The following is a 287,098-nucleotide window of genomic DNA, read 5'->3' as shown; positions in this document are numbered from 1 at the left end:
CCTGATGATAAGGCCTTGGCACTCCATGCTGTTTTGTCTTTGTAGAATGTACAGCTATTCTAGGATCCCCCACCCTTCGTAAGAGCCAAGGATACAAGTCCTCAGACCTTTGGCACATTTACTCGTATAATCTACTCTCTGCATCTTCCTTTAAAAAATCTGCTCCACGTGGAATGGGCTGCGTCTGCTGTCCCTAAATGGTTGTGACACATGACTGCAGGTTTACTTTAGTCTTAACAGCCGTGTGCCCGCGACAGTGAGCTTATATTTTCTTAAATGTCATCTTTGCTATGCACACCTTTTATCGCACCTCTTTCTTTTGAGGTTATTAATCCTTTTAAGATCTAGTTTTTCTTAAGCCTGCACAACAATGTGGGTGTCATCATTAATTTGTCGTAAAAGATGGATGAGATAAAGAGCCTTGACTCATAATCAGTGACAGATCGGGAAAGTAGGCGAAGTGAATCTAATCCATGCCTTTTTGGGAAGATCCGCCAGCCCTGCATGATTTATGAGTCAGTCTGTTGGTTACGTCCAGAAAATACAAAGTTTTCTAAGCTCAAGGAAAGCAAACATTCAGAATGAAATCCAACAGAGAAAATACATTTATTTGTGCTTGTACATTTTGGCAGCCTAGGTTACCTAAGAATTATGAATATGTGTGTATATTAACAGTCTTGTTTCTTTTTAATTGTTCAGATTTGAAGAAGCCAGCTGTACGCTGCAGACATACAAGAAGGCCGTTTCCATTAATAAGAGTCTCCCTTTAACGGTAGGTCAACTCAGAATTTATTGTACTAAATTTGTGTTTAAAAGGATCTTTTTTAAAGACCATGCAAATTCTTTGTAGTACTTCATTGTAAAGTTTCTGAGAGAGCTTTTATTTTGACTATCAGAATACTTTCTAGTGTATAATTTACCAGTTAGTGGAAGAACACAGGAACGTATTTGTCTAAGACAAAACAAAGATAGGCAAGTGACCTAGAAGTTGAGAAGTAACTCAGATCCTTAGAAATCAGCCTCAAGTATAACATTATTTTAGGTTTCTGTGATATGTGTAATTAAATTGAGAGAAAAATTGAAATATTTGGTTCCCTGTAGGCCATGCAGCCAGGATCCCTGTTCACAAAGGAGAAAGTAGCTTAATTTATCCAGGGCTCATGTCTACATGTTTTGTTTGGGGAGTTACAATCCAGTACTATACTTAGTTATTTTATGGTTCAGATTATTCCAGCTCTCAGTGGCCAAATCTGGAATAATTTGAATAAGAAAAATTTTAAAACTGTAGCATCAGATTATAACCCCCAAAATAAAATACATGCACATGATTCCATACTGATATAAATAAATGAATGAACAAATGAATAAATGGAAGGAGGGAACTTTTCCTTATAGAAGAATTCAAACTAGTAAATGTAGAAGGAAATGAGGGAAGTGGGAAAGTGCCATCAGAGAAGCCCAGCAGCGGTGGCTGCTGCAGGCAGGACCCTCTGATGGATACTCAGATTAGGAGGCCAGAGTGGCCGGAGGAGCAGAATATGGACAAAGTGTTTCCCTCCAAATATTTCTTAATTACGAAGGGAAGAGTAGTCACTTTACAGGAGGGAATCCTGGCAGACGCGACCTTAACCAAGTAACTAAGGTTAACATGTTAATATCCACAGGAATAAGACAGACGTACTGAACTTAAACACCTGCTCCCCCATAAGATGTCCTGAAAGAGGCACACCAGATCTTCAGTATTCTTCCCCAAAATTTGTAACGGCAGTTGAATCATGGGGAAATGTTAGGCAAATCTAAATAGAGGACAGTCTACAAAGTACCTAACCAGCATTCTTCAACAGTGTCAGGGACATGAGAGACAGGAAAAGATTGAGGAACTACTCAGTAAATATGTGCAGCTTTTGGATATCAGCTACACCTCAGTAACCTCCCCCCACCCCCAAAAAAAAGACTGAGGAACTACCACAGGTTTGGAGGGAGTAAGTGGGTATGGCAGCTCAATTCAGGGTGGGATCCTGGGTTGGGTCCTGGAACTGAGAAAGGGCATCAGTGGGAAAGCTGGTGAAATCCAGACAAAGCCGTTGCTGGTGCGGTGCCAGAGCGCACGTGTTAGTTTTCACCGTTGTGCTGTGCCTGTAAAATGTCAGCACTAGGAACCTTGGTGGGAGGGGCGTGGGAACTGTCTCCATTGTCTTTGCGACTTTTCTGTAAACCTCCAATTATTTCACATGAAAGGTTCTTTAAAAGTCACATTGGAGTCACTCAGTGATCCTTCTCCTTAGATTTTCACTGATTTTTAGAGTGAGTTTCTGTTTGTTTGCCGACCTTAGCACATTCTTCTCATCAGGGAGACCCCCTGAGCTGTTTCTGAGTCCTGTCCATTCACAGAGCCGCCCCTACCTCCCCGCAGGTTGGCTCCCCACTTAATGCTTCAGCTGGCGCTACCCAGCCCCCAGAAGACCTGTGAGCAGGGGAACCCCACAGGCTCTGCGTCCTCAGGAACCACCACTTTGCAAAAATTTTAGTCGATGACAGTCAGGGTCTGATTTGAATGTTCAAACCAGGTATTTAGATCTCATTAGTGATCTCTCGGACCACTAATCTTTTTTTACCCAAGACGATGTTTGGACAAGAACTTTGAATTAGTAGCCTTATATTACAGTGGTGAAGACGAGAGACGATCGTGCTGTTTTTAGGTAAAATGTGTGGGAATTCTGTGAATACAAGTAGTACTAAGGGAACTTGGATTAATATTAAAGGAAATTAATAGCCTTATTAAGTTTGGTTTGCTTAGAGTATCAGTTTAACATTAAAAGAAAAAAAACCTAAAGCTATTTAAAATCGAAAGACCAAGCATTTGAAAAACCAAGTAAGGGGAAGCTACGTACTTTGGCATCTGGAAATGAGTGTTTGGTCTGAATTCAAGCATTAGGGCATGAAAAACAAAGTGCTACGTATTAGGAGTTCTTCCCTGAAGTGTTTTCGCCTGCAGCTCTCTTATGTGTTCAACCAGTTTAGTAAACTACACTAGCTCACACACTTTAGGTGAAACAAGAAAAAACAGAAGTGGTACCCAGAGTAGTCAGAGTCGTAGAGGCAGTGAATAGAGGGGGGGTGTGGGGGATGGGAGTTGGGGTTCATAGGGACAGTTTCGGTTTGGGAAGATGAAAAAGTTCTGGAGCTGGATGGTGGTGGTGGAGGCTCAGCAGTGTAAATGGACATAATGCCACAGAACCGTACATTTGAAAATGGTTAAAATAGTAAACTTTTATGTAATGTATATTTCACCACAATTTTTTTTAAAAATGTGAAAAAGAAATAGAAGGCTTCAGCAGTTACATTCCACTCCTTTGCCAGGGTGCCCAGCTGAGAAGAACCTCTTCCTGGGGGCATTTCTCCCTAGGAGGAGTCTTTTTAAAAAATCTAGGCATAATTTCCTGAACATCATTTACCAACTGGCAGTTTAAATGGCCCCTGTGTCGTAAATCGTGCAAGTAGAAAGCAAGCTGGTACACAGGAAACAGTAGAGCTGGGGTGGTTGGGAGGGTTGCTTGTGGGGTTAATTTATAACCAAGACAAATGAATCTATAAAAAGAAGAAAAGCCCCATAAGAAATATGTTAACTGATGGTCAGGGAGAAAAAAGGGTTTTAGATAAAAGATACCTGAGCCTGTTTGGTCCCAATGATTTTATGGCTGAGGAATTCAATTATAGGTGTACTGGGTGGGGCAAATCACAATTCTGTAAATTGCTAATAGGACACAATGATCTTTATCATTTTCTGTATGTGCTCACATGCAGAGCTCAGTCTTGCCCTCTGTACATAAACTCTGCTTAGCTATGCTGTGTATGAATTCACGGCTTCAGGATTGGAACAGAGATAACATTTTAAAACCTTGAACATGGGTAGGTGGTCCCTATACAGAAATAAGATCAGGAACTAGGAAAAATAAATGACTTTGGCTTTTGAATTTTGGTCACTGGGTTTGTTTCACTTTACATTAATTCTTTTAAGACGTTTTTGTTACTGAAAAGCTGTGAAAACAGCTTTTAAAACAGAAAGACCACACTTAACTCACACATCAACTACTATTCTTACTTCTGCTTAGTTTCTTTCCGTTCTGGTTGACCTGTATACGTTTTTAAATGACTAACAGTTACAGTACATGCAGAGTTTTTGCTTCTTTCGCTGTTAGATTGTATGTCTTTTTCCCTTTTGACGTGGCTTTCGGGTGTCATAATGGCAACATAGTAGTTTCCATCTTGGTTTACTAGTCGCAAAGTTTACTAAGCCAGTTTTTAGGTGGTTTCTAATGCTTTATTATTATACAGTTGCTGTTTGTTCTTATACTCTTACATATAGTGAAGATCTTCATGCACATATTTTACTTTTAAAAAAACCGTTTTCTTCAGACAAATTGCTTTAAGAGGAGTTCCCATGTGAAGGGGTTTGGGCAACTCTGTGACTTGTGTTATTAGTTTTTATGACACTTCAAATTACTCTGAGGATATCTTACTAGCAAAATGAACAAAAACGTATTTCCAGAGCATAAGTTTAAATGATTTCTGTTCTTTCAAATCTCTTACCATTTAGCTGTGGCTCTGTGCGTGCGATGGTGGAAGGAGGGTGGAGAGTGACGAGTTTCAGCAATTGTTTAGGTATTAGAGTAATATGGGGGTTTTGGTGGTTTTTTGGGTTTTGTTGGTGGGGACATTGTTTTTGGTTTTGGTTAGGAAAAAAACAGCTTCTTTGCAGGGAAGTGGCAGGCTTCCTGAGGCTATGCCAGATTTAAATAAAATGTAAACCCTGTGCTGTGGGTCCCTTGGGGCCTTCAGGTCCCCGTGTTGCTAGTTATAAAGGAATGACTGCTTTTGAAAATGCAGTTTAAGAGAGAGGGATACAGATCATTTTAAAATTAGTATTTAAATCAAATATTTTGTTTGTGATTTGAATATTCGAGGGGAATAGTAATTTTTGAATAAAGATATAATGATAAGAGAAAATTTTAAGATACAAAACTATATAGTTAAAATGTGTTACAGTGAATTGGGAAAAGATTATGGTATTTGTCTTTCCTTTTTATTCTAAACTTTCCTTTGGGGGTTAAGTGTTACAGCTAGAGATTACAGCTTTTAACTGCAGAACAGTGTACCGTGTTTTTAAATATCAAATAAGCAGTGCAATAACAACAACAAAGATCATTTTAAGGAAAAATCTTATCTATAATCTTAACATCCTTATTCAAACTGTTTTAATTTCTACAAGTTGCCTTCCAGTTAATCCATATCCATGCGTATTTTTATACGTGTGTGTAGAATACACTGCTGCCCCTGACCCTCAATGTCTATGAAATTAAGAGATTGTGATAAATGATTTCTAATTCTCTTTCCCTTCGGAAATAGTGTTTTAAAACTTAGCTGTGTCTAGACTGTATAATATCTTTTTGAAAAATGTATAAGTTGATCATAGTGGGTATTAAAAACCATGAGTCACTGCTGTAAAATGTAGAGGGTTAATTCCTAAAAATTCAGCCTAAAAGAAGAACTTCTGTGATGGTCACAGTTTGTTAACCTGAAGAATGCATCAGGGGGTGGTGGTGGGGGGTTGATTATTTGAGACTCTTGAGTAATAAGTTCAGTAAAGCAGGGTTTGTTCTCCAGTAGTCGTTTTAATAGAACCTGTGCAAATGTGTGATGAGAGGATACAAAAAAAATCACTTTTGACAATTACTTGATTCTCAGTTACAACCACACTTCCGTTCTCATAAGAGAAAAAAATTTTAATCTGTTTATAATGTCTTCATTTTAATATTTTCATGAACTAACTGCATGTAAAATTACTGTTTTGGGGGCACCTAGTTAGACTAGTTAGGAAGAATGTGCATGTCTGCATAACCTCTCCTTCCACTCTTTGGTTTGCCTTTTTCACAAATGCCAGTACTGAGCCCTCCTGGGCCGCGTGGTGGACTCCTTGGATGCTCTCAGTAACTTGCATGTTGCCAGTCACCTGCCTCAGTTCTCTCGCAGTGTCGGGTGGTGAGAGCTGAAGTGCTGGCAGCCACGACTGTTCCACGGAGCGTCAAGCAAAGCAGCTGTGGTCTCGTGTTTCTCTCTCGTGTTGCTGTTTTCTTTACACCATGAACTCCTTGTCCTTCAGTCCAGATCCTGTGATCTGAAATCATTTAAATTATTAAAAGTTTGATATTTTTAACCTCTTATACTCCCAGTAGACAGGACATAGGAAACTTAGTGACGTAAACATCTCTAATAATCTTTGAAAGTCACAAGACCTGTTAGCTGGGACAAGAAACAATTAGGTGTAAACTTCAGGGAAATACCATAAGGGCATGACTTGTGTCCTCTTTTGTTAGCAAGCCACATGGCTTTCCTCTCAAACCCAAGGAATACGTCGTGTGGTCTCCTTTTGTGATTTCGGTTTCATCTGCATCACAGAAATATATGTTCCCCCAAGTTTACTCTCTGTAATTTGTGATCGCTATTTTTCTTATCTGCGAAGGAAGTACAGCCGTTCCCACTGGGGAAATACCATGTTAAGTCGATCCTAAAATAAGAAATCTAAGGGAAAGGTCACATCCTAATAAGTTGTGCAAATCTAAATTCCCATGGAGCTTTGAAATTATTTTGTAGGAGTAGGGTATTAACAGTGTGTTGCTGAACTTCTTTCAGATAGCGTCATAAAATGGAGAGCACTTTTGTGTGCAGAAGTAACCACTAAGGTATAAAAGTACAATTGACAAGACCTCTTTTTTTTTTTTTTTTGGCAGTCTATTTGGAATATCCAGAGACATCTAGCATGAATAATAAAGCACTAAATAACTTTTTGTTACTTTCACTGAAATATAAGAAGTATTACTCAGGAAGAATTACAATGATACATGCAAACAAAGACAGTGATTTTTTCCTATGACTATGGAGATGCTTGATACTCAACTTTTTCCCAGCCCCGATCTGCACTTACACTTTGGAAAAACCCTGACTATGTAATTCTGGAGAAAGTTGCTGCTCCCAGGACACCTGAAGGTTGACACCTGGACATCAGGACACCTGGGTTGCAGTCTCTCCTCTTCTGTTAATCTGCAGCCTCTTAAAAATGCTGGACCTCAATTTTCCGTATCTGTTCAGATGTTTATTGTGACGATCAAGCCAGAGCAAATGTATGCAGGGGGTCAGAAAATTTTTATAGCATTGTATATCTTTAAGATATTACGGTCATCATTGCCTTTAATTTTTATATTTTCCAAAAGAAGAGATCAGAGTAAACAGAGGACAAGTAACTTATTCTATCCCACTCACGCCAGAAGGCACTAGAGCATCCTGATCAGTGCCCCACTCTGGCCAAATCCAAGTCATTCTTCAGAAGGATGGGATTTGGGTGGAAGTCGCTCCATCCTGCTGAGTCCAGAAGTATCACATTTTGCCCTCAGGACTGATTGTTTCCTAGCACATACGAATCTTTTCTTGAAGATGTGTTGTTGGAAATGTGTCTTGAATATTCATTTACCTTTCATCTATTTACCGCTTTAGAGAAATGTGCATCCTTATTCCTTAGTCTCTACTCTCTTACTCCAAATTAAAGCAGAGCTGAAGGTGACTTTTGCCTTTTTGGTCTGCTGCTATTTATTTCCTTAGTGGTGATTATCTATTTTCTGTAATTTAAGGATTTCTAGGAATATACCTGGGCACCCGACTCATTGGGACCCAACGTGTAGCAAAAGCCATTTGTTGAAATGAATTAGATATTTCTGCATAAAATTATTTCAGTTTCAAACCTCACAATAAGAGAAAAATACAAAATAGTTTGCTTAAATGCTTGTGGCATGTGTTCAAAGAGTCTCTGCAACTATTAATATCTTTGTTCAGGAAGTACGTCGATCTTCTTTATTGTGTTAATTCATTTTTAAAATTTACTTTATACACGTACGTGAAAAGGGTGAGATGTAACAGATCTGTACCCTACCACGTATTGACCAGAAAACGTGCTTACTGCAAGCAGTCCCACTTTCAGAAATGCAGTGCCTATGTGTCTGAGTGAGTAGACTGACCTCCTTTTAAGAAGAACTGACCTGGGATGAATGCTGACTGGAATGCGGTGCAGTGAGGTGACTTTCACCCTAAGTGACACGTGAAAGTTACAGAATGTTGCCAGCGTGTGTTCTCAGTAAGTGGAGGGACGTTTCCGTCCTTTCCTCCATCAGACTTTGGAGCAGCAGTAACAGCAGCAGCAAGCCAGAGACTAAGGAGAATGAGTTGTTTGTGCATGTTTGCTCCCCGGTGCTCCATGGCGGCGGTGGGGGTAGGGGGTGGGGTGGATTCTTTACGTATGCACCTGCTGATGGCTGTGACTGTAAATTTGTTTTTCCAGCCTTTTAATTTCCATTGAGGATGTTTTAGGTCATATTTTCCTTATTCCTGAGTTATTGCAAATTGTCTCTCTGACCCAACAATCCGCCGTTTCCATTCCATCCTCCAAGTAGACAGTTTTCCTTCTCAAACACTATAGATACATTTCACCCCGCTCCCTGCAAGCGTTGCAGACTTCATGGTCGGCCTCAACTGACCTCCTCCGTCTTGTCGCCTCCATTTGCTACTACAGGTGTCGGGGCTTGGCTGCACCAGACCGCTCAGTCAGTGTTCCTCCCGCAGGACTGGGGTCGTGCCTGGGGTGTACCAATTATCGTATCATATTATTGTTGATTTTGTAATTAATTTTACGGGTGAGCTTTTTGAGCACAGAGACTATCTTTGGGTATCCCTAGGGTTTAACACAATTCCTAGCAAGTATTATGCAAGTAATAAAATTATAGTGTGATATAATGAAATTAAGTGATTTAGATATACTATTCACTCTACTAATTAAACATGGCATTATCAGCATTCTCGCCTAAATGTTATTTTTAAATTCACCAGCTAGAGTTGCAAAGTATGGTACAGAATTGAATTATTTTAAGAGAAGAATTTCCATTAATGTGTATTTTACAGTTTTGTAGATTTAACTTTTGCATAAGCTTCCCTTTTTTGGAAAAATATTGAAATGAACCCATAAAAGCATCTAGGTTCCTGATCAGCTACTTTTTACCTAAATAATTCAGGGGTGAAGAATGTTCAGTTCACAGACCTGCAGTCTTGTGATGTCCTGTGGCACGTGAAGCAGGGTTCCGCAGTCAGATACTGGGCTGAGAGCTGCTATTTGTGCTGAGTTGTGGTGGTTTGTTTGTGGTTCCTGTTTGTTTCATGTATTAAACAAACGTTCATTGAGCTACTTTTATGTATCGAGCACCGTTCTGGACAGAGTAGAATTATGGCATTCTTTGCCGACAGTCTTATTTCAAAGGCAGCACAAACACGGGCTACGTGAAAGAATGAAATAACAGGGCTGGGTGATGTGTGACGGAGGACAACCACGTGGTAGAAGTTCCTAGAAGAAAGCGTGTGTGCGGAGCTGGAATAGTGAGAAGTCGTTTCAGGCGATGCTCGCGCCCGAGCTGAGCCCTGGGCGTGTGGGTCAGGATGCGTAAGAAAGAGGCAGCTGAACACGCTAACATGAGGAGTGTCATGGGGGAGGAATTTCGGGATGCTGGGGGCACGCTGTGCTTCGAATCAGTGGGAGATTCACGGAAGAGAGGAAGAGGGCTACGTTTGGCAGGATACGAGGGCTCAAGTGAGGAACTTGGACTTCGACTAGGAGGCTTGGGGGACCCTGAAGATTTTGGAGGAGGAGAGTGGTGTGACCAAAGCTTCGTTAGGAAGGGACAAATGAAGGAGGTATTTCAGTAACTTACGAGATTTGACGACAATTAAAAATAAAGGGGACAAGAGAAAAAGTCAGAAGTGAACTTTTGCACTGGAATTTGACACAACATTGTAAAATGACTATAACTCAATAAAAAAAAATTCAAAAAAAGAACTTTTGGCTGATGTTGGGAGAAAAGGGAGAAACACAGAAGAGGGGCTCTGGGAGAAGGAGGTGAGCTTGATTCAGACTTGCTGAATTCAGAGTGAAGGTGGGGTGTCTCCCTAGAAACGCCCTAGACGGATGGGGTGAGTCGGGGCTGGACCTCGTTTCAACGGCCGGAACGAGACGTGTTGGTTTGGGCATCATGAGCATGGAGTGAAGGATGCTCTGAAAGCTGAGGCCCCGAGAAGCAGCTCACAGGTTAGAAGAGGAAGATGAGAGGGTGGGACGTGCGGTTCGGCTCAGCAGTGCCCAGTGGGAAGCTCTGCGAGGAGAGGAGGAGGAAGCGGCGCCTGGTGCCTCTTATTACCTGGCGTCATGTCGGTTGCTTTGTGGATACAACCTTGCTTAGTCCTCACAGCAACCCTGTAGTGTAGGAGCTGCGATGATCCCGACTTCACAGGTGAATAAAGTGAAGTTCAGCCTGGTGACATGACGTCCCAAAGGGCCTACTGCCAGTAGCAGGTGGAGTCTAGCTTAAACTGAGCTCCTTCTGACTCCCAAGCTCACGCAGATTTATGCTGAAATATTGTAAGATGACAGTGAATGATCAAGAAGGATGAAAAAAAAAAGGAGTAATGTCTTTAATAGCTGCAAGGAGCAAGTAGGTCGCTGTTTAAGATTACAGCTTACTGGAGGGGGTGTGGAGGAAAGGGGACCCTCCTGCGCTGTTGATGGGAATGTAGTTTGGTGCAGCCCTTATGGAAAGCAGTATGGAGATTGCTCAAAAAAACCCTAAAAATAGACTTACCATATGATCCAGCAATGGCACTTCTGGGCATATATCTGGAGAAAACTATAATTCGAAAAAATACATGCGCCCCAGTGTTCACAGCAGCACTGTATACAATACCCGAGGCATGGAGGCAACCTACATGTCCATCAGCAGGTGACTGGGTAAGGAAGTTGTGGTGCGCGTGCGCGCGCGCGCGCGCACACACACACACACACACACACACACACACACACACACACACACACACACACACACAGAGGAATACTACTCAACCATTAAACAGAATGAAACTATGCCATTTGCAACAACATGGATGGACCTAGAGGTTATCAGACTAAGTGAATTAGCGACAAAGAAAAGACAAGTAGATCATATGATATCACATATATGTAGGATTTGAATAAAAATGATACAAATGAACTTATTTACAAAACAGAAACAGACTCACAGACATAGAAAACAAACTTATGGCTACCAAAGGGGAAAGGAGAGGGGAGGGATAAATTAAGAGTTTGGAATTAGCAGTTACAAACTACTGTATGTAAAACATATAAGCAATAAGGTCCTACTGTATAGCACAGAGAATATCTTGTAATAACCTATAATGAAAAAGAATATATGTGTGTGTGTGTATAAAACTGATCACTATGCTGTACACCAGAAAACTAACACAACATTGTACATCAAATATACTTCAATTAAAAAAAGTTACACCTTAAGTATGGTGGGGGGAATGAGTATTTGGGGGAGCTTAGGAGGTAGTAGGTGGTATATGAGTGGAGGGAGTGATTCTAGACCACTGAGAATTTTGGCAGCAAGTTAGGACCGTTCTCTTGGAGAAGCTGAATCAAGGAAAGTAGGGAAGAATGCAAATCAGTGGAGAAGGAGGAGATGGTATAGGTGTGAGGTCTCAGAACAGACGTTAAAAAGAGCCAGACCCTACGAGAAAAGACTGCCTCACAAAGTTTGGAGGTTAGTGTCCCCGTGGAGATAAGAGGGAGGATAAATGAGAAAGGTGTCAGATAAACATAGATTTTTTTTTTAAAGCACTAGTTATAATGATACCTCCAAAGTTATATCTTACTTGGAAAAAAATCCCACAAAAATAAGCATGCCAGCTAAGTGACCTTCACCAAGTCTCCTTCCCTCTTCCAGGCTCATTTTCCCCAGATGCTGGACAAATTAGGGAAGGGCAGACAGATGGGTCTCTAAGGACCCTACCAGCACTTAATTTTCTAAGCATTGTGGAATGGGACAGCTCTGGTCTGTTCACAGAGAGGGCACTTGTGTAACTTTACACATCAAAGGAATTTGTAGGAATAGCTAAAATTAGAGATACAAAGGAAACTTTTAGAATTTTAAGTCTGCAAGTCAAAAGTTCTGAATGTATCCCTTTCCCCCCTTATTAAAAGTTATTAAAATGTCAATGTATTACTACCTGTAAACTCTTGAAGGTTTACGGGACTATATCCTATTCTCTGATGTGTCCTCGGCATGGAGTATAACACCTGATACATAATAGTGACTCGGTAAGTGTCTGTTAAATGAATGAAACCTGAATTACAGAGTAAAATGTTGCCAGTACAGAGGTATCGCCTGGTTTTGCTCTTCTTTGATCTCTCAGTCTGTTCCATGACAATTCAGGAACATGAAATTATGTTAAGATAGTCACTTTTCGATGTACTGTCTTGTTTTTGTATCATTTTTTGTTTGGTTGTTGTGGGGTTTGTGTGTATGTGTGTGAAAAGGGAGCTATACTTGGGGAATTGGCTGACAGTTAATGGAAATCTCAGGATTTTTCAAAATTATCTTTTGTAGTAACTTACAAATTAGTCAAGTATTCCAATTTCCCATCTCTTGTTAGTTTAAATTTTACCAAGAATATTGCCTTTATAAAAAGGAATTGTGTTTTACATGATGGAGGAAAGAGCAAATCTATTTCTGAACAGATTTAATGATGCTGGTGTAAGAAAAGAAAAAAGCCACAAGAAGTCATCCCAAATTAGTAATGCTTCCCATCTTAAACACATGACTTCAGTCGTCCCCAGGCTAGCTAAAGGTTACAAAATGTCACCATAATATCCTTTACTTCCTTATGAGTTCTTGCTACCTCCCCCTCACTCCCAAATATGGTAGATGGAGTTGTAAAATCCCTGAAGTATGACAATATAGTTTATTACACTTTTAGTTAGAAATATTCTGCCAAAATGAGCTGAGAACGAGAGGAAATGGATTTAAGTTTACAGCAGTGATACAGAATATACTTTTTCCAGACCACTCAACCCGCAAGCCAATTTGTAACTTGACTGCTTCATACAGTGGAAAAGTTGCAGCTGTAACAAAATCAACAGAGCTATCTCGGGTTAATGAGAAAATTGACTGCAGGAACATTTTTCCAAATGCATGTTTTTATGTACTTTATACTCCTTTCTAGACTATTAGCCGTTTTACTTCGTGCTGCTTGGGGAGTTCCTGATGCTTCTTAACTCCCCAATGAGAAGTTGGAGGCAGGCGGAGCTGCTTCACTGTTAGCCCGCTTCGTCTTCAGTGCTCTGGCGACCCGGAGTTATCTTTCTTTGTCTCTGTCTCATTACCAAGCTTCAAGCTTGCAGATTGCCATGGGTCTTCCCTTTCCTTGAGATGCAGATTTAGACTGTTTGTTTGTGTGGGATACATGAAAATGCCAGCTTTAATAAAAGGCTGTTTGATTCTTGGATAGAAACTAAAATATCGGACAAGCCAACCAAATATCCAAAAACTGGACATTCAGTGGAAGCTGTACAGTTATCCTAGGTTTTGAGTCGGGAGAGTAGCAGAGCTGATAGAATCAGTCATCCCGTGCGTAGGAACTTGAACAAAGACAGTGATTGATTTTTATTTCTCCCTTAAAAGTTTGTTCAGTTTTAAGTATTTATTTTGGCAAAATACGTACTCGCCGTATTATGTTAAGAGTGACCAGTTTCCTATGCTGTGCATACAAGTTGTGTCAAAAGAGGTTGTCTTGTCATTTTAAACATGAGAAGGAGTGTAAAGGAATCAAGAGACAAAGGAGAAGGAAACTGGACGTTTTAACCCCAATTTGCTTCTTCCTCTTTGGACCACTGTTGATTTCATGTTAGCCGTTCTGTTTGCCTGAACCTAGCAGTGTCACCGCCTCTGTTACAGTCTCCTGTGCTTAGTTAGAACCACCTATAAAGCAGTAGATGGAGCGGAATCTTGGCAGAAGAGGTCTCAGTCAGGAAAGAAGGCATTTTGTTTATATTTAGACAATTTGAGAACCTGGCCTCTGGGCACTCAGGAAAAAGTTCAGTAAGTTGAAGCCTGCAGAACAGAGTCTTTATTATGAATAGATGTCCCCTTTCTCCACCGGGGGTTTAATTCCAAGCAGCCTGAGAGAAACTGAAGACGTTTCTCTTTCTGCTTACTTGGCAAGTCTTTTTAAAGAGCGTGAGGCGCCCGAATCAAAGGAGAATGAAGCCCACAGCAGAGCTGGTAGGACAGGAGCTGGCAGGAGGGCTTTTTTGGCTCTGGTGACAGAGGTCTCAGGCCCAAGTCTGCAGAGGTTGTAGGAGAGGTAATTGTTCCACAGTATAGTTGAGTTACATTCGGGAAAGTCTGCTGAAACATATATTCATGTCACAAAAGAAGTGTTAAAATCCCAGGCTTTTTCAGCTGGGAATGGTACTTGCTTCCATCAAAATCACCCATCAAGTTGAAGAGCAAAGCAAACATACTGAACAAGTAAAAATAATTCTTTAGCATCTCCACATCACTGGCAGAGTTCCGTCGTTTCTGCAGAACACGTGTACCGTGCTAGGCTGCAGTATAAGATAGAAGTAGAATAAATAGTATTATTTTCTGCTCTTAGAACCTACAGGGTGGAACACTTGTGCTCCAGCCCCTCTCTCCTTGATTCTGATAGCCATTTAATCACTTATGATCACCTCTGCTGGAAGAGGGATTAAAAGGGTAATAGGAAATCAGAATATTTAGATTTATAGTCTGGCTGTTTTTTCCAGTTCTCCTTGACGCCTTTAACATTCATCACTAAGGATGATTAACAATTGACTTGAGCCATAGAGTTGGAGTTTGTGCTGCTTGATAGACATAAACCAGTCACAGAGCCTGCCATAAATCCAAAGCAAGTGGGTAGACCAGCTGATGAGTCGTACACGTATTACTGATCATTCTTGAGGTCCTTGATTGTAGGGCAAGTTTTCCTATTAAAACAGTGTGTTGTGTATTTCATGTCTCTGTTAATTTAGGTCATTAACAAGTTAGCAGTTTAAATGTCCAGCCACTAAATAGCAAGCTGTCACCTTCTCTCACTTTTTATTTTTTTGTGGTTAAGTGTATGTAACAAAAACTTGCCACTTTAACCATATTTAAGTAGACCGTTTGGTGACATTAATTGCATTCACAGCGCTGTACAACCATCAGGCCTTTTCATCACCTCTAACAGGAACTCTGCCCATTGAACAGTAACACCCATCACCCATCCCTCCGCCCGTGGTTACGTCTGTTCTGCTTTCTGTCTCTGTGAGTTTGCCTATTCCAGTTACGTGGGATCAGACAGTATTTGTTCTTTGGTGTATGGCTTATTTCACTTAGGACAGTGTTTTCAAAGTTTGTCCGCATTGTAACACATATCAGAGCTCTATTCCTTTTTATGGCTAAGTAATATTCCACTGCATGTAGGTAGCACATTTTATTTATCCATTCATCTGTCAGTGAATGCTTCCTTGGGTTGTTTCCACCTTTTGGATGTTGTGAATAATGCTGCAGTGAACGTTCAAGTGTTCAGGTATCTGTTTGAATCTCTGTTTTCAGATCCTTGGGGTATATTCCTAGGAGTAGAACTGCTGGCTTTACATGGTGATTTTGTATTTAACCTTTTGAAGATCTGCCACACTGTCTTCCACAGTTGCTGTACTTTTTTACATTCTCACCAGCAATGTACAAGGGTTCCAGTTTCCACATCCTCCCCGACACTTGTTATTTTCCGTATTTTTTTATTATAGCCATCCTAGTAGGTTATGAAGCGTTATCTCATTGTGGCTTTTCATTTGCACTTCCCTGGTGACCCATGATGTTCAGCATCCTTCCGTGTGCTCATTGGGCATCTGTATGTCCTTGGTGAAATGTCTATTCAAGTCCTTTGCCCATTTTTTAGTTGCGCTGTTTGCCTTTTGCCTTTTTATTGTTCCTGTCTTACTTTTTAATTCATTTTCTTACATGCTTCTCTATATGATCAAAAAGACCCTTTCATTTGAGCCCAGAGAAGTGCTTTCTATCTGCCTTTCATTGCCACATACATGGAATTAAGATTGAATGCTTCTTAACCTGTTGCCAAAATCAGTACCTGAGATTGTCTCTCTTCAAATGAAAGGATTTTCCTGCCTGCTGTGATGAGAGTGGTTTGGATTGGGATCAGTAGCAGAGAAGATTAAGAGAAGAGGCTGGATGTACTTAACAGGTAGAATCAGGAGGAAGTGGTGATGGACTGGGTGTAAGTATAAGAGCAGTCAGTAATGACTCCCCTTTTTTTTTTTTTTTTTTTTTTGTCATGATGAGCTGAGAGATTGGCAGAGCCATTTGCTGAGGTGAGGCTCTCTGCAGGAGACTTGTCCTGAGGGGTAGGTGATAGGTGCATTCTTGGACCTGTAGAGTTTGAGTCACCCATGAGAAATTTCAGTGGGCATAGCAAATAGATGTTTGTGTATAGGGCTGAGGCACAGGTGAGACCACGAGGATGGAGATGCAGATTTGGTCTCAATACATCCTTGACATGTGAAGCCTTCTGTAATGAGATTGCCGAGGGAGAGCATATAGAGTTGGAAGAGTGAAGAGCCTTGAGACAGAGCCTTGAGGAAGAACCCGCCTGCGTGGTGGGACACTTGTTACCTCAGGAGCCAGAAAGAAGAGAAGCAGTGGATGAAGGGCCAGAGCCTGGGGGGTCTGCTCTCTGATGGAAAAGTCAAATGGTTGGTTTCACAGAACATCTACCTGCCTTACATGCTGAGATCGTTTTATGCTGCTGATTGTCAAGTTGAACATTTTTCCAGTTCGTTTGCCAGAAGGTAGTCCTGTGAAATGTTAATGAACTGGGATGTACGCTATTCTTGGTAAAAATGAGTTTCTGGTTAACTCAGTCAACCAGAGAGCACTTTTCATTTCTGGTTATGTAAGATCTCTCTTAAAGATGGTAAGCCATTTTTCCGTCTTGGTAAATACTGTGAGATGAAATAAAATTTCAATTGAATTTAGGTAACTCTGAATTGATGATTCAGGAACTTTTAATGTCTTGGTTTCATTTTGAATAACATGTGACATTTTACTGAAGATACAGAAAATATTGACAATTATCTCAGGAAGTGCTCTGGAAGCTGCTTTTAAAAACGAATCACTTTTTAACTGCCTTCTTTCCCCCCTTAGCATTGGTCCAGTTTTTCTAGAGGCATAGGAACAACTTGCAGTACATAGGGTTTTTCATAGTTGATGAAAGTTATATTGCATTTATTTTTATTTCTATGTGGGTTTTTATATAATTCTATACCAGTAGAGCCAAGTATACTAGTGCATTCCTCAGCGTTGTTAATTTCGTCAGCGTGTGTACTTCTTTGACCACTGACCGCATATGTACTGCAGCTCCTTCAAAATTACTTCACTGACATTACAGACACACATATGCGGGTAGTAAGGAGCAGTGTGAGAAGTTACATCTGTGTCAGGTTGGCGTAAATTAAGTCACAAGGCAGCTAGCTGCACAGGGGATCTTGCCAATGGCAATCATACCAAAGTGAATCTTTTAATAAATTAAAATACCCTTTAAAATGTGGTCTGGGGAGAAAGAAACTAATACGTACCCTTACCCAGTGCCGAGCAGTTCTGAGTGCTTTGCACGCGTTCTGTCTTTCAGTCCTCACAACAGTTTTGTTTTAGGGGTGAGGCTACTGAGACTTAAAGAGGTTAAGCACCTTGCCCAAAATTACGCCCCACTACGTGGTGACGCTAGGATGCTAGTTGAAGTTGATCTCATTTTAAAGCCAATATTCGTTCCATTGACACCTCTATTCCTTGCTGGAAACCAGGAGCCCTGCATTCTGGCTCCTGCTGCGCCCTCTGACTGTATAACCCTGGATGAGCTGCTCACTAGACCCCTAAAGAGCCTGATAACCTTTGCACCCGCTGTCCCCCAGACACGCTCTTTCCCTGTGCTGGACGCACCACACTTCCTCTCCACGTGTTCATGCGTCGTTCACCTGATCATCAGTTGTGCAGACAGCAGTCTTGTGTACCACAGTAGCTACTGAGGTTCTGTGACATAGATAGGAACAGATACATCCATGCATTTATGGGCCACAGATACGTGGTCGCTGGTTCTCAGGAGGCCGTGCTCTTGTACGTCCTCTAGCTTGCTCTTGTGTGAGCTGTAGCCGAAATCCTGTTTCTTCCATGAGCCCTCCCACTTGGACATGCTCTTCTGAGTCCCTGTGAAACTTAGTCATTTTCCCATGTATTTGGCAATTCGCCAGGTGCTACCTTGTGACATCTCTCCTGCCATTGGCTGGAATTCTTACTCACGTCATGAATCATTACTTAACTTTTCACCTCTTTGCAGCTTGTTTCCCCAACGAGATATAAATTCCTTAAGGGCAGGCTTACACTTCTCTGTATTTCCCACAGTGTCTTGTAAACAGCAAAGGTTTTTTTTCCCCTGGATTCATTCAACAAATATTTGTGGATTTGGGTTAAATTTTTTAAGTTCTTATTTTACTTCCTGGTCAAATGATCTTGGCCAAGTCACACAGCCTCCCTGAGCCTCAGTTCTCAGTAAAATGGAATCGATTCCTACCTCTCAAGATTAAATCAACCGTATATGTAAAAATGCGTTGTGCACTTTAAAAGACCGTACAAACGTTGCAGGTTATATGTTTGTTCTTCGTGGTGAAATCACCCTGTCCTGAATTCCTCCAGTACAGCCTTCATGTCCCAACGTTCACTTCAAGCAGGCGCTGGCTCTGCGTTGTCCATGTTGCCCTACCATAGAGCCCTTTGCGGTTTCACATCTTTAGTTGCTCTAAGTGTGTTTCTAATTTTTTTTCTCCTTTATGGTGTGTATTTCCAAGTCATCATCTTACTTAGGATGACGAAGTTGCTTTCTCATCCTTATTTAGGATGGGAGTTCATACCATCTCACACGCATGAGAGTAAATGGTGTGAACCGTCATCAGGGAACCTAACCGGGTGGTCCACAGAGCCCGTCAGATCATTGCGCCCCTCGTACTGCAAAACTGGGAGTCACAGAAAGTACTGTTGATTTTCCTTCAAGGTAGCTTAATCCACTCGCTTGAGTTTCAGATTGATAAAAAGGGTCTGTTGTTAGGAATTTGATATTGAGATACTTTTAAATCTGTATCATAGCTCTGTATACTCTCCAGAGAACATGTCAGGACTGGTACCATCGGCCTGTGTGGCCTTAGGTCATGTTTATGGGGCCTTGGCCAACTTAGTAATAACCCCAAAATACACAAATTTTCGTAGCTAAGACTTGTGATTAAGACTTCCCCAGTGTTAAGATTTACTGAAGTGAATTATTATGGTCCTTGCCACTTTTGGTGCTTTGGTTAATTGTAACCTTCAAACCAAACTGGATTTTACTGTCTTCATTGGAATAAGCTTTTTTGATTATTTAAAAATTATTTTTAATAGGATTATCCTCTGACTTCTCTGGAGTGTGGTTCCTATGTGGGTAATGTCTGTCTGCCTCTTGGAAGCCTTGAAATAAATATATTGGGTATTGTTATCCATGTTGAAAGATATTAAAATGAGATTTGTAATCCAAATGGGCATTACTGACTTCACATCTGGTTCCCTGAAAAGTGGCCAAATGCAACAGTTCTTAATGCAAGACAGCCTAGGGCAAAACCTCTGCAATTCCCACCCTCCTTTGCAAAACACCTGCCCTGTATGAACCTTTAACGTTAAAAAAAAAGAAGAAGAAAAGAGGAACAAACAAAGAAAATTTACTCCACCACACTTAACTATAGATTTCCAACAAAACTGCGGGTGTGAGCCCTGCGTTTAAGAGCTGGCCGCCGTTAGCAGTGGCAGGCAGTGTGAGGAAGACATGGCAGCACTGCCCTAGTTTCTGGTTGCCGGGACCAAAGACATCGTGAAACTTCTCTCCTCTCCTTAAGTCTCCTCATTTTGCTTGATTTTGAAGTGATTATATGTCCCGGTCGCCTGTGACAGTCTCAGTGTGTGTCAGAAGTGCCCCGGTTTGGTCAGTGAAGTGTATGATCACCATATCCAGTCCCTCAGAAGCCCCAGTCAGGAGGGGCAGGAGAGGGAATGACGACAAGGTGTCAAAGGGGACACGAGCCTCAGGTTGAGGCCGTGCTGGAACCAACAGTCTACTGATCAGAATTCTCACCAAGGAAGATGAAAGCTGAGCTTGAAATTGATGTGTGGACGCGTTCTGCACATCACAAGGTCCACCAGGTTAAGGCTGGGTGCTCTGGGGGAGTGTGGAGAGGCGGAGGACGAGAACCAGGTCAGGAGTGCGTTGTGGCTTTTATGCAACACTAACGTTGGGCTTCCTGTCTGAGGTTTTCCATGTTGTGAGTCTTCCACCTCGTGGTACTCTTTTAAGGACTAGTGATGCTGGTATCTAATAGAAGCACTTCAGAGAAAAAAAAAAAGATGGAAGATAATAGTTCTTTAGAAAAGTGGAAACACATTATTCTTGATAACTTTCATCTTCTCTGAAAAAGCTTAGCTTAACATCTCTGCTATTTACCTTAATAATCTACTTAGAAATTTAATTTCACCCACTACAAAAGACTTGCTTTTGATACTCTCTTTAAAGAGTCCTCTGGATCTGATCACCTTTTTTTTTTTAATACTCAGTTGTTGTACAATGTCTTTATTTTACTTAAAATAACTTTTTAAATTCTAAGAGTAATAGCTCTTATCGAACAAGATGCAGAAAAATATAAAGCAAACTGTAAGCATTCATAATCTCATCACCCAGAAGTAGCTAACGTTAGCACTGTAGCATAGTTCCTTTCAACTTTCTTACACATATATATTTTTTAATGTTTATTCAATGAAGCTCTAAAATTATAATCTTACGGAAAGTGCTTTTAGTCTGGTAACGATAGTAAAATAATATCATCTCACATTTGCGTTGAGATTTAAAATGTGCAACAGTTCTTTCATATAGTGACATCTTTAATCCTAATAATATCCCTAAAAGGCAAGGCAGATATTATTTCCCATTTTACACATGGGGGAATTGAAGCCCGGAAATGCCCAAAGACATCACTGAGGAGCAGAGCCTTGATGAGAACCCCATGCTTCCCAGTTCAAGACTCTTTCTATGTACAACTCAAGAAATGAATTCTACTAGGACTTTTTAAAGTAACGAAACCAGAATCAAGTTCAAGGAACTAGTTATGAGAAACTGATTCTTCAACTGGGAAAGGAAGGCAAAGAAGAGGAGTGTTGTGTTTGAATATGGTCTTCAGGTCTGTAGAGGGACAGTATTCAAAGAATGGCAACCATCTTTCTTAGACCCTCCTCTGAAGACGAAACAAAAGGGCTGAGCTGCTTGCGGGCCTTTAAATTTGGGGTAGGGCACTTTCCTGAAGGCCTTTGAAAAGGCCTCTCTGTTTGGAATGAACAGTCAGTCAAATCTTGAACCTTTACTGCTACATTAAGAAGAATAAATGAAGTAAAAGGCGTCACCTCTCAAGTTTCCAAAAGACTTAGCAATATACCTGAAGAAATGAAACAAACATATGTGGAACAACGTAGGTGTAAATTATGTGGTATTGTCTCTGTATACAGTGAGCTCTTAGGGGTAAGAACTAATGAATTGTCATTCAAAAAGCATTTACTTTGTGCTCATCAAGAAAAACATATCATTAAGTGGAACAGCATAAGTAAGATCAGGAGGCCAGAAGCAAGCCCTGGAGAATGGCAAAAAATAGGAATATACACATTTATTCACATGGCAATGAGTCCACTCAACATGTATTCAGCACCTACAGATATACCACAGGTAGGTAGGAGTGAGTAGATACGTCCTTTTGAATAGCTCTTAAGTTATATGTTAGGAAATAGTGAACAGTAAGGTGAGTTAGCAGGTATGTGGGCCAATTATAGTAACACTACTGTGTTAACTTTTAATAGCAGGTTAGGCATGATTCTGATGAGGGACAAGAGTTTATAAATAAATGAGCTCTTAACCCTTAAAATGCATTGGATGAAAGCGTCAAAGACAGTGTTAGAAGTCACGTAATCTACTTTAAAAATGGGGAATTAAGACTGGAGCCCTTGTGACTTGCCTGTGTTCATACGTGGAGCTCGTGGCAGAACTGAAGGTCGAACCCAGTCTTCTGCTTCCTTCCAGTTACACCGTTCTGCCTCTTGACTCTTGGATTTAGCTAAACATCTTTTCCTTCTTCCTTACGCCACCTCCGTGAATACCAGATCTTAGGTCCGAAATTAAAGGTTGAATTGTAATCATTATTCAGTCATTGGTAGAAAAATATGACATAAAAAGTGAATCTGATTCGTGTTCAGTCTCAGTGTATGTCTTATTCATAAATGACTAAAGGCTCAATGAGATTAACAGTACATACCTTGGAACAAATGTCCTGTAGCCTTGGCTGAAGAGCCTGTGTGTTAGACCTGGCTCTGTCACTAACGAGCTGTATAATTTTGCACAAGTCATGTCACCTCTTTTCTTCTTTATTTATAAAATGAGAGATTTGAAAACTAACGTCTGGTTCAGTTGTTTTTATATAGCTGTATCTTATTATTACTTGAGTAAAACACAGACTCAGGGAAAAAATTTCTTATAATTCTCAGTGCTCACATAATTTTCATTATAATGTAACTGAAATTTGTTCAAAACTAACTATAAACTTTTTATGCTTATAGCTCTTACATACAACCAAAACCAAAAATAACACATTAAAAAAAAAAACAAAACACAACCCTTAACATTCAAACGAATAGCCCCAAATGGAAATGATTGCTATCACACATGTTTTTGGGGGTCTACATCCTGTGCTACCCAACACCATGTATGTGATTAAATTCTCCCTGTACTTTTCTCCTGTTGAATTCTTCTGTGAAACAGTCCTTCCTACAGCATTAATGGGCCTCATTTGGCCCTCACTTAGCTCAAATGAATCATTTACACATTAAAAGTCTACCTTTGACCTTCTGTCATTAATCCTGGACAACTAAAGTAGTAATACTGAGAACCAGTGAAATCATAAATGCAAACTGTGGCACTGAACTGCTAATGAATATCCAGTTATAAAGCCATCCAGATAATGTAGATATCCAGACAATCTAAAATACGAATTTTTGCAAATCTTCTATCATTAAGATGAAAGAAGATTTGAAATTGTAGAATTAGAAATTTTAATCAAAAAATTGAAACAATTTAAATGTCCATTAACTGAATGGATAGACAAAATGTGGTATTCTCATACGCAGCCTGGCCTTGATTATTAAGCAATAAGAAGAACCTTGCTGCTACATGCTACAACTTGAATGAACCTCCAAAACATTATGCTAACTGAAATAAGCCGAACACAAGAGACCATACGTTGTATGATTGTATTGATATGAAATGTCCAGTAAAAGCAAAACTGTGAAGACAGAAAAGTAGATTAGTGGTTATGTGGGATTGGAGATAGGAACTGGGATTGATTATAAATCAGCATGAGAGAACTTACTGGGTAATGAACATATTCCAAAACTGATTTATGGTGATGGTTGCAAAACTCAGGAATTGTACTAAATTTCATTGAATTATATACTTGAAATGAACTTTATGATATGTAAAATATACCTCAATAAGCTTGTTTTAAAAAGCCTTTATAAAGCTTTTCTTCTAGGACTTCTTAAAATTATACATTTGTAGCTATGCCTCCCCATAGTAAGGAGACTGGTTGAAAACATACTGATTTAGTGGGTTTAGGAATTAAGGAATGATGAATTCTAGCTTAGACTTTGCAACTAACTACATTATCTTGGACAACACCTTGGACAAGTCACTTAACCTCTTTGTGCCTTGGTTTCCCCAACTGTAAAGATGGGGGGTTAGAGTAAATATTCTTTAAGACTTCCTGCAGAAATGACAGTCTCATATTCACATTTCTGTTATTTATGGGTGCCTTACCCTTTACCAGTCCCCTGTTTATTTCCCCTTCCAAGTGCTCTTTCCAAAGCCTGTTCAATCAGCTCGGCATATCACTTGTCTCAGTAACTCCTGGTCACTAAAACTCCCTGACCTCAATGTACAGGTCTTTTGGGTGCACAGTTCCCAAAATGTTTATCTGAAAGTTCCCTAGGAGACTGACTGTCACATCATTCATTAATCTCCCAGGGGCTGTGTTCTCATCCTCTGTAACTCTCTTCTGGAAGCTCTCCCACAGATAACAATACACTTCCCCTTCAGGCAGTACATGAAAGCAACAATGGGCGATACAATGAAATCAGCCTATAAAATTACAGGGAATGAGAACCTGGCCCATTGTTTTCTCCTGCTGCCTGAGGAAGAAGTTGTACTCTTTGGATCCCTATAAAGATTGGCTTGTCCACCTCCTCGGATTCCCAAGTAACAATTAAGCAATCTGGCCTTCTTCCCACTTCTTGTTTCAATGTGTAGGATACTTGTCAACTTGCCCAGAACAACTATGGGCACTTTAAGCTGTTCATCTGACTGTGTGCAATAGATAAATAAAAACATAATTGGAAGGAAGACTGACTTAAGGTTCAGTTTTGTTTTTATTTTTATTGAGGGGACCACACTTGCTTTAGAATTGAAGAAGTTATTTCTTGTCTGTCTTCATGTTTTAGTCTTCCTCTCCTTCCTTTTGTGTTCAGTGAGATGTTTCTGAACACTTAAAATGAAAAGTTTGTTAAAATGGAGCTCAAGTTTATAAAAATGAAAGCGTAGCATCTTACTTCCTAGAGCTTAGCGTATCTGAAGAAAAGCACCCCTGAAGTGTAAAGAACAAGCTGCGTGGCTGGAATGTGGTTTAATTAGTCCACAGACCTGTCAGGAATATTAGACTCACTTCCTAAAGCTATGTTGACACACAACATAGCTTTGGAAGAACCAGTTAAGTTTCTATGTTACTTACTCCCTATAATCTAGGACTAACCATTGCTAAAAACTGAAAAATCCCTCTTAACTGAAAATTGTTAGGTAAAACTGAAGTCTTAGTTATATTACTAGGGGTTGGTAAGTGGTTTTGTCTATGCAATAAAAAGACAAAGAATTAGCTATGTAAAGAACCAGGGGATGGATGTCTTGGTTGTAACTGTCATAAGACCAAAGATAACAGAGAAAAGTGAAGTTGAAACAAAATTCTCTAAAAATAATTGAAAAAGAGAAACTCAGATATGTAAGTATTTTTATGATAGGAGCATTCAGTGAACAGGAGAAACAGACATGGCTAACCAGGAAAGTTTGGTATTGAAGATACCTGCCCTTTTAGTGATAGAGAACAAAAAAAACGTTGATTCTTTCTTTGCAGTAGGAACTACACTTCAGGGTATCCACATAGCGTTAGTGCTCAAAGGAAGGCTCTGTCTCATAGAAAAATGCCAGCTGGTAAGTGTAGGAGTGACAGAACTAGAAAAAGTCCATTTCATAAACTCAGAGTATTGATTCAGGAAAAGATTATTAAGTGTGTTAAAAGCTTTAGGTAAATGATCAGTGAAACTGAACATCCTTAAAATTCCAGAGTAATTGCAAGGAGAAAAAATTAACCCTATGGTGGAGAGATAAAATTTTTATCATTCTAAATTAGCAGTCAATCCTACTATCAGTAATGGCCAGTCATATACTGTGTCTCTGATGTTATGGCATAGGAAGTACAGAACGTCACCTACGTTACATTCAGATAAAAATGTTCCACTTGAATCCACACATCTTTGGATGTAACATCCGGTTTATGAGAAACCCAGGGATAGAAAAGCAAGCTGAATGATCCCACAAGAAAATGACCAGGCAAATCCAGAGAGGGAGACATTCTACGTGATGAGTGTTCTGATCTCTTCAGTTAGTCAGCGGTCTTAAAATTAAGGGATGCCAGAGGTGGCAGAGAATGGCTGTACTAGATTTTAAAAGGAACATACAACCGACTGGGTGTCTTTATCCTGGATCAGATTCAGGTTTGGAACAAACCCACTATGAAGAACATTTTGGGTCAGCTGGGGAAATTTGAATGTGGACTAGGTATTATTTGAATTGAAAATTTACTAAAATGGAAAGTTGGAGATTATTGACTTTAAAAAGCAGGTATTCCCAGCAGTAAGTAGTACCATATATCAGTTTTACTTAAAAATTTAAATACTATCTGTGTAGGCGCATATGTATATACTCAACTGTATACTTATGATCGTACATATGCCAAGAGAAAGATCCGGTTAGGGGAACACTAGAGTTCAACATTGATGATCTCTGAGTAGTAGAAATGTAATGATTTTATTTTTACCAGACTGTATTTTAAACCAACAAAATAACACCATTTGCAGCAACATGGATGCTCCTGGAGAATGTCATTCTAAGTGAAGTAAGCCAGAAGGAGAAAGAAAAATACCATATGAGATCGCTCATATGTGGAATCTAAAAAACAAAAACAAAAACAAACAAACAAACAAAAAACAAAGCGTAAATACAGGACAGAAATAGACTCATAGACATAGAATACAGACTTGTGGTTGCCAGAGGGGCGGAGGGTGGGAAGGGATAGACTGGGATTTCAAAATTGTAGAATAGATAAACAAGATTTTATTGTATAGCACAGGGAATCACAGAGGAAAAAATGTGATGATGAGTGTGTATATGTCCATGTATGACTGAAAAATTGTGCTGAACACTAGAATTTGACAAAACATTGTAAAATGATTATAAATCAATAAAATAAGTTTAAAAAATTTTTTCAACAGTGAACAGATTGGTTAAAATCTTACTTAAAAAAAAAAAAGAACTTTTCGTATAGTAGAAAAGCAACAATGTTTTATGTCCTTTAAGGAAAATAAAAATGCTTCCACTGAGGAAGAAAGGTACAAAGACTCAAAAACAGTTTGGTGTCTTTCAGAAACATCTGGTAATGAGTTTGACTGTAAAGCTTGGTCTGTTTGCCTTTAGTCAACATGGCGCAAAGAGTCAAACAGACCTGTGTTTGGTTTCAGACTCGGTCACTTCAGAAGCATTTTTGCTTTGGGCATGCCACGTCATCTCTTTAAGCCTCAGTTTTCTCATCTAAAAGAGTAGTTGCCATAATTAAAGATGATTTCAATAAGTCAGTGCCTGGAACAGAGTAGGCTTTCAAAGTTATGATGTTATGAATTCTTATCCTCAAAAATCTAAACCTTGCACATGACAACTTGGTTAATAAAATAAGAGCAGTCATCAGCTGGCACCTCTTGCTCTTAAGTATGTTTCACGAACATAAACATTTTTCTCGAAGAAATGGTGTACAGAGTGTGGAATCTTCAAAGATGAGTGTGAATTTTTGAAGTCCATTTAGCAGAGGTAGACCCATTTTATTCATGATAGCAGTTAGAGAGTTGACAGAAAATTAGAGACTAACTTTATAGACAAAAACCATTCCCAGGTTCCACGCTGAAGCTCTGTTTAGTAGCCACTGTTATTTTTCTTGTGTTGCTCTGAAGGCCCTCCCAGCATCACTGTGAATTTCAGTACAGATGACAACAGCATACAGCTCTAAGGTACTTTTTAAAAATTAGAGTGTGATTACCTTACAGTGGAAATTTCACATGGTAAATTTTTTTTTATTTCATAAGAGCAGGGAACGGTGTCAATAGTTCGTAGCATAAGCCCTCTAGGATGCCAGGGTGACTCATGAAGGATCTATGAATGAGGCAAAAGAACATTTGTCAGCAAAATGGATTCCCGGACTGATTGATCAGATATTACCAAATTGTAATTACCAAGCTGTTACGGGGTGCTTCCTTTGCAGAAAGCACTGCCTCTAAACTCTGTGATTAACTGTGGCATTCTCATGGGTGATTCATCCACATTAAGTGAATCATAGAGTACGAATGCTTTCATGCCGATAGACTTCTAGCATGATTGTTGGCATTAAGAATAATTGATTGGAACAATTTATTTGAACGTTTTATTGCATCATTTTAATGAGATAGAGTGCAGTTTGGAGCTTTGGACTGGGAATAGAGAAACCTGATTTCTAGCACAAACTCTGCTACTAATTATCTCAGTCATACCCTGGACAGATCCTTTCATTTCTCCAGCACCCATTTTTCCTTATGAAAATTTCAGAGTTTGAGTGTGTTAATCCCCCTGGTATTAAGTTATGTGAGTCTGTGATCTCAAAAGTCCACATATTTCCTTTAAGACAGTTGCAGAACTGGTAAATTGCTTATTTTATGTAAACTAAACTTGCATGTAGCTCTGTGGCTCTACGCTCGCTTTAGGGCCATTCTGGAGTCCTAGTGTAGTTCACCAGTGATAGGGTATGTTACCGAGAGAATCTCCATATAACTGATCTTGGGAGACTTGATTGATAAAATCTGAGCAATGAAGAAGATACATGTTTCAGAGGTTTAAGATCTCCCACAACATGGTCGGTTGATAATATCGCCCATGGTATTTTGTCATGCTGCAAACCAAATTACTGGAGAATTTCAAATATTACATGCAAACACAAGTTAGCATAATTTAGGTAGGATGTCTTTGGTTCAAAGGTATAATGACTTGAAAAGTGTTTAGTTGATCCCTAGAAAGTAGTTAGACAGGTTAGGTTTTTGTTTTTTTTCTTTCAGGTATTACAAGCAAGTTAACTTTTGAAGGAGACCGGCAGGGAGCCGGGGGAGGGGGTGCCGGGGGGGAGAAGGAAGTTTCCAGATAAAAGTGCCTTTCATGCGGTCACCTAATTAGCAGTCAGGTATGAAAATGAACTAGTAACTTCGGATTAGAACATGAGTAAGAATGCAGTATACAGAATTTCCATCACACTTTACATAAACGAATCACAGGCATACTGTTACGTAGCTCCACTCTAGGATCCAAAAGGACTTTAAGGGTCAGTCTGTTTTGCAGAAAGACAAGATTCATTCTAAAATGAGAAATTGGAACCCAAAGAGTTGACACAAGTCTGTGGCCTGAACCCATAGAGGAAACCAAAGCCTAGGCTTTCTGTCTCCAATGTCAGTGTGCTTTTCCAGATGCTACAAAGCTTCAGGGTCAAGAAGACCTTTTCAAATATCAAACACACGTCTGCTGGAGCTCTTGGCTACAAGTTAACATCATTTCATTATTGTCAATCAGAATGGTATATTAGTTTTCGATACTAATCCTGTATAGGACACGTGTTACTTTTTGAAAATCTGAACCGAATTACAGTTTTTGATTAAAGAAGAACGGAGCCTGCCTTTAAAACAGATGTTTTCAGTGGCGGCCTGCCTTTGTCCCTTTCCATGGGACTACCAGGCTTGCTGTGATGGCTGCGGTGGAATTTCCATGTAAGGATGCAAGATTATTTGTTCTTCTGAAAGGCACGTGTCCCACAGAACATCATTCCTTCCATGTTTTGTTCCCTCTGATATGAGGAAACTCTGAGCTGGTGTAACCACTGCTGGAAGAGGAGGCTCCGAGCCAACCTGAGCTGCGCTAGGAAGAGACAGCGGTTCTGGGGGGGAGGCGGGGGGTTGAGCGGCGGTCGTCGCTCTGGGTGTCAGCAGTCACGTGGAGGACCATGGGGAAATGTCAGCCTTGTCGGAACGAGGGGGACATTGATGAGGCTGTCGGTTCACGAGGTCTCTGAAGTCCTCCTTGCGTGATCTGTGGGACAGACGTGTGGAGCAGCTGTTCCCGCGTGGTTCACGTCACCAGCAAAAACAGTAAACACGGGTTTATGCCAACTAGGGACACTGGGCAAGGCCTGAGGGTTGCTCAGAGGTACCGGGTGGTGTTCTCTCAAGGAGCTCCTGGCCTTTTCGGAGCTGGCGTTAAGTGCTCATGGCACTTGCAGCAAGAAAGGGAGCGACTTTTTAAGTGGGGTTGTAGCCAAAGAAGAGACTACTGTGCGCACTCTCCTAACTTCTGCTAACAGAGCTTAAGTTACACCAGAATGAAAGAAAGCAATTAAAGCAGTTTGAGAAATTCAGTCTGGAGAATGAAACCCTAATTTAACCTATAATCCCCTAAAAAATAAAAGGTTTTACACAGATTCAGAGAACAGTCTGGTGGCTACCAGAGGGAAAGGAGGGTGGCGGGGACGGCAAAATGGATAAAGGGGGCCAACTGTATAGTGATGGGTGGGAAACTAGCCCTTTGGTGGTGAGCACGCTGTCGTGTATACAGAAGTTGAAACGTAATGTTGGAGACATAAAACTTATATAATGCTGTAAACCAGTGTTCCCTTGATAAGAAAAAAAGAGCCAAGTTTTAATTAGTTTTCAAGAGCAATGTGACATGAAAGATACTCTATTTTACAGGAATATTTGATGCAAATCATGCTTTTTAAAAAACTTTGCACAATTATAGTACTACGGTTTTATGATTCATTTTTAGACATTCTCTTTTTGTTATGGAATCATATACAGCTGTTACCACTCTAGTTGTGTTCTCCTAAATGTTCTAAAATGCGGGGAGTTTTTTGGCTGAATAATGTTCAGATTCTTTTGCCAAAGATGGGTTCCGTAAATAATACTGGAGGCCAAATACCAAAGAGCAGCCTTCTCAAATACCAAACTGTCCGTTGTTTTTTCAAATGTCACGAAGTAGGAATTAAGCTTTCCTGCTCCTCGGATGAAATTATGAATTACCCATCCTCAGACAGAAGTCTGTGGCCTGAGTGGGCTATGCCGTCACTGAGGAAATGTGGGAACAAGAGGAAGAGGGCAGTGAGGAACTTCCCACACCCCCTGCACGACCAGAGGTGTTGAAAAACGAGTAACACAGTTAGTCATCGATATTCCTTGAGAGAGTTGACATATTTTCCCCTTAACTCACCCTGTGTTCTTTCCCTGTGGCCAGAGTTTTTAAAAGAGGTGATTTAGGCACTTCTGAGAGTAGAAGTCGGCGCAGGCCAGTGTCAGACTGACTGTCCTGAGGACGAGAGGTCTGGACACCTGCCCCGACCTCACTCTTTAACCTGGAGAATTTACTTGTCATCTGGGGGCCTCACTTTCTCATCTCAGTCATAGAGCCTCAGACCGTAAAGGGCTTCTCTCGTTCGAAAATGGTATCGTTCTGCCAACTTTATCATTCTCATAAGCCAGCCTAAGCTTAAGAACATTTTAGTAAACTTGTTCATTGTTTACAAATCGGAGAGACTTTGGAATCTGAAGGCAAGAATGAGATGATGGTTAGGGAATTGGATGAGATACTGCCACTTAACGAGAATAAAGCTGAAATTTGTCTTCCAGACTCGAATACGTCTTGGGACGTTGAGTCGGAGTATCTGTAGGCAGAACAGGGCTTACGTTTTTGTTCTGTTTTATTAACAGGAAAAAAGTGTTCTTGACTTTAATAATTTGTTTCTATCGATCACAAATGCAACCAAGAATCTTGGATTAATCATAATTAATTATGACGTCATAATTAATATGACGTCACTGATGACTGGGACGTTGTGCTGTATGCCAGAAATTGACAGATTGTAACTGGCTGCACTTCAGTAAAAAAAAATATGTCACTGAGCCTGTCATGTAAGGAAATTTCCCACTGAGAGGAAAAGAGAAGCTCCTTTATTGAGTATAGATAAGACAAGGTTTGCACAACTGATTACCTCGGTCACTTGGACTGTCAGGAAACTCGCTTTCACGTGAATTACCTTCATCGAGGCTTTTTGGTTTTTAAAGGTTTATGCACGATGTAATTGCCCAACCCTGCACTTAACCCGGCGCCGCTGAGACCCAGCAGGTGTCCTTCCCACCAGGCGCTGCCCCGGGATGACTGAAGAGAAGGCTTTTGCTGGTCCCTCACAGGACGTCCAGTTACTCAATGTAGATAAACCAGATATGTATTGACTGCACATGGGGAGTACTGGGACCAGCGTAATTAAGAGATTTATTGCCATCTGATATCTTGCCCTAGGTTGGGGCATCTTTTTAAGTCCACGAGTCACCACAGTTCTGTGAGGCGGCTTGTGTGACAACAGAGAGCTGCTCCCACGTTGAGGTTTGGCACAGCTCCTGTTCCTCCTCACCAAAAAGGACAAAGGCCTCGAGCGAGAAGCCAGCTTTTTCCTGGTTACAAAACTGACCACAATTCCTCGCCAGCCTATCAGTCTAAGTCCATTTTTCCCCCAGCAGTGCACTGTTCCCCTCAGAGAGGACTCCACGTCTCTCGCTATGGTATGGAATTTATCATTTAAGCACTAACCGATGTTCAAACATAAGCTGGTGCAGCGTTGCCGCATTTGCTAATTTTTTTTTAAATTTCATGTTTTTATTTATTTATTTGGGGAGGTAATTAGGTTTTTGGTTTTTTTTTTTTTTTCAACAGAGGTACTGGGAATTGAACCCAGGACCTCCTGCATGCTAAGCATGCACTCTACCACTGAGCTATACACCCTCCCCTCTACACTTGCTTTTGATGGATAAACTTAATTATCAAGTTTTTAAAGAACAGACCCTGATACATAAAATCTAAACCGTATCAGGCCCCATCTCCATTTTCTCAGCTCTTTAATTGGATACAATTTGGATAGCAGTCAGTACCATTTCTGACCTACTTTACAAAGTAGTCAAATAAATAGCTTAGAACGTAACATCTCAGTAGCTGACAGCAAATTTTAAAATAGGAGCACGTGTCTGAATTTGGAAGTTTTCTTCAGATGTCAGGGAATAGGATTAGAGATTCAACCAGGGATGGGCAGACAGGAAAAAAAGCTTTGAGTCAGTCTATCTGGGATTTCATAACCTATGTAAAGATGTAAAGTTTCCCGTTTAAGAAGCAGTAGAGCGTTGAACAATCTCGTTGCTCTGAGAGTTCTAAGTACTGTACTGCACGCGCCCCTCACAAGACACTGAACATGTGGGTCACTGGCGAGACGATGTGGCAATGTTTTCCTTGTAATGTACCAAGTCTTGCCAAAGCAGTGAACAACATTATGACACAGCGTTCTGTCACAGCTGGCCTCCGACAGGAGCACACCAGCCAGTGCAGGCCTGGTCCTTTGTGGGTTTATTCCCACCTCTCCCAAATATTTGGAAACTGATGTCTTGATTCATTGGTGCATTCACAGGTTCTACTACCACAGATCTTTTTCTTTTAACGGGTTGGCCTTTTGCAAGAAATAGACAAAGTATCAGTGCGATTTACAGCAAATCCCTATTCCGTGCTGTTATGGGTGAGACCCTGGGAGATTCTCTTATTGACCCAGAAAGCGATTCCTTTGCTGGTGCACTGTCTGCACACACTTCACAAGGTAAAGTCAGTTCCAGGGATGGCTGTTGGGGTACTTCGGGCGTTTTGGAAGGTAAAGTTGTTCCTGTTGTTTGTTTTCCAGGTTGTATTTGTTCTGATACTGTGATGTGTATAGTTCAGTATTCTGATGCTCAGTTTATTGCTATTGCGGTCACTTATAAGCATATTCAGAACTTCAGAAAAACCTGAACTAATCCATATTTCATCTCTGTGCGTGACTTCTGTGTCCTGAATTTTAAGCACTAAAGGTATATATATATATATTTTTCTTTTTTTGGTGGGGGGAGGTAATTCGGTTTATTTATCTATTTATTCTTAGGGGAGGTACTGGGGACTGAGCCCAGGACCTCATGCGTGCTAAGCATTGCTCTACCACTTGAGCTGTACCCTCCCCCTTAAAGGTATATTTATATCCCCCAAATATCCCATTTGTTTTTATTTCCTGGGTTTATATATATGTTTCCCCAAAATACTTGAGATCTTTTTAGAATTCCCGAAGAGTTGCTTTTCCTCCTTTCAGTCTTGTGTGTTACATCTCTCATAGCGATGTTTATCCCTCCTACGGCATTTATTCCCCTTAAAGTCCTTAGGCACGTTTTGTTCTACTTTAAAATCTAGGTACGTGTGTGTACATTTTCTCTCTCTCAAAGAATTGTATGCTTCCAGAGTGTGGAACCAAGTTAGAGTCTTCTTTATATTTCTTAGGGTACCTGGCACATTGCCTAGTGCTTTGTAGAAGAGAGTGAGGGCACCTTGGAGAATGTCTCTTCTAAGCATCTCACTTTTCGCATAAAGGAAACGAGGCCTCTAAATGCCTGTTGCATGTTAAATAAATGATCGTTACTGGTACTCAGATATAAAAGGTTCAGAGAGGTGCCTCATCTTTAACATTTCTTCCTTGGCCATTGCAAAATGTGAGCTCTTCATTTCTACAGCTCCTTCTGCGGGAGTGTCTTAGCCCAGCTGCTTCTGTTCTGTACCATTCGTACTTATTTCTGTCTTTCTCTTCGTTTTATTTTTTCTTCTCAAGATGCCGTGTAAAAATAGATTGTGTTAACTAGTCACATTCACGTTTTGTAATATAAATGCTAAAGCATTAAAATCAAGTTCTTTGATTGTTGAAATGGATGCCTTTACGTTTTAACGTTCTGATTTTTCTGGAAGCCTGAAGTTTGAACGTATTAATCACAAATTTTTTAAACATCAAGCTTCTTAAAAATTAAGAAAAAGTATTCCCAATACCATAAGATATCCCTTATATGTGGAATCTTAAAAAAAAAAAAAAAAGAAGACAAACTTATTTACAAAACAGAAACAGACTCACAGATGTAGAAAACAAACTTACGGTTACGGGGTGGGGGAAGGGAGTGGGAAGGGATAAATTGGGAGTTTGAGAGTTGCAGATAGTAACTAATATATATATAATAGATAAATAACAAGCTCATACTGTACAGCACAGGGAACTATATTCAATATTTTGTAGTAACTTATGGTGAAAACGAATATATGTATGTTCCTATATGACAGAAGCACTGTGCAGTACACCAGAAATTGACACAACATTGTAAACTGACTATACTTCAATAAATATATTAAAAAAAGAAAAAAACACTTCCTGAAACGCCATTTCATTTTATTACGATGATTGGACTCAATGTGTTCTTCTATCTTCTGAGTCTCTTAGATAGGAGCTTAGATTCATTGTATAATGTAAAAGTCTGTTATTCTGTTTTTCTACAAGCCATCAAAATTATTGCCATTTTTCTCTAGTTATTAACTTAGCCTGCATCAAGGCAGAATGTCCTAGCTATACTATGAAGTAATCCCGGAGTCAAAAATTTGATCGTTTTGTCTCTTCGAATAGAATATGTTCAGAATGCAGTTCAACAAGTATTTTAGGTTAACTAGGGGAGAAATGATAAGGGATAGTTATGTGTTTCAAGTTAGTTTTCATTCTGTACTAGTCTCTTTATTTGTATGCCTTGAATTTTCCCTGAGTTTAGTTTTTTTGAGTCTCAAATCTTCAGAAGAGTAACCCAGTACTTTTCATCTTAATTAACACGGTACAGAATAGAACTGTTAGCAGTTAAGAGATTGTACAGTGCACCAGTTGTTCTCTTGTGTTATGTGGTCTCTGATTACTCCTTATTCGTGTTGTTTTTCTGTTAAAAATACGAATTCCTAAAGGCCAGAGATCTGTTATTGTTAACTTCTATTGTATTTTGTAGAGGACCACTACGTATTTACTCCACCCTTGCCAAAACAAACAGACAGACTTGAAAATGAGTCGGCAGTATGGTCACCATTAGCTAATTGAGGCCAGCGGAGGTGAAACACTGGAGATTAGGGCCTTGGCCCAGATACAGGCATTCATTCAGGTGCTCCTCTTCCTCATCCCAGGCCAAGGGGAATCGGGGTGTCGCAAGGATCTGGGTGCAGCTATTGAAGACAAAGTGGCTCATTGAGTGTGAATGACCCAGATGTCCAGCTGTACTGGTCCCATTTGTAAGACTGAAAAGTCCACTGTGTCACCACGATGCCTGAAGGGGACTTGTACACGTTTCCCCAGGCTCCCTTATCACTGCGAGGCCCGTTTTTGCATTTCCCTGACTGTTTTCAGCGTAGCGTTGCAAGGAACCCCACATAACCCCATACTGGCTCTGAATCCATTTGCACTAGTAAAAATTGGCAAGATGGAAGGGAAGCTTCCCTGAACTCAAGCCGAATATGCCTCCTGCGTTCAGTGCCAGACTCGGTCCTGTGTGAATTCTCCAGTTCTGAGTTGTTGCACCAGAGCACTGAAAGATGATGACACGCTCTTCGCTGGGAGCCGATTGAGCAATGGAAATATGCCTTAGAGACATGATAAATGCTGCAATAGAGGATTCTTTGAAACAAGAGTCCCTCCTGAGAGAGGAGGGAGTGATCGGCCGCCATTTCTACTGACGGATACTTAAACGGTGTCTGTGTGACTCCAGGGCGCTGTATCCTTGGAAGCGTTTAGGTAACTGACCCAAGTTTTCACCTTTCCAGAAATTTGAAGAGAGCCATGTAGTAGCAGGGGATGTAACCGCCAGTCCTGTCTTGGCCACGTACCTTCTGTGTAATTTTGAGCAAGTCGCTTAGCCCCTCTGCCTTCCGTTTCCACTTATGTTAACAGAAAATGCAGGACTGGTGTAGGGTTAAACGGCAGTATTTGCGAAAGCACGTCTGACACCCTATGCAGAGTTCGTGGTCCTGGCTTTGTGGTGTTAACCACTTGTGGACAGCATGGAAGACATGTAATACCCTAAATCTGAAGCATTTTAAGGGATGTGGGGGGTGGGGAAGCTGCAGGATTCCTCATGCATCAAAATAAGTGGCAATTTTGAGTGAGATGAGGCTTCTGCTCGACCTCCCGTGAATGTTTTGATAAGGAAATGATCAAACTTAGAGGAAGTGTCATTATGTCTGATTTTTTTTTAATGAGGGAGTTACCTCCCACTTTCATTAACATTTGCCTGTGAAAAGAATCAGTTTCCAAAAGCTGAAATCATCCTTTGTGTGTAGATGACAGTGATGCTGATGTGTTTTATCCTTAGAGACACTGAAAAAGTCTTAACGTTATAATGTCCTCTAGATGGTGAGGAGTTAGGTCACTGACAGCTCTGAATTTCCTTGTCTCACAAGTAATACCCCTCCAGGGCCTTTTTCTAGAATTTTACTATTGTCCATAATAATGTTTTCCTTCATGTGGCTTTAGTTTTATTATTTATTTCTGATTTAACTGCTCACATCTCTTTTCTGATCACTAGGACTTAGTAGATTTGGTAGGTTTCTAGAATCTGAGAATCTCCTGGCTTCCAAAAAGGGTCATTTCTCTTGTCCTTCCCCACCCTGCAAATTATGAATTATAGGAAACATCCAGAACACAAGTGTCATTTATATTAAATGCTTACAAGAAAACACCGTGTTTTTTTTAAAGTTTTATTTTCCCCTAGAACTCCTTGTCTGATACAATGTGTCCTAAAGGCTGTCTGACAGCAGTTATCCACTTAACTGTTAATTGCAGTGTAAAAATGGGTCATTAAATGAAAAAGTTTTTATACCTTTTATGGAGGTTGCTGTAGATTATTACCTTTGTCGGCATTCTCACTTATAACTTGAACAAGATAACCTGGGGGAGATTCTAAAATCATCACAACTCTTTTGTAAGGCACATATTCTTGGTATCAGAGGAAATCTGAGCAAAGCAAATTTCTTAGTTGTGTTAGATCAACAGAACAGACGCTAGGGTTCTGTTATTCTAGCTTCCTTTGGATACCCTTAAATTAGGCATTAGAAAGTTGTCCAGAAAATGCATTGTGTCCATCTACAGTGTTGAGTATTTGTGAAAATGTGTGGTAGAAAATGAATCAGACTCATTTGAATGGAACTAAGTTTCTATAAACCTCTTCCAGATTATCGTTTTTTTGTCAATGGTTTTGCACCTGTAACTAATTTAGAGACACAAGCATTGCACATTTACTTCATAGTAACTGCCATCCAACTCTTATAACCTGGGAATTAAGATCACGTGGCTGCTTGAGTACACAGTTTTTTAGACCCACGTAATTTTTATTTGAGTAAGGGATTGCCAACACAAGATTGAGGTTCCCACAAGTGGTGAATGGTTTGCATTATAAAGTAGATTTAAAACAGTCAACTGGCAATTACCTACACCGAATTATCCCTCATTATCTCAGGCCAGAATTTCTGTATGGCCTTTTAGCCGACCTTCTAAATGAGAAACTCTCAGCCAGCCATTCCAATCTGCCAGATCAGTGGTCCTAAAAGCCCGTCTTTATTACCCGTCTTCTAATATGTATTGAGCACCTGCTATGTTCAAGGCACCAGAGTGAGGACTGTGAGGTCTCAACACCTTTGCCTGGCTCTCCGAGCTCTTTGTAATCTGGGTTTCACCTTGCGTATCTCATTTCCCTCCACGCCCCAGAGACTGGTCTGCCATGCTCTAACTGGACTGACGTTACTGTCCCAAGGATAAGCCACACTCACTCTTGCATCCGAGCCTGGAGCGCCCCTCCCAGTTCCTCCACATTTTCCAGTCCTCTCTGTCCTTCAAGGTCAGGATCAAGTGACGGCTGCTCCATGAAAACAGTCTCTGAACACATTACTGTTAATTGCGCTCTCTTTCCCCACAAAACGGTATCTCTTGCCCCCCTCCACTGCCACCACCCTGATGCAACCCACCCCCCGTCCCCCCGCCGAGAGTGCTGTCCCAGCCTCTTGACAGATCTGCCTCCTTCTGCCTGACCTCCCAGCAGCCTGATCTCAACCCGTTCGTCTTCCAGAGGGATCACGGTGAAATGGAAGTCAGGTCTGTCAGCCTGCTCAGCACCCTGCAGGGGCTCCCCTGTGCCCAGCACCCCACCCCGCTGCCATCAGTGTCCCCCCTCCTCCTCTCCCTGACTGCCTCTCCCCCTCGGCCCCAGCCACACCCGCCTCCTTGCTATTCCTCCCCCCTTCCTTTGTGCTTCCACTCTAGTTCTTGCTTCTTCCTGGAACCCTCTTCCTCCGACACCTTGGCTGACTCAGCTCCTTGTAATCTTTGCTCAGCTGTTACCTTTGAGTGAGGACTGCCTCGACACCCCTACTGAATTCTCTCTCTCCCCCCCCGCCCCTCCCCCGGCTCTACATTTTCTTATTTCTAAAGCATTCATCGTCATCTAACCTACCATGTAACTTACTTATTTATCGTGTTTATTGTTTATTGGCCACTTTATCCCACTAGCCTATTAGCCCTATGAAGGCAGAGATCCTTGTCTCGTTTGTTAACCCGCCGATGTCCCAAGTGCGGTGAACAGTGGGGCTCGTTCATACTTGTTAAGTGAAAGAATACACTTCTCTAACATGTTTGGCCCTTAATTGGAGGCCATCTGATCTTATTTTCTGTTTTATACATTCCCTAAGCCAAATTATGTAGTCACTGAGAAGATCCAAGTTTTATTCTTCTTTATTCAACCAGTATCTAACACGTAATAGGTGTCTAGTAAGTTCTTGTTGACTTGTTAAGACCACGCCGATCTCCTGGTGTACCTCAGCAGCTCGCTGGAATCTGTTTAGTACGTGAAAACAAAAGTTTAGTGTACGCTAAATAATATTCTAAAACCGATGCTAATACAAACAAACCAACAATATTATAGTGTATGCTGAAAACCAGGTACAAATGTATTTTGAATTACTTAGAGTTTTTTGTGCTGTGGCCTTCCACTGGTTTGAATATTATTAGCTGAATGCCGTTTGGAAATTAATTTGAATGTTACAAGTTTGTGAATTATCCAAATGCCTGGCTTCTTCTGCAAGTCTGCCTGCCTTTGGATACTTTCAGTGTTTGTTTGAACTTCCAAGAGATTTATTTGCTAGTAGAAAAATAACTTATTTGGTTAACTAACTAATGTCCAATATATTAAGCCCTTAGAGCAGTGCCTGAGATGTCATTGGTGCCCATCAAGTGTTAGTTTTGTCTTGTCACCCGTGAAATGGAAGTTAGCACTTTGGGATAATGCACATTTTCATCGTCCGTGCTAGCCAACATTTTCTATTCCCATGGTTAATTAGGTTAGACTTACTGCTTACTCTCTTCTGATCTTTTCCTTAACATTTTTCAGACTATTTAGGTATTATCTGATGGTTACTTACTATTAATCATAGTTTCAGAAGAAAGAAACCAAGGTTCAGTTTCTTGTTTTGGCAAAGAGCCAGTGGCAAAGCTTAGCTACAGGAGAGAAGCCCTAGTTCCTCCCTCATGTTCAGGTCCTGTGAACACGATGACTCCCGTACTTTGAATCAAGTCATTTATTTTGGAAAAAGTAAAATATTCATTCTTCTTTTTTTCTTTTTTTGCTTTGCATTAGCAATTAAATATTTTTAGTGTAAGATAAGTGGATATTATTTTACTATTGTGTTAACCGTTTACCTAAAACCCTGCCTTTAGCTTCGAAAATTTTAGTCCTATTATATAAACTGTTGAGGCATGTTTGCTTTAGTTGATTAAGATATGATGCTAATAAGACCCAAAGGTGTGAGTTTGACCTGAGTATGGCCAGATTTACGTAGAAACCTTTGCCATTTACACAGAAATCTCTTTGCCATCGATATAACCACACCTCTAGCCAATTACAAGGTACAAACAGTTGACCCAGGAGAAACCAGTCCGATTTGCAGGTGTCTGTCCTGCGTGAAATCTAGTCCTCTGTGGTGTTAATTCATGTTATTATTGCTTAAATACACTCAGGTAATACAAGGGGCGCATGGATAATGGAGACAAGTATCTTTTCCATGGAATATCTTTATCTGTAACAAGCCAGATTCCAGTCATCCCACTGGGCTCTCATAATTCAAAACCCAGGTCCACCATGAAGTTATCCCCGATTGTTTCAGGACATGAGTGTCTCTCTCCTCCATGTTGCAGGGCCCTCATTGCCTGAATCACTAGGTCAGTCTCTGTACTTTCTTCTGTCACCAACCATCTTTCCCCTTGGTGACTTCTCAAGGTCAAGAACCACATGATAGTGTGTTTCTTGTGAAGCCTGAAAAATACCTTGCACACAGTTTTAGGTCACTGGTTATCTTGCTTTGAGGTGGCTTTGGTTTTGTGCTACTGATGCAGCATGTACTGAGATGAAGATACTTAGAGAAAGATGCCGAAGAAAAGTAAAGCAGGGGGAGGTTTGGGGAAGAGAAACATCACAGTAAAATATGATGATGACTCTTCTAAGAAGCACGGTTTATGAAATAGATGGTTGATACAAAGAAGAGTTAAATAATTAGCCTAAAATTGGTGACTTAGATTTAACCTGCTGATTTTATTTCACTTAAATGGAATGTCTCCAAAGATGACTCAGCTGATCCAAGCATATTAACTTCCCAAACACAGCAATCCCAATGTAGGCATTAGTATTTGGGAAAAGATTTCCAGCACTGTTAAAAAAAAATAATACAGGGTCTTTATAAAACAGAATAGGGCTTACATATAAGCCAAACATACCTAAAGCAAAAATGAGACGTGTAATACTGACTCCTTCGGATGGCATGTGCACCCTTTGAATTTTTTCCTTCCCTGTTTACGTTGATTTGAAAACTTTCGTTGAATATGTATTTAGCCGTTATTGTCCAAGGAAGCCAATTGAAAAAAAAAATAGATAGTTTACTAAGACTTATTTCAATACTGTCTTATAACTGCTGAATAGGAAAATTCTTCAATGAGTGCCCTGGAAATTCTATACCAGTCCCTTTAACACAAAGGGGAGAGTTTTTGCTGGGATGTAGTCAGTCTGCATGTTTCCTTCTATGACCCGCCATCCCTGACAAAGGTGGGGACAGCTGACAGCTTTACAATGCTGAGTCTTGCAGTCCATGAGCATGATACATCCCTTCATTTATTTAGATATGTTCTCAATAACATTCTTGGGTTTTCAGTGTTGAAATCTCCCTCATAGATTGCTAGATTTTTTTCCCCTAGGTATCTGATGTTTTTGATGTAAAAATCATATTTGAATATCACTTCCTATTTCCTGCTGGCTTATAGAAATAGAGTTGATTTTTGAATATCAACCTTAAATCCAGCAACTTTGCTAAATTCTCTTGTTAACTGTAATGGTTTTATTTTATTTTGTTTCTTTTTTACAATCATGTCATCTGTAAGTAATGTGCGTTTTATTTCTGCTTTTCTAGTCCTGTGTCTGTCTTTTCTTATTACATTGGATAGGCTCTCCAGCGTTTAACGTAAGTGGTGATAACTGTATCCTTGTTGTTCCTGACCTCGGAAGGAGAGCTTAAATATTTCGCTATCAAATCTGATGGCTACTTTAGGTTTTTGTTTGTCTGTTTTCTTTTAATAGATATCTTTATCAAATTAATGAAGTTTCCCATCCTTCCTAGTTAAGAGGTTGTTTTTTTTTTAAATCATGAATGAGTGTTGAATCATATCAAACGCTTTCATATAGAATATTTTTTGTTTTGCTATGATGGCTCAGGAGGAAGATTTAAAATGAAAAATGCTGCCTATGAATGTTTTAACGCCACGTGCCAATACGTTTTAAGATACTATATGTGGAATAGCTAGTGAAAATCTGCACATTGCCCCATAACCATCAGTGATGTGGCTACATCTGTTTTGACATCTTAATTCTCAGTGTTTGTTTAGCTTAAGACCATTGTCTTCTCATGAAGAGTGCTTGGTACAGTAAATCGAAAACAAAAGGGCAAACAGAAGTGTAGTGTGTCACTCACTTTGCCAGACTGAGCAGCTCTGAGTAAAGCTGGCTTTGCCCTCTGGGATCATTTCAAGCTATTCAAGGTGCTTCAGTAGTAAAGTGTTACTTGAAACCACCTCCCTGTTCTCTTCCTGGCTGCGGGAGGTCCCTTGCAGTGTTTGACAGGTGGATGAAGCAAAGAGAAACAGTCCTTTGGCAGATCTCTGGTGGCTCCGTCCTTTCTAAGTAGTTACAAATTTCTGGTGCATTCCTTTCATTTTTCTTCCTTTCCACTCCAGCTCCTCTCTCCCATTTTCATTCCTCTAGCACAGCGAAACCAAAACCGAACTGTGCAGAGGGAGCTGGCTGGGGGGAAATATTCCAGTTCCTTTTTTCTGACCTAAGCACCATTCTGCACTTGGTGCTGGTGTGCACCGGACGAGGCCAGGCTTCCAGCTCACCCAGAGCAACTAGCTGGTCAACAGATTTAGCCTCGATGAGTCCTCATGAGATTTGCAGTAAGTCTCCTCTTAGAAACACCTGAAGGTAGTTTTAGCAGAAGACCCAGCCTCAGACTGCTTCGACCATGATGAGAAGGAGGACTTGAATCTCCAGCGAAGGCAGCAGAGGAAACGATGAGTCCGGACGAGGGCACGATGCTGTAATCTTCCTTCTCCCGATACCTCAGGACTAGATAAAGCAAACTGTCTAAACAAGATGTGGCCTGCACAAGAGAAAGTGAAGTTTTAAAGAGCATAAACAAACGTGGTCTTCTCGTATCTGATGATACGTCCTTTGTTGATCTGAATTTGGAAATTTGCTGTGAGACCTTCTGGCTTATTATAAGCAAGTTTGTGTATGCAGATACGCATCAGAACACTTCCAGCCTCTGCCCAGGATGTCACGGGGAGTGTCACCGGGACATCAGACTGCAGAAGCGTTGGATTTGGCTTTTAATATAGTCTAAGTAGACAACAGAATGAAAATATATTTTCTTGTATGAAAGAAACAAATGACACACCAAAGAATCCATTTTTAATCCTTTTCTTAATTCCTGGTGTTCAAAAAAGAGGTTCTCTGGAGAAACCACAACAGAATTCAAACCCCAGCTCCAATAACTATTGACTGTGTGACATTGGGAAAATCACTTACCCCTTTCTAATTTTTTCAGTCTGTTGGTGGTAATTGTAACTGTATATAATCTATAGCACTGTTTACATATGTAAACTATATTACTATATATACATATATATGCTCATAAGTTACATAACAAATTGTAATTTGTTAGTGTATGTATAACCTGTAAGTAATGGGTTTAATGTATGATGCCTGTCATAGTAAGTGCTTAAAATTCATTAGTTACTGTTAAACTGCACTTCCGCTAATGGGGTCCAGAGTCTTTTTCCTTTTTTACTAATAAAATTCATCATACCATGAAGGAAGAGAAATGAATTGATGGAATTTATTTTTTAAATGCTTGAGTCAATAAAACAGTCATCTATTGGTCAAATATCAAAAATACTTTCTGATTTTCCTTTACTTGAAACCACATTAAAATTTTCCTTACTCTTCCAGGTTATTGCATAATAATTCCTTTTTAAAAGGACTGAGAAACAGGCAAGGAATATATTTACTCCCTCTGTTAGGTGAAATCATGGGAAAATATTACTGCTTAAAAATATTCAACCTAATTTTTACTTTTATCAAACTAATACTTGTGCAGTTTTAGGAGTCAGATCACACAAAAAGCTTTTAATGAAGAGCAGCAACCTCGACCCACACCCAGCTCCCACTCCCGACTTTTAACTTTTTAAAACATGTCTCCTGGTATTTACTGCTGTATCTTTAAAATAAATGCTTAGGCCGCCATTTTAAAAATTGCGTTCATTACCCACTGACTTGCTGCTGTGGAAGGTAAAACTGTGGCCCTTTACCACCACGCTGCCTCTCCCGAAACACACACCCCTCCTTCCCCGGCTTCACAGTGTGGTCCTTTGTCACCGTGAGTGACAGCACTTGTGTGCGTTTGTGCGGCGGTAACTTTGGAAGCGCTGCTGACGGCTGAGCCAGACGGGAGACTACAGTTTGACTTCTGATCCTGAATAGCTATTCGTTTTTCTGGAGTTAATAACTCTTTTTTTTTTTCCTTTTCTTTTGTTTTCTTTTCTTTTGTTTTCTTTTCTTTTCTTTTCTTTTCTTTTCTTTTGGTAGTTGCTCCTTTTCCACAGACCCGTCACTGGTTCACTCTCAGACTCTCTGAGGGAGTAGGAGCCGCCCTGGAAGCGGTCCTTGGTGCATTTCGGGGACTGTCACGCCGCCGCCTCCGTCCTCCTGCCCCGTTCTCTCTGGGCTGCTCCGGGTTGTTGTCCTTGGCCTTCCTCCCACCTCTCCCTGCGTGTCCATCCTTTGTTCCCCGAGTATTTCCCTTTTGTTCTGGTGTGGAACTCTGCCAGAGGGCACATGGGAGGAGGCCTCGTACTTCTGAAGGTGTCTTTATTCTTATACTTGAGTGATGGTTTGGCTGAGTATAAAATTCTAAGTTGGAAGATTTGGGGGGAGGGGAGATTTTAAAAAAAATTGCTCTGTTGATTTTCTAGCTTCCAGCACTGCTGTTGAGCAGGTCAGGGTCGCACTGATTCCTGATCCTTCGTGTGGAGCATTCTTCTTTCCTGTCTGGAGGCTTCTGGGATAGTCTCCATAAAAAAAACGTTACTGAAGGAATCCTCTTTCTCTTGGGTTTTGCTATTGTTTTAAACAACATAAACCTTTGCCCTTAGTTACTCTAAAGGTAAAGAAAACCTAGGAGTAACTTAATAATGCTTTTCAAGTACATATGGTAAAGAGCAAGCAGAAGGTGATGACTGTATGTTTAGAAAATGAAAGGAAAAGTTACAAACTCCACCAGCGTAGGTTAGACCCTCATTTCACCAACTCTATTCCATCAGGTGGTGAACTCCCCAAATGTTGCCAACCCTTCTCTTTTGTATATTATACTGGATTTTTAGTGTACGAGTCTAAGTCCTGCAGTCAGCCTACTTAAACTGGCTTCACCTAGCAGTTCCTAAATGTATTTGCCTACCTGAATTTTTTTCTTCTTAATTATTTTAAAAGAAACATCATTCCCGCAGCCTCTGCAGTCTTTCCTGCAATTTCAGCTTTCCTTCTCTTCTCTTTCTTCCTTCCTTTCTTTCTTTCTTTTTCCTTTCCAGATCATTTTAAATATGTACCTCATTCTCGATCCTCTTGTACCGCAGAGGTAACCATTGTAGTGTGTTTCACCGTGTTCTTTTTATTTGCATGCCTGCCGTATTTTTGTATTGTATACACGTAATTTTAAATGAATATACATGGTATTGTCTTATAGGTCTTATTCTGTTTCTTGTATTTCTCCATTAAATATGATTTTGTGATCAAAAAATAAATTTAAAAAATCATTAACATATGTTTAACAACAACTGGGGAAGTGCCAGATAAGACACAGACTTTCCTGGCTACAGAGGAGCAGTTCAGCACTGGAACAAGTAACAAAGAGAAACTGTGGTCTCTCCTTTTCCAGAGGGCTCTTAAACAGGACATCTGTTTTAGGCGTAGTCCTGTTTGAACAATAGGCTTTGCTGGTGTTTCTTCCTCTTCCTGTCCTCTAGTGGTAGCACTGGAGGCTTTTAGCCCACCTCTTACAGGATTCTAGGACTCTGGTTACCCTGGTTACAAAAATTACCGCTACTACCAATAATTATATTTACAGAGAACTGATTGTCTGGCCACTGCTAGATGCTTTCCATATATTATCTAACTTAACCTTCACAGCACCTCTGTGAGGAAGGCGGGGCGATTATTTTACAGATGGGGACAATTAGGTATGTGGAGACCACAGCACTGACCAGCAGTAGGTCAGGATGCAAACCCAGGGTGTCTGACACGACCCTGGTTCTCCTCCATCTTCAGATGTTAACGTTCAGAACAGCAGCCTGCAACAGACGAACAAATAAAATACACACCTCTTTCTGTTTTTGTTTTTAAAATTTTTTTGAGCTGTCTTATTAATGATTTGGCACATTTTTATTTAATTCTTTTTGTTTGTTTTTTTGGGGGGAGGAGGTAATTGGGTTTATTTATTTATTTATCTTTAATGGGGGTACTGGGGATTGAACCCAGGACCTCGTGCATGCTAAGCACGCGCTCTACCACCGAGCTATACCCTCCCCCACACATGTATTTACTATGTAAAAACTCAGACTGATACTTTATCAGACTATTTCCTTAACCTTTTGATGAATTCAGGGTTTGTTGTTTTTGTGAGAAATAAATTCTGTTACAGTTTTTTTTATTCTATTATAATTTGCCATCCCATAAATGGCTCCTTGCAGGAGAGTTTTTTCCTTCATAAATTTGATGGCATTCCTCTGTATTAATTGAGACCAAAAAATCTGAATCTGAAAATTGGCGAAGGTTGCGTGTCCCTTTTTCAGCGTCTTTACATATGGGAACAACTTCATGATGCAGTGCAGAGAATACAGTGTGGGAAGCAGAAAGCCTGGATTCTCACCGGGTCTGCCTCTAACCGTGGGCTCATGAGCAAATCACGTTGCCTGGTTTTCTTCATCTGTCAAATGAGGAACTTAACATTATCTCAGAAAGGCCCTTCCCACTCTATTATTTCAGGATGATTTTTGTCTCTAGATCCCAGCTATTCTAACAGGAGAGGAATTAGGAAATTCCCAGGTCAGTTTACACAGCAAAATGATTTAAATGGGTCAGTAAGGAAGGGCTGGATGAATAAATTGGGATCATATTTATGAGTACCTTAAACTGAAACAAATGAGCAGAGATTGAACAAAAGCCATTAAGTGCCTCTCTAAGGTCACTTCCAACAGAGCTCCTGTGTTTGAGGCATTCTAGGAAAGGCGTTTTCCTGGGCCCGCTCAAAGTGCAGCTTAATGTGTTTCTCTAGTGAGGCTTGTGTTTGAGAATGACTCAGCCTTCGTGGTGCATTCCCCAGCCCCCTGCGCCTGGCACATTATAGGTGCTCAGTGAAGGTTTGTTGAAATTAATTGTTGTTTAATGTAGAATTAGAAGATCAGGAAGAGATGTGTTTTTCTAACCAGTATTAAGTTTAGGAAGTTAAGTGTTTGCAGGCTGTGGGGCTTAAGACCATCTGGGCTTATGAACCGGCTCTCCTCCTTAGCAACGGCGGTCCTAGGCAAGTTACTTCTGTGTCTGTGCCTCCGTTTCCTCTTCTTTAAGGAGAATTATAAGTGTTCCTACCTCACAGGGCTGTTGTGAGGATGAAATGAGACAGTCCAAGTGTTGTATCTGGCACAATTCTTAGCAAAGATTTAGGGTTCTCTGAGGTAATTATTAAGGAGATGCAATATTTCCCCAGATATTCCAGTAGAAGTTTTTCTTGTCTTTTCATAAGGGACAACGTGAAACCCTAAAGGTAAACTGTAGAGCTCTGGCGCTTGATTTTGTAATTCAGCGTCTTTTCTGACCCACTTCCATGCTCCCAAATAATGATGCCTGGCAGATGAGGTAAGTTACTTTTGCATGATATTGGTTGTGTTTTTGTTCGAGACACATTGTACTTCGGCGTGTTGTGAAAAGTCTGCTCTTTGACTGTAACCGAGTTTAAAGCCAAGCTGAAGGTCTAGGAAAACCATGTTAGTGTCCTTCACACAGCGTCCACCCCAAGACTTCTGCCTGCTTGGAACACATGGAAGGTTGCGAAATTGATGGATGCGCCTGTCACAGTGCGCTCCTGTCACCCAGCTGGAAAGTTGAGACACTGTTACTTGTCCCTGAGCAGGGCTGTTGTTCATGCAAATGCTTTGTTCATTGGTTGTTTCATGGGTAATTGCATGGAGTAACAAAAAGCACCTCCTCAGCTTACAACTTGGCAGAAACAGTAGCTTATGTTTTCTAGAGACAAAATTAGAAGCAGGCTCCCTTGGACCCGTCTCTAAGTCAAAATAAAATAAACTGTCTAGGGAACCACTGTGCCTCCCAGTGACTGTGGTCCACGGAGTAACATTGTTTAGGTCAAGACGTCCCAGAGTAAGAGGACCGGGAGGAGGGAAGGAGGGGAAGGAAAATGTGTTTTGGGACAATTTGTTTTCATAGAGATGAAGAGGCAAACTGTTTTTTGTTCTAACTTTGTCCTTTCTATGTAGGGGGGCAAGGTTTATAGGACCCTAATCTCCCTCCTGCAATTATCAAAAGAGAGAAACTCAGTATACGTTGTTGAGAGGACGGGTTACAGCTTCAGCTGTATTTTATTTATAATGTTGAAGACTGCATCTTTTCTGAGGAGCTTAAGCCTTAGCAAAACCAAACCGTTGAGAAAGTAGCTTTATTTTTTTCCATTTTCACAGAAAAATGAATACTTGTTCTGTTCTTCTCTATAAAATCTGATCATTCAATTGGCCAGCGTTTACTAAACAATAACTACGCGTGAGGACTAAGGGAAAAACAGAATAATGAGACACTGTCCTTTGCTCCAGAGCTTGAAGCCCAACAGTGGAGACGTTTATCCAGATCATTATATCAGAGTGAAAGAGAGGTGCTGAGTGCTGTGGGAACACAGGGAGGGGAGGGGATTTTTAAGGTGGAGAATTCACGCAGTAGCCTCTGGACCACTGTGAGGCTCCCCGCTGCTGTGGGAAGGAGCCGGGAATGGTGATGAGCAGTGAGGAGGGCGACTGGAGGACGGGCCGCCTCAGGAAGCAGCGTGAACGGGGATGAGCAGACTAGACGGTGCGGAGGGTGTCTGCCCTGGGCGCCCTGTGTGGTGGGTCCTGCCGTAGGATTTGCTGAGGACAGGGATGCGGTCTGGGATCAGCAGCAGAAAATGAGACGAGGGAGTAAGTCAGGCTGTCAGGGAGGGCCTTGAATGCCAAGCAAAGACTTTTTCAGTGCTTCCCCTGGTTTTCCAACAGAGTGCCTGTGACAGAGGACAGCAGAGTCATAGCATTCTTGGGGGAAGAGAAGAGCGGGGAGTAGGTGAGCACAGGGGATGTTTAGGGCAGCAAAGCTGTCCTGTACGACACTGTGATGGTTGACGCGTGACACTACGCGTTTGTCAAAGCCACGGGATGTACAAGACTGAATTAGATCTAACGGCGGGCTGTGGGTTTTAGTTGACAATGTATCAATATTGATTCCTCAATTTTGCAGCATGTGTGCCACCCTAAGGCACATGTTAACAATAGGGGAAACGCAGGTTAATAATAGGAGAAACTGTGTGGTTCGGGGGTGGGAGGAAGGAGACGGGGAAGAGGGTATATGGGAACTTTGCACTTCCTGCTCAGTTTTTAAGTAAACCTAAAGCTGCTTTTAAAACTAAAGTCTATTCTTTAAAAAACAAACGAACAAAAAACTAGCATTCTTTCAAAATATGCTACAAGTATAACATTTTTTTAGGGTTTCACAGTATATCTTTAAAATCATATGAACTTTTCATTCTACTTATTGCCACATAACTGGCTATTTTAGCATTAAAATTGGCCCCAAAACTGCAGTGAGACAGATGACCCCTAGGGACATGATTCCTGAATTGAGAGGCATGGCGCTGGTTGGCAGGGGGTCACTGAAGTCATACGTTAAAAGTGGAACAGAACGAAGTTACACCAGTGGAAATGATGAGCAGCCCGTTTTTCTTGCAAGCCAGACGTTTTTTGCATCCTCGTTTTCATTTCCCAGTGCTTACACAGAAGCATGTAAGCCGCCTTTAGCTCAGTCGACCTTGTAGGCAGAAGGACTGCACAGTAGGCATCATGACAGGTAGATAAACCCACTTTTGTGGGCATCGCAGTTGAGACAAGAGAGTTCTACTTTGACTGGAAAGTCATTTATACTGAGAACAGTGGACAGAGACATAAAGTAAGCGTGCGGAGGAGATGGGCAAAGAAAATAGAGTGACCTGGATTAGGCGGGTTCAGATGAAATGGGGAACGGTAGACACAGTTTGATGGGTGCCCTGTCATTAGGAGCACAGGCATTTTCCTGGATGTCACCGAGACCCAGTGGGACCTTCGGGCTATCACCAGTGCACATTCCTCCTCCTGGTGTGCAGTGTTTATGCTGCAACACAGATAGCTTCAGGTTGTTTGGGTACTTACTCATGTAGATATTCAGACATGTGGACCCAAACGCTGCCTAATGAGTCCTCCTGGAGCCGCTAAAGCACATCCACAGCCCTGGTCTCCTTATTTGTGCTTTCAAGGCGCTTTGTTTTTCTGGTGAAGACCACAGCTGGAGTCTTTAACCTCATGCAAGAGTCAGCCTTTGAGAGTTACATTCTTTAGCTCTCTGCTTGCTGGGAAAACACAAGAGGCCCATTCCCAGACACCCTTAAGAGAGGCGTCCTTCTCTAGTGAGAGCGGGGCTGTTCGCAGGACGCGATGCAGGTCTGCTGTCCACGCGAAACTATTACAGGGTCCCCTACTGCAACATCCAGGTAGGGGGTGACCTCCGTCTGTTAGGCCAACAGCCTGGATGACGCTAAAAAGGTGGTTAGTCCTCATCTCTCATCTTCGTCGCCCCGGGGAGATCCCTGACCACAGGCTCTTTCCAGCCCCTTTCTCTGTGTCTCTAGGAGGTTGCTCTGTCCTCCAGGACTAACGTCCCACCTGTCCTCTTCTCCATTTCAGAAATTACCATGGTTGACACCGAGATGCCGTTCTGGCCCACCAGCTTCGGCATCAGCTCCGTGGACCTGTCCATGGTGGACGACCACTCCCACGCCTTTGACATCAAGCCCTTCACCACTGTTGATTTCTCCAGCATTTCCACTCCGCACTACGAAGACGTTCCATTCCCAAGAGCTGACCCGATGGTTGCGGATTATAAGTACGACCTGAAGCTCCAAGAGTACCAAAGTACGATGTCCATGTTCACCTTTCAGACCCCTGAGACTAGAGTTGGACTAACCTCGCATTAACACTGGGATAAATGCGCCAGAAACTAAAGCCTGTAGTGAAGGCGCTGACCATTGGCTTATTCATCCGTGTATCCCTGAAATAGCGGGCATTTATGACTTACCAAAGAGCAAGACAGTGTGTGAACACCGAGATCCTTCTCTCCTCCCCACCCCCCTCGCTTGTCTCCTCCCTCCCTCTTTCTTTCTCTTCCTTCTTTCCTTCCCGTGGGCACGTTCCAGCACGGCTACATTGCCAGGCATACCTCCAGCTAAGAGTCTATCCCCCAAACTTAGAATTCTTTTTGCCACTTGTAGGTAGATAAGTCGCAGTTTGTTACCTTACATAACTTATCACTAAATCACTGTTCCTGTGAGTCCATTTCTCCTAACTCTGCAGTTTCTGAACACCTGACACTGAAAACTATCTTTCAGCACAAATTTAAACGTTGACATTGTAGGCGATTGATAAATCTCCATGCCACTAACTCAGTTCACATCAAGCCATCAGACTCAAGAAAAACTAAAGCTGCGCTTTTCAAGATAAAATAAATTTCTGTGATGCTGTTTCCTTGATTCCTATCTCTTGCTGATACGCTGGTTTTCCAAAGCCACCACCATGCAGTTGGCAACCATTACTTGACAATAAGTAAGAACTTCCTGTCTTTCTATTTTTTTTTCTTTTTTAAGATGAATGATATACTTGGTTCTATTTACATGTGTGGTTTTCAGTCAGAGCCTAATATGGAAATTTGAGAGGCCTGATCCTGACCAGCAGAAAGAAGGTGCTTACTTTCCATAGGGTCTTTCTCTACCAGAGGTCATTTTACAGACCATCTCTTCTGACTCAGCACTGATGGAAACCTGGTCTCTTATTTTTCACAGACCTTCAGGCTGGGCTTACCATTGCCTTTTCCTACAGTGTTCCTGCCATGTTTCCTTTGCAAGGGTGGTGTAAAAATACTTTTAAAATGCAACATATAAGTAAAAATGTATCATTGCAGATCATGATGCATGCCAAGTACAGCACACGGCATAGCAGAGTCACCTTAATTATCTCAAGGACCGTATGGTGCCTGTTAGGACTTTAGTATTATGGGGTCGTGGAGGGTCATAGAACCACAAACTCAGTTCCCATCCCCGTTTGTTTTCACAGGTGAGGCTCAGAGGTTTTGTGACTCGCCTGTGATCACAAAGCCTACTTTTTCCGGTGGCTTTTTTCCCCCGTTCCTGAGTGCCGCTACCCTTGAATGACAAAGTGCGGCAGCGACGTGTGCTAGAGAGACGTGCCCTGTGGCCCGCTGAGCCTTGTCTTTCTGGTGTTAATCATCCGCTCCCGTTTTCCTGTACACAGGTGCCATCAAAGTGGAGCCCGTCTCCCCACCTTACTATGCTGAGAAGACTCAGCTGTACAACAGGCCTCACGAGGAGCCCTGCAGCTCCCTCATGGCCATCGAGTGCCGCGTCTGCGGGGACAAGGCTTCCGGCTTCCACTACGGCGTTCACGCCTGCGAAGGCTGCAAGGTAGAAGACAAGTTCTTTCCTTAAAATGAGTTGCTGGAAAGTACCTACTATTTCATTTCTATTCTATTCTATTTTTTATTTTATTTTATTTTCTCCTCAACATATTATTATGAACACTTTCAAACATACAGTAAAATTGAAAGAAAAGTCCCCTGTTCAGGGTGTCATGGCAAGACAGTGATGAGCTGATCCCAACCAGAACCCAAATTTCCTGAATCTCCTAGTTTGTTTGTTTTTTTTTTTTTTCTCACTATACTGTGCAGTATTCTGTATATATAAGACTTGACAGATCAGATGGCTGGATGGCTGGATAGATAGATAGATGGATGAATGGATGGGTGGATGGATGGATAGACAGACAGACAGACAGACAAATAGATAGATAGTCAGTCAGTCTTCATTTGAGCCTTAGAACAGTCCTATAAGGTCGAGCGTATTTATAGCCACTTTATAGGTGTTGAAATCATGAGCCAGTGGGACTTGCCCACGGGCGTCTGCCAAGGTGGCAGAGCCAGGACCAGAATGCATATCTTACGACTCCTAAACCAGCGCTATGTGTTCTCTTATTCCAGCGTCAGGGTGAGCCATGTGTTACAGGCAGGCGAAGAGATGTGAGATTTTGGAAAGGAGATACTATTTCTTCTCACCTCCTTTCTTTGTGAAAAGATATCCTTTGGAAAGTTCACTTGGTAATATTCTGCCCAGTTATTAAGAAAATGTTAGTCCACTTATATTTTAAAATGCTGGCTTTTAAAAGAATTAATTCTAACATGCTTGGTGAATAAGATAGTAATTGAATAGTACTCATTCTGTACTCCAGGGCTCAGCATAAATTGTTCATAAATGTTAACTTTATAAAATAAATGCTGCTTATGTAAGATCAGATTCAACCCTCAGATGGGCTTTTTGTTCAGAATAAGAATCTATGACAGCAGTTACATAGGCATTGAAACATCAGGGCTCCTTACTGAATGGTGGACCGAAAAAAGGAAATTAGTGTTTATTGACTCGGCACCGAATATTGCAGAGGATGCTTCTACATGTATCATTTTTAACCACATTCTGCCTATGTCTTCACCACCGTAAAATGATGGTGTTGAATTAGATGATCTTTAAAATCTTTTCAATCCAAAAGCTTATTCCTTTAAAGGCAACTCAGTAAAGTGAAAGAGACAAGCTAGCGGTCACATAGGCCACTTGCCCGAGGTCCCTGCTGATCACATGACAGTGAAGCTCTCAGTCACCTCGCATGTAAAACTGACTTCATTGGATTAGCTCCCCAGGGGCTTCTCATTTCCCTCTAAGGTCTGAAATTCCAAAATGACTCTGAAGTACTTCTGGCAAGAGATGTGCTTTCATTTAAAACAGTAAAGCTCCTTCATTCTATGACTGAAACCAAACTAAAATATCTGCGGCCTGACTTGAAATCATTACGTTCTCAAGGCATAGTCAGAACATGTCATTTTATTGAATTAGATTTATACAGTTTTTGACTGAATGAATTGTTGCCAAATTCTGAGAAATACCTGAAGAAATCATTCAGTTTTGCTCATCTTGCTAATTTATGTTGATGAATAAATAAAAACAGTATGGTTGGTTAAGTTTCCACAATAAATCATTGGTTTTTGTGGGCTGGTAAAGCACTTGGAAACTAAAAGTTTTAAGCAAACAGTTACACCTTGATTCTGTTTGCCAGGTATTTGTGGAGAGTTAACACTTCTGAAATGGTTAGAAGTTGAAAGACAAATATTGTCAGTAGTTGGTTATAGTGTTAAAGCTAAGCTCTGAGGGCCTAAAAACTTAGAAGATAAAAGCACGCGAAGAAGAAAAGTAGCAGAAAGAAGAGAGAAAACAGAGGAGAAAAACCCAAGTGCCCTCGAGGTACAAACAGAAAGGTTCTAAGGCAGAGACGGAGAATAAACCCTTAATAACGCCTGGCAAACCCGGAGGAGTCCTTCACGATCAACAAATAAGCAAAAGCAGTGGAGGAAAACTAAGCCTTGTGTACTGACCTGCAGTAACATGCAAACCATTCAAAATACGGATCACAGACTTCCTAGACTGAAATGCAAAGACGGTTATGCTAACCTTGGAAGGGAGCATAGCCATCTGCTCATTTTATAGATAAGAATAAAAAAAAAAACTTTCTTGAATGTATCATGTCTTCATTAACAACTGAAAATATACTTGGTGTTTACTAAACTTATTTACTACATTAAAACTTCCTTTCTATTTTTAGTAAAAAAAAATAAAATAAATAAGAATAAGAAAAATGTTAGAGGAATAATATAAAATTTGGCCTCTCTACGTTTAAGTCAGTTTTTCTCAAAGTGTGGTCTGGGGACCTCTGGGCGTCCCTCAGACCCTTTTGAGACACCCATGAGGCTGACACTACTTTCATTATAATACTAAGCTGTTGTTTGCCTTCTTCACTCTCCTCCTCTCCGGAGTGTGAATGGAGCGTTGCAGAAGCTGCACGATGTGGAATGTCGCTGCAGCCCTCATGCCTGCTGGCGTGCTGCCCGTGTGTTCTTGTACCTCCCAGCGTCTCAGGTTTTATTTCTATCAATAGACACAGCCCATATAACAAAAGCTCTTTGGAAACCTCAACACTTTTTAAGAGAGTAAAGGAGTGCTGACACCAGAAAGTTTGAGAACCACTATTATAAGGCATAAGGCTGAAGAAATACTCATTCTTTGCCACTTTGGAGCTAAAGGAAACTGCTGCCAGGCTCTGAATGCAGCTGAGTTAGACCAGTGGCTGCCAGTGCACGAAGACGCCACCTCAGCTCGTCAGCAGGACTCGTGAAGATGAAGTTCACGCACGTGTCTGACTCACCTGTGTGCATTTTCTGGAAGGTGCTTTAGCAACGTAACATTTGTCATTTCAGTAGAATGTGGGATAGACCCATAATTAAAATACAGTTGACCTCAAACCTGCAAACTGATTTATGGATTAAAAAAAAATAGTTATGCTGCTTAAGAAAGCTGCCAGTGGGTCGTCTTCCACAGTTGTGCAGTGCCAGTGGAACAGGTTTACATTAGTGATCCTTGCCAAAATTCAGACAAACTAAAAGACTGGGTTTGGATAAAAGGGAAATAGTGATGGATTCTTGGGTTATTAATATTGCAGACTTAGGTAAAAATCACCTGTGGCTACTGGAGAATTAATATACTTTAGATCTTGCAGAGCTGTCATTTATTGCTCACAAATTGGACACTTATTTTTTCCCCTAGTAGGTTTCATCGTATTTTTGTATCTGTAGTGAAAGATCATTTTAGAACCATGGACTTAGCTAAAGGTGTAAGGGAACACACTCTGCCGTATGATACACTGTGATCTATTTTTGTAGGACCCTACCTCAGGGAGAGTTTTTAGTACATTCCCACCTGCCAGTGGTAGCTCGTTGACGCAGCTTCTCTGGGCTGCCCCACTTCATGATAAAGCCTAATGCAGGTCTGACACACGGTGTTTAATCTCATTGTAAAATTAACAATAGCATCCTTAGGTTTTATTGCACCTGAAGTTTTGTTACTAGTAAAGCAATGAAGGAGAAGTTGGAGAAAATTTTTTGAAAAACAGGCATCACGTTCTCACAAGCAGATATGAAAACTTCAGAGTAAAAAAATACAAATGCTGGAGAGGGTGTGGAGAAAAGGGAACCCTCCCACACTGCTGGTGGGAATGTAGTTTGGTGCAGCCATTATGGAAAACAGTATGGAGATTCCTCAAAAAACTAAAAATATACTTACATATTATCCAGCAGTCCCACTCCTGGCCATGTATCTGGAGGGAACTCTATTTCAAAAAGACACATGCCCCAGTGTTTATTGCAGCACTATTTACAATAGCCAAGACGTGGAAATAACCTAAATGTCCATCAACAGATGACTGGATAAAGAAGTTGTGGTATATTTATACAATAGAGTATTACTCAGCCATAAAAAAGAATAAAATAATGCCATTTGCAGCAACATGGATGGACCTGGAGATTGTCATTCTAAGTGAAGTAAGCCAGAAAGAGAAAGAAAAATACCATATGAGATCACTCATATGTGGAATCTAAAAAAAAAAAAGACAAAGAACTTATTTAAAAAGCAGAAACACTCACTTACTTACAAAACAGAAACAGACTCACAAACATAGAAAACAAACTTACGGTTACTAGGGGGAAAGGGGTAGGGAGTTCAAGATTTGCAGATACTGTGGGGAGGGAAATAGCTCAGTGGTAGAGTGCGTACTTAGCATACATGAGTCTAGGTTCAATCCCCAGTACCTCCATTAAAAAAAATTAAATAAAAAACTTTTTTTAAAGAAATATTTGCAGTACTAACTACTATATATAAAATAGATCATACAACAAGTTTCTTCTGTAGAGCACAGGGAACTATATTCAATATCTTGTAGTAACCTATAATGAAAAAGAATATGTAAGTGAATATATGTATGTACATGAATGACTGAAACATGCTGTACACCAGAAATTGACACAACATTGTGAACTGACTATACTTCAATAAGGAAGGAAGGAAGGAAAGAGAGGAAAGAAAAGAAGAGGAAAGAAAGAATAAGAGAGAAAGATACACATACACAAAACAGTTTTCTGAAATGGTGACTGGTGCACCTCCGTCACACCAGTTCATAGACTTCACGGTAACCAGAAGAGTAAGCTATTGAAATTGAGCATCGTTTTATGGAAGCTGACATAATAAAGGAGAGAGTTGTTAAGGAGTGTTTCTTTACCGGTACTATGAAGAAACCTTGGAGAAACCTACTTTATTCTTCAAATCAATAAATAATTTTACAGAAAGACACTCAGTAAGAGCCTCCAGTCTTCCTCTCTGGATTTCTTGAAAGAGTCAAATGACAAGAAAACAGTTTGTTATTATGAACTTAGTCTTTTTTTAAAGAAAAAGTAAAAGCAAGTTCCAAGCTTGTGCTGGAGTCTGTAGGCATTCAGTTCAAGGTTTTATGTACATAGTCAGTACATAAGTGATATTCACAATGATTATCCTTTACCATTGGGAGACCCTGAATCATCACACACACAAAAAAAAATGTGATACTTTGAAAGACATGGTATGAGTCAAAACAAAAAATTGTATTTTAAGGGTTAAACTTAAAAAAAAGACCATAATTCTATTAAAAAGCCTTCCTCTCCAGCCATGCCAGGTAAGTGAGCACTCTGCCCCACTTTTAGCTAGCCAAGCAGCGTTTTCAACCATTAACACCAGGTTTTTAAAAGTGAAAATTAGAGAAGCAGTCAAGGACTATTAAAAAATACATACGATCAAATGGCAGAAAGTTTTTTAAATTGCTCACCAATATTTATCAGTGAGAACAGTTCTGTACAGTAGCCTTCTGTGACTCAGTGAAAAAAAAAAATGTCTTTTTAATATTCAAAACTCCTTAGAACCCTTTAAGAGTTAAAGAGACTTCGCTTTCCAGCAGATCCCACACAGGTCACATCCTCTGCGATACTGCTGATTCGACAAGAGGTGGGGTAAACTCTCCAGAACTACAGTAACAAAACAAACAAACAAAACAATCCTAGGTCTTACGCTGCAGGCATGTTTGGAAGGGCAGGGTTCCCTTAGGAGAGATGCCCGTGGGAACGCTGAGGTGTAGCACTGCCCCAAAGCTAGATGCCTGCGGCAGGAGGCAGAGCCGAGTCTGGGGCTTCCAGGTGGAGCCAGGATTCCCAAGGGAGTCTGAAACAGAAGCCAGCGGCACCCCTGGCTTCCAACAGAAGGGTCTGCAGATTCTCTTTGGAGGAAATCATTCCCAGTTTAGACCCTGTAGGATTCTCACAGTTTAAGGTCAAGAAATGAGTTCAAAAAAAATATCAGCAAGTGCATAAGTAGGCAGTCAGCTTGATGATACTCATCAGAAATGAATACACAGTAACAAGGGCAGAAAGCAGACTTAGGCCTCTCCACCCCCCCCCCCCAAGGGGAGCGGGTGCCGGGCTGCCTGATACCGAGGTACAGCGGCTGCCTATGAAGTGTTTAAAGATCGAGGGCAGAATCACAGTGAATGAGCAACAGCAGACTGTCAGGAATGAGCAGCTCTGAAAATAAACCAGATGGAACTTATAAAAGTGAAAAAAATACGATCGTTGAAATAAAAAAAAAAACAAAACAAAACAAGATGGGGGTTTGCTTTTACAAAGATGCTGTCAGTTACTGTGATGAATTTTCTTTATATCCTAATATATTTTTCATTGTTCGAGAGAAAATTTTCAATGGACTGATTAAAAATAGATTTAAAAGTTGGGCAAAATTTTTTTAAAAAGAAGTAAAACATCACTGAAAGGGCTGAATAGCGTACTAGACAGAGCAGAAGAAAGGCTACCGAACTGAAAAATATACACAAAGAAATTAGTGAGGATGAGACAATGTCGTAAAGAATGTGGCCTACCCAGAATTGGCTAGAATTTGAAACCTCTTTCAGTTCCTGAAGGATTCGTAGGATCTTTGAATATTAAAAAGATATGTCTTCTTTAGTAATGAGAAGAGTAAAGTACAGAACTTTGGTGAGAAATGTTTGCTTTTACTTACTTTTGCCATTGTAATTATATATTTTTTTGTGACCTTATTTGGCTGTTTTTCTGACGTTTGCCTTTGCTGTCAATGTTAGTTAATTAGTGGCAAAAAGACGGAAAATATAAAAGGGAAGTTTAGGAGAATCTGAAACTATAAAACTGTATTTTCTTAAAGGTCAAGGAAATGATAAACACAAAATAGGGGATAATGATTATGTTGTCAAGCGGCCCCAGGGGCAGGAGCTGGGTGAGGGAAGAATACAGAAACGCGTGCACGTGGCTGGTTGTGATTTTAAATCTTGGCTTGGACAGTGGGCTCATTTGTTTATCTTACGTTTTATAGTTACATGCAATTCCTACACGTGTGTAATGATTACATTTAATAAGAGAGCAAAAACACTGAGAGGAAAAGAGTGTGCCAGTGGCCTTATAATACGTCTGTCATAGTATAGAATCACACGCTATCAGAGATGGCCCAGAAAGGAGGTCAAGGGACACACGTATTCATTCAGTGGCTTTTACTGGAGCGCTCTCGTTGGTGTTTGGGTTACATCCGGGGCGTAAGAGACCACCCCTGCCCCTGTGGGGCTCACAGTTTTAGTTGGGCAGTGGGGGAGGGGCAGAAAATAAGCACAGATTTAATAAGTAAATTGTGTGGTATGTTAGGAAGTCATAAGTGCTTTTGGGGAAAAAAACTAGAGCAGAGTAAAGGGGTGAAAGAATTGTAGAGGAGAGGCAGGCTGGGGCCAGGCCTCGGGATTAAATAGGGTGGATAAGCCTCGTTGAGAAGCTGAGGTGTTAGCTCAGCTTGAAGGCAAAGGAGGAAATGGGCGATTGTATACATAGAAAGAGAGCTTTGCACGACAAAGGGGGAGAGAGAGATGCTGAGAGTGACTTCAAGGATGGCGTTGTATCAGTGAGGCGGGGGTGGGGGGGGTGGGGGGGGGTGGGGGGGTGGGGGGGTGGGAAGCCACGGGGAAGTAAGCATGTAGGGCTCAGCGTTGGATGTGCCGGCTTAGAGGTGGATGTTAGGTTGCCAAGTGAAGACGTCAGAGGAGCAGTTGAACATACTTGCCTAGAGGTCAAGGAAGCAATCTGGAGAAAGTCAAAATGCATGTCTGTGGTAGCATCAATACTAATCCAGTGGTTTTTTGTACCAAACAGGGCCCGATAAATCTGAAAGGATTAAGAAGTGAGTTTCATGGAAATGAACACAATAGAAATGAGTAGGAATACTCTGAACAAAAAAAAACAACCTAAAAATGGAGTTAGAAAACATTTCTGGTTAGAATTTTGGGGGAGTCCTTCAAAAATATATAAACGTAGCAGAATTCAATCATCGTCAAATTGATGTATTTGCCAATTTGAGATGACAATCAATTTTATGAGGATTCTGAGGATTTATACATTACTTCTCATGTTATTTTCTATTATCTTTTTTGTTTGTGGGCTCCAACGATAATGGAGCACACTTTCAAACGCGTAAGTAAATGAAGCCAATTGTGTAGGAAATTATGCAACATAGAGAATTCCAAAAAAATTATCCACATGTGGATTTTTATTGGCCCTGCTCATGTTTTAGGATGAAATGATTATAACTTTGCCAAACTGCTTAGCACAATTGTAAAGGCTGGGGCATGCTGCTGGAATGATTTACAGAGAAACTGAACTGATTACATGGTGTTTTATTTGCATTACATTAAATCCAGAGCACTTCTTAGAGCTTGCTGAAATCCAGCTGTGGAGCCAAGATACATTGAATGACATCAGTTGCATGTGGTCACTGTCTAAGAGCTAAAAAAGGACGCTGGAAGGCCTCTGCTTCTTTATTTTATTAGCAGAGAAAACTGAGAGAGGTTATGTGCCTAAAGTCACCAGGGACAGAACTGGGTCGAGAACCTACCTTGTCTGACACCCACGCCCATGTGCCTGAAGCCATACACCGCTGATTCCATTGTCACAAACACTTAAAATGTGCTTCATTTTTTTTTTTCCATATCTCTTTGCAGGGTTTCTTCCGGAGAACAATTAGATTGAAGCTTATTTATGATAGGTGTGATCTGAACTGTCGGATCCACAAAAAAAGTAGAAATAAATGCCAGTACTGTCGGTTTCAGAAATGCCTTGCTGTGGGGATGTCTCACAATGGTAAGTGACGTGTGGTGCCATGTCCTTAATTATTTTCATGATTGCTGCCAGATCTGTAGACACCAGGGCCATTGCTGAAAAGGTGTACGGTGTTTCCACAGATTGCCCGGTTTCAGAATCTTGCCTGCCGATAAAACCATTTCGCAAGTTAGGTCAGGGCTTTTCAGCTTTAAATGCAAATCCTTCTCATTAATAGCATTAAAAGCAAAAGTGTACTAGGTGCATCGGTCGTTTCTGCTGTAAATGTAAGAAGGTTCTGCAGATTTCTAGATATAGAACTTAACTGACATGTCAGCATTTAGATAGATGTACTTTTTTTTCTCTTTACTGTGCAAAAATGAGCAGAACACTGTCCTTAACTTTGTAGAGCCTGCAATTTGTGGATTAAGCAAGTATTTTGAAGTTCCACTTCAATGTCCACAGTAACATGAGAGAGCAAAACTTTTCTACTCTTTAAACCTGTATCTAGAGTCAAGCTTATGATTTGAAGTATTCACTTAAAGACAGGAACATAGAAGACCTGAGAAGACCCTTGTTTTCATGAACTGTAGGACTAACTCAGTAAAGTCCTGGGCGATAGCCCCGTCTGAAGAAACAGTTCTTGATGGCCATTTGGCTCTCACTGGTTGACTGGCTCACAAAACAAATTTTGGATGTAACTTGGTAGTATTATGGTTGTCAAGTATTAGTCAATTCTTTCAAAAATCATTATGGGCTCAAGAAACAGAAAATTGCCAAAATAATCAAATTAAATCCCAAGTCTCCTGTCATCATATACCCTATTTTTTCTTTCTTTTTCCTTTTCCTCTCTTAAAACCGATCTGGCAAGAAGGTAATATTTGAAGTCAGTCTTCAACTACAGGGACTCCAAAGCATCTGTGAAAATTGAGGTTTTGTTCTGTCGTGCAGATGTTTGGTTTTTACAGCAGAAATCAGGATATTTGGGGATCACTAATTGAATTGATCCCCTACCCTTTAAAAATAGTTTACAAAATTACATTTGTATTCTTAATATAGGGTCATTTCCTCTAAGGGCGAGAATGTATTTTGAATAGATCCCTCAGCTCTACTGGACAGGATGGAAATTTGGTTCGGCTTTCCTCCACAATTGATTACATCTGCTCTGTATACAACTGCAGTCATTAATTGCAAAATAATTTGCTGGTTTAGTTCCATCAATTTCCTTTTTGTTTCAGTCCTCATAAAACATAAGGGCACATTTTCAAGTCAAGAATTATATTTGAGGTGATGCAATCAAGTTGCAATAAACTTATTTTATCTTTGTGAAGAAATTTTGACTTTGAGATCACTGTTGCTAAGACTGCCTAGGAAAGCTTGCCAGTTCTGCTTTTAATGCTGTTTATTTTTTGTCCTTTAAAAAAAATGATCACTTTTCGTATTGATGTAAAATGTATTTCCTGTTGCTTGCACATAATTCTTGTAAAATTTATCTCCTATTGCTTATTGGTTATAGACATATAATATTTAAAGTCTAATGTATATAGTATCGATGGTATAATTTTCTCTGTTCAGAAAAGTCGAAGAAAGCTATCATGAACTTGATAATAAGGGCGTCTTTTGACTTCTTATGACAGTTTACTTATTCTGTTTAGAGAGTGGAGCACTGTTGATAGGCGAGTATTCAGTTGGTTCTTGCAAAGGCCAAAAAAAAAAAGAGGAATTAAATGTCATGGCATCAAAGACCATGTAGTTCAACACTTACAGGACTGCAAACGTGACTCAGGAGATCCGTTTTGGGGGGTCTTGACACGAGTGTGTTGCACGGAAAGCGGCCAGGTGATCTGTACACAAGAGGGGAAGCTCAGCAGCTAGGTTGTGACTGGTTTCGCCCGTTATCCTGATGAATGAAAATCCTGCTGTCAAGATCCCCGACATTAATCACATTAATCATATTTTTTAAATGTGTCCTCTTTATTTTAATAAGATAATTTAGTCTTTAAGAACTTTGAGGGAGGGTACAGCTCAAGTGGTCGAGCGCATGCATGGCATGCAGAGTCCTGGGTTCAATCCCCAGTACCTCCTCTAAAAAAATACATAAACCTAGTTACCCCCCCAACACACACACAAAATAAAGTTAAAGTAATTTAAAAGAAAGGAATTTTGACTAGTGAATATTTCATATTCAAGAGCTGCTTTTCATGTATGAACTAAATAATAAAAAAAAAAAAGTGTAGGCTGTGCACTTAAAAAAATAATCTGAACCAGAGAAGAATGGACCCACGTTACTTGTGCGTCATTCAGCTAGGTCTCCCCCTTCCCACTGAGTTTGCACAGAAAGTTTTCATAAATATGTGAAATATATTTTTCATAAATATAAAATGTTAGTGGAACCTTTGCTGATTAGGATGTCCTATTATATAAATAATGGATTTTTTTTATTTAAAATAAAACTGACACCCTTAAAAATAATCTCTCAGCAGCTTCATAAAATTCTGGAAAAATGGTTTCACAGATTTTTGTGGCACTCAGCATTTCTGAGGTAGTTCTCTCCTTCCTTGTAGGCAGAAGCATTAGTGTTTATTGCAAAAAAAAAAAAAAAAAAAAAGGAAGGCCTAAATGGCAAATAAGTTTAAACTTCAACATGTTACTTTTTGTTTCTTTAGTCTTCTTTGTGGTGTAAGGGGAAATTACCCAAGGGTAACTCTCAGGAAATAGAACAAAGTCGAAAGTCCCGAAGCACGTGTGCTGCTCCTCCTGCAGGGCTTTGCGATCCCGGGCAGGCTGGCCTCCTCCTCCTTTTCCCACTGCTGCCCTTTGCCACTGACATTTCAGGCAGACTGTGTGCCCTGCTGTTCCTGCAGGCCGCCCTGCGATGGGCTACCTCAGGGCCTCTGCTTCTTGTGACCTGTTCTCTGCCAGAATCCTGCCTGGCACTCAAGCCCCAGCTCTCACACCTGCTGTTCCGCACGACTCTGACTCCCCTTTCTTCCTCTGCTGTGTCTCTTACCTTTCCTGGAGCACCAGGTTCTTATAATAAAGCAAGGGAGCCATCAGATCTTTATTACCAAAAACTAAACTACTGACAGCAGTAAAAAGGAGAAGTTATGGGAAAATTCAGGGAAACCCATCAGAAGACCAATGCAGTGTCATGAACGAGGCACAGGGAGCGGTGAGAAGAAATGGGACTGAGGGAGATGCCCACACAGTGACCCGTGTCCGAGAGGAGCGAGGCTGTCAGAGGGGATTCGAGGCATCCAGCTTGGGTGGTGGAGTGAATTAAGCAAGAAAGGAGGGCAGGAGGAGACCGTTTGGAGGGAAATGGCAAGTTTGGTTTTACGTTGTGTTTGAGGTGCTGACGGGATGTCCAGCATCCATGTGTAAAGAAATACAGGAAGGGGTGAAAAACAAGGCTCCAGATCCCAGGGGAGATGGGGCAGCAGGCATTAGCCCATTCTGTGAGCTGGGGAGAAGGTCGCACCGGGAATAACGGAGTAGGAGTGAAGGAAGAGGGGCCGCCAGGGAGGTCTGGAAACGAGCAGCCAGAAAGACAGGACAGCCAGAACAGCAGAGGAAATTCTGAAATAAGAAGGTGGAGAGGTCAGCAGTGTTAAAGGTGGGGGAAAGCCGGGAAGGGCCCCTAGATCGGGCCGGGAGAAAAGCTTTAGGGGTTTTTAAGAGCAAAGTCTTGGTGAATGTAAACAAAACAAAAACTAGACGGCAGTGAGTGAGGGAGTCAATAGTAAGGTGGAGAGGAAAGTATCTTCCCTCAAACAGGTGTCCAGTGAATGAATTAAATGGTGTCAAGTAAGACTTCAGAGTCGGAAGATGAGGCCGTGGTGTTGCGCCCACCTCTGCTTTGGAAAGGAGCCTCGGCAAATGTGTAACTGTCCTCCACAGATAGTTTGAAAAATGCTGCCCCTAAAAAAAGTAACTTAATGTTCCTGCTGACACTGCTCCTTGTTTTACTTTAGAGGAGCTAGGAAATAATAGTTATTAGATTACCAACTCCTACAGAACCTTCAAATGCACACATTTCTTCCCCCTCCGGAAAGGTGGAAAAACACAGCTTACTGGCAACAGTCGTATGAAAAGCAATAGTGTTATGTAAGTCGCATATACAGACCACAGCTTTTGCAAAATAAACTTGTTAATAGTGGAAAAACTGATCATGAGACATGGCCTTAAGTGTCTTTATATATATTTTTTTTATTGGAGTATGGTCAGTTTACAGTGTTGTGTCAATTTCTGGTGTACAGCACGATGCTCCAGTCATATGTGAACATGCATATATTTGTTTTCAGATTCTTTTTCACCACAAGCTACTACAAGATATTGAATATAGTTCCCTGTGCTTCACAGTATAGCCTTGTTTATTTTGTGTAATTGTCAAAAGCCTGATATGACTGCAAATTCACCCCTTAGGTGTTAAAAATAAAAACATTTAAAATAAGAATTAACTTAATTCATCCTTCTATTCTATTGACCTATTATTTTGAAAATCTGCTTTAACTAATCTTTGTAATAAGATTGTAAATAAGTAGCCTTTATCTTTAATACCCCCACAGGTAGGCAGGTGTTTTTAAAACATGACATGAATTGTCATTGAGAAACATTGATTGTTTTGTAGCGCTATACCCAGATCTGAAGAGCAGGATGCGTAAATACTCCATGTGCTTAGAGTGTGTGTGATCAGTAAATCAGTAGCAAGGATGCAGTGCTGAATCTGTCACGTGCTGGCAGAGGGCTGCCTTCAGTTCAGTAAAAGTGTATCGTATCAAGGTATGCTGGGGGAGGGTGTAGCTCAAGTGGTCGAGCGCATCCTTAGCATGCACCAGGTCCTGGGTTCCATCCCCAGTATCTCCTCTAAAAATAAACAAAAACAAGTAAATCTAATGACCTCCCCTAAAAGAAAAGAAAAAAAATTTTTTTAAAGGCATACTGTTCTAAACGGTCACGAGAAATGAAGAAGTCTCTACCAAACCTATTTCCCGAAGGGAACATACTGATTCTGATGTTGGTGGTTTTTTAAACCAAGATACGTGAATTCTCTGTAGGCGATGGGTTATCCCAGATGTGACGCTGAATACCAGTATTCTGGAAGTTGCTCTGTGTGACAGGTGCTAGATCTCTAAAACAGACAGAATGTGTCTTTTTTCCCCCAAGGCCTCAAAGGCTAAACAAATATTGCTTTAAAAAAAAAAAAAAAAAGAGTGCATGGCGTGTTCCCCAGTCCTGTGTGTCACTGAGATGTGTGGAGTTCTATAGCTACATCTGCAGCTACAGGGGGAGCCTTTAGAGAGCTGCGTTTCCACGCCCCTCATCACTGATAAAGCAGCTGAAGACCAGGGAAGCTTTTCACTGAGCTGGAACCCCTTCGAGTGGCCGCTCCCACTGCCTTCCAGAGAGACGAGAAGTTCCGCCTCGGTCTGGCAGAACACATGAGCGCGTCCCTTCTGTCTTTCAGGCAGTGGGAGAAGGCGTGGGAACACAGACTTGCAGAAGGGCATGCTCGGCCTCTCTATCGCCCCCTCTTCTTGGTTCTCCGATTCTCTACCCAGTGGGGGAAACTGATTTCAAGAATGACTTCACTAAAACACACCACTCCCCAAATGAGTTACAGAGAGATAGAGATATTGATAGGTAGACAGAGAGATTGGGTTTCCAGGTTTGTTCTTTATCTGTGGGGAAGCGCCTCGGTCCGTGGGGCGTGGCTGCCGTCCTGGTCTACAGCCTGCAACAGCCGTGGCTGCCCCACACCGCGTTGTCCCTGAGGAGTAAAAGCTGTGTTTAAGTGTTGCTGTGGGCCGGGCACCGTGCCACACACTCTGTGCCTTATCACACGAGGTGGGCAGGTGTTTTTCCATAATAAAATCGACATTTTCTCCCTTCAAAAGTACATACCAATAAAAAATTGAGATTTCTGTATGTTTCAGGCAAATTCAGTCCCATCAAATGGGATCTTTTTCATCCCTTTTGTTGAACCTCTGGTGTGTAAAAATGCTGGAATCGTCTGTATACTTAGTTGCACTGGTAGTTCATTGAACCTAATTTGGAGCATGGGCATTTAGTGATACAGAAATGTGTTCCTAAGATTTAGCCTTTGCGGGAAACTTCAGCTTACAAAAATTCATGCTTTATTTAGATGGTAGCAGAAAGCTTTCGCTTTAATATCTCCAAATTCTAGAATGATTTTTTAAAGTTATTTCCTGCAGTTTTGGTTAAGTTTTGGGAAAGCAGGGCTGGCAAGTATAATAAGTAGCTATCTTTGGCTGTTTGTTTATTTTAAATTAACTTTTTTGATTATGTATTAGGAAAAAAGTGCTTTCCTATGTATGCAAACTTTTCTGTGTATTCGTAGTTTATTATCTGTGAAAACGTAACCAGAACCTAGAACAATGTCTGGCCCCCAGTAGACGGTCGGTAATTGTTCAGAGCGAAGAGACAGTCTCGTGTGCTCCGCAAAGTAACTACAGTCAGAGAGCGGCAGGTTGCTGGTGATTCCAGCCACCTGTGGTTGCTGTGGTAACTCTGGTTTTCTCCAAGTCTTACACCAAAATTTCAGCAACTTTTAATGTGCCATAATTCTTCCTGGGTGCTTTCTCTTACCATCACTTTCCCAAACTTCCCAGTGTGCATACTGTCTCGTTTTCTGTTTCTCAGCTTGATATTTTTGAGTTTAATTCATCGGGCATTTACTGTGCACCTGCTATGTGTGTGTGTTGTCACAGCCCGGAGCACAGATGAGAAAACCTGGTGCTCGTATGGTTATGTTCTGGTAGGGTAGCCGCACAAACCAGCACAGTGGTCTCCTGCTAGTTTGATACATGAGCTAAAATAATACACGTGTAAAAACAGGAGCTCATCATTTAGGAAGCTTTTTCTGAACTGTCCCAAACCCAGTTTGATGTCTGGCACAGTGGGGTTGTGCAGCAGGGAAAGAGAGAACACTGTGGGTGATGCCCGGGCTCGGCGCTGTGACGGAGAGGGCAGTGAGGGGTGAGATCACATCTGAGGGGCAGGGCCCAGGAGGGCGGGAGCAACCACTGCCCATCCCTGCGGAGCCGGACAGAAAGAGAATGGGAACGAGTGAGGAGAGACAAGATTTTTGACCCCCAAATGGCGATTGTTTAAAGATTCCCATTTGAAGAGGTCATGTGCAGAAGATACAGTTACCAAATGATGTAGACTAATTTAATTTAAAGGAACCTTAACTGAGAGGGAAAATCTCCTCTAACCCAAAGGCCCCCTAGAGGTCCCCTAAGCACAGAAATTGTATTAGTGGGCATTAAAGCTTATTTAGGGTCAACTGAAATGAATTTATGAATTTGAGACTCACGGGTGCAAAGCAATCTCTTCTCTAGCAAGTTCAAAATAAAATTCAGCAAATATTCGGGTGGAACTGTGTTCATGTGTTTTTATGTCTAATGGTATAAATGCTACCGTTAGCATAATACTGTATAGCAAAGCACCATCCGCTATTCGCTGCTGTACGCAGCAGCCAGAGCCCGAGTGCCGCTGGGGATACCAGTGAATCTGACAGTGTCTGGCCTCGAGGAGCTTACAGCTTAGGGAAGGGGGCTGTCATAAAACACGCCACTGTGACAGCATCTGGCAGGTGTGATAGTAGAGCTGTGCACAGGGTAATGTTGGCTGTAACATCCAGATGCCCCCGTCATGGGGAAATGCAGAGAGTCCAGAGTGCGGCCCCAGAGTCGCATTGCTCAAAATCATATTTCCATGTGATCCCACAATTCCACTGTTGATCCAAAGGAAACAGAAACACTAACTGAAAAGATACCTGCTCCCCCGTGGTCATTGCAGCACTGTTTACAGCAGTCAAGACGTGGGGACAACCTGTGTCTGCTGATGGATGAAAGGACAGAGAAGTTGTGATGTGTGTGTATATAATTATTATATGTATAACATGCATGTGTAATACATACATTCAGCCACAAAAAGAGAAGGAAATCCTACTGCTTGTGGCAACATGGATGGACTTGGAGGGCGTTACATTGAGATAAGTCAGACAGAGAAAGACAAATACCATGTGATCTAAACGTGAAATCTAAAAAGAGAGAAAAATTGAACCCACAGATGCAGAAGGCAGACTGGTGGTTGCCAGAGACAGGCGTGGGCTCGGGGGCGTGGTGACGTGAGTTTACGTGGGATGCTGCGTGTTAACTAGACTTACTGTGGTGACCGTTTCACAACATACACAAATACGGAATTGTGTATATGAAATATGAGCTATACTGTACACTTGAAACTAATACAATGTTACATGTCAATTATAGCTCAATTTTTTTAAGTGTAAGCTTTAAAACAATGTATGTAAACACCTCGAAAGAAGTCTGATGACTGGTCAAAAATAACGATGATGATGTTTTGCTGATAGCATTGGTGTGGAGGAAGAAAAACATATTTGAGTTGGAAGAGTTACAAACAGATAGTTTTTTCTCTGACCTAAGCTTGACAAACCTCTCTTAAATGTTCCTCTTTGCCTTTTTTTTCTTCAGTTTTCTTCTTCCTCACTTCCTCACCCTGCAGGAAGCCAAATGTTAAGGAAATTGTCTTTTTGACAAACATCATTAAGTGGTAATCCTAGAGTGTCAGGGGGATGATTATGGCTTCTCTCCACTGAGTGCAGAAGTGCTGTCTGGACTAATGATACGAAGGACAACACCGTCCGTATTTCTTTATAACAGGGACGAAACAGATCTTACAGACTCCCTAGGAATGAGGCCTGTGTCTGTACAACTTTGAACTCTGCAAAAGTCCTGTCTTTAATTCACGAAACATCTTGCTCCTTTTAGTGCATGACCTTATGTCAAGTGCTGGGGATACAAAGATGAGTAAGACATTGCCCCTGGCCTTCCAGGTTTTCTTGTAGAATGGGGTAAATAGACATGTGGAGTAAATACAGCACAGTGTGAGACTGCTATCATTGACGTATGCACGGAGGGCTGTGGGAGTTCAGGGGAATGAATAAGAAACACTGCTCAAAGAAATCAGAGAAACCCTCACAAAGAAGATGACATTTGAGTGGGGTTTTGAGGGATGAGTAGGAGCTCACTCTCAATTATTTCATTTGTAAGTAAATATACTTTCCTTGCTTTGCCAAACCCCTAGATTCTTTTCACCTTCCTGGTGAGATCATGCATTACTTTCTTTAAAGAAGTGAACAATTTAATTTTTACTGATACACTGAGCGATTGCTGTGAAATAAAAACATGAGCAAAGTTGTAGATAGAAACCAGAACTTAAGATTGGCAGAGGGGAGGAGGGGATCTTACGACGGGGTCTCCAGGCCTGAGGGAGAACAGTGCACATTAGGAGCAGCAGTAACTCTGTCACTCATCCTGCCGTTTCTCTTCCTCTGCAGCCATCAGGTTTGGGCGGATGCCACAGGCCGAGAAGGAGAAGCTGTTGGCAGAGATCTCCAGTGATATCGACCAACTGAACCCAGAGTCGGCGGATCTCCGGGCCCTGGCAAAACACTTGTATGACTCATACATAAAGTCCTTCCCGCTGACCAAAGCCAAGGCGAGGGCGATCTTGACAGGAAAGACAACAGACAAATCAGTTAGTTCTCTTCTACTGTCTTCATTTGGGGTGGCTGGGTGTGCTGTGGTTGTTTTCCCTTTGGATAATTGATTCACCATATTACACACACACGTGCACACATACACACACACACACCCCTAACAGCCAACAATCAGGCTGAGTCTGAAACACTGGAGAGGAAATGCTTCCAGAGAGGGTAAGTAAACATTATTTTGAATAAGAAAAAAGTCCTTCAAGTCCCCTAATAAAAATGTTTGAGATTGGCGCAAAGAAGTACAGGCCATCTTAACCACAACGAATGAACTGCAGTCCCCCGGGCCCCAGCACGCTTTCAGGACCCGTGTCTTCTTGGCGTCAGAATAACTGGCCACGGCCATAGCCCTTCGGGCAGCCCTCCTCTTCTCTGGGAAGGGCCTGAACCTGGGTGTGCGAAGGGAATTATTCCACCCTGTTACTGTGTCATTCAGGAGAAGCCCTCGAGTTACCTCTTGGGAAGTTCTCCGTGGGGCATAAAAATCCATTTCAGATACTATGTCGCCTTTCTTTCCTTGCGGCACTCTGCTGATTCTTCCCGGGACCTGGAAGCTCTGTCCTTTTACTGTGTATCTGAACTTGATCTTCTGGGCGGCTCTGAGCAGCCAGGGCTCCTGCAGGGGGTTCTCAGACATCTGCAGCCTCCTTGATTCCCCAGAATGGGTTATAATGGTTATTGAGTCAGGTTTTCCAAGAAGCAGAATTCTTCCCTGATAGGAAGTGGAGAACGCAACTGGGAATTATATTAAAGCAGAATATAACGGTTCTGAATTCTAGTCCCAGCCTGCCGTCGGCTTGCACGGCGACCCGCATCAAGCTTCCGTACCGCAGTTTTCACAGGCAGGGTCCGGCTTTGAGAATAAGGTCTGAGCCGGGTAGGAAGAGCCACCGAACACATTCAGAAGGCACTATCCCAACCCTCGAAACCCTTTTATGCTGTCAGTTATTTTCAGATGAACACCTGTGGGAGAGCTGTACAGTTACTGGACAGAAATGTGTAACTTTTCCCCCCACTCAGTTATGTTTTGGGGAAATTTTTCTCACCCTTTAATGTATTTTGATGACTGTCTCAAGATGTTATTTTTTTCCTTTTAGCTAAACCATAAGAGTAGAATCAGCTAATAGGAAAAGAAGGCTCCTAGGGTTATCGCTACTTAAAAAGCCAAATGTCAAGAAGGACCGGGGTTTTCTGACTCCCAGCGCGGTGGCTGCTATCTCAGCAGCATTATACCTGTATCCAGTTGTTCACAGTTTCTTACGCTCTTGCACGTTTATTTTGTTCGAGACCCACGACAGCCTCCCAGCTGCTATTATTACCCTCTTTTTTAAATATGAGGAAACCGAAGTCCAGAGAGGTGAGACGTTTTGCCCTGAGATCACACAGCGAGCGTGTGGAAGAGGCACAACGTGGCAGAACGTGGCTCCGCGCCGGTGCGCTCTGCGAGCGGCGCTCTTCGCGGCCGCGGGCCCTTCCCGCCGGCCGGCAGCGGCCGGGCCGGCGGGGACGCTGGGGAGGTTCCACCTCGGAAGGCCTTCTGAGCTATGGTTTACCTTGACCAATATTAGAACAGCAGGGAGTTTCCACCTTGTTCTGCTGTCTCTGTGTACTGACGTTCAGGAAATGATCCTCGTGCTGTTTCGTTCTTCTCGAACTGCAGTGAGTAGGGTTACGTCTTCCACGGGCCGTCGTAAAGCTGAGTCTGCGCGTTCGTTAAATGGGAAACTCAGGACATAGCAAAACAAAAGCAAAATGAAGACCTCTCCATAGGTGATTTGACTACAGGAAATAAACTATGCATTTTAAGACAGAGAAACACAGGAAAATTAGGGTGAAGTGGCAAAGGGGCTTCACAGTGCCAGGCAGCTTGCTGAGAGCCGGCGTGGGACAGGCAGCCAGAGCCCCTGAACTGGGAGCCCAGTGATGACAGGGACAGGGCCCAGCACGCTGTTTACTCCACAGTTTGCCTCGGGCCACTTAATTTCCAGGAACTGCTTTCTCACCTTCTCTTTATCTCCCAGGCCAGACCTGCAATCCACACTGGAAATCCTATTAATTTAACAGTACCTGAAAGATCGGAGGAAAGCATTAAAAAAAAAAAAAATCCCCAGTAGTGAAGATTTTAAATTATACTCTCAGAGGCCAGCATACTCTTCTGTGTGTTACTGAAGGGCCCAGAGCCCAGTCCACTGTAAATCACTTTAAAATCTCACTCCAGTTGACTCCTTGGCTCTAAATCTTTGAGTTAAAACTAGGGTAATTGTAGGATAAATAGGTATTAAGCTATTTTAAGGGAAAGGGCTGCAAAATGCTTGATTATTGGCTTCTCGAGTTTGCCCTTTTCCCCCCAGTAGTAACTCGGACTATACTGCTCATAATAGTTATGCAGAATGTATTTGCTTAATTGAATTAAAAGCTGCTGCCTATGCCCTTTGAAATTCTGGACTTTCAACAGAGGGCCTCTCGCCCAATGTTTGCTCACCAACCTGGACATCATTAATGACCTGGATGGAGGCAGAGTTGCCTCTTGTTAGCATCTGGAAAGGAGAGAGAGACTGGGCCAAATTAAAATAACCCAATCCCTGATTACACAAAACTGAAATAGAATTGTTTGGCTCCCTTTTTTCTCCTTATCTTGCAAAATCAAATTAAGCTCTAGTGGAAAGAAACAGTTCGGAGAGGAATATGGGAAAGGGGGAAAAAAATCAAAATGTGATTTCCGATGAGACTAGAGATTTGTTCTTTATCTTACGTGGTCATGTTATTCATTTGATAGCATCTCTTGGCCAGGGCTTTTGAAAGTTAAGATTTGCATAGATAGGAAAAGTTTTGCCGAAATGCAGACTCTTGAGAGGGTGGGGGATGTGGAAAAGGGGCCGTGGTTGGCGTAGTCAAGCAATCCGGGTCTCGCTCTATGCCCCACTTGAGCTGATGTCATTAGAGTTGGTTAGGCCAAGCCTGGGGAAGGCTACTCAGCCTGGTGAATGACCAGTTACCCAGAATCTTTGGAAAAGAAAATGACTTTTTTGAAGAGGCCATTCTTAAAATTTATCTTCCTGCTCCACTTAACCACTGCGTGTCCTCTCTCATTTATAAAGTGCCTGCTAATCTTTCCTCAGGCCCAGCGCCAGCCGGGCCCTCCCCCCAACCCTGCCCCGAACTCCCTTCTGTCTGTTATTTCCTAGTGTTGTCTCTTTGGGATAGGGTGCCCCTACTCGCATTGGCTTGCCTAAAAGAAAAATGCTTGGGAATTTTAGGCTCAGGGCTAGGGAACGGTGGGAAGTGGAGTCACCAGCTGTGGGTCCCCAGAGAAGAAATTTTAGGAACCATTGGCCTGTTGGCCACCCTCAAGCCAAAATGGAACTGATTCTCCCCACAGTCTGTTGAACCTTTCCGTGGCTTGTTCCAGCCCAGACCTCTCCTTTGAGACATCCCACTGAACTCTGGAAACTGTGAAAATACTAGAACTAGGGCGCACTATCTCAGGAAGGCCACCTGAGAACTCAGTGGACTTTGGAAGTTCCCAGCGTTTGACTATGGCCCTGATGCGATGATCACACTGGGTGTGTGTCACCGTCACATGATCCCATGTTTGTTGATGAAAATGAACAGAGAGTGGTTTTCAAAAACCACTTTCAGTGCCTTGGTTTGCCATAAAACAATAAATAGAAAAACCCTTGGTGTGTCGGCCAACTTTTCCCTCTGTATCTGAGAGATGGGGAGGCCCTCCTGGCTGCACTCTGTCTGCAAGTAAGGAATAAAACGTGTTATTTGTACTGTATCGGACTTTGGGTCGCAAAGCATCCCACTGCCTAGGATGGGTCTCTGTGGATTCACTGTTTTTTCCATTACAGGGGCACGCTGGTGCCTTCCATAGTGTGTGAAACACAAAACCACCGAATAATAAACCTGGTATGGAAGTGTAAGCTTTTGGAAAAACAGCTCTGTACCCATTTAAATTTTTGCATCCTAAAATTTACTGTGGCCGTCAAATCTAGTAACTCAGACTGTTGGAAGGATGTCTGTCCTTTAAATCCTGCTCTCGCAGCTAAACAAAGTGCAGTCTCCTTCCCCCTTGTTCTCTGGGAAAGCCTGACTGAGCTGGAATTTGCTCCCCTAAGAAGAAAGATACCAGAGAAACCCTCACAGGAAAGAGCCTTAGGCTCCGCAGCGCAAGTAAAGAGCAGGACGCTGGTGCTGATTCCTTTCGATGCTGCTGAAGATATTGGGCTGGAATCAATAACCCATAATTCATATTGAAAAAAGAAATTCCTTTATTACCAAGACTGTCAGGGAGAGCTGAAGATATAACATATCTGAACCAATGGTGTTCTTTCAGACAATAAATTTAAAAGATCATGTTCTATATAGTTAAGAAGAAAAGCATTTGAATTTTCTTTTCTTTAATGATTAGATTCAGTTGGCCAGTACCCTTGTTTGCCAGCTAACTAACAATTTGGCCAGCAGTAGATGTTGTTTATTTCTTTAAACAGCTGTGGCTGGTGTGTTGGTTCATCCGAGTGTGAATAATTCTTCCTATTAAGTTTTTATTTGTCTTAAATTTCTAAACTGTGCAGGTAATCAGGATTGCATTTGAGAGGCTTTCCGACTGAACTTCAATCGCATACGGCACCTCTGGGAAATAACAGTTCAGACCCCAGCACGTAAGAGCTTCCAGTTAAAAAGCCCCAGTTCCTCCCAGAATAGTCAGTGTATTTAAAGAGGCAGAAGTGGGGAAGTCATGTAGAAAACAGCAGAAAGAGAAAGGACTGAGTCATGAGTGGAGGAGACAGGTCTCGTTCAGGGTTTGCTATAAACAGCTGTTTGACTTTGGAAATTCTCTTGGCTTCAGTTTTTTCATACCCAGTCAGAGAGATGACTTGGGTTACGTCTGAAGACTCCTCTGGTTCTATCGGCCCCATGGTTTTCAACAAGAGGGGAATGGAAACCACAGGGGAGAAACCAGCAGGAAGTGGAGGAAACCCAACCAGTGAGTCTTGGACGAACTTTCAGCCCCTGGAGCAAATCAAGAAGAGGCGTGTGTGTCTCAGGGGATGAAAGTCAGTCCAGAGTATAGAAAGGAAGAAGAAAATCAGAGGGAGGAGGAGACAGGCCTAAAGAATTCAGTTTTCATATTTGAGCCTTTGCTTTACTCTGTCAAGAAAACCAAGACCATCAAGAGGGCCCATGAGTTGGGGCTCACCTCTTTCCAGGCCAGTCTTGACTCTGGCATGGCCACCAGGTGATGGTCTGTGAGAGGCTGGAGTTGTCTGCTGCACTGGTTTCAGTCTCCCACATTGCAGAAATCACCAGACTTATCTGTGCTTTGTTAGTCGCTTTTCTCATTTATCTTCTTTAGCTTGCCATTTTATGATTCGAGAGGAGCTGTAAACCTAGAGCATTCGCATATGATCCTTCACAACTCTTCTATTAAGATGCTGGTGTTATGGGACTTCTACGTAACAATGTAATTCGATTTGTCCACCTGGAAAAGTAAACTGTTACTACTCTGCTTTGCTTCTATTATTAAGCCAGCTTCCCCCGTGACCTCTGGGTTCTTCACAGCACGTGTGCAGTAGATCTATAACTAATTTTGATTATCTATAAAAACCCTTAGTCCCATCCTGGCTTTGATATACAGAGCTATTTTTGAAAATCAAAATATATCAGAATAAATCACACTTGATGTATCTCTCCAAAGAAAACTAATTTCCCCTTGCAGAAACCATTTTGTTTCCCTGGAGAAACATTGTGTGTGAGTGCAAGTTTCTTCATTCTGTTCTCACCTTTTTCTGGTCTGTCCAAGATGGAAATACAAGCATTTATAACGGCCAGAAGCCGGTTCGCTGCGAAGCTAACAAAGCTTCAGGGCCTCTCTCTTGCAGAGCCCCTTCAAGTGCCCTGGGAAGGGCCTGAGCGATTTTGTTCTTAAAATTTGTATTATTGAACCCAGCAATTGTCAGTGTACCCAACCATTGTGTCTCTGTCAAGCCCTGCAAAGCCTGGATCTTCCCCTGATAACACCCTAGGTGTAATTAAGCCTTCGTTCCTTTCAAGAAGAGATGCTTATCTAGCCATTTGATAGTCCGAAGATAAATACATGGTTAGCCTCAAACTAGAGATGTGAAGTCATTAAGGCTAAATTTGAAGATGACACGGTTCCCTTAAAATAGAAGATCATCCAATGATGATGTGAAAGCTGATAGAACATCCAGGGCTTCCCTTTGTAGAAAATACAGAAACATGGAAGTGAAGTACGCTTCGCGTGGAGTATTTTACCAGAAGTGTAATGTTAAGTTGATGATTCAAGGTGAATTCCACAGACAGAATTCCACCCGTGGTTTTGAGAGGTCAGCCCTCAGCAAATCGGGCGGGCCACTGTCATCACTGTTTCAGGATAAGGCGGTCCCGGTGTGAAATGTGCAAGTCAGCTGTTTGCAGTCTAAGACTTGGTGAATTGGAGGCAAAGAAAGGCAGATCCCCAGGCCGACTGTGTCTGGTGATCACTCTTGCAGTTCGGCAGATCCACGTGGGGGCTGATAGAGTCTACTACGCAGACTTGAAAATGCTGTGAAAACAGCATCACCAGATAGGACTGGGGAAAACAAACCAAAAAAGTCCACCTGGGATTCATTTGCATGTCAGTACCCAGAATTCTCTGCCAGTTCACTTTTTCAAAATGCTGAAGGGATTTTTTTTTTTCTTAAAAAAAACACACAAAAAAACTGGAACGGTCTGGCATGACGGTGGGGGCTGCCCATTCCTTTCTCTGTCCTTGAGTGTTTACTGCCAGGAAATCCTGACCAACGTCGATTGCCAAGGGGTTAAAGTCACATTGTTGTTAAATCGGGAGAGAAAATTAGCAGGATTTTGTGCCCTCTATTCAACTATCACAGAGTTTCAAAAACAGGAACCTGGGGCTTTATATGAGGGGACAGGGGAAGTGGAGAGGAAGAGTCACAGGGTGATTTATCAGGGCATAGTTCCAGATAAATTGCTTACATGGAGGTGGAAGAATGTTATGCGTACGTTCTGTGCCAAGAAGCCAAATGGTTGAGCAGAGACTCAACCAGAAGTTGAAGTGGGCAGATCGAGGCACCGTCTTTCCGTATGTGAAGAGGTGATGATTTTATATCCGCGTTACTAGTACTCATATGTGTGCACGTGGACTCTTGAGGCATCCGTCCCATCAGGTTCTCAGCTTCTCGTGGCCAGTAAAGAAAGCCAGGCTCTCGTTAGCATAAGTTATAATACACTCCAAAACAACTGGAGGACAGAAACCACCTTTGGTTCTGTACAAGCTAGTCTTTTTCGTGATTCGAGTCTGGCTTTCTAGGAAAACTCAGTACATGTTAACTAATGTGGCTGTCCTTTTTTCTCCTCTGTCCTTTTTTCCACTCTCCCATTAATAATATCAATCTAAAGTTGGGGGGGGGGAATGCCCCAAAACATAGTCAGCACTGTTTGCTCCTGGTTTACTTAAAGAATTACTTAGAGCCACCAGGCGAAGTTGCTCATGAGTCCTGCCATCTGTACTGCCTTGCAGTTGGCTGAACGATACAAATGAAGTGAATTCTTTGGTTTAAAAAATAACACCCGTGGATGGTGTTGAAACAGTATGCAAGTTTGTGAATCTCAACATCTAAACCCTCTTAGCATTAGTGTTGTTTCCTTCAGGGTAGAACAGACTTTCTAGTTGGTGACAGTCGCAGACTCATATGGAGATTAATACTGAGACTCTCCAAACCAGTGGGTCTTGGAGCTGGTTACTGCTGCACTCGTTGCATCCACCTTCTCCTGCCGATTAGGAGAGAGTTCTCAGCATCTCTGCTCAGGGGAAACTTCGTTTTTAGTACAGCAGAGACGTCAGTGTACGTGTGTGTTTGCATGCACCATCACACAGACCCACATGTGGACCACACACACACACGCATCGCAGACATCACAGACACTGCTGAGAAATGCAGCTAGCAAATCCTCAAGAGAAGAGATGGAAGCCTCCCATTCAGTCCACTCCCCGCAGCTGAGAAACTTGAAGCCTAGGAAAGATAGATGATTTTTCTAAATTCACACAGTTAGCCGCAGGACCAAAGCTAGAACCCAAAAATCTTCCATTCTTACTCCAGTGCTTCCAAGTGAACGCCGATGGGACTAGGGTTAGGAGTTTAACTCCTTACAGAGTTCAATATGTCCACTGTATTTTATATATATATATATATATATATATATGATATATATATATATATATATATCAGAGTAGCCTTGAGAATTTCACAAGGACCACAAACCTTTGGTTAATTCCACACAAAGAAATGAAAGAGATCATTTCGTGACTAACACAACATGCTTTTGAAAGCAGTCTCTATTGCAAACCTGAGTAACTGATAGAGGTGTTTTATGGATTCTTGACCCTTAAGGACAGATATTTTGAAAAATAGGCTCAAACCCTTTTTTAATTTGCCTTTTTTTTTTTTTGCAGCATTTATCACCAGGCCTCATAGAGCTGCTGTTTCTGAAACAGATTGCTTCCAGAGCATTAAAAAAAAAGAAACACATTTTCTTGGCTCATCTTTAATCTGCTTTCAGACTGATTTTTTTTTTTTGTAGTCTAGTATATTTTACTTGCCCACTGTGTTTCAGTTAAGATCTGAGTAGATTTAATCTCAAACTGCAAGATTACTTTATGTCCAAGTGGGTCTTTTCACCCTGTTCAACCCTGAGCTGCTGAAATAATTTTTTTTATTGAAAGGAGGTTAAAAACATACCCTGTTGAAAGCCAAAATAAACAGGATATTTTGTATCCGTTTAAAAATTGACAACAAAGACCCTCTGAAAGGCAGAAATTGGAACTATTAGCCAGTCATAGGTAAAGTGTAGCAGTAAAAGTGGAAGGAAGACCAAAATTGGTGAAATTTGGTCCCAGAAGACACTTTGGAGGATGAACCAAGAGATAAGGGTACTTTCTCCTTATTTAGTGTTTTCGACCTTAAAGATTTTAGTTAGCAAAGCAAAGGTATATAAAGAAACCGGACGGTGTTGACCATGGATTAGAAATCGCCACCTCAGCCGCCTTCTCCCTTTTTTATTTGCAGCCATTTGTCATCTATGACATGAATTCCTTAATGATGGGAGAAGATAAAATCAAGTTCAAACACATCACCCCCCTGCAGGAGCAGAGCAAAGAGGTGGCCATCCGCATCTTTCAGGGGTGTCAGTTTCGCTCCGTGGAAGCCGTGCAAGAGATCACAGAGTACGCCAAGAGTATTCCTGGGTTTGTAAACCTTGACTTGAATGACCAAGTAACTCTCCTAAAATACGGCGTCCACGAGATCATTTACACGATGCTGGCCTCCTTGATGAATAAAGATGGGGTTCTCATTTCCGAAGGCCAAGGATTCATGACCAGGGAGTTTCTAAAGAGCCTGAGAAAGCCCTTTGGTGACTTTATGGAGCCCAAGTTTGAGTTTGCTGTGAAGTTCAACGCACTGGAACTGGATGACAGCGACCTGGCGATATTTATAGCTGTCATTATTCTCAGTGGAGGTAAGCTGCCTCTTTGGATCTTCCATGAAAGGGGGTGGGGGGCGGCGGCGGTGGTGGTGGGACGGCTGGAAGAATTTTGACTTTCCTTCGTGCTAGTCTGTGTTCCTTTTCCCTCTGTGCTTAACTGCACTTTTCATACAGAACATGCCAGTGGTGTGGTACCATGGGCGTGTCACCACGCATGTGAGATATGAGACAGAGAGTACCATAGACTGCGGGTAACTCAGGCTCTTTCCTTTTATCCGTCATAATATTTCTCCTAATCAAATCCAAACATGGAAGACAAATGCCCTCTTCTCCTTTTTCTTTCTTTCTCCTTGTCCTTTTCCTTTCCTTTCCAGAAGCCCAGCCTGTTCTTCGTTTTGTTTGAGTAGTGGCACACGTAACTCTGAGCAGGGGTTCTCGCCTGCTATAGAGCAGGCACCGCTGTGCGTGTGAGGTCCGAGTACGCTCGGGCCCCCCTGTCAGTGAGACGCTACTTTGAATTGCTTTCCCGGTATCAGGAGTCAAGGCACACACATCTGCTGACTGCTGCCCTCTCTCTCGTGTCGTCCTCTGATGGCCTCCCTTAAAGTAGCTTTGTGAGGTAGTTGGCTGTGGTTAAGAATGCAGTCTGAACCAAATAGCACCCAGCAGAGAAATAAACTGAGTTATTTAGCATTCATTGTACTTTTGGCCTTGCAAGTACATGATCTAACTAACCAGCTCCTAAAGCCAGGTTTTATACTAAATGCGACTTTCATTGGCTTCTCACATGGTTCCAACTTGAGTAGAAGAAAGTTTTACTGTCATCTCTCTCTATAAAAATTGTTTTCAAGCGACCAGTTTTCATTACTGAAGCAGATTTGGGGTGAGCTTTCTGTGTGTACTTGAGGGAATAGCTCCTGTTGGTGACATCTTGTCCGTGGGGGACAGTGGTCCTGTGCACGTGAGCCGAGTTTAACTAGGCAGCATGTGATAAAGAGCATGACCCGCTCTGTAGTCCTTTGTCGTCCAAATACTTGAGAGCAGAAGGCTTCTGAAATCAGGTGCTCATTGTGTTCGTAATGATAACAGTAGCAAACCCAGATTAATTCCTTACCGCGTGCCAGGAAGCGTCCTACCCACTGCATACACATTCATTTAGTTCTCACAACCCCAGTGAGGTTAATACCATTTTGCCAACGAGGAAACCAAAGCACTGCAAGGTTCGGTCTCTTGCCCAGGGTGACCCAGCAGGCGGAAGATGGGGCCGGGGTTACGCCCTGAGGCAGGCTGGCTCCGGAGTCTGTGTTAATGCTGCCCTTTCATGACTATGGTGCAAAGAGGAAACAAGACATAGGTTATTTAATTGGTCAAAAATAGCTCTGTGAACAGCTTGATTCAATTTAATAGATATTGTAGGCTTTGGCTTTCAATTAAGAAAATTAGAAATGGCACCGTCTGAAGGTAGATGCTGTGTAAATGAGTTCCTTTTACCCTTACACAGAGTGACTTCATTGTAGCCAATATCCAGAGCTCATTGGAGCCTCACAGTGAAAGAAATCTGAAGGTAGCTGCCAGCCATACCTTCTTAAAATCTTTTATCTGTGGTTATCATGAGAAGAAAACCCTGTGAATAATTTTAGACTTCCTTAAAAAAAAAAAAATTTACCATGGACTAGTTCCCATATCACAAAAGGCAAATCCTTCCTTGATGAAAGTTTGCTTTTGCAGATGAAGTCAACCTATGGGCAGTAGATAAGAATGAATGAACTGGACCCGGTGTTTGTTCAACACCCAGGAATTTGATTCCTTTCTTTACTCAGAGAAGCTGGCTGGGGAAAGGCCAGAGAAAGAGCTGCTCCGATCATTCCCGATCCATAGACTGGATTCCAGTGGGATCAGAATCCCAGGCATCTGTAGATGGTGAAGCCAACGTCCCAGGCTGTGACTTGTTAGAGTACAACATACAGTTTCTCTGTTCCTTTTAATTTTTCTCCAACCCTGGGTTTTTCAGAAAGCAGAAATTCCTGTAAGCAGGAAGCTTTGATCCGGTAAACAAATGTCCAATCCTACCTGATCTTAACAAGAGGGCTGATTTTCTCCCCTGCGGTTTATTCTGAAGTCTACAGGTCTCTTTAGTGATTTGGGAAAGAAGCCCTTGGGGCAGGGGTCCCGCTGACCTCCTTCTAAGTGGGCCTTAGAATCACAGAAGGGCTCCATCCTGGTCACAGCTCTGTGACCCGAGACTGAGGGGAAAATGGGGAGGTGGGGGTTATGTAAGAGTTGAATAGTAAGGAACTGGGGAGATTAAGGGCAGGGGGTCCCCAGAAGACCCAGAGGGGATTTTTTGGATGAAAATACCTGCCTTGACCCAGCCGAGTATTTGCTTAGGAAACTGGCGTTGTCATAGTAAGATCACTGTCACTCAGCTTCAACCCTGGAAACTGCTGATACCATCAGATGTGGTGCCTAGATTGGCCTGCTGTTCAGCGTCTGCCCTGTCTGTTCAGCTTTCAGACCGCGCTTGCCGAGGGAGATGGCCTAGTTCTTCTCTAGGTTTTCTCCTCTCTCACTCTGGCACCTCTGAGCTGGAGGCTGGATGAATGAGACGAAAAAGAGTAACAGATCCAGAACCAGACAAAGGGCAGCCCTCGGCCCTCCCCATTCTCTCTTTAGCTCCTGACAGTTCTCCTGTATTTTTATTCTCACTCCAGAGAAAGAGAGGAGAGGGTTGCAGAAGTCAGCGATTTGTCTGAGGTCTAACAAGTGGTGAGCAGTGAAACTCGGAGGGAAACCCAGGTGCCCTAACGGTCACCTCCGAGTGTCCTGTTGGCCACAGGCGTTGCCCTCTGCCCCCTGGCTGGGGGATGTGGTCGATTCCTCTGTGTCGGTGGCCGCAGCCTATGCTCCCTTCACTGTCCTCCCTCAGGTCTGGGCCCAGAGTCCAGAGGCGCCGCTTCCTCTGTAGTCTTGATAAGGGAAGGGCTTCCCTCGCTCCCTGTAGTCTCACCGCCTGGATGGGTGGCGTCAAGAGTAATAAAACTGCCTCCAGCAAGGGCATGTTTGCAACTGGCGCCGCAGCGCCACGCCAGCCACACCAGCCACGCCAGCAAACTCCCCAGACCTACCGGCAACCGAGGCCAAGGGGAAAGCTCGGTAAAGCTCACAGGCCCCCGGACACTCCCCCCGAAGCTTTGCCCACTTGGGCGTTTGCTGTTTGGTGGAGAGGAGCATAGAGGGTTCCAGCTGGAACTCTGCAACAGGAAAAAGCTCTTTTTGTTAATTCAAAACAGTTTGGAATCCATTACAGTTCTTCCCAAACTTCCAAGATATCGGGGAGGAAATTCACTGGATTCTACAATGCATTTCTCGAGACAGATTGTCATCACCACCCTAATGACAGAGAAGCTGTAAATATTGGTGCAGTGGCCACACATGGCAAGCCACCCAGCCTCCTCATTTAGCCCCTTGGGTCTGGCTGGGTGATGCAAACCACCTATGGAGCGGCTCCTCCTGTTCCCAGCAAGCCCAGCTGTGTCCTTTCTCTGTGAAGCAAGTTTGGACAGCTGCTCTCGGAGCGATCATGTGCTTTTTTGCTGTCAAGTGGGCAGCGAGAATAGGGTGCAAGGAGGAAGAGTTGTTCCTAGCTGTCCATTTGCAGATCCAGGAAGAGTTGATATTCCACGCCAATTGAATGACTGCTAGACCTCTCAGCTCAATATGCTGGAGCTCTGTTTCTTACCCTTGGTCATAATGACATCTATGTGTGTGTAGATGTGTATGTTTTAATTTGTCGGAATTAGAATAGAATCAAAGCGCAGCACCTGACCCAGAGTAAGTACTTGGTAAATGCGTGTTGAGTGAATAGTAATCACATATTAGGAATAATCACTTCCGTTTACCAGATGCTTCACCATTTCCAGAAGATATGCTAAGCACTTTGCGTACGTTCAGAATTGTGGTTTAGCTTTTCCTTTAGCTCTAGAAAGTCTCTCATTATCCCCATTCTCCAGATGGAGGAAACAGAAGCTTAGAGAGGTTGAGCAGTTTGCCCAGAGCTTCTAATCGGTGTGGCCAAGGTTAGACCCAGTCTGACCTTAAAACCGATGCCCTTCCCAAGATACCTAACAGAATTACACCCCAGGTGTGAAGACTGCTCTGGGGAAGAGTGGGGCCCAGTGACAACAGAGACTGGCGCTGTGTTCTTAAATTTGTTCAGGAAGTGCATCCCCACCCCTTTGAAGCGCTCCCCACAAAAATTGGCGATAAGCTTTAAGGACCTAAGTAAATACACTGATACTTAATCAGATCAGGTTGTCATGGAGACGAGTGATTGCAGGAAAATTTATGAGAGGAATTTAAAATTGTTAAAATGCCCTCCAGTAGCCACATTTCTTGCCTGTCGGAGACTGTCCAGACGACACCCCTTCCATTCAGCGCAGTGGAGAACCACTCAGCGCCAGGCACAGAGTTTGAGGGCTCGGGGTTTGTGAGTGCTCCGTGCCTCCTCCTCACCCCTCACTGTCCTCCAGAACCTGGAGGGTGTGGCCAGCCCCGTGTAATCCTTCCATCTGCCTGCTCTCTCTGCCTGTGAGAATGCAGAGCACAGCTCTCCTCTGAAACCAGACAGAGGGCACGTGCCTGAGTCGGCCTGCGCTCCAGCTCAGGGGGCCCCTGCTTCTGCACAGCCCAGTGGCCCCTATGTCGTCTCTGTCTGTCAGCAGCATCCTTACTAGTTAACCGGGAGGAGGCAAAACCGAAAATAGTTTAAAACTTAAGGTATTAAAAACACCGTGCACAACAGCAGGCCGGCTTTCTTCCACTCGCCTGAGCCAGTGAAGTGCTCAGCTCCCTTGTCCGTACAGCTTTTCTGGACAGGAAAGGCTGGGTGGCCCAAGGGGTAAAAGCTGTTTTCTGACTGTTTTCAGGAGAATGAACACAGACATCTGATTTCTCATGTGACTGAGCCTTGAGCCGGATAGTGGAAGAGTGTCGGTTACATGGCTCATGTCCGCACCTGGGCCTTGATCATGTCAGAGAGTAATTGCCTGCATTTATTGATTGAAAAGTATCGCATGGGCACCTCCACGGTGTCTACACAGTGAGTGACCTTTCTTCCCGCCTGTTCTCCTCTTCCCACCGTGACCGGCGGGCAAACCCTGTCAGGTGGCCACAGGCCTTTGAATGATGACTCAGTGCGAGTTATCTAGAAATGTCCCATCAGTTCACTCTTCTCATAACCTCGTGTTCTTGGCTGAGACAGAGGGAGGTATGTTGATGAGTTCTCGACTGGCACCCAAGTTCTAAAAACCAGAGAGCTGAGGGTGGGGGCGGGGGCGGGTAGGGAGGAGAGAAACAGACTAGAATCATCTGAGAAATTAAAAATACACACACACGGGGCTTCTGTTGTTTGTAGGACACAGACGCATCTTTATCTGTGGCTGCTTCAGAGACGACATCCCCTCTGCAGCCCAGCCCCCAGGTAGGCTGGGAGCATCTTAGTGAGGGAGCAGACGGTTGTGCTTGACCTCAGGGACAGACGAGGGACTGAAAGCCGAACTGCTGAGTCATTCCTGTCCCTGCACGGCAGTCTTGGAAGAGGTTCAGTCAGCCAGTCAGTGGGCCGCCTTGGGGAGCACTTTATCATTCTGGGTTCTCACAATGTGTGTTTAAACTCCGGGTGACCCCCGGCAGCCTTCCAGACTGGCACAGTTGGCCGCGACGTTCAGACAGATGATCTGCAGGTGAGGAAGAATGAAACCTGGCGCTGGCTGCCGGAGAGGCCAGCAGCGGTGGCGAGGAACCATGCACCCCTGGGGAAAGCGCCTTCCGAGGGTCTCGCCAGCGTCACCAGTCAGGGGGCCAGAAGACCCAGGATGGGGCGGTGGGAGGCTGTGGAATCCGGGACAGCCCCGAGAGCAAAAAGCCCCCATCCTACCTCTTACCAGATGTGTGATTTCAGGCAACTGTGTGCCTCCCCGAGCCTTAACCTCCTTATCAGTACCCTTAGTAAATGAAGTAGCATTATGTGAAGCCTCTGGCACGATGCCTGGGACATATTAAGCACACAATAAATGCTAGTTTTCCCTTCTTCCCCGTATGATATGATTTGAAGTAGCTCCATGCCATTCTACCAGCCAGATTGCTTGAAATTTCACCAGTAGTTGTACTTAAAATCCCTTAGCACAATATAAATAACCCCTAGGGAGATATCAGCTAGTCCTTTATCAGCTATCACTTTAAGGGGATTAATTGTGGATTGAGAACAAAACCCCAAGGGGGAGAGATACTGGAGGAAGAGGCAGGGGTGGTGGGGGCTCCCAGCCCCAGTGCCCCTGAAGGAGTCAGGAGCAGTGGGGTAGGGGGGAGGTTCCACTCTGCAGCATTCTGTCAACTCTGGGGCTGCATTACCTGTTGAGAGGTCGTATTTAGAGATTAAAGATCACATCTGCATTTGAGATCACAGGTTCTTCTCAAAGACGTTGGAAAGGAAGGCATGGGGGAGGGGAGAGAACTAATTCTCAGCCACTTTGTATTGTGGGTTTGCTGTTGGCATTTCTAGAGGTTGAGGAAGCAGGAAAGAGTCCTTGGATTTGAAGCATGAGGGTGTCAGGCCCGATGGGGAAGCAGAAGTCCTTCTCCATCTTTCCACTGCAGCCTGGTTCCTCCACCTCCCGCCCCTTCCCCACCACCCTGTGCTGGGCTAGCTGGGGTCGGACCTAGAAGGAGCAGAGATTCATCTGCATCCCTCAGTCTGAGGGAAGCCTGCTGCTCCCCTGGTCCTGACACAGAGAAAGGGAGCAAGCCGTGGGGCTGAGCGTCACTTGAGTGACCTTGGATGTCCAGAACTAGGGGACCCGAGCCCCCGGGGAAGGGGGACCGGGAAGACGCAGCTTCCCAAGGGCAGGACAGAAGTCTCAGGCCCGTGTCCACTCGGAAAGAGCCGGAAATAAAACAGAGCCTGCCCTCCATGCCCTGCTGGTACCATCGAGAGAGAAGCGCTTTGAACGCGGCTCGGAGGGAAGGTCCCCATCTTGATGCTAGAGGTCCTCGAGCTCTGTGTTGTGGTTGTGTAGGTGGCTTTCAGAGGTGGTGTTGGGCATTTGAGGTGAGGGGAGTTGGTGTGGCAGTGACTCCTGGGGGGCAGATAAAAGGAGGTATGGCCTGGGCCATGTTTCATCGTGGTGGTCACCCCCCTGTCGTCTTAGCCGGACCGTAGGTGTTATTACTGTAAAGAGCGGTTGTCATTTGGACACGGAGAAGGCGTTTGTTTAACAGGGGTGTGTAAGGGTGTGAACCACTGCAGAGTGAAGGAACGTGTGCGTTGGCGGTGGAACGCGCTGGTCACAGACCATCTTTATCTGCTCGGTATGCGCCCTCTGTTACGTTGTTCCCCCTCCCTGATGGCAGCAGCCAACCCCATTTCTCCCCGGATCACCTGCTGCTCAGATGTCTGATTCATTTAGGCTGGCCTTACTGGGATTCCTAACTCCAAGTCCCCAGCAGGGTGCAGTCCCAGGAGTGGAAAGGAAAGACATCGAGAAGGCAGGGTGGAGGCCACTTAGCAGTGAAGGGGGAAAGGGTAGTAAGATGTAGAGAAGACCCGGGAAAGGCGGAGAAATGAGAGGAGAGGGCTAAGAAGGGAAAGAGACGCGGTGTCCTGTCCCGTTATGCTCTCAGAGTAGCCGCAGCTGCCTCCCCTGTGGCACACGCGGCTCGAGCACTGTCCAGCTCGTGACTCCCCTCCCCCTCCCAGCAGCACTGCGAGCTGGGTGACTCACATCTCCAGCTTCTCAGTGAGGAAACTGAGGCACGGGCAGGTTAAGGAACTTGCCCAAGGTTGCCCAGCAAGTAAGCTTTCAGGTTGGGATTCCGACCGCCTCTCCCTACAGCAGGAGTGTTTGCGCGCAGCTTCACCAGAATCACCTGGGAGCTTTTAGGAACATTGACGGTCGTACCCCAGGCCAAGTCCATCGGAATCGCTCAAGATGGGACCCAGGTGTTAGTTTGCGTGTTTTCAGTTTCCCCAGATGATTTCAACGTGGAGCCAGAGCTGAGAATCACTGCACTGGCTCAAGCTCCAGGTCAGATTTAAATATGAAAAGAACACATGTGAAACTTTCTCCTTTTCTCCTGAAGGGAGGGTGGTGGGAGGGAGTCGCTGCAGGCCGTCGCTGTGGCTGAGATAACCTTGGCTGAATTCAGAGTTGCCTAACGCTCGCTGATTGGTTTGATCAGAAGAGCACCGCAGAACCCCTACCACCACCTCCAAGGAAGAAGAGACTTTGGGGACCGGGGCTTCTTGGCTTTGTTACTGTTCTTAAACTCTCTTGCTTGCGTGCCTTCAACTACAAGAATGAGAACTTACCCGAATCCCCAAACATGGGTCTGTATCACGAATCATTTTCTTGGGCTCCTGAATGTATGCACTTAACCAGTGACAGCTCTGAAACCTCCCCGTTCCCAACTGCCTCTCTCTGAACAAACACCGAGGATAGTGATGTCTCGTAAAGCTCTTCTACCTGATCCTCCTCCTCATGACCTTGTGAAAGGAATTACCGTGGGTGTCTTAAAAAGCCAAAACCCGGGAAGGTAAGATGACTTGTCCAAAGTCACAGAGAAGCTAAGTGGAGACTTGGTTGGGAGCAAGTCTTCAGTTTCCAAATCCACTGCTCTTTTTAACACATCTGTGAACTCAGGAAGCATCGGAATAAAGGAAGTAAAAAGACAAAGTGTGAGCTCCCTAAGTAGCCCCACCTCCCTTCAGTTTCAGCTCACACCAGGCTCAGGGCTTGCATTGTCTGTGCATCAGTTTACAGCTGCCTGGCTATCAGCCTTTTTTTGAACATCCCGGGTACAGTCGTTTTCAGATTAGTCTCCATCAGAAAGCCAATAGGAAAAGACTGGGAACGCCAGCACAGCAGCTCCAAGAAGAGAGACAGAATAGTCCACCTTGGTCTTTCTGCCCCTCCTTCAGGAGATGCCACCGTGGCCATCTGGTTCCCTGACTAAGACACCTCCTGAGGAAATCTGGGCTAGGGAAATGACTGGCCCAGGTGGGCAGATCCCGGGAGGGTCCAGGGAATGTGGATCTGCTTCAGATAAGCGCTCCACTGAACAGAACCAGATCTGGATAAGATGGGCGCTTTGTAGATTTGCCCACCATCAACAGCGTTCTCTAATCAATTCCAGCACTGTGCGTCGCGGACCGGAAAGATTTCTTTCCCAATTCTTTGCAGCCTGGGGTGTAAGGAACCAGTAATTGACTCCAGCTTCCTCGAGTGTTGTGTCCTGGAGAATGAGTCAACACGCACTTTCCCAAAGAGGCTTCCTAGGCAGCCTAGGGCCATTGAAGGAGGTCCTTTGGCCCTGATCCTATTCCAGACCTCAGCTCTAACCTTCAGCAAGGTGTAGGGAGGAGACCTCAGACGGGCTTCTAAGAACAATATCTTAGCAGGCACTGGGCTGATGGGAAGGGAGAGGGAAGAGGTAGGACCCTGATGTCTGGGTCTTAAGACAGATTTCTGTGGCACATTTCTGGTACCCAGCTTAGTTCAGTAAGGGTTTGCATGTGCCTGGAGGGAGAAAGACAGGCAAGGGTAGAGGGTGGGGCAACCCTGACACATCATCCCTTTTACCCTTGCCCCTAGGGAGTGCTGGAGACCAAGGAAGCTCTTTTGCTCTTTAAATAAGCCACATGTTCTAGGTTTTCTGGGTAAGCCTGTTAATGCACTTTCCTAATCAGATTTTGAGTTTCTTTCCGCAGTTTAATTATGTAAATTATGGAAAGAAAATCACAAAGAAGAGTAAAGCTTAGAACGTTTGAAAAAGGGTCTTAGAGATCATCCCTGTGGTCCAATCCTTTCCATTTACAGAGGAGAGAATTGAGGCCCAGTGAGCTTAATCAGCTTGCCCAAGGTCACAGAGCCGGTTAGTGAGAGACCTGGAGGGAGAACAGACTCTTTTTCCCACTCTCTGACTGAGGCTCCGTAAGGGCGACAGTGGGACAGATCTGTTAATGATCTAACTTGTCACTGGAGTAAAATATAAATCAGTGGCCACAAAATTTCAGCCCTTCAGCCAAACTTCATCTGTCACATCATAAAAAATAACTTGCCAAAGAGAGGTTTGAAAATCCAAACCAGATCCTTCTCCACTCCTAGAGGGAACAGTTCCATTTCCATGCACTGGAGCCAAGTGTTTCCAGCAAGCCTGATCAGCTGCGTGTTAGGGTTTGCTTGTCTGAACTGTCATGATAAATGAAATCTGGTAGATTCACATCATCTCTTCTGCAGAAGTTTTGACCCCACGGATGCTGTTCTGGAGGAAGGAGGAAGGAGGAAAAGCTCTAAGGAGCCAGGGCCCCAGGGAGCAGAGGGTTCTGCCTGAGGGTTTGGGATCCCAGCCCACAGACGAGCCACATCCACACCTCAAGAGAAGTGCCACCACTTCAGATGCACATGCATTTGCTGCCCGGGCCTTTGAAATTTGGCGCATCTGTTAGGGGAGGATCAGCAATCATTAACCCAAAGGCACCAATCCAGGATCTGGTTTTTCTTGAAGTGTCAGGGGTTTTCATGATTGCATAGCAACTGTGAGAACGGACAGCTCCTCCAGGGGCTTGATTCCCTAGGCCGGGACTAAACCATTTGTTTCATTCTCATAATCTGAGATTTTTGCTGATGGTTCCAAAACTAAGTTCTGAAAAAAATTTTTTAAAGTATATGTATTCCAGATAATGAGATATGTTAGAGAAGTTAGAAGGAAAAAAATCAAACCAAACTTTCTGTAATTAAAAGAAAAGAGAATTTAAGAGCATGTTTAGAGTTCTGAAAAATCCCACCCAAGGCCATTCTCATGTTGCTCTCCTGTGTCTCACCTCAACAGACACAGGTTACTAGAGTTTATTAGATACAGGAAGATGCTGTTTCCAGGAGGCTTCATCCTTGCTCACCAACCAGAAGAATTGTAATTTTCAATCCAGGAGTCTTAGCCAAAACACCCTTCTCACTCATTAACTCAGCCAACTGAGTGCTTCCTGTGTTTCCACTGGAGCCTCAGAGATAATCAAGACATAGTCTCTGCCCTCTGGTCCCTTGTGGCCAAGTAGGGGAGCTATACAAGAAAATCAGTACCTCAAATACAAGGTAATAAGAGTTGTGTGTAGCATTTAGAGTCAGATTCAAATTTTAGCTCTGCCCTTTACTAGCAAGTGGCAGATCTTGGGTAAGATCCAACTCCTCTTTCCAATCTTCCTTTTTTCCCTCCTTAAAACACTGAGCTTATGGAGTTATCCTGAAGATTAAATGATGTATTTTGTATAAAGCCCTTAGCATAATTTTTGGGAAATGATAACCACTCAATAAATGTGACCTACTAGTGTAGTAGCTATTGAGGTGTTTGCAGGTCCTGTGGAGTCCAGAGCAAAGGGATTGGAAGAGCAGAGGGGAGGAAGGGATGACCTCCAGGAAGGCTCCAGGGCGTAATGACACGGGCTAGATTTTCAAGAATAGCTTGCAGTCAGTAAGATGGTTAAAGGGAAGGTAAGACGGCTTGTGGCAGGAGGAGCGGAATCTGCCTACGCACTGACTTATGACAGAACGTGGGGCGTTTGAGGGACTTGGTCTGGAAGTAGCTTAGTGTGGCTGGAGCAAAGGGATAACGGTAAGTGGAGGCTAGAGGAAAGGGAAGTAGAAACTCTTACACAGTACTCTGGTTAACAGTGAAGGGGAGAGGGCTTAAAACGAGAAGGCGGGGGTGAACAGCCTTTAAGAGCTGAAATTTGGAATCCAGTGCAGGGTATCGAGTGAGTGTCCTGAATGCTGTGTGTACTCTGCACCCCTCTCCTGAGCCTTAATGAGAAAACCTTGTATTCTAACCACATTGCGACAAACTTAGAAATTAGGAAAAACAAAAACTCAGACTTTCCACTTGGAACTCTAAAAACATGTCTCTATAACTCTTAGATTAAAAGTGAAATCAAAATAATATGACTATTTAGAAAAGAATAATAAGAGTATGATTTACCAAAGCCTGTGGGGAGAAACAGAAGTGACACGCAGAGGAAATTTTAGACTCATCTGTCAGAAAATAAGAGATACTGAAACTAAATGAATTAAGCGTTCAACTCAAGAAGTAAGAAAAAGGAGGGGGAAAAAACCCTAAAGAAAGTTAAAGGAATTAGCTAAACTGAAAACAAAATGCAACTTTTAAAAACAGAGTTGATCTGTAAAACCAAAAGTTCTGCTTTTTAGAAAAAGCAAAAATAGATAAGCCTTTGGCAAATCAGATTCTTTAAGTGAGAAAATACACAAATAAAAGCATTCAGTTAAAGGAGTTATAAATAAAAATAATTAAAAGAGATTCAGATTTTAAGTGAATATCATGCACAACTTTATTCCAATGTAGATTACTAAAATTTTCCTTTACGAGTAGTAAAAAGCCTGAAGAGGTTAAAAGCCATAGAGCAAAAATTAAAAATAGTCAAAAGTTTACCACCAGGCTCAGATGGTTCTGCAAATGAATTCCAAGAAACCATCAAGGAACAGGTCATCACTACATAGAAACAGAAGGAAAACTTCTCAACTCAGTCTGTAAGGCTAGTTAACATTTATTACCAAAATAGGCAAAGGATAGCACAGAAAAAGAAGACTCTGGACCAATCTCACACATTTAGAAACCCTAAATAAAATATTAGCAAATAAATGCAAGGGTGTAAGAAAATCTATTAATGTAATTCACCACACTAGATTAAGGTAAAACATATGGTCATCACTCTAGTTAGAAAAACTTAAAAGCATTTGATGAAATGCAACAACGTTCCTGAATAAAATAAATAAAAAACTTTAAAACTCTTGGAGAGCCAGGAGAAAAACATACCTAGTAAACATCATACTTGTGGGTAAACCATTAGAAGCATTTCCTTCAAGGTTAGGAATAAAACAAGAATGTCTCCTAACAATACTATTATTTAATAGCATATTAGTGGTATTAGCCAACGCAGTATGGCAAGAAAAAGAAATGAGAACTATAAATATTGGAAAAGAAGAAATAAATAAAACTGATTATTTGCAGATGCAATTGTCTATCCAAAAGTTTTTTTTTAATCCATGATAAAAACTATTTGAATTGGCAAGAGTTTAGGAAATTGGAATCGATTCAATATAATAAAACCAATAATTTTTTCTAAACATCAGCAGGGATACATTAGAAACTGTAATGACAAAGAAGTGGAGAATACTAGAAAGTAAAGAAGAATACTAGAAAGTACTTAAGGATGAATCTAAAAAGATCTACATGAATAAAAATACATAAAAACTTGTTTAAAAAGTAATTTAAGCTCATCACTTAGAATTTCAAATAAGGAAAGTATAAAGAAGACAGTGAAAATGACCTGCAGCCTCGCCAGTCAGAAGAAGCCTCTGTTAAAATTTGGTCTGTCCTTACAAAGTGTAACAGAATTAGAAAACTATGTCTTATCTCTTTGAAAATGCATATGCTATCTTAAGCAAAAAGACAACAAAGTTTAAAAGTGTATTTAAAGCTGTGGTAAGAAAGTAAGTAGAAGTTATAAAACATAGACTCATCAAGAAGGAGCAGAAGTTGAGCGGAGATTTCTGAGTGAGTAGGAACGTGCCAGCAGAAGAGTCCCCAGTCTGGGGAGAGAGCTGCTTTGCCGCCATGTTCTGTCAGCTGGTCACACAGATGGCATCCTGGCCAGGAAAAGAATGGCCCTGGAAAGAGCTCTGATACTCTGGGTTTTCATTCCATCCTCCTTGTCTGCAGTTCTTGCCTACTATCTGCTTACCCTCCTGCCCCACCCTACTTTAGAACCAAAGCAAAACCACCAAAAAGACCAACCAGTGGGTAGTTGGGCTGCATATGCCTCAGAGGTGGGGCCAGAGAATCTTGTAACTGAACCTCCTGTTCTGTCTTCCATGTCTGCTCCCCCAGACCGCCCCGGTTTGCTGAATGTGAAGCCCATTGAGGACATCCAGGACAACTTGCTGCAAGCCTTAGAGCTGCAGCTCAAGCTGAACCACCCCGAGTCCTCTCAGCTCTTTGCCAAGCTGCTGCAGAAAATGACAGACCTCAGGCAGATTGTGACAGAGCACGTGCAGCTGTTGCAAGTCATAAAGAAAACAGAGACGGACATGAGTCTTCACCCGCTCCTACAGGAAATATACAAGGACTTGTATTAGCCAAGAAGTCCGAGTTCACTGACGCTTCCCTTCTTCCAATTGCACTATTATTTTGAGGGAAAATCTGACACCTAAAAAATTTACTGTGAAAAAGCATTTGAAAAAAGAAAAGGTTTTAGAATAATAGATCTATTTTATGCATATTGTTTATAAAGATACATTTACAATTTACTTTTAATATTAAAAATTACCACATCGTGAAATTGCTGGTCATGTTTGAAGACTGAGTCTGTTGTGTCCCTCATCGGAGCCCCCCAGGCTTTTTTTCCCTTTATTTCCTTCCCATTCCTTCCTTCCTTCCTTTTCATTCTTATACGTATCAGATTGTGAACGGAACTACTGATCAATTTTCATTCTCAACCAGTTAATTTTTTACTCAGTTTACAACTTTTCTGAACCTTCTATCTGCTTTAAAAATCACAACCAAGAAGGGAATTTCAGGAGCAAAAAACTGCTCAGAGCATATGTTTCTGAAGCTGGATGAACTCATTTGGGGCGTCTCCCTATTCCTACCAAGAATTCAGTCTTCTTCCCCAATCCCGACCAAGATTTTCACTCACCAGCAGCACCTCTAGCAGGACACCAGGGCATATATGCAAATACCTGGTGGCAGGTATTAAGTGTGGACACTGTGGGTGACACAGAGGTGTTTTGAGACTCATCACCTGCCAAGAAGAACTTGCTGTTGAATTGAGAAAAGATTTATCTTTCTTAAAAGCTGATAAAAATACACAGTATCATCATGTACCAAATAAATGGTTCAGACTCCAATTACTGTAAGAGTTCAAAGTAAAGATTAATGAAGATTAGAAAATTCGTGAGTGACTATAAATTCATTCATGTTGGCCTCAGAGGATGTGCTGGACTTGAGATAGGTAGAGAGTGGGAGAGAAGAAAGCAAAATTGCAGCAAAAACAACAGCAAAAGGAAACCAAACTGAAACAAAACACACGTGAGAGAGAAGGGCCACTTCCTGGTTCCAATGCAGAACAATGTTGCTACAGGCATTCCTGCCGCCCCGCTTGGGACCACCTTGTCCAGAGAGCTCTGACTTTTTCTGATCTCAGAGGCTAATTATCTGTATCATTTAGGGCACGCGGGCTGCCTCCGTCGCAAGTAGATGACATGTTCCCTAAAAGCAGGGGCCTTCTTGGCACAATTAGTGGATCCGCTGTTGGGCCCCACCAAGCTCGGTAGCATCGTCTACCCAGGAACACATCATATGACGACCTCGAAGGATGCCGAGGTCTGTCTGCTCCAGGATGATCGTTTTCACCAATCTAAATTACCCGCCTGCTGCTTCTCCCTTAGTTTCTCTTTCCTTGTGCTATTGATACTGAGAAGCACATAACTTTACATTTGAGGCTTTCAAGCCAGAATAGCAGGAAAGACCTTTTCGTCCTCTGCTGTGATGTAAACAGATCTCCAAAGAGTCAGTTTGCAGAAGTGAGTCCTGACCCAGCCCTAACCGTGCAGAATCCCTAACCCTTTAGGGGAGACGTCTGGGCTCAGACCTTTAGAACCACAGACACAACCACGTCATTTTGGGGCCAGCGGACCGAGGTCATTGTCTTAGGGACATCAGAACGTTGGGAAGGAAAGTGATAAAATCAGTCCATCGATGGGGCTGTTTTTTCTTTTCCTTGATGCCAAACAGCAGGAGATTTGGAGCTGCTGGCGGCTTCACTGCTGTTCCACTTGGGATGTTGAGGAGAGAGTGTTCGAGCAGTAGACAAGGTGAGGATTCCACCTCTGGGAGATCCTTGTTTACAAGACTTCTCGAACAAAGAGCCTTTCAGCACACCGGCTTGGCCGGTCCAAACCCTCTCCACGTTGTCTGAGCTGTCACTGCCAGTGCATGGAGGAAGGGAACTGCTCTCAGCTCTTTGGCACTGATGGTTAGCATTAAACAGCTTTTAAATCCTGGCAGCTTTCACATTCCCATCCCTCTGACTTTTTCCCTGTGGTTTGGACGACCGTTTGCTACATATTTTATGACACATCGTATGCAGCCTCCGAGCTCCTGCTCTGTCCGTCCCCTGGATTCCCTTTCCCCCAGGATGATTCACAAGTTAATCAACAAATGTATCATCAGTTATTCATAGCACTTTCTCCGGACACAAGCACACTTAGGGATTTGTGTTAACAAAAATAGGAAGAAAAGTAACTGTGGTCAGGAGCCCCCAAAAAAAAAAAAAAAAAAGGGAGGGGGGATTTCGAGGCTCCCACGAGGGCCCTGTCCCCGCACCTCCCTTGAACGTGACCTGGCTCCTCTCCCACCTCCCAGCTGTCTGTGAAGCGCAGGGGCAGCAGGGCACACCTGGGAGAAGCCGTCTCTGCACACCCTGTTCCTCCAGACACGGTCAGAAACAAGCGTGACCTGGGTTTCAGCCTTCTTTTTTAAATTGTGGGTGAGGAGCAGGAGGACTGGGGCTCTTGAGGAAGAGCTTGAGATGGAAGCAAAGTGGGTCCCCCTGCAGATGCTCCGTCGTGAGCTCAGGGGCGGATGCCGGGGGCCACGTCCACTCCACTGAGGGCCTCAGGGGTAGCGGGTCAGACTTCATTGTCGGCTTACGTGGTTGCTCCTGGATTCCGGGGACTTGTTCTCTGCTCCCTCGAGGCTACCAGGTGAATCCCTCTTGTGGGCAGGCCCCGGCTTGCTTGCTATCTACTGAGGAGCGGAGCGGTGCTGATAAAGCAGGATGGGGTGAGCGGGGTTGGAAGTTGGCCCCCGGGTACCGGTTCCCTTGGAAAGAGTCAGGTTACAGAAGTGAGTCCTGACCCTGGCCCTAAACATGTAGGATTCCTAACCCCTTAGGAGGGACAGCTCCTGAGAACCACAGACACAACCACATCAACCTACTGGGGACCCAGGGGGCAGGGGGTGCTCCCGAAGAGAGCTCTTTTCAGTTCTAAATCCTGCAAGAAGGAACCAGAGTTCATTCCCAGCAAAGTCATCCCATTGTTTTCTCTTTCCTCCTCTCTTCCCACAGGCTTGCTGGAAGAGTTTGGGGTTATGAGGCCAAGGGACCATCATTAGGCAGCCACCCCCTACCTCTCTCTTCCCTCACCCTGTCCTGGTTCTCGGTCCCCAGTAGTCTCTGTTTATGTAATCGTCACTGCTGCTGTCTGTACTCCCCCGGCCCTCACCCTGTGGTTGTTTGTACACAGTCGGCCTTCCGTTCCATGCTTATTAGGATGAAGTGAAATAGCAGGATCTTAGGAGTTTAAAAGACCTTCCAGTGCCCTCTGCTCCCACCTCATTCATCAGATAGGTGCCCGGCTCAGACTCGTCAGGTCTGCCAGCAGGTGAAGATGGGTGTGACCAGGCCCTGCCCTCGCGGGGGGCCACCGTGTGCTGGTGAAGTCAGTGCCTCCTCACGACTCCGCCCCAGTGATGAGCTGCCCAGAGGTGTGGAAAGGGGCCCACAGAGGATGCAGGGGGGCAAAGAAGTGTGACGGTACGGAACGCGCTCAGAAAACAGCCAGAAGTTAGGAAGGGCGGCCCGAGCGTGGGGGGTGAGTGTGGCCAAGTCAGTGTCGGGCTGGGACAGCCTCATGCTCCTGAGACGCTTCCTTGGACGGTATTCGTAGGCAGTAGGGACCCAGCGGATGCTGCCAGGCAGAAGAGGAACATGAAGGAATTTGCAAATTTGGAAAATCTCTGTCAAAGTCAAATCTTCTCTGCAGTCCTTCCGATGGCAGTCTGGCTGGGACAGGCTCTCCCTCCCCAAGGCCTTGGTGATTTCCATCTCGTAGGCCCAGCTCTGTCCCTGGGGTCACACATACCACAGGCTTCTTCCTGCACCCTAGAGGTTCTGACTCACCACCTTCTCTTGGGTCAGGTTACAATCTTTCGGCCACGGCTGAAGAGCCCTGCCGCCCTCCCCCTCACAGCCCATTCCCCGAGGGTCCTAGGAGTCAGGACTTCACATCCCCCTCACCACAAGCTTCCCCTGCGTCGATGGTGAGGTCATATCTACCCCACGTATTGAAATCTGCACATCCCACACCAATTTCCAGACAGGCTCTGCATTTGTCACAGAATTCTAGAAAATTGGAGCTCAAAGGACCCAACCAACTCAAACTACACAGGGAACCCTGAGGATCAGAGAAGTTAAAAGCAACATGCCCAAGGTCCTCGGACTCTAGGATTAATTTCCTCAAAGGTGTTGGGTTACACGCATACTCTTACAAATGCTGACACCACCACCGGGGGTTGGCAGTTTAACCAGAGAATCGCAAAGGCACAGACGTGAGGCTAGTATGAATATCTGTGTTGGGGAGCGAGTGAAAAGGATGGAGCAAAGTCCTGGGAGAAAATATTGTGACCATCTACAGAGTATCATAGAAGTCACTTAGGACTGTGTCTGACACATGACAAGTACAGCTGTTAGGAGAGACAATATCCCAGTGTGGACTTTAGAGTTAGGCTGATTTGGGTTAAAACTCTTAACTCCACTGCTTACTGGCTCTATAACCAGATGGCTTTTGGCCAATCTCTTAACTAACCTCTAGGCCTTAATTACCCTCATATGTAAAATGGGACAATAATACCCATCTGATAGGGTTATTGTGAGGATTACATGCAATAGTGGTGGTAAAACACTTCACATCGTTTCTTGGCACATCTCAACCGGTCATTCTGTGTTGGCTACAGATAACATTATTGCCTTTGTTATTATTAAAGTGTCCTTCATTTAAGAAGGCATCCTGGGTCCACAGAAGTGTTCTGGGCCTCCCTGAATATCCTATCAATTCGAGGCCAGGTAAGGAGATTGGATTTCAGCAGCTGGCAGTACAGTGAAAATATGTTCTCTCAGAAGCATTCTGCCCCGAGTCCATAAGTACGTGGAGAGAAATAATTTTTTGAAAGACGACTGCTGTGTTCTGATTTAGAACAAATGCCGGGATGAGGCTAGGAAAACATTCTCTCCAGAAGTAGTGGGACTTCTCTCTTGTGACTTATGCTCCTAATTTTAGACCAATATTACATAGTTTGCATTTCCAGAGGGGTCATAAAGAATAAGAAAATTGCTAATTTGGGTCTGTAGGGAGTGGGTTGGGATATTTCCATCCCCTCCAGAGTTTTGTAAATATGTTCCAGGCCAAAAGTTCCCAGGAGAGGGTCATTCCTGGGATCAGTTCAGTGCCATGGGCTGGGCTCAAGGAGGATCCAAGTGGCTTTCTCAAGATTTGGAAAACTGTAGTCCTCTGGCTACTTGTCCACAACCCAGGAGGCCAATGAGTGCGTATTAGAGTGTCCACTGTCCATTTGAGGCTCAGCTCTGCCATGTTCTAGGTGTGTAGACTTGGGCAAACCGCTTCTGTCTTCGGGAACATGGTACCTGGCCTGTAGAAGCCCCTCAGCAAATTACATCTAATCCATTTATCATGAATCAAGGAACAGGTCTCACTTGCCCTATCTGTAAAATGGGAATAATAGTATCTAGGCTGTATGTCTTACAGAACATCACAGGGAGGAAGCAGGGCAGGCCTGATCACCATTTTTCACAGATAAGAAAGCCAGGTGAAGGAGGTGGCCAAGGTTACACTAAAGAAAGGGAGAGGCAGAGCTGGGGCTCACCCTCCGCCTTCTGAGGCCCACCCCATCTAGGCTGCATTTATACAGCATTCTGCCATCTCTGGAGGAACCAAAGGCAGTGCTGCCTAGTTGGCAGAGCACAAGTGCACAGCCTGAAAGACTAAAGTCTGAGTGTTGGCTCCGCCATTTGCTAACTCTGCAACCTCAGGCAGGTTGCTTCCTGTCTCGGCCTCAGCTCAACATCTAATTTTTGAAGGTCCAAATACTTATAGGTTGTTGTGAGGACTGGAGGTCACGTTTAGGTGATGGGCCTAGAGTTCCTAAACAATTGGAATCTTCTGAAGACAAGTACCTCCAGCGTCACACAACCTGCTGGGTGCTCTCCCTGATGGGGCACGTTGGTGACCAGATGGTTTCTTCTCAACCGGAGAAGAAAGCCTGACTCCAGCCCGTGAGGCCTGCTCAGTGACGGCGATTTGCCCAGGCCCTTGGGAAGTCAGTTCGCTCTCCCTGAGCCTCAGTTTCCCTGTCTACACAGTCAGAGACTCCGTTCTGCCCCTGCTTCTGGATCTGACACCCTAGGACCTTGGGAGCCGGAGGGGAGGCCGAAGGGGAGGCCATCCCTGGCTGATCATCAGAGCCTGTGTTCCTGCTGCGGGGCGCACTTGCTCTCCCCTCGGCCAGCCTGGACCGGTCCGCAGCCAGCGCTCCTCGGAGGCTGGGGCTGCTCCAGCCGGAGGGGGGCACCGCGGAGGGGAGCGGCGGGGAGGATCCCAGGGCGCGCTGGTTCCCACCGGCCGAGCTGCAGAGAGAGGGGCGTTGTGCTGAGTCAGCGGCTGGCGGCCCTGCTGCTGGGGCTCCCTGGCCTCCGGGCCCGCCAGATGACACGCGGCCAGGAGGGCCCCCGGGAGCCCCACTGTTATCGATGACGCGGCCGCTGCTGCCACAGCGGCGGGAACCGTGCCCGAGCAAGCCTGTTCCCGGCCAGGCCTCCCGGGGCTCCGGGTGGGGAAGATTTCAGGAGCGGCCTCCTTCGGGCCAGGTCCTCGCCAGGGCTGCCTCTGCCCTTCCCGTCTCCGGACCCGTCCCCTAATGATGCTCATTACTCCTCTCACACAAAGTAAAACAAGCTTTACTTATAAACTGCTTTGCAGCCATTTAATCCTTCCAAAACCCCAGTGAGGTAGTTTATGAGGCAGGGCCCCACGGGAAACAAATAGCTCTCTCAGAAGGAACCGCTGGGGAGAGGTTAGTGCGGGGCTGTTTACATGTGGGGGCGGGGCGGGGACCGAGGGAAAGCAGTGAAGGATGGTGAGAGCCCTCGAGGCCAGCCACGGCAGAAAGCCTTTACCAGCCCCACACGCCGAGGGGGCGGGAGGGAAGGAGACTGGAACCCAGGGGGTGCAGCCATGGGGGAGGGCTTGTTGCGGGAGCCAGAGACCAAGGAGCTGAGGGAGCCCACCACTGAGCCTCCAGGTGGCAGAGAGCTGCTGGGGATAAATCCCACCCGCTTTCTCCTCCCGTCCTCGGGTCTCTGTCTCCCTTTGGCCAAATTCTACTGGAAGCCAGAGAACCAAAGAGCCAGTTGACAGGACTCATGCTCCTTCACTTCAGCCTCCCAGGCACAGGCAGGTAGAGAAGGGAGGGAGGGGAGTCTGCAGGGCAAGCGGAGTCCAGCAGGTCGGAGGTGACCGTAAGCCCCTGGTACTTGAGAGAGAAACAGGGAACTTACACCTGAGGTGGCAGAACGGTAATGGTCCATTCTGGGATCTAACTCAGGTCCAGCTCCAAAGCCCTGGTCCCTTCCACTGTATTGAACCAGCTTTCCACTTGCTTCCATCTGATTCCTGGAGACCTCAGTGCAGCCCAGCGTAGCCTGCACACGTTTTACCCTGAAGGTTAACGTGAGCTTTGCAGTTTGCTCCCCGAAGTATATATTTTTTGAATTTTGAGTTGTTTAAAATATCACTTTAAAGTTACTTAATTTATTTGTATCTACCCCAGAACTTCAAGGAAAAAAAGGCCCTCCAAGAGGAGGTGCCCCACTTTTTCTACAGCCTCGGGTGCCCCAAGACGGGGCTGTGTACCCCACTCTGCGAAGCACAGGACCAGGTGTCCTTTAGGGAAAGAACTTACTGCCCAGCATCACACAGCTGATGATCAGACTTAGAGTCGCTGTTCCCTGCGGGGCTGAGACAAAGGAAATCAGGCCAGAATGGAGCCCAGGAGAGAGTCTCAAAAGGGGAAGGGGTGGTGGTCAGCCTGAGATGGGGGAGGGAGAGGAGATTTGAGTTCAGTATTGTCAGATGTTCACTGGGTTCTCTGTCCCCGGCTCTGGGGACACTTGTGTCCTCAGGGAGCTCACAGGAGGAGACAGGCCTAGAAGTGGGTCCCCACCCGGCAAGGGGGAGGGAGCAGAAGGGCTTGGAGGAAGGCAGGTGGGTTCACAGCCCAGCCCTGCCCTCTCTTGGCCGTGTGACCTTGGGCGAGTCAGATAACCTTCCTAGGTTTCTGCTCCCTCTTTTACAACTGGGCAAGCTCTGACCTGCCTCGTAAAGCTACTGGGAGGAAGCATGAGGTGATGCAAGCAGCACTTGCCCCGACAGCACAAGTGAATTGGTCGTCGCCCTCTTATGATAATAAACTCAGGGATGTGGGGCTGTGCGTGCCATGGCTGAGTGGACAGCCATGCTCTCCCAAGCAAGAGCTGCACTTGTGATCCAACGATATCAAAAGAGGTTATCTTAAATCTCCCAGATGACCTGAACTCTGTGGTTTCTGTTGCCCTGGAACTGTGGGAGAGGTTTAACTCTGCCCAGGGTAGGGGCAGGGAAGGCTTCACAAAGGAGGTGATGTTTGAGATGCACTGAGAGGATTTATGAGGGTCGGCAGGCAGGCTGGGGGGAGGGTTGTCCCGGCAGAGGCACGTGGCATCTTGGGAAGGATCAGTGTTCTGGTGTGGCTGGAACAGAAGTGTGCTTGGGGAAGAAGAAATGGCTGGAATCAAATTGGGGCGGGGCCTCTAATAACAGAGGAAGGGGTTTGGACTTTACCCCAGGGGGCACACCGAGCCATGGGAGGCTTTAAGCAGGGAGGTGGCAGGTGATGTCTTCACTCTAGTGATCGCTTTGTCAGCCAGCGAGGAGGTGAGAGCTGATGGGAACGTGGGAGGACCCCTAGAGGTGGTGACAGTCATGCGACAAGAGGTGATGGTGGCCTGAGCAAGGGGAGGACATTAGCAATGAGGACAGAGGAGAGGACAGGTTTGGGGAACTGTCTGGGCTCTGCTTAACATGGGTGAGAAAGAATGGTTCTCAGAGTTTGACTGGGGCCACAGGGTTGGAGGTGGGACATATTCTTTATTGAGAAGCATCATGAGTGCTGTTTTAGAAATACTGAGGGTGGGGACCTGGTAGACATCGGGGTGGGGAGGCCTAGTTAGCTGTTGGATGGACGAGTGTCTGTAGCTGAGAGCTGAGTGGGGCTGGAGGGACAACACGGGAGCAATGGAGGAGGGTGAGGACATTCACAGGACAGTAAAGGAGACCAAGAAATATTCCAAAAATCCATGTGATTCCTTAAGGCCTGTTTTCCCAGCAAGGTCAATAGGAGCTTTGACTTTTTCTGTTTTCTTTTCATCCGCTGGTTCCCTAAATATTTACTGAGCGCCTTCTCGTGCTAGGGGCTGCTGGAGAAATAGGATTCCATTCAACTGCCGGTTCTTAAGAGCCTCCCATGGGCAAAGCCACACACCATCTCATTTCTCCTAACACTAACCATCAGGACGAACAGTATTCTCTCCATTTCTCTCTCAGCTCCAGGAGCAGGGTTAGACCCCTGTGTGCATGGGTTCCCGAGGGTGTCCAGTACTATCTGTGCACACGGACACACCAGTTAGTAGGTGCATTGCTCCAGCTCCATCATAGGGCTCAGTTCTCTCCCATAACTCAGCAGAAAACTCTCTTGAGCTCCTATCACTCCTTTTAGAGAGATTTATTATCAGGTGGCCCAGATGGCAGGGCCCAGTCCCAGAGTCCTTTCACTCTTAGAGTCCTCTGCCTCCAGTTCCCAGCCTAGGAGAGGAGACCCCCCAGCCTTGAGCCTCCCCCCACCCTGTGTCCCTGGACCTCAGCTGGAGCCGAGAACTAGACTTGCAGGGTTGAAATCCAGCCCCTGGACTGAGTCCCCGGGTATTTTTTCCATCCCGTTTTTTCCAGGCCTGAAACCTTGGGGCCTCAGTTTTCTCATCAGTAAAATGGAGGTGATTGTCATTTTACAGACAGGGCAAGGCCATTTGGAGGATCCGATGAGATCATGGGAGGAGAAAGTGCTTTGCAAACACTGTAAACTTGAAATCGTGGGGCCACCGAGTTACTGTTACTCTTAGAGCCCTGGCCCCCACCTGCCTCCCTGAGTCCGGCCCCAGGGCAGGTGCTCCCTAGACTCAGGCCAGTTGCTTCAGTCTGAGGGGAGGAAGCAAAGCCCAGGGGCTACAGTTCCCCCCCAGGGAATCAGCTTTCTCCCTGGAGCCACTGGAGCCCAGCCTCTGCCCAGGTTTTATGAGCTTCGAGAGGGTTTACACTATGACTAATAACCCCATCTCACTCCCTGGGTTGCCACTACCTGCTGGGCAGGAAGTCCGCGGGACTCGGCCCCCCTTAATCACCGCCACCTCCCCATGACCCGCCTCAATCACGTCTCTTTACAGTCGGGCAGAGCCGGCCGGGCCTCCTCAAACTTCCATATCTGCGCCGGGAGATCTCTGATACGGCTAATGGCGTTTGCTCGCCTCCACGCCCTGGGCCCAGCATTCCGGAGTCACGCAACCCCACAGGCCCAGGGCGGAAACTGACTCCCACAGCAGCAAGGCCCCAGCCGGGGGAGCCTCCCCACCCCGTAAAGTACATGAAACGAGCCTTTCTTCATGGCCATCTGGCCAGCCAGCCTCAAAGCCACAGGCAGGGTTCCCCTCCCAAGTACCAGCCACCTCCATCCCCCCCGCCCCGCCCCCACCGACGACGTTCTCTCTCCAAGGATCTCCAGACCCCTCGTCTCTCCTGCCAGCAGGGAGGGAAAGTTGCTAACCTGATACCCTCTCCAGCCCGTCACTCATCCAGTGGCCCACTCATTCATCCATTCAGGACTGGGCAAGCATCCTCCCTGAGCCAGGCCCTGTTGCTGAACCAGGGACAGAGGGGAAGGAGCCTGTTGCTGCCCTCAGGGAGCGCGTGCTCTGGATTGGAAGGGGCAGGAGGGAAGACCACCTGGGATGAATCCTCCCCCCCGCCCCCCCCCATTCCTCACCCTCACCACCGGCCTGCACCTCGCCAGCCCCTGCATTGCTTTGCCTGCTGGGATTTGCGAGGTCTTCAGGCTCCCCAGGAGCAGCCCTAGTCAGGGCCTGATGGGAGTCCCCAGCACCCAGCTCCCTCACCCCTCCGGCAGGATGCAGTCCATGCTGACTCCCAGTTTCCCAGTGAGATTAAGACCCAGGCTCCCACCGTGGCAGCAGACTTGACCCACAGCTTTCAGGGGTAATTCTCTTCCAGGCCCCACGTGCTCGTCACCTGTAGGGCTCTCTTCACCTCCCCATAAGCCACGTACACTCGGGGCGGTGCTCTGGCTCTGCTCATGGGGGCACCCACACTAAGACACCGGGTAGCAGTAGCGGCGGCCAGAGTGAGAACCGTGGCGTCTCCCACCTGCACAGGCCGTCCGTGAGAACACCCCTGGCGCACTGGGCTCTGGGTGCGGGGGCCACGGGAGTGAGCCAGTCATCGGCCCTGCCTTCCAGAGACACACTGTCTAGCAAGGGAGGCAGACAAGCAGGCCAGTGATGTGGCCAGCGCCGGACTGTGGTCCAGGCTGCTGTGAGAACACAGGGGAGCCCCTGACTCAGCCTAGGGGGTGAAAGAGGCAGCAACTAAGCTGAATCTTTAAAGTCCAGGAGGAGCCGACCAAGTGTAGAAAGTGGGGAAGGGTGTTCCAGGTCAAGGGCAGTTCAGGTGAAGGCACAGTCCAGCCCGGCCTGGTTCTGGAAGCAGTAAGTAGTCCACTGGGGAGGGGACACAGCTCATGGGGAAGAACAGGGGGAACTGAGGCCAAATCCAGATTCGAAGAGGCCCCTTAGTTTTTCCAATGTTTGCATTTTTTAAGGGGAACCTGAACAGGGCGACGTTTAAACCCAGGAAATGAAGCTCTAATGTGTGTGTTTTAGACACCAGAGAAGCAGCTGGCACAGCAGGTCCTCCACTCCTCCTTGTCCTGCTCCATTGCTGTTCCAGGCCTGGCTGTGACCGGATGGCTGTTTGCAGAGGGACTCAGGCTTTGGAGGACAGATGAGACCAGAAGGGAGTAGGCAGGGCAACGCTGGGCTCCCCTCTCCAGTCAGCCGCAGCCAGAAAGCCCCTCCCTCACAGGCCCAGTGCCCACGCTTCTCAGAGATCCCTGTGTCCTGGAAATAGGGGAAAATCAGGTTTTGATGATAATTGATGGGTATGGGGGAGGGGAGATTCAGACATTCCTGGGTACGTCAGGTGAGCCTGTGGACTAGAGCCACAGAAAGCCAGTACCTGAGCAACAGAGAAGCCTGTGAGTGGAAGTGAGCCTGACTGGGTAACAAAGCCTTCAGTAGGGGGAGGAGCAAGTCCCAGCTCCTCAGGGGACTGTCACTTAAATCCCTCCCTGGCCCAGCTCTATTGACTTATAACTGGGCCCTGGGAAAGAAGACGGCTCTGGGTAAAGCCTAAAAGAGCTTCTATAATCAATCTCCATGCCCAGTTCTTTTCATGAGTTCTCTGGTTTGGTCTTACAAGAATCCAGTGAGGCTCTTGTAAAATTCCCATGCCCCTTTTTAAGAAGAGGTAAGTGAAGCTCAGAATTGCTAAGTAATTAGCCCAAGGGCACATTTTTAAGTTGACAGAGAAGCGAGTGAGCCAATGTCCCACACTGCACCTCAGCCTCAGGTGGAGCTCTGACACCCCCCTAAAAAGTCCAGCACAATCAGGGAGCCCCCAGACCAGGAACAGCAGGTCTTTTCCTGTAACACCTGTCGACACCTAGAACTTCAACCTGATTGGTCCACCAGAGTCACATGATGCACCACCTAACCAATAGCTGCATCCAGAGGGATACAAAAAGCCAGTGGGCTTGTCCCTGTGTCACATGCCCACCCCCTGAAGCCCGCATGAGAACATCTCCTAACAAAAACCCGAGGTTGTTGCTAAAGGAAAAGGAAGTGGGTTCTGGAGGGGCAGACCGCCGCAGTTCTGTCGGAGAAACGTATATTCCATCCACAGCAAGGTGTGGAGCTCATGGAGAATTATGTCAAGATCCCACTGGGAAACAGCAGGCACACTCAGACTGGGTAGTTTGAAGAGAGCTTAATAAAGGGGTTATTTACAGAGAAGTGGGCAGCATATGAGAAACCCCAAGGGATAGTGCAGAACTCAGGGCACGGTCAAGTGACAGACAGCAGTCACCAGAACCTGGAGAGAGCAAGCTGTGGGGAGAAGGCACCTGGCAGGCGAGTAACTTCAGTCCAGGGGGGTAGGCAGCTCGTGGGGCCCCCACAGGGAAGGGACCAGAGGAATAAGCCCCACTCTTTCTCCCTTTGTCTCCGGTGTATGTCCCATTGGCCGTGTCCCATTGACCAGGGCTGGCCAGAAACCACAGGGCGAGGATGCTTATTGATGCAAACCATGCAGGTCAGTCTCCAGCATGGAGAAAGGGGGGCATGGACCTGGGGAGGCAGATGGAAGGTGTCCAGTGCATCTCACGGCTCAGCAACTCTGGAAAGCAGGGCCATTGGTCCTCATGTTGGGAAACTCCACTCCAAGGAGCATTCTCATTGTTCAGGGAACTTACACAAATGCATTTTCCTTGACTCACTTCCCAGACTCTGATTCAGTATGTCTTAGAATGGGTTCACCTGGGCCTTGGGGAAGGAGTGGTACCTGAGGGAGGTGATTGCAAGAAGCAGCAGTGTGAGGACCAGCAGACAGGGAAGGAGGAATAGTCAGTGTAAGTGTGTGGTGGTCTCTCAGTAGATAGATACTCCCAAGATTGTTCACCAGAAGGACAATTCCCATCCTCCACTGGTTGAGGATTGACCCTTGGGGTGTCCTGACAGTGTTTGTATATGGGTCTCCAAGGCTCCCACCGCCTGGGAGAAAATCCTGGGGCAGAGTGTGAAAAGATGTGCTGTACCTGCTGGGTGTGACTGCTCAAGGTGAGTCTGAGCCTGCACAGAACCATCCCCACAGCTGTGGCTGATCAGAAGTGGGCCTGGGATGTGATGTGGGCACCAGGTCCATGTGCGTCTGCCAGATGTGTCTTGTGTGGAGCCCAGAATCTGCCCTGCAGGTCCACATTCCAGGTGCTCCTGAAAGAGGTGGTCAGTAAACCACAACTGAGAAAACTTCCAGGCAGGATAAAATACTGTGTTTTAGGCACTGGGTGTGGGAGTGAGCCAGAGTCCCTCAGAAGAGGCAGTGAGTGGTTGATTGTGCTGACACATTATTTTGTACCTTGAATGTCTCAGTTATCTACTGCTGCGTAACAAATTACCCCAAAATCTGGTGGCCTAAAACAATAATAATCATTTATTATCTCACACGGTATCTGTGGGTCCAATTCAGAGGTGGCCAAGGTTTTGACTTGGAGTGCCTCATGAGGTTGCATTCAGATTTGGATAGGGCTGCATCATCTGAAGGCTTGATTGTGGCTGGGGGATCTGCGTCCAAGATGGTGCACTCACTGGCTGTTGGCAGGCGGCCTCAGCTCCTTGCCACATACCTCCCTGCTTGAATGTCCTCACAGCATGGCAGCTGGCTTCTCTCCCAGAGTGAGTGACCCCAAAGAGCAAGGCAGACTCCACAATGCTTTCTATCCCCTAGCCTTGGAAGTCACATTCTGTCATTTCCAGATCCAGTGGCCGCACAGGCCAGCCCTGTTCACTGTGGGAAAGGACTACAAGGCAGGATCTCTGCCAGGAGGCTGGGCTCACCGGGGGTCCTGTTGGAAGCTGGCTACCACCCCAGCGTTTGCACAGAGCCTGGCATATATAGCTATGCAGTTAGCATCTGGCGAGAGTTTACTGCACCCCGCATCGTGCAGGGCTTGACACAGCTCCGATCCCCAAGAGTTCATATTATTATTGGAAATTTAAAGCAGAGGTTGACTAAGGAGAGGCCAGTACAAGCTAGAGCTCAGGAAAACCGTAAACGCATAGGCTCAGGGAGCTAACAGCTGCCCAGGAGAGGGTCCAGACACCTTCATGGCAGGTCAGCCGCTGCTCTGACCCTGCAAGGGGACGTTCCTTACTGCTTGGAATTTGGGCTCGGGGAGCCCCTGGCCTCTCCCCGAACCTCCAGCGGAGTGGCCGAGTGACACTGAGCTGATTCTGCCTTCTGTTTCCTGCCCAGTGGCTGACACCACCCAAGACTGTTGGTCCAGTTTGGGACAAGCCTGGAGACTGAGAGCTGGAAAGCCCCGAGAGGCTGGCAGGTCTCATGTCCAATGTGAAGAAAGTTAAGTCCAGAGAGAAAACAGGGCTATCTAAGGTCACTGGGAAGCAAACACATACTCAGCACCCACTTCAAGTCGGGCCCTGTGCTGGGACCTTCACACCTGTCAAGCCGTTGAATATTTACAGCGACCCTGAACTGTAAGAATGGTAAATCCCGTTTTTCAGAAGAGAAATGAGCTGTCCAGGGTCACATAGTCAAGATGTGGTGGGGCCCAGATTTAAATCCTGGTCTCTCTGACCCTTAAGGCCTTGCAGGGGAGAAGGGAGACAAATGGCGGACGTGGCAGAGTTGGGAGTCTGTGCCCCTTCCGACGGTGGGCTCTGGGAACCGCGTCTACCCCCGCCCCCTCCAGCCCTGGCATGAGCTGTCAGAATGGTGCCAGGGACACATGTTTAGCAATCCCCGATAGGGCAGGCCCGCTCTGGGATGGGGCACGCGGTGGTGACACCACGGGGTTCTTGGCTGCCCCTACACACCCCGTTGCAAGAGGGGCGGCCGCCGGCGGAGACACTGATTGCCACATGCATGGGGCTCAGCATCTTAGGAGAAGGCCATGGGGACTCCGGGGACCTGCGCTCTGGTGCAAAGGCTCATATGATCAGGACCGATGTTGTGCAAGGGTTTGGGTCAAGGGTTTGCCAGTCAGAGGCCCCGATAAACTGTGCCGGGCTCCTTAGATACAAACACAACAAGCTGTTACTGGATATCCACGGCGGGGCAGCCACAGGCCAAGGCAGAGGATACACGTTATTTCATATTTTCACAGCATCCCCGGGATGGAAGCTGTGTCATCATTCTCTCTTATAAATGAGGAAACTGAGGCTGAGAGAGGAGGAAACGCATCCAGAGTCACAGTTACTTACTTAGAGCCTGGGTCAGAATAGGAAGTGAGGGCCACATGACTCTCAGACCCCCCCACCCCAGACCGCCAGCTCCATTCTAAGGATGGGGCTCTCCACCGAGGAAGTGTGGCCAGAAGGAGGCCCTTTCTCTGTGTTCAGACAGGACCCCTCCTGCGCAGCTGCTGCCCAGATTTGCAGTTTGGCCCAGGGGCTAACCCTGGGGCATCATGTGCCTGATAGACGGGCATTCAAGTCCTGATCTGCCACTGGCAAGCTTTGTGGCTTTGCGTGAACCTCTTGGCCTGTGGGAGGCTCAGTTTCCTCGCACTTAGAAAGAGTAGGAATCTCGGTGCTGCAGGTGCTATGAGAACTCACAGAGGAGCTGACACCTCTCGAGGCCTGGCGTCCAAGCACTTGATAAATACTTGTCAGCTTGACGGGCTTTTTTAAATCAATCTAGGCCGCTGCCCTAAGAGGCGGGTGGGGGACCAGCAACTCCGTAGCCAGGATCTCGAGTTCCACGTGAGCCTAGGAACCCCTTAGTGGGACAATCACCATCTTCTTAACCTCTGCATCAGCCAAACACGGAGCTGGGTTCAGTCCAACGGATGGCTAAAGGCCCCCGCGTGAACGTCACCGCCTCTGAGAAGCCACCCTTGATTCAGCCGGCCCCCTTCACCAGGTTCTTACTTCTGAGTTCCTCTAACACCCTGGACAGACCTCTGTGTTGGGCATGTATCAGATTGGGGAAGAATATAGCTTCACGGTGAAGGTCTGAAATCCAGACCATCCCTGCCACTTGGTAGCTGTGTGGCCCTGGAGAAACGACGCCACCTCTTTGACCCTTAACATCCTTTTCTCAAAATAGGAGAGGTCACCTTGTCCTCTCAGGGTCATTTTGAGAACGGGATGCTGTTCACGCTCTCAGTACTGGGACCAGCACAAAACAAATGAGTAAGAATTTTACCATCAGCGTCATTGTCGCATCACCGTCACTGCGGTGCAGGTGTTCCTGGTCCTCCCGGCCCTCCCCTCTGGCTCTGGGTAGGGAAGTCTCAGGAGACTCAAGAGAAGGACAGAGGAGCCTGACCTCTACTGACCATCTGTTCTGGGCTGATCTCCACGCTGGGGGCTTCTCATATGACACGATTCTGTTTAAAAACCCTGCCAGCAGCCCCCTTCGGGGGAGGTGGCATTCTCCTCATTCTTACAGAGGATTGCACTGAAGCCCAGAGAGGTTAAGTAACTTGCCGAAGGCTGCACAACCACAGAGAGGTGGAACCGGTCCTCTGAGCTCAGCTCCCTCCACCAGACCTATCGCCTCCATCTCCGCATCCCAGGGCCCCGCACAGCAGGGACCCGAGAGATGCCTGCTGACGAATGCTGACCATCCAGGCTCAGGCTGTGACGCAGGAGGGCCTCCCGCCTGGCTAGGAGGGGGTGTGCTTAGGCCTCAGGGCTGTGGGCTTTGCAGGGACAGATAAGGGCAGTTTCTCCCAAGTTGGATGCAAACGCTCATGCCGGGGTGGATGGGGGTTTGCCGGACAGCCTCTGGAATCCGGTCCCTCCTTGCCCAGCCCCACCGTGTTGCTCAACACAGGCTTCTGTGGGGACTGTCCTTGCCTGAGCCCCAGCTGGGCTCCCCATCACCTCCGGACCCTCGCTTAGACCACCCCTACCCCCGTGTCCCTCTTCTCATTTGTCCAGGAGGGGCTGGAGGTGAAAATCTTTCATTTTTCTTTACTATGCAATTCATTTTATTTTAGAAAAAATACACAGTCAATAGAAAATTTCATTGTGCCTCAAAGTGTGCCTCAGCACTGGAGTATAAGGGTAAATGTGTCTTCTTTCTAAATCAGATGAGGATATTTTCAGGGTGGGAGCCTCTGGGAAGCTGAAGTAGGGCCCCTGGCCTTCACTGTCTCATGGCCATCTCTGAAGGACTCACTGACTCTCAGAGGCAGGTGCCTCCAACCCCACAGGCCCAGCTGGGGTGGGAGGGGTCACAGTTCCAGCATCTCCCCCATCAGCCCCTCCTCCCCGGCCTGCATGCCACAGGCCCATCAGTGGCTCAGCCACCTCCCAGGCCACCTCCCCAGTCGCCGGGGACCCAGCCCTTTCCTTCCCACTTCTGCCCCCTCTTCATCCAGAACCGTCCAGCACTGTCACCTCTGGGAGCACAGGTCCCAGGGGAGAAAAGGCGGGTACATTCTTCTCTGGAAGAAAGCTGATGTGGAGGGATGGAGGTGCGGCCCCCTTCCTTCCTTGAGCCTCTTACATCAGCACAGACAAGTCAGGAGTCAATGCACCGATACGGCGTCCTGCCCAAAGCCAACACCCACACCAGGCTCGTGATGGCACGCTGGGGAACCTCTTTCCTTTCCCTCTTCTCTTAGTATTTTCTCTCCCACTCAAGCTCTTCTCCTTCTCAATTCCCTTTCCTGGTCACTCCAGCCTTTGGTGGCCTTTCCCTCTTTTGAACACCTACGGATATGGGATCATGGACCTGAGGGCCCCAGATGGGGTGACGTGGGCCATTGCCCTGTGCACACTGGGTTTGGCTGGTCTTCAAGTACCTCGGGCTCAGGGCCTGTGTCTCCCTCAGTGGATCCGGGAAGAAGCGGCTGGGAGCTGAGCAGGAGCCACCCTTGACTGAGAGTTATGAAGTTGGACAGAGGACCTCTGTCCCCATACCTTATTCCACTGGTGCAACTTAGAGGCTCCTTCCAGGATGTGTCCATGGGACCAGAGCAGCAAGTGTCAGCCTGAGCTGAAGGGTAACCTGGTGTTTGTGGCTGCAGTGAAGGGGGGGTGAAGCCTGGGAGACACCTCAGCATTGGCCGGAGTGCAGGCAAGCCCAAGGCTGGCAAGTGTCCTGGGTCGGGCACATTGTCTGTGCAAGGCGGCCCAAGACCGGGAGGTACCGAGGCGGGAGGTCTCGGAGCGTCCGGAGGGAGTCAAGGTGGACGATGGGTGGACCCAGTGACCCCAGGGGCAGAAGAATGGCCTTCTCAGCACCGCAGCCCCACCTGTGGCTTCACCCAGCTGACCTGGTTTAGCTCGTGTGTAATTCAGGCTATGGTGGTCCAGAGGGAGGACCCAGAGGAAGGAATGCCTGTCACCTTTCTTTTCATGCGCTCGTTGCGTATTTATTCACAGTAGTAATAAAATGAGTGATTTCCTGGCTTGGCAAACACGGTGTCCAAACCATCAGTGACTTTTTTCACTGCCAGTGTCACCGTGATGAAGTCAGCAGAGTGGCTGCTGGAGAGCCGTCTGTCCCTGAATGAAATGGCCCCGACCGGTGAACCTCCCGTTCCCGACTGTCCTGTGGTGGGCCTCTGTCTTTGCTGGGGGTTGCGACTCTCACGAGTGTTGGGTTTCAGCGATGCTCTCCGCTCCCCGAGTTACCATCCACTCTCCGGTAACTGCTTCATCACCTTGCTACATGTAGTTAAGTCATTTCTGAATTCAGAAGGTGCCCAGCACGTGGCAGGTTCTCAGCTGGCGTTTGCTCTTTCGTTCAGGCGGGGAGCCCAGGGAAGGTGCCTAAAGGAGACCCACTTTGCCTGTCGACTCCCATGTAGAGGCCAGCAGACCAAGACCCCTCTGGTCATGTCACTCTCTTGCTCAGACACCTTCAGTGGCTCCCTGTGACCTCCATGATAAGGTTAAAAGTCTTAACCATCATTCAGCACCCTCCCAGTGTGATGTCAACCAGCCTTTCCAGCCCCACGGTCCGTTCAGCATTCACGACCAGAACCCTCCCTGGCTACCTCATTAGCTCTCCCATAGCACTTTTATTGTAATCCTCATCAAAAGGGAACTTAGATTACCTTAGGGTTTTGTTCTTCCAGTCACAGAGGCTGGAGCTTCCTGGGGCTCGGGGTGTTGTCTTGGCTCCACGCCCTGCACTCAGGAGGAGCCCAGTCACCACGCCGGATGCGCTCTCATCTCCATGGCAACCGCACAACCTGGGCAGTGCATCCCCCCACACGAAGGCTCAGGTTAAGTGATTCACCCAAAGTCGCATCCGCCTGGCTTCCAAGGCAGGACTCTTTCCTGCGTGTGCTCAAAGAACAGGTCACTACGCTTCACACCAGCGGCATTACCTGGAGCTAATACGACCTCTCACGGGACCACTTGTTTTGTTTTGGGCTTTTTTTTTTTTTTTGTAACTCCCTACTTGGGCAAACACCACCCCCCTTCTCTGAATTTCAATTTCCTCTACTGTTAAGGGGCGTGATATTAATAGCTTCCTTCTTGGGCTGACAGAGATAACACACACACAGCGTGGGGCCTTGTGATAAGTCCTCTTCCTTCCTGGGTGCCCTGCCCCGTCGCCCTGTCTCCACGCAGCGCAGCGCGGATGCCTCCACGATGGCGGGGCGGGGCGGGGCGGGGCGGGGCGGGGGGCGGGCCCGGTCCTTCCTGAGGGTCCCCCGGAATCACATATCCGGGACCTCTGGGTGGGGGTGGAGGGGTGGGAGGGAAGCCAGGCTGAGGAAATGTCTGTTGTGAGCCTGTTGGGAAACGCTGAGACTGGAGAGGAAGGCAGGGCAGCCGCTGCGTCTCCCGGCCGCCGGTCAAGGCTGCTTGAGCAACCCCACCCCACCCCACATCCCCCGTCCCCACCCCTGGCCGTTGCTCCATCTGCAAACACGGTGACGATGCCCCAGGGTAGGTGTTGCACCACGTTCTTAGAAAGCTGTCTGTGTACACGCATTTCCATCTGGGGCCTGGGCTAGTTTTGTTTAATCACTGTCTTTTTCACTTCCAAATTTCTGAGGGCAGCTTGGGAGACAGCGATGTGGTGAAATGATCGTTATTAGCCAACCTTCCCTGAGTCCTTGCCCTGCGCCTGGCACGATGCGGCTGGTGGTGGGAGGGCGGGCGGGGCGGGGTGGGGTTGGGTGTGTGTGATGGTGCGGAATCTGCACACCAGCCCTCACGGTAGGGGCTGTCCTTCTCACTTGCCAGGGGAGAAACTGAGGCTCAGAGGGTTTAGCACCTTGCCCAGGGTCCCACAGCTCATAAACGGTGGAGCCAGGATTCGTGCTGAGGCTGTGCGATTCCAGGACGCTTCACCACGGCTTGGTGCGGCCGCCCACGAGTGCAGGGAACCTGTGAGACTCAGCAGTGCTCCTGCCTGGCCCTGTGTCCTCAGCAGGCCCTTTCTCCTCTCTGAGCCTCAGTTTCCCCATAGGTGGAATCAGCGGGTTGGAACTGATCACCGGTTCTCAAATGTTGCTTTAGCTTTTTCTTAAAGACTAGATGCTTCAAGCAGGTATGACTGTAGACAGGCAGGAGGGAACTTGGTAGGATGAGAGAGGCATTCTGAAAACGGATCGTGGTGATGTATTTTTTTAACAAGCCTTGAATTGCACACTTACAATGGGTGAATTTTATGGTCTGTAAATTATACCTCAGTAAAGCTGTAAAGAACTAGAATGTTTTATGAAACGGCGACTTTCAACCCCCAGGACCCCACAGGGTTGTTTGAAAACCAATGGGCTGTGTGGATTCTGGATGGCCTTGCAGACTCTGATCTTCTGGAATTCTAGGGTCATTTGAGCTCACTTTGTGCAGCTTGCTGTGGATTCTGTGCAGACAGGAATGCCATCTTCCCTGCCGTCAGCCCAGCCCGTAGTAGGTGCCCCCTGGGCATCGTTAGATGAGTGGGTGCATGACATCCTCACAAGCGTTCATTGGACCTGAGGCTACTTGGAGGCAGGCACTGTGTTTTCATTTCTGAATCCTCGACTCCCAGCACAACTCCCAGTGTGGGTACCTGGTAACCGTTTGTTGAATCAATAAATGAGTGAATGAATAAATGGCTCAGTCCCTGCTCATGGGACACGTTGGGGAGGCAAGATGTCAATGTATATATGCACACTGTGTATTAGGATATAACTTTTGAGCAAATGAAATCTACTGGGAAGGTATGGCGGGAGGGCTCGTAGCTCATGCCATGGAAGGAGGCGTTAGAAGCAGACCCGGCTTGTCTCTTTAGGAAGTCTCTCTGGGCTTGAGTCCCTTGAGATTCAGATCTCAGTTGAAGGGCACCTGATTGGCTTGGCTGAGGTCAGATGCCCTCCCTTGGCCAAAAATAGTTGGGTTCTTCTATTGACCATTTGTAAAGACTGCATTTAGTGAAGGGGGGAGGGGCTCAAACCCAAACTTGGGGCCTCAGTATAGCTCAGAGGTAGAGTGCATGCTTAGTAGGCACGAGGTCCTGGGTTCAATCCCCAGCACCTCCATTAAAAATTAATGATAAATAAATAAATAAGTAAATAAATATTTTTTTAAATGGGTTCTGATTCTAAAAGAAGGGGAGATAAACGCTGGGCTGATCAGAACAACCAATGTCCCCTGGAAAGTTCCCAAACTACAAAAGGTGGAAATGAGAGTTGGAAGAATGAACAGAGCGGCCACCAAGGCAGGTAAGCTCAGAACCGCGAGTGTGGGGCCAGCCCTGGGTGCCACCGCGGGGCAGGGGGCAGAGGAGGAGGTGGGCAGTGGACTAAGAAGTTAAGGAGAACTGGGGCGGCTTGTCGTTTCTTCTTTTTTAAACCTCCTGGCTAAGCTGCTGACTAGTCCTGATAGTTGTCTCTGAGTGCTCGTGCCATTTCGTCTCTGTTCTGGAAACCTCGGGAGTCCACTGCCTTTGATTCAGTGGTCCAAGGAGGACCCTTCTGAGTCAGGTGCGCTGATGCCTCTGTTCCTCAGCCTTCGCCTCGGCACCTGCTGCACGGCCCTGGCCTGCAGCTCCAGCTCCCCTCGTATTTCAGAGAAAAAAGGGGAAAGGATGCATGCCCTCCAGTCTCCTTCTGTGGCCCCTGCTGTGTGCCTCTTTTCTGATTTAATGCTCGCCGCTGGTCCACGGGGTGAGGACCGTTAACCCTACTTGGCAGTCTCAGCGACTGAGAGTGACACAGTGACTTGCCCGGTGACAAGCAGCAAAGCCAGGATTTGAACCCAGGACCAGCTCGCTCCAGAGACCCTGCTCTCCTGCTGCGCCCTGTGCCTCCCCATGGGTGGCTTCGGCTTAAACAAGTCATGCCCCTTCCCTGGGTTTCCCCATCTGCACATCAAGGAGCTAAAAGCTAAAAGAGAGGGTCGTCTCCAGCCTTAGCAAGACTCTTCAGAAGTGCCCCAGACGGCCCTGGACGGCCAAGGGCAGGTGCAGCCGGTATGGCCTGGGCCCACGCTGAGGCTGTCCGCCCTGCAGGTGACTGATTTAAGTGGCTTTCAGCCAGAGGAGGGCCAGCCCACCACAGGCTGGAGGTGAGACCTGAGCATGTGAGTCACCCCCCCTCTCCCCGCCACCAGATGCGACAGGGACAACCACGTCTGGTCTCCCTGGGCCCCTGCCTCCCACCCCAGAGGTGTCCTGTAACCCGGGCACAGACGCACAGACTCTGTGGCAATTAGGAGTACGTGCTCAGACACACACAGACTTTGCAAACAATGCAGGGAAATAAAGTTCTCACAGGAAACACTATCATATTGACTCACGACAGACCCATCCATAAAACAAACTCCGGGTACCTGGGGCCGGCTCAGAGCGCAGTGGCCGGCCCGGGAGACAGTGGCCGGGCCTGCTCTGTCCTGGGCCCGGGAGGAAGTGGGTGCCGCCAGGGGGAAGGGCAGCTTCCCCTGGCTGCTCTGCCGCTGGCCCGGGATCTGACTTATTTGTCAAAAGGAGAAAAAATGATTATTTTTCAAAAGAATCACAAGTCCCAGAGCATCATGGCCTCTTTGCCCTGTCACAAGAGCTCTGTTGCAAAAACCCCTCTCAATGCTGTGGTATTTTGCAAGTGATTTGCCGTGTCAACGCGGAAAATATTGCCGTCTCCAGAGGCCTGTGTGTCTTCATCAGCCCTTGCTCAGCAGAGCAGGCCTGACTGTCTCCAGTGTGGAAAGATATTTTGATCCAATCTGTTTTCAGAGTTGGGAAGGCAGCTTGGCGCATCGGCGAGGCCTCAGGTGGACAGACCTCTGGCCACGTGTCATCTCCTTGTTTGGAGTCTCAGTTTCCTCATGTGCAAAATAGGAAGAGTCATGAGACTTAAAGTAAGAAAATGTAGGTTTAATGCACATGCGTGTTTGTTTTCCTGACGTTTTGTGAGAAGCAGCCTGGAAGAGTGACTTGGGAATCTGCAGACCTTCATCTGAGTCCTGACTGTACACTTTCTTAATCCTGGGAGCGTGGGCAAGCCCCGGCCCCTTTCTATATCTTGATTTCTTCCTCTGGAAAAGCAAAGGGTCTAACCAACCCTGACCCTGCTGCCTCCCTGGGTGTGATGTAGCTGTTAGGGAAGATGGGTTGTCAACCAGGCTTAGGACACAGGGTCATGAGAGGTTCAAGTACCAAAGAGATGGTGCCTGGAGCGTTGGGGTTGTTTTAATCTCAACCGAGCCCTGGCCATGGTTTCACATCTTGGTGCCTTATGTATGCTTTTCTAACTAGTAGGTTGTTCCTTCTGTATCTTCCTGCAAACTTCTATTCATCCTTCAAAGCCCAACTTCAATGAACCCTTTTCTGTCTGACAGCCCTAAACCTCCTCTAAACAGTTGCTCTCTCCTCTGTGCTTCCACGGTGCCCTGTCCTCTCTGTTATAACAGCTATCACATTGTCTTATCACTTACTTCTTTAGAGATCTGTCTCCTGTGTGGGAGTATAAGCTTAATCGGTTAAGAATTGATTTCTGAATATTTTGCTCCAGACTCTTAAAATTTCCTCATCACATTTAGGAGATTTCCTTCCCCAAAATGATCACTGTGTGACTTGTTGCTGTTTAAGGAATCTCTGAGGGTGCCTGGACTTACAACCAAGTGTTCTTCAAGGCAGCCAACTTTGCCTTCAAGCTTCAGAAGCTTGTTTTTCTACCAAATAGTCGCCAGACGGGTCTGTAGCAGCCAGGGCACATAGCAGCTGGTGCCTGCCTGCATTTTTAAGAGGTTTTAATGCATAACTGTTTAATTCTTCCCAGGGAGGTATTTTCTAGGTGATAGAGATATTTTGTAAAGAATACACTTCTTTTGTGTTGGAGGTAGAGTTGGAATGAAAAATCGGAGCACCAAGGCACCATGGTTTTGCCAGTGCCCAAGTCCACCCCAAGGATGGGAGGATGCATCTCAGCCCTAAGAAATGAGCTGTTTGGGATGGGTGTCGGTCAGGCAGAGTCGTCTGGAGCACTTCCTAGAAATCTTGACCTGTCGCTGTCAGTGGGGAAGGCTAATTAAAGGAAATAAAAGACTAGTAGCCAGGAGATTCCAATGTGCTGAAAAAACAAAGGCAGCCAACCTGGAAATGCCGAGTCAGCTCTCTGCCTCGCCCCGTCTGGCTCCCCCACCCCGCCACCCACCCAAACGCTCTTTTCTTTGCCTGATTTTCTACCACCAAGACCTGTTTGCCTCTGTTTACCCCCAAGGGATCAACAGAGACAGCTTTTGAAGCAGAGGCGGATGCAGTAACCAAGGCCTTGATGTCAGCTGTGGACGCCTCAGGGCTGGTGCTGCCTCTGCCTCTTCCTGGATCCCGGGCAGGGCCGGGCCTCTGGCCCATGGTTCAGAGTGGGGACAAGGAGATGCAAGTTAAAACTACAGCCACCTCTTGTCCTCCATGGGAGTGACCACAAGACTGACCATAGCAAGTGCTGATGAGGACAGGGAGCAACTAGAATGTTCATGCCCTCCTGATGGGAACGCAAAATGGTACCACGCATTGGTAACCCCTTGACAGTTACCATGAAGCGCCACATACGCTTTACCAGATGACCCAGCCATCCACTCCTAGGTACTTCCAAAAAGGATGTGAAAACATATGTCTATTTTACAAAGACATGCACATGGGTGTTCAGAGCAGCATTATTCACAGTAGCCAAAAGGTAGAAACAACCGAAAGGTCCATCAACAGATGAATGGATCAGCAAAATGTGGTCTGTCCATGCAATGGAATATTACTTGGCCTGGAGTGCTGATAAATGTTACATAATATGGGTGAACCTTGAAAACGTTATCCCAAGTTAAAGAAGGGAGTGAAAACAGACCACATATTTTGTGGGATTCCATTTATGTGAAATGTCCAGAATAGGCAAATCTCTAAAGACAGAAGGCAAAGTAGTGGTCGCCAGCAGTGGGAGGGAGAACTTAAGGAATGATTTTACTAATGAGAAAAGTTTCTTTGGAAGGTGCTGGAAATGTTCTCAAAGTGGATGGTGGTGATGGCTGCACAACTGTGAATATATTAAAAAAAAAATAGTTTGTATGCTTTGAAAGGGTGAATTGCACGGAATGTGAATTGTATCTCAATCATACAGATGTCCACAGTGGTCAGGAGGACCATGACTCCAGCCCGACGCAAGCGTTCACGCAGTGCGGGGCGCCCCATAGTTAGGTCTGCAGATCAAATCGGACTGTGGAATCTTGTTTGGCTGGCGGCGTGGGGAAACCTTATTTGATCTCTTTGCCTGTAGGCTGGGCGTGTGCTCTGCAGCCCCGTTAGGCACTCGGGATGGACTTGTTTACACAACCTGCTCAGCTTGATGTGTCCACCCTCCGCCAGGCCTGACGGACCCCTGGGCGCCCAGGGTTAGAGGGGCACCGCCCTGACCGGACTGAGCGCCTCCTGGAGCCGCAGCACCTCATGCTTTCACTGGTGTCCTATCATAAGATGCCACAAGGCTGGCAAGTAGGGCCACCGTGCTGATGAACTGGCAGAGAGTGGACCCTGGGACGGCCCCCACCCTTGGCGTGAGATGGGTGTGAGGTGCCGGTGTGCCCTCTTTTGCATAACAGCAATAGTGGAGACCATTTCTGGGGCACTTACCATGTGCCGACACCAGCATAAACCTTAGTCTGGAGCATCTCGCCTGATCCCGACCACAACCCTAATGGGGATGTTCCAGGATGGCCCCAGTGTCCCCACTGGTGGTTGTGTCCCTTGCTTAAGGCCACCCAGCCAGAAGTGTAGAGCAGGGAAGGGACCCCAGTCGGTTGGGCTCCAGACCCACAGGTGGCCTCACTGGGGTCAAAATGGCAGAGCCGGACGGGCCAGAGGCACCTGCTCCTACGACACCTGCACCGGGAGAAAGCAGAGGTGGGGTGGACACAGGGCTTGCCCGAGGGTCAGCCAGCCAGAACTGAGCTGTTGGCCCCGTGACCCTCAGGCCAGTTGTACTGGCTGCAGGTCAGGAACTCAGAGGAGCAGCACATCCACCCCACAACAGGAGGGAAGAAGGGGAAAGAAAGACCACGGGCGTTTCCAACCTGAAGAGTTAGGTTTAGAAAATGACCATGCAGAAGCGGTTGGAGGGGATGCGGCTGGGAGGACGGAGGGAGGGAGGAGAGGGGAGAGGGAGGAAAGTCTTCTCAGCTCAGCCAGTATTTGGTAGGTGAGTGGTTTTATTTCCTGGTGGCTTGGTTGTTTTTTGGAGGCATCAGCAGTGCTGCAAGCAGAGCTTCAGTTGCCTGCTCGAAGTAAGTCCTGAACTTTCGTACTGAGGGAAACCCCAGCGGCCAGACACACAGCTCCCCGAGATCCTGCCCTGCCCGATTCTTGGTTGAACCACCCACCGCCCGCCAGCGGTGTCTTTGCTCTACCTCCCGTTTAGTAGAGACTCAAGATCGTGATTTTGAGAGTTTTATCCATTTCAGAGAGATTGGGCTGGGCTCACTCTTAGAGTTAGATTCAGGCCGTTGTCCTGTGTACAAGTCATTCTGAACTTCGTGGAATAAGTCTAAGAAATAAGTTCATGTGTCTTGCCGAGCGATGAAGGTAAGCGTAGTGGGCATCTTTGAGCGCCCATTACCTGCCAGGTGCCGCATGCGGCTCCAAGCATGTTACCATCCAGGCCCTTGACATCCTCTTGGGGTCAGCTCTGCCGCCCCCCCCCCCCCCATTTGACAGGTGAGCAGCCTGTGGCTTAGGGGGCCGCAGCGCTCAAGGGCACACAGGCGCGAGCCCTGGAGCTCTCCAGACTTTGCAAGTGCATGCTTTTCCTTCTTATCTGCTTTGGCCTCTGCTGACGGCTGGCGACAGGGCTTTTCTGCGCGTGGGCCAGCTTTCTCTGCCTGGCTCTTTATCGGACCTTCCAGGTGGACTTACCACCCTGTGGGTTATATGGGAAGTCCTCATTCATTTAATTTATATCACAGCCTGGAAACAAAAGAAACAGGAAACTGCATTCACTTTGATACTGAATTCAAGTGCGCCAATCAAAAGAAGTCTGTAGAATTTTTGAAAACGCTTTTACAGATTCCTTTCTCCTCTTTTCTGGTATCCAGGCACGGGTAGTTACCACTCACTGCTGTTTCTGCCGCCTGACCGTCCACGAGCATTCGCCGATGCCTCTCTGCAGAGGCTGGAGGCTGTGTGCTGGGCCCAGTGGGCAGAGATGAGTAAGACCCAGGCCACGGGGGGAGATAAGGCATGCTCAGTAAACAGCACCGGGTGCCAGGCCTCGTCTGATAAGGGCTGTGGGATTGGCTTAGATAAAATGTCGTGAGAGTGTAGAGGAGGGAGAGGACCTTCCTGTCTGGGGGAATCGGGCCAGGCTGAAGGATGGGGAGGAACTGGATAAGGAGACGCGGCGAAGGGGGACACCCCAGCCGAGGGCCCCACTTCCTTCTCACCGGGACCGTGGCTGCCCTGGGTCCCCAGGCTGGACCCCGTGCAGTGCACACAGTCCACATGTGTCATTTAATCCCCAGAGCAACCCACTGGGGCCAGTACTCCTACTGCCCCCTCCTTTCACATGCACAGACTGGGGCCCGAGAGGTTGAGCCCCTGGCCGGGTCCCGAGGACTTGCAGGCGAAGGCTGGGAGTCCCACTGTGTTTGAAGCCAGAGCTCTTGCTCGCAGGTCTCTGTACCATTTTCAGAGAACTTTCAAACACCTTATCCCATCCGATCTTCCTGTCCCCGAGTTTCTCTATGTCTCACCAGCCTCTTGGCACAGATGAGTCACTCTACCCGTAACAGCGTGAATTTTACTTGCTTGCTGCCTCCCCTCATCCCCCCACCCCCTGCTCACCCTGGTCCTCAGGCCACCTGCCAGGCCTCACCACCTCTGACTGGTATCCCCGCGGGTGTCCACGTTGCCTTTCCCTCCATCACCCCTTCCCCACCGAAGTTCACTGCCCAGGGAGGCAGTGGAAGACCCCCACGCCCCCTGCCCAGGTGGGGGCCCCCTTAGAGAAGCCTTCCCCACCCGGCGAGCCAGGCGTCCGGCATGTGACCTCCCCCACCCCGCGTCGCCCCTCTGTGAGCCTCAGTCTTCTCTGGGAAGGAAGAAGGGTCAAGTCAGTTCCCGCGTGTCCCCTGAGCAGCAGCTGAATGTGATGGCGAATCATGCAACCGAGGGAATCGTGCGAACCAGGCCCGGCCCTCAGTAAGACACACACATAAGCAGTTACAGCCCAGGCCCCATGTGTCGGGAGAGCGCCACTAGGGAATCACACTGCTGTGGGAAGGGCTGTTCCTGCTGGGGAGGGGCCCACGTGGCCACCATCCACACAGGCTTTAATGTGCACCAGATCCGGGGCTCAGAGCTGTACCAGCATCAGCCCGATTAATCCTCCCCCAAAGCCAGTTGGAGCAGGGACCCATGTTAGAGAGGAATCTGAGGCTCAGAGAGGTGAAGTCACCCGCCCAAGGTCACACAGCTAGGAAGAGGTAGACTCTGGCAAAGTCAGGTCTGAGGCAGTGCTCTTGGTTGCTGTCTTCACAGAAGTGAGGCCAGTAGATCTGGGCGCTGGAAAGTCAGCTCAGCTCCGTCCCTTCTTGCATTAGGAAAAATATTATTTCCCGATCTGCACAGTCAGCTGGAAGCAGAATTCTTGGAGCCTGAGTGAAACCATGGGGATTGACTCCTACTTCACAGGAAAAAGTCAAGTGGTCGGTCAGAGCTGTCAGTTGAAAGTCTTCTGTGCGGATTCCAGATGCCTTGGTAGCCCTGCTGCTGCCAGACCACAGCGTGTGATGGCATCTGGCTGGCCAGTCACTTGGGCCGTGCACGCCACCCCACCTGGCAAACACGCCACACGCGTTTAATCCTCACCACGACAACACATTTGGTCTCTGGCTGACAGAGAAGAGAACCGTGGCTCAGAGAGGGGACACGTCCCGCCACAGGCGACCCGGGCAGCGAGCGGCCGGCCCGTGAACCGGGCCTGGGGGCCGTAAAGCAGGAGTGCTTCAGCGCGGCTTGCGTGGGCGTCTCATCTCCCCTTTCCTCCGTACTTCTCAGCCCAGGCTGCACATTTGAAATGCCTGGAATACTTTTTTAAAATACTAGGTAAGGCCAGGCCCATCCCAGACCAGTTAAATCAGTCTCTGGGAGTGGACCAGGTTGAAGACTTTGGGTCTAGAAATCCTCAGTGTTCCTTCCACTGAGAGCCTCAGCCCGACCTGGGACAAGGGGAGAGCTGAACTGTGGGACGGGGAGAGACGGAGAGTGACTGCCTCTTCTCCCCTCCCCTTCCCTTCCATGTCCTCCTCCTCAGCCCGCCGGGAGCTGGCCTCTAGCCTCCCTCTTGGCCTGGGACCATTTGACATCTGGGATAAGCCTTCCATGTGGCCCTGCCTCCACACAGTGTTTCTTTCAGCCTGGCACATAGTAGGTGCTCAGTAAACATTTGGTGCCTGGATTCATGCAGAGGCCCGTCCCGCCCAGCCTTCCGTGAGGGACTGCAGGGTCCTCTGACGCTGACCCGCCCAGCCCAGCAGGTAGCATTCCACTCCCATCAGCAGCACACGGGGGGGCCTCTTGCATTGCCCCTTTCCCAGCAATCCGTATTTACTTAAAAAAAGAAATCCTTTCTAATGTAATAGATAGAAAATAATCTTGGTTTTGGTTTGAATTTACATTTCTTTGAATACTGGTGAGGATGAGCATTTTTTTCATGTGCTTCTTTCTTAGTCATTGGTATTGCTTCCTCTATGAATTGTCTGTTCCCAATTTACTAATTTACAACGAGAAATATAACTGCCAAAGGGACCGGATACACGTGTCCTCCAGCCAACACCCCAGCTCCCTGTAGGCACACTGCACCGGGAAGCCAAGTTCTAATCAGAACGATGCTTGGGGAGCACAGAATGAGAAAAGGGAGGAGTCGGTTGTGCATCAGAGCGAGGCTTTTGCGGCATCAGAGCAAGCTAGACCTACCGCCAGGATCCACTGCATCCTTGGCCAGAACACCCTCCTTTTTTCTCTTTCCTCTGCCTCGTCTTGGAATTGCCCCTTCCCACAAGTGAAAGCAGCTTCAGCAGGTCTGAGACGCCACACACAAGTGTCACTTTTGGAACGGTGGCATACTTATGCATGCATTTTTCAGGCCTTGGACTCTCCCAGAGGTCTTTGACCTCCGCAGGGTTAGAGCCAATGGCTCTGGAGGACCTTGCGAGTACAAAGGAGCAGCCTAAAGAATAAGAACTCCAGGAGCCAGGGAGAGGGGCTCCAGATAGGCATGTGGGCTGGGAGGGTGCCTGGAGCAGGAAGGGTGGGAAAGAGTCCATTCGAGGGTGGAAGGAAAAAGAGGGTTTTAGGCGGGCAAGGCCTGGGCGTCTCCGGTCTGGAGTATGCAGCTGCCTGCCCACTCTCTTTATCCTCCTCTTTCCCTGGCCTCCAGAGTAACCTTCCTAAACCAAACCTGACCGAGTCACTCCCCTCCTTCCATCCTTCCTGTGTCCCCAACACTTGTTGGGTAAAATCCAAATTCCTAGGGATGGCATTCAAGGCTTTTCACAGCCTGGCTTCAACTTTCCAGGCTGGCTTCTCATCCCCCTGCTCATACCTCCAGCCTTTGCTCAGGAGGGGCCTTCTGCCTCAGATGCCCTTCCCGACTTGGCCAATTCATCCTCATTTTTTAAGACCCAGCTCCAACATCCACTCCTCCCCGAAGTCTTTCCTGAGCCCCCTCCCCCTTAGTTGTGGCATTCACCACATTTGAGAGAGTAATTGTCCAAGCATCCTCTCCCACCGGCCCTTGAGGACCCTGCCATCAGACATCTATCGTGTTTGGTTTATCTAAGTGTCCTAACCGTCCACACGGCACCGCCCATGGTAGCGGCTGAATGAACAAGAAAGTGGCTGTTGGAGACATGCTCGTGGGAAGCACAGCCCGAGAGAACAGGGAGGTCCGGACCCGCTTCTGGCCCCTGGTGCTCAGGCAGACCCACCGTCCTCGCTACACCTCAGTTCCCTTCTCTGCAGAAGGAGAGCTCGGGGACTCAGCTGTCCGCAGTGCCGTTTATCAGGACTTACCCCATGTGAGGCACTATTCTACAAGTCAGCATATTCTAATAATTACATAATGTGTATAATAATAACAATTTACATAAATATTTCTGGTAGAATGGAAATATTCAAAACCAAGGCCTTGAAGTTCTTTGCGGTCCAGTTCTGGAACCAAGGACGGCAGGACCAAGACCTCTTAGGCGGAGAGAGTGTTAACTTGAGGGGAGCGACGGACTTCATTATAAGAAACATGATGCCGCTCTTGGCCCCAAACAGGCAAGTGTGGTGAAGCGAAATAAAGGTGGATGTGAGAGTCAGAGCACAGCTCAAATCCCAGATCAGCCACCCTCCTGCTGTGCCCTTTAGCAAGTCCCTGTACCTCTCTGGGCCTTAAAGACTGGCGATTGTCTAGCTATCTCAGAGTTGTGCAACTCAGTTGGATGGAGGGCTCTGTGACTACTTTGTGCCTTTTAATCCCAAGGAATGTAAGCAACCAAGCAAAGGGAATTTGGACAAGGGACTTCATCCTTCTAAGCCTCAGTTTCTTCATCGGCCCAATGAGGGCTGTCAGGAGGGCTGGCTGGAGGTGAAGTGACATTGTAGTACAGAGCACTGTGCTGGGATGTTGGAGGAACAGCCTGGCAGTGAGGCATCAACCCCAGCTCCCTCTTCTCAGGCAGAAAGCTTGGAACAAGGGACTCAGAGCTCCAGAGACAGCTGAGAAGGAAGCACAGTCAAGAATAAGAGTCAGAGGAAGGCTCTGGAACACGTGATGATTGCCTTCTCCCATCAGAAAATGCTCTTAAACAAAACAGCAAGTTTCCTCCATTAATAAGGCCTGTGGAATGCAGATGAGATTTTTTTTTTCCTCCTCTTTTTTTGCTGATTAAGTTCCCCCAAAACCCCCTTAAGAATTTTAATAAGAAATGCAAAAATCAACAAAAGTCCAGCAAACCCTTTCCTGTTATTAAATAAAGGGAAAGTAAATATTGCAAATTGGACATATTTCATAAGAGGATGTTTTGTTTGGGCAAAAAAAAAAAAAGAGAGAAAGAAAAGAAAAGGCTATTTGCTTTCTGGCAGCAAATACATGTCTTTGCTGAATTTTGGTTTCAAATTTGATGACAGGGGCATTGTTCCTGGTTTGCCTGGAATTCAGGCCTTTTGACATCTGAGGCGGACCCACCCAGGAGAGCAGGGAAGCCAGGTTTGGGCCATGGTGGGCCCCTTCTCCCCTCTCCTGTGAGCAGACCAGGGAGTTCCTCAACCACCCAGGAAATTACAATCCTGAGCGCAGAGGTGGGACCTGCAGGGGGTCACACACAAGATGAAAGCAACTTGGAACAAAGAAAAATTTTATGAGAAAGAAGACAAAACAAAACACAAGATGGTCTGTTTCCCTCTTTTTTAGGGTAAGAGACCGTAAAATGTACTATATCAATACAGCATAGTAGATTTGCAAATGATAACCATTGTATATGAAAATAGATAAAAAACAGATTTCTTCTGTAGAGCACGGGGAACTGTATTCAATATCTTGTAATAACCTTTAATGAAAAAGAATATGAAAACAAACATATGTATATATATGCACTACTGGGACATTACACTGTGCACCAGAAACTGACACATAGTAACTGACTATACTTCAATTTTTTAAAAAAAATACAGCACAGTGGCCCTGCAATCAAGTGAACTGGGGTTGAAATCCTACCTCTGGCATTTCTGAGCTGGGTTTCCTCGGGTAAATGACATAACTTCTCTGACTCCATTTCCTCATCTTCAAAACGGGGAGAATAAAAGTATTCACTAATAGAGCTGTGAGGAAGAATAAATAAGGGGGAAATTGAGCCAATACAAGGAAGATGCTAGGCTACCTGTGTCTGTTATGATTTTGTGTACTAGGACAGATGTAAAGGGCGAGGAAAAAGAGGAAAAGTGAGAAGACTTTATCTCTTATTATTTCTCTGTTGCGACCGATAGCTTGCAGAGATCATTCGCACTCAGAACTTCACAGGCTGGTCATTCCGGCCCCAGGAGACGGGCAGGGTGAGAACTGCCCTCAGTTTCTAGTTGCAGGACCTGCTGCCAGAAAGTGGGCGTGACCCCTCAAGGACACACATTCAGTGGTCCATGTGACCAGGAGTTCAGAGAAAATGACCAAAGGAAAGGGATAGAGGGCTTCAAATCATTGACCCTAAATAGGAAATTTACTTTAGTTTTATAGTTTATCTTTGTATTTATTTGTTTGCCTGAAGCATCTTTTTGTGCAAAAATTAATATAGAGAAACACGTAATTTAGCAGTCACCTATATTGCCACCCCCATAGCTGCTTCTAGTTTGTTTATTTTTAAGAAATTAAAAGTAAAGCTAAAAACCCTTTATCTACTACCCAAGTCCCACAGAGAACTAATCATTTGGTGCATATCTTTCCTATTATTTTAAAATAGTTTAGCATACCTATACAGACACTCAGTCCTTGGCAGTGTTTTCATTTACAGATAAGGTCCCATAGGATTCCTACTATTCTACTTCTTGCGTTTATCACCAAACATGTGTTTGAAATCTGTCCATGTTGATAAGTGTGAAAGAGCTAGTTCCTTCTTTTTAATTGCTGAATAGTATTCTACGATATGAATCCGTTGTACCACATTTTGTGTGTCCATCTTCCAGCAATGGACATTTAGGTTGTTTCCTTTTTTTTTTTTATTACAAACCACAGTGCTTTGATTTAAAAAAAAAAATCTTTATATGTGTCTCTCTGAGCATTGATGCTTGAGTTTCTCCAAGAAAGTTACCCAGGACTCAAATGTACCTGGGATCCACCTCCCTTCCTGTGCTCACCCACTGTGTGACCTTGGACTAGTCATTTCACCTCTCAGAATCTGTCTTCTTACCTGTAAAATGGGTGTGTGATAATCCCTGACTCTCTGGGTGGTTGTCAGAGAATTAAGTGAGACTTTCTCTAAAAAGCAGCAAATAGTAGAGTCCAGCAGCTCCCATTCTCCATGCTACAGGGTTTTCTAGCAGCCAAAGTAGGAGCTCAGGGCAGTGCCCATCCTTTGCACTAGGGACCCTGGGCCCAGCAAAGCACTGCCTTGGGGGCTTACCCAGCCCACCCCTTCTCACCTGCTGCCAACACTATCTCCCTGCCCAACCTGGTATCAGGTTGGTAGATAACTGAGCATCGTACCCCTCAGTGACTCAGCTTCCTCGCCTGTAAAATGGCATAATAACACCTTCTTCAAAGGTCTACTAGGAAGCTTGAATGCCAGAGAATGTCTGCCGGGCATTTGTTAAAACTGAATGCCCTTTTCTGCACACCCAGGACATATTCTCCTTCAAAGATGAGAATTTATCCGAGGTTTCGTCTCACTGGCTGGGGAAGCTGGACTATGTCCCTGGTTTGATTTTCTGTTGCAGATGCTGCTGAGGGTTTTGCTGGGTCCCTCCATTTGTTTTCCTTGCTGGGAATTGGAGGCTGGGTGGTTTAAATTTGCTAAAATATCGCCATCTAGTGGACTCACTGAAACACTGCAGTTTTCGTTCGGCCCCCATCTGGGAAAAACAATGGGGCGACAGCTGCGGCCGCCCTGCCCAGCTCAGAATCGCTGGTGGCTCCCCATTGTCTACGGGGTAAAGTCCAAACGCCAAGCCTGGAATTCAAGCGCCTGCACGCTCGGGCTCCACCCTGCCTATCAGACCTTATCGCTGGCTTCGACCTCCTGCCCTGCCAGGCCCAGCTCCTCTGGCTCCAGAACCTCCAAGCCCACACCTCCTGGCACGTGGACCTGCCCTGTGTCCCCGACGGCCATATCCCTCCTCCTCCACACTCTCCTAAGGCTCACCCATCTCGCAGGCTCAGCTCAAAGGCCACCTCTTCCCAGAAGCCTCCCAGGCCTTCAACGTTTCTGGGTCTTTCCTGACCTCCCACCAAGGCTCGCTGTGGGTCATGTTGTTATTTCCATATTTAAAGCTGTGCTTTGTCAGTGCACTGCCCTCCAGTATCCAACATGATGGAGTCAAGTGAATGCCAGCCCGCAGTCCCTGGACCGCCATCCTCCATCCTCACCTGGCCTCCATGCTTCCCAGCTCTGAGAACCTGGGCAGGGAGGGAACCTCAACTGTGCAATCTCGGTGAGAACACCTGTCTCACAGATGCAAGTTAAGACAGAATGCAAAGTGGCTGGCACTTACAAAGGCCCAATGAATTGTTAGCGTGGTCAGATAAAATACAGGATACCCAACTGAATTTGAATTGCAGATAAACAAAAAATTTTTTTAGTATAAGTATATCCCAAATAGTACAGGGAGGGTCTGCGTTACATTTCACAGACAGGTGATATTAAGGATTATTGATCATTTTGTTAGATGTGCTAGTGATATTCAGAATGTATGTACATATACAGTCAGTCCTCATTATTGGCAGATTATGCATTTGCAAATTCACCTACTGGCTAAAATTTATTTGTAATGCTGAAATCAAAATTCATAGCTCTTGGTCATTTACAGACACGCACATGCGTCAAGGGGAGAAAAATCTGAGGTTCCCAGTATGCCGAAGGCAACAGGTGATACTCTGTCTTGTTACAGCTCTCACATCATAAACAAGTGTGCTTTTTGCCATCTCTTTAGTGCTGCCTTTGTCGCTTTTTTGTGTTTCGTGTTGGTGACTTAATCGCCCCCCAAGCCAAGTGTCAAAGGACTGTCCAGTGTTCCTAAGCCAAGGCCATGATGTTCCTTATGGAGAAAATCATGTGTGAGATGAGCTTTGTTCAGGCGTGAGTTATAATGCTGTTGGCCGGGCATTCAATGTGAATGAATCAACAATAGACATTAGATAAAATGCCTTTAAACAGAAGCACGCATAAAACAAGGGTATGTAGTGATTGGTTGATGAAAATGTTATGACCAGAAGCCAGCAGGACCCTGACCCTGAACTGTTATGAGTGAAATTATATGATGTCTGGAATTACTTTAAAATACCCCAGCAGTGGGATCCAGATGTGTATATGGAGAGTGTAAAAGAAACAACATAGCAAAGCTAGAAGATTCTGGAAGTGAGGAGTTACTAGGCTGTTCTCTCTACTTCTGTGTTATGTTTGAAAATGTTTGTTACCATAACAAAAGGTTTAAAATACACACTGGGGAGAAAATCTTGGGGGAAGAATATCTTATTCGTTAGTTCTCACTCTGACCCTCTGCAGGGACAGGGTTTCAGATGATGGCCCCAGAGATCCCATTATGGGCAAATCCCAAACCTTTGAGTGCAGAGCACCCACTGAGGTTCCAGAGACCTGGCTCTGGTCTCAGCCCCACTTCAGACTTGCTACCTCTGGCAACTCACAGTGCCTCCAAGCCTTTTTTCTTATCAGTTAAATAAGGAAGCTGACCTGGACAACCTCAGGGTTCCCTTTCATTTCTAAAACCCTCTAATTCTAAATCCAGTATTTCCTAAGTTGGCATGTTCTAGTACAATATTCCAGCCTCTCTCCAGCTCTGTCGTCCCTACTCAATCCATCCCGAAACCACTATTCTGTGAACCTTGCTGAAGTTCCCTTTTTTGCAACACTCTAACCAGGAAGCTATTCTGATTTCTCTAAAGGCTGATTTCTCTATAAAAGTCTGAACTCCTTAGCTGAGCCATTAAGGCCCCTGCAAGCAGACCATCCACTGAATGCCACATCTTGAGCTCTATCTACCAAGAGCTCACAGTTCAGTTAAACCAGGAAACAGGGATATCACAGGGTGCACCACCAGATTATTGTGGGAACACAGAGGGAAGTCACTCAAGCCAGTGTGGGGAGGCAAGAGGAAGTCTTCTGGAGGAAGAGATAGCTGAGCTGAGACCTGAAGGGTGACCAGGGATCACTGCCACAGACAGGGGGAAAGGATGTTCCAGGTGAGGCAACAGTGTGTGCAAAGGCCTGGAGACAAGACAAAGTTGGGAAAGGTCCAGATTTCAAAGCCCATCACACCTAGCCCCATAAATCTCTCTGGCATTATTTGCCACCGTTCTCTCACTGCCCGGCATGTGAGGTATGCGTGCTGGAGACCCTGGGATTCCTATTTGGGGAGGTGTATATTGGACTCCCGACTGAGCCTCCTTTAAAATGACCAGGTCAGGAGAAACTTTTACACTTCCCAAGGCACTTTTGTTTCGCTCATCCCTCTGTGGCTCAGAAAGGTTAAGTCACTCACTCTAGACCACACAGCCAGTGAGGAGGGAGGTGGGGATGCAAATGCAGGTCTGACTCCTGGCCTGGTGTCCTTGCTGCTGCAGAGGGCAGCCAGTGCCCACCACGGCTTTTGGTCAGGTGCCTGCAAGAGGGCACTTTCTTACAGGTTCCCTGCAGGCTGCACTTAAACAGAAGCACTGAGGAAGCCGAGGTCTGCAGGATGAGCTTAGCGGACCGGCTTCCTAAAAGCTGGGGTCATGTAAGGTCCGGTCGCTTCAAGTGTCCCAGCTCCCCAGGGGCGAGGACCCCAAGTCTTCAGACCTGGGTTCAAGTCTCCTATTACTGTAACCCCAATCCCTCTCAGCTATGTGACATTGGATAAGTAGCTTCGATCTCATCTGTCAGGTGGATCTTGCGGGACTGCTGTGGGGATAAAACAAGAACAACACATGGAAAGAACGTGCCGCCTCGGCCCGGCACAAGGCAAGCGGCGCGCACAGAAGACCCGCCTGCAGGCCGTGCGCAGGCGCGCTCCGTAAAGACCCGGCGGGCCTTCCCGCGGGCTCTGCGGCTGCGCAGTCGTCCGGCTTTGCGGCCGCACTGCTTGACGGCAGCGGTGTCCGCCCGTCAGCCGGCGTTGCTGGGGTAACGGCGAGCGCGCGGGGCCGAGGAAGGTAAGGGGCCGGGGCGGGAGCGGGAGGCGTCCCGGGCGCTGAGGCCCTGAGGCCGGGGTACGCGAGGGGCGCCCCGAGGGAGGATGCGTCGCCCTTTCCTCGGGGGCGAGAGCGGAAACGGCCCAGAGACGTTGCCCGGGTCGCACAGCCGCACCAGACGGCCAGGCCGAGGGGCCAGACTTCCTAGTTCTGCGGGAACTAACCCCTTTCCGCGTCTCCGTGCAGCTTAGCCCTCTATTTTGTGTTCTGTCTGGAAACGTTGACGCCACGTCCGGTGCTGGGGGCAGAGGACGTCGAGGTGCATCTGACACTGGCTCTGCCCGAGGGGAGCCTTAGCCGCTGGTAGGGTTGCTGGGGGCGCCACTCCAGGAAGCCAGCAAGGGGTCCGTGGTGACAGGGAATCACGGGTTTGTTGGGCCCTGAGCACTTTTTGACTTTGCAGTTGCAACAGCCGTCTGGCTAGCGCTTCCCACATGCTAGGCCCAGTACCCGGCTGCTTCTCAGTTTCCCATCTAATCCTCACCACAGCCTTCACATGTTTATCGTTTGTTTCCAGGTCTTAGTCTCGGGTTCTAACTTGAAAGCTCCCCAGAGGCAGGATTGTTGGCCTCGTCCCTTTCATCCTCGCCTCCCCTAGCCCAGGAGGTACACATTTGGAGCTTCAAACGCTTTTTAATTGGGAGAATGTGAGCTTTGGTGGGTGGGCGGTTTTAACCAAGCTGGTTGGGCAAGGTGAGCCCAGGGGGTTGGAAAATTAAATGAAGCTACCTTCCCCCTTTTTTGTTTTACTTTGTTTTGTTTACAATAAACATTTACTGAACACCTAAAAGGTGTTAGCTTGTCTGCTCAAAGGAAGAATTAGGAAGCCCTGCTTTTGATAGAAAAGTAAATATACTTAACGCTTTGGGCACCAGGAGTCAGTATGCCTGGGTTTGGGAAGGGGAAAGTAGCCCCTTACAGGTGCATAGCAGGCAGCCTCTCTGAGTCCCTTCCTCATCTGTACTGTAGGAATGGCTATTGGGATTGAGTTTGAATAGGCCATCCTATCACCAGCGGTCGGCAACCTTGGCTACATGTTGAAATCACCTGGGTCCCACTCCGAAATTTCTGAGGTAATTGCAGGTAAGGCCTGGGCATTGGGAGTTGCAAAATTTCCCCAGGTGATTCTAAGGGCAGCCAAGCTTGAGAGCCCTTGTTATATGTGAGGCCAGGTTAATTTCCTTAATCTTTTCAGTCGTCACTCCCTGCCTAAGACCCTGCACAGGCTCTAAGCCTTCACATCCCAACCCCCCTGACCACTGGCCAGTCCTTCCTGTACATCTGTGTTTGCTTCAGACATGGGTCGTCTTTTAGGCCAGTCTTCTTACCACGCCCTGTCTCCCTGCCTTACTAGCCTCTCATCCTCTCTAGGAGGGGCTGTGGGCAGATGCCCTGCCCTCTCCAAGCCTCTGTTTCCTTGTCTGCAAAATGAAGGTAGTGGTGCCCTAGTGCATAGCGTATGGCTCATTCAGTTCCTGGCACGTTGTACCTCCCGGTGATGGTTAGCTCTTGTGATTGTACCCACATCCCATGCCTCCCATCATGGCACTAAGGAAACATTTCTTAAAGGCTTAGTGCAGGTAATGGAGAAAGCAAACTCTCCTTTCTTCCCTGCTTTGCCTTACAAGTTCAGCACAAGGCAACTCTTCTACAAAACTAGGAAGCTAGAGAGCCTCTGGTTTGTCCTACTGAATTTTTTCAGCTTTAATGAGAGATCATATACCATAAAATTCACCCTTCTAAAATGCACAGTTGAGCAAGTTTACTATGTTCAGTGATGCAGTCATCACCATCGCTGCAATCTAATTTTAAAGCTTTTTCATCATCCTCAAAATAAACCCCATACCTATGGGCAGTCACTCCCATATCTCCCGTCCCCCAGCACCTGGAAATCACTAATCTACTCTCTGTCTATAGATTTGCGTGTCCTGAACATTGCATGTTAATAGAGCCAGCTTGATGTTAGTGCTGTCACGTGTGCAGAGGTAACACTAGGTGCCGGATTTTGAGGTTTTGTGAAAAACAAGGAGTCTTTTGTGGCAGGAACCTCCTGTCACACACTTGTGTTAGAGTCCAGAGTTCTTGCCATCCAGTGTCATAGCTCATTCTTGCCCTTTCTAAAAGTGTAACAGCAATCTGGAGGGGAAACTCCTAAACCAGGCAAATTAATACAGAACTTTCCTTTTTCACTTGTTTAAGAGAACTTAATTGGAAGCTCTTGAAGTGAGCCATGAAACATTTTCTCTTTTAAAAATTTGAATTGTAATATATACAAATCAAATACTAACCAGAGGTTAGTTTAGAAAAGGGAAATGTTTATAGACACCCAAATTGTTCCTGGAAATCCCTAGAGAGTTCCTCACTAGAGACCAACATAGAAAAGGGAAATGTTTATAAACACCCAAATTGTTCCTGGAAATCCCTAGAGAGTTCCTCACTAGAGACCAACATCTTGCCTCGAAAAAGCCAACACAGCATTAGTTTTAGTTTTAGGATAAACTGCCTTTTCTTCAATTGAACACTAAATGCAGTACAGATGACCCTTAAACAACGCAGGGGGTCACGGATGCTGATCTTCTGTGCAGACGAAAATCTGAGTATAATTTATAATTGGCCTTCTGTATCCCTGGTGTTTTCATATCCGAGGTTCCGCATCTGCATATCCAATTAACCGTGGATGGTGTACTGTAGTGTTTACTATTGAAATGCATCTGGGTGTAAGTGGACCTTTGCAATTCAGTCCCTTGTTGTTCAAGGGTCAGCTGCAGTTGCTTGGGTTGAGTGATGAATTGGCAACTGAAATCTAGTTAAAATGACCTTGGAAGAGAATCTCTTTTTTAAAAAAAACTTTTTAAATTTATTTGTTATTTTTCCATGGAGACACTGGGGGTTGAACCCAGGACCTCGTGCATGCTAATCACGCACTCTACCACTGAGCTACACCCTCCCCAGAAAATATCTTAATTGCCCATTAACATGAGGTATACATAGTTTTGTTATGAACGCTATACAGCAAGGTGTGTCCAGATATATATATATAAAACATATACAGTTACGTTCAATATTTAATTTCATTGAGGGAATTTTATTTAGAAATTATTTTAGCATTTTGCTGCTTGGAGTACTTTGGCAATTCTATGAAGGTTCCAACTTGCTGATTCTTATTTTTTATACTCACTGTTGTAATTTATCAATTTCTCTAACTTGCTTGGTCTGTGATTTTCTTTGTCTTTAATTCCTCAGCGTCTTTGGGAGGGTGGATGGAAGTACCATTACATACTGGGCAAGGCTTTTCATTTCTTTTTAATGGTCATAAACCCTTAAAGCCACTCACCTTCCTGCCTCATCTTTGGCCACCTTCCTTGGCTGTTTGAGGCTGGATGGCATCCTTTGCCCAGTGGGATGCTGGTGTTGAGTGCAGGGACACCTAAGTAATCAGTCTTATTTTTCCCCGGTGAGGGTTTGGAGCCGTGGAGGTTAAACACGCGTGTGATCCAGCTCCACTGTGTGTTCAAGCAGCAGATGCACGGTCAGCTTAAATCCGACCCAGACGTGGAACTGAGGAAGCAGCAGATTCAGGTCCCCGTCTCATTCCCAGGCTCCTCCTGCTCAGTGAGTGGAGGGGCTGATCAGCCCCGTGCACTGCCTGCGTTTCTCCCTCTTGCACAGGGGTGAGTTTTCCTAAGTCACATGCATCTGCCCCAGTCTTTACCACACGCCGCACCCAACTTCCTTCCGTTAGCCATTATTGAATGGTGGCCTGTTGTGTTACCTCCAACTTGGCTTTGTGTGTGTTTTGTCCTCATTTTGTCTCCTCAGGGGGAGTGAAAGGCCTGGAAGGGAGAAGTACTGCCTTCGCCCTCCTCTCCTCCCTCGTTGTGCTGGGCGCACTAATTCCTTTATTCCCCGGAGCCCTTCAGCTCCTAACTGTGAGAAACAGGGAGCCTTCACACAGCAGAGGCAGGTGCTTCCTCTGCCCCCAGCAGGACCCAGAGAGAAGGCGTGGGGCCACCCAGGGCCACCACTGTCCAGAGCCTCTGACGACATCTCTCTGACCCAACTGTCTCTGCGTCTGTAAAACGGTGTTGGTGCTGCTCACAGCGGTCATAGTGAGGCTCAGTGCTGTGCTAAGTGCGTGCGGGCGCTGTTCTAAGCACTTCGTGGATCATAACTGTCAGATAGTCTGTTTTTATCCTCCTCTTGCAGCTGAGGGAGCCAGAGCACAGAGGGGTCCAGTAACTTTTGCCCCGGATCACACGACTCCCTGGCTTTCCAGTCCCTGCTCTTGGCCGCTGGCACTGGGTGGTCAGGGAGAGACCCCAGAGAGAGGGCTGCTGCTGTTGGTGTTGTTGTTAATGTGCCTTAAAAATTGGGAGCTGGTTGACCTCATGTTTGGAGTGTATTTTAAGATCTTTTTTTGAAAATGAAGTGTTTGCTAGATTTACTTCCTTGAAGGCAGGATCTCTTTTGGTTTTCTCTTTAAATCCCCAGCACATCTGATTAGGAGCCCCTGGTAGGGGCTCGGTAAATGTCTGTTGGCCAAGTGAGACAGTGGGAGAAATTCTCAGACAGAAATGCTCTTGTGCCTGCTGTCAGGAGACCTTCCCGAAGCATTGTGACCGTGGGTGGGTCACTAGGCCTGTCTCATCACCTGTAATCAGAAATAATACCACTGCAAGGGAATATTACTTGGCCATAAAAAAATGAAATAGTGCCATTTGCAGCAACATGGGTGGACCTAGAGATTATCCTACTAAGTGAAGTAAGTCAGACAGAGAAATACAAAAATCATATGATAACACTTACATGTAGAATCTAAAAAAAGATACAGATTTTATTTACTAACCAGAAATAGACTCACAGACATAGAAAACAAACTATGGTTACCAAAGGGGAAAGGCGGGGAAGGATAGATTAGGAGTCTGGGATTAACAGATACACATTGCTTATATATAAAGTAGATAAACAAGGACCTGCTGTACAGCACAGGGAACTATATTCAATACCTTGTAATGAACCATAATGGAAAAGAATTTGAAAATAGATATATCTGTGTGTATATGAATAACTGAATTGCTTTGCTGTACACCTAAAACTAACATTGTAAATCAACTACATTCAATTCTTTAAAAGTTAAATTTGAAAAAATAATAATACTGTGGACTCGGACATTGTTGTGGGAATTAATTGAGATCTCTAGGCGGGTGGGATTTGTACTGCTCGTACAAAATGTTACTCTGTCATTTAGTTTGCTTCTTTATAAATGTATTTTTCCCACAGTTTTCTGAGCCTGGGTGTAAATGCACTCGCATTTTTGACCAGCGTAGCTTTTGACTCTCTGTTTCTGCCTCCCTATTACAGTCCCTAAAGGACAGTCACCCTTGGACGATGGCGGAGGCCGTTTTCCGCCCCCCAAAGAGGAAGAGGAGGGTGTACGAGAGCTATGAGTCCTCGCTGCCCATCCCCTTCGGCCAGGACCGCGGGCCTCGGAAGGACTGCAGGATGTTCCGGGCCGAGATGAGGAACAGCAGTGTGATTGTGAGGAGTGCGGAAGACGCGGAGCAGCTGTACGGGAGAGTACGTGCTTCCGGCCGCTCTCTCCCCATGCCCCCAGAAACCGCCCGTAAACGAAACGGCTTAGGTGCTTTCCCTGCAGTGGGGTTCAGTGGGGCAGCAATGCCCCAAAGCCATTTGTTCTGAGGATAACCACCACCCACAAACCCACATTTCAGCAATGAAGTCAGGTCAATGCATTGGCCTCTCTTGTCTTTTGGTTATAAAAGCTATGCATCTTCATTGTTACAAGCAACCTATGGAAGTGTAATGGGTGAATAGTAGAAATTCCCTGCTAACCCCTGTTCCACCCGCAGAGGTCACGGGGAGTCGCTCTGGCCCCGGGACAGATCCAGCGTGTCCTCTGGCTCCTTACCTACCCTCCCTCCTGGTTGAGGACCTCTGCTTAGATGAGGACAAGTTCCAGTTTTTGCTTTTTTTCCATCAGTGATAGGTTCGGGTTGAGACTGGAAGCTTGCTTATTTTGCCCCCATAGCCGATTCAACACTGGGGGCATTTTTAAAACAGCTTTATTGAGGTATAATATGGAGCCATATAATTCACCCATTCTAAGTGCTGAGTTCAGTGACTGTAATAAACTCAGTAGTGCAGCCACCAGCGCAGCTGAGTTCCAGACATCCCCATCGCCACAGAAAGTTGCCCTGGGCCCGCTCTGCTCCAACCCTGCCGCCACCCCCGGCCTGATGCTCCTAACCCATTTTCTGTCTGTAAATGTGCCTTCTCTAGACGTTTTATAAAAAATACATGTTATGGCCACCTTCCCCAAGTAGGATACAGTGGTTGGCACTGACCCCAGGGGGACGGGGTCTAGGCTGAGGGCAGCCCCCTCCACACTCGCAATACGAGACATTAAGCAAGAGGCTTTGTGAGGCGCTGTCCACGTGGCTCATTCTGATCGTTAACCCCCGGCGGAGAGTAGAGGGTGTTCCTCTTATTCTTTCAATTTTCTACGGGTTTAAATTTTTCTAACTTTAAGAAATGGGGAGGGGGGTAATCGATGTTTTTGGACTCGGCAGGGAGGAAGAGCCGAGTACTTCAGTCCCAGGTACATGAGAATCCCAGGAGCCTCTGGGCCCAGGAGGCTCGGCCCCTGCGCTCAGGCTCCAGCTCCCCCGCCACCACCACGTGTGAGGAAGCCCTGCCCCAGCCCACGGGCCTGGCCCGAGACCGCTACCTACGGATCGGCCGGAGTGCACCAGAGACTGACTAGCTCCCTCCTGAGGATCGGAGAGGGAAGGCGCCAAGATCTTCACTTGTAGTCCTGGGACACTCAGAGGGAAGAACTGAAGCTGAAATTGAAGGAATCTCTCGTTAACTCAAATAGTCTCCCTTAGCCAAAAAAAGCTGGTAACTCGGAAAGCACTAACTCAGTCTTTTCTCTTCCTGGAAGGGCTATTTCGGAAAAGGTATCCTGTCTAGAAGCCGTCCAAACTTCACAATTTCAGATCCTAAGCTGGTCGCTAAGTGGAAAGGTAAGCCTGTGCAATGTTCAGTTCTTTTGGCAAATTATCTTTTCCTTTCATTTTTCGGTCTTACAGCAAGTTATATGGTAAAATTCTAGGGGAGACATAACAAGCCACTGGCAATTTTATTGCTAACAATAGCAACTAGAATAGTTCTAATCAAGGTGAAAGGGCTCCTGTGACTGGAGAAAATGTATCTCATCTGATTTCTGGCATTATCAGAAGTGTTATGCTGGCTTTTCTGTTGTGAAGCATTTCCTAGCAGAGTACGGTGTGTGTGGAAAGTGTTGGTAATTAAGTGCCTGCTCACCTGGATGCAAAAAGAGTTTTATGTTTTGTTTATAGAATTAGAATTTATAACAATAACCGTGACACTGATGCATTTGTTAAAGCATACCAATGTGTGTGGTTCTCATTTGCTGTTCTTATTTCATTTATATATCTTTTATCTTGGTGTACTTTTCTAAGTGAAGAAAGCAAAGGAATGGAAAGTCTGCATGTGTGCTGTGGCATAGTTGGGGGGAAGGGAATATAAAGGTATCTTTGAAATATATGGAGGGATAAACCATAATTTTTTTTAATACCTGTCGGGGGGAGGATGGAACAAGATGGAGAGAGAGGTGAGACTTTGTAGATTTGAACTTGGAACCTTGTAAATGTATTATTACATGATTACAAAACAAAGCTAAATTTTAAAAAGTAATTCCTCTGAAGAAAAAAAAAAAACAAGGAATCTGTATATCAAGTTGGTGGTGTAGCCACAAGGGGAAGCTATTTTGTGCAACTTTAAAACATGGTCATTTGACTGTTCAGTCCTAATGGGATAGACTCTGTATCTCCTGCCACAACGTTGTTTAACAAACCATCCCAAAATTCAGTGGTTTTCAACAGCAGCCAGATTGCTCAGTTTGAGTCTACAGGTTTGCTGGGGAGGTCCGCTGCTCGTGGCTACGTGCACATGCATCTGGTTAGTTACGTGCTGGCTGCACTCGTGGACCAGTCCAGTAATGGTTCCAGCTGGACTCACCAATGTCTGGTTGTCTGTTGGTTGACTGCCTGCTGATCTAGACTGGCCTCAGCTGGGATGAGGGGTGGAGGGCCCTGTGCGTGTCATCCTCCTCAGGCCAGCCCCGGCATGTTCTCACGGTTATGGTGGAGGGTCAGTAGCGGTCCTCTGCGGGCCAGTGCTCTTCAGGCCTCTGCTTGCACATGTTTTCAATATTCCACTGGTCCAGAGTCGAGAGGTTTGGCCGATGGAAGACCTGAGAAACTGGGGCCACCAGTGCAGTCAGCCTGCCGTGTACTCTAAGGAAAGAAAGAGCTGCAGAATGATCTTGACATTGTTCTCAGCAGTCATCTCATAGGTGGTGGTGTTGGTTCTGTTATCTTGAGACGGTTTCGTGGATATTGTGCGATAAAGCAAATGAATAATTATGTCGGCGTGGTTGAGAGCCTGGATTTTTTAACGTGAAACATCTTACACCAGGAAGCAGGAGTGTGTTTTAAATATCTTCATAGAGTTTTAAAAAGGGAGAGAAAAAGCAGAGCAAGTAGGGTAATAACTCTGCCTGCCCCTCCCCCAGCCCTGGCAGTTACTATTTGGCCAAAAAAAAATTTTCATATCACGTAATGATCTTAAGAGTTGAGAATCTTGTCCTGATCTGTGTAGTACTAAGTTTTAAACAGTGAGAAGTTTGAAGGAATTGAATTTATGCCACGAAAACAGAAATTAAGGCTGTGGGCTGCCCTGAGGAAGTAGATCTCAGATGTCCGTTTCAGGGGGTTCTTCAAAATCAGGCTTAACCCTCACCTTCCACCCTCCTCTCTCTCCACCCTCTTCTACTTGTTGGCACCAGGCCACCCTGGGCTGCTTGTCATTCTGTGACCCTGCCGTGCCTTGCAGTTTCCCAGCCCCTGTGCATGGTTTCCTCTGCCTTTTCCCCGGTCCACCTGGCGAACTCCTACTCATTCTTCAGAGCCCCACTCAGTTACTCCTCCTCTGTGTTTTTCTTAACCCTTCCAAGTAAAGTTAGTACGTTACTTGCTCACATATCAGCTTGGGTTACAGTCATTGCTGGTCTATCTCCCCAACTAGATTGTGAGTGTCTCAAGGAGAGGGAATTCATTACTTCTGTATTTCTTGTGCTTGCCATATGGAAGGCTATCAGTAAAACTTGCTAAATTGTTGTTTGCTATTGAACTACCAGAGGACGGAGATCATGACATCGAGAAGACTGTCAAGTTCCTAAGGAGTTAGGAGTCTGAGAACTCACTTCTGTAGGATTTTCAAGCTGAACATCATTTAGAGCCCTGGAGAGGGGGCTGAGTTTGGAAGAGGAGAGAGGACTTGCCCAAAGGCAGAGTCCGGGAGGCCCAGGACTAAAACACACCAGGTGACGTGAGAAACATTTGAGGCAGAAAGACTCTTCTGGCCAGAGGCCCAGAGCTAGAGCTGGAGACCAGGACTCCCACACCCACACCCAGACCTAACACCACCCCTTCCCTCGGGCGCCTGTGAGGAGCTGTCGCTGAAGATGCTTCGTGGAACATGGAGAATGGGGTAACATGTGGAACTTCGGGGCCTCAGTGCCCTCATCTGGAAGTTGAGGGCACAGGCATTCGGGGGTGGCAGGTTTTCCCCTCCCACATTGCCGCTGCTGCTTAGCCGGCACGTTGACAAGGATTCCGAGGTCACACTGAGCCCAGCAAGCGTGCCAACAAGTCAGCAGCACTGGCCGGGCCGTGGGCGTGGGGCCTGATGGCATGGGAGGCACATGTTTACCACGGCTGCGCAGACAGGATCAGTCGGCCTTCTAGATGTGAGATTTTGTGAATCTTGAAATACTTGTTGTCTTTTCCAGGTTGTCAGTGTGTTTTTCTCCTTAAGGAAAATGTGTCTGAACTAATAAAACTTTGTCGTTACAGGTGTGAAGACAGACATGCCTATAATCACGTCACAGAGGTGAGTCTCGGCCTTGGTCAGAATTATGGTTTAAGTCAGATCTGTTGTTAGGTAGACTCTTGTGATGTGGTTGTCCTCACCTTTTTTTTTTTTTGGTAGTATGTATGTCTTTGAAACTTACGTCTGAAATTAATGTAGATCAAATCGTATTTGAAATGCACTAAGTTTATTTTAAAAAATAATCCTAAGCTGAATCATTTGCCAGTTAAATCCCTTCCAGAATGTGAACCTTCTCCTGTAATGTACGTTGTCTGTAAGCACTGAGATCCTCAGAGGTAGCACTGGCCTCCTGCCATGTGTGGGCAGAAGTGGCCCCGTGCTTCTTCCTTGCTCTGCACGTGTGGGGTTAGGGAAGGAGGCTTTCCCACAGGCTCCCCCGCCACTCATACAGCCGAGACTCCTTCCTCTGGGCTTTTGTTTATGCTGTTCCCATTTCCCGGAGCTCATCTCCCTGCCTGGCTGTGGCTGCACGGCCCATGGCCCAGCAGGCGTGTCTCTCTCCTCTCCGCCCGCCCTCAGCGCTGGGACTGTCCCTCTGGATCCACGGAGCCTTCCCTGGCGCCTACACGGGGATCAGACTGTGGGCTGCTGGGGGTCGTGGACCACACCCGGTTCCTCTTTGCAGCCCCACACCCCATGGTCCCTTGGTAGGACCCATTCCTCCATCTAAATCCTCATCACCCCTGAGGCACAGCTGGAGCTGCATTTCTTCCAGGAAGCCTTCAGAACAGCTCACGCCACAATCATTCTGCATCTTGCTCCTGGCACCACTGGCCGAATCTAACAGCTCCCTTTGGTTTCGTGCGCGTTAGCCCATGGCCAGGGGGATCCTGGGAGATCTCAGAGGCTGTGTAGCCACCGACTGGGGGTGGGCGGGGCTCTGGTCGGAGGTGGGGGCCTGAAAGGCCCTGGCCAACCCCCTGCCCCAGGCCAGGCTGCAGCAGAGAGCAGAAGGCCCCCTGCAGAGCCACACCCTGATGGCTGGCCGGAGGGACAGCGTGAGGCCAGGCTGGCTGAGTGTGAGGCTCTGCGTCAGGGAGGCTGCCCTCCACCCACGGGCTGTCCCTCGGCCAGCACCACAGCGAGGGCTTCATCAGTCCTTGAGTGTTACCACGGGTGCCGTGACAGTACAGACTGAGCAGATGTCACAGTTCTGGAGGCCAGAAGCACAGAATCCAGGTGCTGGCGGGGCTGTGCTCCCTCCGAAGGCTCCGGGGAGGGCCCTGCCTGCCCTGTCTTAGCTCTGGTGTGGCCGGCCTGGGCCTTCCTGGGCTCATAGATGCATCACTCCTGTCTGTTCCTCCGCCGTCACACCATCATCTCCTTTGGGTGTCTCCAGATCTCCCTCTTCTTAAAGGACGCCAGTCAGTGTGACGTCATCTTAACTGGATCATATCTGCAAAGACCCTGTTTCCAGACACGGTCACATTCGCAGGTGCCGAGAGTTAGGGCTCCAACACACCTGACAGGTCTGTCAGGAAGTCACGCCCTCCCCGCCCCCTGTCATACACGGTTCATCATCTGTTCATATACTTGCCATCACAGTCAAAATTGTGTTAAATGTTAGAAAAAAGGACTCCTTTTTGTATCTTTAGGCTAATTTTCCAACTTAAGTACTTGTAATTGTTTCTTTACTGTTTCCTCTGAAATTCGGATCTTTCAAGTGGATTCACCCTAATTGGCCTTTTTCCAACATTAGTTGTCCTTGGGCGAGGAGAACCTTCCATGTGACCCTTTCTGGAGGCATGCATCCAGGCCCTCAGGTGATGCCCTCGGGGGCTGATGTATGTGGGGTGTGTCCTGGAAGGACCAGTCCTGGGTGGTGCCGGTCCCCTCCTCACTCGTGGTCCTTCCCCAGCCAGCACCTGTGGCGGGCGCCTGTGTGTCAGCGTGAGGCACTGAGTGGGTGCCGGAGAAGCAAGAGGAGGGAAGACCTCAGTCCTCTTCTTGGGGGTGATGGTCCAATGCGGTGGGGGAGGGGGCCGCGCTCTCCTGTGATGAATATCCCGACGGGTGTCTTCATCCTGCCTTGATCGTCACGATTGCCCGGTACTCACTGCTCCAGCTGTGCCGGTTACCGGTCCACGTGCTTTACCCAGGTCCTCTCAGTTCATCTTCTCAAGAAAGCTCGGAGGTCGGGATAGTTGTTTCCATCTCACACGCAGGGAACCAACAGTTGATCTGGAATGCGTGTGCTCGAAGCCAGCAGCCCAGCTCTGGAGCCTGGGAGGACTGACACGTAGTGAGATGAGTAACATGGTTGTACAGCTTCAGAACCAGATCTGGGGCAGCGCTCGGCCCCCCACGGCAGCCCCGCTCCCGAAGAGCACTTCATTAAGGGGCTTCCATCCATTAAAATGTCATTTGATTTTTTTAATGTAAAGTGTATTGAGTCAAAATGGTTCTGTTTTTCAAGGCTCCCCTAAAAAATCTCACAATCATAAAGTAACAAGTATTTAAAGAGCACTTACTATGTGCTGAGGCTTCACATGTCTTGTCTGCTTTAATCCTGCACAGCCCCTGAGGTGGGCACAAGTGTCCCCGAGCCTCAGGGGAGGGCACGTAGCTCGTACAAGAACCTCGTGGAGTGAGGATTGGAGCTCTTCTGCCCTGACCCGCCTGCTGCAGAGGGCAGAGCAGGGCCCCTTTGTCTCTGTCTGTCTCTCTCTCTCTGTTCCAGATCTTTTACTCAAAGGGGGAACCACTGAACCTTGAATTCAGTGGTTCTTTTACGTATTTTAAATCAAGGAATTTGATAAAAGTTGTGGATCCCTTCCCCAGAAAAATACACGTGACACAAAAATTTGTGCTCGAAGCAGGCTCACAGACCCGTGAAGCCTTTAGCCAGCATTACAGGTGACGTAGCAGGCACGGATCTTAGGTCTCCCATGTGAACGCTGTTCTGACGGCACTCGAGAGTGGTTGGACAGGAGAAGAGACACATTTTACCCTGATTATGAAAAAGAGCACATGGCACATCCTATGGGTGGGGAAACTGAGGGACAGAGCAGTTAAGTAATTGGCTTTGTCACCCAGTTATGAGAGACAGAGTCAGGGCGGGACATGAAATGTGCACCCCAGGGTCCACGCGTGTAATCACCGCATCCTCCTGCCTTGTGGGTGTGGAGTAGCCCTTCCAGGTCTTCCGCTTTAAATCTGCGACACAGTTCCCAACATACAGGGATGTGTGCTCTTCCCCGTGTACCATAAGTAGGGTGTGGTCAGCCTGGAGATTCTTCGAGGAATCAAGGTTAAGCAGCCACATATCTCTTTCTTAAACTCAGCAGAAGCCAGCGTCCTTGCTTCATTGTATGTGAGTAGCAGTTTACCAACTGTGACATATTCCACCATCCACACGCAGGCAGAGAATTTAGGGTGAAAAGGAAAAAGACATCTGTCTTCCCCCAAGCCATGTGTCTTCCCAGATGCTTTTCAGACCGATTGCTGTCGGTAGAGGCAGAAAGTGCCTGAGTTTCGCCGTGTCTTTGGCCTTCGCTGATCAGATTCCCCACCTGTGTGGCATCAGGTCCCTTGACGCCCCCAGCGGCATTGTCAGGTGCTGACCTGCTTCACTGGATAGAACCCTGGCGTCTTACCTGTAACATGGGAAGTGTCCAGGGGTTGCCTTCAAGTTTAATGAGCTAAGCATGTATTTTCTCATTAAGATATACTTTGAAACTCATTATGGGAAAAAGGGCCATTTCTGTTAGGATGTTTGAGTGTATGTAACTGTAATCGTTTCTTTCCATGTGTAGTGGAGACATGAGTAAACACTGTGAACAAGAGTACTGAAATTCTCATTTGGCTTTCCAGTACTGAACAAAGACTCTTTGTTGTGAGTGGAATATAGGTCTGGAAATGTCGTAATAGCCAGAATTGAAAATAATAACAAACCCTGACAAAATTCTCTTTATATTTACTTAAATCATTTAGTCCACTGGTTTTAAGTTGCATAAATTTTCACCCTTGGTTAAACTGGGTTTTTGTTTTCAAAGCAAGCAAATTAAATGAAGTTCTATAATAAAAGCAACCAAAAAGTAACATAGTTATTGCAGAGCAGTTAGAAAATGCAGAGAAGTATAAAGAAAACATTTACCCTAGCCCATCATTGAGGAAAGATGCTGTGAACGTGCTGCCCGCCCATCTTTTCCACATGTTCCGCTGCCTTGTAAATACTGACATTTCTGTTTCGCAGGTACCAGCGTAGTGTGGAATGGGCCACAAAGCTCCTGCAGAGACAAGGTCGGTATCAGAGCACAGTGCGTGGAATCCTCGAGGATTACACGAAGCCCCTGGAACATCCTTGTACAAAACAAAGTGAAGAGGTCCAGTTGTATAATGAGCTGAACTCTGAAATGGTTTCCAACATGCAAGGCACAGCCGATAGAGAGAGACTTTCTGAGATGAATGGGGTTGTGGGAAAGTCAGAGGACCTAGAGGATCCCAGCATGCCACCTGACCACCCGCTGAGGGCTTCCAGGCACAACCCGCTGACCGCAGGTGGCCCGGCTGAACCCACGGTGGAGGTCGCTGCCCCTCTGCCCCCCATCCACTGCGGCAGACAGGATGCTCCCCTCCCACAGTGTGACACTCAGCCTGAGGACAGCAGCCAAGGATCGGGTCTCATCTGTGCCCAAGAGGGAGGGCCTGACCACGAGTACGTGCTGGTGGAGGAAGTCGTGAGTGACGGGGAAGATGCCCTGGACGGGGATGTAAGTAGAGGAAGTAGATGAATTCCTCCAGTGCTGTCTGGTTCTGGCCCAGAGGAGATGCTGGCCAGCCCAGGGGTCCCTTACTCGGCGCCGGTAGCGGGCACATGTTAAGCATCCGTGGCGTCGGAGGTGGGATGCAGGACAACCACCTGCAGACCCCCAGGAAACCAGCCAGCCCTGGCTCGGGAGTTGTGAGGCCTGTTTCGACTGAAACCTCAAAGTCTGTGAATGACTTAACTTTAAATTGTACATATATATATAAAGTAAAGCAGGTCAGTAACATTCTCTCCCTTGAGAAGGAGCGCAGTGGTGATCCCCCTGCGTTGAGTGGCCCTGCAGGGTTGGGTGGGCGGTCAGCCTTCATGGGAGAAGCAGGGGAGCAGAATGGGAGCCACTTCATTGAGGGGCGTGCCAGGCAGTTGCCCCAGAATCACCTGTCGGAGCTCAAAACGAGAAGCAGTCTGACAGTTACTGTGTGAAGCACCCATTTGAAGGAATGTTAGCTGGCCTTCAGAATGAAGTTTGTGAAGTCTCATTAAGAACCTAGGCTTTTGTAAAATAACTATAACGCAATAAAAAAAAAGTAAAAAAGAAAAAAAAAACCTAGGCTTACAGGACAGAGGGTATAGCTCAGTGGTAGAGCACATGCATAGCAAGCACGGGGTCCTGGGTTCAATCCCCAGGGCCTCCATTTAAAAAAGAAGAACAGGGTAACCTAGGCTTATGCTCATGAGGCGCAGTTGGGTGAGAAAAGGCAGCACGTAGAGCTGACCGGCGAGATGTTCACAGCTGCGGAGGGGTTCACGGGGTTAACGCAGTGTTAGTGCGGCTGACCCTTGAACACGTGGGCTTGAACTGTGCGGGTCCACCTATCGGAGGGTTTTTTCCAGCAGTGAACACACCAGCTCTGCAGGATTCGTGGTGGCTGGATCTGCGGGTACAGAGGGCCGGCTGCGAGTCATGCGCAGATTTTCCACTGCCTGGAGTGTCGGCGCCCCAAGCCCCACGTTGTTCAAGGGTCAACTGTAGTTTAAAAATAAATAAATAAATAAATAAATAAATAAATAAATAAATAAATAAAGTAATTTTTTTCCACATGAGTAATAGAAAAGTTTTTTGTTTTTTTTTAAAGAATGTAGCAGATGTGAATCTGGAAAATTTAGAAGGAGATTAAATTTTTAATCTCTTTAAACTTTTAAAATGCAGCCTCTGTGTCACCTGTGGTGCTCGCAGCTGTTGTGCATGTATTTTCTTTTTCTCTCCAGTTGTCGCAAAAAAGGAGGCTGATATGCAGAAGAAATCCGTATAGGATCTCTGAGTACTTGCAGCTCAGCCTGGAAGAGGTATGTTGCCAGCGTGTTATCTTCTCTGCTGTTGGCCCCCCCAGCCCGGGCCGCCACCACACAGATGAGTCCACCTCGAAGTGCAGTTCTGAACACAGTTCAGTAAGTGAAGATCACAATTCAGTGTCGTCACCACCGGCAGCTCCCACGTGTCATCAGTTCCAAGGTTTCCACTTGGGAGTTTTCCCCATATTCATTCCACAGAGGCTTCAAGAGGTTTGAGCACTCTTTTCACATCAAGGTTTCGTATTGTCCAAATGTACCAGCTTCTTAAAAAGAAATACAGGCTTACAGAGGTACAGTGCACGTACCATTCACTCATTAAAGCTGTGCATTTCAGTGGTTTTTGTTCCTATAAAATAGTGCTATATTCGTAGAGTTTGACCAGCTTTTCATAAGCCGAGATGCCTGCCTGCAGACGGGTAATGATGATGCTAATTATGGGTCCTGAGTGCTTCCCTCTGCAGGGTTACTGCCAAGTGTTTGCTTTACTTAACGCCTTACCTGCGTTCTCACAGCCTGGCTGAAAGTGGCTTTCTAAACCTGCGTCGTATTTTCCCTCTGATTTGGGGTTCCTCTGTGCTGTGTTCACGGGGGCTCGGCTCCTCCCTCCTTGCTGATGTTTACACGGGACAGATGTGAAGACAGCGCCCCTCTGTCCGAGGCTGCGCCTCTTCCCCAGCGGTGCGCGTGCCTGTTTGCACGGCTCCCGCAGCGGCTAACACGGCTCTCAGCCTACCTGCAGGTCTCAGGAAGAGCGTGTTGACTGCGTCCACAGCGGGAACTTCATAGACGCGTTCACAGGCAGGTCGCTGTGTCTCCTAGTCTCCTGATCTTCGGGTCTGTGCGTTCTTCCTTACAGTGAGGCCAGCGAAGAAAAGAGCAGGCTTTCAGAGCAGGGATGGGTATGTGGGATTACTTACTTCATCCACTCATCTTCCAAACGGAACAGCTTAGTTTACTGTCAAATAACAGTAGCCGCTTGCTGCCTGTGACTATTTAAACTAATTGACATGGAACAAAAATGTGAAATTCTCCTCTCAGCTGTGCCAGGTACATTTCAGACGCTCAGCAGGTAGGTGTGGCCAATGTCTGCTCTGGGGGACAGCACCGGGGCGCCCACTCTCCAGTCCTTGACCTCTCTGAGCCTCAGGTTTCTCCCCTGAAGGGGGGCTGCATGACACCTTGTTCGTAGGATGTTCTGGGATTAAATGATGCACTGATGGTTCAGCACAACGCCTGGTGTCTGGTAGGTGCCCAGTGAGTGTCTCTGCCTGCTCTCCTGTCACCGTCATTTGTGCTACCTGTAAAAGCTATTTAGTGGCTGGTTGGAGCTCAGTACTACTAACATGCAGTCAGTATTCAGTAAAAATACTCTCCAGGTACTTACTACTTGCCTGGCACCAGGCTGAGTACTGACCGTACAGAAATAAATAGAACATGGTTCTGGGCCCGAAGCTGCCCGGAGTTAGTTTAGAGTGATTTGCACAGCATGGTGTGCGGGTCGTGCCAGGCTTCCTCCTCTCTCCTTGGACCCAACGCCTGACAGGTGCTTAATAATTATTTGTTAGGTGGATGTGTATGAGGTGACAAATTTGCACAGAAACAGTGAGGTCTGGAGGGGCATGAGCTGTCCGGAGAGACTTCACAGAGTTGGTGATGTCTGCAGGATACAGGATGGCTGGGGGGTTGCCAGACGGTCACAGTGGACGGGGCAGGCCCTTTCATGTGGCTTGGTCCTGGAAGCGGCAGCCCAGAGGCGAGATCGTGGCAGGCGTGTCTGCGAGTGGTGGTCTGACCTGGTCCTGGTGGCACCGGGGCACCATAGGCAGCCACTTCGGGAAGTGGCAGGGACCAGAGCTGGCGTCAGTACAAGGCCGGGCTGGCGGGCTGAGGCCGTTGGGAGCCTGCAGCCTCTCAGCTCCAGGGGGCGGCAGCAGTAGGCCAAGAGAGTGCCAGTGTCACGAGCTGGGGGTTCACCTCACCCCTCCAGATGCGAGACCAGTTGATGCTTTTTACTGACAAGTGAAAAAGCTTTGCTGTCTCGCTGCCTCTTCCCAAACACCCGCCGAAGAAGTGCTGGTGTATTGGGAGGTCAGAGGTGAGGGTGCTCTCATTCTTGGAAGCTGCTTGGTTTCTGAGATCATTGCAGAGCTGTGCTGCAGGCGTTTCCAAGGAGCACGCAGTTAAACCCAGCTCTGCTTCCCAGCTCTGCCTTGGCGGATGTCCTTGGATGCATCGCCCACGTTTGGCGCACCACCTGTACAGTTTACTGTGTTCCCATAAACGTCCGTCAGGAACACGGGCTGCCCTGCTGTGATGACTCAAAGCAGTTTGCAGGTTGTGAGAGCGGTCACACCACGCTCACTTGGGGATCTGTCACTGGGAGCTGTTTGTTGTTACGATGTTTTGGCCCCTAACCAAAGTTAGTCATGAGACATTAAAGCCATCATTAAACTCATCTTATTAGTACTATCAAAGGAGAAACTTACTGAGGAGGTTTCAAGGGACATGAAATTTGAGGATTTCAGCCTCCACAAACCTCTGTAGTGTACTGATGATTTAAGTCTAAAAAAAACCAACTCATTTGGATTAAGACCCTCCCCACCTGTAATTGGTGCCTAAAAGCAGTTTGCATAGGTTCATAAAAGCCATTTAGGCCAATAAGAACAAGCCATTGGTTTCATCAATTCTTAGGGAAAAGTTTGTTTGCTGATAACAGAAAGTTTCTGAAGAACTTACGTTCTGACAGACCTGGAAGTCACCTCTTGCTAGGCAAGGACTGGGCTGAACCTTCCCCAGCTGCAGTGTTGAAAGGTTCTAGAAAGGGAGGGAAGCTCGAGTGAACTGAGCAGTTCGGTGCTTGGCAGTTGCTTTTTTAAACCTCAGCAGGAGTTAATCTCACTAAATCTTTAAGGAGGCTTGATCGTGCCCCTCTGAGAGATGAGTAGGTGACGAGTCTATGTGATGCCTCCAGGGCCTGGGGATTAATGACAATCTCAGCCCAGGGCTGCGTATCTCAAAGGTCATTCTTCCTGTTACACCCTGTGGACCAAGAAGGGAAAATTGAGGGAAAAGGAAAGAGAAAGAAGGACTTGGCTTTTTGAAGAACCAACTTGTCTTTTCCATTGTGCCTTTTGGCCACCATTCTGCGTCCATCTGAAAAACCGCAGTGTTATGTATTAATAAGCAGTGGACTGTGGGAGAGCAGAAGTCAGAATAAGCTGGGAAGGCTGTCACCATAGCTGCAGGAGAAGCAGGACACGGTGTCCACCCTGAGGAGGACGGTGCTGAGAGCCGGGCCTGCAGAGACCTGCCTGGGTGGCCTGGCAGTGTGACCCCCCCCCCCCCGCCCTGGGCGGGATCCAGACCTATTTCTTTGTTCTCTCTGCACAAGCCTTGAGCCCCTTCTAGGCCAAGGGAACCATGCAGGGTTTCTGCTCTCACAGAGCTTACATTCTAGTTGGAGAGACACACAGAAGAAAGATACTTTCAGACAAAAATAAATGCTCCGAAGAAGTTGATCGGGATGGGGGTTAAACCCAGTGGTCAGGGAAGACTTCCCTGAGAAGTGACCTTTGACTCTGGGGCAGAGCACGTCAGGTGTGGGAATAGCAGTGACAGAGGTGAAGGCAGGAATGAGCTTTGTGTGTCTGGGGACAGAGGTGAGGCTGGCCGGCCAGGAAGAGGGGTGGGTAGACATGCGGGGGCTGGGGCCCTGGGAGCCACAGTGTCGCCACAGGGTGAGGTGACTCTGGCTGCCCTGCAGAGCGGGCTGCCCAGGCCAGAGCTCAGGGGCCTCTGCAGAAGCCCAGGCAGGAGGGAGTGGCCGGGACACCAAGAAGCAGCCCGGCAGGTGACGCCTGCATCTTCAGGGGAGCTGTAGGTTGGGATCTGGGTAAAACTGAGGTAGTAGTTCTCAAACCACTTTATTCTCTTAAAAATCATTGAGGGACCCCAGAGAGCATTTTTGTATGGATTGTATCTGTCAATGCTTACCAAATTGTAAATTAAAACAAAAATTTAAATGTTTATTAACTCATTTTAAAATAATGATAATATACCCACTGTACATTAACAAAAATAATCTTATGAAAAATATCTATATTCTTTTAAAACAAAACAAATCCAGTGAGAAAAATGTCATTGTTTTTCATTTTGCAAAGACTCTAAGGTCCAGTTTTATAGAAGTCTGCTGAGTTCTCACATCCGATGCTACCTTCAGTCTGTTGTGATATCACATGTCTTGGAGCCTCTGGGGAGAATGACTATGAACAGGGCGTCCAGTAATGCCTTAAGGTCATGAAATGATTTTGACCTTGAGACCTCCTGCAAGGGTCTTGGGGACCCTGGGACCCCCAGTCTAGGCTTCAAGAACCACTGTGGTAAAGAGAGATGTCAGGTGGCCAGAAGATGACCAGGGGGTGGGTGCGGGCAATTCCCGAGGATCAGGAAGGTGTTTCCTTAGAAAGACCTGTTGCTGCTTGAAGCCCCCCACCCCTTCACAGTCTGTGGTCCCCTGCCCTGAGCACCAGGTGGGGAGGAAACATGGAGTGAGTGGACCAGAGGCCTGGGGGCTCAGGGCAGGGACCGCCTTCCTTCTGCCACAGGGCCCTCTAGGAAATCTGGTGATGAATCTCTTCTTCCATCCTCATGTTTAAAAGGAAAGCAACCCAGTCTTATGGAGACCCATCATTTGGTCACCACTGCGGACCAGTCTCACCTGAGCCTGTTCAGGTGTAAATGTGGATCCTAGTCCCCTTCTGCCAGCAGAGCCGACAGCAGGGCCTGTTGGCTGGTGTCAGTGCTTGGCATCATCTTGTTTTTATCAGAAAGTTGCTTTTATTTCCACATAAGTGTAATTTTACTCAATTACGGCAAACTTTCTTTGTGGTTCCTCCCGCCTCCCCAGATGAGTAAAACGTGGTGCTTTATCATGAAGTTCATGGAAAGATGGGATTTACTTGATGGGAAATCACTGCAGCAAGCGTGAGCAGGAGACTCATCTGGTTACACTAGCTTTGCCCTGTTTCCACAGATTTCTCCATGTTTCTTTCTGTACATTTTTCCCCAGTTTAGTGTGGTTATTTTACAGAGGAAAATCCAATGAGCAACGATTCCTACTGCTCTTATACCTATTTATATCACTTTTCAGTTTAGCTGTGTGGTTTTTTTTTTTTAAAGAAAAAATACTTGGAAAAGTTCATATAAATGTGTTTTTACTGATTTTAAACCATTTTGTGGCATTTATATTTTAATCCTTGAAATTTGAATGAACCATTTATGTTTAAAAATAAGTGACCAATTTGATAGTGATAAGGATGTTAATTTGTGTTTATGGCAAAGAGAAATCAGTGTGTAAAATAATTTCTCAAGAACGTGGAACGGCTTCTGATGAGCGTTTTCTGCTTGCTCCGTTTTCAGGCTTTCTTCCTGGTCTACGCTCTTGGGTGTCTGAGTGTTTACTATGAGAAGGTAAGAGGTTTTATTCAGATACAATCCACTTAACATTTTCCTGATATTAAAAGCGGGTTGTTGTCATTTCCATATTCCTTTAATACAAATGTGTCTATTTTCACTGAGTAGAATTGGAATTGAATTTTTTTCCCTAATTTTAGGCCTTGAGCCCTCAGCTGGGACTGTGTAGGCAAAAACCAGCTTTGACTGTTTTAGAGTGAATTTCATTCCCAGAGACTGGGAGGAGAGCAGTATCTTCTAGAATGATCAGGAAATCTGCGTCAGAACAGTACTAAGAACTAGCAGAAATAGAGCCCAGCGATGTTCAGCGCCTCCTTCAGTAAAGGCTGTGAGTCAGGTGCTCGACTCGCAACATTCTGATCCTTTCCTCTGCGTGGAGAGGCTTTTGTAGATGAGGTAGTCACAGCTCAGAAACAAGTAACTCACCCACGGCCACACAGCTGGTCTGGTTGTAATTAGGATGTGAACCCATGTCAGGGCAGCTCCGAAGCCAGGAGCTTGTGCTGTAGTCTGCTGCTCGTAGAAGAACGTTAGTGCCTCACAAAACAGAAACAGACTCACAGATGTAGAAAACAAACTTATGGCTACCAGGAGGGCAGGGGGTGGGGAGGGATAAATTGGGAGTTTGAGATTTGCAGATACTAACTAATATATATAAAATAGACAAACAACAAGTTCATACTATATAGCACAGGGAATTGTGTTCAACATCTTGTAGTAACCTATGATGAAGAAGAACATGAAAACATTCATGTATGACTGAAACGTTATGCTGTACACCAGAAATTGATACAACATTGTAAACTGACTATACTTCAATTAAAAAAAAATATACACATACACACACACAAAGAAAAAAAAAGAACATTAGTGCCACGAGGAGTTAATACCATTGCTTGACTTCTGGTAGAGGAATTGGGAGGCGGAAGGGGAGATGTCACCGTACACTTGTGGATGTTGTAAGTTTTGGAGCATGTAAATGTAAGGCCTATTCAAAATTATTCAAATGAAATTAAGATTAAGAAGAGAAAGGTAAGCAGGGCATTAGAACAGAGCAAGTGTATTTTATCCTGTTCTCGGGAGCACATAAATTTTGTCATTCACCAAAGTCTGACTATATGAGACTTTTCCACGAGTATTCCAGCGGCGTGGAAACGGGTGTCTGGGTGATGGGTGACTCCTTTGTCTGGGCGGTGTTCATTCTCCACCCACCCTGCCTCCTCCCCGGGCCTCAGCTGACATTTGTCAGAACATTCCAGCTGCCTCATAGAACCCCTCAGCCCCTGAAACCGGGGGCTTGTCCAGACTGGAGGCTCAGCCTTCTCTCCAAGACTGCTGCTTGTGTTGGAGGGTATGGACTTGAAGACCATACACATACGAGGTTTCCACCTGCAAAAAACAGCTGCAAAAAAATGAAAAGAAAAAAAACAAAACAGAAAGAAACCCAACTCTAGCTCACATTTATGGTATTAAAATCTCAGGCTGAGACAAGCAGAGGAAATCTCACTGAGTGACTGAACCGTAAACCAACTGAAGAAATGATCATTTTACTCAGCACCGAAATGAAGCGGAAAACCTCCCAGACTGACCTAGTTTTCCTGTTGTGTTTTTGTGTTCACACATAAGAACATCCTCTGACCCGAACTGTTCTCAGTCTCTTCAGGTCCAACCTTATAAACAACATTGGCTTCTATGCAATTAGATTATTAATTTGTGCCATGATATAAATTCTCTAGCTTCAAAGACTCAGTGGAGCATCTTTTCTTTTTTCCCCAAAGCTTTTACAGAACTATTCTTGGCTTTTCTGAATGTGGCCAGACGAACCGTAGCTACCCGCTGGCGTCTGTGCATGTTGGGACGTGTGGACTCCAGACCCCCCCCCCCCCCCGTTCCTCTGCCCGGATTGTCCTTGCAGCCACCGCTCCTGTCCCCCCACCGTCACTTGGCTGCTTCCCATCTCCAGGGGGTCCTTTCCCGAGTCCTCTCGGGTGGTGCTGTGCAGCAGAAATGTGACAGGAGTCTCAGACAGGAGCCAGCTGCATATTTTTTAATTTTCTGGTAGCCACATTAAAACCGTTTAAAAAAAATCAGCTGAAATTGATTTATATTATTTACATAGTTTATTTAACCCAACATACTCAACATCACTGAGATAGCTTACGTTCCTTTTTTCATACCAAGTCTTTGAAATTCAGTGTGGTTTATGCTGACAGCACATCTCAGTTTAGGTGCATGGCTGGCGGCTGCCACCCTGGACAGTGCAGGTCTGGGTCTCACGGTTAAACCCTTCGTCGTGGCCGCTGTGTTTGTTGTATCTTCAGCCCACACTTGGTACAGGGCTTGATTCGGTGGCTGGGCGATGGGTGGACACAGACATGACGATGCCTGTTCTTCCCCCGACAACTGTAGGAGCCTTTAACGATTGCGAAACTCTGGAAAGCCTTCACCGCAGTTCAGCCCGCGTTCAGGACTACGTACATGGCCTACCATTACTTCCGAAGCAAGGGCTGGGTGCCCAAAGTGGGACTTAAGTACGGGACAGATTTACGTAAGTCATTCTCGGCTCGGCAGGCGTGAGAGCCAGGGTTTGTGTGGGATCCTGGGGTGAAGGTCTGATCCGGCGCACGTGCTATTGCTGTTTTTTCCACTAAGGTGAGGTCCTCCTTCTGGCTTAGATGAGGTTTGGATTGGGATGGAGGGTGTGTCTGGAGTGAGCCAGCGACAAGGCATTCTAAGGATAAAGCCTGGGAGGAGGGCCCGAGGCCCCCAGGCAGGCTGGTCTTCTCTTCCCCTCTGTGATCTTAGGAAGAGCCTGGTGCCCCTGCCCCACCCCTCATTAGTGTGTGATCATGTGATGTAGGGCAGTCCCTTGTCCTCTGGGATAATCTCATCTGGCTAATTGTGTGCAGTTACCCCGCATAACTGTGGTAATAGTCACAGCTGTCGTTTACTGAGCCCTAACTCTGCCAGGCGTCGTGCTAAGTGTCCGGCGTTCATCATCTCACTTAGTCCTACGGCAGTTCCGTGAGATCGGTGCTCTTTGATCCTCATGTATCTGATAGATTTGTTTTGAGAGAAAGGGTCATTTGCCCCTAATAGTTTCTAGGGCTAGTAACTCTTAGGGCTGGGCTTTGAATCCTGGAGCCCAGGCTCTTAGAAGCGTCTACACAGTCCTGCCTCTAGGATCTTTACTTAAAGCAAGGAGTCTGGACCTGGCGAGCACTTCGTTCAACAGACAATTGTGAGGGTCTCTTGGGAGCCAGGTCTTCTCAGCTGCCAAAGACGCAAAAGTGAACAAGACAAACACGGCTGCCCTGAGGGAGCTGCTCCCATGCTGGAGCGGGTGGCAACAAGCAAACACACAAATACGTTCTGCAGGTTTGGGGTCTGAGAAAAATAGGGCGGAGTGAAGGGGCAGAGACTGAAAAGGAAGTTAGGGTGGCTAGGAAAGGACACCTGTGCCCCAAACAACAACAGAAATGTGGTTACTGTGAGGGAACAGGTCACTTGACAATCTGGTGAAGAACACGGGAGGTACAAAGGAATAGCCAGTGCAAAGGCCCTGAGGCAGCACGAAGCCAGTGCCTCCGGAACTTAGAGATCCCTGGGGAGAGTGGTGTGAGGTGATGTCCAAGAGTCAGGCTGGGGAAGATCTCGTCTGGCCTGGCCAAGACTTGGGATGTTATACTGGTTATTGGAAAACAGTGATTTAGATTTAATGACTTACATTAGTAGGACCTTTGTCTGCTTTCTTACTAATAGACAGTGGGGGGCAAAGATGGAATCAGAGAGATGAGCTAGGGAAGCTGAGCCCTGCAGACAGAATGCATGCAAGATTGGCAGGGAAGAGAGGAGTTCAGGATAACGCCTAGGTATTTGGGATGCAGGTAAGTTCAGTGGAGATACTGTGATGGCATGACTTTGGAGCACAGGAGAGCCTGGAGGGGTCGTTGTGTGCGGGGCGCCTCAGGCCGCCGGCCTGGGTGAGTGAGCCTCGGTCCTTGGCACCTTTCAGCACCAGGGCCGCTCCTCCACTAAGTCCCTGACAATCTCCACATCCTCCCAGCAACAGTGCTCCCTGGGTACTCTTCAAAATTGTTCGTGAGGTTCAAACAAAAGTTTCAAAGCACTTGAGTGGCCTTCTAAGAAGTTACAGCCCTCGAGGTCTTGAAGTCACCCCTTGTCCCATGTGTTTTTGATTTCCAAAGAAAGCCATTTCTGTCTTTTAAATCTGTAAATGCTGTAGAATTGAGTGTGCTTAACCTAGAATCATAGGATGGTCTTCCGGAGCCCCCAGGACCCCCTGAAATTTTATTCAGAATATTGTGTTTGTAGATTGGTGTGTTTTTCTGGGTCAGGAGTTGGTAGATTTCATTAAATTCTCAGTGGGGTCAGCAGTCATGAAGATTAAGATGTGCCCATCCCTCTAAGGTAAGGGGTTCCTTTTGTTCCTTCCATGCCTGGATTTCAGGTACAGTATCCTAATGCAGGGTCACCCCACGAATGATCAGAATCAGCTGGAGGCTGGTTTGCTAGGTTTCCAGGTCGCTGCATTGGCCGCGGGTCACGTTGAGATAAGTAATGTGCCTGTTTCATTTCCTTCGCTGGCTCCCCGCCCCGTTCTCCTCCTCATGCTCTTGTAAGAAGAGCGGCTTGGTGCAATGCCCGGCAGGCCTTCGCCAGTGTGTGCCTTATGTGGGTGAAACTTGAGCAGAATCTTCCAGTCGACGCGGCTGCAGTGACACACTGAGGGGTAATGGGGGTAACAGAGCTCCTGAGGGTCACTGCCGGCTCTCCCTCTTATGAAGGCTGTGTGGCCTCGGGGAGGTCACCTCATCTCTGAGCGTCCATTCCCTCATCGTGTAACATGGATAACAGCATCTTAATAAAAACATCTTCTTTATAAAAAAAAAAAAAGAAGTTGCAGGGAAGGGACTGTTGTCGGGTGCCTTGAGCGTACCTGAACTCACGTGTTTTCAGTTCTCACGCCATGTTTGTGGATGCTGAGTAGCGAGAACTTCCCTAATTTAAAAATAAACTGCCTTATAAGGGTGGATGAAAGGATGGACAGATGGACAGACTCTTTAAAAAGAAAAGAAATCCGTCAGCTGCTGCTTCCCACCTGCCCAGACCCTCTGCCCCAGGAGGGGCGGGTCACGCACTTCCAGCCTCTCGCACGTCTGGTGTGAGACCAGGTCTCCCGCCCAGCAGCAGCGTGAGGCTGCCCTCACGTTTCCGGCTTTGGCAGGAGTTCAGGAGCCGTGCTCGCCTGGGGTGAGGGGAGCGGCTTCCTAAACTTGACCTTGTCTCCAGGCACAGCGAGTGGTGCCTGCTGGTTTCTAACAGTGTCGTTTGAGCCGTGAAGGCCGGTGACGTAATCACACACACCCTCGCACTGCCGCCGCCGCAGGTTATTCTCCCTTAACAGGGGTTCCTCCGCGGAGAAGTAATGGCTCACGACGAAGGGCCGTTAGGAAACTCACATCTTACCAGGGGCGTCTTCCCTTGACTAGGTCTTGGAGGTCAGGTTTCATTCCAGAGCAGTACTTGGAACAGGTGATAAGGATCTCAAATCAGGGGCACCATCAGGGCCAGTGGACCTTGACTGCCCACTGGTGAAACCCAGGCCAGAAACCACGTGGGAGCCTTTCCTCTTCACCCCCAAAAGCTCCCAAGGCCGCTGGCTCCTAGGATGATGGGCACCTTGCCTCAGTGTTTTTCCTCTCCCGTCTGATTTGATCTTCGTGCTCCCGTGAGGCGTGCGGGACTCACCTCCTATAGCTGAGGAAATAGAGGTTTAAAGGGTCAGGGAAGTTGCCAGGGGTCCCAAAGCTGGTAAGTACAGAGATTAGGGCTGTCTGAGCCCCCACCCCGTGGACTTCCCACCACACCTAACTAATCTTGCCAGACAGCTAAAAACCAATTCCAGGTTTATGCTTTTGTCTTGCGCACACAGTTACTAGTTGATTTAACTCAGTTTGACCTGAAGTTCTAGTTACTTCAGAGCCTCCTTCCTACCCACTCCAATTTGGGGTTCATTTTGAGTAAGTGTGGTCATGGGATTTCTCAGCTCCCTGCAAATCAGGAGTTGCAAAACAGGCAGAAGGACGGAGCCACGGGAAGGCTGCAGTTACAGGACGTGCAGAGCCGTAAGGCGGCTCGCTGGTCACTGCCTCCAGCCCGGAGCCGGCAGCTGGCTCTGCCCCCCGGAGCGGCCCTGCACAGAGCAGGGGGTGCGCCTTCATCCCACCCCATCTTCACGTCTTTCCTAAGCCACCCTCCTGGCTCATTTTTCTAATCCGACTTTAAACGTACAGTGGTTAATTAACATTTCCCATGTTGGCACACACAGTCCGTACTAACTCATGAGTATTTTCACACGCAGCTCCCAAGAACATTCCCCTCCGTGGTTATAATACCATGTAATACCTAAGAGAAATTAGAATAATTCATTAATAGCATCTGAATGTCCAGTCCATATTTAAATTTGCCCACTTGTCCCCACAGTGTGTTCTGTGGCTGTGTTCTTTTTGATTTGATTTTTCTGACAGGCCCCAGTCAAGGTTCATTTAGCGCATTTATCACTCTTGCAGCTTCCCTGGGCTGCCAGGAGGAAGAGCACACACTAGGGGACATAAAGCAGCAGAAGTTGCTTCTGTCACAGGTGCAGAGGCCAGAAGTCTGAAAGCAAGGTGTCAGCAAGGCGGCCCCTCTGCCCCCAGGTCCTCGCCTCCCCCAGCTTCTCGCGGTGCTGGGCCCTCCCGGCTGTGGCTGCATGGCTCCAGCTCCTGTGAAGATCTTTTTTCCAAATAAGGTCACATTCACAGGTTCCAGGGATTAGGACGCGGACGTGTGTCTGGAGGGCCACCATTCAACCACTGCAGTCTGTTTGGCCTCTTTTAATCTAAGATTCCCTCTTTTTTTGTGACATGGACCTTTTTTGAAGAGCCCTGTAGGATGCCCTGCAATCTAGGAACGTCTGGCTGCTGCTCCGTGGTTAGGCTCGGGCTCAGCGTTTTTCGTTGCACAGAGGTGATGTGCGTACCTCCAGGGCCACACCTGGAGACACATGACGTCAGGTGGTCCAGGTGCTGGTGATGCCATTGGACCCTTTGGCTCGGGCGGCCATTGTTGAGTGTCTGTCGTAAAACTGCACCTTCCCTTTCGTAGCTCGCAGGTAGTTTGCAGGGTGAGACTGAATACTGGGTTCCCCAGTAATTACAGTGGTTCCCCAAATTGATTGCTGCACTGGTCACCATTCTCCATCGTTGCTTCCACACGTCATGTCCGCCTTTCATGTAAGAAAGCGCTTTTCCTCTCCTCCGTGTTCTTGCAGGCTTTATTTTTTAATGCCCACTATTTCTTGACTTCTGAAGCTTTCATCTGTCTCCTGGTGAGGCATTTTTGTAAAATTGTTTTGTTTTTCCCTCTGGATACACTGTCATCCTCATAGTCACTATTACTGTAGGTAACTGAGCACCTCCACCTGCGTGATTACCCCGTTTTCCATAAAGAGATTGCAGCACAGGTGTGATTGTGTGGTCTTGGCACTGCCGAGCCCTGAACGGGGGTCTCTCGGATGCCTACGTTCATGCTTTCAGCGCCTGAGCCACCAGCATCGCGGTTGGTCCTCTGATGGCCCGAATGGGGGGCGGAGCTGCTTTCCAGCTGTGTCTTGTTCCAGATGCACCGTAGGTGTATTGATCACAGATGACGTGAGGGCTGGAAAAGATCTTCACTTCCCCTCGTGTCTTCATTTGATAATCTTGGACACTGAGGCTCAGAGAAGTTAGTCACTTGGGTGAAGTCACACAGCTGAGAGTGGCAGAGATCGGGCTGAAGCAGAACCTCTGAGCACAGTCTCATTCCAGTGCCTGGTTTCCCTCTGCTGCACCACAGCCCCAGAATTGAGAATTATGTCTTTGTTTACTTAAATTTGTGCCTTTACACAGTGAGTTTGAGCTGACTTGCCTAATACTTTAAATGCAATTTAAGTAGGAAGTAGATTAACAGAAAGGAAACGTGACTGTGGAAAATAGAGGTGAAAGGTTACTGTATGGTCCATGGGATCCGACACTCTTACTGACCTCGTGGTGCCTGAGCCAGAGGGAAACCGGATTAACTACCAACTGACGTGCCCAGAAGGAGAATTCTATCAGTTTCTCAAAGGAAACAAAGCTTTTCTGCCTTGATTTTTGCACAGGGCACAGCCAAGAGCTTACGGAGTAAGTGTGTGTTAGTTAAGGTAATTCCTGTAGCTGCTGTTACATATAAACCCCAGATTTCAGGGACTTCACCCTCGAAGTTAATTTCTGTTCACGTGAAATCCAAAGCCGGTGTGTGCGTGACGGGTGGACCAATTCCCATCCTAACGGTGCTGCGGGAGCCTGGCTTCTTCCTCGTGACCCCACGGTCTTCACGTGGCTCATTCATCTCTAGCACCAGCACCCTGCTCAGTACCGGCCAGAGGAGTTCAGACACTGAATTCCATTGACTGGAAAGATTTGAAATGAGTAACTAGATGTTGGTCCACGTTATACCAACTTCCCAAGCCTGACACGATGTCACCCTCTCCAGAGAGTGTGAGACAGAAGCAGCTTGTACTTGAGTTTGGAGTTCATCTGTCTGGTGGAGGGTGGGACAAGGGTGTTAGGGTCCTGACAACATATTTGTTATGCTAACTGCTTTTTGTTTCAGGGGCAAGAACAATTTGGGTTTTAAAAATAGACCACAGAGCGTATTGCACATTACCTGCACACAGAGCTCTGGGGGTCTGTGTCCCTAAGAATTTGATTTTGAGTGGTTACACATTTTCTTTCTTTTTCTTTGCAGTGTTGTATCGAAAAGGCCCTCCGTTTTACCATGCCAGGTTTGGAGTGATTTTTTAAATAAATTAATGACGTAAAGGGACAGGAGGAAATTTCTGCGCTTCAGTTTAATTTTCAGTGGTACACAAACAAGTAGAGTCAAGTTCCTCCTGGCCTGACAGGAGTAGATGCTGTGTGTCTGTGCCTTACACGGTAGTATCATTGCACTGGCTACACAATGAGAGGTAGGCTAAGGTAATGTACGTTTTAGTATTAAACATCGAGTTAATCTGTGCAGTTATTACTATACACTAATTGTTCATCTTAATATCAGAGAGGATTAGTGTCTAAACAGCTGAGTGAATTCGCAGCTTTCATGTTGGGAGAAATATTTTTGTTCCTTTTCTATCAGTGTTGAAATCAGACTGAAAGTTTGTTGAGTTGAGTTTTTCATTAATATCTTTCTCAGTAGTAGCCCAGGGGGATTTAGGATCCAGCCATGTAAGTTTTATTTCCTATAATTTCGTTCTTAGTGGGGCAAACAGTGTTCTTTTTAAACGGGTCGACTTGGTGCTTTTTGTTTTTAAAATGCTCTTGGCGTTTTTCCAGTTACTCCGTCATCGTCGAGCTAGTCGACCACCGTTTCGAGGGCTGTCCTCGCAGGCCTTTCAGTTGGAAGTCACTGGCCGCCTTGAGCAGAGTTTCCGTTAACGTCTCCAAGGTAACACAGCATCAGCTTAGCCATTCTCTTAAATGTTTGGGTTTTTCGTCTTAAATATGGTAGGAGCATGAAAGTCATCTGTAGGAACCTCAGAGCGTTCCTGCCAAGGAGGCTCTGGAGGATGGTCCCCCGTCACGTCCCCCGCCACCGGCAGCCGGGGCCTGAGCTTCACGGTCTCCCATGGTGACGGGTGTAGGTGGGCGCTGCCTCCTCCTGGGGGCAGCCCAGCCAGCACGTGCTCAGAATCACATACTCACGGAGGAGTCAGAACCTTGACGCTTTTCTCCGTTACACTGGGAGTCTCTGGGTTCTCTGCCCCGCTGCTGCTGGAGGCCTGGTGGGCAGGGAAGCAGAAGGGCCAGCAGGCCCAGGTGACACCTGCCTGGGAACAGGCGAAGTCACAGAGGCCTCCCCCTGTAAAAGGAGCTCTGTCCTGGAGAAGTGGGGTCTGCACTGGCCCCAGTGTCGTGCCGTGTCGTTAGCATGTTTACTGTCCTAGGTGCGGGTTTATAATCAGCTTTTTGCTCTGTTTGCGTCCTCTTGCCATGTCAACGAAGACTAAACGGCAGGTCTTTAGTCTAGATCCAGGGCCCAGGTGTGTTCCCAGGAGGAAACTTTGTGAGTTTGGGGAGCACACAGCCAGGGGGAATGGAGATGCCCCGTGTTTCCCGCAGTCACAGCCAGATTTGTGTTTCTCTTCTGTGGGATACAGAGGTGGTTTTTCATGTCTCCGTAGGAGCTCATGCTGTGCTATTTGATTAAACCCTCCACCATGACTGAGAAAGAAATGGAGTCACCAGAATGTATGAAACAAATTAAAGTTCAGGTAGGTGAACTCAGAGACAAACTCGTGTCCTCTCAAAGGTCCTGTCCATCGTGTTGTGCCCTCTGGAACGCGCAGTCCCTGGACAGAATAGGAAGACCACCTCGCCTTGGCCACAGAGAGCCGCTCAGGCCCTTTCCCCGCTCAAACCGGCCTCGCTTCCCCTGACACCCTGCTGCCCTTTGTCCAGTGATGTCACCTGCTTTCTGTCCCCACCACTCAGCTGCAAGTGCTCGTAGTCTGGGGCCAGCCCCAGGCCTCTCCTGGGTCTCTGTGGGCTTGCTGCCTCCTTGAACTCCTTGTCTGGTTTCTGGGGTTCTCTGTTGAGATGAGGCCCCCACCCTGTCCTCCTGGTGGGGTTTTCCTGCGGGGCTGCCGAGTCCATGGTCCAGTCCCCCAGTGTTTGTTCCTGTTTCTGTCCTTCCTCCTTATTTGCACCCCCTCCCCACTGCAGATCTGCCGGTCAGTCTCCAGGCCCATTCCCCCGTTTGTCCTGCTCGTGGCCACTGGGTTAGCTTTCCGTAAACTGCCAGTTCAGGTCCACACCTCCCTCCCCAGGCTGACCCAGACACACCCGTGCCGTCATGGACCTGGCCCTGTGTTAAACACTGGGGTTTGCACTGGCGCCCCACTCCTGAAACTTGCAGGAGGAAACCACAGTTGGGGCGAGGGTGGCCCGGAACCCTCAGGAGAGGACAGTGGGTGCCGTTCCCGCGCTCTCCGGATGGTTAGTTACTAGGAAGGGAGCAGGCGTCGCGCTCGTACAGACAGCCCGCCCCTGCGAACACGCGCTCAGCATGTCTGTTCATTTCTGGTTTTGAAACTCACCTTTGTGTTCTGATTGATCACAGGAAGTGATTCTAAGCCGCTGGGTTTCTTCACGGGAGAGGAGCGACCAAGACGAACTCTGACAGCTGCACCTCAGTGTCCGATTTCCCCACCAAATGCTTAGTCTCCTCCGATAGGCCCAGTGCAGGGCGAGGTAAAGCGTCCTTTGTAATCGCCATTGATTTAGAAGTTTTAAAGGGCCTGGCGCTCCCAGCACTGGAAAATGTGCTTTAAAAGGTAAAATTACACGGGAGTCGGGGGAAGAGCCCTGTGCCGGGACTCCTGGTCCTGCCCTCGCATCGGTTCCTGACGCGCTGGCCCTGAGCTTCTCGCCGCTGGGCCTCGTCCCCTCCGTGGGGGTGCTGGACCAGGTGCGTCCCAGGAGGGCTCTCCCAGCACCAGGGAGCTCCTGTTCCTCTCTGACTTGACCTGAGCATGATCGTCATTCACCTTTACTCTGCCCTCTGCAGTTTCCAGTGCGCCTCTGGGCACAGGCCTCTCCTGTTCCCCACGTCCAGCCTGTCCTGGAAGAGGGCCAGCCAGGTCTGGACATTGCAGGGCCCTGTGTTCCATTATTTTCAACAGAAAAAGTGATAGTGTGTCTCAGATTGTCCAGGGACTTCAACCAGCTACTCAGACACGGAAAAATCTGTTTACTGTCTACCAAGGATTTCTGTATCACAGGAAACATATAAAAACCACAATTACCTAATTATTTAATTCCCAGTGAACTCATTGGTGGGCACGTTGTGTGGAGTGCACACAGTATTTATTGTTCAGTATTAGATAAGAATTGTATCTCGCTTCACTGAACTTGTTACAAAACGATGTGGTGAAATGATGTATGAAGATGCGTCGTGAATGCAGTTAGCACTTGGTAAAGCACAATAAACAGCCCTTCTTAAATCAGTTAAATGTCAGTAAAGAGTTGTCTGGGGGGCGAGGGGAGGGAGGGCACAGTGGGGAGTGAGGGAGAGGGACCCGGGGAAGGAGACAGGGTCTGAGATCCATCCAGCGTCCAGATTCAGGTCACTGGCAGGCAGGCTTTTCCTCGGCACAGGATACTCCAGAAGCGGATGGCTGAAAACCATCTGTGGAAGCTGTGAGATGAAAAAGACCAAAATGGACCTCTGTTTCCATTTCCTTGACCCCGGGCTTAGCACTCCTGACAACCTGAGATGCTGTCTGTGGTCGTGAGTTTAACTCACTGCTGCTGTTCTATCCGTGATCCTTGCTGTCAAATCATCAGGCTTGCGCAACCTGCATCTTAAAGATGTGGCGGCCGTTTGACGGGGCTCCTCCCCCTCCCCTGCTTGTGACCAGAGGTGACCATCAGTTTGAAAGAGCTTCTTGGTGGTGAGCTCTTTGCTCTTCATCAGTGATGGGAGTGGTTGGTCAGGATTTTTACCGTCTGCCTTGCTTCCTCCAGGCTCCTTAGACAAAGTAAAGGACACGGCTTTGAATCACCACTGTCCAGAACCTTGAATGTCAGCCAGAAATCTCAAGAGCCGTTTCTTCCCTATTTCGGTCATCATTTGTGATGACACTTCTTCCCAAGCCTCATCCGTGCATCGAGTGCCTTTATGAGGAAAGCTCCTCTATGGATGCTTCCCCGAAGTGCTGTCACCGCGTCAGCTCTCCAGTTACCTAATTGTCAGCCAGCATGCCTTGAAGGTTATGGTGACTCCTTGGAATAAAGGCTACACTGAAGATGTAGAAAAGTGGAAAGACCCTGGTGATTACTGGTAACTGAAAGCTCTAGAAGGTTGCCTGGAAGCATCGTGTTGGGTCAGAGAGGCCCCATGTGAAGGGTCCTCCTCTGTCATGTGTGCAGTCTGAGCACCACACAAGGCTGGGCGCAGGGGTGATACACCAGCTGAGGTCTTGGTTTCCGTCACCCTACTGGTTTCCAGCTAAAAGCAGCATTAGCTTATCTTGGAAGCTCTGTGACCTAACACTTCTTTCATACCTTTTGAAATAAATGTATAAGTTGGCATTTGTTTTCAAAAAAGGAAAAAAGCTCAGGTTCACCAAGATGGGAAATCTGCTCTGCGACAGAACCCCCCTTCAGGAGTTTCTGTGGTTCGGTTGGGGAGCTGCTGCCGCCTCGCCCATGCCCTTCAAAGCATTAGGCCCACGTGGTTCTTAAACCTAGAGAACCTTCCAGGCTTGCTTTAAAACTGAAACCCACCTCCACATCCTCTCTCCTCTCCCTCTGTAGCAGCATGTGCTCAGTGGCATCTCGCTGATGGGCTGCGCATCCTTACAGGAGTCTCGCGAGCTTGAAGACAATGGCTCGCCCTGCTCAAGAAGGCCGAGAAGCTTTGTGGAAGCAACACTTTTCACTAGTTTTATTCTGTCACCCATTGTGCAAAAAGCCATACGTGGGGAGAGGGAGAGCGCAGGCTCAGCCAGGGTTGTGTCATCTGTTTGATCACCTTTCTCACTGTCATTCCCGCCGTCTTTTCCCGACAGGGAACTTCTTTGGCATTTGAAACTCGCCTACTTTCTCCAGGGACTTCTCCACTTACTTAGGGGACATTTTCATCTAGTGAAGTGGGGAAATGAGGTGATAACACACTACACAAAGGGAAATATGCGGCCAGTGTCACCTCCAGGGTGCAGAGCAGCCCCGACAGTAGGGAGTGGGGGCCTTTAAAGGTTTATTTGAAAACCAGGTCGTGTGGCACTAAGAAAGTAGCATAAAAGTGGCATTTTTGATACTAACAGTTCTCATTTTAATTGTTTTGTGACACGTCGCTTACCTTCTGTTGATATTTGGATGTTGATGAAAGCAGCCTTCTCCTGGATCTTCTCTGGCAAATTGCTGACCCCTGTGCCGTGCGTCCTGCGTACCCCTGGTCGCTTTCAGAGTGCTGGGGTTATGTGCACAGGCTTGGCACTCAGCCCTGGTCTGAACCCTGGTTTTGCCACTGTGTGACTTTGGGCAGGTGAGTTTCCCTTCTCGTCTATAAAATGGGCATAATGTTGGTACCCACCCCACAGGGTGGCTTGGGGACGAAAAGGGAGGAGTGAGAAGTGTTTACCCTGGGTGGAGTCTTCCGTGATACTTGTTAAATGCAGCTGTAATGACTAATCATCGGGTAAAGAACTGGACCAGAGCAGCAGAGTCCTCAGATGGAGTGTGAAGAGAATGGGGCACACGGGAGTGTTCCCCAAACTCAGCGCTTTTTCACCTTTACCTGCTGAGGTCTTGATGATTCTCTGTACTCCACGGAATAGCAGACAGGGCTCTGTTTAAAGTGGTATCACTTTCTAGGTGGCAAGTTGGTGTTTCTCAGAGCAGCCCTGAAACTTACAAATGCATGTGTCGGTCTGCGTGCATTTTTTCCCACTGACGTGGCCAGTGCAGAGGAACTGACCTGATGTCTCTCTGAAAACAAGCTTTAAGGGTCTGTAGCAAGTTCTCTGAATATCTTTATTGCTGACTGATTGTCGGCTCCTTGAAAGTGGGTTTGGTTTTGGGGAATTAGACATCATTCGGTTACCACCCTGGGGAATAAGATTCGGTGGAAAGTTTTGACATTTGGTCAAAAATAAAGAGTTCTGGAAGCAGTTCCCAAAGAGGAATTCTGAACCGTTTTGCCCATTGGCTGTGTGGAGTCTGGTGATGATTTGGGTGTAAAAGTTCTAATGTGCCTCATGGTTCCTCATCCCAGTCGTCCCCTTCCTCCCCCAAAGGCGTTGGATAAAGAAGGCAGACTTTCATGGTGTCCTTCCTGAATTTTGCACTGACCGTGAGCAGAGCAGGTGCTTTGCCGTGGTGGCCCGGATGCCGCAGCTGCTCACGCCAGGTCAGATGGAAGGAGGGACTGTCCTCCTGCGACAGAGGAGCTGCCGTCCTGTTTATGCGCATCGCCCTGGAAAGGCTGATTCAGGAGGGGAGCCCGGCTCCCAACTCAGATTCTAAGAACTTTTTTCCTTTTATTTTCACTGTTACTGATTGTCAGAAGGTTTCCATGTGCTTTTTACAGAAAAACAGGGCAGTGAAGGCACTCATTACTTCATAGATCGTCAGGGTCTCGCTCACCTTCCTACAGATGCCCATGTCCTAGACGCACACTGAATTTGTTCAGCACTGGTTGATTTGTAGGGAGAATTTTCACTGCTCTGTGATTAAAAAGTGCCACCACTTTACGCTGTAACATGGACCCCAAACCACAAGGGAAAGAATTCAGTTGTAATGCATACAGTTTTGAAAACCCAGGGCAATTTTTATTAATCTCACTAATTCTTAAACTGCAGTGAGCTGAAATATGCTTAAAGGAAATCCAAAACACTTTTTAAATTAACCACAGCTTGACGCACCGAGAGGCCCAGTAGCTGTTACAGGGGGTCACCCCTGACGTCCTGTCCGGTCTGCTGTGGTGCTCAGTGCTCAGCAGAGCCGCTCCCTGGGGGCGGGCTTGTCTCGGGATCAGGGCAGTCGGGCACATAGAAGCCCCGCTCTTCGATCGCCCGGTGCAGTGTGATGTACTTGGAAGCCTTCCTTGTCCTGGGGACCACGAACATCTCCGTGAACTGGTCCTTGTCCAGCGGCTCCTGGCCTTCCACGGCCAGCACATAGTTGATGAACGTGAGGGCGTAGCTGTAGCAGTTGTGCTGGTCCTCTTCGTACCTTGCAGGACAGGGCGGGGGAGGACAGGCTCAGCCCCAGAGCTGCCCATGGCCTTCTGTGGTTGGAGTCGGGCTCACTCCGCCAGCGGGGCCCAGCACGTACCAGCACCCTTGATGGCAGAGTGTCCGCAGTGCAGCTCTGAGGGACACCTGGCGTCTTGGGCTGTTGCTACTTGCAACTTAAGTACAGATGGGCCTCACCCAGACCTTCACAGTGGTGACCTAGACTGCATAAGTCCCCATTTGTGCAGGGGGAGCTTTATTTCACTGAAATTCTAGATTCTAAAAGTGGAATTCCATGTCTGAGTTTCATGATATCCCACAGTGTCTATATTTATTTCAAAGGAAGCATCAAAACAGGTCTGCAGGTACGCTCTTCATCGTCTACAGCGATGAGCGAGCAAGGAATTCAGAGACTGATTTCAGAATTTCTAAAACTTAAAAGGGAAGCTGTAGATAGGTTGACATTTTGAACATCACTTAAAATTTTTTTGCTTTATGAAAATAGAATACTATGCATCCTGCTGTACATTATTATTAAATGGTAATTATATAAGTAAAATAATTCAGAGAGGTGAGTTCTGGTCCTTTCAGCTTTTAGAATGCTATGATGCTATTGTGTAAATGTAAGCTGGCTCACCTCTGCGGAAAACCCCAAGTCATTCAACCCCTGCTTAAATCCTGTTACAGACGCTGCTATCTCAGTACAGGCTCAGCATGAAGCTAAATGCAGCTTAGAGTTCTCAGTGAGCCGGGATCCCACCTGGTGGTTAATGAGGGCCAGGGAGCGGATGGTCTTTGCGGCCCCGTCCTACCTGTGAGGCAGCCAGGCCCCCGCACAGGAGAAGTCTTCCAGGTACTTGTCCCACTGGTCCATCAGTCCAAACATGCCGGGCTGCAGGAGTGGGATGCTTACACTCTGCTCCCAGCCCGCTTCGTCTCGCTGGACCCCGCGCACCGTGTAGTTATACACAGCTCCTGCCGCCAAAGCCAGAGTCACGGAGAAGTGTAAGGGGACACGCACCCCGGTAACTTCACACAACAGAAACCCAGGTCGCACTTCCTGATGGCCAGATAGCACCCACCGGGGGAGGCCCTAGGACCTCCCTCCACCAGGGGGCTGCTGCCCCCTGCTCTCTGCACCATGAGGTCAAGGTCGCCTCAGGGGACAGAGGCCACAGCAGGCGCTGGGACAATCATCGCCACGTGTGCTTGCTGAAGTTCTCTTTTTACAGAGGGGTCTGTCTTGTGTCCTTAAATCAGCAACAAATTTCTGCTGACAGAGATGGGCACAAATCCGACCGTTTGTGCCATTCCCTGAGTTCAAAACCAGCCCCAGGTTTCTGTTTACAGTGTCAATTTCTCCTGCCTCAAGGGAGTAGGAAGGGCTCTCATCAGACTTTACCTGCGGGGCCTGGTCACAGCCGCGCCTGCCTGGCCTCGCTCGCCGTTCGCCAGCCGGCACCTCCTGCGGGTGCATTGCCCGGGTTTTTCCCTGCAGGCTGTCCCCTCCACGCGAAATCCAGCCAAAGGAACCGTTTTGTTTAAAGTCCTGCTTTTCTTACTTTTTAAAGCAAACCACCGCAGGCCCCACCACGTGCTCGGGGCTTATCCCTCCCCGTCTATCCCTGGGCTCCCTGCCAGGCCCTGGAGACCCGGGACCCTGTGCAGTGGGCTGTGAAGGATCAGGGAGTTGAGGTTCTGGGTCTAACACAAGGTGAGGTCTTGGACAACTCAGCCTCTCTGGGCATCTGTTTCTTCCTCTCTTAACACGTTGATCGCCTACCGTGGATCAGGTGCCCCTGAGGAAACTACTGTCACCCAGATTTGGGTGATGTGGCGATCAACATGTTAAAAACTAAAAAAAAAAAAAAAATTTTTTTTAGATACAGGCGTGCGTGCTCTTGACTGAGTGAGAATGAAAGCACTTCCACGTGTTGCGTGTTGTTGGCAGGGGGGCCTTGCTGCAGAGCCAGGCGTCACCCTCTGGGAGGGCAGCACGGCCCGCCTCCTGGCGCAGCAGAACCCCGGCACCAAGACACCACTAGGTGCTGCCGCGATTGCCTCTTCTCCAGAAATACCGCCCTCCTCTGAGCGGGTACTGTGAGGCCTTTTTAGTGAAACTGCACTTACCGTTTGTGTTGGTTATTCCAACGTGGAGATCAGACCTTCCGTCATATTCCCTGGAAGAAACAAGTGGGGGTTTTTCCCTCTCATTTGCATGTATTTGGCGTGAAGCGTTGGCATTTAAAGGAGGAGAGCGATGGGCCTCCCCTCTTGGCTGGTGCCGGAGCTCAGCACCAGGGGCAGGCTCGTGGCAGCCCTGTCTCCAAGCTGGTGGAGCCAGGAGTCCATCTGAGGTAGAAAACACTGCCCTGCGACCCCTCGGGGTTTTCTTGGGGCCCCCCCCCCAGTTCTAAAGGTGGGTGTGCTGGAAGGCCAGCCCTGCTGGAGCGTGGAGTCTGCCTGACGCCTGGCTCCATGGCCGAGGGGCCCAGCCGGCAAAGGCAGTCAGCTGCCAGAGAAGCTCCTCGTTCTCCCCTCCTTCCAGAGGAGGTGGCAGCCTGCTCCTCAGACTCCTCAGACGGGGGTGAGAGGGTCCTGGGCGCGTCTCAGTGGGCTTCTACGTGAAATCGACACCGCCCGGTTTGGTCTTGCAGCCTTTGGTCTTGTGACTTGTACCTGCTTTTCCTGGACAGCCCTTATTTCCTGAAATTATTCTCTACCCGAGGCTGCGCAGTAGATGTGTAATTCCACGTAATTTAACCTCCATGTGTGACCCCAGACCATCACTTCCTCGCCCTGAGACCCTCTCTGATCTGTTTCCTCACTGGTAAAATGGGAATGCCACGGCCTCCTGGCAAACTGGCTGGAAGAATATTAAGTGCCCACTGAGTGTTGCCGCAGAGGCATCAAGTGAATCAGAGGGTTTTTAGATGACGAAGCTCCTTTGTTAGACCACAGGTCTGGATGTCGGGTTACTCATTAAAGCAAGCAGTCCCACGCTTTAAGATGGCCAAGGACACCACCTTCTTCAGCGCAACCCCCAGCTCAGCTTGTTGCAGCCACCATGAGTTTTTTGAGACCCTGTGGGTTCAGAGGTGAGAATGAAGCTGGGAAAATGGTTTTCGGTGGCTGATCACGGCGCTGGGCCTTCGTGTGTACTGTCCCCAGGTCCCTCCCTGCGTGCACAGCCTCACTCTTTGCTGCCTAAATCCTGCATATTCACTCCCTCCTTCCCCCCAGTTACTTATCAGTTGTGTGACAGATACTGTCAGTGATGGTCATTCCTCAGGCTCTGGGCATGGTACCTGTTTGTCACAGAAGTTACAGACTAACTCAAAGGTATTATTTTGATAAGATTAGCTGCTGGGTCATTTTCCCAGTTAGCCTTTTAGCACAGAATCTATGGATAAAAAAACACCCAGCCTGTCAATTTCTCTCTCTTAAAATCGTGTAAGCAGATTCACTCCAGATTGCGCACCTCATCTCTGCTTCTGAAACCAGCAGGCCTAAGTTTTAGGATTTAACACCCAGACACTGAAACAGTCATCCACCAAATCTCACACTGCATGGCACATACTAGAAAAAGAACATTTGAGTGACTAAACCCCAGAGGGAATAGTTTGTATTATCCAATGCAACACTCAAAACACTGCACCTGAGAAACGTCCCTTGGGTTGGCCTGAGGAGGAATGAGCACTTTTCTCGATGCCCGTTGGTGAATGGGTTAGCGATGCTCACAGGTGCTTCCCCCAGCTTCCTGGCGCCCATGTCCCGCTGGCAGAGAGGGCAGCACCGCGGCACGCTGAAGCTGTAGATGGGCTTCTGACAGTGGTTGAACTTGATGATGGGCTGTCCGGCCTCTGTGCGCTGCATGGCTTCCTTCCTCGGCACCCAGCAATGTTTCCTGGGACTTCCTTTTCCTCATCACACAGCTAGCAAGTGCCCTCCCCCTGGGGAACCCGATCAACAGTGATGTCATCCTGCCTGGCAGCTCCACAAGCCAAGCCGGCTAGGGTTAACCTGTAACCAGGCCTCCCCACAAACTGGTGTCTTAAAGAGCTAGTTCCATTTGTGCTGCCAGCGTTTCTTTCCAGCCTTCGTATATTTTGCAACGGTCAGTAGCCAGCTTCTACTCATCCTCTAAAGCCCTACTTTTCTGTGAAACATTCCTCAGCTTCCCCCAGCCTTCCTTTGCACTGGCAGTGCTGAATTCGTTTCTACCAGAGCTGTTACTAATTAATGAGCCATTGATTTGTCTGTGAGCTTCTTGGAGTTGGGGGCCAACATTTACTATTGGATTTCTAGAATAGGTTATATTGTCTGGGTTTTGAATAAATAAATGGAATCTTCACTTTGAAGCTATTTTTCTTTTGGTATTTTATATTGTAGAAGTAATCTTGCTCATAAAAAATTAACAGGACCGTGAGAAATAGGGGTAGTGGTTACCCTAGGTGGGGGGTACTGACTGAAAGAGGGCGTAAGTGGGCACTGGGGCCTGAGTTTGTGCTGATTCATGATCTAGGTGTTGATTATACAAGAGTATAATCAGTTTGTGAAAATGCAAGCTGTCCATTTTACTACATGCGCTTTATTATTCTTCAATTTTAAAATAATTTTAAGCAGCTGCACAAAAATACATGGGAAGGAAAGGTAATACCCTCTGTTTCTCCATAAAATTTTTTCACCCACTGTATTACATTCCCAGGAGAAAAGGGTAAAGTAACTGAATATTTCCACATATTTTTCTCAAACCCCAGTGTTGTTATACTGTATACTGTTTTCAAATTCTTGTTTTTCTCTCTCATCTCGGAAGCTTTCCCGCAGTATCAGTACTATAGGTCCAGCTCAGCTTTTCAGATGCCTGCAGAGGAATCCAGAGTTTGGCTGCATCACTTTATTTAGCCAACCCTCTGTTGATGCCTGTCGTTCCAGATAAGAGCAACTGGAGAGGGAAGACCCACAGAGAAGGTGTCGTGGCAGGTAAAAGTGCTTCAAAAAGGTGTTTCGTAATGTGATTTAAATTACAGTATGCCGAGAAGTAGAAAAGCGCATACTCGGTGTTACAATGTGAAATTGATCATCAGACTCACAGGACTGAAGAAGACCTTAGAAATCATTTCAGCTAAACTTCTCTTGTTACAGGGAAGGCAGAGGGGTTATAGCTAGACACCAGCTCAGGTGACAAGGATCTGAGATTGTTCATTATTAATATAAAGCACCACTATTGTTTGACCCAAGTTGCTTTCAACTGAGAATATACATCAGCGTGACACAGATACCAAGAGGTATTTTTAATTCTATGGAAAGGATGGAAGGAACCATGCCTTAGTAAACACTTTCAATACACTGGCATTCTTTTAAAAAAATCGTTTCTTGACCTTTTCAGTGAACAAAGCAGGATAAAAAAAAAAAGTACACACTCAACTTGCACACACATAAAGATAAAATGCTATTTCCACTTCAGTTTTAGGACTATCATGTTTTTATTTAATCTCCTCTGTGTTACATTTGTATCTCTTTTCTTCCACACTGAAAATCTTGGTTCTCAAGGTAACAGGGGATGCTGTACCCCACTTTACACAATCCCAGAGTGACAACAGTAATACCATCACCTCCAATTACAATTAGTTTTTTTAAATTTTGCACGTACGCTCTCCATTTTCCTCTCATTTATTTAAATGTTTGTCCTAGATCTTCATTTCAGAGCATCTGCTATTACAAACAACAGTCTCCCCTTTTACCCTCACTAAGTTTTTACCCACAAATGTGGTTTTTTGTTTGTTTCTTGGAGGTTTGGGGGGTAATTAGGTTTCTTTATTTTTGGAGGAGGTACTGGGGATTGAACCTAGGACCTCTTGCATGCTAAGCATGTGCCCTACCACTTGAGCTATATCCTCCCTCCCCCCCAAGTGTGTTTTAATGCTGTTAGTCCTTTCATCACTCCCAACTAATTATGATTGTCTGAAGTTCATCCTCTAGAAGATTCCTTAGGAAGGGCACATAGGAAGACTACTCCCTGAGTTCTTGTATGTTGATACTTTATCTCTGTTCTTCATACATGAAGGTCGATTTTGCTGGATGTAAAATCCTTGGCTCACATTTTCTCTAACATGTTATTCCATTTTCTTCTGGTATAAAGCACTGCTGTTAGATGTCTGAAGACAGACTGATTTTCTTTCTCCTGTAAGTCATGTATTCTTTTTTGCCAGTATACCCAAAGGGCTTTTCTTTTTGCTTTGATTTTTTTAAACTATAGTTGATTTACAATTTGTGTTAGTTTCAGGTGTACAGCAAAATGATTCAGATATATATGTGTGTGTGTGTGTGTGTATTCTTTTACAAATTCTTTTCCACCATAGGTTATTACAAGATTTTGAATATAGTTCCCTGTGCTGTACAGTAAAGCCTTACTGTTTATCTGTTTTGTATATAGTAGTGTGTATCTGCAAATCCCAAACTCTTTAATTTATGCCCCTCCTTCCCTCTGGTAACCGTAAGTTTGTTTTCTATGTCTGTGAGACTATTTCTGTTTTGTAAATAAGCTCATTTGTATTATTTTTTAGATTCCACATATAAGTGATATCATATGATCTTTGTCTTTTGCTGTCTGACTTCTCTCAGTATGATAATCTCTAGGTTCATCCGTGTTGCTGCAAATGGCATTATTCTTTTTATGGCTGAGTAGTAGTCCATTGTATAAATATACCACAGCTTCTTTATCTCATTGTCTTTTGGACAGTTAGGTTGTTTCCGTGTCTTGGCTATTGTAAACAGTGCTGTTGTGAACATTGGGGTGCATGTATCTTTTCAAATTAGAGTTCCCTCCAGATGTATGCCCAAGAGTGGGATTGCTAGATCATATGGTAAGTCCACTTTTAGTCTTTTGAGGAATCTCCATACTGTTTCACATAATGGCTGCACCAAACTACATTGCCACCAACAACATAGGAGAGTTCCCTTTTCTTCACACCCTCTCCAGCACTTATCGTTTGTGGACTTTTTAATGATGGCCATTCTGACTGGTGTGAGGTGATACCTCATTATAGTTTTGACTTGTATATTTCTCTAATAATTAGCGCTATTGAGCCCTTCTGGGGTGTTAAGCTATTTTGATCTTGGGTGGTGGTTTTATGAGCGTATATATTCAGAGAGACTCCGAGGCATATGTGTATTTGTGCACTTCACTATAGTTTATGTCTGTTTTTTACAATTTAAAAAAATGTTTAAAAAAGCAATGGAAAATCATTGAAAGGGTTGAAGGAGGTGAATGACATGATCCGACTTATGTATTAAAAATAGGTTTTGTGTGACCAGGGTAGAACAGGGCGGGAGCAGAAGCCGGAAGACCAGTTAAGGGGCCACTTCGTGGCTCAGGCAAGGAGTGACGGTTGCATAGACAGGAACCATGACGGTGGAGACGAAGAGAGGTGTGTAAGCAGGGTCTGCAGGATACAGAGAACTAGAGCAAAGTGTCACGAATAATCTTGGGTTTTCACCACAGGAAAGGGAAGATAACCGAGGACTGCCAGGAGAGAAAATGAGGTCTAAAACTTGGGGTGGGAGTACAGATTTTGAAAAAGAGCACTGGGAGAGGCCAAGGCAGTCCTGTAGGAGGCGAGGTCTGGCGGGAACAACGGAGGCAGGGTCTGAGAAAAGGCCCTCGGGCGTGCAAACGTGGGCGGGGAGGAGAGGCGGGAGCTTGGCCTCGGAGGGGTGAGGATTCTAGGGACGCCGGAAGTCGCTAAGGAATGCAGTCGGAGATGGGAGCAGACCCGTAGGACTAACAGTTGGCTCCTGGGATGGAAGCGGCAGGACTAGGGCGCCACTCCAGGCCCCGCCCAGGGGGCTTGGAAACGCGGGACCAGGAGTGCGGAGGTTGAGGGTCCTCCCGCCCTCACCCCCGGGGCGGAACTAATTGTGACGGCGGCGAGGTTTCCCGCCGGCGCTACAAAGGCGCCGCACCTGCGTGGCGGCTTGCGCCGGCGTGACGCGGCTGCGCGGAGTGGGCGGGGCCTAGGCTGAGGCGGCGGCGGCGGCGAAAGTGAGAGGCGGCGGCGCGACGACGGCGCTCCAACCCGACCGCCATGAGCACCAAGCAGGTCACTTGCAGGTCAGTGTGCGGCGGCGCGGGGGTCCTAGGGCGCCTGGCCACTTCGGGCCCCTCCGCGGGTGCGCCCCGTTACCGCGCCAGGGACACGGAGGTTGGAGCGTGTTCGTGGAAAGTGGCTCAGCGGGTCGGGGTCCGGCTTCTTCAGGCGGAGCCGGCGCTGCGTGGCCGAGGCCGGCGCGGGGGGCTGTGCTGCGCATTTGAAGAGTGGCGTCTGTGGCTGGAAGGAGGGATGTGCCGGCGGGGGCCGTGCAGGGTTCTGGGCCCGGGCGGGGCGGCGGGGCGGGGGCCCTGGGACTTAGGGTTTAGCAGGGAAAGGTGACTTGGGTTGGGTAAAGGGGCACCAAGAGGTAGTATATAAATGGAGCTACCACGCAAGAGTGATAACAAAGAGGCGGGGTCCCCAAAGCGGCCTTCTTTTCCTGAGAGTTTGGAGAACTCCGATGCAGCCTAAACTTGCAGTTAGTCAGCAAGTAAGACTGGTGTGGAAAATACTAACGGCAGGTCGCATTTACTGGAAGTTTGTTCATTGTTCGGCTTATTTCCAAGTCCTTTATATGCGTTGTCACTAGCCTTCACGGTAACACTCCCAGGCAGACATTCCTGTTTTATGGTGCAGGAAACTCAGACGGAATGAGGTTAAGTGATACTCTCATCTTTCTAAGAGACCTATTTCCGAGGAGAAATACAATAATGGTTGGGTGGTTGTAGAAAATTCAAAACCGGGTGGTTATACTGCTCCTGTGAAATAGAAATAGCTTGGTTGTGTATTCTCATTCCTTGGTAGCGTGTGGCCTGACAATTTTGGGATCCTAGGCTTATTGAACTTGTAAAAAGTACAATTTTTATTTTAATAATTGGTTTCAGTTAAATCTGTGCGGGACTCATTGGTTAGGGGGAGAAAAAGCCCACAGTAGTATGATTTGATTATGTAATGAACAGTTTAAGTATTATCTCTGTTGTTACTTCTCATTAGTATGAATAATTGAGAAAGGACTATGTATAAAGTTCCCTGTTAGTAATCGTCTGTGTTAACTGTTAAACTAGTTTATCTAAGGCCCAGGTGGTTTATATTAAGCAGTTAGCAGAAATTTGCACTTAGTGTCTGTATAAAAGAGTTTGTTTACTAGGGTATTTGTACTAGAAGGTCTTTTGTGAAGACCCTGTGTGTGTTTATTTTTATTTGCATGAAGGTCCTCCTGTTGGAGCAATATTCTTAGTCATTGTGGACTGTATAGCACATTCTGGCTGCTGCTTCTAAGATGTGTCCCCAGAACAGTGCACATTTATATAATGCTTTGTAATTGAATCTAAACTCTGTGTGGTATCTAATTTTTCAGATAAGGAAATCTTATGCTCAGACTTGAAACTTGCCTGTAAGTCATACCTAAGTGCAGGAACAAAAACTTAAATCAGGATCATCTTGATTTTTTTCCTTCTATGCTGGGAGGTGGCCTGACCTGAAAGCTTTAATTCTGTGTTTCTCATACAGCGGTGTCCTGCAGGAACGGAGCTGGTGCACAGTAACTAGAGTGGGTTGGAATGATGAGAGGGGTTTGGTTCTGTTTGAGTATTAACTGATGTTCTTCGGGGAGCTTACAGTGTGCTGGGTGCTCTTTGAGGTTCTTCACATGCCGTGTGTCGGGTAATCCAGCAGCATGCACCCTTCCACAGATCTTGAAACTAGGCCTCAGCATTGAAGTGCCTTGCCCAAGGTTATTCAGCATCCAGGTTGACAGAGGTGTGGCATCTGAGTTTGTGCTCTTGGAGACTGTATGGCCCCAAGTTTGGGAAATGCTAAATTAAAGCTTCTTTACTACAGGAGTTTTCAAAGCTTTTAATATGCTCATATGAAAGAAAAACTCGTCCAAAAACATATAGAAAGCAAAAGAGGTTACTTGCAAAGAGATGTCAGGGAGTTGGGCCTCACAAGGAAAACGAGAAAACAGAACACATGTTTAAGTGAAAAAAATCCACTGTTCTTACCAAGAGAACTAAGTTTACATGAGTGTGCTCGTGATGGAAAAGCTTTCCTCACTTAATTATCTTATTCACTGGAGTCTTATCCCTAGACGTTGGTAGCTTACAGGAAATGTTCAAGGTGTGATTTATTTGGAGCACCAGACCTGAACAGGGTGGTCGGCTATTTTTGGTTTATGTCAAGGTACAAACTTTTTTGGTTTGTTTTCCTGACTGTGGTATGTGATATATGTGCTTATTCTGAATAGCCACAGGACAGTGTTAGTCTAATACGAGTTATTTCTCTCAAAGAGATAGATGTGAAATGCTAGGATTTTCAGAGTTAATGACTGAGACATTTCCATATGTTTATTTCCTGGAATGCAAGAATGGCTGCTCCCCTGATTCCTTGATATGCCACTCTATCCAGAATCTCAGTCTGGGGTTCATTTTTTTGCTGATTCTTTTTCCAGATCATCTCCCTGTGTCTCCCATATCTGTTTTCAGAGCCCTGGTGCAAGCCTTTATTATAGCTTGGTAACCAGTTTCTTTGTCCTCCTCATGTGATAGAGGTCCCTTTGTTGTATAATCTCTAGTAGAAGACCCAGAATTGCTGAGAGCCAGGCCTAGGGCTTTGATTTATTGAAAATCACAAAATACAGGGGCTCTTGTGGCCAGTGAGGAGTAGGAAGAGCTTGAGCAGTTCTGGATTCTGATTGTGGTATCACCTGTGCCACAGTCTCCTTATCTGTAAAGTGGGGATGGTAATGCCTAACCAGCAGGGTTGGTTAAGAGGTTAGATAATAACAAACCATCCTAAGAGCATTCATGATCTATTAAGCTAAGCATTAGCATGCAGTCTCAGTGAAACCTCACAGAAGTGTACCACAGCAGTCCATGTGAAGTACACTTGTAATCCTCTTACAGATGGGGAAACAGGCTTGAGATTTAAATAACTTGCTCGCAGTCACATAGGACCCTGTCTGACTTCAGTCTTCCTTTAACCCCTGCACTGTAGTTTATTTCCTCCCCACCGCCGATCAGTTATTTCAAGCCTACCACCGTGCCTGGCGTTAGCTGCATTTCCCCTTGATGGGTCTGTTGTCACAAGCAGTACAGTCAAAATTTAAGTCTGTGAAACTATGTGGGAAAATGTGAAGTAGGGTGACACTGAGAACACAAATTACCTGCACACTTGGAAATGATTTGCAGAAGTGTTTTGCTAGAGGCAGGCACCATTGAAAGACCTGCAAGAAACCAGATTGAATCTGTTGGACTCGGCCCTCAGCCACAGCTAGAGCTGCTGGACGTTCAGTGGCTGGTAGTGAACCTGATATCCTTTGCAGCATGCAAGAGCCACACCATACTTGGAGGTCACCCAGGATAACAGACCCCCTTGGAGTGTCCCCCAGAAAGAGTCTCCCTACTCTGAGTCTCCAGCTATGCACCTCCCCTCTCATACTACCAACACCCCACACCTCTCCACAGTTCACGTCTCAGTCCTCACTCTAGGAGGGCATGAGGGATGGTTTGGCCATCAGGAAGGCCGAACATTTGGATTTTGATTATAAGGTGTAATATGGAAGAGCCCTGGGTTAAGCTTAGTATAACACAGCTGGTGGAGAATCGCTGTAAGCTGACAGCAGAGATGCCCCAGAGGACAGCAGAGTGCGCCCAGGGTAGTTTTATGTTTGTCTCGGGGGAGTGGAAATGGTGACATACGCTACAGAAATAGGACTGGGCTTGCTTCACTTCTTATATAACACTTGTTTCACACTTGCCTTTCCTGAAGGCAGTGATGGTGGTCTAGGAGTTATTTTTGAACCTGTTTAAATTTTAGCTCAGTCACTTACAGAAGGGAAATGGGTTGCATGAAGCCACCAGCTTATAAGTGACAAAACTAGATGATTTGGGGTGGTGGTTAAGTATTTTGGTTTTTTGATGGGAAAGCTAATAAGTGAGTGCAGTTTGGAAGGCAGATTTTCTGAATAGGACTTATGGGAGTTGTTGGTAGAATTATAAAAGGCATCGTGCAGGGCCAGTGCTGAACATCTTTGCTCTGTGTGCCCGGTACAGGGCATCTGGTAGGCTCCTCCCCTGGTTCTTTCAGAAAATCTTGCCTAGTCTCTCCAGAAGAACTGTTAATGAGGTGTTTGTTAGAGCTCACTTTTGTGAACTGTTTATATGGCCAGTTTGAACCTGTTCTCTTCCACTCTATGGGTTTGCTAATCCTGATAATCGGACTTGGCTCTTGGCACTGAATTTTTTTTATTTCTGTACCTTCAGACTGGAAATTACCATTTTTGAGGACATTTGGAATAATGTCCCAGTCTTGAGTATCGTTTTTCAAGAAGAATTATCAGACTGTATAGAAGTGTGATATACTTTTGTGTCTGGGATCCCAAGACCACCGCTGCCACCAGTGATTGGCTAGAGGGACCCACGGGACTCAGCATATCGTGGTTCTCAAGGCTAGTAAGATCGATCACAGTGATGTAGTGAGGAGTCGCAGCTGGATCGTAAGGGGAAAGGCTCAAGCGGCATCTGAGGAACCCAGGTGCAGGCTTCCTATCTTCATTCCCTCCCATAAAGGGTCACAGCACACTCTTCCTCCAGCAGCAGACATGCAGCAACGTGTGCCCAGGAAGCCCATTAGAGATTCAGTTCCCAGGCTGGTCACCCTCTGCCCAGGAGGAGAGCAGATGTTCAGTGTAAACCATGTTGTTTGTACAGACAGTGTAGGCAGGGTGAGCCACTCTCGTCACTTAGGGACATTTTACATCAGTGTAGGGGACTGTTTACCAGCCAAGTCCCAGGTACCATAGGCAGGGGCCTGCCTTGTAAGCAGATGTTTCTAAGGAGAGCAGGCTCAGACCTGCTCTGTTTACTCTTTTGCACACTTTTAAAGTCAGTATTGTGAATAACGAGATCCCTTTCATAGAGGCCCCCCTTTTTTTTTTTAAGTTCCTTTCAAGTTTCTAACAAGAATACCCTTAGTTTGTTAGGCTCTGAGTCTTTTTTTTTTTTTTTTTTTTTTTTAAGTAAACCTACAGCAGCCTTACAGCAAGTTACTGTACAGTCTCTGATCTAGTGAAGGCCCTCTGGGGGTGTTGCCTGGGAAGAGCCTAGCTGACCATCAGGAAGGACCCAATAGGATGGCACCTCAGTATAGTCCCTTATGTCACAGGGTCCAGTCATCTTTGCAGGCTCAGAAATTTGATTCTTTTGGTACGCTTAGAGGTGACTCATGCTAGCCAAACTTAATAGACACTGACATATAAACTAGAATACCCTCTGGTCATTTTCCTGGGAGAAAAGAAACTGTCGGGTGGGCTGGTCAGCACTTCTGCTTTTGGGGAGACGGACAAGTGGAGACAGAAGTAAGCTTGGGGAGCAAGGGGTGGGGGAGGTCTTCAGATCTTGTGGCCTCCAGCTGAGGCAGCCTCCCAGGCCCCTTGTGGGAGCCAGGTGCAGCGTGGATGGGCACCACTGTTCTCTGGTACCCTTGCTCTGTCTGGGGAGACCTTCCTTAGAGACTGCCCCCTTCCCCCTGTTGTCAGCCTTTGTCCAGTTCCGGGCTGAACCACATACTTGCTTAGGTTTCAGCTTTCTGTGTTCGGTCGCAGCTTGTATCTTCCTGGAGTCCCCAGGCGTTTTTATTTTTTAGTGAAGTATAGTTGAGGTACAATATTATATTAGTTACAGATACACAATACAGTGATTCACAGTTGTAAAGGTGTATACTCCATTTATAAAATACTAGCTATATGCCCCGTGTTTTACAGTAGTGTGTCCTTGCAGCTTAGTTCACACATAATAGTTTGTATGTCTTAATCTCCTACCCCTACATTGCCCTTCCCCCCTACTGGTAACCACTGTTTTGTTCTCTATATGTGCTTTTTTGTTATATTCACTAGTTTGTTGTATTTTTTAGATTCTGCATATAAGTGATAACATACAACATTTGTCTTTCACTGACTTATTTCACTTAGCATAATATTCTCCAAGTCATCCATGTTGCTGCAAATGGCAATGTTTCATTCTTTTTTGTGGCTGAATAGTATTCCATTATGTGTATATATATCACGTTTTCTTTATTTATTCATCCATCAATGGACGCTTAAGATTGTTTCTGTATCTTAGCAATTATAAATAATGCTTCTATGAACATACTAAGGTGCATGTATCTTTTCAAATTAATGTTCTTAGGGATTTTTTGGTAGATACCCAGGGGTGGGATTGCTGGATCATATGGCAGTTCTGTTTTTAGTTTTTTGAGAAACCTCCATGCTGTTTTCCACAGTGGCTGCACCAACTTAAACTCCTACCAACAGTGTACAAGGGTCCCCTTTTTTCCACATCCTCACCAACATTTGTTATTTGTGTTCTTTTTGATGGTAGCTGTTCTGACTGATGTGAGCTGGTCTCTCATTGTGGTTTTGATTTGCATTTCCTTGATGATTAGTGATGTTGAGCATCTTTTCATGTGCCTTTGGCCATCTGCATGTCCTCTTTGAAAAAATGTGTCTTCAGGTCTTCTGCCTTTTTTTTTAAGCAGGTTGTTTTTTGATGTTGAGTTGTATGAGCTGTTTACGTATTTTAGATATTAACCCCTTATTGGTCATACCATTTGCATTTTTTTTTCACATTCAGCAGGTTGTCTTTTCAATTTTTTTGATGGTTTCCTTTACTGTGCAAAAGTTTTTAAGTTTAATTAGGTCCTATTTGTTTATTTTTGCTTAAATTTCCTTTGCTTTAGGAGACAGAGCCAAAAAAATATATTGCTTTAACTTACATCAAAGAGTGTTCTGCCTATGGTTTCCTCTATGAGTATCATGGTTTCCAGTCTTAATTTAGGTGTTCAATCCATTTTGAGTTTGTTTTTATAAATGGTGTTAACCAGGTGTTCCCCAACTGTTCAAGAGCAACAGCTCCCTTGGGTCGGGGCCCCAGATTAGGAAGCACTGTGCTGTGTAACTGCCACCGGTGAGTCTGCAGGGCTGGAGGAAAGAAAGCACACTGGGCTGGAGGGGCAAGAAGGTTCTTGGTCCAGCCAGGACTCATGCTGGTCCAGGAAGGAAGGTGGGTTATCACAGTTTAGTGCAGTGAAAGATGGGTACAGCTTTTAGACGGGGGCCATGGTGTGGACGAAGGCAGAGTGACAGGAAGTCAGTTTTGGTGGGAGAAGATCAGGTCTCTCTGGGAAGGGCCAGACTTGGGGTCTCCTGCCCAGCAGTTAGATCTCCAAGTCATCGCCCCTCTCTGAGCCTCAGCTTTCCTGTCTGCATCATGAGTGTTGGGCTGGCCCTCCTCAGAGCAGGGCCAGGGGTCAGTGAGGCAAGAAGTGAACGTGCTGGACAGTCGGGAGTGCTGCTCAGCGGAGCTTTTGTGCTTTCTCTCATTTCATATATTTCTCATAATGTACTTGTTCAGAGGGAGCGAGGGCCCTCCTTGCCCAGAAGTCTTCATTCAAGAGGTATGTGTTATCCCTCTTTAAAAAAGATAAACTGTCAAAACCTTGTAGGAGAGGGGAGAAATGGTACAACCAGACTGCTCGGGAGCTGATGGGGTGAAGGTTGGTGCTGGGGCCTCTTGGGAGTTCGTCCTCCTGTCTACTTGTGTATGTGCTTGAGAGTTGCCAGAGCGTGATTTTTAAGTAAGTTAGAACAGGAGTTCACTGATAAAGCCGCTTTACTCAGCAGCCTCCTGGCGGGCTCCTCTCCCCCACTTCCAGCCTCTCTAGCCTGTCTCCGCTCTGCAGCCCCAGTGGCCTTTCCTCTGCCGCCGTCTGCTGTGAGACTGAGGGAGCGGACTTGCCCTTGGGCCCCTCGTCCCTTGTTGGGAAGTTGGGGTCGTGATCCTCCCATCTGTCTGTCTCTCGGCAGGCCTGCCTCACCCTCTGGGGCCTCCCTTCCTGCCTTTCTGCCTCTTTCTGGCACATACTTCCCCCGCCTACTGGCACCTGTCCACTCTGCAGTCTCTTGGCCTGGCATTCTCTTGACACCGCCCCGGTCCCCCTCCCTCAGTCCTCAGCACAGAACTGTGCAGACGTTGTCATGGGCACACATCGCTCTTGTAACTGTCAGCATAATTGTCAGTGTTTTCCACTAGACTCTCGTAAGAGCTGAACTTAGACAGGCACTGTACTGAGCATTTTATGTTTTTTTTTTAACCATACCTTCGCCAGTATTCAATAGTTTTTATAATTTTTTAAAACTAAAACAAGCATTCGCTATTACAAGAGCAGTTATGTTCATGGTAGAAATGTTAGAAAGTACAGATTGGCAAAAATAAGAAAATAAAAATATCATATGCCTTACCTTCAAGGACTGCCACTCTTAACACATTATCGTATGTCTTCCTAGATTTTTTAAATGTAGGGATGTTTTTGTATGTATGTTTGTGTGTATACATATATATATATATAAAATCTACCAAAATAAGAGCATACTGTATGTGCTGTTTCAAAATTTTTTAATGTGGCAAAATAGAAATTTACCATCTTAACCATTTTTTTAATGGAGGTGCTGGGGATTGAACCCAGGACCTCACGCCAAGCATGTGCTCTACCACTGAGCTCTACCCCCAACCCCGATCTTAACCCTTGTGAAGTGTACAGGTCATTAGTATCAAGTACATTCACATTTATGTGGGGCCGTCACCACCACCGTCTCCAGAACTGTTTTCATCTTCCCAGACTGAATCTCTGTCCCCTTTAAACACTAACTCCTCATTCTGCCTCCCCCAGCCCCTGGCAACAACCACGCTGCATCCTCGCTCCGTGAACTTGACTCTTCTAAGTACCCGTGTGAGTGGAGTCATACAGTGCTTGTCTTTGTGTCTGGCTTATTTCTCTTGGCACAGTTCCCTCGAGGTTCATCAATGTAGCATGGGTCCGCGCTTCCTTCCTTTTTAAGGCTGAGCAATATGCCATTGTGTGTATAGACCACATTTTGTTTACGCACCATCCACTGATGGACAGTTGGATGGTTTCCACCTTTTGGCTACTGTGAATAATGCTGCTGTGAACAGGGGTGTGCAGATGCTGGAATTCTTGCTTTCGGGTCTTTTGTCTGTGTACCCAGCAGTGGAACTGCTGAGTCGTGGTATTCTGTTTTTACTGTTTTGAGGCTCCACTGTACTATTTTACATAGCGCCTACACCATTTTACTGTATATTCTGTTTTATAACCTGCTTTTTTTCAGTTAATCTTCAACTTGCCATGTCAGTAAGTGATCTGTTATGTAGTCTGTACTCAGATTTCCCCATTTGTCCCAGAAATGTTTTTTATAACTGGTTTATCCAAACTGAATACAGTCCAGGACTAAATACTGTATCTGGTTATTGTGTACCTTGTATTTTGCCTACTAACCTGGTGCAGTTCCCTCCTTTTTAAATTTTCTTTTTTAAAAGCTTTATTGAAATGGAACTTATATACCGTGTGTAGGGCCCATTCTAGATGTGGACTGTCGGGCCGTACAGTGGTCTGTGCGGGGACTGCTCTGTCCCCCGGGTGAATGGACTCCCGCAGCATGCGGTCTGTTGAGCCCACACGTAATGTGTCTGCAGTTCACCCCTGTTGTGGTGTGTGTCATTATTCATTGCCAAATAATAGCCCACTGCATGGATGTGTTATATTTTGTTTATCCATTCACTTGTTAGTGGGATTGTAAAAGTTTCCACTTTCTGACTGTAATGAATACTGCTGCTGTGAACATTCGTGTCCAAGTACTTGTGTGAACACGTGTGTTCGTTTCTCTTGGGTAAACACCTAGGAGTGGAATTGTTGAGTCATGTAAGTTTATGATTAAGGTTTTAAGAAACCACTAAACTGTTTTCCAAACCCAGCCCCTCCTCTTTTTCCCATGGCCCCTCTTTGGAGAGAGCTGGCCCACACACCGCCTCTCTTCTCTGTTTAATTGGCTGCTTCCTCATGGGGCCTTTTAGCTTGTCCCAGTCCCCTGTGTCTCCTGTAAACTAGGGGTTAGAGCTGCAGTTTTGCTGGACTCACATTAAACTTTTTGGCTGGGATGCATCGCAGGGTGTGCTGTGTACATCACTCCTATCAGGTAGCAGCAATAGACACGTGATGTTTGAGTCCTGGTTTTTCCATGCAGGTACTGGGTCCAGCGTCATTTGCTGAATTTCCTTGACACCTTTATCAGAAGTCAGTTGATTGTGCATGTGTGAGTCTATTTATAGGCTTTGTAAAGAGCCTCCTTGAACTCCAGTCTCTGTCTCTTCAGCTCAGCACGACAGCAGTGCTCTGCTTGGGGTTCCCCTCCCTGCACCAAGGTCCAAGATACGCCTCCAGCCAGAAATGCGTGCGCTGGGCCCTTGTTTCCCTTCTCTCTGGGGCCAGTCTTGTGTCACCTCTTGTCCCAGTCTGAAAGCAGTCGTCTCATATATTTTGTTCTGCTTTCTAGTTTCACAGTGGGAGGGCAAGTTCCATACTCCTTCGTAGCTAGAAGCCAAAATCTGTCCTTTCTCTTTCTTCCTCTCTGTGCTTCAGTTTGGATAGTTTCTGTTGCTGTGTCTTCAAGTGTTCTGAGATTTTCTTCTCTAGTGTGCTTACCGTTACAGTGTAATTTTCATTTCATATATTGTAGTTCTAATTTCCAGAAGTTCATTCGGTTCTTTTTTATATCTTCCATTTCTCCCTGTATTATTTTTAGGTTTTCCTTTAAATTATTAAGTATTTTGAACATATTGAGAAAATAGCTGTTTTTAAAGTCCTTGTCTGCTGAGTCCATCATCTGTCATTCCTGTTTTTGACCAAGTTTTCTCCTGGCTGTGGGCCACTTTTCCCTGCTTTTTGGTGTACCTGGGAATTTTTGATTGGATGCCAAACATTGTGACTAATTTTGAGTATTTGGATTTGTCTTCCTTCAAAGAGTATTCAAGTTTGTTTCAGCTGACAGTAAATTATTTGCTATCAGCTACATCCTTTTGAAGCTTGTTCTGTTTTGTGTTCTAAACTATTAGAGCAGGTCTGAAATCTCTTTCCTGTAGGGCTTGTTTACCCTTAATGCCAAGGCATGTTCCTCTGGGGTGTCTCTGAGCTCTCCTCTGAGGATTCAGGCGGATCTGTCTGTGCTGGCTGGACAGAACCAGAATGGCTCCCAGTTACTCCTTCAGGGCCACAGTTGGACGTCTCAGTGCCACATCCCTGTGGAGAAATCTTTTGGTGCTACACTATCTTAACTTGATCCTCACAGCTCAGTAAAGTAGGAAGTGTAATTTTCATTTTATAGGTAAAGGTAGCAAAGCCCAGGGAAGTTAGTTTTGTGACCTGCTTATAGGTGGCAAGACTGGACCTTGAGCCCTGGTCTTTAACTCCATTGCAGCCATGAGAGCAGAGCAGTTTTGCAGTGTATGTTCTCAACTACAAGGCTCACATTTTACATATGTGACATATCTCAAGAGGATATATCTTTTTTTGGTATATATATATTTTTTATTGAAGTCATATGGTACCTTTCTTTTTCTGGTTTATTTCACTTAGAATGACGATCTCTAGGTCCATCCATGTTGCTGCAAATGGCATTATTTTATTATTTTTTACGGCTGAGTAGTATTCTATTGTATAAATATACTACAACCTCTTTGTCCAGTGTCAGCGGACATTCAGGCTGTTTCCACGTCTTGGCTGTTGTAAATAGCGCTGCTGTGAGCACTGGGCTGCAGGTGTCTTTTTGAATTAAGGTTCCCTCTGGATATATGCCCAGGAGTGGGATTGCTGCTGGATCATGTGTTAAGTCTATTTTTAACCTTTTGAGGAATCTCCATACTGTTTTAAGAGGATATATCTTAAGACGAAAATTTGGAGGATCGTTTTTCTTCCAGAAGAGCTGTCATTGAAGTAGTTATGGTGCATGTGAAATCACTCTGTCTTGGAGTCAAGGACACACGTGTATCTCCAGTGCCCAGCAGGGTCTTGAGACATAATATACACACGATGTACGTTTGGTGCAAGCTAGAATGTGGTGATGCTATAAAGCAAAGTGTGTCTATAAAAGTTTTATGCCTCTGCTTGTCCCTTCAGGTATTTTATGCACGGTGTGTGTCGGGAAGGAAACCAGTGCCTGTTCTCGCATGACTTGGCCAACAGCAAGCCATCCACCATCTGCAAATACTACCAGAAGGGCTGCTGCGCCTACGGAACTCGCTGCAGGCAAGAGCCCCGCTGCATCCGCGGCGTCACGCTGAGTGACTGTCGGGGATTTAAATCCGTCATTTGGAGCATGGGTTTTGATGAGGGGAGAACTTTAATTTAAAAGTAATGTGACATTACAGAAATAGTTTGCAACCTCAATTTCAGTACCCTAAAAATAATTTTATTTTTTTCAGTCACTTCTCAGGCCTGTTGTTAATGAATCTGCAGTTTAAAATTGCACTCACAGCATGCGTAAGAGTTTATGTCTTGCTTTCCCCATTTAACATGTCATAAGCTCCTTCCAGTGCTGCTCCTTTATCTCCTACCTGTAATCTTATAGTATTTCATGATGTTAACATGCCATCATTTTATTAACTATTCCTGTATTAGATGCTTGAGTGGCTTCCAGTTTTTTGCTGTGAGTACCCCTGCAGGGAACACATATGTGCGTATAGAATCTTCTTTTTTTTCCCCTGACATCTGTAGGCAAGTTTTATAACTTCTAGACGGGAAAACATTCAAAACCTCCTGTGCTTTTGTAGAGAAAAGCTGATCTGCTTTCCTGGGATGCTGGAAGTTGGCCCACTCTGCCCCCACCTGCTCCGCCCGTGGGGGCCCCAGAGACACAGTCCAGGGGAGGCCGCTCAGTCAACATCCCGGGAGCTGCCAGGCGCTCTTTGTGTGGTCTGGGGCAATAGGTCTGTCCCACTCCAGTCCCACAAGGACACTTAAGTGTAGGAGATAGACAGCAATGTGCCACTCACTCTGAATTGCCAGGCAGTTCTTACTAATTGGTAAGCCTTTTATCCATTAAAACATGGGAAAAGATCGTCTAATTCTCCACATCTACCAGTGGAGCAGGAGGAGGGACGTTCCAGGTCTGGGGAGCACGGGACACGTGTGTATGGTGTGTCCATAACACATCTGCTGTGTGTCCTGTTTAGATACGATCACACGAGGCCCTCTGCTGCAGCTGGTGGTGCTGTGGGCACCATGCCCCATGGTGTGCCCTCCCCGGGGTTCCACAGTTCTCACCCTCCCTCCGACATCACTGCATCAATCGTGAAAACTAACTTACACGAGCCTGGGAAACGTGAAAAGCGAACATTGGTGCTTAGAGACCGAAGTGAGTGGGCAGAGTCCTTCTGTTGCCTTTTTGGAGAGCAGTTCTCGCTTTTCCTGATGCTCCTGTGTGGACTCTCTTGTCAAGAGGGCTCCTCCCCTCCTCCCCAGGCCTGTCCTTGCTGCGGAGCATTCAGATGATGCATTGACCTTGTGCCCACAGTGGGGGCAGAGCCCCAAGCTGGCCTGGGAAAACAGAAATGTGACCTTTTTGTCACTGTGGAACAGCCATCTGCATGGGGTGGTTGCCCATTTCCAGGAAGTACCACACTGTTCGTTTCAAAGCTCCGTATTTTAATAAAGGGCATGTTTCCCTGTTTGACCTTTTGGTCAGTTCATAGTCTTAGTCATAGTTCTTGTGCTGACCAGTTGTACCTTTGGAAATAGAATAGCATGTCGGGGTCTGGGGAGTGGTCTGTGTCCGGAGCTGGGTTTGCGTGGGTAGAAGGCTGCACATTGTAGCAGCCGTTTTCATTGACTCGTCCTCACTAGGGAAAGGGGTTTCTAGTTCTGGGAATTGTGCAGTGTAAGATAGGCAGCTTCTGTCCTAAGCAAACAAGTAACCCACCCTGTCACCATGTCCCTCTAAAGGTGAGCGGTGTGTGGTGGGAAGGCAGGGGCTTCTGCTGTGAGAGGCACGTGCCTGAAGGGCAGTTCGACACTGGCCTCAGGCCCCAGGACTTGCTCCAGATTTTCATTCTCGTTATCTTTCAAATGGTCAGTAGCTTCACCGGTAGAAAGGAAACCAAAAGGCTGTGTTCTTTTGACCTCATTCTACATTCCCTTTGACTTATATTTTGTTTTCTTTCTAATTTTTTTATTAAATATAGCTGATCCATGTATTGACACTTACGTACTTGCCACTTTTATACAAAAGAACACTGAAGTTGCTTTTTAAATTATTTACCACGGCCACTTTGGCTTTCCCTGTGTTGCCAGTTATGGGTGTTTTTATTACGATTTTAAGTAGTGTGACTGTGAACACTTTTTCACTTTTTCCTCTTGGCCTGTTTTTCTGTACATTCCCAAGAGTAAAGTTCCCAATGTCAGAGTACTTTGTCAGCTTTTGACTGATTGCTTACCAGAAAGTTTGGGCCAGTTTTCACCTGTGTGTGTGCCGTGTGCTTTGTCCTAAGATCTCTCCGGCCTGGCTGAAGAAAAGACTTGCCCAAGTGCGGTGAGCAGTCCAGGGGGCTGCAGTGACCCGCACAGCAGCCTGGAGATGAAGCCGCATTCCTACCTGGATGCCATCAGGAGCGGTCTGGACGACCTGGAAGCCAGCAGCTCCTATGGCAGCGAGCAGCAGCTGTGCCCCTACGCGGCGGCGGGGGAGTGCCGATTCGGGGACACTTGCGTCTACCTGCACGGGGAAGTGTGTGAGATCTGCAGGTTACGAGTCCTACACCCCTTTGACCCAGAGCAAAGGAAAGCTCATGAGAAGGTACTGCACAAGCCTTCACGTGAACTCGTTTTAAGAAATAAGAGGTTCACCAAGGGGCAGAGTCGTTGGTATTTGTGTTAGCACCTTTCCGCTGATAATGCCTACATCCTGGACCCGGCCAGCCAGGCCGAGTTCGGAGGAGCTGGAGGAGCCTGGTGTCAGAAGGGACCTTTCAGGTCATTAAGCTGCAGTGTGGGGGAGGCTGTGCAGACGGGTGGGAGGCAGGGAGGAGTGCGGCATGTGGAGGTTTTCTTCACCCTCCGCTGTCTCCCAGGGCGTGTTGGGGTGAGCAGAGATTGGAGCTCCCCTCCTCCCCGGGTGTGATGTTGTCCTGGTGCCATGCGTGCGGGCTTGGCTCGCGTCTGTCCCCTGTGCCTCAGCCTGCGTATCCTTTGTGCTGACTCTGGCACCTGATACTCAGTGCTGCACTTGGGAGGCGTTCACTACCTGCTTCCGGAATGAGGGGACTTACTAAATAACTTGTTCTCCTGGGAAGGAGTGATGCTGCTCACCTCTGACTGGACCGCCAGCCTGCTGTTTCAGATTGTGGGTTACTGAGCAGTTCTGATGTGGTGGGGGAAGGCGGGGCCCAGGAGACCAGGGTCCCAGTCTTTGTGACCTCCACGACCCCACCGTAGTCCTCTAACCTCTGTGGGCCTCTGGTCTTGGCTTTAAATTGGAGGTGACTCTATCAGTGCTGGAAAGCTTGGGGCTGAGCCGGTGATGGCCCAAGGGCGCTTTGTGTCCCAAGGGCAGGGCCCGTGGGGCTGCCTGACCTGGTTGTGCTCTGGCAGCTCCCAGCCCAGAACCTGAGGTTTCCCTCCTCCCTCTCTGTGCTTCAGCTCTGCATGGCGACATTCGAACACGAGATGGAGAAGGCCTTTGCCTTCCAGGCCAGTCAGGACAAAGTGTGCAGCATCTGCATGGAGGTGATCCTGGAGAAGGCGTCGGCCTCCGAGCGCAGGTTCGGGATCCTCTCCAACTGCAACCACACGTACTGCCTGCCCTGCATCCGGCAGTGGAGGTGTGCCAAGCAGTTTGAGAACCCCATCATCAAGTAAGTGTGGCAGGGCGCAGCTGGGGAACCAGGGGGAGAGTTCGATTTGCGCTCCCGCCACCGGCTGCAGGGAGTTGAGCAAGTCACAGCCCCTCCCTGAGCCCAAGCACCTTCTCCTTTAGAATGTGGGTGACGGTGCCTGCCAGGCCTTTAGGGTCTTGGGGACACGGGGCAGGGAGCCTCTGTGTGAGGTGGCCCCCTTGGCTCTGGTGCTTAGTGACTGGTGGTCTGCCCTGAGGCCGATTGGCTGTTGACCTTTTTAATAACTTCATTTCTTTCTTCCATCTATTAAAAAAGGGTTGAGGATTAAATGGAATAGTGCATGTAACACATTTCACAGAATGTCTGATACTGGGATGTGCTCAGTGAGCTGACACAGGGTTCTTTTTTCCCTAGCTTTACCGAGATACAATTGACACAGAACAACACAGGATTCTTAGGTCTGCAGGGGGGTAGGAGAGGAGCCACCTCACTGGGGAAGCTGGCACATCAGCGTGCCTTCGGGAAGTGTGCTTACACATTCAGCCCTTGTTCTCTCGGAGACCCTGTGCTCACCATCCTCACGTTACAGATCAGGCCTAGCGAGGTCAAGTAACTTGCCTGGAGACCCACATTTGTGTGGTAAAATCATAGCTTTATTGAGATAAAAATGTACAATTTAATATTTTTTAATATATTCATAGGGTTGTGCAACCGTTACCACAATCTAACTTTAGAATGTTTTCAACATCTTAAAAAGAAATCTCTACTTGCAGTCCCTGCCTGTTCATCCCTCCTTCCAGCCCCTGGCCACCACTGCTCTCTCTCTGTGGATCTGCCTGTTCTGGACATTTCCTATCAGTGGAGCCATACAAGGTGTCGGGCTTCTTTCACGGAGCATCGTGTGTTCAGAGCTCCCTTGGTTCCGCCTTACGACTAAATGATAATCCCTTGTGTGGCTAGACCACATTCTGTTTATAGACTCATCAGTTGATGGACATTTGGGTTGTCTCTGTCTTTTGGCTCTTGTGGCTAGCTCCTGGACACATCTGTGTGTTTGTTTGAATACCTTCTTCAGTACTTTCGAGGGTACGCCCAGGAGTGGAGTTGCCAGGCAAATGGAAACTCTGTAATACTTTCCATTTTCCATTCCCCTCAGCAACGCGAGGGTTCCAGTTCCTCCCTATCCTCGCCAATACTTTCATTTCTGATGTTAGCCGTCCTAGTCGGTGCGCAGTGGTACCTTACTGTGGTTTTGATTTGCGTTTCCCTGATAACTAATGGAACTGAACATCTTTTTCCGTTTTGAAGAAATGCCTACTCATATCCTTTCCCCATTTTAAAATTGGGTTGTCTTTTGTTGAGAAGAACATATTTTAGTGGTAAATTAGGTTCAGAGGATCGTGATTGTCACTTTTTGTAGTTTGGGGGTAGGAAACCTCTGAAGTGGTCGTGCGTTTGAGCAAGGGACTTGCAACTGAATCTCTCCCTTACTAACCCAATTCTCATTTCAGGTCTTGTCCAGAATGCCGTGTGATATCAGAGTTCGTAATTCCAAGTGTGTATTGGGTAGAAGATCAGAATAAAAAGAACGAGTTGATTGAAGCTTTCAAACAGGGAATGGGGTAAGTGCTCTGCACTCAGGTGTGATCCCGGTGCCAGCCTGGCTCGGTCCAGCCTCTGCGTCGTGCAGGGCCTCCCTGGGGGGGCCTAAGGCCCTTGGCGTCTTCTTTTTCTTGGCATCAAGTGGGGGTCGGGACGCAGAGGTGAGCAAGGCCGTGGTGAAGTGCACTTGCTTACTGGTTCCTCAGCTAAGCAGTGTCCCCCAGAAGTCCTGCCCCTAGTTCTGAGGCTCTTGTCATCTCTGATCAGTCAACAGATAGTGGTGAAAGATCTAGATGACTCAGGCCTTTTCCTGTTGCTGGGAACACAGCAGTAACAGTCAGTCAAATCCCAGCTGCCACACAGTAGACATTCTACTGAAGGAAAATGAAGAATAAACAAAATAAATAGGAAAATACATGTTAGATGGAGCTAAAAGTGCAAAATAATCCTGAGAGTGGGGAGAGGAAGCGAGGGGGTGCAGTGTCAGTGCGGGGACTGGAGATGCCTCAGTGAGGTGAGCACGAGGAGGTGAGGCAGCAAGCCCTGTCTGCGTGGTTGGTAAGAACACTCAAGGTGGAGGGAGTGGCCACTGCAGAATTCAGGCTGGAGGGTGTCTGCCTTGGTGAGGGAGGAGTGGGGTTGGAGGGGGGACTGCTGGAGACAAGGGCAGGGGAGCAGGGTGACTTGCGTAGGGCTCTGTAGGCCATCCGACAAACTGGGCTTTTATTCTGGATGAGAGGGATAGCCGTCGTAGGATTTTGACCTGCAGAGTGACGTGATCTGATGGATATTTTGGAAGGATCACTGGCTGAACTATGGAGAATATATAGAAAGAGGAGGCAAAAGTGGAAACGGGGAGGCCACTTCGGGTGTTAAACAGCCCAGGCGAGAGGTGGTAGTGGCTTGGACCAGGGTAGGAGGCAGAGGTGGTGGGAAGTGGTCAGATTCTGGATCTGTTCAGAGCAGGGATGGACTTGCTGATGCGGTGACTTGGTGGAAGGGTTGAGGATTCAGCCTTCTAGTGACTCCACTTTTCATTTCACTTCTTTTTTTTCTGGCCAGTTTCCTCTTTCAGTGATCAATTTTATAAAGTGCCATTTAGGTTTCTCACTGGGGAGCAGGGAGGCGGCACAGCACACAGAGCAGCAGGCGCGCCAGGACTAGTCACTGCCAGGCCTCAGAAGACAGTGGGACACGATGGGCCGCCCACTGTGGCACACACGTCACTCGTGCAGGGTTGGGACTGAAGCGCTGACAGTGGCTGCTTCACTCATAGCCGAGTGTGGTGGTGATGGGAACCTCGTTGCCTTTGATTCCTTCCCTCAGTGTCTTACATAATTTTAAGTGTGCAGATCTTTCACCTCCTTGGTATTTCTAGGTATTTTATTCTTTTTGATGCAATTGTAAATGGGACTGTTCTCTTAATTTCTGTTTCTGACAATAGCTCATTGTCAGTATATGGAAAACAATGGATTTTTGTGTATTGACTTTGTATCCTGCAACTTTAACCTATGGATGTAATGTTTACCTTCATTAGAACCCCACAAGATAATGTAATTTTTGCCTTAAAAAAGTTGTATAGTTTTAAGAGGAAGAAATACTTACTTAGATACTTAATATTTCCACTGCTGTTTCATTTGATGTATAATTCCTTCCAATTGATACAATTTCCTTTCGGCGTCAAGAACTGCCTTTCACATTTTGTTGATCTGTTGATGAGTTCTTAGTTTTCTTTTTATTAGAAATAACTTTTTCCCCTTCATACTTGAAGGATTTTTCATTGACTATATTGGTCTGCTTGATCTTATTTCCATTTTTGCCTCCTCTTTCAATGACTAGAATTCTGAGATAACAGTTTGGGGTCACCCCTGTTTTCTTTCAGCACTTTGCAGATGTTGTTCCTCTGTAACCTGGCCTCTGCAGTGTCTAAGAAGTCACTGATCATTCAGACTGTGGTGTCACTCCTCTGGGCCTCTGCTCTGCGTGGTTTTCAGCAGTTCGGTATTTTGCCCAGGAGGGTCTTGCTTCATATTTTACTGCTTGGTTCTCTCTGAATTTGTAAGTTTACATTGGTCACCAGATCTAGGGCAGTTCTGGCCCTTGTTTCATCACATATTTTTTCTACCTTTTCTCTTCTGGGACTTGAATTTACAGGTGATAGACTTTTGTATGCTGTCCCACGGGTTTCTGGCTCTGGTGGTCTGGTTTTGTTTCCCCCTCTATCTTCTGGAACACGTTCATAGTGGCTGCTCTGGCATCCTTGTCATCTTGAAGCTGGTCTCTGTTGATTGTCTTTTCTCTTACAAGTGGGCCACATTTTGCTGATTCTTCATCATGTTGAGTATTCTGGATTGTAGCCTGGACAGTCAGTGTTACCCTGTGGGGACCTTGGATTCTGTTAGGTTCATCTGTAAGGTGTTGACGGTTTTGTTTGAACTCAGACCCTGGGCAGCAGTTGAGATCTCTGTTCAGGTGTCATCCTTAGCTAAGGCACGTGGAGCCTGCTGCGCGGGGGTGTGGGTCGGAGGCTGGTCCAGGATCTGGGCGGAGTTAGTAACAGTGTTTGGATGGGTCCCTCTCGGGCCCTTTTCACTGTAGGGCTGCTCCCTCACTTCTCAGTGGCTCATTTCTTCCAACTCTTTTTGTTCTTCAGGCTGGATTTTCCACTGGAGTTTTAGCTGCCCTGCATGGATACTTGACTTGGGCCTGCTCTAAGCTAAAAACTTGTTTTTTCTGGAAAAGGTACTTCTTGCCATTCCATCCTTCCAGGGTGTCTAATCGCTTGAGGAATCCTGTTTTTGTTCATCCTCCAGTGCCTTTAGGTTTTTAAATAATATCTGTGTTTCCAGTTAATCTGCAGGAAGGGTGCTAAAATCAGAACTCTGTTACCTTTTTAAATGTTTCCTATAAGTTGCATATTGATTACTAAAGGCTTGATATTTTCTTCTTTTTTTTTTTTTTTTTTTTACCATTTTTCTCTCATGTGGTGCTACTGTGTGTCCACCAGAGGGCAGGAGTGGCAAGGCAGAGGGGTCCAGCCTGTAGAAAGATGCGCTGTTGGAGTTGTCCAGAAAGTCTCATGTTGTTGTTACTCGGGTCTTCTTGGCCTTGGTTTCTGTTTTGGGTTGGCTTTTGTTTGTTTTCTGTTGATGAGGGTGTTTTTTTCTTTTTTTTTTTTTGCATTCCACAGACATTTACTGAGCTACAGGCCAGACTCCTTCAAGCTAAGCACTAGTAAGAGAATATAAAGTAAACTAGTAAGAAATTTCATGGGAAATTGCAAAAGGGCAATTATGACCCAGGTTTTCTGGTGACAAATTCATCATGAGAGGCCTGAGCCAGATGTCACAACAGAGAAAGCCCTGGGACCCACCTGGGAGTGTCAGGGAAGCAGGACGAGACCTCGAGCCTTGAAGCACCAGTAGCTTATCTGGGGGGCTGGGGGACGGGTGGAATGACACGGGTGCAGAATGGTTGTTTTTGGGGGGCAGTGGGAGGGGGCCCTGGGTTGAAAGAGGTGTGCAGAAGGCTGTGGGGGGTCCTGCAGGGACCCAGACCAGAGTCAAGTCTGAAGGGGCTTCGAGTCTCAGCCTGACTGTGTCTTTAAGAACAGGATGACAAGGACAGGCCGTTTGGGGACACTCCTCTGTGATGATGTGAAGAGGGTCCAGCCCAGTGCGAGGGAGGTGGGAGGGAGGCAGGAACGGAGAAAGGTGCCCCAGGGCTTCAGCCAGGTAGGAACTGAAAGGACAGGGGAGGTGCTCTGTAAGCAGAAGTCACCACCGGACGTGAGAGCTGAGAGCAAAGAGGGAGTCGGAGTGAACGGAGGCTTTTGTCCTTTGTGACCAGGTAAGGCTGAGAGGAGAATTACTTGGGGAGTGGGCACTAGAGAATAATTTTTGAACCAGATGAGTTCTCGGTGTCTCGCAGACTCTGGTGAGAACTCCCCGCTTGAGCGGTCAGTGAAGCTCTGCCCGAACCTCGTGGGCAGCGGCCATGGCAGGTGTCGGGTCCTCAGACCTCCCAGCCGAGCTGGGAGAGCAGACCCCCCGCCCAGCGGGGCGGCTCCTTCCCACCACCGACAGCTGTTAGGGAGCCCTCGGTGCTGCCCCGAGGCCTGTCTCACACTTCCACCCCCGTCTTTGCCGTTCCCTTGTCTGGGAAAAAAAACGTCAAGGAGGCTGCTTCCTTGTCTGCCGCCATCAGGACCCCAGCAGCTCCGGCCGCAGCCGCCCTTTCTGCCCCTTCCCGCCTCAGACAGAGAGGAAGGGCTGCTGCTTGGGCATCTCCCCGTCTTCGGCTTGGGACCCTTTTTAACTGCGTCGGCCAGGTTTCCTTCCGGCAAGAAGGAAGGGGAGGTCTCTGGCTCCGAGTTTCCTCAGGGGCAGGGGTTCTTAGCACAGGGCTCTGGAGCTGGAATTTCAAGGTAAGAGGGAAGTTTTTTGTTTTTTTTTTTTTTAACTTCTTAGTAACTGTTTTGTAGACCTGTGTGTCTTATTTTATGCATTTAAAAACACTATTCAGACAGAGGATCTGTAGCACAGAGTTAGGAAGCCCTGCTTTGGAGGGTGGGGACCAAGGAAAATTGGACTGAGACCTGTAATTTTAGGCAGCTGCTAAGATGCGCACCTTTCCCTGTGACTCCCTGTCAGGGCTTCCTGTGGTCACCTTGACATCACTGCTGGCCAGGAGGCAGGGAAAACTTTCCTGGGTGGAGCTCCTTTATGGACTGAGCTGAAGCAAGTAGCCCAGCTTCAGAACCTTGGAGCCCAGACAGCTGGCCCAGAGGGTTGGTCAGACCTACCTTCCCCTGAAGGCCTTTGGAGAGCACACAGGCTCCGACACAGTGGGGTCCCCATGCACGTGAAAGTCGTGTGGTTTTTATCCAGCCTGGAAATCAGCACCCCGACCTCTCAGCTCGTTTCCCCACCTGTAACGTGAGGCTGATTTTTCCGCCATCCTCTTTTTTTCTTTCTGCTTTTCAGAAAAAAAGCTTGTAAATACTTTGAGCAAGGCAAAGGGACCTGCCCGTTTGGAAGCAAATGCCTTTACCGCCACGCGTATCCTGATGGGCGGCTAGCAGAGCCGGAGAAACCTCGGAAACAGCTCAGCTCTGAAGGCACCGTGAGGGTGAGGGCTCTGCCGTGTCTGGTCGGGAACAGCTCCGCGTGGGGCCGCTCTGGGCCCCTCCCGCAGCGGTAACCAGATGTGTCTGCTGGCTCTTCTTGCAGTTCTTCAACTCAGTGCGACTCTGGGACTTCATCGAGAGCCGAGAGAGCCGGCACGCCCCCAGCACTGAAGACGTCGACGTGACGGAGCTGGGGGACCTCTTCATGCACCTGTCCGGGGTGGAGTCGTCAGAATCCTGAAGACCGGACAGTCGCCTTGCATCTTGGCTCTGCCGGCTGAGCCTTCTCCGGGCCAGGGTGTGCAGCACCTCCTCCGTGGCAGCCCAAGGTGTGTGTCACTTGGATTTGAGTGAGGTTGTACTTAACCCTGGTCTCATCCACGGGAAGAGTGAAGGATATAAAGTAACCTAACAAGTATGTGGAATCGCTACTTTCATAGTTGCTGTCTTAGTTGCACCGCAAGCTCCTCAGGGGCCCCGCTAACCGGCCAGAGTTGATTGCTTCAAACTAACTGGGCTTCTGCCCTCCGTGAGCTCTCGCTCCTAAAACAGTCAGCGTGCAGCTGGCCCTACAGCAGCAGGCTCATTTTTCTTACCAAAGGATTCTTCAGCCCTTGAAAGGATTCCATATGGTGTAAGGATTCCCTAGTGTACTGATAGTGTGGCCAAAAAACGTGACTTGTGCATTGCTTTTCAAAAAACAAAGTGGGCGCTGCACACCTTAGCACCAAACTTTATTTAGGGCACTTGTTGCCTTCAGTGTCCCCAGTCAGAGCAGCAGTCATGTTGCTGGATACCAGTAAACAAGCTGAAGCATAGACCCCCTTCCTTGTAAGGGGGCCAGGGCAGAGGTCCAGTCCCTTGTCTGTGGTTGGTGTTGGGGTCGTGACCGGAGGAACCTTGCACATGTGCCTTCAGGGAAATGTGTCCCTGGCCCTCACCTGCTGGCTTGTGCCCAGGGGTCATCATATTGAGGGCTCACTGCACACAAGTGACACGTGTTCTCCTCCGTAAAACCAGGCTTTGATTTGGAATTTTATAAAAAATTTAACAGCACCCAAGAAAAGTTTCTGATTCTGCCCCAACGATGGTCCTGCAGAGAACTCTGTCATCAGTTGTGGTTTTAATTGAAGGAGCATCACCTTGTCAATCAATCAGAACTCACTCCAAGCCTGAATTACCTATTTTTATAAACGGCTGCAGATACCAAATATTTTATAAAATGCATTACTTTAAAGTGTGGTTAGAAAGGTCTACTCTTACCTGAGTTTCAAGTGCTTTTTGCGTAATTTTCATAGTTAACTCTTTAGTGAACGGTGACAAAGGCAGAATTAAAATCATTCCTAGCAGAGATCCTGGGCTCTTGAGTTCTGCTCCAGATGGGATGAACAATTGGAGTTCAACCTCTGAGCTCAGGGTTAACTTTAAAAGGAGGAAACAGCCATTAAACCTACATTTAATTTATTTTATTAAAATAACATAATTGAGGAACCATTGGATAACTGTATTTTGTCAGGCGCAATAAAAACAAAATTAAAACCCAAATCATCAAGAAAACCTGTGTCCCTGGCTTCCTTGCATACACATGATGTGATGTGGAGGCAAGGCTGGCCCGGCGGCCCCGCCCCATAGGGGCAGCTCCTGGAAGACTAACTCAGCATGATGGACGACTGCTCCCTGAGAGGGCGGGGGGGGGGGGGGGCGGCCGAGTGCCTCTTGTGGAAACCACCCCAGAGCACTGGAGACCTTCAAGGGACGTGTCCCCACAGTCAAGTCCGTAGTACCAAAGCAGGCTGGTCAGGCGGCCGCACTCCCGACAGTCCTGGGCTGTTTGGTGCATTATGTGCAAAACTACCTGTCTGGCGCCACACCACGTGTCTCTGAAGAGAAGTCCTTCTGTGATAAGCATTCCTCCTAGGAGCCGAGTTCCAAAGTCCACGTGTCCTCACGTCAGGGCTGGTCTGCCTGCTGCCTTCATCTCCCCTCTGAGTGCTGCTTCTTGCCCTAAAAAAACTCATTTAGCCGACAGCTGGGGCCCCAGGTCCTGTACTGCCATCAGCCGCCACTGGTGCATCTGGGCGGGCTCAGCTCATGAGCACGGGGGACACGGAGCGGGGGCGGGGCGGGAGCAGGACAAACCAGCATTGCAAATGGCTTCTCCCAGGGCCGGGAGGGGTAGAAAAGGCAACGTGAAGTTAAGGCCCTGTGAGTGGTCAGATGGTCCTTAGCAGCAGCTTCTCGGAAGACAAGCTCTATCCCACGGAAAGGGAGGAGCAGAGAGGTGGGGCCTGCAGGCCTCCCTCCCGCCTGGCGCCCGAGCGCGGGTGCGGACGCGGCTAGAAGACGGGCAGCCTAGAGGACGTGGTCAGCGTGCAGGCGTTGATGTCCTCGGTGTGGGCCGCCCGGTGCAGGGATGGCTCAGAAGCGCTCCGGTTGATTTTCGGCAGAGAGTGCTGCAGCAGTTCGATGGAAGACAGGATCTGCAACAGGCCACAAGGTGGTCTCCTCAGGGGGCTGCGAGTCTCCACCGCAGCAGCTTCCAGGGGAGCCCAGAGACATGGGCTCTGCTGCTCGCCAAGCTCCAGCATCTCGTGCAGAACACAAGTCCCCCCCGAGAAAAGGAAAAGCAGCTTTCCTCCCATTTCTGCCATGAAGCACTCCTGCCTTCGCCAGCGCCGGCACCCTGCGTTAGGCCTTACCTGGGGAAACAGAGGCCTCTCCTCCTTGACTTTCTTCACACAGTCGGCCACCAGCCTCTTCATCGCTTTGGGGCAGTTCTTGTACAGCTTGCTGAGGTCGGGGGAGGCGTACCCTCGGCCCACCATGAAGATGATCTGCGGGGAAGGAGAGCAGTGAGGGGAGGGGTGGGCGGGCAGAGGCGCGGGCTCCCACGGTGAGCTGGCCCGCGCAGCGCACGCACCTGGTCGCGGTTGTTGATGTGGGAGTAAGGGAGCTCGCCGGTCATGAGCTCGTACAGCACGATGCCGTAGGAGTAGACGTCAGACTGGAAGCTGAACGGGTTATTATCCTGCATTCGGATCACCTCTGGGGCCTACGGGGACAGAATGCAACTGTCACCCTCTGGGCCCCACTGACACGCGGGAGCCAGGCTGGCCCTTCCTGAGTCCCGCTGCCACTCTTCCCCAGAGGGCCCCACGCTCAGGCTCAGGCTCAAACGAGCTCAGGAATTCTAGCCTCTGGGATCCAGCACTTCCTATCAGGTTATCAGGTAAGTCCTCCCAGCTACGCCTCAGGGTGGTCCTCACCGCCAGCTTCCTCCAGGAAACCCAACTCTGCCCCAGGCTGACGACACTGAAGGTGTCACTGAGGTGGTCTGGACTTTGGGGAAATGTAGAGAAATAATTGAAAGTTGCAGACAGACCTCTAGGAACCCCTTCTGCCCTGTACCCTGCTAGTGGGGGCCTGGCCGCCTCACCATCCACAGGATGGAGCCAGTGGGTTGTTCAACCTGCTGAGAACCACTCCAGCGTGACTTGACTGTTGCCAAACCGAAATCTCCAATTTTCACCGTCAGGCCTTCATGGAGAAATATATCTCAATGCTTGTTAAGAACTCTAGTTTTAAAAGAATGGTCAAGTTACTTTTGAAAACCTTCCCAAAGTTCTCATTTGTACTGCATCTCTGCCTCCCATCTGCCCAGCCTTCTCAGCACTGGATTTGCTAAAGTTTCTGAAGTTTCAAAACGTGTTTTTAAGTTGCTCCTTCTGCCAGGAGGCGTGCTCAGGGCACCAGATGATTTGGCTGCAGCCACAAACAAGCTAGTTTTCTGCCTGCTGCTGCTTCATCCGTTTACACACCCAGAGACGGGTTCTCTGGCCTTGCGACCTTCCTGCATAATGTAGGTGCCTTAAACCCCAAGACTGAGCAGTCTGCTGACAGCTCACATTCATGCCTGCCTGCATCCTGCCCTCAGACGACTAACAGAATCACCCTGAATCCTGAATGTTGTCTGTCCTAAGACGTTTCCAGTCGAGCGCTGCGTCGAGAAGCATTGAGGACGCCTGGGTGACTGGAGAGAGAGGCTGAGTAAAGAAGTCAGGCACTTCAAGGCAAACTTGTGTGTAATTCCTACCTCCTTAAATCTGCTTTCATGGCGTCAGTATTGGTCCCCAAAACCCCACCCGCCTAGTGCACATCTTAGACATGTGCCCAAACTAGGCCACGTCCCTTCATGCAGCTCAGCACAGCTGCCGTGCCTCTCGTGGCCAAGCGGCAGCCTGCTGTGCACCACTCTCCTTTCAGAAAGGCTGGCAGGTGTGAAACTTAGGAAACCATTTCTGTACATTCAAGAAAGACAATTTTAAGTAGTAATATTTTGAAAAATCTTGCAACACTGGCTTTCAGCTACTTTCTGACCAGATATACAGTCCACAAACTAGACAGACATAAAACGTAAAAGCCCCACTCCCTCAAGTTATATTTAGTAATAAAAACCATCAGAAGAAAAACTAAGCCTGTTTCAAGCATCACCCGAACACACAGCGCAGCCTTTGTGGAGCTCTTTCCAAAGTCACTTTTGCTAAAAAGTCCCCTAAATTTAGCACTGAGCAGTCAGGTAAAACCACCAGCAAAGGATACTGTTGGATTTCATGTCTCTGTGGATGATGTTCTTTGCATGCAAATAGCTGTGAAGGGAAATACACCTATTAAAACCAGTCTGAGGGACGCTGGTATAAAGCAGCTTCAAAACACATCTAAGAGGAAAACCACCTGAAGGCCTGACTCCCAGGGAGGGTTACTTTGGATACGGGCCCTGCACTGGTTCGCATGGTCCACACACGCCTCACCTGAAGATGAAGCTACAGCACAAACAGGGCAAGTCTTCTTAAGCATCGATTTTACTCCAAAAGTAATGCCAACAACCCAGATGTTCATCAGCTGATGAACAAATAAAATGCAGTACATCTACACAGTGGAGTATTATTCAGCCACAGAAAGGGAGTCCTGATTCACACTACAACGTGGAGAAACCTCGCAAAAACGTGCCAGGTGAAAGCAGCAGCTAGACTCAAGACTTCACCTAGTACACCCTGAGGACGTCCTAAAACCAGACGGTGGCGGTGGCTCACATGGAGCAAGCACACCCGATGGCCTCCACCGTGTTCTTGGGTGTCCAGCTGCACCAGGAGGACGGCAGCTGGGACCTGAATCTGAGCCCCCAGGGAGGTGCCTCAGCTTGGGAAGAAGCATTTCTCACTCCTTCAGCCCACCCCCGGGCTCATAGCCAGTGTGCAAAAACAGCACAGAAACCGCTTAAGAGAACTGGCTTTTCCTAATCTTAGTTCGAACTTAGAAAGTCTGGGGTCCAAGCATCAACCTGTCCCTATTTGTCAGGCCGTCCACTCACTCCATTCCCTGAGCCGTCTGCCGGGCGATGTCAATCAACTGGAACATCTGGAACTTGGTCTCCTGCACATGCAGGTGTTTGTAGAGGCTGCTGCCCTCGCACCACTGGGTCACAATGGCCAGGTTGTCCTTTGTCATGTAGCCCATGAAGAGCAGGATGTTCACGTGCCGTGTTTTGCTGGAAAGAGGACACAAGAAAAGGCTCTGAACCTGCTGCTGCAGAACAGGGAGATCTACTCCGCTCTCAGCCCGGCACCCAGGTCCTCCGTGTGCGGACACCTCGCGTGCCGCCGACCCAGGCCCAGGGGACTGCTGACGACTCAGCTGATGTTCCGAGTGGGCAAAGGGCCCACTGTTACTCCCCCAGTGCCAGCCCTGATCGCAGAGAGGATGTTCTCTTTCATCTGTGTACACTCACCCGTCTCCCCACAGGGGTCACGAGGATCCCTCGTCTGTGGAATCCATCATTATTCAATTTACTCCTACACATTTAAATGGTGACTTAGTTTTGAAGTCCAAAATAAGGCAACTTGGCTATAAAGAGTTCTTGGAAATACATGTGAAAACAGAACCTATTTCTCCCTGTGTCAAACCAAAACCCAGAGAAAGAACCTGCGCTACCTGAGGGGAGTGAGTCCAGAGACCTGAGACAGTGTGCTCATCGGTGGGGGCTCGTCTCTTTTTTTTGGAGGGGGGTGGGTAATTTGACTGATTTTTAGAGGGGGTACTGGGCATGGAACCCAGGACCTGGTGCGTGCTGAGCAGGCGCTCTTCCACTTGAGCTACACCCTCCCCCACAACGGGGGCTCTTCTAAACACCTGGCGCCACTTAAGCTGGAAAGAAACCAACTTCCTTCACTTTTAAGGGAGTTGCTTCCGCCACAGGACTATACAGTGAACGCACACTCACCGCCAGCCCTGCCACAGGCCCTCAGACACAGGTCAGGCCACGCAGCCTGCCCCCTCTGTGGTTCTTACGCCACCACCCGCGCCCACCCTCCCACGCCACACTTTCTACTCACCGAAGGACAGCCACCTCATTCCTGAAGGCCTGGAACTGCTCTGGGGTGGGGTCCACAACCTTGAGGATCTTTACTGCAACATCTCCTGCAAGTTAGTTTATAGTCAGTGCAGGTGAATGATCTTTGTCATTTTTCATATACACTAGTTTTTAGGAATATATGGTGAACCACTCAAAAATCATATACCTATACAGATGGAACAAACACTGAAAATTTCTAAATTATTCAGGTGGCTGGAAAAGTTAAATAGGTTATGCTACTATCCTTAAAACGCTGCCCATGGGCCTTGAAAAGGCCTGCTTTAAACTATCAAGCCTACAATCCCCAGTGGTAAGGTTGTGGGTGACGGGTCACAACCTGGGCCAGTGGGGATGACGTCAGCTAGCACATTAGAATGGCCTGGCAGACACTGAATCTTCAGGGCCAGAAGGCTGGTGCCCAGAGCAGGCCAGTCAGTGAGCAGTTGATGCTAAACACAGCAGCTACATTTCAATGGATCTGAGATGCTCCCTTGTACAGACTCAAAGATACGGACTGAAATGAAGCTGCTCCGCCTTCAATACCAGTAGAAGTAACCCTGATGATTAATGCTGACTGCCTGCTACACCCTGCGCTGAATATGCTTTCACGGGCATCACCTCCTTTAACCCTCAGAGCTGCCCTAGGACGGCAGCGCTGTTACCCTCATTTCACAGGCAGCAACGGAAGTTCAGTCACTTGCCTAGCATCACCTGGCAAAAAAAACCAAGGTGCTGGAGCCAGAATGAGAACTCCGGTCTGACTCCAGTAGCTGAACTTCTAACTCAAATAACTGCTGATCACTGAGAAGAAAGCCAGCCTTTTCACATAACTTTAGGAACATCCAGAGATCAGTTCTACTTTACAGGGGCTACTGACTGAGAAGCCACTTTCAGAAGCACTGTGTCATACTTAGTATAATGGTAATTATAATAAATTACTTCAAGTCCTATTAGGACGTCAGATTTTCATGACAAATGAATTTATTAAAACACAGCCTTCTAATGATCAAACAAAGTAGGAGTTAAGTTCAGTGGCACCTTGGAGGTGACTTGGTTCCTCCCTAAACCAAGCACACCCCCTTGGCAGCTCACCCTCACAGCCTCTGTTGGAGCATTCGTTTCACTTTTGGGGGGCACCAACTGGTAGAGATGTTTCTTATGAGAGGTCCCAAATTCTTGCCCTGTGATCTGTTTTTATCATCTAAAGCTAAAATCTCCACTTAACAGCAACTTCCAAACTGGTTCTCCAGTTCACTGGCACATGAATTTACTCAGGACCCAGGGCTGCCTGTGAAGGTGCTGCTGACTCTGGATGGCAGAGCTGCCTTCTGCCCAGGAAGAGGGAGCTGATAAACCACACCCCAACCTCGAGTCCCTTATGACTGAGCAGAGGGACAGGAGGAGTCTTGCAGTGTGAGCCAAGATGGCGAGGAGCAGGGGGTGGCAGAGGAGGGGAGCAAGGATCTCTGCAGAGGGGATGTAGAAAAGTTTCCTGAAGGAAATGGGACATAAGGCAAGGGAGGAGGCTGTTCCAGACTAGATCCACCAAGGAACAAAGGTGAGGTTAGGGGGATGAGGAAAATGTGAGGTGTGCTGGGGAAAGTGCAGCGTGTGATCTGACATCCGCAGGACAGGAGGGAGGCCAGGGAGGAGTCTGCTGCAAGAGCCCAGGTGCAGTGCAGGCACAGTGGTGACAGAAAGGAGGGGATGGAGGCAAGGAACCCTATGAAGATGAACTGACACAATGTGGCAGTCAACTGATAGATGGGACCAGGGGGTGGCCAGGCAGTGTGTGGGGCTTTAAAGGGATGCAGGAGGAAGACCTGGGGAGATGCTAGGTGGGCCCTCCAGAGGGGCTCCTTCCGAGTTCATGAGCCTGCTTTGCAGTCCCTTCCCTTTCCCACAGCTCTTCTCTGGGCATGCTCCAGTCACCACTGAACTCACCCTCAGGGCCACCCATTCTGAACCTGATCAGTAATGCAGCCTCAGAGCTGCCAAAGCCTGTTCACAGCTCTGACCTGTAGTCAGTCAAACATCCTCCACTTCTAGCCTCTACTTTTTGGAACAGTGAACAAGACTTATCCCTGTTAAAAGTTCATCTTTGTTCCATCCTCAGAGCCACTTCAAATCCTCTCGTCTTTCTAAATCCAGTACCCAGTCTGCACCGCACCGCTGTGTAGGCCATGAGTCACGCGCGTCACTGATGGGAAGACGGAGCAGGGGCAAAGCGAAACAGAGCCCTGTGGGCCACAGGGACCCACATGCCATTCAGCTCACGACTAACAGACGGTAACATGATACGCACTTTCTTACCGAACCCCAGAGACTGGACTGCACGACAGCATTCCCTCATTTGTATGTACGCCCTCCAGGACTGCCATGATCGGGATTCAGTCTGCTAAGAACACTAGGCAACATTATAGGAAAACCCGGTTTCAACTCACACAGAGAACACTTTCCTAATGCCCAGCGCTAGAGTTTTCAGGTAACAAGCTCCCCGTCACTCTGGTTTTCAGGCCAAATCTCATGACGGATGGCCTTGCAAAATCTGAGACCCCATTACACCCTAGTGACATCCAAAGTCCTTATGGGACCCAATGACCCCCACCCCCGGACCTCACTCCTGTCAGCCTCTCCCTTGCTCACCCTACTGAAGCCACTCAGACCTCCCGAGTTCCTCAGAGAGGCCAGGTGAGTGGCCTGCTCTGCTCCCGCTCCTTCCCAAATGCCACTTTCTCAGCAGACTCCTCCCCAACCCACTAAAAAAACCTGCGAACCAGGCCTGCCGCTCTGTACCTGCTTTCCTCCATTTTCTCCTTAGCGCTTACAACACACCAAACACCGTGCTTTTCTTGGTTATTATCCCAACCAGAATATCAGCTCCATTAAGAGAAAGAATTTTTATCTGTTTTGTTCACGGTTTCATCCCTAGCCCCTAGAAGAATGCTTGGTATTAGAAGAATGCTCAGGGAACACTGGCTGAAGAAATGAATTCTAAGAAGCAACAGTGTCAGCAAGGCTAAAAAGCTGCCTGTGTGAGGCACAGCCCCTGGCAGGGAATACCGGGAGCTTGGCTGCCTGCAGCACAGGTCAACAATCAGCTTCTGGCAGGAAAGCCAAGACTTAAGTGCCAGCCTGAGGCCCCCAGACCTTGCCCCCAGGTCTGCAGAGTTAGGTCTGGGCCTAACACAAAGGCTGCTCTCCAGCCTTCCCTCGGCCAACCTTGGGACCAAGTGCATCATGGCCAAGTCCACCTCTCCGGCGCAACAGGCGTTCAGTAACGCTGCTTAACAACTACATGAAGTAGTTATTATCCATAAAACCAGAATGTCTTACTGTCCCTTAACAGTACTGTCAGAGGCAAATGCAGCACAAACAAGACACATTCCTGTTGGTTATCATGTTTTCAGTAAGACAGGCTGATAATATTCATCAACTACTGAAGAAAGAGCTATCATCACTTGGTGAATCTGGAATGTTTTTACCTTTTTAAATACAAATTCGTTTCCCTGTTTCAACCATTTGGGTTAGTCTAAAACCTATTATACACGCCACTGCTTTTTAGACCAGAAGAGAATGAACACCAGTCCTCTTCTTACTGACTCAGTCAAAATGATACAGCTCAGCCTGAGGCTGGGACGGGGACCCCAGACAGCGTGCGTCAGGCTTCTGGCTTCACTGTGGCCCAAGCGTGCTGTCCGGTGGGGGCCCTGCTCCTGAGAGGTCTGCTGCCGCCTCTGCCTGCTGCTCTCCGCCTGACAGCCTCGAACGCTGTCTGCTTCCCTAAGTGTGGTTTACAATTAGCAGAGGCTGGTAAGTCAGACCCCCCAAATTCATGCCCAAAAGGAAGTCTGCAGTTGGGACCATGGGCCTCTTCTGTACATAAAATAAGCTTAGTTCATGGATCTGAGGCGTCCATCTTGGCTGCTTTGAGAACTTTTCTATTTACCTTCACAGCTACTAGGCAGAATCAAACATTTAAAAAATCACCAAAACCTGTGCCCACCACGCCCTCACAGGAGCCACCCTGAAGGGGGCTTCCCGCCGAGCCCGCACTGAGTGACTGGCGTGCAGTGAGGCCGTGTGCCCAGCAGCCTGCAGTACCTCTTTCCTGGTTCTGTTCTGCAGTATGTTAACAGATCCTCATCTACACAAACAACAGCAGCCCACCTATTAATGGCCACATGCATGTCTGAGGGAAAAAAAAAATCAAAACAGCTGTAATTTTTAAGAAATGGAATAAAATATTATATACAGGAATCAGAAAAGCAATGGGGAAAAGGAGGAAGAAAGTATAGCATGAAGCGATCTAGAAATCATGGTTTCCACAACTCTCATTCTTCTTCATTCACAGGGCGTAGCTTGCTTTCAGAGAGGCGGACATAAAAGCCCACTGCTCCTCGCTCCTCTGATTTGAGACTTAGAAAAACTAGAATCTTAGAAGCATTAGATGCTGTCTGCATTCCAAGCAGACTGTAGCAAACGCATCTCCTCAGCACAGTCTGAAAGCTCATGACAGAGAGAACACAGCTCATAAGCAGGACTGTGGCAAATGTAACCAGTGCTTTGAAAAATTATGAACCCCTCCCCCCGGCCATAAAGGTGCTCAGTGAAAGGACGCTTAAATTTGGGCACAACTTCAGCTGCATCTGTTGGCTTTTAGCTGAGGCTAAAACGCATGCAAATGGTAAACTGCTCCTAATGGAAGCACTGAAAGCAGTTCTGACTGCGCCACCGCCTGCACTCCTTGCAGCCCTGCATTCTCAGGCGCAGGCACTCCAGCTCACAAACTGTGTTTTTCTTTTCTAAGGGATCACTGAGACATTTATGATATATATTTGGAACATATTTTCAACAGTGTAATTCCTCAGTGACCCAGGAGGCAGGCCAGTAGTATATTAGATGCAACTTTGCAAAGGAAAAGGAGTGACCCTACATGTCATTTATCAATGTTCAGTCCTTTGCCAGTCCCCTCAAAGAACTAGAAATTTGTCAGATGATTAGTTACAAGTGGAAAACCCATATATTAATGAGCATAAGCTACACAGAATAAAGGAGGTGCTTCTCAGCTTTCAACACCCTGAATTTTAATATTCCATTTATTTTATGCTCTTATCTTCTCTCAATCTTTGTGCCCAGTTATGTATAAAGATATACATGGTGGCATCCAAAATAGAAATACAGGCACCAAGGCTCATTAGGATGGGGGGGGGTGGGTACTAAAATCTGAATTTAGAAGACCTGTCTTTCGGGAAACATGTAGCATTCTCAAAAAAAAAAAAAATACTCTATATTTGCTGACATCCTAAAGCCAGAGGCATTAAAAACCTGACAGATATGTTAAGTATGTTGTCAAAATACACAAAAACTGTGGCTACATACATTAAAATAGTAAGTTTCTTCCAAGTGACAAAGTGTTTACATTAAAATAAACATTAATGCTCCACAGAGATTCAAGAATTAAGTCTGTGCATCCCCTGATAGGAATTCCCAAGACCAGTCCCAGGGCAGAGCAAAGAGAAGCTGTTTCAGGAGGCTCCTGGCTTTCCCATGCCCAGCTGTCTGACCACGGGCACGGCAGTTCCCCCTCTTGGGACCTTCGTTTTCTTGCAAGTAAAGTCTCCAAGGTGCTTTCCGGCTTTAAGTTTCCAGAACCCATGCTCCCCTAACAGCAGCAGACTCTTACTCATTTAGGAGCGTCCAAGCATGTCACTCCCACGTGCACAGTGTATTTAATCCATTTATAAGAAGAGACTCTGACACTTGACTCTACTGCTCAACTCCTGTTCACCAAATTCTGATTATCCTGAAAACTTTCCTACTAGCATTGTTGAGTCTTAAAAAAGAACAGTACGAAACTTCATCCAGATACTGTTAAGTTCAATCTTCAGATGCAACCAAGCACCCCGGGAGAGAGCTGCTGTGACCCAGGGGCACAGTGAGTCCTGGCCCCTGCCCGGCCCTCTCTGGACTAACCCCTGACTTCACCCGGGAGTAACGGAAGGCCCCAAACTTACCATGCCACTTGCCCTTATAAACAGTTCCAAAGGAGCCTGACCCAATCCGAGTGGAGAGCATCACTTCACTGGCTTCTATTTCCCAGTAATAGCTTGAATCTCTCTGTCCACGAGGCCTCTGAAGCAAACAGAGAACATCAGTATACTCCACGGAATGGCACAGGTCTGTTTAACAACCGTGTCAAAGAAAACCTCAACCCAACTCCATCCATCCCTGTATGTTTTACAGACAGACATATTAACTATAATTCCAATTTTTCTCTTTTGAGAAAATACCATTTTAGTTGTGCCCTGTCTTGCAATAAACCAGTTTTCCAATACAAGCATGCCAAAAATAGCACTGACATTTATAATATATTCACTTAATTAGAGTTCCCCCACCCCTAAAGTTAAAAACATTCTCATTTCTGACGGCATTTCTTACTGACCCCTAACCTGCAGGAGGTACTGTTGGCAATACTCACAATTTTGTTTTTCTCCTGGGTCCCGGATCCTGGTGCCCGCTCTCTCTGTGCCGGCACAGGGGTTTTGGGCTGTGACCAGCCTGTTGGGCTCAGATTGTTGGGGCTGCTGGACAAGGCTGAAGGTGAGGCTTAACAGACAAGACAAACAGAATCCACACGTGGATAAGCCAACAGAAGATAAACAGCATAAAGAGAAAAAGCCCACCACTACTGCTGAATGACCTGGACAAGTACCTGATTCACTGTGGCTTCGAATTGCATCCTGAAACAGAAAAGGAAAGCCGGTCAGTGTCTGCACCAGAAAAGGTGTTTGCCGGGGAGGGCAAGGGGAGGAGGATTTTCAGGAGCAATGTAGATTATAAAACCTCCAAAACACAAAAGGTCTAATTACATACCCTAACTTTTCTTTGATTAAATTCATCAGTATCTGTGGCCACTACCTCCAGAGCTGCCGTCGTCAAGCATTAGGAGGACTTATGTGAATCCCTCACATACAACGGGAACATCATCCTTTCTCTCAGAAGAAGGCAATGCACACAGCAAACAGATCATCTTTAAGGAAGGCTAGCAAAGTTACAATCAGCTGAGATCTTTTCAGTGGTTGGGGATCTTGCCCCACTGAAGCTCAAAAAATGATAACTAAAAATTTAAACTATTTTTAATAAGGGATTCGGTGGCAAGTTCACTCTTACTCCTCTAGGAGTTGGATTTGATAAGGGTAAGCACCAAGACTATATACTGTATTTGAGCCTAAAATCATGGAAAGCTGGAAGGACCATAAATCCCCCAGTCCCAGACCTGCAACTTATATGTAAGAAAACACCTGAACAGGTAGAGACATGGCCAGGGTCACACAACCAGCTGGTGGCAGAAACAGAGCCAGAAACCACCGCCCACGGGTCTCAGACCTGCTCTTCAGACCTTACGGGTGAGCTCTGAAATTAGTTACATTCTACTGAGGAGAGAGGTCAAAGGCTACTTTTAGAATTTATTAGAAACTGTTTGGGTCGAACAGTTTAAGACACAGGGCCCTCCGTGAAACCTAAATCTTCATTTTATAAAACTTCACTTGGAGGACATGAATAACAGTAATATAAAACCATTTGGTCTCCATATGCTCAAAAAGGATATTTTTTCTCAGTTCTACCCTCTTTGTTTTCTTTCTGCAACCACAGTGAAGACAAGATACTTTATTTCACACAACTGTTACCAGAATGCTCCCACTCCATGACATGGTTACAAGATGGGAAAAGGCACAGACCACGCTGCCCCGCAACCCCGCGGCAGCCCCACCTGAGCGTCTTCAGCGTTTACCAGTAAAGCCTAGCTCTGGGGTTCCCACACCTGGCCGGTCTTCAGAATCACCTGGAGAGGTGTTCACGAATACAGGTCCCCAAGCCCCTCCACCCAACGAGGGCTGATACGTCTGGGAGGGAAGGTGGGAAGCCCAGGAATCTGAGTTTTTAATTACAACAGGATGGCAGCCAGGTGGACAAAACTTTGTCCAAAAATAATTTGAATTTCAGTAGAATTTTCAGCAGCTATAGCTTTATTATCCAACTAATCTCTTCTTTGTTTTTAGTCAAAGCATGGCATAATGTATTTTTAATGACCAGAAGTACATTCCCATGCACTGGGAGTTTTTCTTAATGCCACAGCAGTTTTCTTCCCTGTACCCACTATATGCCTCATGTTTTACTCTGTGCTCATTTCTGCAGTTGGATTGGTTTATCCTAGAAGGAACTTTTCATCATCTTGAAATCTAAATATTAGTTAAAGAGAACTAAAATGGCTTAAACAAAGCAAGAATGTGTAATTTTAAAATGCTAAATCATGATTTAAAAAAAAAGAGGAATCAAAATACGCTCTGCTTCTAAAGTAAAGAGGATTAAGCACACAGAGGTGCTTTCATAATAAAAATTCAAGAATTTTCACTTTCAACGCTCCCTCTAGAACACTGGAATGTTTAGAGGAATAAATCATATATTAAAAGAAAAGTAACTGGTATATTATTGTATCATAATCAGGGCTAATCACAATAGAACAAATAAAATTCATAGCTTGCATACACATGACCTCCTCAAAATAATCTTGTGATACTCAAAGTGCCCCCAAATGACAAGTTTAGGCCCCACATTCAGAAGCCAGCTCACTGGTTGAGTCCCTGCCACTCCTGCTTGGCAGGACAAGTATGCTGAAGGGACCTGAGGTCTGAGTGAGGTAAGCTGTGCCTGAGGTGGCAGGTGGCCCTGAGGTTTTTCAAGGAACAACTCATGATGCAGACAGAGCACAGCTGTCTCTGATAAAAGCTTATCAAAGGATTTTCAGGGCAGAGCAACCAAACTGACACAACTGGTTTCTAAAGGAAATGTAAACAGAACAATGATGCTGTTTCAGCACCAACTAAATAAATCCAGCATTAGTCTTTGGTAGGAATTGAAAAAAATTTTTTTTTATATTCTTGGCCTCAAAATCTCACCACAGGTTATTTTTTTTCACTCCTTTCTATGCTATTGCCAAAACCGAAAACATGAAAACAAGTCTGACAAGAAATATAAAATTTAGTGATTGTTTCATTTTTGACAGTCTTTCTGTCTGACAGTCTTAGCAAACCTGTTAATTTACAAGAAAGCAAAGGCATGAAGAAGAATACCTACTCTTCCCCTCAAACAAAACCGTCTGGACCACGCCCTGGGAGAAGCGCTCAGGCTGTTGCTCTGGTCCAAAGCAACGAGAAATAAAGAAGAATAAAGAACAAAGGAAGTATTTTAAGTGTATTCAGTTGTTATAAAGATGAACTAGAAAGCAAACCAAACAAACAGAACATACCGAAACGCCAAGAAAAGAAAAAGCAGTTTGAAAACACTAGCTTTAGGCGCTTTTACATCTCCCTGAATATCTGCTTATTAAAATCCTATGACTCCACCCTTTTATTTCTAAACAAAATCCCTTCAGGACTCCGGGAGAGTCTGCAGTCCTCCACCACTGTTATTCTCTCCCACACCAAAATGAAACCGCTCTGTCTCTCACTCACGAGCTTACTGAGGCCTTATTCAAATCTGACATGGGAAGAGTGAGTTCCAATGTTAACATTTCTTCAGGAGATTTTACTTTTCCCCTTGAGTGGTAGGTATACCAACCAGATTATCAAGCCAGTCTCAAGATGCAGTGAATAAGAAAGAAATTCAAAAAGCCCAGGGACCCGAGAAAATGCTGCAGCACTCCTCATCCCACTTGAAACCCAAACCTCTTAACACAGCAGCCGCCCCCACCCAAACAGCTGGGACCCCGCACTGCCGCGCGGGCCGCCTACCTCGATCGCCCTGCTGTCCACAGGCAGGGCGGTGCTGACCATGTGGACGTTAGGCGTAGACGTCGACCTCTGCCTCTGGGAGAGGGAACCTTCAGAAGAGGGGCTGGAGGTGGTGAATGTGAAAGCGTGGGGTGTGGAATATCTGTGCTGGGAACTAGGTGAGGAGGAGAAAGAAAATTGCATGACTGACACTCAGGCCTCCACACTGCCTACTTCATTAAGATACTCAGGGGCAAACCCGACTTTACTACAACCTTTGACAAAAATGTTCCTTTCTTTTAATATGCACCATTTAAAATTTTTCTTCTGTCTACTTGCTTTTGCATGCATTTTTTATGAATAGAGGTCCTACGGAATTGAGCCCAGGACCTCGTGCATGCTAAGCACATGCTCTGAGCTATACCCCCAACCTCAGCATGCAGATTTTTTAAAAAGGAAATAATAGATGTACTTGGAATTCATGTGGAAAGAATAATACAAGTTTTCTTCTATTTAATAAATCACCTCTACAGAATACTCCAGATTTTTAGACCATCTCTGGGAAAGAACAAACTAGCATCTGCTAAACATGCGCAGGTTAATTTAGAGAATAAATCAGAAAACTTTAAGGAAAATTTTTTTAACAGACGGTTAGATCTGGTGGACACGTGTGCAGACACACCAGCGTTTTATCCTCCGTGCATCCTCTCCCCAACAAAAAGCTCACAAAGCCAACTGATGTGCATTCAGTTTTCAGGGTTCTGTATCTAACCGTGAAACTCACCACCGGCGCCTTTTACCCAGCGCCGCTCCCCAGCCAGCCAGACTGGGACACATTAACGTTTTCATTACTTGCTCTGAAAATTACTTTGAGTTTTGTTCAGACTCAAATAGCACCATGCATGAATTCAAGGGACAAAAGGCTGGTTTTTCTAAGAGAAATTGCTCTACTGCCTTGAAAAACTGCCTTTCCAGGCAGTTCAACATTAATGCCTTCAGAGCCCTGGTTTCTTCTATCTAAACCTACCTAAATCTGCAGAAGCAAGTACAATTTTTTGGCCAGAGTTGCTTTTCAAATTATCAAGAAAAATGAAAGTTACACACAAGAATTTATCCAGATACCATTTCCTTCAACAATTTCCATGGTAGTTTTATAAAGGCCATTAAGTATTATATGATCATATAATATAAAGTCAGAGATTTTGAACAAAAATGTAGATTTTATTTTAGGTTCCAAATTCATGTGTCGCACTGAGTGAGACATCTGAACTCAAAAGCTGGAAAACAGTACAGACAAGTTATGTGCGAACTCACAGGCACATTTAAAAAGGATATTTGTATTTAAAATCTAATTCGCTTCTTTTCAAAATAGCAGTTTATTAAATACCACAGTTTTAGCATATGCAAGGCCATAATAAGCATTTCAAAGTTGAGGGTTTTATTTTTATTGAATCACTGTGTACCGTTTTGGGACCCCCTCCCTGAGGCTCCACTCACTGCATACTGAGGAAGGCAAAATCTCAAGCTCTTTAAAATGCAGTGAGATATAAGGGACATGCCAGGAGAACAGAATAAACTGCAGTAAGGGTCCAGAATGTAAGAATGTAAGAAACAGGACCACAAAGAGAAGTTCTACATTTTGCTCTAACAGCAACAGTGAGTTCCACAGAAGCAGCAAAGGGTTTAGAGAGAGAGAAGAGGGAAGGCAAGGGAACACACCTTCTGTATTTATGCTTTCAGTCCCACCCGCCCCAATGCAGCTTTCCAAGAGAACAGCAACAGGTAAAAAATACCTAACAGGCATCCGGGAAACAGACTCTCGCATCCGACGCATCGTCAAGGAGGGCAGTGCTGGGACCCCACTGTCACCGAGAGTTGAATTTGGAAACAATCTAAATGAAAGCAGAGAAAGCCTGGTTTTTAGACTCGCGGTAGTAATTTTACAGCCAGCCTGCCTGACCCTGCAAACTCACAGCTGCTCAAACTGAATTTTTCCTACTCTTATGTCCGAGAACACTCAGGCTACCCAGGGTAAAGGGACCACCAACCCAGGTGACTGGGTCTGAATGACTACAGAACGTGGCCAGTCCTGGCCTGCCAATGAACACGGAGGCTCCAGTGTGCGCTTCTAGGAAACACTGGTCCAGTGTCCAGCTGTGTCAAAATAATGGGGTTTTTTAAAGCCTTTTTAAAGTAAAGCGCTTTATAACCTACATCACATAAGGCTTTTCTGGAAACATTCTGTCTTGGAAACGCAGAGATGGAAAGACGGAAATGTGAAGAATAAACCACCTTCAGCACCAAAAGTGACAGACAAGAGGGAAAATGACATTAACATTAATCTGGCATCTTCCCTCCATGAGACGAGCACCTGGCGCTCAGCGAGTTCACGTGCCAGCTCAGTTAACCCTGCTAAGAGCACTGAAATGATGGCAAGGCCCCCTTTTCTCAGCTGAGTGAACTGAGGCTCAGAGGTGACTACGGTGAGTTAGTGACAGCATTTAGATGTTGACCAGCATCTGCTGGACTCCACAGTCTGTGCTATTTATGCTACCCGAGCTCTCTTTGCAAAAGCAACGTGTTACTACTATGAAAGCAAAGAAGTTTCTGTCGTGGTTTAATGATAACGCTCCCTCAGTTTTTCTAGTACCCACAAAAAGGGATAAAAGTTCAGCTTTGACTTTTCATATCCCTGTTAACAGTTTTTAAAAGGCACTTTGGAATATGTACTTTTAATAAATCTTACTTTAAAAAGTTTGTCTATATAGAATATAATTTAGTTGCCAGTTTGTCTCCAGAGGGATACATGTGCTTTTAAGTTTTACTGTAAAATCATTTTAAGACTAATATTTTCCCTCGTCTGAAGAAAACAGCACCGACCACACTTTCTGCTCCTTCTCAGCGTCAAGGGTCTGTTCATTGTATTTATGAAAATACAGGGTACTGTCTACCAGCAACTGGGGAAAAAAATCTTTTGGGTTTTCGTATCACTTTGCTCTTTGTCTTAATGAATCACAGTATATCAATCTCCATCTGACAAGTAACAGTCCCACCAGCTCATTTTAGAGAATTATATGCCACACTAAACTTACTAGTTTAAGAATTGTCATGTTTCTAAAGCAAACCGTTTCTGGATCATTATAATTCACTTACTAAGTCTAAAACCCAGACCTGTCAGTGAAATATACAACAAACACCCTCAATAAGAGTTTATACCTCCCTGCCCCCTTATATTCTTTGAAAAAAGAATGACGCCTTACAAGAGTTGCCTGATGTTACTCCAGTCCACACACATAGTAGGTACTTTGGTGCTACAGTGCTCATGAAATTTGTAGCCACAAGTCTGACATCGAAATCCATTGAGCAGGAACTTCTGACAGATATCACAGAAGGCAAGCTTCAGGAAGGTCTTCCGAGCCTCGAACAAGAACACAGGTGTAAATTACACTGAATAAATGAAAGACGATAGAAGACAAAATAATTTCCTTCTTGCCCCCAAAGAGGTTTATCAGAATGAAGAATCATACTTCCAATCATTTTAAAATTCATACATAGAAACTAAGGTACGTCTGTGATCTCATAACCTAAATTGCCTTACTGAAAACAATGGCATCACTAGAGCTTTAAACAACCCAACAACACGTAAGCTTATTATCTCTGAGAAATTCCTATTATGTCAGCCAACGCGCTTAACAGACCACAAAGAGAGAAGAGATCGCCAACTTACAAAGTTGTGTGTTGTGAGGGGAACATGATCCAGGAAATCTACTTGAAGTTCCTCTCCAATCAGCGAGGCAGCATCAGTATTCCAATCTAAACGTGCTTTTTTACTAAACAGGATTTTAAAAAACATAATACAACAGGGAACTATTTAGGTGAGAGTTCAATACCAATAATGTTCCACAAACATAAAACTTAATCCCACACAACACTAACTCAACTCATACAACAAACGTATGAAGTGGGCATTCTTATCCCCCATCTTAAAAATGAAAGAACTGGGGCTCTAAGAGGGTAACCTGCTCAAGGGCACACAGTGAGTGTAAGGGCCTATTTGGATCCAGGTAGGTCAGACTCCAAAGCTTACGCTCTTAGAATAAAGTTTTCTTTAAACAATGAAATAAAACAATCTCACAATAAAGGAAATGTGCAATAAACTGGACTCTAGAACATCAAAATCCTATAAAAATCCTAAAACCCTCTAAAATAGGTTATAAATATTGCTACAGTCGCAAAGTTAAGTCTTCACTAGCTTACTTCAATCTAGAAGATAAACAAACAGAAAAGAATCACAAACAAAATTCACTTTTCTATTAATGATAGGCTCAATCTGTAGAGTTGTTTGCAAGGTCTATAAACATAAATCGATGAAAGACTTAACCATCTTAAAATTTAGAGACCACTCTTTCTCTGCCTAGAGTAAACAAGACAGAAAAATAGATACATTTAAGTAAAAATCAATGCCCAGTTCCTTTCTCATGTTTTGTCTAGTGTATCTGGCCCATCTCCTAAAGGAAGCACATTCTTGGACAAGATTCAAAACTCTCCCTGCACCTCCCAGAAGCCTATTACAGCCATCCTGCTGATTATCTAACAGTGAATAATCCATCCCTGGATACAATTCCTTACACAAGGTCTGGGAAACCCCACACTACTCCCAAGTCCTGCTTTGCCCTAATGCAGACAGAGGGGGCAGTCCTGTGTTCTGATCAGTCTTCAGGTGCTGTCCATCCAAGAAAGAACCCAGGGTAGCTCCAAACAGTGCAGCCTTGGACAAAAGCTGATCAAGCCCCTCACTGTCTCAGAGTCTTTCTAGTCTGTAAGATTGGTCCCCAAGCCAGTGCCCAGTGCATGGGGACTATTCCCAGATAAAGCTGGCATCTGCTGCAGAGCCGCACTTCAGCAAAATGCCTCCGGAGCTGAGAGGACTGACAAGCAGATGAATTCACACTTGCCCTTTTGAGTGGACTCATGCCCTAGGGTAACACCTCACAACTGGGGAGCCCCTGAGATACAGAAGATGTAGCTAACAATCAGTAACAGAACCAGCACTTCCCAAGGAGAAGGCAGAGTTAAGGTTACCACCCCAGATCGTGGGGGACAGTAACAGATAGCAGCGAGTCACAGATGGCTCTGATGCTCTGGGATATGACTCCAGGACCAGGTGGGGGCGCCTCTATCTTGCCACCACCATCAGTGACAGGATGAACTACGGATCTTCCTTGAAGCAGAAATTCTCTTCTTAGCCCTGTGTCTGTCAAACTGCTAGGATTCAGTAAACATTAACTGAATAAAAATGAATGCATGAATTTCAAAAGTCAGTTTCTTAAAGACAGCATTCTTTAACTGTAAATAGTAACGCAAACACTTTCAGAGTATGCACTCTGTACACTGCGTTAAAGCAAACACAAAAATCACTGATCTCAAGAAACATATCATCTGATGTGACTGTTTCCAGAAGGAAACACTATCCAACTCCTAACATGTACTTTATTTTTCAGTACAATGTTCAAGTGAAAATTTCAAGTTCTTAGTATTTAATTTTTCTGAATTATCTCTTTACAAACAAGAGTATTCAAATACTCACTATTCCATAGGAAGCTAGTGCAATTTTTAAAATATGGACACAGTTATTATTTGAAGCTAGGCAACCCTTACTAGTTTGAAGGAAGACCTGGCTGACTTGTGAGTTCTTACCCCTTGTGTTCGTGGAGAAGTCTGAACACTGCACAGCACTCTGGTTGCAGGCCCCGCACCTTGAGAGCTTTCATAAGGCAATCGTGCAGGCTCATTCCGTTCCGCACATTGACCTACAAACAAAGGACAACCTTTAGAACCAGCACAGGCCACACATCCCTTGCAAGTAAATGCACCAGTCTGTAAGGGGGTATGGAGAAGACTGAAGACAGCGTTGCTTGTGACCCTCCAACAACAGAGGTTTGAACAGCATGGATCCACTCGTACCCAGATTTTTTTCAAAAGCAAATACTACAGTAATATACCCTCCGTGGCTGGTGCAATCCGGGACACGGAACAGCCATGCGGGGGAACCACATACAGCAAGGCTGACTGTAAGCTATACTGGGGTTTTCAGCTGAGCAGAGGGCTGGCACCCCTAACCCCTGCGTTGTTCAAGGGCCAGCTGTAACGGTAACAGAGTGAACAACCTGAATGTCCAGCAACAGGTGAGAGCCCGAATCCAGTACGGGACACCCGCATGTGTCACGCGGCGCCGCTACTACATTACTTACAATGACCTGGCACAAGTGTGGTATGTTAATTAAGAGGAAATAGTTTTCAGAACACCACCAAGAGTAATATTATTTAAAGGGCGGGAAGCTTACATTTGCTTATATATGTTGCATGAGGGTGAAAAGATAGACTCAGCTGTCGGCATCAGAAGCAGTTAGGAGAGAGAAAAGATCAACTGCCCCTTTCTACAGCTCTAGTTTGACTCAATGAAATGTTCCCCCAAGCATAAACATCCACCAGAAAGGAAAATAAGCCAGTCCAATCTACAAATAAACATGAGTTTTTCTGATCAAAAATGTATATTTCAACCAATTTAAACAAAACATTTGATCTTCCTAACAAACATTCCATCTCACGTGCACTTCACTCTCTGACAAGCAGGCAGTGGAGGCTCTGCCCCACTGTAAGGACAGACATGACCACGGGCTTTAATGAATGCGCACATCCATTCCAGGCAGCTCAGCAGGACGCCCTCCTCCACACCCCTCGCACCCAGTCGTCAAAAGCTGGGCACGCACTCAGACGCCTAGTGGGGAGTGTGAGTGTCCAGGGTGCTGATAACGGCAGCTACATAAAAATTTCAACTAAGATCTTGAAGCATTTTGATAAAAGCCTTCTACATTTTGTTTTTAAAGTTAATCGAAAGTAAGGCAGTTAGACTCAGTACGGCCAGCAGGGAGGGCAGAATGCAGCTCAGCAGGGCCTGCAAACTGAAGGCCTCCTGCCGGGGGAACTTGCGTGAGCCCACACTGGCCAGCCCAGCCCCTTCCCAGAGGGAGGTGAGTGGTGTTTTTATTTAATTTAAAGGTTTAAAATATTTTTAAATTTTCCACATTTATATTTAATATTGAATTAATATTTTAATTAATATTTTAAATGTTCCACAACAAGTTTATCTTAAAGGTGTCTTGAAGCAGTGATACCCTTAGAAAGATCTAACTTCCAGCTTTTCAGAAATAAAACAAGTAAAGGGAGAGAGACTGATCTGAACTAGAAGACACCAAGCATGAGGACAGTGAAGACTAACAGACACTCACACACTAACAGTCATGACCTGCATCAAATACTGTGCAGTAGTACTTGGAAAACTGTAAAGTGATATGTGTTATATCATTAATCTTCATTAAAAGTCAAAGCCCCAAGAGCTAGACAGTTCTTTAAATATCCTCCAACCCAGCAGAGTTCCCAAATGGGTCTGGTATTAGAATCATCCAAGAAGCTTGTGAAAATACATTTTCCCAGCCTGCTCCCTCTAATACATCCAAGGATTCTGATTCAGTTCATCTTAAATAAAGCTCAGGAATCCATATTTTAAATTCTTCTCAAGTAATTCCAGTAGTAATTAATGGTCCTCAGCCATGATCCATATACTCATCCAGTAATTATAAGCAGTATCAGTCAGTCAGAGACACATGTTTACAAAACAACTGCAGGAAAAATTCGAAAAACAAGCAATTCTAATTACTACTTCTAAAATTATTTATATCAGACATGCATGCTCTCTCTCACTCTCCTCTCTACAACTCCTCACGGATACATGGTGTAATTAGTTAAATCTGACTAATTTCCACTAAGTGATTATGACAGTCATTCTGGGTTCCAGCAGTGAAGCAACCTGGGGATGATGAGAAACAGCTGACTGCTGGTCTGGCCAGCAAGTGAGCCCCTCCCCTTCCCTGCTGCCCTGAAGCTGGGTGCCTGGTGAAAGAAGGTGGTTCTTCCAGAGAAACACAGTTCATCTCTGGTCAAAAAAATAGGAGAAACTAACTTTCTCTGCTAGAACCGTCTCAAAAACAGAACTCAAGCTTCCAAATCACTGGTCCCTGACCACCAGTTGTGCTCAACTGAAGGCTGTCAAGGATACACCAATGCAGAAAAAACTCAAATAGTAACAGCTACCTTTTTACTCATGAACTAGCCACTGTATTCAGCATGAGCCTCGTTTCATAAATGTCAGGAACAGACTCAAAATATTATGCAACTTACTTAGATGATACGGCCTATAAAAGACAATACAGGGATTTAAATTTGGGCCTGGATGGCTTACAGGCCCATACACTTCATTATTATGCCGAACTAAATTTGCCGGTCTTCCAGGCAGACTGGGATTGGGAGGTGGAGAAGACAGACGCAGAAGCAGATGGTCTTCAGTGTCCCATCACAGTCACACTTCCCAACTGACCTCTCCACTTAGGGTCACAAACAAAATTAATGAGAAAATAGTGTGGTTAAAATCACTTGCAAGTGAAAGAGTACTGCTGAAATGTAAGAGGATTATTATTTATTTTGCCAGCCATTAAACTTTCACTTTTAAGAAGGGGAACAAAACTAAATTTACTCAAACTTTAAATGCCTTTGAGTTTTGTCTTCAGTTCAAAACGTCCCTAAATGTACAACACTGTAACTAGGGGGCTCTTTAGGTTCACAGAAGAAGTGTAAAGGAATTTAGTAAACTGGGGAGAGTGGAACTATTAGTAACAAACTGACAAAACTCTGGGCTGTACTTCCCAACTCTGGAACCCTGCCTTGCCTAGGTACACAGAATAAACACAATGCACTGATCTTACACAAAGAATAGAGGGTGGGAAAGGAGAAGATGTGGACATTTTGAACTAAAGTTTTCTCATATGTCCCACCAAGCAAAATTAGTACAACTTCACTTTTCTTTTTCAACAAGTTGGTTTTTCCTCCCGCCCCCAGGATAGCAGGAAACTTTCTGACCAATAATTTCTTGGAAAAACTTGGGATTCTGTGTCAGAAACGATGCACAAATAACTGGCTAGACCACTGCCCTGAAAAGAAAAAAACACTGAGATTTCTAAGCTACCTCTAGCTTTGCCCCAGGGCCTATGAAATTTACCAAAATAACTTTTTCTAGGTAATTTACTTTCCTCTATATACTTGATTGTGATATCGAAAATAATTAAGTGAACATTTTGCTTTAATATCAGCACAAAATATTTCTTCTAATTAACTGGGAATGTCTAAAGGAGCTTTTCGAAGAACTCTGAAATATATCCCCATAAGAATGTACTACGAAAAAAAAATGCACTGTGTGTTTAGATGAAGTGGCAGAAACGAAGACATTCCAGGCAAGACTAACAAGAGAAGGCAGGCCAAGGGGTGGGAAAAAGTGGGGCGTGTAGAAGGAACACAGCAACACAAAGCAATCAAGTCTGTAAGTGGAAAGCCAATTAACAAAGACCCTACGTGGAAACCTCTTACACTGTTAGTGGGAAAGTGAAGTGGAGCAGCCACTATGGAGAACAGTATGGAGGTTCCTTAAAAAACTAAAAACAGAGCTACCATATGATCCAGCAATCCCATGCCTGGGCCTATACCCAGAAAAGACAAAAATCCTAATTCAAAAAGATACATGCAACCCAACGTTCACAGCAGCACAGCAAGACATGGAAGCAACCCAAGTGCTCATCAACAAATGACTGGTTTAAGAAGGTGGGGTACGTATACATACCTACCTACAATGTACAAGAAGAGGGGGTACCTATATGGGGTCTCTATGTGCCTATGTACAATCAGCCACAAAAATAATGAAATACTGCCATTTGCAACAGCATAGACTGACCTAGAGAATATCGTACTAAGTGTATCAGACAGAGAAAAACAAATATTATATATCACTTACATGTAGAATCTGAAAAGTAATACAAATGAAAACAAATGAATCTATATACAAAACAAAAAGAGAATCACAGACATGCAAAACAAACTTATGGTTACCAAAGGGGAAGGGGGTGGGGGACAAACCAGGGATTAACAGATATAAACTACTACACATAAAATAGATAAGCAACAAAGACTTACTGTATAACATAGGGAACTACATTCAATATCTTACAATAACCTATAATGGAAAATAATCTGAAAATATACTTATGACTGAATTACTTTGCTGAAGCGATTCCATTACATATAAACCAGGAACACAATATTGTGAATCAACTATACCAATTAAAAAAACCAACTATATAAATTAAAAAAAACTATAAAAAATAAAATAAAGTTTAAAAATTAATCAATAAAGGTCCTAAGTGACAGTGAAGATTCTGCCTGTCTGTAAGACAGGCAACGTGATCCATACTGTTTTCTACAGGCCTCGAACAGCTAAATTTTTTGAGAGGAATGTTCACGTACCACTGTTCTTTGCTTGTTTGGCAAAAAAACACGGATAGTGTTGCTTGTCTTAGAAGAATCCGTGAGTTTGCCATCATCTGATGCCCGACGCTGATAGCCAAACTGCTGAACTATTGTAGGGGAGATGCAGCTGGAGCCATCAAACACCGCATCTTTGAATCCAAAACCATTGCTGATCGTCTTCCAGGCCCCTTGTATGTGCTCCATTGATGCAGCTTACAAAATACTTAAACCTGGTTTAAAAAAAAAAGAAAAGAATTATAATTCTTAAACAAAAGTAATTAACTGAACAACAATATATTATATAGAGTAACTGTGCAAACAGCACAGCATGTGGACTTCCTTGTAGGTGAAATCTTCTGCTTAATTATTCAGAAAACTTTGATTTTAGTGTATTTCCATAAAATACTTCATAGACAACTCGAAAATGAGCAAAATGAGGACTAGAGATCAAAAAATTCAAAGGTTGCAGCAACATGGATGGACCTGGAGATCATCATTCTAAGTGAAGCCAGCCAGAAAGAGAAAAAAAAATACCATACAATATGACTTATATGTGGAATCTAAAAAAAAAGAAACAAACTTATTTACAAAACAGAAACAGACTCACAGACACAGAAAACACATTTATGGTTATGGGGTGGGGGGTAGGGATAAATTGAGTGTTCGAGATTTGCAGACACTAACTACTATATATAAAACACAAACAAGTTCACACTGTAGCACAGGAAACTATATTCAATATCTTGTAGTAACTTGTGGTGAAAAAGAATCTGAAAACAAATATATGCATGTTCACGTATGACTGGAGCACTGTGCTGTACACCAGAAATTGACACAACACTGTAAACTGACTATACTTCAATAAAATGTATATATATATATATATCCAGGAAAAAAAATTCACCAGAAGTTATACCTCCAGTTAAAAGCCAACCTGGAACATGAGCCCAGGACTTTTGACTTCTAGTTTAGTCCTTTTCAATTCCTTTTTTAATTTGTCTTCCTCTTTGGTTATTGTATATTAAGCAAGAGCAACTACCTTTGAGTATGAGTTACACGTTAGTAGTATGAGAAAAAAAGTGTAAGCCATAATTTTCTGCCTTTGAGGAAAGAAAAGAAATTAGTATTTCTAGGATGTGTGTTAGATACTTTACCTATCAATGATCTCATTTAATTTGTGTTAAGGATCCCAAATGATTTTAAATCCCTTCCTCCAACCACCTGCTATTTTTTAAACAAATAAAGCACAGAAAAACCATGCTACTTGCCCAAGAACACCCAGGTGATAGGTAAAATAACCAGACTCTATATCTGTTTACATTTAAAGTACATGAACTTTCCACCATAACATTCAGAGTTTGGTTTTGGTGCAGAAACAAAGCTCATGAACAGAAGCAAGCAGAAAGAGTTACCTAATCAAAAATAACCAAATGTTTTAATTGGGCCACAAGAAAACTGCAATCGAAGTCCACAGACAGTCACACAACAGAAGTTAGGTGTCCTGCGGTGAGGACGTGCAAAGCCCTGCAGTGACGGAGTCAGCAGCCACGCAGAAGCGAGAGGCACATCCTCCTTTAGAAAACAGTGATGTTGACAGGGAGTCCCATCCTCCTCAACCTTTCCTCCTTCAGAAACTTGTTTTATTACTAGCAATAGTTACCATTCACTAGGTGCCTGCTATTATGAGGCAGCATATACTGCATACATCCCTCTCACGGTATCCAACCTGACCCTGAGAGGATACTCTCCGTAGGAATTACACTCCCATTTTACAGCTGAGCTTTCGCTGGCAGAGGTGGGATTCAGAATTGGGCAGCTCTGACTCCAGAGCCCTTAGGTTCTCAAACAAAACACTGACACTTGAAATCATTTAGTCAAGCTAAAATGGCCTAGAGTTAAAGATCATTTAATCCAAATGTCTTGTTCTTAACCAGAAGTTTCTGTCTGAATATTTGCAATGTGCTAAGCTCTTTCTCACATTGCACACCTGAATGAAGAGGGGATGATAGATAGTAACTACTCTTAGCTGACGGCTGAGGAAACTAGAGAAGTTTAGAGACTTAAGATCACTATGTGGCATTACTTTCACACAGTCTTGGCACAACCTTTTTGGAGGAGAATATGGTAAAAACTATTAAAAATTTGAAATGTAAGACTTATCTAGGAATTCAGTTATCACTCTAGGAATTTATCCTACAGACGAATAAGACAAGTGTATAAAGATACACATACAAGCATCTTCATTACAGCCTTATTCATACCCTAACAAAACTGGGGATCAGACAAAATACTTAACAAGAGAATTAAATCATGTTAATACTCATGTGATAAATGAAGTAGACCTGTATGTGCAAAGATGGGAAAAGCTACCTGAGACAAAACAAAAAAATGAAAAATACAGCTTGAACCTCTTCTATACTAATCTAAAATGAGGAAAACCTAAAATCTAGAATAATAAAACAAGTATAATAGCGATTATTTCAGCAGGGTTGTGAGGAATTTTTACTTTTTATATATCATCTACTTACTTTTTGTTTTTTACATTTTACTGTTACACTATAAACTTCTATAAGCCTGTTTTGTTTCTGTAAGGGGAGGGTCAGGACAAGATCCCACAGCCTTCACAAGTGGCAGGGCCACAACACACTGCCTCCCACTTTAAGCACGGATACCGGAGCCCCAACAAACTCCTAACTCTATCCTTTGATAGAGGTCATTTTAGGGGCATCTACAGCTTCTCTTTTCCCTAGATCTTTTTTCCCAACTAAAGAGGAAGACTCATCTGAGCATCTCACTAGCCTGAAATGATGTGGCTCCCATGATCTACAGATACAGAGCAGCCAGAGCAATCTTAAAAATGCAACTCATCTTTCTCTCCCATTTAAGACTCAGAATAAAAAAAAGCTAAACTCCTTCTTTCTGAACATGCCAAGCTTCACACCTCAGCACTTCTTGTTCCCTTCCCCTGGAAGGCCGAAACCTACAGAGACAAGCAAGCTGGCATTTTCACATCACTAAGGTCTTCACATAAAAGATCTCTTTGGAGAAACTTTCTCTCTCCACTCTAGTCAGAAGACCTCACTTCCATACTCCCATCAAATGACCCTGCTTAGGTGGGGAGAGTATAGCTCAGTGGTAGAGTGCGTGCTCAGCATGCACAAGGTCCTGGGTTCAATCCCCAGTACCTCCATTTATAAACAAACAAACAAACAAACAAACCTAGTTACCTCCCCTTCCCCTCCCCCCTCAAAAAAACAAAACAAAAAATGACTCTGTCTTGTTTTCCTCATGCCACTTACCACTATGTTAACTGTTTACAGGTTTTGGTCAGTACCTCCCACCCTCTTTCTGCTCCATGAGGGCCGGACCCTGCCTATCTTGTTCATTGCTGTATTCTTAGTCCTTAATTCAGGACTAAGTACCTGGAACATAAATGCACTCAAACATTTGTTAAATGAATCGTTAGGAACCAGAATAATGCTGCAAAAAAATAATAATTTTTTTTAATAGAAAAGACCTGTCAAGAACTAGTAACTGTGCATGAAATCTGCATTTGGTAGTGCACCTTTAAAAAGATATCTACTACTCAGCAAAAGATAAACTGCAATAAATTGCATTCTATATTTAATTGTGGGAGAAGACTGTTATAATCTATTGGCTAAAGAACCTACGTACAAGGCTTAACTGTAGCCTAAGTCTAAGAACATAGTTATTTTAAGATGAATTCTAAGTCTTATAGGCACTTAGAAAATAACAGTGCTGGTGCTTAGTAGAAAGCATACTACAATAACTGTCAGTTTAATAAAAACTGACAAAATAAAAGTAAATCCACTTTAATTCTCAAGTTTTAGATTATCATTCATAATTTTTATTTTTCCATGTCCATATCAGGACTACTTACAGGCTGAGAAGCATGCTAAGACAGTGTCTTAACATGTCACTCATAGAAAATGATGGAGCATATTTGTAAGGTATGCCTAGATAAGCAGACAAGCCCAGGAAGGCCAATGGTCCTACAAGTTGCCGCAGGGCTAATGGGTACACTTTTAACCTGTTCATCATAGGAAGCTCTATGCCAAGGTATTCCTTAATAAATTTACAAAAAAACGGTACACATCTGAAAACAAGAAGCATCTTCTGGGGGAGAAGGGTATATGGCTCAGTGGTAGTGCACATGTTTTGCATGCACGAGGTCCTGGGTTCAATCCCCAGTACCTCCATTAAAATGAATAAATAAACCCAGTTTTTCTACTCCCCCCCCAAAAAAAGCATTTTCTAAAAACCATACAGCAGCAATACACTTCAGTCTTAAATGGAGACATTCAGAAATCCCATGGATACTACTCTCGAATGAAACACAGACATAACATACACACACCCACACGTACACACCTAAAGACATAATGAAACTAGATAGTCCAAAGTAGAACTTTGCTTCTGGTAGAGAAAGGTCTTTCACAGTGCCCAAGAATGGTTTCAGAACAAATGCATTCTCTTATGGGTGGAGAAATTCACTATGTTGGGAGAAATCAATCATTTAAATATCTCCCTATAATAGGACAGGATATAATAATAACAGGATTACTATCCCTAACATACAAAAACTCATGAAAATTAATAAGAAAACTTTTAAGCTTTAAATAAGTATTTCATACTTACATATTTAAGGAGAAAAACTTTTGGACTTCACTGCTAAAACTATAGGTTATTCTCCATAATGTAAGATGGGGCCAATGCCACCATGTGTCACCAACACATTTTAAAAATACACTTAAGTACTATATGTATTTTATCAAAAGCAAACCAAACATAAAAAAAGAAATTTAAAATGTTCATGAAGTATTACTTGGTATTTATCCAACCTTTTCAACTCTTAATGAAAGTGTTTTGTTTGAAACAGGATTGTTCAGTATGCCATTTGAAGATACCTTTGGTAACAAAAAGTTTATATGGAATCTATTTTTAAAAGCTCATTTCTGTCCAATGATTAAAAAATCTTTTTTTAGATAACTCTCTTCACATATACAAAACAGTAGCTTTATTATCACAAAAGTTTCCTGACCTTAAACATCTATATGATGAGACAGCCTGAGAATTTGTAATCTACAAAGACTTAACGTTTACCAGAAAGGATGCAACATATTCATCATTTATTATAATAGCTAAATTCTATAAATTTAGGAATTGTACAATTAAGTTAATATGCTTCCTTCTGCATTCCAGACCCCCTCTCCTCCACCCACCCCCATTACAGAGCACCTCAGAAACCAAAAGGCCTAGACCTACCCTCCTCTGCTTCCTCCACTTTGACTACTCTTCCATTAAAAATGTGCCGTAACGGGCCTAACCCCAAAGTCAGTCTCTGAAAGACACCAGGGGGTAGGTATTTTATGACAGAAAAAGGGACAACTCATTAAGTGCTAGACATCTTAGCTTTCTGTAGTTGCCTACTCTATCCGTCAATCATGAGTTTATCAAAATTTCTCTGAATCTACTATTTCTAGCCTAATATCTGAGGGTGGCAGGTTCCAGAGGTTCACCAAGAAGTTTGCCTTTTATTGACTTCATGCTTCATTCTGTCATACTGGAGTTTGAAGGTATCTCTGTATACCAAAATGTCCATTTTCATTATCATACTTCACTTGTCATTATCACTCAAACTCACTTATTCTCTACATGAATATTCCTTTTCAGAAAGTTAGACAAAGATACCTTTCCTATATCCAAGTTAAAAGATGATTTATAAAATCTAAATAGTACAGAGTTTAGGAGTAAACAAAATAACCACAGCAGAAAGACCCAAAGCTCTGAACTATGCAGCAAGGAAGAGTCAAAGGCCAAACCTCTGAACAATCTGATAGGCTCTATCTTAAGATCCACTTCAGCTGCCTTCTTTGGGCCCTTTTGGTTGGTACAGTAGTCCTGCTACCTAGAAAGTTCTGCTTTCTGCAGTTTCAGTTACCTGAGATCAACCACGGTCCAAAAATATTAAGTGGAAAATTCTAGAATTAACAGTTCCTAAGTTTTAAACTTCATGCCTTTGTAAGCTTTTTGACTTCTGAGTATTGTGGTGAAATCTCACGCTGCCCCGGCCCCCTCCTGCTGCCTGGGATGTGAATCATCCCCTTGTCCAGCACATCCACGCTGCACACTTACTCTACCTGTGCCTCAGTCACCTGGCAGCCTTCCGGGTTATCAGATCAGCTGTCTCGGTACGGCAGTACATGTGTTTAAGTAACCCTTATTTTACTTAACAAAAGGCCCAGTGATGTTGGCAACTTGGCTATTCTCTTACTGTGCCTAATTTATAAATTAAACTTTATCATAGGTATATATGGATACGAAAAAAACAGTATAGGGTTCAGTACTATCTGCAGTTTCCGACATCCACTGGGGGACTTGGAGGATCCCCCAAGGATAAAGGGGGACTACAGTGTAACTAAAATAGCACCCAATAGGGTTCCAAACAAGGACAGAATAGGTACCTTCCTAATTAATTGCCAGCTTTTTCAGGGAAGACTTCAAAAATGTAAGTCTCTTTCTTTCCTAGACTAACTCAGCACCTTTTCAAACTGTGAGGTATGACCCATTAGTGTTTAGAAAATCATTTCGGTGAGTCATGACCAGCTTTCTTAAAAAGTAATGCAGAGCAGAATGTATCACACATAGTACAGGTAAGTACTATCTTGAGAAATCTTTGATTCGGGTACACACACCTTATAAAGTGAGAAATTTAGTATGGAACACTACTAAGTCTGAAAGCTACTGGTTTAATTTTAAAGCCCAGAATCCCTATGGGAGCTTCACTGATTTCCCAAATGCATTTATCCACACAAAATACGTATTCTTGCACTTGAATGATCTATTTTCAGGATCCATCTAGTCAAAGTGTCATCCTTAGTTCCACCAGTGAACTCTCTCCGTGTGTGTGCCAATTCCACCTTATGTTACATTTCTCCTACTTCACGTGATTCTTCTCGTTTTCATGTATTTCATTACTATGTAGAACCAAAAAACTCAGTACACTAAGTTTTCATTCTTTTCTCAGGCACCATTAGTTATTTTGAGACCTTATTCAAATTTATTGTGAAGAGATCTACTTTAATGGATTCACTGGCAACAACCCAAGACAATTCTCCAACACAGATTAGGTTACATGGTTCACTAACTTTTAAATAATGTGACATTTTTAAGGCACAGAACTTATAGACTTATGGTTCTTACACTATGAAGTCTCTTTTACTAAATTGTTTTACCCTATGTTGAAGTTCTATTATTTCTTTCTCTCTCAAAATAGTCCCTTCTCTTTATCTTCTCATTTATCGCTTCTTACAATGATCTCTGTTGCTGTGAGGTCTTCTGTGTTCCTGTTCTTTTCTGCTTTTAAAGAAAATATCAAATAAGAGTGTGGTGTTAACTCTATTTCACTAAACTTAAAATGTAGATTCCACCCTCAATTTAAATCCTTCTCCAAAGTGTACACATCAAAGATTATACTCATTCATAGTATTTAACTTGTTTTTTTAACCATCTCTCTGGATGGCTTCAGAGATTCAATCTCTATATAGTATGAGAACCTTAAAATGTACGAAGTAGGTTTCTGCAAGTCTTTCTCTGAGGCAGCCCCTCAGTAGAATTCTGTACGCCTCTATTGAGGCTTTGGGTCCTCTGTGATGTTCTTCAGACAACACACTTAAAATTCTCCCTCATAAAGCTTCCCTTCTTTGCTCCCTATTCATAAAAAATATAAAAATTCATAAAAATTGCTCCCTCCTGTTTCTCATATTTATATTATACACATATATGTTATTAACTGCACTTCCTGCCCTGTACTGTAATAATTTATTTATATGTCTGCCTCCCGGCCTGACTGTAAGTTCCTTGAGGACAGAATAAATACATGCCTCTTTGTTCTCCCAGAACTTAGCATGACACCTGACTCAAAGGAGTTCTTCAATCTAGACTTCAAAACCAATGTGACGGTAATTGTAGAATCCACAACACATTAAATATTAAAATTGATGTCAATTATCCAGGGAAACGGCTACTTTAATATGTAACATAAAATTATAACCATAAGTGTCATAAAAAATACAAATATCTGACAGACTGGCTATGTGAACAATAGCAATATTAGTTTCTCTATTTTGACACCCGCTAAAACTCACTAGGCAACAAGATATAGTCACCAAAAAATGAATTCCTTAAAATTCTGTTACAAGTAAACAGCAAAAATGATCATATCAGCTAACAGCTGAGTTCTTTACATTTCAGTATCTGTAATACTTTTGAGCACATACTACAGTATGCATAATAATAGAGACTGTCACATTTCATTATATGTAGTAAGTATCAGTTTCTTATAAAAATTATGTCATTTAATCCTCCCAAGAACTCTGAGAGATACTATTATCTTGATTTTGAAGATGAGGAAACTGAGGCTCAAAGTTAAATAAAACTGTCCAAGATTACACAGTAAGAGAGCCAAGATTATCAACAGAATATTTAACGCCACAAGCACTCACAAGTTTTACCAGGGCTTTATCACATCATCATTCTTTATTCGTACAGCAGATAAGATCAGTGCTTTGTGGGGCAGGCAGTTGCTCACATGAAGTGCCAGATTTTAACCTTGTGGCTGCCGGGACTAGCTTCCTGATACTGGCTCTTTCCTTCCACTCTGGTAACTTGTTTTTATTACACTTCTATTTAAAATATGATATAGTTAAAATTGGGGAGGGGGATAAAGGGGAAAAGTTACCCATAATCTTATCCATCCTAACAAAACATTTTTTGGGTGTCACCTTCTAATATTAGAAGCACAATACATGGATATCTGTTCAAAATCTACCTCCACCTTTTATCAGCTGTGTGTGGCCTTCTGCCAAATTGCTTAACTTCCCCCACACCAATTTCTAATTCATCCTTAACCTATTTTTAAGTTGCAAAGTTTTTCAGATTGTAAATCTCTGAAATCAGAACACATCTTAAAAACAAAGGTGTGCCTTAGTTGTCCTAACAGAGAACCTGAAATGAACATCATCAGGGCTATCGGTACTTCGCTTAACACCCGAGGTGTGAGATTACTGAAGCAAAAGGTTAAGGATCGTGTGTAAGTGCTGCTACTTCATGTTTTTAATATTTTAAAACTAGTCTTGGGTGAATTTTTGTTTTTAAGATAAGCTTATTTTCTGAAGCAACTGGTTGCTATCAATTTTTTCTGATCTTTTTTTTTTTTTTTTTTTGGTTGGGGGAGAGGAGGGTAGGCTTAACCCGGAAAAGGAGGGTTGTGCTATTTCATTTTCTTAGAAGTGACAAAGGCTTCTAAAAGTTTAGAAAGGGTAAAGATACAGACTGATAAAGGCAACACCAGTGGGTGTAACTTTCATAAGAATTTCACATTAGGTCAGCTTTCTATCAGTAAATTAAGTGATAAGTGAGATTATTTTGTGTTTTTTACACTCCTTCGAAGAAAAGTAGAACTCAGTGTTCCCAAAGAGTTCCCTGAAACCCTTCTAATAAGAAGGCGCAGGTCTTTATTCCTACAAAAGGTAAAATGGAGGATATCTAGACAGCAGGATTTCAGGTGTAGCTGAGAACATGGATACTATTCTGAAAATACGCTAACTGTATGCCTGAAGGCAGAAACCAACTCTCCATAGCTGGGCAACCAGGCTCAAAGAAACTGACATGAATTCCCCATACCTTCTCATGAAGCTCAAAGACAACAAGCCTAACCTAAGCATTCAAAGATTCCAATCAGATGTTTGACTCTATCCTTTTAAAAATGAACAGACTATTATAAATCAATAAAAAATGTTAAAAAAACAAAAATAAAAAATAAAAAAGAACAGACTGCCAAGGATTACCAGACAGTTGAGGAAAGCCACTGACATGGATGATAAAGACCAAAACACATAGGAAAAAAAACACACAACTGAATGACTTGAGCTATCAGATTAACTGGAGTTATCAGAACAGAGTCCATCAAAATGCCTATCAAATTAAATTTTAAAGTAACAGGGTAACAAAAGATTCTATAAACTTCTAGAGAAAAAAATATAAGGGATCACGAATCAGAATGGCTTCAAATTTCTCAACACTGGAAGCTAGAAGACATAATGGAGCAAAGTCTTCTGAATTCTGAAGGAAAATTATTTCCAACTTAGAATAATCAGCAAAGCTACTATAAAAGACATTTTATGACATTTATTATCAAAAATACTGTACCCTATATGATCCCTTTCTCAAGGGGTCTGTTACATGAATAGGAGTAAATCAAGAGTGATGGGATATAGGGGAAACGGGCATGCAACATGGGAAAGAAAACAAAATCCCCAGGAGTCCAGTGGGGGAAGTCGCCGGATAACAACTGTGCATCAGGGACTAGAATCTGTAACTCTGGGACCCTTTCTAGAAACCTCAAACTACCACCAACAACACTCACCTACATGATGGCTTTTTCTTTTCTTCAGACACGAAGAGAGGGAGAGGGAAAGAGGGAAAGGGTGGAAGGAAACAGCTCACACTTTTTTAGGTTTTACATGATCCTATACCCCTTTAAGTACACTTTTCCTTGTAGAGGAGTCAATGAGACCTGTACTGGGTCTTGAGATATTGCAGGTGGTTGATCAATATGAATAAAACAGTCTAGTAGCCCAGGGTTTCCCAAAGCATGCACCATATATTATTCACGGTTTACAAAATGATTTTAGGGAATCTGTGGACATGACATAAAATAATGCTGAATCAATCAGACGAAGATTCAGATAAGGAACAAGTATCAGCGTACCTCTTTAACACTTATTAATCTCCCTTTTTAATTAAAAAAAAAAAAGTTTTAAACTCAAAATCACTGACCGACCATAATATCTAAGTAAAAATCAATATTGTTGTTTTTATTAAAACAGCAGCAAAGGAAACTAGTAATATACATGATCCTCTTCTCCTGGCAGCTTCTCCTGGGTTCATTTTGACTGTATTTTCAAAGTGCTTACAACATCGTTCCCTCCCTTTCTGTGCAAAAGAAATCAACACAAGACAGTGAGTCACTGCCACCCTCGCTACAGCACTGTTTCTAGCAAAGATGCTCGCACCTGCTTTGCTCCTGCAATTTAGGGTGATGCTACCACTCAGCTCTCATCTCTGTAACTCAACAGCCTCAAACTACTTCATTTTTTAAAGTTCCATATTTACTAAGTATGTATTTGTTAAGAATTTGAAGTGTCTTTTAAAGTATGCTAATACTTATATTTATATTAGAAGTCTTAAGTTCTGTAGATGCTAAGTGATCTGTCCTCATTTTGCCCGTGAGCACTGTTATTTTTGGTGTGTGACTTGGAAAAATATATATGGATTTTCAGAAGCATTTATCACATTATGGCAGAAATGCCTATATTGGTTTTCTATGTATGGTGGTATTTTAAAGCGTCCTTTGAAAAATAAATGCATTTAATTTTTAAAAGTGAACTACTTAAGAGAAAATATTAAGTAAATGATACTATATGTAGTTCTCTGTTCTAGTAAATGTCAGGGAGGTAGTACCTGAATAAATCAAATTGGTGAAACACTAGTCTAGCAGGGGCAATCCAGTCTTTAAATAAATGACTTAGTACTTTGCCATTACTTATCTGTCAGGCTTTTAAGCAAGTCTGATCAATAAAATCCTAGTAATCAAATGTAGAGTTTCTCAGCCTAATGCTTCTTCTCTCTTCCTCATAAAGAGACTTTCATTATTCTGCATTTCCAGGGGTTTCTTCTGTCTCCAACTGTATCTCCTCTACCTGCTTGCTGGCTTCTATTCTTCCTCCTGCTCCAACCATGGATGTACCTCAAGGTTTCTATGTCACTATACTTTGCAAGTGTTCCAGAGCCTTTCTATCCTGGACTATATACATTGCCTCCATCAATGAAAAGTGTGATTGACAACTCTGTTTTGTCTCTCAAACTCACACCCCTCTTCTGAGAACTTCCTTCTTTCACCCATAGGAATAAGCCCTGAGCAGCAATGTTTACATGTTTATTTATATACACAATCCTGTCCCTCTAGGCCCCACTACAGCTGAATGGAGCAAGGATCCAAGCTGGGAACTTGATTTGAAATTAAGAGACTAGACAGAATAGTCCTTTGAACTGGTAACAAGTAAACTCAGGAGCTGTAAGATGAGAATATTGGTCCAAGTATGTCCAAAGCAGTAAAAGCAAGTTTGCTGTTTAGACTGGCAATATTCTCCAAACTGACCTACAAATTCAATACAATCCCTATCAGAACAGGCTTCTTTGCTGGCTTCTTTGTAGAAACTGACATGCTGACCCTAAAATTCATATGAAAATTCAAGGAACCTAGAACAGACAAAATAATCTTGAAAAAGAACAAAGTTGTAGGAGTCACACTTCCCAATTTCAAAACTTCTCACACAAAGCTACAGTAACAAGATGGTGTGGTACTGGCATAAAGATAGACATATAGATCAATGGAACAGAACTGAGAATGGTGCCAAACAACTCAACAGTCCCAGTACAAACGATGCTGGGACAACTGGATATCCATATGCAAAAGAATGAAGTTGGACCCCTACTTCAGAGCATATACAAAAATTGACCCAATGGATGAAGACCTAAATACTGTTAAGAGCTAAACTATAAAACTATAAGCCACTTAAAAGAAAACAAAAGAGTAAATCTTGATGACCTTGGATTTGGCAGTGGCTTCTCAAGACATGACACTAAAAGCACAAGCAACAACAACAAAACAAAAAACAGGTAAATTGGGCTTCAGCAAAATTAAAACCTTTTGTGCTTCAAAGGACACTATCAAGAAAGTAAAAAGACAACCCAAAGAATGGGAGAAAATATCTGCAAATCATATACCTGATAAGAGACTTGCATCTAGAATATATTCTACAGAATAAGTAATTCTTACAACTCAATAATAAAAAAGACAACACAAGTCTATGACCATACCACCCTGAACACGCCCGATCTTGTCTAAAAAAGACAACTGAATTTAAAAATAGGCAAAGGATCTGAATAGACATTTTTCCAAAAAAGATACAGAAACAGCAGAACATGAAAAGAATATGAAAAGGTGTTCAACCTTACTAATCATTAGGAAAATGAAAGTCAAAACCACAACAGGATAGCACTTCACGTGGCTATTATCCAAAAGAGAGAGAGAGAGGGAGGGAGGGAGGAAATAAGTGTTGGCAAGGATGTGAAGAAACTACAATTCTTGTGCATTTCTGGTGGGAATGTAAAATGATGTAGCTGCTACAGAAAACAATACGCCAGTTCCTAAAAAAATTAAAATTGGAATTACTATATGATCCAGCAAGTCCATATCGGATATAGACCCCAAAGAATTGAAAGCAGGAACTCAAAATATTTTCACAATCATGTTCATAGCATTATTCACAATAGCCAAAAGGTAGAAGCAACCCAAGTGTCCACTGACCAGTGAACTGGTAACAAAACGTGCTGTATACATATACAAGGAAATAACATTCAGCCCTGAACAGCAAGAAGATTCTGATACATGCTACAACATGGATGAACCTTGAGGGCATCATGCTAAGTGAACTAAGCCGGTCATAAAGGCACATATTGTGTGATTCCACTTACATGATGTCCCTAGAGTAGTCCAATTCATAGAGAAATAAAGTAGAACGGTAGTTGGCAGGGGCTGGAAGGGGGAGTAGGGTGAGGAGTTTAAGAGTACAGGATTTCAGTCTGGGATACTGAAAAATTTCTGGAAATGGATGATGGTGATGGTTCCAACAATGTGAATGTACTTAACACCACTGAGCTGTGTGGTAACTTATGTATCTGATATATGGTGGTAAATTTATATAATGTCTACTTTACCACAATAAATTTTTTAAAAACAACGTTTGTAATTGCCTAAACCTACCATGTCATTAAAAGAAAAAAAAACATGTTGATCATTACAGGTCAAAACAATATTAAAGTAATTGATACAAAATTTAGAGGCAATGGGGAGGCCCATGTACATCCCTGGCTGGACTTTGTGGCTTCATCTCAAAAATCAGGTGCAAAGAACTAAATCAGACCTACTCCTAGCTTGGAGTCTCAAATGTGAACTCCAAATGTTATATCATCATCATCATCATCATCATCATCATCATCATCATCATCTCTGGTTACTTCCAATATCTCCAAATAAAACCTAATAAATCATTCTTGTACCTTCCAAAAACCTGCCCAGAGCAATAAAAATCATCAGGCTTCTCTTTCCCGCAGGGTGGAACTACAGGACCACAGGGTAGACCTGCAAGTTATTAGAATCTTAGAGCATCAGAATGGTCATAGCAGCATTACTCCTAATAGTCAAAACGTAGAAACAGCCCAAATGCTCATCAACTGATGAATGGATAAATAAAATGTAGTACAGCTGTCCTGAGAGATTGGTTCCAAGACCCGCTGCAGATGACAAAGTCCAAGGATGTCAAATTTCTTTTATAAAATGGCACAGAATTTGAATATAACCTACATCCTTCCATATACTTTAAATTATCTCTAGATTACTTACAATACTTAATACAATGTAAATGCTATGTAAATAGTGTAAAGAGTGTGGCAAACACAAGTTTCTTGGAGCTCTGTGGTGATGCTTTCAGGTAAGCAGCATTTCTCAGGGAAGCTCTTCAGAGTAAGGCGCCCCAAACATGACTTCATATCTCACTAGCCTCCAGTGAGTCACTAAACAAATCATGGTCCAAGTGGCTGGACTCTGCTGATTGATTTAGGCTAATGAGGCTCTGCACTAGAGCTGAAGATGGGGTCGAGCTCATTAAAACTGAACGGCTATGTGATAGGGAATAAGGGCTGACAGTTCCTCAGAGGAAAACAGGGGCTACAGTTACAATGAAAGAGAGAACAGAAACAAACAGGTGTCCACCTGACTGGTTTACAGGTGACAATCACCAAGATCAAGGGATTAAAGGAGAGAGCACAGAGAAATATCCTTAAATTGACCTACTGTGCATACTCTTAAAGGTATGATCAAAACTCAGGTGACACATTTAATTTCAAGCTTCTCAGACATTGCCACTGTTTATAAAACACACACACGACAAATCAAGCAAGCAACATAGGTCTTATTAAGCCCTCGTAAACTCTGTCCCTCAGCAAATCTCAGGGAAAGATCCTTGAGCAGGGAGCAGGCAAGGGGCATGATACCAGAAGTTTTCTTCTTTAGTTGCTTTTCTGGAACACATCTATCACTAGGACCAGGACAATAAAATTTCCAGAAAGTGAAATACAAGAAAATAATACAAAAGGAACAGACCTGACATACATAAAGAAAAACAAAAACTAGCGTATTTCAGGTATCCATGATGAGCTGGGCGCTGAGCATATAGGAGTTTATGTGCTATTTCATTTAATCCACATAACTCACTCCAAGGCAGACATTCTTAATCTCATTTAAGGATAAGGCTCAAAAAAGTTACATAATTTGCTTATCTGAGTTTAAATCTAGGCTCTGCAACCAACTACAAATGTGACCATAAATAAGGCACTACTTTTTTGGATCTACCTCCTCTGCAAAACCTGGAGTTCAAAGAGATGACCTACAATGATCCTTCTAGCTCTAACACCTTATTATAATTCTAATGTCATGAAAATCTAACATACATTAAAATTTTCTGGTGCAGAATATCCTTCCCTAGCTTTCCAAATAGACTATATCACAACCTTCTTTTAATGATTTGTAAATTACTATGATTAGTAACCTCTGGTTATTGACAGAATATAAATATTGTAGATTTTCCTAAAACAACAATTTTGCTCAGACTTGAGTGAGGGAGGTTAATATGGTAACTAATATTTTTAAATATTTCTATAACATACCTATAATGAAGTAAAATTAAAAACATTTAAGATGAAACATGACCTCAAAGAATTTTCAAGTTTAAAGAGTAGGAATTTAATCAAATATTGGTGGTAGTTTGATGGAAAGTTTCAAAAACAATAATAATGAATGTAACAGACAACAGAGTTCTGTGTCTTCTTAAGTATTCTTCGACACTTCTTGCACTCTGGTTGCCTATCACCATATTTACTTCTATTAACTCCCCTACTCCTCAGCATTTGCTGTTGACAACCTGACTTGAGAAAAAGAGACAATCAAGCCTGTGTATTAAGGAGCACAACAAGAAGAGAAAGAGCCATAGGGCCGAGCTCACTGTGTAATGAAAAGGCTTTAGTGTAGGCTTATTTGCAAGGTCAAAGCTACATTCCAGAAGATGAGGCTACCAAAAATCCAACATTCAGGTAAGCAAGGTCCGTCCTCCTACACACCTGGACGACAAAACTGTACAGACTGTTACAGTAAAATGTTTTTTTAACACCCAAATTATAAATTCTTAAAACTCCGTAAGAGCAGTGACTCAGCTTTGTTAACCTCTATACTCTTAACTCCCAGAAGAACACTTGGCAAGGAGCTGTTGAACGACTAAAGAAACTGAGCATGCGCTTTGAAGTCAAAGAGACCTGTTGATGAATAACCCTGGCTCTGTGGACCTGGGCAAAACACATCTAAACCTTAATTTCTGTATCTGTAAAATAAGCACAACTATATTTTAAGAGGTGTCTGTGATAAGTAAATAAACTACAAAGGATGCAAAACTCAATGTCTGGTACACTGTGGGCACTTAATCCATGACAGCTATTACTACATGATAGCTATATTACTGTTACCGGCAATAATATAACAGTGCTTACCTGCAGAACAAAGGAACCTTGATCTTATCCTTGATTCCTTTACTTTACTTTCCTCACCCACATTTCATCATCCATCATGTCCTGTCAGATCCTCCAAAATCCAACCATTTTAACATAACCCTGACCAGTCTAACCTAAAGCACCATCATCTCATACCTGGGTTACTCCAGGTGTCACTATGTCTACTCCCAATCCCACTAAACCTATTCTCTACCAAGTGACCTTAAAACACAAGTGTGGTCAGATTAACCCTAGTCCTCCATTGGTTCCTTATCATACTCAAAGCAAAACTCAAATTCTTTAACTACGACCCACAGGGCCTTACATGATGACCTGGTCTCTGTCTCCCTTCTCCCGCCCTTCTCTCTCTTGTTCACTTTACTTCTGTTATACTGACCTTCTTGCTGCTAGCTCACTTCTTGTCAATCATGTTTCCACTCAAATGTCACTCCTCAAAGGGGACCTCCTTGACCATCCTAAGTGTATCCTGTCTGTCTCCAACATTCTTCTCTCTTTACTCAGCTTTATTCTTTTCATAATACTTTACATCATCCAGAATAACACTTTAAAATTATATTAGGTATCTGCCTCCCCAATGACTACTGTCTGCCCACCCTACTAGACAGCATGCTCCAAGAGGCTAACTTCAGTTCACCCTCACAATCCCAACACCTTTAACAGTGCCTAGTATACAACAGGCCCTTAAAACACTTTCTGAATGAATAACAAATGCTGGCATCTGGATCCAATGAGCATGGAGTTCTAACAGAAATCATCAGTGCAGTCATTTATGAACCACACTACACTGAGGGGCTACGTTCTAGGCCTAGAACACTGACAACTGGAATTCTGCAACTGCAGAATCAGCACAGTACAACTACGGACTGCCTGTTGGATAAAGTCACCCCTAACAGTTCCATCAGACTGATGCCAAACAGACAAAAACCAGACGATCATACCCAGTTGAAGCCATCATGAAATTCTACTATGCTAGAGTTATTTCCAAAATTTGATTTACTAGTACTGTTTGGCATTTCCCTTCATAGCTGTTTTATTTTAAAAATAAAACCAAGTGCCATTCTTGTTCACCTGCTCTGTCACACTAAACTGTAAACATTTTCCACCTACAGGCACGTCCAATTTGTGCTAAATACACACTGCTGAAAATAAAAAGTGGTTTTAAACCACAGGGCCCCTACTAAAGAAATGAACAAATGTGGTTTTAAGTATGCAAGGGAATGTGTCACTCTAAAGAGAAGGATCTCAGATGGAGTGGAGGGGGCTGTTCACCTTAAAGGAAATACAATAATTAACAAATACCTGGGGTAACTGTCCCAAAACAAGAATGCTTTCTTAATCCTAACCAAGTAAGGCTAGTTGTAGTTGAGATTCTTTGATGTTTATCTAAAATATTCTTCATATACATAAATTGTCAACTATGAAACCAGTCAGCAAAGTTAAAGAGAAAAACAAAATTTTGTTACTGTTTCCAGCAATTTCAGAACATGCAAATGATAAAATGTGAGAAACTGCTACATTTTCACATCAGGTTTGCAAATGACTCTAGAATTAGATAGTAGTCACTAATTTCTCTGTATGTGCTATGGGTCAAATACCATAAGCCAACATGCTGTAGTCCTAAGAATCAGTCTTCATTTAGTAAATGGATGAAGTCCATTTCTCAATTAATAAAAACAAGGGACTGCTGAATGTCAACAAGTTTTACAGGGCACAGCTAATTAGATAATTTAAATGATAAATTTCTCAAACTCTTTTTTGAAGAATTCAAATACAGGAATGTTAAGAAAACTCAACTTCTACAGCAAATATGTATTTTTTTTCAAATCACGAACACATTCCTGAGGGTTTCCATGAGTAACATGCACCAGGACAGTCAATGAGCTTTCTGCTACATGCCAAGCAGAAAGCTCAGAAAAAAGAGAACAGAAGCAGAAGGCCAATGATTTTTATCTCACACTTTTAAGAAATAAGATCATCTTCTTAAAAGTCTAAACACTGGTAAAGCAAGGTACAAGCCCTCCCCATAATATTGCACCTCTGTCCTCAGGCAACAAATGAAATGGCCAGTAAGAGGCCAGTACCTACCACTCAATCCCCAGGCATTAGCAGAGAAGTCGCAAACACCCTGTTGGCTAAGGCAAAAAGCTGTACTGTATTTCCAGAGTCTGCAGAGCTCTTAACACCCTTCCCACAATCCTCATGCCCCAATGTACACAAAGCACCATGTGACTGAGAAACCGGTTCTAGCAGGTAGGAATACTTCGGGCAGGCAAACATGTTAAGGATGGAACAAAGTGGGTAAATATAGGAGCCATACTATGTTTGTGAAAACTGACTTGTTTAAAAATTTTAGAGGAACCAAGTTATTTCTTAATACAATTCCTAGCATGCTGTTGAGACGTGATCTCACAAAGGATACTTATATAATTTATTCTGAAGCTCATAATCCAGAATACCGGGTAGTGATAAAGGCATGTTAAACTCAACACATTCATTTCAGCCTTCTCACCCTGGGACCCAGCGCTAGCAGTAATCTGAGTGAATGGCTGCATTCAGAGGCATTTCTAAAAATGAATAAATACAGCCAGCTTAGTAAAAACAGTAATTAATAAGAAATTAATTACCCTGGGAGGGTCTTGTTGTTTTTGCTTTTTAAGTTTACCAGATACTATAAAAAGTGTTTTGAAAGCAAGACTGTTTCAGGAGCAAGATTATTAGGGAGCAGCACACAAAGTACTATTAAATAGCCCCAGGATAAGCCAAATCTGAGAGGGCTACAATTATGAAAATGTAACTACAGTACTTAGGATATAATTTTAAGTTATTTGAGTCCTATGCTTACGGCTCATCCTGCACCTTAAAGCCTAATCTGAGACATAAATATTTGACTGGAAATGCTATTCTATCTACTTCTGGACATACAGACCTCAGTACAGCACTCACTCAACACTTTTCATTGATGGTCTGGTCACAGCTCCTCTGCTATAGGGCCAGAATCGTCTGGACCATGGTAAGGAAAAACAATTATAACAACGCTGATTAATCCAGGAAGCTTTTCAGGAGTTCAGTGTACAAGAACCAAAAAGTCCTAAAACTTCTGCCTAAAAGAGTCAAGAAGCATCTGGACAAAACTGGGGTTAAGGTTGACATTGTTTTACCCTCTCTCTACCTCAGCCGAGCCAAGCAGTCAAATAAACTTTACCATCCCTTTCTACGGAGGGAAACTCATACACACACACACCAGTGTAAATATTCCACACAGAGACACTGAGCATTTTCTTCAAAATGGCTCAGCAAATCAGTATTTAAATTTAAAAATCAGTCTAAAAGATCTGACTTCTGAGTTTTTCTTCAAACACTATTTTTCACTTTCATTTCACTTAAAAATATTAAGAGTGGTAGAGCAAAATACCGAAGGTAGCCAGCACTTTGGTGTTAAACGAAGTTTTCAAGAGATTCTTAAACAATCTACCTAAAACCTAGTTTCTGAGAATGTAGTAATGTGTTCTGTGACTGGGATTGATTACGGAAAGTTTATTTCAGTTGGGAGAACTTAAAATTTTACAGAACTTTATTCAGCTCTCCTTTCCACTATCTCACAGGACGGTGAGAATTAAGCAGACTAAAGCAGGTATTACTCCCAGCTCTTCTATAGATGAAGAAAGCATGAAGCTCAAAGGTTTAGTGATGAAAGAGAAGCAAAACAAACAAAAAATTCAGGTCTTCAGATCCTAAATTACAGCTCTATTTTAACACACTGACCTAAAAAACAAAACAGAATCATTTAACATTGCTACCGTTACACTATTTTGAAATAAATGTTATTTATAAATAATGTATCAGACCTGTAAGTGGAACAAAGGAAAATACATGTCTTAGGTATCATAAGCAATTTAAATTTTCTTCTTATTTGAGATTTTTACTTCATTTCTAAATAATGATTTACTTTAAGTCTATTACCTTAGAGTAGTTGCAGATGAATACAACTCATACTTTCTCTCACGTGGACTTTGTTGCTTCTTATCCATTAAATGATACAGAATAGAGTGTATCAAAAGTATAATCTTTTTTTCCCAAGGGTCCATTAATGTTTTATTAAGGTTTTTCAAAAATATAATCTTTTATTCAGAAAGCTAACTTATAATCTGCAGCAAATGGATAAAGATGTAAGACAAATATAATGAAGTCTATAAACTACTTCTAGGTCATTCTTTTTTATCTTCACTGTAAAAATTTTCTCCCAAGAGTTGGTAATAAATATAGGTTAGATAAAATAAAATCTCCACGTAATTAGAAGGCTGCCGAACTACAAACCATGACTCACTAATTCTGAATGTTAGTCAATACAAAAGAATTCCTATACATCAAAATAACCTGGGCACTGCTCTAGAGTTAAAATTCTGTTGTAATATTTATTATCTAGCTGCTATGAGTTTCTCCTTGGTTTGAGAGCAGAGAAAGGAGGAAGAGGAACTGGTAGCAAGAGTTTTAAAAGTCTATGACTGGCAAAAATGACCTGAATATATTAAGGTGCATATACTTTTAAATAGCCTTTTGCTTACTGACATCTCAATTTATGATTTACTTGTATTTCATTCTCCTCCACTTGGCATGTTTTATAAGATGTGAGAATTAAGTAACATATGAAGTGCACAGTGTTGACCTGAGATAGTAAATGTGACCTATTATCATGACATACAACAATCAGGGACTCTTCTAGATAGCCCTTAAAGCGCCAACCTGCGTTTTTCTGAGTTCAAAGCCTAAAGCTCTTGGGAGGGGAAGGTATAGCTCAGCGGCAGAGCATGCACGCCGTCCTGGGTTCAGTCTCCAGCACCTCCGTTAAATAAATAAATAAACCAAACTTACTTTTAAAAATTAAAAAGCCTAAACCTCTTAACAACCACGTTACTGTGTTCCAAAATTAAGTCCCAGGTTCCAAAGTAATATCAACTGTTTACCTGTCACACTACGTGGGGGAGTAACACAGGCCAAATGCGATCTCGTTCACTTGCTCTTGCAGGTTGTCTCCGTGCTCCCAGAGAGCCTGTGCAGGGCCTGCATGGAGTAGTCCTCCCAGGGGCTTTACCCATTAGTCTATAACCCGGAACCCGAAAACAACAACACACTCCAAAATTACCTACAATTAATCAATGCAATTTTTCGGAAAATACCCCTCTCTGCTTGGATTTAGCATTTCCTCAAAAAGCTTCTTATTTTTATTTCTCCAGCACAGGAGAAATTTTAATACAAGATTTACTGTCAAAGATAAGCAAAATAAACCAAGTGTCATGTACAATTCATAGTGACAATGCTTAAAAGAAGTGTAAAATATACCATTTCACTGTTCTTTAAGTAAAATACAGTTAAAAGTAGCTCTATTAACTACATATGGCTTACAATTTTATTTAAAGTATATGTCAGTTCATATTTTAATCAGTTAACTAAAATATTTTAACACTGTATCTTTCTAAGTCAGAAAATTAGAAAGTAGGCTGGGTGTATGGAGAAATGGTAGCAATGAAACAAAGTACATAATTTGTCATGAGTCCAACAGCCATTCTGAACAGAACACTAACACTATTTCCATGACTTGTGTCTACTCAGTTTTGATTACTTAATTGTATACTGAACTATTAAAATGATAAAAGCCAATAAATCATTTTAGAAATCTTTCCACTAAGCTCACTTTTCAGAGTATTAACCTGTCATATAAAATTCCAAGCATCTTAAACACTCTCACAAGAATTGGTAAAATTCGCACAGAACTTTCCAAAGAGGAAGTCTCTCCATTAAATGGTAAATGTTTAAGACAAAACATTAGGTGGGTATCCCTAATCATCTCAAACTTTAGATTAAAGGCTTTAGTGTGAGCCCACAATTGTTTTATATAAATGTAAGTAACAAATAGGTCCTAGAAGTTTATGAAATTTTGATTAGTGGTGAAGAGAAGTATTTTTTAAAATGAATATTTCTAAAATGCTATTTTAAACTCGATCCCTAAACTAAATATGTATTATTTAAAGAAAAGTTTTCACACACAAAGTCACAACAAAATGATTCCTTATCACCTTACAGAAAAAAAGTAATGGAAATAATTATTTCTATTCAGGTCAACAAAAGTTTAGGAAAGATAACCCTTCAAAAGGGATGTCTCTGAGGGCCTTATGAAAAAGAAGTTCTTGTAGAGGCAAATTAGGTTAAGACTTGATCCTTGCCCTCAATAATTTTATAATTTAGTTGAAGAAGTAAGACAGAGATGAGGTGGAGTTAATAGCATAAAGCCTACAAGAAGGAAACGGAACTACCCTAAGTTATAAAGAAATGTATGAAGCAGAGGGCCTTCCCAGAACCCGAACAGAAACAGGAAGTTTGCACCACACTTGGGGGTTAAATTCTAAGGTGCAGATAGGATGTAGGATGAAGCTAAAACTAACCCAGAAAATCCCTTAGTCTCTTGTTAAGCAGATGGCCCATGTTTAGGTTTTTTACTCCATCTCTCTACTTCTTCCTTTTTAAAATAAGGATCATAATGTACCTACTATGTCAAGCTGATGGAAGGGTTAAGAATTAAACTAAACTCTTAAAAGAACTGAGCAGGTAGTAGTCAGTTGATAAAGGTAAGCTATTATCTTTAGGGACCTTTTTTTAATGCATCTTTAAACAAAAGAATTACACTCAATTTTAAGATGGTCAAACTATAAGGCTAGGGAGAACTGAGAATGACAAAAGAATAGATTCACTTTCTTCAATTGCAATAAAAAACTCAAAAGAACACATACTCAGTATGAGGAATGGTGGCTAAAATTTCCTGCGCTATTAAAAAATATTTTTTTGGCAGATCAAAAAAAATAGTTAAATACTCATTATTTTAATGTACGTATAATGCAACTTGACACTTCATTTCTCCTTTAAGTTCATTCCTTTCTTCAGTCCAGTCTTGGTCCATCTGAGGAACTGGGTGATCAATTTTTTAAAATTATACCACGCTTCCTTTAAGGATTAAGTGTTTTGTTCTTTTTTTTTTTTTTTTAAATTCAGTTGGTCACACCACACTGGAAAAAAACCCACCCTCACACATAAAGTTTCTGCTGAACAGACATGCTCAAACACTTAAAAATAAAACGTCATCTCATCCAAACTAGGCAACAATAACATGTCTAGTTTGGAAATGGCTTAGGCTTCAGTTTCCCAACCAGTCCAAAAGGGCACTCTGATGCACTGCAAGGTGGTATGTGTGTCAATATTTTGAGTTTCCTCACTCCTCTTTCTCAATTTCTGACCACAAACTGGTAACTTCATCAGATGACTGGCCAGCATAAACGCACATAAAGAAATGTGATACTCTACCCTTCTAAGAGTTAGCAAGCAGGGCTGCCCAAGTTTAAAAAAGATTCTAACTTTTTCAAAAGATCATTAATTTTATAATATAAATTAAAAAATCAGTTCAAAACAATTATGTTAAAGCAATCAGTTCCACAATGAAAAACCTCTGGAGCCAATTTTGTTTTTAACTCTTAGTTTTTCATTATTTTCATCTTAAGTTACTTTGTCTGAACCTTTTTTATCCCAGTTTTTACTTTTCATCTCCAAATCAGTCACTGTTTCTTCATTTAGGCAGTGACTGCTCATTTTAAAACAAACAGCCATTTACAAAGTATACCATTAACACAAGTGCCAAAACACACCATGCACAAAGAAAATATGGTTTAGGTATCACTCTGAAGGCCAGGTAATGATGGAGTGAAAAATGGCTACATACTAAAAGAAAAAGGAGGGGGAATAAAAATCACCTAGATATCTCACCCTAAATTAATGCCTGGAAACACTGACAACCTTGTACCACTAATTTCTGTTCCACATAAAAGGCATGAGTTTCAGTGATAAATCCTGTATAACCAACAAATAATTTTAAAAATAGCATTAGCATTCCTCAAAAATAAAGACACGAAATATAAAATAAGTGAATTCACTACTCTGTACACTGGCATCATCTCTCACTTGAGCAGATAGATTTATCCTCAGGATACAGAGGTACTCTGTCATGTTTCCAACTTGCTGACACTATTTCAAGAAGTAACCGTCCAATTTGGCCAGTTCTCCTATTATTCTTTCTGAAGTCAATGGCTTTCATATAGAAAGATCCCCTAGTCTTTAATGGTACCCTCAAAGGTTAGTACCTTGGCTTTCTTAAAGAACTCGTAAGAATTACCATAAGGTACCTATAAAATTGATAGTATGATTTGTTTTCCATACAGTATTTTAAATCAACTTCTCAAGAATAATTGAAAAGACAGGTGCAGAAGTTTTCTCTGTAAATTAGCCATTAGTTCATTAAAGTTCTAAATTATACTCAGCTACTTGGCCACAGGATTAAAAAACAGAATATGAAAATTATACACTATGTAATTATACACTAAAGTATGAATGCCTTAAGGAAAACAACTATATGTAGTTCCTACATCTTGTTACACCCCACCATCCAGCATAGCACCTTGCACAAAATTAGATGCACAAATATCTGAATAAAATATTAATGGAGAAAAGATATAATTACAATATTTATCCTAACCCTTTCTCATGGAGTTTGAATCACTATCTACCACATAACAGTACTGATGTGTATATGTAATCCAGAGAACCAGAATGCCTCTTTATATACTGCAACCTGGCAAAGAACTGAGTAGAAAAGAGTAAGGAGCTCTATCATTTTCTAAAAATCTATTTCAACTGCTAGCTGCTTTGAAGAATGTAAAGTTCAGAAAGACAACTCTTCCAGGAGGTTTTAAAGTAAAGAAAAAAAAATCACCATTTACTGAAGACTGACTATGTACTGAGAGCTTTCAGGATGACAGGTAGGCCTACAACAAAATGTGGCACCTTTTTCTGTTGTGATGGGGGAGGGGTAACTTCTTAAGAAAACTGTAAGAATTAGAAGGGTGGAAAGGTCACTCCAAGACTGACTGGAGGAAGAGGTAGGCAATAAAGGATGTTTCACTAGTATCTAAACTTGAAGAGGTAGGTAGCATTTTAATACATGCATGTAAACGATTTTCTTTATAAAAATGGGACATTATTGTACATATTTTAGTGCCCTTTTTTTTATTATCATTATCACCCAGGGTTAACTGAAATCGTCATTCACAGGGGACAATGTATTTTAGATTAAAAGGGTATGAAGGTATAAAGAAGGTAACTACAACAACTATGTGTACCAGCTTATCGAAAATCTTTTTTTCAAAAAAGATGACTAGTTGTATAATTAATTCAACTCTTTGAAGAACATTATATACAAATATATTTATAAGGGAGAAAAAAGTCCATCAGATGCAAATAGAGCCAACTTTCTAAGCTTCCTGTTTGCCCATTCAATCTAATTAGCAGTAAGAAAAACGTCTAGGGCCACTTCATATTCATTAGGACAGTTACCAGAAAACAGAAAACAACAAATGTAGGCAAGAATGCAGAGAAACTGGAACCCTCATGCACTGCTGGTGGGAATGTAAATGGTGCAGCTGCTGTGGAAAATAATTTTGCAGTTCCTCAAAAGTTGAACAGAATTACCATACCATCCAATAATTCCATTCCTAGGTATATACTAAAAAGAAATGAAAGCAGAGACTCAAACAGATACCTGTAAACACAATGTTCACAGCATCATTATCAACAACAGCCAAAATGTAGAACCCAAGAGTTCATCAACTGTTGAATGGATAAACAAAGTATTTTATGTGTGCCCATGCACATGTGCATACACACAAAATATATATGTAATGGAGTATTATTTGGCCATAAAAGGAATAAAGTCTGATACACAGTATAATATGGATAAACCGTGAAAACACAGTAAGTGAAATACGCCAGATACAAAACTATAAATATTGTATGAGTCCCCTTATGTGAGATGTTGGAATAGGCAAATTTATAGAGAGAAAGCAGAAGAGGGTTTCCCAGAGGCTGAAGGCAGGGAGGAATGAGGAGTTATTGTATAATTGGTCAGGGTTCTGTTTGGGATGACGAAAAAATTCTGGAAATAGATTAGTGGTCATGGATGCACAACACTGGGAATATACTTAATGCCACTGAATAGCACACTTGAACATGGTTAAAATGGTAAACTTTATGTTATATATAGTTTACCACCACCCCCAAAAGCAAGACTAAGGGGCCCATTCTGCATTGTCAGATAGCTAGATAAATACTAGTCACTCTGAAGGACATGACCTCCATTCTCACAACTGACACCTCTCTGATTCCAGTCCAGGCTAAGATCAAGGAAGGTAGAAGAGGATCATCTATCCTCTCATTCTCTCTGGCTGAAAACTTCCTCCATGTATAAAGTCTATGAATGCAGAAGAAAAGAGCCAGCATGGCAAGAGCAGCTGGAACCAACGAGCCAGTGAGCTGCTAACGCAGGCAAATGTCCTCAAGGAGCCAGCAGTGAGAACCTAGAGCACTCTACAGATAATGCCCAATAGAGGGGGAAGCTAAGCAAGGTAATTCCTTCAAAAGATGTCCTGAATTACAAAGTTCGGAGCGTGAGCTTAGTAAATAGTGTATCCTCTTAATTGTAAACATCTGTGTGTGGGTGATGAGCAACAGGAAGGCACTAAACCCACAGGTGATTAACCTGTGAATCTCTACTCATTCAATTAACATTTGTTATATAATCAAGACAGTTTTAAGAAGTAGAGATTTAGTGGGGGAGGATATAGCTCGTGGTAAAGCTCGTACTTAGCAATTACGACGGTCCTGGGTTCAATCTCCAGTACTTTCATTAAAATAAATATGTAAATAAACCTAATTACCTTCTCCCCAAAATAAATTAAGTTAAAAAATGTGAAATGACTGTTCATACAGCAGAAAAACAATTAAAAAAAGAAGTAGAGATTTATAAACAAGACACGCCTCACCTCTAAGAAGCTTAAGTCTAGCCAGAAATGTAAGACATCTATACAAAAAATTCAATTCAATAAACATCATTTAGCACCTTAAATTCAATAAATTGAACTGCAATCAGGGGGACCAGCCACTGTGCTAAACTCTGGGTATTCAAAGGTGATTAAGATATAGTCCTCCAAGAAAAGATGAGAGAAGTAATCAAATACTTTTACTGTGTGCATGTGATCAAGTCCTGTTTATTTTAGAAGCATACTAAAGCAATAAATACTTTAATAAAATGCATGTCACAATAAATATATATAAAGTCTATAGCGCACACTACCAAAAAAGTACTTACACAAAGCATTTAGGTTTATATTATAAAATGCAGTATTAAGTGTTGTAATTTAGATTCAATATTTTCACCAAAGCACAGAGGCCTGGTTCCTGAGCTACCCAAATTTTTTCACAAATATCAATAAATAAGGAATTGCACATTGAGTAGGAAGCATTAATTTGAGTTTATAATCTAATGAGATGATAAGCTCACAAATGACCAAACAATAAAGACCGTAAGAAAAATACAAAGGATTTTAAGGTGGGACTCAAGGAAGGAAACACAACAATGACGAGCGAGAAAGAGAGAAAAAGATCAGGAAATAATATGTAGAAGATGGTGTTCAAAAAGGCACTTAAAAGAGGAACATAAAAGTGAGGCAATCGAGTCAATCTCTCCTCATAAGGTCACTGACAGCAGGAACTTGCCTTATTCACTCTCCACACCAGCCTGCACCTACTTAGGTGCTAAAAAAAAAAATACTTCTGAATTCCACTGAAGACAGTAAGATAAAACCATGTTAGCAAGACATAAAGCAAGAACTGTACGCTTAGTCTGAAAACCAATGGAGACTCCTGGACAATATGCCAAAGGAAGTAAGGCCAGCATATCTACACCTGAATATTCTTGCATCGTCATAAAAGAAGCTATGTAAAAACCCCATAACATATCTCCCTGCGTGTAAGAAAGCTGGGTATCCGGGAAACAAAGGTGAAAGCTGAATTACTCTGCACAGTTTACCTGTAACCTTTGAATTTTGTGGCATGTCACAGTATTATCTAAACAAGACATTAATGAGACTTAATTTTTAAGATTCTACACATTAAAAAAGATAATCTGGCAGTACTGTGGAAAATGCACTTGCATGGGAAGAAATCAGAAAAAGGAGTTCAGTTCAAAGGCTCTAATAACAGTCAAGGCAAAAACAGCAATAAAAGCCTGAAGTAATCTGGAGGAAGCAGAAAACAGCTGAAAGAAGCTCAAAAATATAGTTGTCAGTATAATCTGACAGTGACACAAGGGCCCATACCATGAACAGAATTAACTTGACTTTATTGTTATGTATTTTCTATTATAAAAGCAATATATTCAGAGAATACGTAAAGTATAAAGAGAAACATGACCTTACTTCTACTGTTTAACAACCACTGTTAACATCTACGTGCGTTTTCTCCTATGTGTAGGTTCTGAGTTTTTTAAACAGCTTGAGATATAGTTCACATACTATATAACTCACCCATTTAAAGTGTACAATTCAACGGCTTTTATTATGTTCACAGAGTTATGTGCATTCACCTCCACAATCAATTTTATTTTTACTTTATTTCACAATCTATTTTAGAACATTTTCATCACCCCAAAAAGAAACCTCTCCATCACAGTCACTGCCCATTCCCCACTCCCTCCAGCCACTAGCAACCACTAATCTACTTTCTGTCTCTGCAGATTTGCCTATTCGGGACATTACGCATAAACAGAATCATACAATATGCAGTCTTTTCTAACTGGCTTCTTTCATTTAACATAATGCTTGCAAGGCTTATACGTGTTGGAGAATGTTATCGTATCAGTACATCATTTCTTTTTATTACTGAATAATATTTCATTGTATTAAGTTCTGTGGTTTTTTTAACACAACTGTAATTATTCAGATATAGCATTTCCCATGTCATAAATGCTTCATATATGCCATAGTTAATGAAAAGCACAGTGCCCCATCAAGCAGCTATACCACAGTTTAATCGTTTTATTATTGTCAGACTTTTGAACTTTTTCCAGTTTTTTCTATGATAAACAAAATTTCTTAACTGCAAATGCAAACGGGAGCTCCTTTCTGAATGATCTATTTGGATGCAGGGAAATGCCTCTCCCAGAACCTCTGAGCTTCCCAATGAGATTTGCCACAGAGAACAAGAGTCAAGTTCTTCTAGGGAAAACTCAGGATTTCACCTGTTCCAAATCTAGGTAAAGGTCAGATGTTAAAAGTTATCTAAGATTGAAAAGGATGCCACCGTAATTCCCAGATTAAAAATGAAAACTCATAATTTTAAAGACATATTAATTACTATAGTTAAACATTAACAAATGTACATGGAGAAAGATAAATGCTTTGTCCAACTGTGATACTCAGTATTAAGTAACTTCAGAGAAGTCAGACCACTTCTGCCTTCCTTAGGAGGCTGGAAGACAATTAACAGGAGAGAACATCTTGACTAAAACAGTAAAGAGGTACTTACTCTTGCTACTGAACGATAGCAAATGAAATCCAACAGGTAGAAAGAGGAAAAAGATGTCACCAGTATAGTTTACAAGGGCCCTCAGAAAAAAATCAGACATATTTAGTTCCCTTAAAACACTGGCTGTCATTGCCTGCAGCTTCCCATTCATTAACCAAAAATGTAAGCAATCTGTACATCACAAAGGTTTTAATTCCAAACTAGTTTTAGGATTGTTAATCCTCACCCAGGAAAATCTCTTAGAATCTGGTCTAAAAATAAAACTGTGTGTCAAGTGTTCCTCAAAAAAAAACTATGTACACTGATTGGAATGTGAAGCAATTAACACACTTCTTGAGTGATTTGCCAAAGAGACTTGAGATAGCCAGGGCCAAAACGAGTAACAAAGAAACAACACCCACTTGACATTTTCCTTGATTAAACTGAGATTCTAGGAGTAATTTTAGAAGAAAAGCTAACAGATCAGAAGTTAACTAGTAAAATCACTGAGAGCTACACAAATATTCTGAGAGAAATGGAGGAACAGAATGACTCAACCACTGTAAAATTCAAGATGAAAACTTTGACATGTAACTAAGAAATTCTTACTCACAACTTAAAGGCAAGAATAGAATACACAACCATTACTATCATGAGGATTATAGGCAAGGGAGTTGAGCCCTATTCCAGAAATACTAACTGAATTACAACACAAACACCTAGTATTACATTCTGAATCTAGTCAGTTTAGGAAATAAGAATTCTTATACACCCATACACAAAAATATATACACACACGACAACCTAAATCCTGTAAACAATCTCATCCTAAATGAACACAGTGTTCCTTGATTTTCCACTTAATTTAAGTCAAGGTGAGCAATTTTCCAACTAGTCATTGGTTTTGAAGTGACTTCCAAGATTAAAAAAAAAAAACCTTTTCAAGTCAGAGCTCGATTTTGTGGTTTCATAAATCCCCCACTGTCATATCAGTCCACTGCCTTTCAAAGGCAATATTTAAAATTCTCTTCTGCAAGTCAATTATTAAGGCATGCTGTTTGACTAACAAACTGCTCCCAAGACCAGGCTTATTATGTATGGTCTATGATGTTCCTAACATGCAAACCCAAGCACTCCCCCACGTAACATTTTTCTATTTTTAGGCAGCAGGTCATTAACAAAGTTTTACCTGAAATTAAAATGTGATAGAATCATACATCTACTACTAACAGACAACTTGAAATAGTAACTACAAGTTATTAATTATATTTTCCATTTAATAAGTAATCTAGTGCTTCTGAGAAAGTCCAATTTAACTTCCAAGAAGTTGTTGTTTAATCTTCAGAGCAAACTACCTACTTTGGATTTCACAAAGGCATGTTTTAAACTAAAAGCAACTAGGTTCAGAGTTGTAACATAATACTTAATGTTTAACCATTCTCCATTTCATCTTGTAGATACTTTTCATCATAAATGACCAGCTTAACCTGCTTCTCGCTGTTTTCTTCTGCTAAACCAAATCTCATAAAACACGTTATAATGAATTTCAGTCAAGCCTTCTACTTTGAAGGCATACATATCTTTTAAACTACTGACAGGAATTTAACAAGACTAAGCAACTCCATTACAACTTGTATCACAAACACCACATACCTAAAAGATAAATTTTACAACAGAAATAGTAACAGGTTAATTTTCCCAAGTATCCAGTGTTCAACTGGGTCAAATGGTTCTGTTGCATTTTAAACAGCTTAGCCCTTGAAGTGATAAGGGTGAAAACAAGCCAAAAGAATTCTAGTGTTCTTCAGTGGTATATAATCATCACAACCCAAGAAAGATTTGGGAAATGCTAGCTGAAGTCTGTTAATTTATAATAATCACTTTAGCACAAGCATTAGTCACAACAATACAGCTCTCTGGGGAAAATTATGTTCATAGAGCTAAAGACTTTATAACAGAAGTGGAATCCACGGAATCAATCTAAACAAACAATTTACCATGTAAAACATTTAGTAAACTAAAAATACTCACATTTTACACTTTTTCAGATGTTTCACATATTCTGCCAATTTCTATATGACTGAGGAACATTGGTTTATATTCTCAACAGCCATTTAAAATGTCGTACTGGTAGAGTGTACTAAATTTATAAAAACATTTTTGTGAGCAAGTGTAACTTTAGAAGAATCTTTCGCGAGAACCCTCGGAATGTGAGTTCAGTTCATTCGCCAGTGTCAATGCAAAACAACTGACATAAAGCACTTGTCAAAACGTTCTTAGCTGGGTTTAACAAAGTCAATCTTTTCAATTACTGTCAGCTTTAACATCATCAAGAAGAGGAAACTCAGTCATCAGCAAGAAAAAACAATCAGCAACCCTCATTTAAAATAATCCAAATTAAATCAACCAGCTCACTACCTTCAACAAAGACTCTACACAATCTAGCCAACTTTTGTTTTAGACCCTCATCTCTCACCACTTCCTTCCTGCACCCCAGATTGCTTGCTGCTCCCCCAACTCATCCCAACTGAGTGTCTCCGTGCCTACGGACCAGTGTTCCTCAGCATAGCATGCTGTCTCCTTCTCCTTACCTGATGAGCACTTACTCATCAGTCCAGAACTCAGCACGAAAGTCCCCTCCAGTGTACAAGCTTCTTCAGCTCCCCCAGGCGAAACTGCTTGTTCCAAATTCTCAAGACACTTGCTAAGTCCATTCTTATCACAGCGCATTGTTCTCACGCCTTGGGAGCGAACGGAGGGCAGGCTCCCTCCACTCAGCCCAGAGAGGACAAGACAGGCAGAAATACTCAATGAACGTGAGCTGAATCCATTCGCGACTTAGACTGAGTGATCCTCTAGAACCCGGTCCCATCTCAAGGTGATATGGGAGAGCCTACCCATTCTTCCCACCCGAGAATGAATACCAGAGGGCACACCCAGAACCCGTGAAAGAGAACAATGAATGAACACAGCCGCCTCGCCTCCCGTGATGTCCAAACTCCGCTCTCTGGGCATCGACTAGCTCTGCAGAGCCTCTGCAGCTGCAGAACTGAAGCGTTCTGGCGGCTCTCACTTCACACAAAAGGCAGCCCTCGATCTTCATTCCAAAGCATCCCGGGGCCAATCGTCAGTATAAGCATCCCAAACCTTTCATTAGTAACCCACAGAGTCCTGAAACCCAAGGGGAGGCCCCAGTGCCTTGCTGGTGGAGCACTGACCCATTTCCTCCTCGCGTTCCCGACTGCTCTCATCTTCCCGAAAAGGGTATCACTTGTGTGACGGACCCTGGGAAAAGCTGCAAGCCCAGGTCCCCCACTCTGCCGCGAGAAAGAAAAGAAATTAGCCCAGCTGAGTGACAACACAGATCCGAGGCAGCTCTGGGCGGATCTTCCCATTGCCCAAGTATAAGGAATGTGCACCGGGTACAGAGGTGGCGCTGGCTCGTTTCCCCGAAACACAAGGAAATCTGAGCGGGGATGTGGGAACTCGGCTCGCCGGCCATGACACCGGGCCCCAGGGCCCTCGCCCGCCCAGCGCCACCCGGAGTGACAGCGGCCTGGCCCGGGCCCTCCGCCCCGCACTCGCGGGGCCACTCCGTCAGCGCCGCCCAAGCCGGACCGCCGGGGAACCCGGCCCCCTCAGCCCCGCCGCCCGGCTCCTCCGGCATCCGGGGCTCGGCCCTGCCGCCTACCTGAGGGAGAGGGGCCGCCTCCGTGTCCAGTCGTCCGGCGGCGGCGTCTGGTCCGCTCCTCCTCCCCGCGGCGGGTGAGGGAGCGGGAGGCGGTCACATTCGGCGCGTCCCCAGCCCAGGGGACGGGGCCCCGGGCAGCCCCTGCATCGTCACACTCGCGCTCCGCGCCTCAGGGCACACGCCCCAAAGCCCGGCCAGCTGGCCCTCTTCGGGGCCCAAGAAGAGCGGCAGGGAAGCCTTCGCGTCTCACACTCGTTCTCGTCTTACTCCCGCCATCTAAGATGGCGGCCCCAGCGCCCGTGATGAAGAGTCTCGGGCGGCCCCGGCAAGCGAGCCCTCCGCTCGGTGCTCCTCCCCCCGACCTGCGGCTCCACCAGCTCTATGCTTCGCGAGCCCGTTTCGCCGCCGACTTCAAACTTGGCTCGGGCATCCATCGCTCTGGCCTGAACTCAGGCCCCGCCTCCCAGGGGCGTGGCCTGGAGATGGCGCTGGTCGCCATTTTGGATTCGGGAAGGCTGTGGGGCGGGTTCTGATCGGCACCTGGAGAGGAGATGGAACGGGGCAGGCGGTTGGCCGCCCCGAAGGGGTCTGAGGCCTAGAAGGGGGCGGAAGGCCGGCCTGCCGGCATCACAAGGCCCAGAGATAACCAGATATGCCGAGAACTCACAGCTTAGAGGACAGTGTCCAGCTGTGGCGCGTCCTTCCCGGAGTCGGACACATCAGATGTCACATCGCGGCTCCGCTGCTTACCCGTCATGTGGGAAAGTCCCTAAACTTCTCTGAGTCTCAGTTTTCTCATCTGTACATTGGGAATTCCTTTTCCCCCATCAGATTGGTAAAAGGTCACCACTGGTAATATGCAGTCTGGTCCAAGATGCGTGAAAACCTGCTGTGTACCTTCATTCAGCGCTGGAAGGAATGGATATCGGGAGGATGGGGAGGGCAATTTGGCGTTATCTCCTGACATTTTAATGTGTGTACCGTTCCAGCAAGTCCACTTCTAGACAGTAATTCTAGAGAAATAAGTACTCATAGGGACAAAAAGGCATGTGCTAAGATGTTTATTGCCATGTTGTTTGCGTTAGAGATAACGCTGGAGGGAAATGTGGATTAATTAAATAGGAAACTGGTTAAATAAAGGGTGCTACCTCCACGAGGCAGGATATCCATCTATTGAAAAGAATGAGCTGGGGGGAGGGTATAGCTCAATCCCCAGTACCACCACTTTAAATAAATAAATAACCTAGTTACTTAGACCCAGCAAAAAAAAAAAAAAAAAAAGCTTTAAAAAATGAGCTAAATATATGTATGAATTTTTTTTAATCCAAGACATTAAACTTTAAAAAGTAAAACAGGTACAGAATAATTTTACTTATTCAAACACAGGTACACAAAACTACCCAATACTGTGTACAACATTCATTTAAATTTTCACGGTAAGCCTATTACATACCACACATTGTTCTGGGTATTGGGAAGTCAGCAATAATCAAAAGCTCTGTCTTCTAGTGATAAGAGACCAAAAGAAAATATAAATAATAAATTTAGGTAGTAATATGGACAGAATGAAGGAAAATGAAGATGAAGTCAGAATAGATAATGACAGGAGTATGTGAACCAACATGAAAATAAAAGCAGGAAGTGAGGCGGGTACAGCTCAAGTGGTAGAGCGCATGCTTAGCATGCAGGAGGTCCTGGGTTTAATCCCCAGCACCTCCAAAAATAAAGTAGACTTAATTGTCTCTGCCCACCAAAAAACACTTTTTTTTAATTTAAAAAAAAAAAAGAAAAGCAGGGGAAAAACTGGAAGGCATTGAATATGGAGGGACCACGAGGAGATTTTTGTTTGTTTGTTTTAATTAGGAGTAATAACAATAATACCTACCTCACAGGATTAAATGAGATAAGACAGGGAAAGCCCTTAGCATAGAGCCTGGGAGTTGAGGCTGACTGCGAGGCTCAAATTTGGACTCTGCCACTTCCTCATCTGTGACTTGGACAAATCATTTAAACCTCGGTTCCTCAATTTCCTCATCTGTGATGAGAAAGTGATGGCACCCACCTCTTAGAGTTACAAGGATTTAGTGAGTTTAAGGTGTAAAGTGCTTGGAACAGTGCCTGGCTCGCATTAAACACGACAGAGGTGTCAGCTGCAATTACTATGATTACCTCTTATCGCATCATCACTGCTCAGGGCAGAGCTGCAAAGCCACCCTTGCTGCCCCCTAGGGCATTCCTTCCCTCAGCCGCCCCCAGCTGGTGTTTGCCCTGCACTTCACAGCTTAGGCAGCTTAAGGAGCCTGTGCCTCATTCAGACCTCCAGTAAGAGTAGCTACTTCATTTTTTCAAAAATAATTTATCAGGGTGAAGTACACATAAGATGAAATTAGCCATTTTAAAGTGAACAACTCTGGCATGTAGTGCATTCACAATGTTATGCAGCCACCACCTCTAGTTCCAAAGTAAAGCCCCTTACCCATTAAGCATTGTCCCCCCGGCCCCCTCTAATCCCCACCCAGCCCCTGACAACCGCCAATAGGTGTTCTATCACAATGGGTTTTTCTGTTCTAGATATTTCATATAATGGAATCATATAATGTGTGACCTTTTGTTCTGGCTTCTTCCACTTAGCATAATGTTTTCCAGTTCATCCAGGTGGTTGCACGTAGCAGTACTTCATTTCTTTTTATGGCTGAGCATGTAAGTATATACCACACTTTGTCCATCGATGGACATGCAGGTTGTTTCCATCTCTGGGCTGTTGTGCCTGGTGTCGCTGTGAGCATGGAAGTACGTGTTTTGTTTGAGTACTTGTTTTCAGCTTTTTCAGGCATATCCCTAGGAGTGGAATTGCCGGACCATCATACCAGCTGGACCAACACCACTGGGTTGCATGTCCCCTGCTGTGGACATCTCTGGTTTGGTGGTAGGAGGTCAGGAGAGCTAGAGTTATTCGGAAAGGTCTCCAAAGAGGAACAGAGGAAAGGAATGAGTCAGAGAAGGCTTGAAGGAAGAACAGATGTGCCCTGATCTCAGGTCAAACAGAAGAGGGAAAGAATGGGAAGGGTCTGTTGGTGGGGGGAGGGCACAAGGTGGGGCTAATGTGGAAATTCTCCTGTGTGTCGGACTGTTGGACTGTTCTGCTTCTTAATTTGGGAAGTGGTTACATGGGTATGTGCATACACATATATATATGAGTATATATACACATACATATATGTAGAAATCGATGTGTGCAGTTTTTTAACATTTGTTACATCTCAGTAAAAAAATTCTTTTGAAAGATGGCAATAAGGCCTTTAAGCCTGCCAAAAGGGATGCATTTGGCAGATGAAGGAAAGAAAAACTGCACAAATAAGACCTAGCACTTTGGGAGCTTCTTCATGTCATCAGGCATTTCACATCATCTTCAATACACATCACAACTTGAAAGGCCTGATCTTCACATGAGGAGCCCTTCAGAGAGGGTAATTAATCCCAGGACAAAGCTGGGAAGTGGGAGCAGGGGTCTGGTTCAGCTGGTCCATTCATTCCTTATCCAGGATGAAGGAGTGAAGATTTCTGTTGTGCCTAATATGTGCCAGGCCCTGTGCTAGCCCACAGCCCACAGCAGCGAACAAGCCACAGTCTCTGTCCTTAAGGAATGCAGGGTCTAGCAGAGGTTACAGGCAGCTCACAAGTAATCCAAGAGATGGACGTGAGACTCAGAACTATGGAAAATCTGAGAAGAAATGGGAGGGGCTGTGCCTTTAGACCCAGCAGCCAAGGAAGGCCTCTCTCAGGAGGTGATCGTTAAGCTGGGCACTGAAGTGAGGAGCCCGAGGAAGAACGTTCTGAGCAGCTGGAACAGCACGTGAAGGGCCGTGGAGTGGGGAAGGAGCGCAGGCCAGCGTGGCCGCAGCGCAGGCGGGGCGGGGAGCTGCAGCCGGCGCGGTGGGAAGAGGACAGAGGATGGAGTCAGACTGGGTCTGACTCCCACACCCCTGCCCTTTCCATGCCATCCTGCCTCTCCGGCGTGTTTAATCTTAGTCACAGATGAGTCTGAAGTGTGGGCCCAGCCTGGGCTGGGTGCTGGAGAGACAGAGCCATGTAAACAAACAATTACCCCACAGGCTGGTCCCAAGGTGCTCTAATGGGGGAGGGCACTAGGGGGAGGGAGGGAACGACCAGTTCTGCCAGGGAGGGTTAGGGAGGCCTCTGCAGAGGCAGCGTTTAAGCTGAGTCTTCAAGGAGGAGTCAGAATTTTCCAGACTGCGAAGGGAGGGAGGGCAGGGCAGGAGGTAGGAATAATGGGAAACAGCAAGCAATCCTCCAGGTTGGAGATGACCTCCCTGGGGCAGGGAGCCCAGAGAGAATGGTGAAGGGGAGGCCTGCAGGGGATGTCTGGCCAGGACCAACCTCCCTCCAGCCATAATGGGGGGGTGAGGGGCTAGCTCTCGGGGTGCCAACAACAGTGCATGCTGTGGTATCACATGCAGGGAAGCCCAGGGCAGTCATGTTGGAAACCAGTTACAAATTCAGACCTGGGCACTCTCATAAATTACTTGGGGCTTATAACCTGGAACAGTGTCTATGGGAGTCAATTTGGCAATATCAAAATTATAAATTATAAATTATAAACCTTTTGCCCCAGAAATTCTCTTTCTGAGGATTTATCCTGCAGATAGACATGTAAAATGATGTGAATGTGGAAAGATGTCCAGGAAACACTGTAGAATGAAGGAAAACAAAAAGAACCAAGGGACAAAACAGTCTGAACTATACACCACTTTCTGTGGAAAGGAAGGAAAACATTTGCTGCTCAGGCTTAAATTAACTCTGAAGGACACACAAAACGCTACTTAATGTTGATCACAGGCTAAGGGGAGGGTGGGAACCAAGTAGATAAAGAGTGGAAAAAATAATTTTCACTGCCTAAGTTTTTACGATTTTTATTTACTTATTTTCATGTTGGAGTGGGGTTTTTTTGTATTTTCTTTTGAATTTAATTTTTTTCTTTTTTAGATCTAATTTGTATTCATTTAGTTTTCTTGTTTGTTTCTTGAACTTTTATAACTTTTTTAAGTTGGAAAACTTTTGTCATTTTAAATTCTTGAACCACATGAGCGTGTTAGCCACTCACAAATTTAATAAACAAAAAACAAAAAACAAAACAGGCCTGGAGGTCAAATGAAATGGTCCACACTGGACAAGGAGGTTAGGGATGAGGGAATAAGAGATGGGGCAGGGTCAATAGTCCCTCTGGTAGCACCTTGTCCATGGTTCACCCCCCTACCCACAAACTCAGTGTGACCCCCACCAGGACACTAACCACCCAGGACTCCAAGGGCTAGGCCTCAAGCAATGCCCTCTGGGTTGCCTAGGCCCCTGGGTACCTGGCCAGCTTCTCCATACTTCCCAGGACCACATTTCTTTCTACTCTAGCGGCCCAGCTACAGGGCCCAAAGATAAAAAAAAAACCCTGACTGGTCAGCCCCACCTACAGGGGCTGATGGGGGCCTCGAACTGAGCTGGCCAGTGGAGATATAGAGATGCCAGCATGGTCCCCACCCTCAAGGGGCTCACTGAGCAGGAACAAAGGAAGTACAGCCATGTGCAAGGAACTCAAACAGGACAGTCTGAACAGGGCTCAGCCCTTCCTGGAGCATGGGAGTCAGGCCTGGCCAGAGTGGTATATGGCCCTGGTCACTGAGATTGGTTCAGGGATGAACACATGACCCAGCTGGAGCCAATCAAAGTGAATCTCAGGATTTTGGGAGATTCTCCCAAATAAGTCTTCTGAGTGTCCCCCTAGACTTGAACCCTGAGGTGAGGGAAGGCTGGGGCTGCCCCTGCTTCCCTCACACCATGAGAGCTGGGCCTGGATCCATGAGGGCCCTGCTGACCTCTGCTGAGCACTGAAACCAACCAGACCTGCGCTTTTCAGTTCCTTGTAGCATGACATTCCTTTTTTTGAACTTAAAACCACTGAGTTGTTCCGGGGGATAAATTAGGAGTTTGGGATTTGCAGATACTAACTGTATCAAAGATAACAAGGCCCTACTGTACAGCACAGGAAACTATATCCAGTATCTTATAATAACCTATAATGATACAGAATATGAAAAATAACATATGGATGCATAACTGAACATGCTGTGCACCAGAAACGAACATAACATTGTCAATCAACTGTACTTCAATTAAAAAAAAAAAACATTGAGTTAGTTTTCCTATCACTTGTACCAGAGTCCTAATAGATGCTCGGGTGATTACCTGTGGACTTCCTCTCTGGCAATACCGACATGCAGTTAAAGTCATTTCTCTTCCTTCTTCCGCAGAGAGATCTCCTAGAACATGGAAATCACTGGGGGCTGGTGCACACACTTTCAGAGGGAGTGTCTGTGAACTGAAGTACGACCGAGGGAGAGGTCACCCAGCGTCCTTCAGCCCTCTGATGCTCTGTGCCTTCGGATGGCCTGCTTCACCCCCGCCGGCCTCTGAGGCTCTTGCGGATTCATGGTTTGGTACTGGAGAGGCCAACTGGCCATCTTCACCAGACTGGGTCCAGCACGTTGTGAGAACTGGGGTATTATTATCATTATCATCAATATCTGCATCCTTTACAAGTAGACATTGGCCTCATAACCTTGAGTAGGTTGGAACCGAGGGGCTGTGTTCAGTAGGTGGGATGGGACCCTCCGGTACCTGTACCCCACCCCCTACCTCTCCAGAAGGGAAAGACCTAGAGATGATACAAGAGGTCAACCTTAGCTAGAAGCTTCCAACACCAGATTGAGAGCAATCAGGACTACCTGTGCGGCCCTTTTCTCAGCCTCCAAAACACTGTGCACATTTAAAATTTTAGAGATGGTTTTCTCTTAGTTCATTTCTTCATTATGGTTCTGGGCAACTTTGGCTTTATCTTCCTCCTCGGGCTCCTCCTCGTAATGTTGGAGTCCTGTCCACATCTGCTCTATCAGGAAAGTCAATGCTTTTCTTTAGAAACAATTTCAGAAGGCAAACCAACTCTGAAGCAGGTTGGTAAACGCAGAAAGGAAATGAATACTGACAGCAATAGCTAACAGTGACAGAGCACTAACTATCTATCAGGCACAATGCCACAGGCGTATGGGAGTAAATCATATGAGTGGATCCTGTAACAACCCTGCTAGAGGGCTGCCAGCATCATTCTGCATCACAGGTGAGGGGCCTGAGGCAAGGACCCACCACTAACAGCAGGGTTATTACAAAATATTGAATATAGTTCCCTGTGTTCCCGGTCCTTGTTGTTTATCTGTGTTATGGTAGTGTATACATGTTAATCCCAAACTCCTAATTTATGCCTCCTCCTACCACACCTCCCCCTTTATTTTTAAGAAAATAATTACTTATTTTGACATCATTTCCAAGACAAAATTCACAATAATACTACAAGAAACGTCCATACCTAGAATCTGCACTTATAACCATTAGAATATATTTGTTCACTGAACAAATAGGTACTCAAACATAGCAAGTAGCTAATCTTAATTAAGAAAACACCAGTATACCCAAAATGAAAATCCAAAACAAAGATTAATCTTGGCTGAAAGCCCCAAAGCTAGAAGGGGGAAATGAAGGGTGTCTAATATTTTCTGTACAATTCTTACTCATTTCTGGTTTTATCCTTCCTGAGGCTTACTTGCAGCAATAAATAGATTCACAAAAGCTCAGCACTTAGAGAAATCTTAGAGACCCTCAGTGTAAACCTCCTCACCTCCCACATTCAGCAGATGGGTGCTCTGGCTTGACAGTGGGGCTGGGGTGCTCTGCCTGCCAAGCCCCCTTGGGGAACTGAGAGCCCAGATGGAGGCCCGGCTCTGTCACTTACAGGCTGTGTGACCTCGGACAAGGGCCTAACCTCACAGAACCTTGGTTTTCTTGCCGGTAAATGGAGCTAAGAATGCAGACCTCAGGACGTTTCAGAGAGAATTCAATGAGATATTCAATGCAAAGATCTCCGCATTTAGCAAGGATCCAATGATTGTTTCTTTTCTCTACCTTTGCAAATAGCTTTTACCATTCTTCAGATGATTTCCCTAGACTAGAGTCCCAGGGGAAAGCATAACTCAATGGTAGAGTTCATGCTTAGCATGTGAGTTTTTGGGTTCAATCCCTGGTACTGCCATTAAAGAATCAATAAATAAGCCTAATTACCTCCCCTTAAAAATAAAAAATAAATAGAAATTAGAATAGAGTCCCAGAGGTAGGATTATTGCCTCAGCTGGAAGAAACATTTTTATGACCCTGGGTCTCTATTCCCAACTTGTTTTACAAAAGGATGCTGCCCCTGGTGACATGTGGCCTTGCCAGTTTTCACCATTTCTTTGCCAATGTAAGATTTTTTTTTTCCCTTTTGAATATTAGAAAAAGAAAAGCGCTGTATCGCTGTGTTAAGTTGTATATCTTCAATTAACCGGCAGGTGAATATTTCTGCATATCTGTCTTCCCTGTTTTCTGACTGATTTGATCAGAACCTTTGACCATTTGTGGCACTGGCGTGTTTTTTTTCTTAATCAATATGTGTGAATTATTTTTTATAATAACAAAATTAACTTCTTTTATAGTGAGTGCAAATGTTTGTTCCAAGTCTTTTGTTTGCCTTTTATTTTGAAGCATTTCATTTAGTTTTTAGAGATTTCTGTTGTTATGGTGGTTGTGGTGGTGGTGGTTTGGGAGGTTTTTAAGCCACAGAAGTCTTCCATTTGTATTTTGATGTTTTTCTTTGCAATATATTCTTTAACTTCTAAGCTGTCCTGTCTAGGGATTAGAAACTTCTGAGGAGCCAAATGTTATGGCTTGAATTGTGTCCCTCCAAAAGGGACGCTGAAGCCCTGACCCCCCAGAACCTGCATGTGTGGCTTCACTTGGCAGTGGAGTTTGCGGGTGCAATCAAGTTGAGATGAGGTTACCCTGGAGGAGGGTGGGTGCTAGCCCGATATAACTGGTAGCCTTAGAAGAAGCAGAGAAGACAGAGACACGCAGAAGGCCATAAACTGGAGGCACGCAGCCACAAGACAAGGAGCACCAAGGATTGATGGAAACCACCAGAAGCTAAGGGAAAGGCGAGGAGGCATTCTACCCAGAGTCTCAGAGGGCACTCGGCCCTGCTGACACCTAGATTTCACACTTCTGGCCTCCAGAACTGAATAAATTTCTGTTGTAAGCCACCCAGTTTGTGGCACGCTATTATGGCAGCCCTGAAGACTAATACACCAAATTAGGGCCATATTTCCCTATTTAAATTGGACCCAAGGAGAACTGGACAGAAACTAGGCCATGCTAAAGGTGGAAGTGCCAGGCACGGAGAAGAAAAGTGCTGTTTTCCTACCGTCTAGAAAAAAGGGCGGCAGTTTGAGCTCTACCTTGCAAATTCCACAGACATCAAACCCAAATGAGTGAGAGATTTAAATGTAACACATGAAACCACAGGCATACTAGAGGAAAGCATGTGGGGAAAAAAAACTGTTTTTCAATGCAGAGAAGGCATTTTGAAGTATCATACAAACACCAGAAGCTGTAAAAGAAAAAACTGATACAATGAACCACATAAAAGTCAACTTTCTGGGTGGTAATAAATACCTTCAGCAAAATCAAAGGTCAAATGGCACCCTGGGAAACAATATTTGCAACTCAATTCACAGACAAAGGACTGGTCTCTTTAATAGAGCTCCAAAAATCAGGAAGAAAAGACCAAGCACCCAACAGAAGAATAGTCAAAAGATACGAACAGAGGGTTTACAGGAGGGAACACGCAAGTAAAGCAAACAAATGGAAATACCGCCACCGTCACGGTATGAGAAACTATGCTGAGAGACCACTTCTCACCTACCAGGCCGGGCAAAGTCAAAGTGACCTCCCCAGTGTCTTCAATGTGCTGTTGACTGAGAAAGGCAGAAAGTCAAGACCGCAGTCGCTGGCTGACGTCTTAAGGTCCTTTACAGGGGTGGGGCCCTAAGGCCATCATAATTGTCCTTGTCATTGTTTTCACCTGTTAGCATTATCTGAGGGCTAAGACATCAGTTGTATTTGAAAAGGAAACTATAGCCAAATGGTTAGCTAAAAAGTGTAACGGTTAACCGCCTGGGTTTGCTCCTTGGTTCTCCCATTTGCTAGCTGTATGACCCTGGGTAAGTGGTTCAACTTGAGCCTCGGTTTCCCCATCTATAAAGTGGGGATAACGTAGTGCCTACTTTATAGTGTTGTGATGAAGAACTAATGAGCTGATATACGGGAAGCATTTAGAACAGCGCCTGGCACGTGGTAAGAACCACATAAGTGCTAGCAATTATTATCACCACAGGGTGACCCTAAAGTCTGGAAATTGATCATTTTATTATGTTATCTGAAAAACACCACTTATTCTGAAAATTCCTGTGCTTCCAGATTTGGTGGCCACTGTATATGTGCTAGATGCTTCTAAATGCATTATCTTCTTTCATCTTCCCTAGAGGACTGTAAGGTTTGCTTAATTATCTCTATTTCACTAATAGGAAAACCAGGGATCAGAGAGGTGAAGTTGCCGCCCCAGTGTTACAAAGCTAGTAAGAGCCAGGGCCAAGATTCAGACTTAAGTCTGCTTAGGTTATTTCCACTCCCCCTCAGCCCATCCCCCCCGGAGTGCCTTTCTCAGTCCCCGGGCACACTTTGGTTCACTGAAGATGGAAAATTTCAGCCTAGTTCCTCCGGGCAGGTTCAGTCGATGGCAGGCTCCTCCCTGGCTCTGCTGATTTATAGAGAAGGTGGGGAGCATTCCCTATATTCCAATCCCACCCTGACCCGGGATTCCTAAGGCGGGGAGAGAGGCAGACTGCTGGCTCCGCCCCCTGAGAACCCGCGGGGTGGGGCGGGTGGCGGGAGACGCCAGGCGTAAACAACGGCCCCGCAATCCTCTCCAGCTCCGCTCACCGGCTACAGGCCCCAGCGTCTCTCAGACGCCTCCATCCAGGCTCGTTCTACCGGACGATCAACGCGTGCAAAGTGTGCAGGGCGACCTGTTTCTAAATAGATCTCATTTGGGCCGTGACTTTGAAAGCGAGCCAAAGGCCCCAACCTAAAATAGTCAGCCTACTGCCCTGTTATTTTCAAGGCTTAAAAAAAAAATCCTTCCAAAGCAAAGCAAGTATTTTTATCACAGGCCTGCTTAGAATAGCAACACCTATTTACTTGGAGGGAGGAGGCTGCCAGGCGAGTTTCAGCGCCCGGGTGACTCTCCAGGCCCAGAGACTGAGTGCACTCAGTTAGACAGAGTCCTCCCCATCACAGGGCTGACTGCTAGGTCTTTACCCCAGCGGCGCCCCCAGCCTCCACCAGACCCCAGGACATAGTCCGTCTCTGGGCACCTTCTGAACAGCGCCTAGATCTCCAGGTCCTGACCACAGGCCTTGCCTTCACTGCTGGGTGCCTCCCCTCCGCAGCCTTCACCCTTCACCCTTCACGTCTGTCCGTGGCCGCAGTGTGGACCATCCTTGGCCCAAGACTCACCACCTAAGGAGCAAACATCAGTCACCAAGGGTCATCATCACAACTAAATTTGTAGGGAGTGCTCACTGGCTGCCAGGAAGTCTCCGAAGCACGTCTCCCGTATCATCTGGCTGAAATTTTAGGCCTGTTCTCCGGGGTTCCCTTCAGGGAACACTGAAGCTGAGCTGCCCTGCCCGGGGTCACCCAGGCAGAGGACAGGCTGGAGATGTGAGCCCAGCTGAATGGCCCCCAGTGTGAGCTCTAGAGCATTCTCTCCCCGTTGGAGGTTCTTATCACGTTTGTGTGACGTTGTTCCATTTTGTATAACGTGTATTTGTGCACATCCGCTGAAAGGACCCCCAGGTGCTACTGCTGGAGACAGGCGCGGAGCAGAAGTTGGAGCCATTGTTTACTTGCTTCTCTAAACTTTCCTGTATCTATTTTTTATGCTCATCTATTTTGTTTATTGTCAGAAATACAAACGCTAATTTGAGAAAAATAAACACGAGCAAGCGCTCAACGTCTCTGGCAGAGGCAGTGTGTAGTGGTTAACAGCGCGCAGGCTCAGCAGCCAGACCGCCCTGGCACTTCCACTACCTGGCTGTGTGGCCTTGGGTAAGTCACCTAGCATCTCTGTGCCTCTGTTTCCTCACTCATGGAATGGAAGCTTATAATAGCATCAACCTTATGAAGGACGGGCAGGAGGAGAAATGTGTTTAAAGTGCTTCAGGCCGTGCTCAGGCACACGGGAAGGACTTCAGGAGAGCCTGCCGTCATTAGACATCTCAAACTGTAGAGAAAAGACAAGGAGATGCAAAGGCCCCCAGGAGCCCAGCAGGCGTGGGGGAGAGGGGTCAGTAGAGCAGGCTTCCAAGGGGTAAGGCCTATGGCCATCAGGAGAGTGCAAAATTGTGGATGGAAGGGGCAGCAATGTTTTAAGATCCAATGCATTTTCTGAAAGAGCTGTAACTCCAGGATTTTATTAGAAGTCCCTTAAAGTTTAATGTTGGCTCATATTGAACAACGACAAGGAGGGTCTGCAGGCCCTTGGGTCCCAGGCTGCTAGCCTGCAGCCTTGCTCTCATGGGCCTCCTGCTTCAAAGGTTCTGGCTCCCAGGGGAACCCTGACACCCAGCAGTGGACAGTGAGAGGCTGAATGAGTCACAGACACCCACGTTTGGAGGGAGGTGGCACCTAGGAAGAGATCGTCACCTCCATTTTACAGATGAGGTAACAGAGGCTCAGAGAGGGGTAGCGATTTGCCGAAGGGCATACAGCGTGGTGTCTGATGGAGCCAGGATTCAAGGCCAGGCATTTCTGATTCCAAAGCCTGTGCTTCTAGGACTATTTATGAGTCTAGCAATTTCCTTCTCTAACAGTTCCTCCAACTTCAGCGTTCTGACAGCAGTCATTAAGAAAAACATTTTTCTCCCTGTAGCATTTCTTTCTCTTTTAAAAAAAGTTTTTGCCTTGAAATAAAAACTGTCAACTCCCAACATCATCTTTAAATGAAATGAGGTTTTTCTCCTCAGAGCACACAGATGGTTGGATTAAAGGGGCAGCTGGCCCCATGCCCTGGCACTGGTCTGCAGTCATTTGCCTCCACTCAGCATCTCTCTAGACAAGTCAGCAACCTCTTGAGTTGCCCACTCTCTGTGAAGGACCCTGCTAACTGGTAAGAAACCAATCAGAGCCCTGCAAAGAGGGGAGGCTGCAGCCAGATGAGACTGGATGAGATGGGGAAAGAAAGAGAACTAACCTTCAGTCAGCCCCTACTATACGCCAGGCACAGTGCATCTTCGCCACAACCCACTTTGAAACTGCTGTGTAACTTACTGGGTGTTACCTGTGATGTGGGTATTACTAGCCCCATTTTATCACTGATAAATCAAAAGGTCTGAAAGAAGAAGAAATTTCCCCAGGGTTATGTGCATTGTTAAAGAGAAGTTATCTCTCTCTGGGTTCTCCCTGTTCCAAGCGTGGTCCCTGGACCAGCAGCATCGGAATCACTCACCTGAGAGCTTGATAGAAATGCAGCCTCAGGTGCACCCCAGATCTGCTGGTCAGAAGTGGCGTTTTCTAGGACCCTCTGATGGTTCTCATGCACAGGGAGTGTGAGAGGTGCTGCCCTAACCAACCCCTCCTGACCTCTGGCTCCTTTCTGCTCCTTGCGGGGGGCCGGGGGGGGGGGAGGTGGCTTCACTGTGCATTTCAAACTCTGCTGAGATGCCCCAAGCCAGCTGGGGTACAGTCAGCAGCATTATGCTCTTTATTCCCTAAGTTCAAAAGTACTTTGGCTTCACAGCTGACACTTGAGGGAAAATTCTGAGGAGAGGCACTATAAATCAACACTTGCGTATCATTTCCTCGGTGGGTGGGCCAGTTTGCCCCGCTGTGAAGGGTGTCTTGGGATGCAGGACTTTCAGCGCTAAAACTGGGGCAGTTCTAGGCAAACTGGGATGGTTGGTCACCACACCCTTCTCCCAGACCCTCCAACACAGGTAATTCATTTAGTGGAGTAGTTCTCAGCCCTGGATGCACCTTAGAATTACCAGGGAAGTTTGGAGAAAAATGAATGCCTGCTCACTAACCCAGATGAACGGAATCAGAACCTCTGGGGGTAGGTGTGGCCACTGGTATGTTAAAAAAAAAAAATTTCTCACGTGATTTGAATGCACAGCCAAGGGTTGAAAGCCACTGTTCCTGCCAAAAGTTATTTTTTGCTCTGAGTAGCACATTTTTTCAGGAACATAAAGAATTGGCTGAAGGAAGGAACTAGCCCTCACCGGGTCCGTGCCTCTCCTGCCTGGTCAGCACCCAAATGCCAGAAGCCAAGCTACCCGTGCAATAGGAGTTATTTGTGTCCATTATGCAGATAAGAACACTGAGCCTGAGAGAAGTTAACTCGCCCAAGTTCACACAACTAGGAAATGGTGAACTGTGACTTCAGGTCTGTCTTCTTTTATAGCCCAGGGAGGGTGTTCTACGTCCTATCTCCAAGATATCTGGGCTTTAACTTTGCCACTGATCATGATGAAATTCTGGGTGCCTCCTGGCTGTGAACGATCTTCTGCAGAGAAGTTGAGGCCGAGGTGTACAGGTGGACTGTCTTCATGCTGGAAATCCCTCCACCAGGGAGCCTTTCCCCTGGACCCTCTAAGACCCAGGGAGACCCAGCAATTCCACTCCTAAGTGCCCACCCCAAGAGAACTGTCCACATAGAAACCTGCACACGGATGTTCATAGCAGCATTATTTATAATAGCCAAAAGGTGGAAACAACTCAAATATCCATTACCTGGTGATTGGATAAACAAAATGTGGTATCGCCATATAATGGAATATTATTTGGCAATAAAAAGATGAAGTACTGATACATTCCACAACATGGATGAACTTTGTAAAAGGGCTCTATTTACTTAAAATGTCCAGAAAAGGCAAACATCCAGAACACGCAAACAGAGACAAACAGTAGATTAGTGGTTGCCAGGGACTGGGATGGGGAGGGAAGAAGAGAGGAATGGACGTGATTGCTAATAAATATGGGGCTTCTTTTTGGGGTGATGAAATGTTCTGGGATCAGTGGTGATGGCTGTACAACTGGGAGGATACTAAAATGGCTGAATTGTACACTTTAAAAGGGTGGATTTTAGGGTACATGAATTATCTCAGTCTGCTAGCAGGAGCTCTCATTGGTGGCTGGTGGGAATGTAAAATGGAGCAACAGACTTTAGAAAACTGAGGTTTCTAGTCAGGTTAAATTTATACCTACCCTATCAGACAGCAGATCTACTCCTGCACCTACTCCCAAGACAAACGGGTGCTTAAGTCCGTCCAGAAACACAAACGAGAACGTTCGTAGCAGCTTTGTTCATAATAGCCCCAAACTGGGCTCCACCCAAATATCCACCCCCAGAACAGATAAATAAATTGTGCTGCATTCACACGCTGGAACAACAAATGGCAATAAAAAGGAGCCACTTACTACTACTTGCCTAACTAGAATGAATCTTGCTGATACGATGTTGAGCAAAGGAAGCCAGACCAAGGAGTCCATCCTCTGATTTCACTTCCATGAAGTTCAAGAATATGCAAAATGAATTGATGACAATAGAGCAGAGGAGTATCGGCTGGGAAGAGGCCCGAGGGAGCTTGTTAGGGAGCTGGAGGTGCTCTACATCTCCATCTGCACTGGGGCTGTTGCACTGGGTGCACGTATGGAAGGATCACTGAGCTGAACAGTGAAGACGAGTGTGTTCCGTGCACTTCACCACGTGCATGTTATACCAAAAATATTCCATAAGCTCCTCAGCCGACAGTGACTTTGTCCTGGGGCTCCCTGACTGACCCTGGACATCTCGACAGTGAATTGAGGAAGCTGAGACTGGAGTCAGATGGACGTGGATTTCAGTCCAGCTCTGCCCCATCTCATCCTGTGACCTGGGGCAAGTCACTTAACATTTCTCAGTTTTATGAAATAAGGAAGCAATGCCTACCTAACAGGGATTGCCTTGAGGATTAAGAGAAAAAAATACGTCATGTCCGGAGCACAGGGCTCAGCCCAAGACAGGACAGACGAATTCCAAGTGTCAGGAAATGGTGGCTCAAACAAGACGTCTGCTCTGCCAGGAGGAGGCAGAGTTGAGCCTTTGTGTGGGAACAGGGGCAGCTGGGGAATGGGGCCAGCCAGGGACAGGGTTTATGAAATTCGGCCGGGTTGTCTGCCCTGTTGAAGGGACCACCAGGAGACATCACATGAAGAAGCCAAGGAGAGAGAGAAGAGAGGCCCAGTGTCCCAGGGCCCCCAGCTAAGCCCCGCCTCTGAGCTGTCCCCACCAAGGCCGCCATGTGAGTGAGCCATCCTGGACTGTCCAGCCCCACCGAGACCCCAGAGGACTGCCACCCCAGCCACCATCATGCAAGACTGAGCCACAGTCAATCCACAGAACTGGGAGGTCATAAATCGTTGCTGTTTTAAACTTTGGGGCGATTGCTGTTCAGCCAGAGACCACCAATACAAGAATTGCTGTCTAAAGGGGATTCCAATAACCAGCACTGAAAACACGGGACGCTGGCTCAGGAGCAGGGCCCTTGAAGAGATTGTTACTGGGACCTAGAAGACTGTGAGGAAACTGTTCCGGGAACCTGAGTCCAGGGCACTCCACTTATGTATTGACAGAACAATTTAGTATAGCTGTTCCCTGTAATAACACAGAAAACAGAAGATACAGTTCATGAACTTGTTGCTCTGGCTGAGGAGATTTCAAGGCAGTATGTTGAAAGAGGCACCTGGTTCATTTCAGCTGATTTACGGCTGGAGAAGGATGAGCTAAAGAAAGAAGCGCTCCTTACTGCCGAGAGATCTAAAGGAAACGCTTCGCACTTCAAGTGTGTTGGGTTGAAAAATGAAACTGTTTCTCATTCCCAACCTCTAAAGCCCAATCAAAATTCTCAAAGAAAATAAGAACCTGATGGAGGGAGAGAACCTGGTTAGCATCAAATCCAGGGTGCTCCCCATGAATGTGGCCTTCGGGTCAAGATCAGATCAAGAATGCAGTTGTAAGACCTTTTCTGGAGACCTACGATGCGTTTCAGGGTGTGTCAGGTAGACCCTCTCAGCTAGACAAAAGGCTTCTAAGAATCTCTGAAGACGTGTCCCTTAGCAGCCTGTATGTGGCCCAGGGGGTCTGTTTTGGGAAGAAATGTGGCTTTCGTCTTATGTAGTAGACAATTAAACACATAGGAAACACACAAAAGTTTTCATTTTACTAATTTGGACTGAGAGGAAGAGACATTATATACAGTTTGTATACAGTTGTCTGTTGGTGTCTATAGGGGATTTGTTCTAGGACCCCCACAGATACCAAAATCTATGCATGCTCAAGTTCCTTATACACGATGGCTCAGTATTTGCACATAACCTACACACATCCTCCTGTATACTTTAAATTATCTCTGCATTACTTATAATACCTAACATAATGTAAATGCTATGTAAAAAGCTGTAAATACAGTGTAACACTATGCAAATAATTGTTGGAGGGGCAGTGCACTGGCAGTCCCCCGGATGTCTCTAGCTTCTACTATGTTTGCACCAAACAGAACCAGGGACATCCCTTGCTCCAGCCTTGACCACCCTCCAACCTCTTTTCCCATCACCACCTTTGGCACCAACCTCTCAGCTATCCTCTGGCTCCGGGACCAGCCAACACCTTCTTCTGAGCTTAGCTGCTAATTGCAGATCAGCCATGAGCTCCCAAATCCATCAGAATTATTCCACCGCGGTGGAGGCTGCCGTCAACTGCAGGTCAACATGCATCTACAGGCCTCCAACACCCGCCTCTCTCTGGGCTTCTATTTCCACCGCAGCCATGTGGCTCTGGAGGGCATGGGCCACTTCCTGCATGAGTTAGCAGAAGAGAAGCGGGAGGGCTCAGAGTGTCTCCTGCAGATGTGTGGCTCCCAAGCACTCTTCCAGGACATGCAAAAGCTACAGAAGCCACCATGGCTCTGGAGGAGGACCAGAACCAGGCGCTTTTGGATCTGCATGCCCTGAGTTCTGCCCGCGCAGGCCCCAGTCTCTGTGACCTCCTGGAGAGCCACTTCCTGGATGAGGAGGTGAAATTCATCAAGAAGATGGTGTCCACCTGACTCACCTCTGCAGGCTGGGCTGGGCGAGAATCTTTCTGAAAGGATCACCCTGGGGAACAGCTCGGAGCCTCAGGAGCCCAGTGGACTTTGACCAGACCCTCTGGCAACCCCCCTGGTGTCAGGGCTTCTGCCTGCAGCCACTAGGCAGCTTTTTAACCACCCTTGGAATCCTCTCCCAAGCTGTGGATCAAATGGAAACAATAAAGCTTTTTGCAGGAAAAAAAAAAAGTTATTGGAGTGCAGCAAATTCAAGTCTTGATTTTTGGAACTTTTTGGAATTTTTTTTCCGAATATTTTGGATCCGTGATTGGTTGAATCTACAGACGTGGAAAATGTGGATATGGAAGGCTAACTGTATGTGTGTATCTATACATCCACATGTATATGTATATACACATGTATTTTTTATGGGTAAAGGGGGTCAAAAGGTTAAAAAAAAAACCCCAAACTTAAAATAAAAAAGAGAATAGAGACATTATAAAACAAAAAGTGGCCTTTGTGACCCCCAACTGCTTAAGGGCAGGAATCAGGCAAACATGAACCATTTCTTAAGGAAAAAAAGGATGACTCAGAGGGTGGGGCCCAGAGCTAAACAGAACCAGTCCCGGAGAGTAGACCTGGGCCCCCATCAACAGGCATTCCCTACCACTGGGGCAGAGAGAATTGTACCTGGCAGAAGTTCAGAATTGTGACGGACCTGTGACTTCTCTGCGTCTCCCCTTTTTGAACAGGAGTGTATATTGTGGTGGTGCAGTTCCTGTCTCATCTTTACGTGTTGTGTACAAGGGGGCAGATAACTTCTTAGTCCACAGGTCTTCAGATCAAGAGGAGCCCTGCCCAAGTGCCTCATCAGCAATTGGATCAGAAACTGGATTTCCAGCCTGCCCCTGAGGCCGAAATGGGATGAGAGTTTGGAGGGTGTGGGACATGGGGGAAAGATTCATCCTGCACGAGAGAGGCAGCTTGGGGATGAGACTGTGGCTAGTCTCCAAAGATGGCCCCGAAGGAATCATGCCTCCCAGCGTTCCTGCCTTTGTGCAGTCCCCTCCCACGTTGTATCTGGGTGGGTCCTGTGACCTACTTTAACCAGCAGAAGGCAGCAGAAGCGATGCCACACCAGCTCAGGGCCCAGGAATTAAGGGGGCCTGGCAGTTTCAGCTTTTGCAGTTTGAGGAAACCTGAGCTGCCATGTAAGCAGTCTGGCTCCCTTGGACCAGAAGGACTGTGGGAGGGAAAGGCCTGAGGGAGAGGGAGAGGCCCTGAAAAGCCTTGGAAAGAGACAGAGTTTCAGCCTTCCCAGTCCTGCTGAGACCAGACTTCTAGCAATCCCCACCAAGCTGCAGACATGAGCGCGCCATCGTGGATGTTCTGGTTGGGTCTCCAGTGAACTACCTACCACTGCACTGACGTCAGGCGGAGCAGAACTGACCCCAGGTGATCCCAGTCAACCCAAAGAATCATGAGAGATAATAAAATGGTGGCATTTTTTCAACCTCTCAATTATGAGGTAGCCTGTTATGCAGTAAAGAACTAAAACACCATTGGCCCAACCCAGCCAGAAATTAAAGAACAAGCAAGCCCACTCAAGGTGTCCATATAATCGGCTTTCTGAGGCAGACAGCAGGATGGTGAAGGGTGGAGAGTGGATCTGGAAGACAGAGAAGATCAGGATAAGATGAAAAGAGGGCCAAGGACTATGCCATGAAGAACCCCAACATTTTACAGTTAAGCCTTTGCAGGAGGTCGAGCCTGCAGAGAAGACAGAGAAGATCAGGATAAGATGAAAAGAGGGCCAAGGACTATGCCATGAAGAACCCCAACATTTTACAGTTAAGCCTTTGCAGGAGGTCGAGCCTGCAGAGAAGACAGAGAAGGTGCAGCCAGAGAGGCGGAAACTACTAGGTACGTGCACTGTCAAAGAAGCCAGGAAAAGAAGGTGATGGAGGGAGGGAGTGGCCCACCAAATCTCGCCCTGCTCAGATGCCAAGTCAGAGGAGCTCAAAGGCGTCATTGAGATTGCTGGACTTCAGAAAAGCCATTTAAGCTCTCCTTGGGCTTAATCCTCCACTCCTTCCTTGGTAGACGGCATTCAATGAGGGGGTCTGTGAAACCAGAACTGAAAAAGGAGCTGGGGCTGTTCCCAAAGAGTGAAAACCCACATGGCCAGTAAACCCATGAAAAGGTGCTGAGCCTCATTAGTCATCAGGGAAATGTAAATTCAAACCACAATGAAATTCCATTTCACACCCACTAGACTGGCTATAAATAAAAAGTCTAACAATACCAGGATTTGGCAAGGATGTTGAGCGAATGGAACTCTGATGTGCTGTTGGTAGGAATGTAAGTTGGTACAACCATCTTGGTAACGGTTTGATATTAACCAGCGTGGTTGGGGATGTGCACAATGTATTGGGCTACGTTCCCTGGGAAACAAATTCTGAGAAGGAGGTTTGCATGCAGGAGCTTTCCCGGGAGAAGGGGAGGGGAGGTGCTCTCAGGAACAACACCGGCAAGGGAATGAGGACAGCAGACTCCATACGGGGAGAAGATGAACTGTGGTGGAGTTGTCACAGAGACCTCAGTCACCGGGGGCTCTGAAAATAGGCTGGACCGGAGCTTCACAGTTGTCCTGACTTGATGGCAGAGGGTTGAGCCCTTGTACCCCTGCTTTGGCTAGTCATTGGCTGGGGCTGCCCCCAAGGAAGGGTCCTCCCCTTGGACAAGGCAGCCCCATCCATTAGGGGCAGGACTACTGGCAGCTGGGGAGTGGTGCCTCGGTCCTGCAGGAGACCTAGATGCACATACCACAGCGTCACTACAGTTCCATGCCATCTGCACCTCCTGCTTCATAAAGTAAGTTAACACCACTTGAGAATGTCTCCGCCAGGATTCTGATTCACCTTTTTCTGGGGAAACCTACGGTTAGTGGAATTAGCTACAGCTGGCAAGCTCATCAGCTCCCTCCTCTACTACTCATTCTAGACCCCTAGCCATCAGCTGGCTCTTCTGCTGGTCTCAGTGGCTCACCTAGCCACATGACCCAGACCCCCATCCTTGAGAGGTCTGATGCCCTGGTCACCATGCCCTTCTTAGTTATGGCTGCTGCACCTGTCTATTTGGCATCAAAATTGGTCAGAGAAGAACCAAGAAACACTCAAGAGGGTCACCTGGAGTGTCAAATGTATTCTTCCCCCTCCTGTTGTGTAACGACCCCCGTCTCCTCCTGATGTCACAGTCAACTCACCTGCTAGGAGGGTGACTCCTCTTCTTGCTTGCTGGTCCCTTGGCACAAGCAGCCTGAAGCAATCCAGTAGCAGCTAAGCTTAAAGTTTCATGCGACTCTTGTGCTTCCTGGTGGAAGCATCTGCCTGCTGAGAACCCAGGCCCTGAGACCTATAGAGCCTGGAGTTGTGAGGATGGGAAGCCCAGCTTCTCCCAGTGGCTCACTCAGTGCGGTGAAGAGGGTCACTCTCACTTCTACTCCGATGCCCAGATGTGCGTATTCCATTATTGCAGGCAGTGCCCATCCGTGGCTTTTGGCTTAAGGTGAATTCTGGAAGATGATGCTCTGTCCACGCAGAGTACCATTCCCCAAGTTGGTGCCTCAGTTGGATCTCTTTTTCTAGCTAAAGTTTTTTATTTTTAGGCCTATTGAACATTTTTAATATAATGGTTATTTAACATACAAACTTCAATCACAACCGCATCCACAGAACAGGGGAGGGAGGGCAGCGGGTTTTTGGGTCCCTGACCGCTTCCCTCACCCGCGATCACCCTTGTTGCCCAAGAGAACATGGTCTTAGCAGAGGACAAGGCAGTTCAGCCAGAGGCTCGGGGCCACACAGCCTACTCGAAGGTGGCCCGGGTGCAGTCAGCCCCTCCAACACGACGTCATTGCCACCTCTGGGAAAGCCAGATTCAATTAGGAGACAATAGGAAAATCATTGCTCCCGAGAGGAACCTTATTGTCCCTCAGTATTCTGCCGATCATGCCTTCTGGGCACAGAACAGAGTTTTCTGGAGACTGTTCGCCTGATAAAAAGCTAAAACCCACCTGGGAGAAGAACAGAAATGAAATGTGAGCCTACCTGCTACCAGGACTCCTTGCCTGGGACTCTAGAAAGCCGGAGTCGTGGATCTGCTCAGATGTCTGAGAAGCGAAGGAATGACAGAGCCTTTGGCCCAGCAGGGCTGGAGCCTTGACGGGTAGTGACCGAGAAAGCCTGCAGGCAGGCTGGGGAGGTTTTAGTGGGAAGCAGCTTTTAGCCAATTGTTCTCCAGGGAGCCTGGTGGTACAAGAGCTTTCAGGCAGAATTTATTGCGTGTGTGGAAGAGAGAAAAGATAAAAGTCAGAAAGAATCAAGAACTAAATTACCTGCTTCTTACAGGTCTGCGGGGGTGGAAATAAGCTGATCCTTCTGGGTGGGGGGGAGACTCCAGACCTGTTCTCTTTTAGGGGCCCAGTTTGACTGGCTCAGATGTAGGTGTTAGCCCCAAAGTCCTCATAAATCCAAAGTTCCCTCAAAACCAGCAGTTTCTGGGCAATGTGGTGTGTGATAAGTCAGTGGACCCCACGGTCATATGCCTCTGCTGCACCTTCTTTGCTGTAAAGTGAGTCCTTTGATCTAATGTGATGTTTTCTGAGTCCAGATGGCAGTGGGTCAAACACTGTGAACCTTTAGAGGGACTGGGACCTTGTAACCAGGCAAGGTAAGCCCATACCCAAAGTACGTGTCAGCCCCAGTCAGGACAGGTTGCTTCCTGGTAGAAGATGGCCAGTGTAACTGACTTGCCCCCAAGTGACTGGGGTGGGGGGTCCTTGCAGGATGGCGCCATGCTGACAGCTCCATGTCAGTCTTTGCTGCTGGAAAACTGAGCACTCAGCAGTGGCAGTAGCCGATCATTCTTAGTGAACGCAGGCTTCTATCCCTCCCTCCCTAACTTCTCCATTCATGAGCCTGTTGTGCCAAAACTGGGGTGGCGGATAACGGAAGCTGACTGCTGGCCTAGCTGAGTCACTCTTTGTTTGGTTGCTTAGTCCCTTTTCTGTGATGAATGCTTTCTGGTGGACACCAATACGTGGTGCAAAGATCTTCACATTTTGTATCCATTCCTGTGGGTCCACACACATCCTTCTTTCCCAGACCTCCTTGTCCCTGATCTTCCAACATTGATCCTTCCTTTTTTCGCCACTGCCTGTAAATCTGTATTTATTCTCACCTCTGACCACTTCTCTGGCCTGCAGAGTGGACGCCCACGTGCACTGCCCAAAGCCCTGCCTATTGGGAAGATTCCGCCTCATCATTGTCTTTAAGGGTCACTGTGGAATGAGGCTGTAGTGTGGCCACCCTCCATTTCCAGCTCATCCCCATATACCAAACAGATCCATCTATGGGTCAAACTTGGCCTTTTCCCTCCTTGTCAGGTGGCCCTAGGGACATGAGATGGAAGCGTGTTGGCACAGCGCTGGTTGTTGACACGGGATGGGGTCTTGGCCACCTGCTTGTGCAGCTTACTTGTGCCCTCTGCCCTGCTTGTGCCTGATCCCTCGTGTGCCGCCTGACCTTATGACATGGCGAGTCTGATCCCTGCTTGGGAGGGGCTGTTTGGGCTGCAGGATCACTAACGTTCCATGGTCAGATGCTCCATGTCTACCAGGGCCTACCCCAGGAGGGCTTTCTCAGAAGTGAGAATTCCCTGCTGCAGACTGAACGGCCTCGCTCCAGAACTCTGGGATCTAGATTGTGATTATCTCACAGGGGCTTGCCATCAAAATGTGGCGTCGTTTCCCTCTAATACCATAGGTTCTTCCAGGTCTTAGGTCCCAAGAGGCAGAACTGCTTGGAGTACAGCCTGGATCTTCTACAGAGCTCTTTTCTGCCCAGGACCTGCTCAAAGCTGGCAGCCTTCCATGTCACTCAGAAGATAGGCTGAACAGAATTCTCAAGTATCCAAGATGCTAACTCCAGCCTGCAGAGGTCTGCCAGGTGCTGTCTTCCTTCTGAATGGTGGGAGGTACAAGATACAATCAGATGTCCTTTACTTTGAGGGGCTTGTCCCAGCACGCCCCAGACCACCGAAGCCCTCAAAACTACTGATGTGGTGAGCCACTGGAACTTAAGAGAGTTCATCGACCATCGACCTTGAATTCTTTTTGGTTAATTTTTTTTTTTTAATTTGGCATCCTTGAGTTCTTGTAGGGTTTATCTCCTACCCTCTGGAACCATGTCTTGTTCATCCAGTCCTGCGAATGCTATTTCACCAATAGAGTGGAACAATGTGATGTTTTGCAGACTGCCCGGAAGGACAAGTCCCTTTAGAGTGCATGATGACAGAGGACAGGAGAGATAGATCGTAGATGTGTATCGCTGTCTGCTCCACATAAAAATGAGCTGTTTCTGGTCCTTTTTCCTGTCAGGGATGGAAAAGAATGTATAAGCCAGGTCAATGGTTGGGTACCGTGAACTTGAAGCTATGTTAATCTGACCAGCAGAGGTACCACATCCAACCCAGCAACGGCAATTGGAGCTACTATGTGGTTGGGTTTGCAGTAGTTCAGTGTCAGCCTCTAGGATCCACCAGGTTCAGCTGTTGTTTTTTTGTTTTTTTTTTTTTGGCCTGGTTTTTGCCTGGGTCAGATTCGTGAATTAAAGAGGGGACAGATGGTCAGATGGTGACCACTATCCCTGAACCCTTTAGACCTTACCTAGAGATCTCTGAAGA

General features: G+C 45.4%; 5 protein-coding genes across 25 annotated transcripts in view; 3 read left to right on the top strand and 2 right to left on the bottom strand.

Annotated features, from left to right (window-relative positions):
* The window catches only part of PPARG (peroxisome proliferator activated receptor gamma), a 117,165-nt gene extending 22,163 nt beyond the window's left edge, over positions 1-95,002 (top strand). For 2 of the 3 annotated variants that reach the window (XM_064496247.1, XM_010984921.3), the window contains exons 2-8: positions 700-772; positions 51,053-51,280; positions 52,673-52,842; positions 61,397-61,535; positions 70,879-71,078; positions 80,184-80,634; positions 94,552-95,002. In XM_064496247.1, the coding sequence (XP_064352317.1) occupies positions 51,061-51,280; positions 52,673-52,842; positions 61,397-61,535; positions 70,879-71,078; positions 80,184-80,634; positions 94,552-94,799 (1,428 nt within the window). In that variant the 5' untranslated portion in view covers positions 700-772; positions 51,053-51,060 and the 3' untranslated portion in view covers positions 94,800-95,002. Of the gene's footprint in view, positions 1-699; positions 773-32,911; positions 33,173-51,052; positions 51,281-52,672; positions 52,843-61,396; positions 61,536-70,878; positions 71,079-80,183; positions 80,635-94,551 lie in introns of those variants that run through there. The other variant, XM_010984920.3, reaches the window with a different exon arrangement.
* Positions 95,003-133,704: 38,702 nt separating this feature from the next.
* TSEN2 (tRNA splicing endonuclease subunit 2) lies at positions 133,705-167,471 on the top strand. Of its 15 annotated transcripts, none has more exons than XM_064496238.1 (15): positions 133,795-133,812; positions 134,038-134,154; positions 134,369-134,457; positions 134,821-134,924; positions 139,213-139,428; positions 140,816-140,897; positions 143,814-143,850; positions 148,046-148,562; positions 149,828-150,007; positions 155,330-155,380; positions 157,793-157,931; positions 164,216-164,252; positions 164,800-164,911; positions 165,648-165,737; positions 166,586-167,471. In XM_064496238.1, the coding sequence occupies exons 4-15, from the start codon at positions 134,886-134,888 to the stop codon at positions 166,643-166,645; spliced, it is 1,560 nt and encodes a 519-aa protein (XP_064352308.1). In that variant the 5' UTR covers positions 133,795-133,812; positions 134,038-134,154; positions 134,369-134,457; positions 134,821-134,885; the 3' UTR covers positions 166,646-167,471. The 15 variants fall into 15 exon arrangements, 14 of the variants coding, with proteins under 14 accessions (XP_031326782.1, XP_031326789.1, XP_031326784.1 ...); XM_064496241.1 differs by lacking the exon at positions 133,795-133,812 and adding an exon at positions 137,311-137,522 and having other exon boundaries at positions 133,830-134,154; positions 134,821-134,934; XM_031470922.2 differs by lacking the exon at positions 134,038-134,154 and having other exon boundaries at positions 133,705-133,812.
* Positions 167,472-170,776: 3,305 nt separating this feature from the next.
* MKRN2OS (MKRN2 opposite strand) lies at positions 170,777-175,164 on the bottom strand. The gene is made up of 4 exons (XM_010984914.3): positions 174,862-175,164; positions 173,334-173,383; positions 172,016-172,178; positions 170,777-171,201 (listed from the first exon to the last, which is right to left on the bottom strand). The coding sequence occupies exons 1-4, from the start codon at positions 175,077-175,079 to the stop codon at positions 170,955-170,957; spliced, it is 678 nt and encodes a 225-aa protein (XP_010983216.1). The 5' UTR covers positions 175,080-175,164; the 3' UTR covers positions 170,777-170,954.
* Positions 175,165-179,212: 4,048 nt separating this feature from the next.
* On the top strand, positions 179,213-202,178 carry MKRN2 (makorin ring finger protein 2). 2 transcript variants are annotated; one of them, XM_031470935.2, is made up of 8 exons: positions 179,213-179,316; positions 191,318-191,446; positions 192,373-192,554; positions 193,687-193,991; positions 194,834-195,048; positions 196,542-196,652; positions 201,618-201,762; positions 201,864-202,178. In XM_031470935.2, exons 1-8 carry the CDS (start codon positions 179,291-179,293, stop codon positions 201,999-202,001), a joined length of 1,251 nt encoding a protein of 416 aa, XP_031326795.1. In that variant the 5' UTR covers positions 179,213-179,290; the 3' UTR covers positions 202,002-202,178. The 2 variants fall into 2 exon arrangements, with proteins under 2 accessions (XP_031326795.1, XP_031326796.1); XM_031470936.2 differs by lacking the exons at positions 201,618-201,762; positions 201,864-202,178 and adding an exon at positions 199,823-200,481.
* Positions 202,179-203,211: 1,033 nt separating this feature from the next.
* Positions 203,212-262,612, bottom strand: RAF1 (Raf-1 proto-oncogene, serine/threonine kinase). 4 transcript variants are annotated; one of them, XM_064496234.1, is made up of 18 exons: positions 262,242-262,612; positions 261,769-261,867; positions 228,350-228,582; positions 223,640-223,752; positions 221,670-221,772; positions 221,203-221,360; positions 219,736-219,834; positions 217,964-218,117; positions 214,885-214,912; positions 214,651-214,778; positions 214,187-214,304; positions 208,150-208,234; positions 207,129-207,305; positions 206,360-206,406; positions 205,197-205,315; positions 204,681-204,812; positions 204,460-204,594; positions 203,212-204,240 (listed from the first exon to the last, which is right to left on the bottom strand). In XM_064496234.1, exons 3-18 carry the CDS (start codon positions 228,554-228,556, stop codon positions 204,097-204,099), a joined length of 1,947 nt encoding a protein of 648 aa, XP_064352304.1. In that variant the 5' UTR covers positions 228,557-228,582; positions 261,769-261,867; positions 262,242-262,612; the 3' UTR covers positions 203,212-204,096. The 4 variants fall into 4 exon arrangements, with proteins under 4 accessions (XP_064352304.1, XP_031326793.1, XP_064352305.1 ...); XM_031470933.2 differs by lacking the exon at positions 261,769-261,867 and having other exon boundaries at positions 262,242-262,611; XM_064496235.1 differs by lacking the exons at positions 261,769-261,867; positions 262,242-262,612 and adding an exon at positions 261,142-261,657.
* Between the last annotated feature and the right edge of the window lie 24,486 nt (positions 262,613-287,098).

This window comes from Camelus dromedarius, chromosome 17, assembly GCF_036321535.1.
Source record: "Camelus dromedarius isolate mCamDro1 chromosome 17, mCamDro1.pat, whole genome shotgun sequence".
Classification (NCBI taxonomy): Eukaryota; Metazoa; Chordata; class Mammalia; order Artiodactyla; family Camelidae; genus Camelus; species Camelus dromedarius.
This window is presented reverse-complemented; position numbering and strand designations above follow the sequence as displayed.

What these genes read in the sequence shown, in the direction of transcription:
- RAF1 (XM_064496234.1), bottom strand. Translation starts at nt 228,556, where the DNA reads ATGGAGCACATACAAGGGGCCTGGAAGACGATCAGCAATGGTTTTGGA. An exon ending in CTGGCTCCATCCTGTGGATG is followed by an intron (nt 204,813 to 205,196) that starts GTGAGGCGGCCA and finishes CTGTCCCCGTAG; the next exon opens with GCCCCAGAGGTGATCCGAAT. An exon ending in ACATCAACAACCGCGACCAG is followed by an intron (nt 204,595 to 204,680) that starts GTGCGTGCGCTG and finishes CCTTCCCCGCAG; the next exon opens with ATCATCTTCATGGTGGGCCG.
- TSEN2 (XM_031470922.2), top strand. Translation starts at nt 134,886, where the DNA reads ATGTTGAAATCACCTGGGTCCCACTCCGAAATTTCTGAG. An exon ending in CCCACTCCGAAATTTCTGAG is followed by an intron (nt 134,925 to 139,212) that starts GTAATTGCAGGT and finishes TCCCTATTACAG; the next exon opens with TCCCTAAAGGACAGTCACCC. An exon ending in CCTCCGTTTTACCATGCCAG is followed by an intron (nt 164,253 to 164,799) that starts GTTTGGAGTGAT and finishes GCGTTTTTCCAG; the next exon opens with TTACTCCGTCATCGTCGAGC.
- MKRN2 (XM_031470935.2), top strand. Translation starts at nt 179,291, where the DNA reads ATGAGCACCAAGCAGGTCACTTGCAG. An exon ending in AAAGGAAAGCTCATGAGAAG is followed by an intron (nt 193,992 to 194,833) that starts GTACTGCACAAG and finishes TCTGTGCTTCAG; the next exon opens with CTCTGCATGGCGACATTCGA. An exon ending in TTTGAGAACCCCATCATCAA is followed by an intron (nt 195,049 to 196,541) that starts GTAAGTGTGGCA and finishes TTCTCATTTCAG; the next exon opens with GTCTTGTCCAGAATGCCGTG.
- MKRN2OS (XM_010984914.3), bottom strand. Translation starts at nt 175,079, where the DNA reads ATGCAGCGCACAGAGGCCGGACAGCCCATCATCAAGTTCAACCACTGT. An exon ending in ACCCAAGGGACGTTTCTCAG is followed by an intron (nt 173,384 to 174,861) that starts GTGCAGTGTTTT and finishes TGTTTCTTCCAG; the next exon opens with GGAATATGACGGAAGGTCTG. An exon ending in GGGGCCTGGCTGCCTCACAG is followed by an intron (nt 171,202 to 172,015) that starts GTAGGACGGGGC and finishes CTGTCCTGCAAG; the next exon opens with GTACGAAGAGGACCAGCACA.